Source organism: Bufo bufo, chromosome 5 (assembly GCF_905171765.1).
Source record: "Bufo bufo chromosome 5, aBufBuf1.1, whole genome shotgun sequence".
Taxonomy (NCBI): Eukaryota; Metazoa; Chordata; class Amphibia; order Anura; family Bufonidae; genus Bufo; species Bufo bufo.
Window position 1 is genome coordinate 198,755,953 of NC_053393.1, and position 288,358 is coordinate 199,044,310.

Genomic DNA, 288,358 nt, shown 5'->3' on the forward strand with positions numbered 1-288,358 from the left:
ACAACCACGGGACCAGGGCCTGCCAGTATTTCATGCAGATGGAAAATTTAGATCCGGATGTTATTGATTTTGTTATTGAGATTCTGGACTTTATTTTTAGACACAATTAATTTACATTTAAGGACCGCCTCTTCCTACAGCTCCGGGGAACAATGATGGGGGCGACTTGTGCGCCCTCTTATGCAAATCTGTTCCTCGGGCTGTGGGAGAGAGAGACGGTCCAGAATCTTCCTGACTATAGCTCTGTGGTCTCGTGGTCGCGGTTTATCGATGATGTTCTGTTCATCTGGCAGGGCACTGAATGGCAGCTTCTTGCCTTCTTCCAGCAACTTAATGATAATGCCCTCAACATCAGGTTGACATGGCATTATAGCCAGGTAAGGATAGAGTTTCTCGATATCCTCATCAGTAAGGAGAGGGATGGGCGGGTCTCCACGGACCTCTATAGGAAGCTGGCCTCCACCAATACCCTCCTTTATGCTAAATCATCTCACTACCCACTGACTGTTAGGGCGATCCCGGTTGGACAGTTTTTACGTCTTCGTCGTGTCTGCTCAAGCGACCAGCGATTTGAAGTCCAATCGAGAGATCTTTCCAGGAGATTCCAAAACAGATCATACAATCAATGGGATATCATGAGGGGCTATGTGCGAGCCAAATCCACAACCAGGGATTCTCTTTTGGTAAGTAATAAGAAAAGGACTGACAATATGAGCTGTCGATTCATTACGCCTTTTAATACACAATGGCGGCAAATACGCCAAATACTTACCAACTATTGGCCCATATTGTTATCATACAACGATCTACTGGCAGCACTTTTGGATTATCTGCAAGTTACATGGCGACGCTCTAAAAATTTGGGAGATATGCTTCCGAATAGCCATTGTGTCTCCATCTCCATCCTATATCTTTGGGAGCAAGGGTCCTAGATGGGGCTCCTTTCCATGTAACAATTGCCAGGAGTGCAGATACATGGTTAGGACCTCCACATTTACTGATTCTGAGGGTTTGCGTGACTATTAAATTGTGCATCATATCACGGGTAGAACTACATCAGTGATATACTTGATCACATGCCCCTGTAACCTCCTTTATGTCGGGATGACTACTAGGGAGCTACGTGTGAGGACTTTTGAGCATGCTAGTAGGATTCGCCAAGCGGCCAGCATGGAGACTGAGGAGCTGACTAAGCTACAACCCATAGCTTTACATTTTAGGGAAAAACACAATTTTGATCCCCAATATTTAAAAGTTAGAGGTATAGATAGGGTTCAAATGGATTGTAGATTGTAGATATCAAAAAACGCCTTCTGCAGCGTGAAACAAAATTGATAGTATTACTCAAAAGTGAGATCCCAAGAGGTTTAAATGAGACAGTTAGCTTCAAGTCTTTTTTGTAAATCGTGTTTTGTTTTATTTTGTGTCGTCCTTACGTAATATATTTACCATATGTTTGTTTGTTTCTTTATAGTATACATAATTGTACTATGATTATGTGAGGTCCAATTGGAGACATAGGAGATTTGGACCCTTGTGAAATTGTCTGGTGACTTTATGTGTGCACTCCTTATGAATAATATTATAAATGGTCATGCATCTCAGCACTTTACATAGGCACTTTATACACATATGGATATCTGGATTCTACATGCATAATGCGTTTTGTATCCTATATTGCACTCTTTGCACTTTATTATATGAACTATGTGTAATATTTCTAATATTTCTATTTATTTTTCATTAATTTTTGTATTGTTTTTTTAATATATATTTACACACATTGTATTGGTTGCACATTGTGTATTGATTTATTTTAGCACTGATTTCACTTAGCACTTTATTATATGAATTATGTGTTATATATTTTTAATTATGCATATATTGGTGTTTTTATCATGTGAAGTAAAAAATCTCACTAATATATGAATTGGTTTTCCATAGACACTTAGCACTTTATTATATATATATATTATGTCTCACAGGGTAGCACCTACTGCATCTATCCTGATGCTTGCTCACATTCAATGTATAGTCTGGCGAGTAGCACTATCAGATATCATGTATATTTTTAGATTTTTTATTTGATATGATGTTTATTTTGTAGATTTTTTAATATGCATTATATTGGATGTGATGTGAGTAAGTATATGGATGCAATGGATGATGTATATAGAGTCACATTGTTTATATAAAATTGCACAAATTATTTGCACTAGCTGCATGGTATACAGCATTGTGCCCAATATCTGTGGGGTGCCGAGTTGCCCCTCACTTGTTTTGTTCTTAATATCTCCACCAGGTACTAGCGCATCACATTGGTGCGCTGTGGTGCGATATCGTGGGGGCGCTCCTTTCTGCTAGTCTCCATGGAAGCCAGGTTATGCGCGATCCGTGGCTGTGAGATTGGGCTGGGGGGTGCTGTGCCGCGCATTGCTTGTGCAAGGCCTCGCCCCCGCGGCCGGTTCGTGCGGCGCATGGAGTGTGCTGTGCGTGGTTCTCTGGCGACTGGCGGCACGCTCCTATGATAACGGATCCTCATTAACCATGTGCATGCGCACTAACAATACCTGGCGTGGACCTCACTATATAAGATGGACACCTGTGTACATTCTCCACCTCCTGACGAAGCCTTTTCCTGGCGAAACGGGTGTCCAGGTACAGCTCTGTCCAGATATCCGGTGCTTCCACGCGTTATGGGTAATTGATGCATTCCTATGTTTACTGATAGTGTCCTTATGTATTAGTAATTTCTTTTATTATGCTACCACTGCCGTGTCCTCGCTATGTTTATACGTTATAGTCGTGACCTAGCCTTGCTTTCTAACCACTGCAGGCTGGCCATCACTATTTTCATGGGCTTGTTTGACACGGGACTGGTGGCAGTTAATATTATGTACACTCTGGATATGCATCTAGCCATATGTTATTGAGGGTAATTTTATATTAGACCCACCAGATTGTGGTTTAGCATCCTTGGATTCTCTGGTTTGTTCCCCTGTCAGTACGGTGCATGTGAGGGTGGGGATTGTTGCCCCGATACACGGGGCGTCCCGTCCTCCCATGACCTTGTGCCTTATGCCATTGTATATATATTTCATGTATTAATAAAACTACATATATTTTATATGTGTTTTTCCTTATTCCTTTTGGGGCTATTGGTTTGTTTCTTTGGTCATAGTATTTTACGCTAGACCCCAGTGCATTGTATGTACTTTATTGGAGTTCTCTTATTGGTTGTTCTAAGGATTTCTTTACTAACCAATGAATAAAAAGGAAAGATCCTGACTCCTGAGGGAGAGTATAGAGCAGAGCATTGGCAATAAACCTTGAGAACCTTGAGCCTTACAGCAAAAAATTCTAGGACATTTGAAAATAATTGTGCTCACTTGTACTTTCAAGTTTTGTAGATGGCAAGGCATATTTCTTCACATATTACTTACCATGAACTGATATCTGCCTTTAAGGTTGTATTCGTAGCATAAATTTTTTTGGTTAGAATATTTTGACATTAATATTATTTTGTATTTTGTCCCATCCAATATATTAATAATGCAGTAGTGGACAGATGTAGTAGTATGAGGATTGTCCAATTATAACAATAAGAACACATGTGATACAAAAAAACTAATGTTTTGGGGACTAGATCAGACATCATAAGCTTGGACAGCCCAGCCATTATATTCATTGAAGGTATGAGATGTTAGTTGGACATTGTAGTTCTACATATTGTAGCTGTCCTTTGAGACTTTGGCATTTCTCTAGTTTGGAATCTTATCATATAAAATAATTGCAGTTAAGTCCTACACTTTGAAAAACAGCTCAGTAATTTCAAACAAGAGAACATGTTTGATCTTTGATTCTCAGGGTTTCTGAGTCTCAGGTCATATTAAGGTAATTCATGTAAAAGATTAGCCGTAAAGCCCAGACGTTCTCAAACACATTGGGGGAGATTTATCAAAACTGGTGTAAAGGAAAACTGGCTTAGTTGCCTATAGCAACCAATCAGATTCCACCTTTCATTTTCCAGAAAAGTTGTGAAAAATGAAAGGTGGAATCTCATTGGTTGCTATGGGCAACTAAGCCATTTTCCCTTTACACTAGTTTTGATAAATCTCCCCTGTTGCTTTTTCCATGGAGATTATTCTGTGTAAGGCAATGCTAGGTGCCTCATTAATCACATATTTATTATTCTTCTCATTGCTTCATTGCTTTTGAACATATAAACCACAGTGACAAACACCATCAAACCATTCATTTTTAGTTAGCCTGCTCAGTTTTATGTTCTATAATCCTTTTTGTAACCGCTCATTGACCAGAAGAGGGTTTCTTCCTTCATAAGCATGCCAATTCTCTTTGTGTTCTCTCAGATATTGGTGTGATGCCTTGTTTCACTCAGTCCTGCATTATTCATTTTAGATTATGATTACTGGTATTTTTATTGGTGCACTGTCGTAAAAATGGCTCAAACTAGGAGAAAACTGCAGTACATATCTAAGTAAATAATAAGTAAGTAAAAAAAATTGACTTTTGTGTTCTTCAGTATCTCTAGATGCCTTAACCCCTAGAGCAGGGATGGCCAACCTGAGGCTCTCCAGCTGTTGCAAAACTACAACTCCCACCATGCCCTGCTGTAGGTTGATAGCGGTAGGCAGACTGGGCATGCTGGGAGTTGTAGTTTTGCAACAGCTGGAGAGCCTCAGGTTGGCCATCCCTGCCCTAGAGGGATGATTCCAGTTTTGGTCTTAAAGATGCAACATTTATTTTAGTTTTTCCATCATCTGATTTCAAAATTGATAACTTTTGTATTTTTTCGTCAACATAGCCATATGAGGGGTTGTTTTTGCAGAATGAGAATAATTTTATGAACACTTTCTGGGTGGGAAGGAAAAAGCCACAATTTTACAGATGTTTTTGTACTTTTTTGCGCCATTCACAGTGTGGCATAAATACATTTATTCTGTGGGTCAGTACAATTTTGGCAATACAAAAAGGATACCCTTTTTATGTTTATCACATTTCTTATTGTTTTTGAACATTTTATTTAATTTTCTTTTCATCCCAGTAGGAAACTTGACCAGTTTGGCTCAGTCACTGATAAAAATACACTGCAATACTTCTCTTTTGTAGTGTATTATCACTGTCAGCTGAAGGCCTCTTTCACACACCCTTGATGACATCCGTGACAAGATGGTCCATGAAGGATCCATGTTTGGTCCATGTGTCTGTTTTTCTCTCTCCATGTGTCATCTGTATTCCACGACTACGGCTAGGCTGAAAATTAATTTCCAGCGCATATTCTAGAAATGGTCTGATGACTTGGATGTCATCAGTGTTGAGTCTGTGCTATTCACAGACCCATAGACTATAATGTTCCTGAGGGATCCATAATCAAGAAAAAAATTAGAGCATGCTTCTGTGGTGTACCACAGACCCATGGTCCATGGAAAACCATTGATGTGCGAATACACACATTAAAAAAAACCTATTAGGTCCTGCCTCTGGCATAATATAATGGGTGTAGAAAGATTAGAGACATGGGGCCTTTATTATAATCAATGTCGGCAATTGTAGCAGGATGTTGTCTGTATATATCAGCCGACACTCGCTGCGGATGGTGGACATACAGTTACATCCATATGTGAGAAGGGATTAAAGAGAACCTGTCAGTAGATTCATGCTGCCCTAACTATGGGCAGTGTAAAATACTGATTAGTGCCTACATTGCTGCAGAGTTTCAGAGAAAATATAGTTTTAGGAATTCACTGACTAAATAAAAGACCTAATACCTAATAAAAGCCTAAGTTTATTGATATGCACTAAAATCTCTGGATAGGATCCCAGACATGAATGTATAACAAGTGTGTAGCAGAATGGTACTTAGAAGTCTTCCTGTGCATAAAAACACTGGGGGCCCTGTGATACAAAGCATTGCTATATTACAGTAATGCTCCTCTCAATAATGCCCCGATGCACTAGGGTTGCCAACCATCCAGAAATTTCTGGACAATCCGTAAAAATAGGCAACTTTTTTCCTGTGTCCGTGATTTTTTTAGGCTAGTGGTACTTGACTAGATTATTTTGGTGGTAATTATCATCATTTTACAGCTCACAGTAAATGCTGTTAATGAGTTCCTATCAGTATGTTGAGCTATAGATATGTATTAATCATAATGTTTATCATTCATTATGGTTTTCCAATTTGTCCATAAAAAATGCTGGCTGTCCGTGATTTTGGGATAAGTTGTTGGCAACCGTACTGTGCACTTCAGGGTCAGACACTACAGGAGGAATGTTCTCTGCGCTGTCTGAGAATTGTTGTTGCTGCCGCTGTCCCTAGTCTGTTAACTAGTCTATATATGTGTAGACTACACTAAACTGGACCCTACTTGTTTCCTTAGTCATAGTCTCCAGCGGAAAATCTGACTGAGATTAAATGGCTGTTTTGGTATAAACATCTTGATGTTTTGTTCAGTGTGATGCAGGCAGGTAAGTGGACTGGATTCCAGCAGAAAAAGCACTGTCCTGAAGGAGTGGACACACTATACTAATCTTTACTTAAAGTGACCTGTAACTCTAGATCTATTTTATGGCTAGGCATTCTTTATTACAATATGACTGCTAGACCATGGCCTGGATGTATTCTAGTCAATCATGCGCTATGACATTCTGAGACTACTTTCACACCTGCGGCGTGAATTCCAGCAGGCTGTTCTAGCAGAAAACAGCCTGGCGGAATTCTCTGGATCCGGCACTGCTGGATGTAACCAGAATGCCAGCTGGCCCCATTAAGTATAATGGGGTGCGACAGAGATTTGGTCGCATTCTGGCAAAAATGCCAAGAATTGCCTGGACACATACCTCTGCATGCTGCAGTTTGTGTCTGGTCGATTGCCAGCATTGTCTGCCGGATCGTAGTGCTGCAGATGTGAAAGTAGTCTAAGTCCTATACAGTCCCTGATGTTGGAAATTGGCCGCAGCAACACAAAACTTCTTGAAGCAACTTATTCTTGAGAAGATTCTTTTGTTTATTCAGAGACAAGAGCAGCAAGACAGCGTTGAAATAAATATTAAACTCAGGCAGAATATGGAATGATATAGATGGAGGTGTGAAGCAGCAGTAGACAAAAAAACGGTGCAAACACGTATGAGAATGAATATCTAATGCATTTTTAACCTTCGAACCCAAGTCCTCTGATTCCATTATCTTTGAAAGTGTTTGTTTGCTATAAACTAAAGAAGCTGACAAGTGTCCAATAATCAAGTATCTAAAAGAAGCTATGGAGTACATAAATATGTCACTAAGACTCCATGATCTCATAACTAGCCAGTCCTAACCAGAAAACATATGCTTTAATTGATCACTTAAGGACCTCTATTTTCTTAGCAACCGTACATCAGTATTCAAGGTGACTCTTTAGCTAAGCTTTAACCACTTTACATCTGAGCCATTTGCCCCCTTCCTGACCAGGCCTAATTTTACAAATCTGACATATCTCACTTTATGTGGTAATAACTTTGGAACGCTTTTACTTATCCAAGCTATTCAGAGATTATTTTCTCGAGTCGTGACACATTGTACTTCATGCTAGTCATAAATTTTTGTCAATATATTTCACCTTTATTTATGAAAAAATCCCAAATTTACCAAAAATTTGGACAAATTAGCAATTTTCAAAATTTCAATTTCTCTGCTTTTAAAACAGAAAGTGATACCTGATAAAATATTTATTACTTAACATTCCCCATATGTCTACTTTATGTTGGCATCATTTTGGAAATGTTATTTAATTTTTTTTAGGACTTTTGAAGGCTTAAAAGTTTAGAAGCAATTCTTAAAATTTTTAAGAAAATTGCCAAAACCCACTTTTTAAGGACCAGTTCAGGTCACTTTGTGGGGCTTACATAGTGGATACCCCCATAAATGACCCCATTTTAGAAACTACACCCCTCAAGTTACTTGAAACTGATTTTACAAACTTTGTTAACCCTTTAGGTGTTCCACAAGAATTAAAGAAAAATGGAGATCAAATGTAAAAATTTCACTTTTTTGGCGGATTTTCCATTTTAACACTTTGAAGGGTTAACAGCCAAACAAAACTCAACATTTATTACCTAGATTCTGCGGTTTACAGAAACACCCCACATGTTGTCATAAACTGCTGTATGGGCACACGGCAGGGCGCAGAAGAAAAGGAGCGCCACATGGTTTTTAGATGCCATGTCCCATTTTAAGCCCCCCTGATGCACCCTTACAGTAGAAACTCCCAAAAAGTGACCCTTTTTGGAAACTAGGGGATAAGGTGCCAGTTTTATTGGTACTATTTTTGGGTACATATGATTTTTTTTATCATTCATTATAACACTTTATGGGGCAAGGTGACCAAAGAATGTGAAACCTTTTTTTATTTTTTTTATTTTTATTTGACACTTTTTGTCCCCCATAAGGTCATACAAGACCTCTGGGGGGCATTTAACTTCACTTTTTTTTCTTTTACTATTGATTTCTCCTGTAACTGGGGCTGACATAGTAGCCCCAGTTACAGTGGAAATACACCCCCAGAGAGGCTGTACAGCCTCAGTGCAGGGCTGATCGAAGTCTGTAGAAGACCTCACAGCTCCTGCACTCTCCCGGCCCCGGCGGTCACATGACCGCCTGGCCGGAACAGGAAGCGCATAGAGCTTCCTGCACTGTATACACAGCGCTCAGCGAGCGCTGTGTATACAGTGATCTTGAAGGCAGGGACACCTGGGCACTGTCCCTGCCTTCTCTAAGGGTTGTCCTGCTGTCACTGACAGCGGTCAACCCGATCTGCAGCTGCACAATTAGCGTGCAGCTGCCATCTCTGAATGGACATTCCAGAACATCCATTCAGAGATGGATTACCACCTCCCGAACGTTTAAAGTCAACGTGCGGACGGGAGATGGTTAAGGTAGAAATATAAGATGTCTGACTAAGACAACATGCCGGACATTCAGGTCTAATCCTGATTCTCCAACACCTGATTGTCAGTGTGTATGCCTTTAATGTTATTGCTGCCTGAATATAATGAGCTAGATTTAAGAGTTTTCCAGGAGTAGAAAATTGATGACCTATCCTGAGGTCATCAATATCTAATAGCTCGGGGTCCGACTCATAGCACCCCCACCGATCAGCTGTTTGAAGAGACCGCTGTGCTGTGGCCTCCTTACAGCTTATGTTGTATAGCGGTTGTGCTTGGTATTGCAAACCAGGCTTATTCACTCGAATTGGGCTAAACTGTACAAAGGTCATGTGACCTATGAACATGACATCATTGGCCTAGGAAAAGGTGCAGTGCTCATCAAGTGTCGCAGCCTCTTCAAACAGCTAATCGGTGGTGGAGTCGGACCCCCACCATACAGAAATTGATGATCTATCTTGAGCAGAGGTCATCGGTATTCTGCTCCAGGAAAACCATGTTTAGCTTGTGTGGTTCACAATTATCATACTGCAAGCTCGACATGTTATCTACTGAATAGACCTCTGGATTTAAATTGGGCTTCAGGAGGATGTTACTTCGGCTACCTACGGTAGCAAGGGGGATATGGTGTTCTCATGTCCGTTGCCTAGTATCCAGTATATGACCACAAAATACAAGCTGTGTAGATCATGAACCAATATAAACTGTTATTCATAAGGTATTTTCCTGGAAAGGAAAAACAGATAACGCTCCCTCTTATCATTTGCATTGTAAGCTAATTTGCAGTCATGTAACATATTTCCAGTGTCAGAAGTATGATGCATAGATTTCTGGATAATAACTTTAAATCAAGGGATGTTTTTTTATGGGAGACTTGGGGGCTCATTTATTAACTGATATGCGCCATTTTTGTGGCGTATATCGGTTGCAGATTTTGTCACAAGCCATTTTCCCCGCTTTAGCCACTTTGCTAACAGGTCTAAAAAAAAGGGGCGTGGCATGGGCTAGGAAGAAGGCAGGCCAGATGTCAGTTTTGGGCATAGGAGCAAGCAAGGGAGCTGGTGTAGATTTTAGATTGTCGCATGTCCTGCTGGAAAAAGCGACAAAGTTATGTAGAGGCCTGTGCCTCCACATATCTTTGCCTATTCCTCCAGCAGCACAGACATGATTAAGACCAGCATGTAAATCGCAAAATATAACTTGTGACACATCCAGCAGTATTAAGTACAAAGTGCAGATTATCTGACACCAGATGAGGAGGTATGGTGGCAGGTTGGATAGCTATTGATTGCCACTAGCAGGTCTTGTGGATATAGGTGTCCACTGTAAGATTCTGGATGGATAGTTGTCTGGCGTAGTGATGATTTAGGTGTGAGATGTCTGAGCCATAGTCCCTCACCTTGCAGCAGTGTCTGTAAAGCTGTATTTCGTTGGTTACTCTGATATCGTGTCAAATTGATGCTTTCCAGAAGCTGTATTCCTGAGTCTGCTGATCTCTCTGGAGTATTGGTCTCACAGGAGAATAATAACTGGTTCCAGGGAGCAGGAGGTCTGACTTTTGCATCCTCTCCCTTCTCTCACTAGACTGGAATTCCTTCTCCTGGCAGGAGGCAGGACCAGCCCACTCCTACCAAGAGAGGAGTAACAGGGTGGATAGCATGAAAAAAAAACATAAATAATATATAACATTACATGTAACATAACTATGGTGCCTTGAAAAAGTATTAATACCCCTTGAACTTTTCCAGTGGTTAGCTAATAAAAAAATATCCCAAGCTCTGAACATCTCACAGAGCACTTTTCAATCCATCATCCAAAAATGGAAGGAGTATGGCACAACTGCATACCTACCAAGACATGGCCATCCACCTAAACTGACAGCCCAGGCAAGGGGAACACTAATTAGAGAAGCAGCCAAGAGGCCCACAGATACTCTGGAGGAGCTGCAGACATCCACAGCTAATGTGGGAGAATCTGTCCACAGGACAACTATTAGTCGTGTACTCCACTAATCTGGCCTTTATGGAAGAAAGCTATTTTTGAAAGCAAGCCATAAGTTTGCAGTTTCCCACAAGCCATGTAGGGGACACAGCAAACATGTGGAAGAAGGTGCTCAGGTCAAATGAGACCAAATTTGAATTTTTTGGCCTAAATGCAAAATGCTATGTGTGGCAGAAAACTAACATTGTATATCACCCTACACACACCATCCCCACCGTGAAACATAAAGCACCATCATGCTGTTGGGATGCTTTTCTTCAGCAGGGATAGGGAAGCTGGTCAGAGTTGGTGGGAAGGTGGATGGAGCCAGGGGCGTAACTAGAAGTGACTGGGCCCCACAGCAAACTTTTGTATGGCCCCCCCCCCCGACAAGGGCCGGGGGGGTGCGCGGACAAGGGCTTGGGGAGGGGGGTGCGCAGACAAGGGCCTGGGGGGGCAGACAATGGCCAGGGACGGGGCACAGATAAGGGCCAGGGCCGCAGACAAGGGCCAGGGGGGCACAGATAAAGGGCAGGGTCCAGGGGCTCAGACAGAGACCGGGGGGGCACAGGCCAGGGCCAGGGGGCGCAGATAAGGGCCAGGGGCACAGACAAGGGCCAGGGATGGGACACAGATAAGGGCAAGGGGCGCAGACAGGAGCCAGGAAGGCACAGCCCATGGCCTGGGGGCCACAGGCCAGGCTGGGCACAGACAAAGGCCACAGGGGCACACATAATGGTCAGCCACTGCTCTCCTGAAAGAGCCAACCAGGTAGGCACAGTCACAGGGACCAGGCAGGGTTGCGCAGCTGTGCTGACAAGGGCAACTTGGGCAAGGGGGCACACAGGCAGCGGGCACAGGGGCCTCAGGCCAGGGCTGGCACAGACAAAGGAGGCCCACAGGGCCTGGGCACACATAATGGTCAGCCTCAGCCACTGCTCTACTGAAAGAGCCAATCAGGGAGCCTAGGGAGGCACACAGTCAAAGGGGCCTGGCAGGGCAACTTGGGCAAAGGGGGCACAAAGGCAGTGGGCAGGGGCACACATGGGCAAGGGGGGCAGACAGGCAACAGGCACACATACCTGAAAGGCCCAGTGAGTCAGTCACTGATGTGCGCTCTGCGCTGCTGTGCCGCTCCTGTGCCGCTCCTGTGTGTTGCTCCTCTTGCCTAATTGGCTGAGCTTTTCTCCCGCCCGCCTGCTGCTTCCTCTGGTCAGGAGTCAGGACTGACGGTGGGCGTGCCAGAATCCTGTCACGGGGGGGGGGGGCGGGAGGGATTGGATGATGATGGACAGGTCACAGGCCAGGCCCCCAATGTCACCGGCACCGCACTGTGAAGGGGCCTGGCCTGAAAAACTAACTTAAAGGCAGCTAAGTTGAGTTGGCTGACATGCTGCCGGGCGCCGGGCCCCTTGTCAGCCCGGGCCCCGAAGCAGCCGCTTCCCCTGCTTCCCCGGTATTTACGCCACTGGATGGAGCTAAATACAGGGCAATCCCCTGGAGGAAAACCTGGAAGAGCCTCCAAAAGACTGGGGCGGAGGTTCACCTTCCAGCAGGACACCAACCCTAAACATACAGCCAGAGCTATACTGGAATGGTTTAGATCAAAGCATATTCGTGTCTTAGAATGGTCCAGACCTAAATCCCATTGAGAATCTGTGGCAAGACTTCAAAATTGCTATTCACAGATGCTCTCCATCCAATCTGACTGAGCTTGAGCTATTTTGCAAAGAAGAATGGGCATAAATGTCAGCATCTAGATGTGCAAAGCTGGTATAGACATACAGTAACCCAACTAACCCAAAAGACTTGCAGTTGTAATTGCAGCAAAATGTGGTTCTACAAAGTATTGACTCAGGGGGACTAAATACAAATGCATGCCACACTTTCCAGATTTTTTTTTTAATTAAAAATTATGAAAACAATGTATCTTTGTAGGACACCTGTCCTACTCCAGGGATTATAGGGCCTGGTGGCATAATGTATGATAGCTGGACCCCTCTAATTTTTATTTCAGGTTCACTAAAAGCTCAGCATTACATCGATTTGCTCATGGAACATGTCTTAAGTCCATTTCCAAGTGTCCTAGCCATTTTTCAACAGGATAACGCCAGGCCGCATTTTGGTCATCCTACTGTGTGTAGCCTACGTGGCATAAATGCGCTTCCATTACCTGCAGCGTTTCCAGACTTGTCTCCCATCTACCACATCTGGGATATTTGTCACGTTCGGGTGTGGGAGGGAAACACCACACTGAACATAGAAGGGAAAGGGGTGAGGGAATAAGACCTGGAAACTAGGGAAAGGAGATGGACACCTCCTAGAAAAACCCTAATCAAAGTCCTGACTAACTACCAGTATGAACAGACCCCAGAGGTAGGTGAGTTCATACACAGGAATACCTAATGTCCTAACTAACCCTATAGGACCCTAGTACTAATGTCAGGACTGAGACAACCTGTTCCTCCAAAAGGAAGGACGAACGAGTCTCCCTCAGGCCTACAAATGACAGGGAAATGCAACACACAAAATAACCCAAACAAAATATAAAAGGGAAAGAAAACACTTAACTTCAAGTGGCTATGGCAGCACCAGGAATTCAGCTGAGATACACACACCAGCCATCCACAACTCAAACTGAAGCTATAAACTGCATAGCATAGTGGGAGAAACAGCAATAAATAGAGAAGGTTAAATGGGGAAAGAAGGTGTGGCAAGCACCAGAAACAACACAGACGTCATTTGATCCAAACGGAAAACATGTCAGATCAAACCACGTGTTGCCAGTCTCACCGATCTCCTGCCACCTGTCACGGGAATGTCCGTGACAATATTATTGGCTGGCAATTGCCAAGAGAGCTACTATCAGCAGATCTTGATGATTTGCATGTCGAAGTGCATTCAGCATGACAGAACATTCCTCAGACAACCATTAATAACCTGATTGGTAGCAGGCCAAGAATTGTAAGTGCATGCATTTCTGCGTGGCACTTATACTTTTCTATAATTCCATGACTTTTCCTTCTTGGTGTTGCATTTTCAATATTTAGGAGGATATATATATACAGTGGCGATCAAAATTTGAGAACAATTTATGAACACTTTTTCAGGAATAATGTAATCTACATTGATCATCATTTGAAGGATTTTTTGTAAGGGGTACACCATGCCATTAGAACAGTGTTTTCCTAAATAACCAAAGTATATATACCAGTAGAAAGAGGGATGTGCTCATGCCGCTCTACAGAGCACTAGTGAGACCTCATTTGGAGTATTGTGCGCAGTACTGGAGACCATATCTCCAGAAGGATTTTGATACTTTGGAGAGAGTTCAGAGAAGAGCTACTAAACTAGTACATGGATTGCAGGATAAAACTTACCAGGAAATATTAAAGGACCTTAAAGAGGACCTTTAACCAGAATAAAACCTCTAAACTGACTATACAGACGTGTAGAGCGGCACCCAGGGATCCCCCTGCACTTACTGTTATCCCCGGGCGCCGCTGCGTTCGCCCGGTATAGCCTCCGGTATCTTCATAGTTAGGCTCCACCCAGGGGAACCTGACAGCGTCTCTTTCTCCTATGCTGTAGCGCTGGCCAATCACAGTGCTCAGCTCATAGCCTGGCTATGAGCTGTTCTCCCAGTCTCTTCAACAGTTCTGTGACTGTTGTGGGTTTCTTGACCATAACTTTGTCACCAAGGATTTTCCAGAGGTTTTCTATTGGGTTTAGATCAGGACTCTGGGCTAGCCATTTCATTGTTTCAATGTTTTCAGTTTCAAGGAACTGCTTTACCCGTTTTTCTGTGTGACAGGGGGCATTGTCCTGCATGAAAATTGCTGGCTGATTGAGTGATGAACGCAAAGAAGGAACCATATTTTGCTGAAGAAGGTTCTGATACACACTTGCATTCACTCTGCCATGTAGCTGTATGAGAGGTCCAACTCCTGCTGCAGAAAACATTCCTCAAACCATGACACTTCCTCTTCCAACTTTCACCGACGTCTTTGCACACTTTTGGTTCGATCTTTCCCCAGTTTGTCGATGAACATAATGTTTCCCATCAGACCCAAATACAGTAAATTAAACTTCCTTTCATCACTACAATGAACTCTGGACCACTTCTCCTCTGTCCACACAACATGCTCCTCAGCAAAGGTGAGTCTAGCCTTTTGATTCTTTCTGCTAATGAGAGGTTTGGTCACTGCAGAGTGGGCTTTCAGTCCAAATGCTCTTAAATGTCGAGACACTGTATGACGAGACAGATCCTTACCCTGTTCAGTGCTGAACTGGCGAGCAATTCCAGCTGCAGTGCTGAAACGATTACCGATGGAGATTCTCCGCATTATCCTGTCCTCTCTTACATTTGTCTTGCGAGGGCGACCAGCCTTCTTGGGGGACTTGAATGAGTTTGTGATGTTGTAAAGATGCAATATTCTAGAAATCAAAGACTTTGAACGACCAACTTCTCTTGCTACGGCTGATAGGGTCACCCCTTTGGCCTTCATCTGGACAACTTGCAGCTGGAGGGTTTCAGTCACTTTGGAACGATACACCATTTTGGCAAAGTCAATGAAAACTGGAAAGTTAGGCTGCCAGGTAAATAGGGTTTGTCAGATCATTAAATAAATTTGCACCAGTTGCCAGATTAACACCAATAACTTGCAGGTATCTAAAAAGTGTTCTCTAATTTTGCTCAGTGTTCTTTTATTAATTATATCATTTACATTTTTATTCTGTGCTTTAGAATAAATACAATTCAGGAAATAATATTAAAATACTGCTATTTTACTTATGTTAGGATATATTCACATAGGACTACACTATGACCTTGACATTTCGGAAATTGCGTGTTGTTTTCTAATTTTGATCGCCACTGTATATATACAGTTGAAACGAGAAGTTCACATACACTATATAAAAATACATATATGCATGTTTTTCTCAATATCTGACATGAAATCAGAATAAACCTTTCCGGTGTTTGGTCAATTAGGATTACCATAATTATTATTATTTGCCAAATGCCAGAATAATGAGAGAGAAAGAATGTTTTAAAGCATTTTTATTACTTTCTGCAATGTCAAAAGTTTACATACACTAAGATTACTATGCCTTTAAACAATTCTGGACTGCCCATATGATGATGTCATGTATTTGGAAGCTTCTGTTAGGTTTGTTAGCAATATCTGCGTTAATTAGAGACACACCTGTGGATGTATTTAAATGCACACCTGAAACACGCTGCTTCTTTGCGTAGCATCATAGAAAAGTCTAAAGAAATCGGCCAAGATATCAGGAAGATAATTGTGGACTTGCACAAGTCTGGCTCAACCTTGGGTGCAATTTCAAGATACCTGAAGGTGCCTCGTTCAGCTGTACAAACAATTTTACGCAAGTACAAACAAGATGGGAATGTCCAGTCACCATACCGCTCAGGAAGGAGACGGGTTGTGTGTCCCAGAGATGAACGTGCTTTGGTCCGACATATGCATATCAACCAAAGAACAAAAGCAAAAGACCATGTGACGATGATGGCGGAAGCTGGTAAGATTGTGTCAATATCCACAGTGAAATGAGTACTGTATCAACATGGGCTGACAGGCCACTCTGCCAGGAAGAAGCCATTACTCCAAAAGAAACATAAAAAAGCCAAATTAATGTTTGCAAATGCACACAGGAACAAAGACCTAGATTTTTGGAGACATATCCTGTGGTCTGACAAAACTAAAATTGAACTTTTTGGCCATAATAACCATCGTTACGTTTGGAGGAAAAAGGGAGAAGCTTGGAAGCCTTAGAACACCTTCCCAACTGTGAAACACGGAGGTGGCAGCATCATGTTGTGGGGTTGTTTTGCTGCAGGAGGGACTGGTGCACTTCACAAAATAGATGGCATCATGAGGAAAGAGGCTTATGTGGAAATACTGAAGCAACATCTCAAGACATCAGCCAGGAAGTTAAGACTTGGGCGGAAATGGGTCTTCCAAATGGACAATGACCCGAAGCATACTGCCAAACTGGTTACAAAATGGCTTAAGGATAACAAAGTCAATGTTTTGGAGTGGCCATCACAAAGCCCTGATCTCAATGCTATTGAAAATTTATGGGCTAAGCTGAAAAGGCAGGTGCGAGCAAGGCAACCAACAAACATGGCTCAGTTACATCAGTTTTGTCAGAAGGAATAGGCTTAAATTCTGACCAACTATTGTGAGAAGCTTGTAAAAGGATATCCAAAACGTTTGACCCAAGTCATACAGTTTAAGGGCAATGGTACCAAATATTAATGAAATGTATGTAAACTTTGGACTTTGTAGAAAGTAATAAAAATGCCTTAAAACATTCTCTCTATCTCTCTCATTATTTTGGCATTTGGCAAATAATAATAATTATGGTAATCCTAATTGACCAAAAACAGGAAAGGTTTATTCTGATTTCATGTCAGATATTGAGAAAAACATGCATATGTGTCTATCTGGTTTCAACTGTATATATATATATATATAGGAGTGAGTGTATAAATAATATATACATATACACATACACACAATGTTTTTTTTCTGCTTAGAAAAAATGCATAATTTTAAATGTCATAAAAATGCATACAACTGCAGGCATTTCTATCGGTGCCTGTGGCAAATTGCCTTTCATTTTAACTTGCCAAAGCACATTGTATTGTATTGAGTCGCTCTTGCAGACCATATGTTTTGAGGCGTCTTATATAGTGTACAAAAAAACCTACTGAGTTATCTGGTAAAACAGTTTTGAGCTTGTACACCACATAGCACTTAAGCTGTTAGTCAAGCTGTGAGTGGTCTGTAAATGGTTAAGGTGCACTATAGGTAGTATTTTATTGTCTTTTAGCATGGCTCCTTTGAGGATTTGACTCAATCCTTTCAATATCTTTGCTACATTCTTCGGAAATAAGAAATGCTAAGTGTGGCACACAAGGGATTATTTGCTTTTATGATCTCCTATTTGCTGCGCTGAGAATCCAAGAGAACTGCTGTGAGCTCAAGAGTAATCCACAATCTGAGATTTCTCATAGTTTGTTATCACAGTCTTATGGGAAGTCTTTAAATACTTTGTCGTCTTTTTGCTGCTATGTTCAATTGTATTTTTCATTTTGTTTCTTCATTTTCTGTTTTACGGGAACCAGGATGGTGCCACAGTCCAGGTTCTGTCACAATTCTTCTTTCCTTTGTTGGTGCTAATTGCTCAGGTATTGATCACAAATAGTAAAACATTTCCTATAAAATTTCACACTTTGAGCCCAATTTGAACATCACCATACTAAGCAATAGAGATGAGCGAATTTCTTCAAAATTCGATTCGGCTCCTTGACAAATTATACAAAAAAATTTGCTTCATGACGAGTAGTGGGTGCAATGACACGGAGCTGCGACACTCCCTGCTATTGTACCCCTCAAATGACGCGTTCATACATGATCGCAGCACCTGAGAGTAAAAGTGTAAAATTAGCAGAAAAAAATAAAATAAAATCATACTTACAGCCTCCATTTGCTTGCGACAGGCCAGCCGCCGCCATCTTACTTCAAGATCTGGCGCGAAATCTCACCCGCCCGAGATGACATCGTCATTCCAGCTTGGTGACGTCATACGTCACCACTCACGGGATTTTGGCCGAGATCTTCAATCAAGTTCGGTGCGGTGGACCTGTTGCGAGCAAATGGAGAAGGTAAGTACGATTTCTTTTGCTTTTTACACTATTTCAGGTTAAATCGATTCGCTGCCATGTAGCACAAGGAAATTCAGTTTTGCAGCAAATTGAATTTATCCTGAAATTCGGATCGAATTCCACTTCGTTGGATTCGATTCACTGAACTCTTCTAAGTAACAATAAATCTCTACTTCTCCTTGTCAGGATTCCATTGTGTAGTAAATAAAGTGACTATTCACATTTGGAACAATGACCTCTTTTTCTCTTTCACTTGCACTCCAAGTATTTTTAGACATGGAGATGGCTGAGCTATCTGACATCATAGCAACTCGTCCCGAAAGGTCACAATTTATAGAGCATTGCCTCCTTCCTCATCAGTGAAATGTGCACCAGTAATGTGAAATTGAAGATAAAAATAAAGTATTGGTGATTCTTCATGGTTGCATCACCATTTCCCCTGGTATTCACTCTTCGAGTTTATAATGCAGAGAACGAATTAAAAATTGCCCCCACACATATTTTATCTGTATAGCTATTCCTTCAAACCCAAATGTGACCCATATATTGTTTTCCACATTGTCTGTGGTGGTATTTCCCTTAAATAAAGAATTTTAAAAGCTTTTCGGACAATTTTATTTTTCATACCTGGAAATGTAGGACTATATATTGCTGAATGCACTGGATAGTTAATGCTTCAAGGATATGGGTCCATTTGCACCTGCAGCCTATCAGAGTAACGGGGAAGGGAGACGCCTCTCCCTCCCCTGCCCTGCCGCAGCACATCTATCTGTATCGCTGTCCTGAGGACGGCGATACAAATGACTATGGAGATGAGCGCTTCCACAATGAAAGCACTCATCTCCCTGCACCCTGCCGTCGCCCCCCACTTGTCACCAGGTGTCCACTTGTCACCACTTGTCGCCTCAACTCGCCTAATTGCCAGTGCAGCCCTGCTGGCACCCTCTGCAATTTTGCACCCAGGACAACGGCCCCCCGCCCCCCAATGCTACGCCACTGGTGGGGTGCAATATCTCCTGTTGCTCCTTGTGAAAATGAAAAGTTTGGGGCTAAAGCAACATTTTACTGGAACTAAAATGTAATTTTTCATTTTCATAGCCAAGTGTTTATACATTTTATGAAAATTCTACCGCTTGTTGGGTCAAAGCATTCACTTCACCTCTTGATTAATTCTTTAAGGGGTGTAGTTTGCAAAATGGTGTCACTTTTTGGGGTTTTCTTTCTAGGGGTACCTCAGGGTCTCTTCAAATGTGACATAGCACCTGAAAACCATTACAACAAAATTGACCCTCCAAAAACAATGTGGCGCTCCTTTCCTTCTGAACCCTGCCGTGTGCCCATGAAGAGATTAGCGACCACATGTGAGGTATTATGTAAACTGAAGAATCCAGGTAATAAATATTGAGGTTTGTTTTGCTGTTAACCCTTACTGTGTTACAGAAAAACATGATTTAAATAGAAAAAAATAGTTGAGCGTTGTTAGTGGCAGAGAAGGAAGAAGAGCATTATGGGTTTGGTTGGATACTGGAACAGGAAATGGTACATACACGATGTAAATGGTGAAAATGGGTCAGGAGTGGCCAAACTGAAGAAAAAGCATAGGGAAAACATATATGAGGTATGTAACTACATGAGCAAATCTGTTAAAAAACATAGTAATTCTGGAAAACCCCTTTATGGTATTTGATGTTTTTTTTTTTTTTACAGAAAACGTCTGCTGTTCTTCTGAAAGAATTGAAACTTTTTGAAGCACATGTAATTTGTTTTTTTTATATGGTAAATGTGTAGTCCCAACATGCAGTAAAAATATGTGCACTGCAGTTATAACAATATGGACACTGTATGTGGCCTATTCACCATCTTGATAACACTTCACTAATTGTACTGCTTATTGGCAGGCAGTTTACTAGTTATTTAAAAGGGTTGTCCAAAATAATTAAAACTTTCAGACAGGCCCTAAGCTGGCTTGGTAGATCTCTGAGGACAGTGTTTGGCTGATTGACAGTAATTGGCGGCAGTGGCCACGCACCTTAGTTTTCTTTCATATTAGCGTTAGGCTTCTCCGGCAGGCTGTTCCGGCAGGGGAAAAGCCTGCCGGATCCAGACTAACGCTCACACATGTGTGCTGCTGGCCCGGCCCCATTCACTATAATGTGGATGGGCAGGAGATGTAACCGCAGCACAGCAAACATGCCGAGAGGCGTCCGGACAGAAACTGCAGCGTGCTAAGCCTAACGCTAATGTGAAAGAAGCCTTATCCAGTCAAGTCACCGCTGCTGTTTTTAAACAAACAGTGGTAGCAGAACCAGACCCGCACTGGACAGAATGGCGCCGGCGAAAGTGGTGAATACAGTATAAGATTTATTTTAATTTAGTCATTTTAGGGCTTGTCCGAGATATATAATTATCTCAGAAAACCCCTTTAAGATCAAGATGAGATATCTGTTCCTCTGCTTTTAATGTCAGTGCCATAATATTAATTAATAGTAATTAAGAAATAAAAAAGGAAAAAGTACCTAACTGAAAATGTTTATTATACAGCCATTACTGAAAATGATAGGAAAGTACCTGAAATCTGAAAAATTCATATAAATTATGAGTATGAAAGCTTTAGCTATTGCCATAACACTTTATGTAGAGATGTCCTTTAGAAACTCTGATCTAAATATTGTGCTTTTTATTGTAAGAGTACAGAATTGAGAGAGCATATACATCTACAAAACTGATAAAAATAAAATAAACAACTTTGGAATTTTTTTGGTGCTTTTTAGACCCGGCTACCAGAGGTCAGAAGCATAATTGTCAGACAGAAAACAGAAGTCAGCATAACTAAGATTGGAACAAACATGCTTCAATTATGAAGGTTTAAACATACTGTTAGGGTGGGTTTATGTGTTTTTCGGCTGTTGACACCCTAACCAGCGGTGACATCCAATGGCAGCACCATTTTGCAGGTAAAGCAAAGTCATACCCTAAAAATTGTACAGCCATTAGGTACTGAGGGTGGCCGGGTGCATGTGGCAGCCGGAATGTGTAAATCCGTGCTTTCATTAGGAACCATCTAATTTGACACGACAATTATGGCTACAGACAGTGAAGAAATTTAGGGTCCGGCTACATGGAAGAAAAGTTGCGCAATCTAATGATAGTCAATGGTGTCGACATGCTGTTATTGGGACATGACAGTCGCAAGAAAATATGACTTGGATGGATTTTTTGTGGCTTGAGTCGCAGTAGCGGCATATTGCTAGTCACCTTGCAACACCATTGATAATCATTACAAAAAAAGTTTATTTACTTTGCTGTGACGCATGTTGCTGTGTAGCCGGACCCTTAATGAGTTAAATACATCAGAATTTAATTTCTGAATTCTTAAAGCCACATTTATGAAATCCCGTGCTCTAGTTTTCTTACATCAAAATGTATCGAATTTTGGCAAAAGCCCCACTTTGCACCACATTTCAAAATGTGAATGGCAAAGGGCCTAGGTGACTGAACATGAAAACTGGCAGAAATGATACCTTACACAGTGTCTATAAACCTGTGTCTCTCAATCCAGTGGACGTAATTATAGTTCTAGTAGCTATGGCAGCTACTACGGGAAGCAAAACTGAGGGAGCCACTCAGGGTCAAGAATGTTGTTCCCTTATGTGGAAATACACTGTGGTAGTTGTCTACCATGTAGAGTGGCTGTCCTTTTTGCAGATCAGATATGTTGCCTCACTTCCCCCATATAAATATGTAATCATGCTGAAGTTTCCATTATTACAGTTCAGTTTAATATCAAGTAGGTGATGAAGGCTCATCCATGAGTTTCCACTCTCTTTCCTCTACACTTTGGGTTATTTGCCTGCTAGTTTTGCGCATCGGGCAGGCATTAAAAGGGTATAAATAGTATTGATGGCATTAACTAATTTAGGCTATCTTCTGGATATTTTTGTTCTCGTGGACCTTTTACTTGCTGGTTTTATTAACCGTAATTTTTTTGTCTTAATAACTACCAGTTACTATATATTTCTATTCTGTATTGTATTAGCACCATCATAGAATCTTGAACTGTATTGAAAAACGCATATTTTATGCAATTTTATGACATACAGGCGGAAGTTGCAGAGAGCGACGAGGAGACAGCAAAGCTATTAAATATTTTTTTCTCAACTGTGTTCACTGAGAAAAATAAACTGTCAGAAGAAATGCAGAATGTAAAAGTAAATTCCCCATTAAAAGTGCCCTGTCTGACCCAGGAAGTAGTACAACAGCGACTTAAAAATATTAAAATAGACAAATTGCCAGGACCAGATGGCATACACCCTCATATCCTAAGAGAATTAAGTAATGTCAAAGCCAGACCCTTATTTCGGATATTTACAGACTCTATACTGACATGGAGTGTTCCACAAGATTGGCGCTTAGCAAATGTGGTGCCAATATTCATAAAGGGTGCAAAAACAGAGCCTGGAAACTATAGGCTGGTAAGTTTAACATCTGATGTGGGTAAATTGTTTGAAGGTTTCTAAGAGATGCTATCTTGGAGGATCTCAATGAAAACAAGCAAATAACATCAGCATGGCTTCATGAGGGATCGGTCATGTCAAACTAATTTAATCAGTTTCTATGAGGAGGTAAGTTCTAGACTTGACAGTGGTAAATCAATGGATGTCGTATATCTGGACTTCTCCAAAGCATTTGACACTGTACCACATAAAAGGTTAGTATATAAAATGAGAATGCTCGGACTGGGAGAAAACGTCTGTATGTGGGTAAGTAACTGGCTCAATGATAGAAAACAGAGGGTGGTTATTAATGGTACACACTCAGATTGGGTCACTGTCACTAGCGGAGTACCTCAGGGGTCAGTATTGGGCCCTATTCTCTTCAATATATTTATTAATGATCTTGTAGAAGGCTTGCACAGTAAAATATAAATTTTTGCAGATGACACTAAACTGTGTAAAGTAATTAACACTGAAGAGGACAATATACAGCTACAGATGGATCTGGATAGATTAGAGGCTTGGGCAGAGAAGTGGCAGATGGTGTTTAACACTGACAAATGTAAGGTTATGCACATGGGAAGGAATAATGCAAGTCACCCGTACATACTAAATGGTAAAACACTGGGTGACACTGACATGGAAAAGGACCTAGGAATTTTAATAAACAGCAAACTAAGCAGTAAAAACCAGTGTCAGGCAGCTGCTGCCAAGGCCAATAAGATAATGGGTTGCATCAAAAGGGGCATAGATGCCAGTGATGAGAACATAGTCCCACCACTTTACAAATCACTAGTCCTACCACACATGGAGTACTGTGTACAGTTCTGGGCTCCTGTGAACAAGGCAGACATAGCAGAGCTGGAGAGGGTTCACAGGGTTCACAGGAGGGCAACTAAAGTAATAACTGGAATGGGGCAACTACAGTACCCTGAAAGATTATCACCATTATCACCATTAGGGTTATTCACTTTAGAAAAAAGACGACTGAGGGCAGATCTAATTACTATGTATAAATATATCAAGGGACAGTACAGAGATCTCTCCCATCATCTATTTATCCCCAGGACTGTGACTGTGACGAGGGGACACCCTCTGCGTCTGGAGGAAAGAAGGTTTGTACACAAACATAGAAAAAGATTCTTTACGGTAAGAGCAGTGAGACTATGGAACTCTCTGCCTGAGGAGGTGGTGATGGTGAGTACAATAAAAGAATTCAAGAGGGGCTTGGATGAATTCCTGCAGTGTAATAATATTACAGGCTATAGCTACTAGAGAGGGGTCGTTGATCCAGGGAGTTATTCTGATTGCCTGATTGGAGTTGGGAAGGAATTTTGGCTTCTACCTCATAGTTTTTTGCCTTGCTCTGGATCAACTTGCAGGATAACAGGCCGAACTGGATGGACAAATGTCTTTTTTCGGCCTTATATACTATGTTACTATGTTACATTCGCATATGATGTCCGCAACACACGTTTTGGCGTGCAGTGTCTAAGTATACTCAGAATTTCAAACCAATATCTTATTTCTTGTCCTTGATACTTGGTATATTTTGGGATATTTCATTCATAGACAATCAGCGAGTCTGCTGTATGCAGTCTTTTAATATGATGGATTACCTTGATTACCCAATTCTGTTCCATTTGCATTTGATGCGCTATTATCGTCCTGATTCATCTACCCATGTGTTCTACATATAGCTCTGTCATTTCTCGTTTTTCATTCCCTGCCTGGTCTATTTTGCTCCTCTTGACTGCTTATTTGATTGCTTCTATCTGTTTGTACTCATCATGGTTAATTTGTTCCCTGCATAAGTAATACTGTTTGTGTTTCTACAGGTATGGATTCAGTGTTCATTACTTCAAGTGCTATGGGTCCTTTGGTTTCTTTCATACAGGTACATACTGTTTTGTGTCTGGTATTGTAGCTTATCTTCATTGAATATAACCCCCAATATTTGTGGTTAGTATTGATCGAGCATGCTCGGCCGAGTGACACATGTGCTCGAGCATCTCGAAGCTTGGCACATGGCGGTACTCGGCCGAGTACCACATGTGCTCGAGCGCAATGCTCGAGTCTCCTCCCCGCAGCCAATAATCGTGCAGGGAGGTACTGGCACGCACTGTAATGCCGTAGCCATGTTGGCTACTGGCATTACAGTGATTGGCTGGCCGGAACGCGTCATGACACGTGTTCGGCTCAGTCTTAGTCAGGGAGAGCTGAGCATAGGAAGGGACAGACAGTGTAGGGTGTGTTATTGGAAGATTTTTATTTGGAAAACTTTTCAGAGACCCAAAAGTCCTTTTAAGGTCTATTGTGTGTGACAGCAGCAATATATATTTTTAGCACATCCTGCGCTAAATAGCGTCTAATAGGCCACTGTGGACAGTGAAATTATCCGCGCCACATCTCCTGTGTAATGTGAGCCCATCCCTAAAATATCAGTGACATCCAGTGTACTTTTTCCGTAGACAGTGTCCGCTGCAGACAGTTAAATTATCCGCGCCACATCTCCTGTGTAAACTGTGTGCATCCAAAAAATATTAGTGACATCCAGTGTACTTTTTCCGTAGATGGTGTCCGCTGCGGACAGTTAAATTATCCGCGCCACATCTCCTGTGTAAAGTGTGTGCATCCCTAAAATATCAATGACATCCAGTGTACTTTTTCCATAGACAGTGTCCGCTGCAGACAGTTAAATTATCCGTGCCACATCTCCTGTGTAAAGTGTGCGCATCCAAAAAATATCAGTGACATCCAGTGTACTTTTTCAATAGACAGTGTCCGCTTCTGACAGTGACCTTACCAGGGCCACATCTGCAGTGTAACATGTGCACTTCAAAAATGTATCTGTGACATACAGTGTACTTTTTCCATAGATTGTGCCCACTTCTGACAGTGGCCTTACCAGGGCCACATCTGCAGTTTAACGTGTGCGCTTCAAAAATGTATCTGTGACATACTGTGTACTTTTTTGCGTAGATGCTGCGGACAGTCACATTACCGGTGGTAACTCTCCTGTATAACGTTTCCTCATCTCAAACACCTGTGACATTCCCTGTAAATTTTCATTAGCCGCTGGTGACAGCAATGACGTTATCTGCGGGATATCTCCTGTGTGACGTTTCCACATTCAAAATACTTTTAAAAATTTGTTTGCACATACACTTCCAAATCCTATGCTACTGTACGTGTGACAGACTTTCAATCATATATAACATTTAATATGAAGAAGGCGAGCAGAAAGGGACGAGGCAGTGGCCGTGATGCTGATAGTGCACGCAGAGGCTGTGGCGGAACTGTGCCTGCTGCCAGAGCACAAGAAAAACAATCATCCACGATACCTAGCTTCATGTTCCAGTTTGCAGGACGGCGCAGGACACCACTCTTGAAGTCAGACCAGTGCGACCAGGTGGTCGGTTGGATTGCAGCAGATAATGCTTCCAGTCGCTTAAGCACCACCCTGTCTTCCACCAAGTCCAATCTCAGTAGCCAAGAGTCTGCTCAACCCAATCCTCACCCTGATCCTCCTTCCTCCCACCATGGAGAGTCTGGGCAAACAGGTGATCCCACACTCAGATATTCCGAAGAGCTCTTTTCAGCGCCATTCTTGATTTGGCCCTCTCTCCAAGCACGCTTGAAGAGGGACAGATCTTGTGCCCTGATCCCCAAACCCTTGAGCATCCACAATCACAAGAAGATGACGGTGGAGAACGGCTATTACTGTTTAATAAGATGGATGATGAGACACAGTTGCCAATAACTCAACGGCAATTACTGTCTCAAGAGGTTAATGAAGAGGATGAGACACAGTTGTCAATCACTGAGGTAGTGGTTAGGTCAACAAGTCAGGAGGATGAGCAGAGTGAGGAAGTGGGAGAGGAGGCTGTGGATGATGAAGTCACTGACCCAACCTGGGAAGGTGGAAAGCCGAGCGAGGACAACAGTACAGAGGGGGAGGGAACTGCTGCACCGCAACACACTGGAAGAGGCAGTGGGGTGGCAAAAAGGAGAAGGCGGGCCACACCAAACAGGCCCGCAACTGTTCCACGGAGCACCCCCTTGCGGAAATCTCTCTTGCCAAGGGGTAGGTGTTCTGCAGTCTGGCGCTTTTTTGAGAAAAGTGCGGACTACAAAAGATTTGTAATTTGCAACCTGTGCAATACAAAACCAGTAGCATGATCCGTCACATGGCATCAAAGCACCATAATAGGTGGGCCGAACGCCTGGGTCCACAATCTGTGTCTGCGGGTCACACCACTGCCTCCTCTTCCACTGTGTTGCGTGATGGCCAATCCCCTGTCCAAGACGCAGGCCCGGATGCCTTCTGCCCTGCACCTGGACCTTCGCAAGCACCATCAGCGACCACATCCACTTCCATGACCCAGCGCAGCATCCAAATGTCCTTACCCCAGGCATTTGAATGCAAGCACAAATGCCCAGCCACCCACCCACAGGCCATAGCACTAAATGCGCAGCTTTCCAAATTACTGGCCCTGAAAATGTTGCCATTTAGACTTGTGGACACTGAGGCCTTCCACAGCCTGATGTCTGCGGCCGTCCCGCGTTACGCAGTCCCCAGCCGCCACTATTTTTCAAGGTGTGCCATGTCCGCCTTACACTAACATGTGTCCCGTAACATCACACATGCCCTGACCAACGCAGTTACTGGGAAGGTCCACTTAACCACGGACACATGGACAAGTGCATTCGGCCAGGGATGCTACATTTTCCTGACGGCACACTGGGTGAATGTTGTGGAGGCCGGGAGCGAGTCGTACCCTGGGATGGCACAGGTGCTACCGACGCCAAGGATTGCGGGCCCTAATTCCATCAGGGTTTCCACCACCACCTACGTTAGTGGCTCCTCGTCCACTTCCACCTCTGAATTATCCGCTTGCAGCACCAGTTAGTCATCAGTCGGTAGCTGGAAGCAGTGTAGCACTGCAGTGGGGAAGCGGCAACAGGCCGTGCTGAAGCTTTGTCCAAACAGCTGTGGCAGGGGACAAGAGACCAGACTGAGCTGTGGCTCTCGCCATTCAAACTAGAACCAGGCATGGTTGTGTCTGATAATGGCCGTAACTTGGTGGCGGCTTTGGAGCTCGGCAAGCTCAGACACATCCCATGCCTAGCCCACGTCTTAAACTTAGTGGTTCAGCGGTTTCTCAAAACCTACCCCAATTTTCCTGAGCTACTGGTGAAGGTGTGCGCGTGTGTGCACATTTCTGCAAGTCATTGACAGCTTCAGCCGCTCTGTTCACGCTGCAGCAGCGCTTGAAATTGCCAGCTCACCAGTTGTTGTGCGACGTGAGCACGCGCTGGAACTCGACGTTCGACATTTTGGCCAGGCTTTGTGAGCAGCTAGCAACAGAGTATGTAGTTCCTTGGGCAACCGAGGAGGGGAGACGAGGGGAACACACAGCAGTTCCAACAGAGGCAGGGCAACACTCTTCAAGGCCTGGGATAGTATCATGACACCCCGCTAGCACCCTCACCCTGATGCGCGGCCTAGTGTCACAAGGAGGGAAAAATTTTGGAACATGATGGAGGAGTACATAGCAGACCGTGTCAGCGTCCTCAATGATCCCTCAGTGCCTTACAACTACTGGGTGTCCAAGCTTGACACGTGGCACGAACTGGCGCTCTACGCCTTGGAGGTGCTGGCCTGCCCTGCTGCCAGCATTTTGTCTGAGCGGGTATTTAGTGATGCTGGTGGCATTATAACAGATAAGCGTATCCGCCTGTCAACTGAAAATGCTGACAGGTTGAATCTTATAAAAATGAGCAAGGCCTGGATTGACCATGACTTCTCGACTTCACCAGAGGAAAGCTGATGAACATAAAGGCACTTTAAATGTGTTGTTTATAATGTACTGAATACACTGTATTCCCATGCACCCCTTCCACCACAAACAAGGGTATATGGTTGAATCTTCCTTTTCTCATCCTCCTTCTCCTCTTCCATCATATCAACATGCTTATTCGTCGCATATAATGTCTTACAGGGTCAGCTCAGCTGGAGGCCCTCGTATATAATTTTTTACAGGGTCAACTCACCAGCAGGCCCCATAACTACAATGTTTTACAGGGTCAGCTCACCAGCAGGCCCTCGCATATAATTTTTTAGAGGGTCAGCTCACCAGCAGGCCCTCGCATATGATGTTTTACAGGGTAAGCTTACCAGCAGGCCCTCGCATAAAATGTTTTACAGGGTCAGCTCACCAGCAGGCCTTCACCTACAATCTTTTACAGGGTCAGCTCACCTGAAGGCCCTTGCATATGATGTTTTACAGGGTCAGCTCACCAGCAGGCCCTCGCATATAATTTTTTACACGGTCAGCTCACCAGCAGGCCTTCACCTACAATCTTTTACAGGGTCAGCTCACCTGAAGGCCCTTGCATATAATTTTTTAGAGGGTCAGCTCACCAGCAGGCCCTCGCATATAATGTTTTACAGGGTCAGCTCACCAGCAGGCCCTCGCATATAATTTTTTACAGGTTCAGCTCACCAGCAGGCCTTCACCTACAATCTTTTACAGGGTCAATTTACCTGAAGGCCCTCACATATAATTTTTTAGAGGGTCAGCTCACCAGCAGGTACTCACCTACAATGTTTTACAGGGTCAGCTCACCAGCAGGCCTTCACCTACAATCTTTTACAGGGCAGCTCACCTGAAGGCCCTCGCATATAATTTTTTAGAGGGTCAGCGAACCAGCAGACCCTCGCATATAATGTTTTACAGGGTCAGCTCACCAGCAGGCCTTCACCTACAATCTTTTACAGAGTCAGCTCACCTGAAGGCCCTCGTATATAAGTTTTTAGAGGGTCAGCTCACCAGCAGGCCCCCGCATATGATGTTTTACAGGGTCAACTCACCAGCAGGCCTTCACCTACAATGTTTTACAGGGTCAGCTCACCAGCAGGCCCTCGCATATAATTTTTTAGAGGTTCAGCTCACCAGCAGGCCCTCGCATATGATGTTTTACAGGGTAAGCTTACCAGCAGGCCCTCGCATAAAATGTTTTACAGGGTCAGCTCACCAGCAGGCCTTCACCTACAATTTTTTACAGGGTCAGCTTACCTGAAGGCCCTCGCATATAATTTTTTAGAGGGTCAGCTAACCAGCAGGCCCTCACATATAAAGTTTTACAGGGTCAGCTCATCAGCAGGCCCTCGAATATAGTTTTTTACATGGTCAGTTCACCAGCAGGCCTTCACCTACAATCTTTTACAGGGTCAGCTCACCTGAAGGCCCTCGCATATAAGTTTTTAGAGGGTCAGCTCACCAGCAGGCCCCCGCATATGATGTTTTACAGGGTCAACTCACCAGCAGGCCTTCACCTACAATGTTTTACAGGGTCAGCTCACCAGCAGGCCCTCGCATATAATTTTTTAGAGGGTCAGCTCACCAGCAGGCCCTCGCATATGATGTTTTACAGGGTAAGCTTACCAGCAGGCCCTCGCATAAAATGTTTTAGAGGGTCAGCTCACCAGCAGGCCCTCGCATATAATGTTTTACAGGGTCAGCTCACCAGCAGGCCTTCACCTACAATCTTTTACAGGGTAAGCTTACCTGAAGGCCCTCGCATATAATTTTTTAGAGGGTCAGCTCACCAGCAGGCCCTCACATATGATGTTTTACAGGGTCAGCTCATCAGAAGGCCCTTGAATATAGTTTTTTACATGGTCAGTTCACCAGCAGGCCTTCACCTACAATCTTTTACAGGGTCAGCTCACCTGAAGGCCCTCACATATCATTTTTTAGAGGGTCAGCTCACCAGCAGGCCCTCGCATATAATTTTTTAGAGGGAGAGGGTCAGCTCACCAGCAGGCCCGCACCTAAAATCTTTTACAGGGTCGGCTCACCTGCAGGCCCGCACCTAATTATATCTAATAGGTCATTTGCGCGCATGATGCCTTGCTTGGATGTGGTAGCTGTAGCGGTTTGTCAGGCTCCCTCTTCGGAATCGAACCCTGATTCCCCGTTACCCGTGGTCACCATGGTTTACGCTGAAAATAACATCAAAAGTTGATAGGCCAGACATCCAAATGGATCGTCGCCGGCACGGGGACGTGCGATCGGCCCCAGGTTACCAGAGTCACCAAAAGCGGCAGCAGGCCCTTATCTATAATGTTTTAGATGGTCAGATCAGCAGGCCCTTGCTTCAAATGTTTTTGAGGGTCACCAGCAGGCCATCAATCATAATTTTTCAAGGCTGTGTATGATGCCCTCCTTTATGTGTAACAAAGGGTGTATTGGAGTGCCGGTTTCTTGTAAATTTTGGCAGCCCTTTCACTTGCATAGGCTTTATGAGTGTAGGAGTCCCACTACATGAACAATTGTACAACAATGTGAATGAGGCCCTCCTTTATGTGATATACCGGTTGTATCGGAGTGTCTCTTCCTTGTAATTTTTGGCAGCACTTGCACTTTATATACAAGTAAATATACAGGAAAGAATGTTTCCTAACAATTTTTCCTCTAAAATCGATTTTTTTTCTTCGATTTTGTGCGCATTATTGTCAGTCTGTAAAAGTGGCGTACTACTCGGACAACATCGTTCCCAGCACCGACCTGGGAGTCCAAGATGCATCCAGGTGGTGTTTCCATCAATTTCTGACCTTTTACTATTAACCAGGCACCCTCCCCTCTTCAGAGCAGGGGGTGCCTGGTTTAATGCTCGGGTTCTCCCATTGACTTCCATTATACTCGGGTGCTCGGTAGAGCACCCGAGCATCCCGATGTGTTCGGCCAGAGCACCCGAGCACTTTGGTTTTCGATCAACACTAGTTGTGGTCTATTGTTAGGACATGCCGTTACTTCCTGATTCAGCAAGGGTTTCGACTGCCAACCTCCAACCACGCTTTAGATGGAAGAAGTCACAGAGCTGGTTAGGCACTGCAGTTAGTTCCATTATAGTTTTGACCTCCACAGCAGCCCTTCCATTTACTGATTGAGCAGGAAACTGCAGCACACCCATGTTCACCTCACTCCTTTTATTCTCAGGAGTGTCCGTTTAGTCAGACCCTAACAATCATGATTTTATAGCATATCCCAGTGATAAGCCATAACACACATCTATGAATACCCCATTTATGTTGCAATGTCTGGAGTGAGGGGTCCCAGCACAGGTTCATTCGAAGTAATGGGGCTGAGGGTGGGATAAGTATACATGGGCTTTCTATATGGTACTCATGTCTGAGATCTACATCTCTATGGACATATTCGGATAGATTTATCAAACTGATGTAAAGTAGAACTGTTTTGGTTGCCCACAGCAACCAATCACATTCCACCTTTCATTTTTCACAGCTCCTACAGCTCCTTCGGAAAATTAAAGGTGGAATCTGATTGGTTCCTATTGGCAACCAATCCAGTTCTACTTTACACCAGTTTGATAAATCCTCCATTGTCTACTAATTATAATATATAAGTATATATATATATATATATATATATATATATATATATATATATACACACACACACATATATAGTATATTATATACAGCTAGGTTGTACTTAGTACTGGAAAATGTGGTCCATTAAGTAAACCTAGTATCATGTAATTTTGGCTGCTGTATCTGAGAGCAGGACATGATAGAGGGAGCGAAGCTGGGCTTTGTAGGTTTATGTAGGTTTATATGATATGAAGCAGGATTTCTGAATAAAAAGTGGAGTAATTCCTGACAGGACTCCTGAGAGATAGTGAGAGTCCTGATTACTCCGCCCACACAAAGTGATTGACAGCTCTCCCTTTATCAGTGTGTACACAGAAGGCTGTCAATCATCCTATGTAAGCAGGGTATTCAGGACTCTCACTGTTTCTTCTAGGAGTTCAGTTAGGATTTACTCAGAATTTTACTCAGACTCTACTTCTCTCCCTTTATCATATCCTGCATATAGAGCAGCAGAAATCACCTGTAACACCTAAAGCTAAATTTTCCCACCTTGGCACACCTATGTTTTTTCTGCACACCCATGCTTTGTTTTCCTCCTGCCCCTACATTTAATAACAACCACGCGCATCCAGTCTTTTCTAATACGATTATTTTATTCAATAAATTTAATGACACCATAAAAGGATAATGTTCATTTTCTGTTTTTTTTTGTTTTTTTGCTGTGTAAACCTATAAAAAGAGAGAAGTCCTGGCTTTGATCATGGTGTGTAGATTCTGCTGGACAGATTATGGTATACTGAAACCCCCATGATCCAGTGGAGTACATTAGTACACAGTACTGGAACATATTAATTGTTGATGCTAATGAACAAGCAACATTTAAATAGCGTCACGGATATAACGTAAATTCCCCCATTAAAAGTAGGCTGGAAACTAAACAGAAAACCCATTAAATACAGATCAATATAATGTACATTTTTACTTAATTAAGAGACAAATAAAACAGTGCAATTCAGAAGAGCTGTTTGGTGCAACTGTGTTTTCCAGTGCCCTTAATATAGGAAGGTCATTAATGATAATCTGTTAACTCTCTAATTTTAAGTATAGTAATTAGTCTAAATATGATTCTGCAAGGCAGTGTAACATTTGAAGAAGGTTACGAATCAATACTCTTTTCTTTTTAACATGCTTGTATAATGTTTCTAGACTATAGATAAGGCTATAAGCCAGAGTTGCGACAAGAGGAAGCAGTTTAACCTGCATGTGCGCACAGTACCCAGGATATTTCCAGACTTTCTGAAATACCCAGTCTCTCTCTCACTATTTCTCTCCTCCCAAAAAAAAGGCAGAGCTGTAAAGCTAGACTCTATTGTTTACCCAATGTCCTCCACCTCAAGTCGGTGAGCTGTACCATGTACCCTTCTCACATGCTAAAATTGCCCTTTACCCAACTACCCTCAAGAACTGCTGTCTCTACCTAGTATGAAAGAAAAACATGCGTGTGAGAGAGAATGGACGTTATTGAAAGTAATACAATAAAAAGCACCACTATATAAACCCAAGCAGCAAAAACCAGAACAAATCCTAAAATATTTTTTAGTTTTGGTTGTTAACGTCTGGTTTATAACCCATGTTGTCTGGCCAGGCAACGCATTGCATCTCATATCAATACATGGAGCAATGCTAAAAGATATCTAAAAAAAAAGAAATCTAAGTCATGTGGCTTTGTGACTGTATTAATGTTTGGTTAGGACTTAGACAGCAGAGTCCATCACTGTGGTTCCATCATCCTATTAATCAACTCTATGTTTTATCAGGTACTGGCAACACTAATTAACTGCAGTCACAGTCCTCGGTCTCTACCTGACAGATTGTTTATATTGCTATGAGCGTTATACTGAGTAGTAATGTTATTGGTAATGGCACTTCAGGTTACAGTGGCAGGTGTATCACGTGGAGCAGACATCTTGGAGGCTTCAGCGCCTAGCCATGGGGGAAGATGATCGGCTGTCTCTTCCTCCCTGCAAGAAAAAGAAACGGTGCCAATGAGAACAAGACGTGTTGGCTGCACTAACAAGACAGTTGACCCAAATGGAGATATTTTATATCATTTTACCCAAAAAGATTTAATGCAGATACATTGTATAAAAGAAAAAACACATCAAAAAAGAAACTGACAAATTTTTCATTACCTCCCCTCCTAGGATAGATCCTTGTAATGAAGTGTAGTTGCCAACAGTCCTGAATTTGCAGGAACTGTCCCTAATTGTCAGAGACAGTCCAGGCAAAATCAAGCTGTCTTGGGATGAAATTGGATGGGCTTGTGTTAGCCAACCTATAAGAGTGTACTCCCAGTTGGGTTTGGGGTGCTCCCAGTGCAGAGAATAAAGAGAACCTTTCATCAGTTTAGCCCTAGTCTAATTATGGTCTTACCTTATAGGGCAGCCCCCACTGATGCCATGGCACTTTATTTTTTCCCAAAACCCCCCCCCCCCTCGTTCGTGCGCTGTTGGCCCTGTTGATTTCGGCGCCTTATATTATAATGAGCCGACGTTATACTAGGCAGAGACTCGCAGTTTCGCTGGGGACGGTTCTCTTCTCCCTGGCTGTGAGCGCATCCAATCAAAGCGCACCACTCTTAGCCAGGGAGGAGACATTTAATTGAAGAAAGGGATGCAAAAGAGATCTTAAGAAGCTCTGCCTCTAATGCCACCAGATGTAAGGCAGCTATCCTATAAGTCAATGTTCAACCCTTTAAAGAGGACCTTTCATGAGTTTGTAGTAAGTGAGATAAATATCTGTACTGCGGGGTACAGAACGTCACAGCCAGGGAGAAAAAAACTCCCTGGCTCTGTGCTGCGATTGGACAGCGCTACAGCCAGGGGAATGTTTCTTGAACATGGAATACCCCTCTATGATATCATATGACCTAATGTACAAAAGGGGTTGTCTTAGTGAAACAACCACTTAAAATCCATGCTTGTCAGCCCTCTCTGAAAAATGGGAGATCTCCTAGACTTCATAAAGAGCCGGCAAATCTCCCAGGCCCCTAGGGGCACATTTATTAAGACCAGTGTTTTAGTCGCTGGTCTTAATAAACCCCAAAGCTGGCGGAGGATCCGCCAAAGTTATGAAGAGTCGCAGGCCTCTCCAAAACTTCGGCGCATCCAGCTATCCCCTGCCCTGTATCCACACTAAACATACAGAACAGATTAACTAGCACATTTTTTATTTTTACATTTTCTTCAAGGGTTGTGAATATGCATGTGATGAATTGACCATTTTGCTGTTTTACGTTCCAGTCCCTATTTTGCATTGAATAGATCATTACACTTCAGCGTTGATAAAACTAAATTAGGCATTCTAATGAGTAATTAGCATAATATCTGATATTTTACAAAACTTATTTATCTCACATTTATTTCACCACTTTCAGCGGAGCTCCCACTGAGCCATAGATAGTAGTACTACTGCAATTTGCCCAAGTGGTGTGAATGTTACATGTGAATAATGAGCCTTTTTACGCTTCATCTTATAATTAATGGCTGACATTAGAACTAATGTATGGTATCGAGAACTTTTATTTTTACTGCATGTATAGTGTAATTAGTAGCATATATAGGAAAAGCTGTTTCTCACTGTAAACGTAACATTAGAACTAAGAAACTCTTGGGTCCTTGAATAGTAAAATAAAATTCACACCCTTCTCTCTCACAGACATAGCTTACAGCCACATGGTCACGCGTCTTGATGGAGTTTTTTAACCCAAAACCATCAATGAAATTTTAAAAAAGAGAAGTTGTATTTGTCCTTTATACTTTCTCTATTTTGATCCTCTCCTGATTTTGGCTTCCAAAAATGCATGCAGAAATTTGACGTGGTGGCCGTTCCAATAGGTTTAGATAGTATTGTATGTTTGAGACCCATTCAGACGGCCATATGAACGGGTCCGTACCCATTCCGCAATTTTGTGGAACGTGTGCGAATCCATTCATTTCAATGGGGCCGGAAAAGATGTGGACAGCTGTCCACATCCGTGGCTCTGCGGAAAGGATAGAGCATGTCCACAATTGCGAACAAGAATAGGTACTTTCTGTTATGGTTGCGGCCATGTGCGGTCCGCAAATTGCGGAATGCACGCAGCCAGTATCCGTGTTTTGCAGATCTGCAATTTGCAGACTGCACTACAAGTCCCCTACAAATCTACAGTGATATCTGTATGCTTCACATGTGTATTTTAGAGTACTATTGATTTAACAGAGATCTGTTACAGTGACAATTATTGCATTGGTATAGGGGCTGTCATATTACAGTGTTACAGAGTTCTTTTAAGAACTTTTGCCCCTAAAATAATAAAATTGTCGCCAGTAAATACAATGAAACCTCTTTGAGGCAGCTACCCAAAATTGCTGATAAATTGCATTACATTGGATGGCCAGAAAATCTCAGCCTTCTTCATCTCCATCTGCACACAGGGATGGACATACCGCCTGTGCAGCTGGTTCAGCTGCAAAGGGGCCCAGCAAGGGAGGGGGCCCATCCCAGTACCAGCAGAGGCGTTTATTTTTTTATCTTGTCATATTTTTCATTCCCTACTTCTGCCAACATGCCAACAACCTTGGTGTGGAGGTCGGGAGGGAGCAGAGTTTTTGGGGGGTGGGCCTGATTAGCACCTACTGCGAATCTGCTGCTCGTTTGTGTCTACACTCCATAGCTGAAGGACCTTCGATGACATCACAGTCATGTGATCTTTTCAGCAGTGGAAGTAGAGGTAGGACCTGTGATGAGGTCGCCGTCATGTGACCAGTACAGAAAGAGGCAACGCTCAGCAGTGGAGACCTGTGATGCCATGGAATGAATAAGTGCCAGAGAAATGCTGGGAGATGTGGTTCTCCCCATTATACCTCCTCCCTGCTTAGTGGGAGGGAAATATGTTATTAAACTGGTACTGTATGTTAGAGGGGTTGAAGGGAGGGAAGGGGTGTCAATTACATAGGACTGTATGTTATAGAAGACTATAAGAAAGATATGTTTTTTTTTAAATGGGACTGTATGTTGTAGAAGATTGGAGGGAGATGACTGGTGTTATTTACATGGGACTGGATATTTTAGAAGACTGGAGGGTAAGGAGTGATGTTATTTATATGGGACTATGTGTTGGAGGGGGGTGAAGGAGGGGATTTAAGTTATTGACATGGGACTGTATGTTATAGAGAACTGTAAGGAAGATAAGTTATTTACATGGGACTGTAGGGAGAGGACTGGTGTTATTTACATGGGACTGCATGGTATAGAAGACTGAAGCGAGAGGAGTAAAGTTATTTACATGGGACCGCATGGTATAGAAGACTGTAAGGAAGATAGGTTATTTACCTGGGATTGTATCATACAGAAGACTGGTGGGAGACAACTAGTGTTATTTACATGGCACTGCATGGTATAGAAGACTGGGGGGAGAGGACAGGCATTATAATTTATGGGGGCACTACAGAGATGATTATAACTCCGGGGGGTATGTCAGAAGGTATTATAATTACAGGGGGCACTGCAGGGAACATTATAAATACTGTGGGCAGTGGTGGAGGGCATTACTACTACTGAGGGCTCTATAGAAGTGCCTTATAGATTATAAGAGGTGCCCTATAGGGAGGCAATATTAGTACTGAGGGCACTGTAGGGAGCCTTATCACCACTGGGAATACTATTTGGGGGTGTCTTCTGCCTGGTAGTGAGCCCGGTGATATCCCTGGCACTAATGGACATGCTTTAGCACTGCCTTAGCCTGTAAAATGGCTACGGCAGCGCTAAAGCCACCCGTCACTGCCGGTCTCTGTTGGGCCCATGTTCATATATGCCTGCATTATTGAGGGAAAAAAATTATATTTGAATATATGCAAATGATCCTCTAGGAGCAACGGGGGCGTTACCATTACACCTAGAGGATCTGTTGTCTCTGCAGCTGCCGCTCCCTGTCTACTTTGACAGGGCCTGGCAGTGAAAATGTCATCCGACCGGGCCATGTTAAAGTGCAGAGGGCGAGGGAGTTACAGAGAGAGCGGAGCCTCTAGGTGTAATGGTAACGCCCCCGTTTGTATATAATAAAACATCATTTTTCTCAGCAATGCAGGCACATAAGAACATGGGACCAACACAGATGCCTTCAGCTGCTAAGCGCACATATAACAGGTCAGTCTTTTAATTGTCCAAGTGTATGAGGGAGTCCTGAGGAATAGCTGAAGGCCTAGGGAGCATTTTACCATCAGCTATGGACTTCATTGGGGGGAGAAAGCTGGCACTAAAGTGCCTAGGGTAGCATCAAATCTAAATATGGATGTAGTAGCAGGATGTAGTGTCACACATCACACTGCTGGTCTGTGTATGAGGAGGAGCGGTACGGCCGGGAATCTGCTGTGCTCCTCCTCCTACACAGACCAGCAGAGCAATGTGTGACACTACATCCTGCTACTGCTGTAGAGCGCCAGCAGCTCAACTGTGATCATGAGGAACTAGGTGAGTATATTTTTTTTAACTTCCTGTGAAGGGGGGCACATATCTGACCATCACTACTGTGAGGGGGCACATATCTGGACATTACTATGTACTGGCACAAAGGGGGAATAATTACTATTTGGGGGCATTAAGTGTACTGGGTGTGTATAGTTATGCTTTGGGCAGAGTTAGAGGCATGACCTAGTATGAAAAGAATATATATAAATATTGTAAACATATTCACAAGATGTTTTTTATTTGCACATACATGTTTATATTTGTATGTGTGGTTTGGGGGGGCCCAGGTACATCCTTTGCACAGGGGCCCTTTGCTGCCTGTGTCCGCCCCTGTCTGCACACACAACTGCTATCTATTAACAGAAGTAAGGCTGAATTTTAATGGGTTTCTGGGAGTTCAATATTGATAGCCTATGCTAAGGATAGGTCATCATTCCATCAATATCGGATTAGTGCGGGCTCAACTCAAGGCACCCTTAGCAATCAGCTGTTCGAAGAGGCGCGGGACTCTGATGAGCTCTGAGGCCTCCATATATCTTACCAAGCACAGCGCTGTACATTATATGGTGGCTATGCTTGGTATTCCAGCCCAAGCTCTTTCACTTCAATGGGACTGAGCTGCAAATAGGCAATGTGACCAATGAATGTGATGTCACTGGCCTAGGAAGAGGCAGCCTCTTTAAACAGCTGATTGGTGGGCATGTCAGGACTCAGACCCTCACTGATGAGATATTGATGACTTATCCTGAGGACAGGCCATCAACATATAACTCCTGGAAAACCCCTGTAATATTAGGATAGAGATAATCCAGACGAGAGACATATGAGCTAGATACTGTATTCTTGTTTGAGAGCTCATTATTTAAACAGAGATCTCTTGTTTCTTCTGCTACTGGTCCCTCAGTAGATTTAGGCCTAGTTCACACTTCAGTGATTTGGTCAGCCGATTTGCATCAGTGATTGTGAGCCAAAACCAGAAATAAAGCCTACACAGATATTATGGAAAGATTTGCACCTGTTCTGTGTTTTTGACCCCCCTGGTTTTGGCTCACATTCACTGAGGGAAATCACTGATCAAATCACTGAAGTGTGAACTAGGCCTTATAGATCACTAATTTAACCATTAATTACTCATATTTTAATAAATGAAAGTTGCATCTTATCCATGATGCACCACAGTGATCGATTTCCAATGATAGACAGAAAACTATTATCTACAATTTCTCAGGGGCTTTTTGATTATATGGGGCAATTGCTGATTAAAAGGGTTGTCAAAACTAGACAATTTCTTCTGTAAAGCAAAGTGCTTGGGTGCTGAAACTTCTAGTGTTCAGCTGTTATCACGAGGGAAAATATGAGTGCCCTCATATGTTCACTGCAGTGGCACCCACTGAAACAAATGAATAACTTTGGGGCACCAAATCCTCCAGAGTGAGAGGCAATCTTTCTAGTCTTTCTACATTCTGGGTAATAGATGTCCCAAATGGAGAACCCCCTCTATGATGTCCCTATGCTTGACATATAGACAGGGATTGTCCCGCTGGGACATCGCCTTTCATTTATAGCTTGGATAAGTAAACTATAGCTTTGAAAAGTAAACTTGACAAAGTGTTTTTGTTACACATTCCCATACCTCTACCATATCAAAGAGGACCTGTCACATCCTCATAGAACAGAAAGGGCTTTTGTTTTCTTCTAGTGACCCACTAAACTTGCTCACAACCAATGCAGATTGTTGCAGTTTTGGGGCCCAATACCAGGGACTTGTCAGTTGGGTGGTCTCCACTTGTGAGTGACAATGGAATGTCACCTCAGCCATTGACACTTGGTAGTGGAGACGGCCTAATGGAAACTTCACTAACAAGATCGGTTTCAGGCAAACAAGTGAGTGTATATTTGTGGGGGAAGGCATGGTGGTAAAGCCCTGGAACCTATGAAGAAGTGACATTACAACTATGTCCCTAGTCTTAGTGCCCTATTAGATCGTATAATTTTGGGCCAATTATCAGGAATGAGCTTTCATATGAAGGCTCGTTTTCCGATAACTGGTCTGTATAATTGAGCCGCGAATAAGCCAAACAGATATTTTTTGCATTTTTCTCATTTTGGGACAATTAGTTATGAAGATGTTATCCTGTCCCCAGCATTAATGTCAATAAAGATGAAATATAGCAAATTCGCAATAAACTTCACCGTATTGGTGTTTAGTTGTCACATATGCAGCTTACTAACCTAAGGATCAAAGGACAAGAACTTCTGGTTGTTTATACTAATCTGATGTGCATAGTTTCCTATAGGTATGTTTTCGACACCACCATGGACCAAGTGCCATTTTTAATATTGGTGTCTTCTTATGTGGTATAGGGGTCTGAGTAAACCTGTGCAGATGTCAACCCTGGTGGCCTGGGCATGACAAGTTTGCGTTGTCATCTCACCCTTCATGCCTAAAGCTGTACAGGATGGCTTATTATGCTTGTGAATACTGCATTGATAACATATGACTTCAGTGTATATATGAATAAAACGATTTTCTATTCTGAACAGTTTAAAGAATTACACATTTGTCAGTGTCAGCAAATTGAGAGCCGCTGAACAAGCAGTTTTTTCACTTAAAGTAGTCTGGTTCTAAAGAACTAGTGTCGCTACCATTCTCCAGTGAGGAGTTTCAGATAGGGCAATGTAACAATCCTGCAGAATGTCAGCAGGCATAAATCTCAACCTGTACAGGTACCAAATAACAAGTAAAAAATGTTAAAAAAAAGCCATCATCAAAGCTGCATGTATTCAATGCCAAAGCAAAGGAGATATATTAAAAGCGAGAAGAAAGGAACTTGGCTAGGAAGATGAAGGTCTACAGCAATAAATGCTTAAAGGGGTTCTCCGGGCTTTTAATATTGATGACCTATCCTCAGGATAGGTCATGAATATCAGATCGACGGGTGTCCAACACCCGGCACCCGAGCCCGTCAGTTGTATGAGGAGACGGCGCGCAGTGTGCATGTGCCACCTTCCTTCTCTCTTCCTGCGCACCACTGCTTTGCCATAGACAGACAGCGCTGATATTGATGACCTATGCTGAGGATAGGTCATCAATATTAAAATCCCGGAGAACTACTTTAATATTACAGCTCTACAGATAATTTATTTATTTATTCATAGCTGTGCTTTTTTTGTCCGAATTCTAAATGTATTAAGTCAAACCACACTTAAAGGGATTGTAAGAGTTAAAATAAAAGAGAAGAGGTTAAAATAATACAATAAGTTATACATACCACTTGAAACTCCCCTAACCACCTCTCCAGTTTATAGGCGGCAGTGGTAACAGCAGACTTGTGCGATATACCACAGAGGCCAGTTATTACCTCCAAGGCAATGCTGTACATGATTGCTGCAGCCAAGAAGATGATGTCATGGCTGCAGTGGCGGGGAGGATTGGAACGGTCGTACTCAGGAGCCGGTGTTTCACTGTAAAGTGCTCTCTGCCTTGACCTGCTTCACAGCCTCACCGCTCTGCTCTGAGTGACAGCTGCAGCATCCAAGAAGGAGACCACAACAGCTGTCACTCAGGACAGAGGGGAAGGCTGTGAAGAAGCTTAAAGGGGTTGTTCAGTTGTTTTTACTTTTATAAATTTCAACCCCAGCCTGGACAGGCGCCATGCTGCTTTATTTCGGTTCCCTTCACTGGTCTTCTGGTTCCTGTCTGTAAGGTTCTGGGTGTATGGGGTCAGGTGCACTGCAGCAGCCAATATTTGGCCTCATAGATGACACTGTGACTTGGGGACATGTCCCGCTGAGGCCAATCATTGGCTGCAGTGACACACATGTCCCAGTCCACCCAGACGTTTACAGATGGGAACCAGGAGACCCGTGAAGGCAGCAGGGAGCTAGAAAGCGAGTGAGTATGCTTTTACCACAGGTACAACAGGATGGGATTGAAATTTTAAAACGTATAAATAGCTGGAAAGACCTTTAATGCAGACAGCACTTCACAGTGAAGCACTCCCTCCAGGGCACTTACAGAAGTTGAACCTGGTAGAATAAAACTAAATATTCACACTACTCCTGATAATAAAACCTCCATAAAAGGTATGCTTGTACTGTTCTCACCAGCCCCTACCTAGTGCTGTCAGCAGTTCATCATGGTCAAAACTGCAGTCAGCCTCCCTATAAGCCATGTAAGTGAAAGTTCTGCTTTACTAATTGCAATATATTGAAGGTAATGTAATTTTGCTGACAACTGTTAAAGAGGTTCTGCAGTTTGTTTAAACTGATGATCTATCCTCTGGATAGATCATCAGCATCTGACCGGGAAGGGTCCGACACCCGGGACCCCCGCCTTCTCACTGTTTACCCTTGGCCCAGTGACGTCACAACTTGTATCAACTAGCGTGGGCGGGGCTAAGATCCGTTCAAGTGCCGCTGCCTTCTCAAACAGCTGATCACCGGGGGTCCCATGTGTCGGACCCCCGCTGATCAGATGCTGATGATCTATCCAGAGGATAGATCATCAGTTTAAAGAAACTGCAGAACCCCTTTTTTACATAGTTCATTTCACATATACTTTGTACACTAAAACATGATATGCCTATTAGGGCATATGGACATCTTGGGACCCCAGAGTGAAGAGCTGATAATAAAGAATAGTTCCCTCATTGGCAGATCAAGCCCTTCCATGCTTTACATGACTGGTTTCACAAGTAAAATATACGTTGGTCAAATGGATAACAGCTGATCTTGGGGCGTTGGGGGTCAGAAGCTGGCCAGCTTCAATTTATAATAGGGGTTTGCCTTGAAAAAAAAACTTTTCATGACTAAAACATAAGAACTTATTTCCTATACAATTCATAATGAGAACTGCAGAACATTTATATTACCAGTTTAAAGATCCTGGAAAGGGTTCCTTGGCCATCTCTGTGTGCATCCTTGTATCCCTTATGGGACGATTTGTGGTGCTCAAAGAATCTAGGACTGGATCCTCCATAGCAGGCCCTGTGCCCTTCACCTCCCTATAGTGAAATGAGTAGTTAATACACAGGAAAACATAATAAGATCATTCTTCCAAGACATGTGGACTGCATGGTGGGTATCACAGAATGGAAAAATAGAAGAAACATAAGCAAAAACTCACTGGGCTAGATCACCTATGTAAGGGCATATCCACACAACCGTATTTTCGGTCCGCATCCGATCCGCATTTTTTTTTACAGATCGCAGGCAGACCCATTCATATCTCTGGGGCCACAAAATTGCTGTCCTCATCCATGCTGCCGAGCCGCAAATTATAGAACATGTCCTATAGACATCTTTTCAATGGGGCCCGTGAAAAGAGCGGGATGCACATGGACCGCATGCAGATTTTGTGGATACGGTTAAGTGAATGCCCCCTAATATGCAGACGTCACTGAAATGCAAACATTTCCCATATTTAATAGGAATATCTTCATATAGATTGTGGATTTACAATTGCAGCTACTGCTAAATAGACAAGCTTTGCTAAAGTAAGAGTTTTATTGTGATCAAAGGAAATCAGATGGTAAGTGAGTGAAATATCAAATAACCAACATCAAAAAAGAAGCTTTTGTGTATGGACAAGGCCTTCAGGATTCAAGAAAATAGACCTTCTCATGTGTGCAGCCTTTTATCTCAGTTGTGTATTTCTTATACAGCTCCAGGCTATTCAGGGAGGAAATATGAAAATTCATAGAAAAATGAAAGAATGAAAGAATGTAGAGGCAGCTTCTTCACTTCATTTTGTGCAGTTGTTGAAAAAAGTTTCAACTTTAAACTCAGTTCAGTGCCTGTATTCATCCATTGTCAAGAAAAGCTTTGACTAAGAGATAAAGTCACCCCTGTTCCACCCAAGCTCTTTACGTAAAAAGGACCTGTAACCCCCCACATCCCCCCCTCCGACATGTACGTTTTAGAAACTTCTTGCATTCCCCATGTACTAACAATTCTGGAGCATCTATTCTTGGGACTCTGTGTTTTGTCATTCCTTTATTATTCCTGCTAGAAGTTCTGAATGCATTACTAGTGGTTAGCAAGGATGGCCCAGATGGGTGTTACCAGTTGGGGTGTGTCCCTGCACAGTCTGACACGGGCAGAACTGGTTGGATAATGTTAATGGCAATGTTAAAGCAATAAGACATTGTTTGCATATTTTCTACTACCCATTGCTGGCTATTGGCAGCATTTCCACAAATTGTTGTGGATGTCTATACCGGTCTCAACAGTTTAGACTTCCCGCATAGAAACCTATGTAGCCTACAATGTATTTAGAAGAAAGGTGTATCATTGAGACGGTGTCTTCCTTATCCACATATGGCTTAACGGGAACCTGTCAACACCAAAATGGACCATAAACCACCAGCAATGATGTTCTTGTGTAAGATGTCCGAGGATCATGATCGCTGTAAAACAACTTTTATTCCCCCGCAGGTCACATGCAAATAAGGTTCTTAAAGTCAAGGTGGCAGCGGCTTTCACACTTGAAGTCAAGCTCACCCCGCCCCCTTCCCGCCCCATCGCATCTGATTGATGGCCTTTTGGATTCTTTCAGGTGTAATTCCATCCTGAGATTTCGCACATGCGCCGTATGATCTCGTTTAAGACGCCTGTGCATTTATCCCTGCTGTAGTGTACTTATTTCAACGAGTCAATGCGCAGAAGCCCCTGATCCTATGACTGACGCTGATGCAGGGTAACATTCTCTGAAGCGCTTGACCACGTGAGTCTGCGCCTGGGCATTGACTCGCTGAAGCCAAATACACTACAGTGGGGATCAATGTGCACGCGCCGGAATCATAATCATATGGCGCATGCGCACAATTTTAAGATGGAATCACTCCAGAAAGAATCCAAAAGGTCATCAATCAAATGCGATGGGGCGGGAAGGGGCGGGGTGAGTTTGACTTCAAGTGTGAAAGCCGATGCCCCCTCATATGACCTGCAGGGGAATAATAGTTGTTTTACAGTGAACATGCACCTCAGACATCTTACACAAGAACATCATTAGAAACCTGATGTCAACAGCTTTAAGGTACTGCTGGCGGTTTATGGTCCATTTTGGTGCTGACAGGTTCCCTTTAAGAAAGGTCTGCTAGACTGGAATATCCCAACATGGCAGAATACAATATCGATTGTACATGTTCTGCAATGTATTTTTTTTTAAGTCCTACATTGGTGATATCTCATATCCTCATATAGAAATCTATCAGAAATAGGTTCCGCTATGGTAATGGCATTGTGTTTTGATGGCATACATGAAACAAAGCTTATCTATACCCTAAAGGCCCCTTTACACAGGCCAGTGATCAGGACAATCATTGAAAAGCAGCTTTCCTAAGGATGCTCATTCCCGATAATTGCCTGGGTAAAGGTGCTGGCAATTAACTGATGAATGAGCATTGGAAAGTACTGTTGATGTGACACCCAAATAATAGATTCCGGGCAGCAGATCAGACTATGTACACAGCAATGTGCTGTCCAGAAGCATTGATTCTCTATGATGGTACCTCTCATCTCCTGTGATGAGTAGTGTTTGGGAACAGTTCATTCCCAATAATTGCCTGCTGTGTCAGACCCTGTAAAGGGGCCTTAAAGGGTTTCTGTCACCAGAATTAACCCTATTAAACTGGCTGACATTAGCGATGTGCTAATGTCAGCAGAATCTAACTCTGCTATTGTTATGTTTATTGATGCCTCCTTACTGCACAATTCTAACTTTTATAATATGCAAATTAGCCTCTAGGAGCAGGGGGGGATTGCTCCTGCTCATAGAGGCTATGTTCTCCCACCTCATGTCACACCCTGCCATCCTTGATTGACAGGGCCAGGCAGCGTTTGTCTTCTCCTCCACCCTGAGTGCTGGGTAAATGGCACCGCGCAGACACAAGATTTACCCGTCACACAGGGCCGGCAGTAGAAGACGAACGCTGGCCTGTCAATCAAGGATGGCAGGGAGTGACATGAGGTGGGAAAACTGAGCCTCTAGGAGCAGGAGCAACGCCACCCCCCTGCTCCTAGAGGCTAATTTGCTTATTATAAAAGTTAGAATTGTGCAGTGAAGTGGGGGGGCATCAATAAGCATAAGAATAGTAGTTAGGGTCTGCTGACATTAGCACATCACTAATGTCAGACAGTTTAATAGGTTTAATTCTGGTGACAAAAAACCCTTTAAGGATTAGTAGCCAGGTGCTGTTTTTGTTGCGTTTTGACACTTTTTAAAAATTGCAGATTATTATTTTACTAGACATTTTACAAAAAATGCACTAAAACCACAGCAAAAATGGCAACACCAACTTTGTGCTGGTAGTCTAACTCCTTGCAGTATACAGACTAACCACACATTATAAAAAATGTTGGCCAAGCTACCGATATCACCCATTAGAAAAGTTAAGGATAGGAAGCTGGAGCAAACACGCATCGCACTTTTCATGCGGGACATCAAATTATTGTTTGCTGGCACCCTGTCGCAGATCTGCTGCCATAAAACTATGAAGCTGCAGGGGGCAAATGATTGCAGTTTTGATTGTTTGTCCCAAAACATCGGAGATGATTGTTGCATGTAAATGCAGCGCTCACCTCCGCTCATGATCCAGTAATTATTGGGAACACTCGGTTTGTTTCCAATAATTGCCTATGCATTGGATAAAGTAGAAAAGTCCATACACTGTCCCGACTGAAAACTGTCTGCCTATGTAATGTACAGATGTGTTAGGTCATCCAGAGACTATGGCCCTAATTTGTCAAACTGGTTTTGTCTTTATTTTACAGTAAATTTAGACTTTTTTTTACTTGTGATGCACATTTTTCAGTAGTATATGACAGGCTGATGTTATATTTTGTGCCTGATAAGTCAGTTCAGAAATCCAGCTGTTTTGTCGACATTCCTATGGAGCATGTTGGTTTTTGGCCTTAATTATCATAGAAAAAGTCCTGAAAAATTGTCTCAAATGCACTCCACTCCTGACCTGCTGTAGTTGTGGTGGGTCAACATAAGTCAGAATATGATATTTTGCATGTGCAAAATTTAAGTGCTGTGCCCCACTTTCATAGGTTTGGTGCACAGACCACTACCTTTACACAAAAAGACAAATCTTAAAACAAACTTCAGTTTATCTCCTGTTGATAAATCAAGGCCTATGTGTTTTTCCCTATGCTTTTTGCATTTACGTACTAGTGTAGGATTTATCCTTGCCATAAAATGTCAAGCTATTTCTGTTTAGTTTACCACTGAGAAATGTGGCCTTGAGCGGATAATCAGGCTCTCTTTAGAAAGTTGCACATGAGATACGTGATGTTCCAATCTTATATTTTGTTTCTTTTAAAACTGAATAGGAGCAGAAAAGCAAAAAAAACTAAACTACAGTCAGTATAGAAATGGCAAATGTATGGCTAAGGTGCAATCTGACAAAGAAGTGTCCTTAGGATGGATATGAGTAGTTTGTGCATTGGCTGCTACAAAGCATGAACATGTAATCTGCTTAAAAACCTACTGTGCTCCTTGTAACACAGTAGGTCGGTGTTATTACATTTTAGTTTCTATAACTATAAATGTATTTTTTATTAGGTTCATATAATGTTGTATAAAAGTTACCGTACTTGAATTACCATACAATGTAAAAATGTAATATGCATAAAATTCCACTATAAACAATTAAGAAAACAGAAGCTTTGAGGTACGTGAAAAGGTGGTAATAAACCAAGAACATTCTTGACAATGAACACGTCTATATGAAAAATCAAGACAACACCTAAAGAGATTTATGAAGTGATTTACATGGTCAAACTCTTTATAAGGAGAGTCTAGCTATAACTTTTTTCGGGAATCGTGGTAGTTTGTTGAGACTTAGCGCTATGATCTTTTCAGCAAGACATGCTTTATTAATACAGCAAATTATTTCAGTCCAGATCTTTCCAGACTGCAGCTATTCTTATTCTGGTTGCTATTAAAGTGTAAATGATTATTGTTCTAAATTTCTATGGAAATTAGTCAAAATCAATTGATAAAAGACATTGCAGAGGGGAATGTAAAATATTAATTTTACATAATAGAGTTAGGGAGTTTTTTTGACCCACCATAACGGACCTATTCCTACCATATGTGCTTCATGTCAGCAAGGCTATCTTATATATCTCCAACACGTGGTATTGGATCCTTGATAATACGATCTGTATAATAATTTTCTAGCATTTTCCAGATGGCTAACACATCTAGAGAAGTTGGCAATTACGGCAAAGCATTTTAGTTTCTGTAGTGTGCCTGTATTTTCAATGTCAAAATCTTTTAGTTTTTATTGTCATCATTTGATGTACATTTCTCTCCTATAGAATAAGGTGCAGCTAACGGCCCCTTTATAGGGACTAAAAATCAGGGCAATTATTGTGAAAAAGCGTTCCTAGCAACGCTCATTCCCAATAATTGCCCACGTATAGGTGCCACCAGTCACCTGATGAACGAGCAAATGCTTGTTTAGTAGGTTAAAGGGCATCTGTCAGCAGATTTGTACCTATGAAACTGGCTGACCTGTTATATGTGTGCTTGACAGCTGGAGGCATCTGTGTTGGTCCCATGTTCATACGTGCCCGCATTGCTGAGAAGAATGAAGTTTTAACGTAAGCAAATAAACCTCTAGGAGCAAGGGAGGTGTTGCCGTTACGTCTAAAGGCTCTGCTCTCTCTGTAACTGCTGCTCCTACTGCGCTTTGATTGACAGGGTCAGGTCTGATCACTTTTACGCTGCCTGTCCCTGTCAATCAAAGTGGAGAATACACAGAAGTTGCAGAGAGAGCTGAGCCTCTAGGTGTAATGACAACACCCCCATTGCTCCTAGAGGCTTATTTGCATATATTAAAACATCATTGCAATGCGGGCACATATGAACATGGGACCAACACAGATGCCTTCAGCTGCCAAGTGTACATGTAACAGGTCAGCCAGTTTCATAGGTACAAATCTGCTGACAGATGCCCTCTAAAGCATCACTGCTGCATTCACCTAAATCATTGTTTCTGGGCAGCAAATTGTCAGCTGCCCAGAACCATTGATTCTTTATGAGGACTGCAATCTCTCATCCCCACATAGAGGAGATGATTGATGCATGTAAATGCAACTTTCACCGTCTGTGAAAAGCAGGGAATTATCAGGAACAAACCGTTCATTCCCTATAAATGCCTGCTGCATCGCCTGTGTAATAGGGCCATAATATGTCTGTGATTGTGGCCGTAAAGTAGATATGCTAAAGAATTCTGTCACTGGCATGTAGTATTTTCTATCATGTTAAAGGGAATCTGTCACTATGATTGTGGTTTATTGATAGCAGTAATACATATGTAGTACTGCAGATAAAGGGCCAGATTTATCATTAGCTCAAGTCAGAATAATGGAGTGAAAAAGTCGCACATTTTTGCGCAATCGCTTAAAATGCGCAAAAGTTTGCGACTTTTATTGGCTCTGCGCTATGCTCGCCAGTTTTCTGAAAGTGGGCGTGTTTTCTTATGCAAATTAATCTCTACACAGATTTATGTGTAAAATAAATGCGCAACTTCACTTCAGTGAGGACCATGCTTATCTTATGCGACTTTTTAATAGAACATGCGACTTTTTCGTAAAGATGTGCGACTTTTGTAAAGCTGCTTACTGACGGATAAACTGCTACCGTCAAACCACATTTATTACAGTCTTAAAGGGCCGATCATAAATCTGACTTGGCTAAAACTGACTTTAGCCATATGTGAAAGTGGAGTGAGCTGTCAGAGTAATGATAAATCTGGCCCAAAGAGTCCAGACTGCCATTTTTTTTTTCCTACTTCCTCCTGTTCCCCCACAGTCAGCTCTCAAAGCTTTGCTGAACTACACCGTCTGGACTACTGTGCGAGGCTAGCATAATGGAGAGGACTCCTGTGCGCATGCACAGCAGTCCTGACAATGTATTACAGCACAGTTGTAAATGCTGACAGCAGGGGAACAGGGAATAAAAAGTTACAATCTGGACTCATCGGCAGTACTACTCATGTATCACTGCAGAGAAACATCCAAGATCCCGGAGACGTATTCCTTTTGAAGGCACACACAAACCATAAGGCTGAAATGTGTGTTTTTTCCTTTTCCTGCACAAGGTCATACTGTATAACAAGTCTGTATCATATGGGTCTGTAATATGGCACCCACAGGGATCTATGGGTCATTATCACACCTCTGTATGACTATGAACTTCCAGAGGCTGCAGTATGTTCCTTTGCATGTCATGTTATAGAGAATAATATACTGCTATTCACCATATGCTGCAACACGTATTTCTTAAAGGGAGTCTGTCACCAGCATTTCACTTTTTTAACCCTTCCCACAGCTCCCTAGCATGCTTACAGTTAATAAAAACGTTACCTCTGGCATCAATCCTGGACTTATAGAACCCTCAAAAACGATCTTTATAAGATATGCAAATGAGGGCTCGCAAGTGCCCAGGGCGGCGTTACTCTCTTAGGTGCCCTGCTTGCTCAGCCTTCTCATTGCGTCCCCCCGCCCCTTCCTGCCCTCTGCCCGCCTATCCTTTCCCTCTGACCGCCTTTGTACTAACTTGTTATGCTGCCGACGTTATGCTAACGACGCAGATTTTCGCGTCGTTAGCCTGTGCATGCGCAATAGTTACTGTGATGCCGTACAAGGAATGGGCATCGCAGTGCGCATGCGCCGGCCAAAGGAATGAGTGCGCCGGCGCGGGATATCGGCAGCATAACATGTTAGTACAAAGGCGGTCAGAGGAAAAGGATGGGCGGGCAGAGGGTAGGAAGGGGCGGGGGGACGCAATGAGAAGGCTGAGCAAGCAGGGCAGCTAAGAGAGTAACGCCGCCCTAGACACTTGAGAGCCCTCATTTGCATATCTTATAAAGATCGTTTTTGAGGGTTCTATAAATCCAGGACTGATGCCAGAGGTAACGTTTTTATTAACTGTAAGCATGCTAGGGAGCTGTGGGAAGGGTTAAAAAAGTGAAATGCTGGTGACAGACTCCCTTTAAGGCTCCATAAAAACGCTATACAGGCACTGTGGACACAGCTCTCTTGTGTGCATGTTGCTCGAGCACACAAGATTCATTCTCAATTTCATTTGCACCAAAATTTGAAGAATGGAGAAGGAAAAGGCTGCTAAAGAAGCAATTCTGCTAAGAGAGTACAGATCTAATTGCCATTTCTAGAAGGTGTGTACCCCTGATAATGTTAAATGTCTTCCAGGTCGAAAGATTCTAAGTGTAAAAAATATTCTTAAAACATTAGTGCGATTAAATGACAAGCATTCTTCATTATTCTCAAGTATTTCACATAGCAACTTAAGCTGGCAATACACATTGGATATATGTTGGCTGAACCCACTGATTTTGGTGGGATCAGCTGACCATATAATGTGTATAGGGGCTTCCCAACTCTCCCCTGAAAACATAAAGACCTAAATGAATAAAGCAAAGTCTTTACAGCACATAATGCAAAGCATAATACAATTCCATAAGAAGCATAAGGACATCAACCAAGGCTTCCAGTAGCATAAAAGAAGGAAAAGCTAGCTTAGCCATGCAAGCAGCATCAGCAAATGTTTCTTAGAGGACACATCTCCGGTCAAGGAAGACCATTGGGCTAAAGTAGAAAATATTTTAATGAAAGTAAGGCCTGAAAGCAATGGTGTGAGAAAGCTGCAAGCCATCATATTACTACTGTACGCAAAACTGCTGTGAGGAAGAAAAGAATTCTGAAAAATAAGGAATATAAAAGCAAATGGAAAGGAGAGCTTTGGAAAGTGTTGGCCCAAGTGACCAAAAGGGACTGCAGATGGAAAATGTATTGATCACCTACCCAACTAAATCTGGCGAGGGACAATCCTCTCTGCACATGGAAGAAACAGAAATGGTAATGATAACCAGGAATTAACAGCTACAATCAATGAAACGTCATTTTCAATCCCTTCTCTCCAATAAATATACCAAAAGCCAAAGACAATGGGATAGACTTACAAGTCTAATTTAAAATGTAGACATCATTTAACGAGCTACAAAACGGCCACATGACAATTGTTTTCTTACAGAGCCAGTGAATTTCCAGTGAATAGCGGCCATCAAAAAATAGGATATGTCCTATTTTTGTCCATTTCACAGCCAGGAGGACCCCATTGAAATCAATAGGGCTATTTTTAACGGTGGATAAGACAGGAGTGCACCCATGTAACAGGTACACTAGTGAAAACGGCCTTTTAGAGGTTAAAATAAATAAAAAAATTACTCACCTCATCCACTTGCAAAAGCAAAGGCAGTCGATCCTCACTTGATGCAGCAGGATCTGAGCTCCCAGCATGATGACGTCACCATGTCCTCCCAGCATGATGATGTAACCACCCTGGGAGCTCAGGTCCTTCTGTATCAAGTGAGAAGCAACTGTCCCTGCCCATGCAAGTGGGAGAGGTAATTATTTTTTAACACAAGCAGAACTGGGGTCACTAATAGAGGCATTATTAGTACTGGGAGCCACTAATGGTGACATTCGTTTTACTAAGGGGGGCATTGTTAGTACTGGGCACCACAAATGGGGGCATTTGTTATACTGGGGGCCACTAATAGGTCCTGAGGGTACTAATGAGGTCATTCTTTTTTTTACTCTAGGGCATTATGGGGGCCATTATTTATACTGTGGAGGCAGTGTGGGCGTATTATGTATACTGTGCGGGCACTGTGATTGTTGGGATGTAAAAAGAAATAAGCTAATGGAATTCATTCATTTTTAATGGGAATTAAAAACTGATTCAAAATGACTTAAAAAAGATGAATGAAATTTATCACAGTGGCTCATCACATATCTAGACACTAGTGTCCAACTTTACACTAACTGTTGGCTGGCACGTTTTGTGGCCTCATTTCTGCTAATTTACGCCTCCTTGTCAAGCTACATGTTACATAAATATATCTAAAACGTGATAACACATTTGGGGGAGATTTATCAAAGTCCAGCATTTTATGCCAGTCTTTGAAATTTTCTGCGCTGCTGGATCTTGTGTAGACCTTGTCATAAATTGCGTGCATCGACCGGCAGGCCGTGTGGCAGAATAAAATCTACGGCTGTCCTCGTTTGAGACCGAAGACAGGCGCAAGTGAAGATAAATGTGGCAGATGTGCACTCCCTTGCCACGCACCCTTTGGCAGAAATGCTACTTGTGACTTAATTTGTCTCAAATGGCATTTAAAGAGTTGCAAACACAAATGTGGCACAGGAAGAAGATAAATCTCGCTCATTATGTGCATTTTAGAACAAGGTCTAGGTGCAATCATATTAGTTAATTTTCCCCAATATGCATGAAGGAGGCTCTGTTTATAGCCACCATCAGTTCTATTGCATTCCTATATATTTTCTTGTCTTTGGCTGTAACAGAAATCTTGTATCTGGTTAGCGTACAATAGCAAAGATGCAATGTGACTTGTAAATGATGCCACCTAAGAAAAAAAATATGATTGAAATTCTTTAGAAGAGAGCCTGGAAAATAAGAGCATATTCAGACCATTAGCTTGATGTACCATGGAAACCTGGAAAACTCTTAAACTGAAGAAACACACAATACAATGGTAAGACTGGAAAGGTCATTGGCAACCAGAGTGTTAATCCCTTTGTTGCTAAGAGAGAAAAATGTCAAAAGTACATAAACCCTAAAGGGACAACATAGAAAGGCCACCAGGTTCAAGTTGTGTTGTGGTTTATAAGACTTCTTGTTTTGTAGAGGGATCAGACTGTTACATGACCCTCACTGCTGTTTGATAGGTTCTTGATGGTTATTTCTTAACTTTGTCCCTATTTTGATAGTAATTGAGAAAATTATTATATATTAAAGAGAGTAGCTCGAGTAGCTCTTGTATATGAAAAAAGAGTAGCTCGAGTAGCTCTTGTAGATAAAAAAAAGAGTAGCTCGAGTAGCTCTTGTAGATGACCACTATAAAACCACTGTAAAACATCTCATCATAACCAGATATTCATATTTTTTGTGATACTGATATGCATGTTATCTATATAGTTACCTTTGGTTGAGAAGGGGGTGGTGTCCTGGGAGTCACCTAGAGGAAAGTGGACATTATTAGATCTACCAGTAGAAAAATCAATAAATGCCTTGATTTGAGCTTGGAGACTTTATTGGTAAATGGTAGCTAGCACATTTCTAACATGTTTCTCTGTCACGGGTTAAAAAAAACTGCCCATAGGTTTAAATATTATTGAGTATCATTATATGTTTTCTTCTCAATAATGTTTTTTTGTTATGTTAGCACTTACCATGTTCCTGAAGAAGTGGACAACAGGGTTTTCATCAACATGCCTGCCATGGGCATAGTAAGATCGCTGAGGAGAAGAAGAGAGGTAGCCTGATCTGGACAGGTGGACATCCTGAAGTAAAGGACAAGACATACAAAGGAATCAATCAAGCTTGCAGATTAACAATTCAATATTAAAAAGGTAACAGCATACAGTGAATCACATATTTTAGCCTATGGAACATTCCTACATTTTTTTTTTTTTCTGTTATAAAAATGGTTTAATTGGAGTACGCAAACCTGGCTGATATAGGGGCCTGTCCAGTTCTCATGTTGACCCATTTTATAAATGTAGCAGTTTTGTATCAGCTTATTTTCTAAAATTCAACAAGATATTGCAGTCTTTTAGTACTTACCTGTACAGCATCACAGCTTGGCAGATGTTTCATTTATCATACTGTATATTAGTTACATACTCATTTACTGTAGACCCAAATTGGATTATTTACATAAAAAGTCAACAGGTAATTGGGTATATCCATGAATGAACACATGAATATTAGGTTATACGCTGGGCATGGAATCTTGGTGGCTCAGGGGTTATTACTGCTGCTTCATAACACTGAGGCCATAGGTTATGGTCCTTTTACATATACTGATTATGGGAGAAATTATTGGAGATAAGATTGTTCCCAATATTTTTCCCATCTAAAGGTGCCACCGATCACCCAATAAATGAGGAAAAGTTAGTTTGTGGGGTGATAGAATATTTTATACCACACCTAAGATCATTGCCAGCAGAACATCGTCTTGTGTAAACAGGGATCTGCATCTGGCAAACAATGAATCTGTATGGGTATGAATAATTTTTTCACATGCACTGGCATAGTACAAAGCTGCAATACCTTGCACCACTAGAACTATGTATATGTACGTAGCAGGTAAACAGCTCGAAGGAAACAAAGAAGAGGCCGCAGCTTGTTGTGGCTGATCGGCAGCACTACCAAGAGTTCTAATAATAGGTCATCATTGTGCTTATCCTGGAACCCCCATTTAGGACAGTTTCATAAGCTAATGTTTGATCTATACTCAAATAGTCCACCACCAACAAAGGCTGAGCTGCCCAAGTGCGCCCCCCCCCGCCATTTAGATATGTATGTTTGTTATTAATCAGACATCAACCCCAACCCACCCAACTCCCCCCCCCCCAACCCCCTTCCCCCCGGGGTGTTCCTTGTAATTTTACCCCATCCAGAACCCCATCAGATCAGACAGAAAAGAATATTATCTTTATTTAAGAACTATCTTACTTCACTTCAGGGCAGACTCTCACGCTCTATCCCTGCTGGGGCCTGGGCTGGGTCATGACACAGTGCTGTGCTGCTGCCTGCTGCTGCCCGCGCTGCTCTTTGTCTCCAGAGGGCGCACATGTGACCTGACTGCGTACAGCGCGTCAGGTCAAAGTGCGCGCTGTATGCAGCCAGTCAGGCAAGCGACTGAGCAGAGACCAGAGCAGCAGAGCGGCCGAGCCAGGAGGCGGAGCGGGGAGGGAGCACGTAAGTCAGTGCCAAGTGCTCACTACTCCCTCCGTCCCCCAGCGCGGCCGGCAGCCCAGCAGGCGCGGCAGCAGCAGCAGCGACGTGGTCAGTGGCCTGCCTGCCGCCCAGAGGCTGGGGAGCTGGCCTGCGCCCTGAGGCTGGAGCCTCCCCAGCCTCTGTGTCGGCCCGGCCCTGCAAGTGTGAAAGTACCCTAAGTTGAAACAACAGTTACACTCTCCAAATTTTAAAAAAGTCACTGTGTGAAGGCTTCATTGGTTAGTACATAGTCTACCATTTTTTATAGTATTTTATGTTCATTGGGAGCGCCAAAGACAGTATAATAATACATTTAATTACTTGGAGATACTGAATAATGGATCTTTCTCTGCAATAATGTGTTCTTTCAATGCCGTGTCAGCACCATTTTTTATAATGTAACTAAAGGTTAAAGGTTCTGTAATATGTTACCAGGTAATGGCATATTCAGTGTCTTCAATACTCGGGAAACCAGGATAATTTAAATGGATTGTGTAGCTTGTGTCTGCAGATGAAAGGCTTCTCCAAATAATAGCAACATACATCTAATCATGCTTTGCAGTCTAAATATATGGAGGGAAACGTGCATTTCTTCAAAGTGATTGTTCTATATACTGCGGCATTCAGATGTTGCAGGCATCTTATAATAATGCTGGACCTCCTCATAATATAGTAGAGATGAGTGAAATTATTTAGCTCATCAAGCAGAATTCTGTACCTGTGATGGCGTGTCCTCGAAGCTGGGGATGCCCCCCCCTGCTGCTTTATTTACAGAGCCAGACAGCTTGGCTGGCCCCAACAATCTTGTGGCTGCACCACTGTTCTGAGAAGTGGCTCAAATTAAGAGGCTCTGCATCCGCTGCTGGACGGGTAGCAGCGCATCAACAGTCGCTGCTCCCGCAGCAATAGCAGAGCCCCTGCGCTTGCGCTGCTACTCAGAGCAGCGATGCTGATGCAAGACTGTCAGGGCCAGGCATGATGTCCAACCCTGTCAATCAAGCAGGGTGAGTGCTATGAATCGATTCGCTCCTCACTAATTTTAACCTCTAGTAAAATCAAAACCTCCTCCCATTGTAGTAGTAATACTGTATATAGGTTATCCCATTAATAATTTTTTATACCAAAAGGCTGTAAATAGCTGTTTTTCATTAATTTTCAGTTTTTTAACATAAATAATTTTTTTCAGGCAAATGTTGGGCAGAATCAGTCTCCTTCTCCCCTGGCAGCTAACAATAAAGTTCTTTTAAGTAGTCTTGTACGCTATACTTCCATTCTACTGCAAAGCTGTATCGACAAGCAGGACAGAAGCTACTTTGCAGATACCTGGCTGTGGATGTGTGACTAGCAGTTTTCAGCTCCTTCGGTAGACATGAACATTGCAGTAAACTTTGATCAATAGGTAGCATCATACCATCAAATTAAATGCCATAACACATTCCTAGATTCGTTTTTAACAATGTAAATATTGTTATTTTTATGATCTACACAATAGACATGATATTTAGTGGTGGAACATAATACATTCCCTGTCAAGTCCTAAAATAATGTATCTCTGAAAAATTTGATCATGTAGGAACCATATAAAGAGACCAAGTGTCCATATACCGTATCGGAAACGAGAGGTGTTGGTAGATGTTCTTTCACCCCACTTAAACATTTGCTTCTAACCATAACTGCAAGACTCTTTCTCATCCCGATCTGCTGGTTTTTCATGGGCACCCCCTACACCAATCAACACCCCCTATGGCTTTCTTTGAAATGCAGTAGTTAGGCTAGCTTCACACTCTGCAATGGCTGGAGTCCGCAACAAAAAATCTCCACATGCCTAGGATTATTTGATGCATGGGGTTTACATTGTACTAACCTTTGTTGTAGAATTTCACAGCCGAATGTCTGCAACAAATATACTATACATACCCTTAAAAGGGCTTGTACAGGATTAGTAAAACATGGCTTCTTTCTTCCAAAAACAGCATCGCACCTACCCACAGGTGTCTGGTATTGCAGGTCAGTTTGATACAACTCAACGGCAATATCACCCACCAAACCCCAACCACATACCAAAAACATTAAGATTAAAATCAAATATATATGTAAGCTGTATTAAATTGTTGTTTACTTTGTCTAATGATTTCAGACTCCTAGATATCAATAGCATGATATAGATTTGAATCTATCCCTGCAGAGTACAGCCTCATACCCATATTAGTGAATCGAGGACATGGGCTGTCTGTGGTCTCCAAGGACAGCACACATACCCGATGACTGTAATGTGTATATTCACACATCATTGGGTTCATGGGGACACCATGGAAGAATGTCCTATTTCTTTCTCTCATTCAAATTATTGTCTATGGGTCTGTGAAAACTACAGACACAACAATGTCATCCATGTTTGGTCCGTGGTCTTCATGGATCATTACTAGGAGATGGTCTAGCGGTGCCTGTGGGATACCGATGACACAAGGAGGGCCAAAATAGGGCACACAGAACAAACACGGAAGAACCACTGGCTGTTTTGTCACAGATGTCATCATGGACGTGTATAAGAGGCCTACAGGATCAGTGAGGAACATAGCAGAACACTGAATAAAGTCAACTATAGAGTGCAATACAATTTTACATGCAGTTTTTAGATTGGAGGGGGTTGAAGGACAAGGGCATTGTTGAAGGTGATTAACTCCTGGAAAATTTGTATTTTTATGTAATTAATTGAGACACTTGCTTAATTCCTTTAACCTTCTTGTTATAGAGGCTGAGATGACATTAGTGACAATGCCTTCTTATTAGCATATCTCCAGCTTGATGTGTCCTATTGGTGTCAGGGTAATATGCTGCAGGGACATTTTGCAATAAAAGGAGACTTTTAGGTAAATTATAGGGTGTGTATTTGCTTTGTTTTACTTATGAAATAATTAAGGGTGTTGCTTTTTGACATTTGCACGGCTGTCACCTAATGTTATTGCCACTGAGGCTGAATTACGTGTCAGCGACAGATCTGTCCTTTTAGTGCTGTTAAAATGTCACCTTTTGTAACTGTGGCAGAGATTAAAAGCACAAAGCATTTCAAAGAGAACAAGACCAGTGTTAATAAGCACCATTATCTACTTAGAAGGTTGGCCCCAAGGTTGAACCCCCTCAGGAGATAGATATCTGCAATAAGCAATTCATTAAACTTGTGTCGAACATATTGTGATAGCTGAAATGCAATTTTGCTGACAAGACAGTAGGGTTGTCACGATACCAACATTTTAATTTGATTTCGATACCATAAAAAACTATTGCGATACTCGATACCATTCTATACCACTTGAAAAAAATAAAACACCAAAAAAGCCGCGTGCATTCCGCATTTTATGGACCGTCCGGCCCATAATTGAACAGTCCTATCCTATTTTTTGGGGGGACAAGGTGACTAAAAAATGTCGAATTGCGGATTCTTTATTTCTTTTTTTTTCTGTTACGGCGTTCACCGCATAGGAGATATTTTTTAATATTTTAATAGTTTGGACTTTTCGGACGTTGCGATATATAATGTTCATTTATTTATTGTTTATATATTTTATATGCAAAATTGGGAAAGGGGTGATTTATACTTAATATTTTGGTATTTGTTTATTTTTTTTACATTTTTAAAACTTTTTATTTAATAACTATTTCCCCCTTTAGGGGCTAGAACCTGTGATCTTTTCATCCCTTGTCCTATTCACCCTAATAGAGCTCTATTGTGGTGAATAGGACTTCACACTCTCCCTGCTGCCCTGTGCTCTGTGCATACAGCAGCAGGGGAGCTGACTATGGCAGCCAGGGGTTCAGTAGCCTCCTGGCTACCATGGTAACCGATCGGAGCCCTGGGATTTCACTGCTGGGGCTCCAATCGGAACTGCCACTGCCACCAATGAGGAGGAGAGGAGGGGACCCTGTGGCCACTGCCACCTATGACTTTAATACCGGGGGGTTGGGGGGGCGCACTGCGCCACCAATGTTTTTAATACTGTGGTTGGGGGGAGCGCACTGCGCTACCAATGTTTTCAATACTGGGGTTGGGGGGGAGAGCACACTGCGCCACCAATGAAGATAATTAACCCATTAACCCAAATACAGGCGGCAGGTGCCGGCTGCAGAATCACATAGCTGGCACCCGGCCTCTATGACAAGGCACTGTGATGCGCGACAATAAACCCCTAGAGGGATGTGTGATGGCAACCAGCTGGGGAGCGCAGGATGAGCTGTGATGATCATTGGAGGAAGTGGGTTAGTATTCCCATTTTATTTTGTTACTTTCAGTGAAGGGGGCACATATCTGCGCTTTACTACTGTGAAGGTGGCCATATCTGGTTGTAACTAGTGTGAATGGGACACATATCTGGGAATAACTACTGTGAATGGGACACATATCTGGGAATAACTACTGTGAAGGGGGCACATATCTGGCCATAGCCACAGTAAAGGGGGCACATCTGAGCATAGCTACTGTGAAGGGGCACATCTGGACATAGCTACTGTGAAGGGGGCACATCTGGGCATAACAACTGTAAAGGGGGCACATATCTGGGCATAGTTACTATGAAGGGGGCACATGTAAGCATTACTACTGAGTGGGGGCATATTTGTGCATAGCTACTGTGAAGGAGGCACAAGCAGGAATTACTACTGTGACGGGGCCTTTCTGGGCATTACTACTGTGAGGGAGGTGTATCTGGACATAGCTACTGTAAAGGGGACACATCTGGGCATAGCTACTGTGAAGGGGGCAAATCTAGGCATAGCTAATGTGAACGGAGCACATACAGATGCAGCTGAGCTAAACTTGATGGTTAACGCATTAAGTAAGGAATGGCAAAAAAAAAGATAACTAACTTTTCAATGGATTTCAATGACCTTTGTCACAAGATAACCAAGATAACACTGTGCAATGTGTTATCAGAGTAAATTTTAGCTTGGCTACATCTGTATCTAAGCATAGCTACTGTGAAGGGGGCACATCTGGGCATAACTACTGTGAAGGGGACACAATGTGGGCTTTACTACTGTGAAGGGTGCACATATGGGCATAACTACTGTGAGGGACACAGTGTGGGCATAACTACTGTGTGGTAGCACAATGGGTGAATAATTACTATGTGGGGGCATTAAGGAGACTGGGTGTGTATTGTTATGCTTTGGGTGAAGATATGGGCATGCCTGGTATGAAAAAAAATTGAAGCTGCAATTTTAAAAAGTTGTGAGGTGTGCCTACTTTTCATTTTTTTCCCAGGGCCTTTTAAGTTCCCAGTCCACCCCTGAAGTCCAGCAAATGCTAGTGTAAAAAAACTAGGGTGTGTTCAACATACAGAATAGTTGGAGGTTAAAGGGGTTATCCCACAAATTTTAAACTTGTTTTTTATTACTTAGTTATCTGCTTATCTGGAGGACTTTCTCCCCTTTCTGTGAGTGGGCAGGGGCTTATAAATCACCTGCATTTACCAGAATGCATTGCAGTTAGCCTCCTGTTAATCCCTTCCAGAGACACATATGGTATGTAATTCCCCCCAAAAACTTTGTTTTCCACTGTGTAGAGAGATTTAACTATATATGAATTTAGAAGTAGGGATGAATAGAGCCAAATCTAGCCTATCTGTTGCTTGAATCGAAAATTTAAATGCCCCCCAATAGCATTCCTATTGAGCCCACAGTAGTGATAAAGCCCCTATAGTGCCCCAGTAGTTAAAATGCCCCCTGTAGTGCCCATATGTATAATGCCTCCTGTATTATGATGTCCCCTGTATTACTCTTGCTTGTGTTGTAATGCCTCTCTGTAGTGTACCTCTATAGTGCTCTAGTCTGTATTGCCTCTTGTATTATAAATCCCCCTGTATTATAATGCCCCCTGTAGTGGTCTGGCCTGTATTATAATGCCCCCCCCCCCACAGTGCCCCCTGTAGTATAATGCACATGCAGTTCTAGTATGTTATAATGCTCTCACCTTCCCTGTCTGTAGAATAATGCCCCAGTAGTGTCCCTGTAGTATAATGTCTACCTGTAGCAGTAGTATATATAATCCTCTCCCCTTACCCATAGTATAATTCCCCCATTGTGGTAGTATGTATAAAGCACTACCCTCCCTCTTAGTGTCCCTCTAGTATAATGCCTACCTGTATCTCTACCCCCTGTAGTATAATCCCTTGTATATATAATGATATCCTCCTTGTATAATGCCTGTATATATAATGCTCTCTCCATGTAGTATAATGCCTCCGTATTAAAAATGCTCTCCCCCATAGTCCTCCTGTAGTATAATGCTCCTCTATATACAAAATGCTCTCCCCCTTCTGTAGACCCTCTGTAGTATAGTACATATAAATATATATATATATATATATATATATATATACACTCACCTAAAGAATTATTAGGAACACCTGTTCTATTTCTCATTAATGCAATTATCTAGTCAACCAATCACATGGCAGTTGCTTCAATGCATTTAGGGGGGTGGTCCTGGTCAAGACAATCTCCTGAACTCCAAACTGAATGTTAGAATGGGAAAGAAAGGTGATTTAAGCAATTTTGAGCGTGGCACGGTTGTTGGTGCCAGACGGCCGGTCTGAGTATTTCACAATCTGCTCAGTTACTGGGATTTTCACGCACAACCATTTCTAGGGTTTACAAAGAATGGTGTGAAAAGGGAAAAACATCCAGTATGCGGCAGTCCTGTGGGCAAAAATGCCTTGTGGATGCTAGAGGTCAGAGGAGAATGGGCCGACTGATTCAAGCTGATAGAAGAGCAACGTTGACTGAAATAACCACTCGTTACAACCGAGGTATGCAGCAAAGCATTTGTGAAGCCACAACACGCACAACCTTGAGGCGGATGGGCTACAACAGCAGAAGACCCCACCGGGTACCACTCATCTCCACTACAAATAGGAAAAAGAGGCTACAATTTGCACGAGCTCACCAAAATTGGACTGTTGAAGACTGGAAAAATGTTGCCTGGTCTGATGAGTCTCGATTTCTGTTGAGACATTCAAATGGTAGAGTCCGAATTTGGCGTAAACAGAATGAGAACATGTATCCATCCTCTGATGGCTACTTCCAGCAGGATAATGCACCATGTCACAAAGCTCGAATCATTTCAAATTGGTTTCTTGAACATGACAATGAGTTCACTGTACTAAAATGGCCCCCACAGTCACCAGATCTCAACCCAATAGAGCAACTTTGGGATGTGGTGGAACGGGAGCTTCGTGCCCGGGATGTGCATCCCTCAAATCTCCATCAACTGCAAGATGCTATCCTATCAATATGGGCCAACATTTCTAAAGAATGCTATCAGCACGTAGAATTAAGGCAGTTCTGAAGGCAAAAGGGGTCCAACACCGTATTAGTATGGTGTTCCTAATAATTCTTTAGGTGAGTGTATATATAATGATCTCCCCCATAGTATAATGCCCCCATATATATAATGCCATCCATAGTGCCTCCAGTAGTGCCAACATATATATTAAAAATAAATAAATAAAATACTCACTTGTGTCTTGTTCTTCACTGCCGATTGTGATTCAGATCACAGGTCTCATCCCAACTGTGTTACCGCATCCCAGCACATGCAGTCGCAGTTACCTCACTGCAATCTCCCTCTCCTGATCTTGTGTGATGATATAATCACACAAGTCCTGGCGCAAGAGGTCACGGTGGTGTAATCGCGTTCTCCTGCGACATTCTACTGCTTTAATAGTCTTCAGGTGTAGATGCTTGAGGCCTATGAGGCTGAGCGGCAGGGACAGGACCGTCAACTAGCCCCCCCCCCCCCCCCCAAAGCAGGTCAGTTAATGCTCATGGCAGAAGCGGGCCTGGGGATGTATGACTGAAAGGTCTCTGGGCCACTTAACCTGCTTCTCTGTGAGATCAATCACTATACTAGCATTGAGAGGAGGGGAAGGGAGCATGGAAGCTGCTAAGCATGTCAGTCCACCTCTGAATGCAGGATAAGGTGGAACAGAAGAAGAAATGGCAGAGGGGCATTACCAGAGAAGAAAATGTAATGTAGATTAAAACAAAGAAAAGAATTGCCAATTTGCATAGGAACACTTTTTGCAGGATAACCCCTTTAACATAGTGGAATCTGTAACAATATAGACAATATAATTTAGCATAATTTATCAGTATAATTTATAAACATAAAATAATAATACAATAAGATATTAGCACAATACATAAATATAACATTGTTTTAGTTTAAAGAGAAACTGTCAGTAAATATATATTGCCCAAACCACAGACAGCCGATAGCTATGTATTAGTTTAAAACGCAGCAGTGTTTCACAAAGAATATGTTAAAAACTATCCTGGAACGGGAGAAGAGTTATTTTATTCTGGCTTCTCTCCACCCAGCTTGGCTCGATTGCCATGTCTGAAATAGGGAGACACCCCTCAATAAACCCAAGGTGATTGGGCAAAGCAGAAGTTTGATAAGTACCTGTAAGGTTCTTTTACTTATAGAAATATTGGTAACACTTTGTTTTGATGTGGTGACCATCTTTGCAGCCATATTGTTACACATAGTAACTTCTGACATGTCAAAACCCCCTCTAAGCTCCATATTGAATCTTCTGAAGTGTCCAAGAATGTAAAGGCTGTAATGATGATACATATGTTACCTCCTGTACACTGAATCCAAAATCTAAGCACACATATTTTGCATACATATTTTTATTATTAATATTAGTCTATTATTATCTGTTACAAAACCTATCATCTAGCAAGTGTGTAAAGATCTTATTTGCCATAAGGTGATAGGATATCGGTACTTATATTTCAATTTTTCCCAAATAAAACTGAAAAAATATCAAGGAGACGTGTATTGTATTACAAACTAGCAATGAAATCTCTGAGGGGTATCATTAAACATGATGACTCCCCATGAGCAGGCCATTGGGGTTCCAGAAGGTTGAAAAAGCAAAAACAGCCTAGTAAGCGCATACCAGGTTATATACAGGATCAGATATGTTCCATCCTTTAAGACCAAATCAGTGAATGCACCTTCTCATTATCTTATTCAGGGATCAGCACTTTCAAGTTTGTTCAGGTTTTGTTCTGCTTCTTGTAAACTGAAGCACAATCTATTGCATAACCCCTTTCCAAAGGAGGAAAAACAGGCGCCTGAGAAGTAATTACTGAGTGCCAGCACGACCTATATAGAAACAGGAGGAGCAGAATATTGTAGATATGGCCATGAAAACATTTTATTTATTCATAATTCTGTTTCCAGATATGAGTAGTGGAGAAATTGTAATTTTTGCCATTATCATTACAACTTTTCCAGACTGAAGTTTTTGGAATAAAAATAAAACTCTAAGCAACAAGAGACTAGCAGGAAACTTGTAACTACAGTGGTTGTTAATGTCAGAGCCTATTGGATGGAGCGATTATAGCTTAAATTCTCATATAATCGTATGAATTTCAGAAATTATTGGCAGATGCAATAGTGTGCAGTGATAAAACAATAAATGATAAATTATTCATTTTTCACGGATAGGACAAATCTGCATTAGGCTACTTTCACACTAGCGTTCGGGGCTCCGCTTGTGAGCTCCGTTTGAAGGCTCTCACAAGCGGCCCCGAACGGATCCGTCCAGCCCTAATGCATTCTGAGTGGACGCGGATCCGCTCAGAATGCATCAGTCTGGCACCGTTTGTCCTCCGCTCAGCATTGCAGCGTTCGGGTGTCCGCCTGGCCGTGCGGAGGCAAACAGATCCGTCCAGACTTACAATGTAAGTCAATGGGGACGGATCCGTTTGAAGTTGACACAATATGGCTCAATTTTCAAACGGATCCGTCCCCCATTGACTTTCAATGTAAAGTCAAAACAGATCCGTTTGCATTATCATGAACAAACGGTAATGGTAATGCAAACGGATCCGTTCTGAACGGATCTAAGCGTTTGCATTATAGGAGCGGATCCGTCTGTGAAGATACCAGACGGACCCGCTCTGAACGCAAGTGTGAAAGTAGCCTAACTCAAAGATTGGTCACCAAATCCCCTCATCTAATCAGAAATCTGCTAGTTGTTAGCAGTATAAATGTTCTAGGGACGTACAAGCAACATTTGCAGTATGCAGCAACCAGTAAAAACTATTTAGCAATTACTGTTTTTATGTAATTGACTTCTGCACCCTGCTACTATCTCTAATGGGCTGATATAATCTCATTTTATGTATGGCTTTCCATGTCCTCTACAATGTGCATTCATAATCTTGTTCTGTAACTGTTTATCACATGTAATGTGTCTGGTTCAGCAAACACGGCAGAGCTATACTTAGGTAGAATGGAGCGTTTCATTCCATTCTAACCCCCCTCCTCTGGAGAGAGGTGGGTGAGTCCTACTTCCTGCAGGAAGGGTGGTGCAGGAGTTTGAGTTAGTTTAGCTTACCCCCAGCTAGGGGAAGGGTGTGCAGGGGCATGTCTCTGCTAGACGTGCCCACTCCAGCCAGAACACCTTAAGCTCTGCTGGCCATGGAGGCCAAAGATTGAAGCCTCAGGAGCCAGGAGGAAAGTTCCCTGGCATAACCTAGAGTCAGACTACAAAATGAAGTGTAGCATACAGAAAAAGCTGAGTTATACAGCCAGCCTGTTAGTATAGCAGAGTGAGAGAGAAACAGATGTAGCAGAGTGGAGTTTGCCTGCCAGTTTCATGCTAAAGCCTGCTAGAACCAAGACAAAGCCTGTAAACCATTTTGGAGAATGTTGATGCAAAGTAAAGCTGCCATTGAACTTCATCTCAAGGACTGGACTCAATTATTTCCCCTATTTATTGCTTCAGATCCAAAACCTGGGCTCCAGCCGTATCCAGGTAGGAGCACCGTGACACACATAAAGAGACATTTTAGGCCGCACTATACCACTTGGCAATTCCTACACCTGCCAAGCGACATAGAGGGCCCTAGGTGAGGCACCCATTGTAGAGTGTGAATCTGCATCAGTTGCAGCACTGTGGCAAAACAGGGGTTAATTGGCCATCTTGGATTTGGGCATCCTGTGTTGAGGGGAAGACATCCACCCAGCAGAGGGGAGGGAACCAAACAGCCCGCCTCCACAGAGGCACCATTCTTACAGCAGAAGGAACTAAAGTGCTCAGTACAAGTTCCCAGGAGGACAGAGAAACCAACTGTATCCCTTACAGGAAGTAGAAGCAGCGGCCATTTTGGAAAGAGGAAAATACAGTTCCAACTTCCCTGGATCCTGAGAAGCAATGTCCAGAGGTCTGAGTGAGTACAGCAGGGGAAACTAACCTTGCTAGAAACTGTTAGGGGCCATAATCTGCCTGCCAGAGTATCATACTCCCCAAAATTGAGCAGTTGCAGTCACTCTTAAAGGAGCTAGGCACCAATTCTGCTGCCGTTGCCCATAGCAATGCGCACTTAAATCGCATTTCAGCTTACACTGACCCTATAGCACAGGGTATCAGAAGCCATGTCTGACAGCAAAGATAGCACGTACTTGGAATGCAGTGATCCACCAGCACCATCAGCAGCTGCAGCCACATGCATCATGCCTCTAACTACCACCATATTGTGGTCAGAGAAGGATCGCCCTGTGCCATTGTCATTGCCATTAGGGACTTTCAACCGCTGCAACAGCGAAGAAGTATTCCATTCCCTCTGGTAGGGAGCAGGGGGCCATCTGCCAAGTGAAGGTTACCCCTGTTGCCCCTGACTACTGCAGTAGCAGGGCCAGTAAAGAGACAGTCTGGGGCTATTATCACTGCAACTACAGAAATCTCTGGGCCTACTACTACTGCTGCTGTACAGCCTGAGCCCACCAAACAGGAGCACTGCCCTGAGGTGTGTGAGGATAAGGAGGAATCCATTGATATTGCTCCATGCACTCCGGAACCACCAAATTGCTGTCCAGAGAATTTGTCACCTATCAGGAAAAAGCGAAGGCTTACAGAGGATCCTCCAGAGGAGGGTGATCCTGCAGTTCCAAGTTCTGCCACAGAAGGCCAACAGGAGATCACAGATGAAGCTTCTGCTGGAGTTACAGCTGCAGAGAGCACCAGATCTAGCAATAGCAGCGATGAGGATGTTGCGCTGATTATAGAAGGACTTTTGCTCCCTCAACTATGGGACCCAGGAGGAAGACTTCCAGCCCCTCCTGCAAGAGACCTCGTGCTGTGAGGAAAACCATCCATTGGACTACTGGAGCCACCACATGAACTGCGCTTGATGGTTCTGCAACGTAACAAGCCTGCACCCAAAGAAAGGAGTCAAACGTGTACCTGAGCTCTTTGCGATTTCTATTGTGCAATTTTTTGCAATATATTTTTGCACTAATGTTCTAAGGTTCTGCAACGTTCAAGCACTTTAGCCCATTGTATGTACTCTTTTACAGGTACAACACTGTGAACTTTTGCACTTTTAAATGGACTTTGGACTTTATATAGTTAGCCAGATAGCTAGCAACTTACTTCATCGCTCATATGGACTGCCTCTGAGGACGTTAATATAAGTCACAAGCAGATCTAACAACGTCAAGGGTAACCCCGCTGCTAATGTGTGTTTAGAGGGATTAACCCTCGTGGGAGTTCTGGGAGAGAACCTCCTCCTCCTCCTACTTTGGTGTGTCCTAAGGCTTAGTGTGCAGACTTATGGATATGTATGTTTAGCTTCCTGTTTAGTCAAGGTTACCGTGAGAAAAGCTTTATATAGACCTTGGTTCTAGGAAGGGATTACAGAATGAAGCCATCCTTCTATTTGCGGGCGTCTTATAGTATCATGGAGGGATTACAGTACATGACACCCCCACGCTCCATATACGACCCTGGCCCAGTCCTGTGTGGAGTATTTGAGCGCTTAGTGCAGTATCTTTTTTGGTTCAATGGTTATACAGAGAGGACAAACTGTGAATAGACACCCTACTCATATGGGCAGGAACCTAGTGGTAGCCGTCTCTATGCTAGTATATGTATGTCATGATAGTCTATAGTCTAAAGCAGCACTCCAACCTTCCTTGGGTACCCTTAGAGCACATCCTAAGCACAAGCAGAGGACAGCTTGGTTTTAAGTAAGGGGGAATGTAACACCCCAGAGTGGTGTTACCAATTATGCACCCTGCTACTATCTCTAATGGGCTAATATAATGTCATCTTATGTATGTCTTTCCAGGTCCTCCACAATGTGCATTCATAATCTTGTTATGTAACGGTTTATTACATGTAATGTACCCGGTGAGAGCAAACACGGTAAAGCTATACTTAGGTAGAATGGAGTGTTCCATTCCAATCTAACCCCCTCTCTGGAGAGAGGTGGGTGAGTCCTAATTCCTGCAGGAAGGGTGGGGCAGGAGTTCAAGTTAGTTTAGCTTAACCCCAGCTAGGGGAAGGGTGTGCAGAGGCAAAAAAAAAAAAAAGATTGAAGCCTCAGGAGCCAGGAGGAAAGTTCCCTGGCATAACCTAGAGTCAGACTACAAAGTGAAGTTCAGCATACAGAAAAAGCTGAGTTATACAGCCAGCCTGTCAGTACAGCAGAGTGAGAGAGAAACAGATGTAGTAGAGTGGAGTTTGCCTGCCAGTTTCATGCTAAAGCCTGCTGGAACCAAGAAAAAGCCTGTAAACCGTTTTGGAGAATGCTGATGCAAAGTAAGGCTGCCATTGAACTTCATCTCAAGCTCTGGACTCAAGCTATTCTTTTATCCCTCAATTATTCCCCCTATTTATTGCTTCAGAGGCAAAGCATGGGGTCCAGCCGTATCCAGGTAGAAGCACCGTGACACACATAAAGAGACATTTTAGGCTGCACTATACCACTCAGCAATTCCTACACCTGGGATGCGCGACATAGAGGGCCCAAGGGGGAGGCGCCCGTTGCACAAGCGATTTCCTAAATCATTGATCACTGCTCGATAATGAAATTATAGCTTCCTGTCTAATAGGAACCTCACTATATACTGTTTGTGTACTGTGGCACAATAATTTATTTTCTATATGGATCGGATCCATAAATTTAGTCCTGGCCATGTTAGAGTCTATCTTGCTTCTATTCCCAAAGTACTACATTTTTGTATGCAAAAAAGTACAGAAACAAGGGGAACAAACTAATTATTTTGGACAGGTTTACTATTAATATTGTATTTAAGCCCCTTTTTTAAAATGTTTTTTTTTTATGTCTTGTCCAAGAAAGGGCGCGTGGCATCAACACAAATAAAAATAAGCTAACAAATAGGAGTTATAAACAGTCTATAGGTGTGTCAGGAATGTGTCCTCAGAAAATGCCTATTATTTAAATCACGTATTTATGTTTAACATATTTTTAAAACATTTTTGATATTTATAATTTTCTATTTCAATATCTATATTTAAATAAAAACCATAAAATCCTGCAGTATAACACTGGCTACTAAGCCTAATAATAGGCGCTACTTCTGGGTCTGTACAGATCACTTTACTGCAGTTTATCTGGCATTCTAATCCTACCTGCAATCATATCACCTCTGTGTACAGATAAGACAGGATCCACCATTCACAATAGGTGACTGTCAAAGCTCATCTATTCTTTCCTTGTACAATGACCTCTGCACAGTTCACAGAGCATGCCTAGAAAACTCTCCCATAGAAGTCAATGAGGTCCCCTCCTGTCTGTTTTGTCTACAGCCGGTGTGGCTGCCTTAAAGCAATTATCTTAAGGCTGTATTACACAGCCAGGTGGCAGATGATTGTCGGAAGGGAAGCTTTCCCTCCCAGCAATCGACTGCTAGTTGGCAGAGGCGTCTGCTACTATTACATGCAGCAATCTCCTCCACAGCATGTGGAGGAGCGATCACTATGCCATTCCTTGTCCCCTGCTGTATAGTGGTTTGCTGGCGGCAGATCGTTATTAGACACCACGATCTACCACCTACAAATGATCATTTTTTTAACATGTCAAAAGATTTGGATTCCCCGATGATTGAGCTCCTTCATCGGGTAATTGGCGGCAGTATTACACTGCCAGATGATCGTTTACGAGCATTCATGTGAACGCTCGTTAGTGATTATCTGCTGAAAAATTGGGCAGTGTAATACAGGCTTTAGGCCTCGTTCACACTTAAGTGATTTGATCAGGGATTTCCATCAGTGATAGTGAGTCAAAACCAGGTGCTGGTCCAGAACATAGAATAGGTGTAAATCTTTCCCTTATACCTGATCTCTGTATGGTCTCCACTTCTGGTTTTGGCTCAAATCACTGATGTGTGAACTAGGCCTTAATGCTTTCTAAATGCTGTTAAGAACAGCCCAGACAATATGGCCGACCCCATAATCATGTTCAGGAAATAGAATTAAAAACATCTGTAATCAAAAAATAAAAACAGATTTTAAAAAAAGGAGATGTGTTACTATGTGGTTTTAACTGGCAGATAAACATTTTGGCAACACACTTCCTTGTTTACACTGCCTAAGTTTACATTGTCTTACTTTTAGACAGTATTAGTATCTGCCTCAGATAATGTTGGACGGGTATTAACAGTAAACATTGGTGTGAACCAGAAAATGCGTATTATTGTATTCCCTCATTTGACCTTTTGATGATTGCAGTTTTCGGTGCATTTTTTGTTGTAAAAACACTACTTCGAGATGTTAGCTGAAAGTCCTTGGGAAATACAGTACGGCATTACTGTACGACATTAGGTGGCTTTTTGGAGGGGTCTCCGGTGTTTGTTTAAAAGTGCAGTACGTCAAAGATCTAGCGTCTTTTCTGGTGTTTTAACATCTCTATAGAGAATAAAATGCCAGGAACAAAACCACTAAAAAGTTCATGTACAAAAGAAAAAAACCCACAAGTGATTGGAGTTTTTTTCAGTGGACAAACAAAAAGTACCAGAGCTAATTTGTGTGTGTAGGGACCCTAATACATAATAAGACTGCCTTAGGTCAAATCTCTGAGCCTTTGATTAAGAAGTTCTGTCTGTCTTCTGGATTTGTTAGGATCCCTTTAGATGGGCAAATGTCGACCCAGAACGAGTGGCAATATGATGAGTTGATCTGCGCTCCTTTAAAGCCCATCTCCTGGGGCAGATGCAAGCTGCATGTATGAACAATTGGTAGTAGCATTGTTTGGACCCCATAAAGTTTGGATATTGTCGGTAGGACATCCCCTTTACACAGGGCAATATGCCGAAGCCAATAGAGATTTTTAGACCTGCATAGAAGGTTAGACCAGCCAATAAATAAGCTGATCTCACTAATCGGGAATGAGCGTTCTTATGACTGCTCATTTGCTTGATTATTGGACCATGTATAAGAGTATTTAGTTACACAAAAAATTACTAGTTTATCCAGTTCCAGCTCATGCCATGTAGAGTTAAACATATTTTATACACGTAATTAGATAGGCATTCACGTATAACTGTAAAATCCCTATAATTAGGCAAGACGAAGCTTCATTTTGAGATGCGCACTATATAGAGTAATTCTGCTAGGAGTTTCTATCCTTTATCAAGGATGATAAAGTAATTACACTTTAACCATGTCACTTAAGCGAGGGTAAGAGGCTCGCTGTTTAATTGCATCGTGTTACTGCACGACAAGGACGCTTGGGGAAAAGCTGCTCCTAACCACAATGCAGACTTTCGAAAGGATGAAAATTAAAAAAAGAAAATACACTGTTTTTCACTTAATACAGTACATACAACCTTGGAGTAACACTATAGGATCACTAAACATAGAAATGAACACTAGAAGTAAACATGCTATAGCATTTTCAGCATAATCTTGACACAATCACTCTTGTAGAATTCCCGCAGAGAACAATGGGGTTAATCTCTGGCTGATCGGCTCCATCTTCAGTTTGAGGACAAGAGGTCGGGTTTAGCCTATGGGTGGGACTTAATCAGTTTGCCTGCCCTCCTGCAGATGCACCTGCTGGGACCACTTGGCTTACATATTGTCACAGGACGATGAGGAGGAGGAGGGGGGACATACCTGACCTCCTGAAATCCCTTTAGGGGTCTCTAACTAGTAATGTGACAAAATAAAATTAAATATCTTTATTATAACTTAATTTAAACTGAAGAAGTGAAAAAGAAAAAAATGTGTTTAAAAAAAAAAAAATTTTTTAAAAAAGGAATCCCACACTCTCACAGACACCTAATGCAGGCTCAGTAAACAGCGGTGTTTAATATACCCCTGTAATCTTTAGTGGTGGATCAATCATACATATTATTAAACCTGAAAAATTTACAGAAATATAGCACCTGTTGGTGACTGCATTATAACTTAGATGCTATAAGCCCCACAGTTGCCGTTAGCAACCACTAGTAGCTACCAAGATATTTGGCCACACTGTCAATTTTAAACACATTTTTTTCTTTTTCACTTCTTCAGTTTAAATTAAGTTATAAGAAAGATATTTAATTTTATTTTGTCACATTACTAGTTAGAGACCCCTAAAGGGATTTTGTTCTGGTCTAATGACCGTTTAGTATATTGATTAAAACATCCCGAGGGTCTCTAAGAGGGCTTTCAATAAGACTCTATGACCTCCTGAAACACACAGGGATTTTTTATATATTTCTCAGAATTAACTGTAGGAGACAAAATAGGATCAAAGAAAAAGAGACAATGGAGGGAGGAAGGGCTGGCATATTTTTGGTGCATTTTCTGTGTTCAGTGTCCCTTACATATTAGTGAATTGCATAAATTGCAATCCTATCTTCAAAGCAATACTTTCAAACTCCCCTTGGCTTCCTGTGGATTTGAAACACAAATGTCTCCATCATGATGAAGTCTTTTCATGATGAAGGACTTACCTGTGCATCGCCGGACTTGTGAGTTAAGATGGCAGCCCGCATGTGTTCGCGGGTGAACACTGCGAACTGGCCATCACTGATCATTATCCTGCCCTGTCATGGCTCGGGTGGTTGTTAGCCCTGCTCTCGCACGTGCCATGTCAGCTGCTGGTCTCTATGCCCCTGTTTTAGAGCTACAGTGAGTACACAGCAATACTAGGACTTGATAGCCTATAATTAGTGATGAGCGTAGTTTTGAAAAATTTCATTCGATTTCATTCGGCAACTTCGTCGCAGTTAGACAAGAAATTCATTATGCATTCATTTGTCACCAATCGCTATAAATCAGGTATAGGCCACTCTGCGTAAGGCCACACAGAGCGGCCATGCTGCGGCGAAGAACCTCACGGCCAATTACCCGCAGCTGCCTTTCATTTAATAATGAAGACCGCACTGTATAGTCAGTCTTCATTGTTAATGGCCGTGCGGCACCTTTAAACAGGGGCTGTTGCTGGTATGTGGTTTGGCTGGTTAGGTTGGGGGGACAATATGCATATTATTGCTGTTCTGGCCTGCAACCTCCTGCAGGTTATTTTACAGAATATTAATCAGCTCTTGCATACCCATTTCTCCAACCCCAGCGCCCTCCTATTAATCATTTTCATCAACACTGTCCCTAGCGCATGAGCGCTTGCCACGTCTATCCCTATGCTCAGCTCACAGGACAATGGTGGAAACTACATGGGATGTGGGTTTTAAAGGGCTGTGACATCACAGGAGATGGCTATCTGTGGATTGGCGGGCTACATGGCATTATGGGTCATCTCACGTTCCTGGGATTCATACTTTCACTTTGTAACACGTGCAGCCGCCATTTAAAAAAAAATTGTTACAGATCAAAGTTTTCCTAAACTTCGGACCAAATTCTGGTTTGAATGCTTCGCTTCACTCAACACTACCTATAATATATAACTGGCAGCATGACCAGCATGGAATCACTGGCATCAAGCACTCTGCCCCCTAGATCTAGATTATAACTAGCACTAGATCACGGGAAAAATGGAGACGCTAACACTGCAACTTTATTAGGTATGCACTAAAAATAGAGGAAGGGGAATCTAACCCTATAGAAAGAAAGGCCCCCTGTCAGAGGTAGAGATAACATAAGCTCAAGAGGACTTTTATGAATAGGTCTTGAGCATGGGAGGTAGACGAATATAATAGTTGTAAGTCACTACCCACCAGTTACTGCCACTGGGGGGCTTGTATATGTATATCTCAACCTGGCTGTTGAGATATTACACTGAGCCCAGGGTGTATAGTGTAAATACACCACCCCACACAGGCCAGGTGAATAGAATAAACTTCACTCGCAGCCAGGCCAGATACCAACCCCAGTATAAAGGGGAGAACCGAGGTGTGTAGGTAATTACAAACACCTGTGACTGGACTAGCGCGGTGAATGTATGAGGCGATAGTAGACATCCACCAGGGTCCCCACCATAAACTGCGGGATATAAAAATACATTTTTAACCCTGTACGTGGGTCAAAGGAAGAGTGCCTAGAACATCTGTGTAATACTTGGTTTGTGAACAGATGACAAAAGTGGCTCCTCTCTACTAATAGCACTCAGGAGCTATATCAGAGTGCTATTAGTGCTATTAGTAGAGAGGAGCAGCTTTTGTCATCTGCTCACAAACCAAGTATTACACAGATGTTCTAGGCCAGTGATGGCTAACCTCCGGCACTCCAGCTGTGGTGAAACTACGACTCTCAGCATGCTCCATTCATTTCTGTGGAGTTCTGAGAACAGCCAAGCAAGTGTGCATCTTGGGAGTTGTAGTTTTACCACAGCTGGAGTCCCGGAGGTTAGCCATCACAGTTCTAGGCACTTATATTATCTGTACCTCTGACAGGGGCCTTTCTTTCTATAGGGTTTGATATCCCCTATTTTTAGTGCATACCTAATAAAGTTGCAGTTTTAGCGTCTCCATTTTTTCAGTGATCCTTTTCTCACATTTGAGACGTAATACCCACTATATCCCTGTTGTCCGTGAACGTTTATAACTAGCACTAACATCATGCTCCTCAGTACTGTATATCATTGACTAGGGCTATAGTATTGGCACACTGAAATCTACATAAAGACAGTACATGCCTTATAAAGACTGTCTGAAAATTTGCATTGTCACCAGACCTCCACCAATCTTATACTGATTGCCTACCCTAGGGATAGAACACCAAGATAATAACAACCCCCTTTATCTTCTTCTTGAGTATGCTTGTTTAGTAAGTGCATTGAAGGAACACTTACATCACAAATGGATAATCCTGTAGATGGCGTTAAATTAGGCTGTCTAGACCTATATCAGATTTATCACAGTGGCTCAAGCTGGATGATAAATCTGGTGCAGGGATAGATACGTTTCTCTAACTTTATTGGTTGGCTTAATTGGAGACACAATTGTGGCACAATTTTGGTGTGAAATGTAGCATATTAGGCTATGCACCATTCCCACAAAGCCACGCTCATTGTCACATTACACACAGACGATTTATCTAAACCTAGTAGCACAATTTACACCAGAATCTAAGCGCACTCAAATTTGTATATGTCAGCCAATACTGTATTCGCAGAAAACTATTTTATTTAGCATTTTTGTCTGTTTATTTTAAATTTGGCAGTACAATGCCATTAAAAATTTATCACAAAGTATTGTCCTTCTCCAGAAGGTGATCACAGAGAGACAAAAGTCCTGAAAAGCACAGGAAAGGCTTCTCCCGGCGTCAGGGACCAGGTAAGTATACACAGTGTCGCGGGTCCAGACATTGTAGAGGGGGCTATTCAGTCTAGGACAGTGGTGGCGAACCTATGGCACGGGTGCCAGAGGAGGCACTCAGAGCCCTGTAAAAAGTCTATGGTGTACCAATATGCACAGGGCGCACTATGAACAGCGCATTGAATGTAGGCAGGCTGTTATAGCTAAGGGAAAATGTACTTGGAAGATATACTGTATTGGTTGTCAGGTTAAATTGCCATGTTGGCACTTTGCGATAAATAAGGTGGTTTTGTATTGCAGTTTGGGCACTCTGTCTGTAAAAGGTTCGCCATTACTGGTCTAGGATAACCCCTTTAAGGTACCTGCATATGGCATGGGTGCAGGCTTACTAAGAGAAAATCCGCCTAAATTTCTGTGTGGTTTTCTGTGTCTTTCCGCACCAAAACCACACCAGAAACTGCTCAACGTTTTACTTGTGGTTTTTGGTGCGGATTTGATGCTGTTTTGCCGCAGGTCTCACCCTTCCATTGAAAAGGATAAAAACCTCACAAAAGAACCGCACAAACAATTTGACATGCTGCGGATTTCATAGCAGGTCAATTTCCACATGGAAGAGAAAAGTGTACATGACATTTGCCTAATCTCAAACACTTTGCTGGTACTGTATTATGCTGCAGTTTTTCCGCACGAGAGTCTGCTCGGAAAAAACTACACTTAATCCTCATTGTGTGCAGTTAACTGTCTGGCAAGGTTTATTTTTAGTGGTTCTTTCTCTTTAATACCTTGTGATGTAGTTGTTAGTGGTACCAGGTACCATTCTTAGGGTCTGAAGTAACTGTATATGCATACTGCACACTGAAGACCTTTAGAAAGGGCAAGGAAGCTAAAAAAACATCTAGGCATGCATAAAAGAGCTGGACCTCCATTGAGCACATCATCAGTGTAAGATGTGTCTTGCTACTACCACCTCTTTTTGTATCACATGGACGTCAGCCAGATGCAATGTTCGGAACTGGTTGATGGGGAGATCGCTAATTTTTTCACAGCTTTGGTTACTATTACTTACTTTACTCAGTATGTTATCTTTTGAATGTATTTTTTATCTTGGTTTGGTAAACTTTTTATGCACCTAAGCCTTGTTAAGCCTATTTTATTCCCGGTTCTCAGAATGCACGGTAATACAGGATCCTTATTGCTCTCTTGAGGATCACAAAATAAATAATAAACAGCATTTTATAATGCCTTCCCCCATCAAACATACATACATGACCAAAAGATGTATTAAAAACAATTAGTAAGTAGTGAACATGACAGTCATGATTCAATGCAATCAATGCAATACTTACATAAATCATACAGAAGTATACAAAAGATGGTACAGAGTTAAAGTGATATTCAGATTTTGCAATTTTCAGTAGCAATTGACAGGAAACGACACATTATCACTTACTAATAGTGACTGTTTATCTGTAATGCCCCGTTTTCCTGTACTTCATCGCTGTCACATTACGTTTTCCACTGTGTTGGTGCCCTATCCTGGTGACATCAAGTCTACATCTGAGGCATGGCAAGACTTGTAAGGATCTGCCCTGTCAACACATCATCATCAATAACCTTTCCTCTGAGGCAGTTTCAGTCAGATAAGACTTTAGCTATAATAAGTGTTTATGAGGTCAGGAGATCAAAGATAAGGCTATGCAGCCGTCAGCTGATGGGACTGAGAAGTGATCATTTGCAAATAGGCACTTTTATCTATAAGTGTGCAAGCACAGCCACCACTGCTGAATTGCAGGGTGGTTGTAACCATGGAAACGAGCAGTGTATAATGTGATGGCAAAACGAATCAAGCCAGCAAAGGAGGCAATATGGATAATAACAGTACATTAGTAAGTGTCTTGTATTAAAGGGGTTGTCTCACTTCAGCAAATAGTATTTATTATGTAGAGGAAGTTAATACAAGGCACTTACTAATCTATTGTCATTGTCCATATTGCCTCCTTTGCTGGTTTGATTTATTTTTCTATCACATTATACACTGCTCATTTCTATACTGCAAAGAAAAAAGGGGCCAGTCAGCACATCCCAATGCGTAGGTGCACGTTTGCCATGGCTGGAAACACAAAGAAAAAAAATATATATAATAAAACAGCACTCTGCAAACCAAATAAAGTACAAGAAAGTATTCTGATGCTAATGCTACGCTTATTTAGTAAATTTGAGATTCTTGGCAAATACATTTTGTACAAAATTTATTTGGGCCCGTCTGCCACACCTCAAGGCGATCTCTGTAAGATGGGAACCTAACACAAAATTCTACCTGTTATGTGCCATAACGGCTACCATAAAATTCAGGAAGTGCAGGTTCCACATGCATGCTGGGCCCACTCTGATTCTTATCATTTTTGGTACCAAAATGGCCTCCATTTAATCCAGGAAATGCAGGTACCAACATGCATGCCAAGCCCACTCCATGCCTCTCCTGGTGCCAGATGGCCTCCAATGAATGCAATGAGCGTCCACTCTATACCTCTCCTGGTGCCAAAAGGCTTCCAGTGAGTGCAGGGAGAACAGGCTACAGCTTTATACTTACACTAATTGAAATCAGCCTATGGGACAGACAGGCTGCTCAGGAGTGCACGACTGAATAGAGTCAGTCACACCTCCGGTACAAACTGCAAAGAAAAAAGGGGTCAGTCAGCACATCCCAATGCGCAGACCAAGTCACCATGGCTAGAAAAAAAAATACAATGCAACAGCGATCTGCAAACCAAATAAAGTACAACAAAGTATTCTGATGCTAATGCTATGCTTATTAAGTAAGTCACTCTTCAGTCGTGCACTCCTTTAACTTACTCTACATGATAAATACCACTTGCTGAAGTGAGACAACCCCTTTAATATAGCACATGACAATCTAGCACTAAACTATAAAATAAAGCTATAATTGCCCTGCAATAAAGCGGTCAGCTGGCAGTTCAGGCGGCAAGTTCTCTCTCTCTGTTACAGCTCGGAGAAGGGGGGGGGGGGGGGAATTCCTTCTGCTGCAGCTCTCTCCCTGTAACTGTCACAGCTTCTCAGTAGATATACATGATGGCAGTTGAAGGATGGAACTGAGCATGTGCATTCATCTCAGCAATGTTACTGAGATGGACAGGAATATAAGGATAAGAATAAACAGCAGGTGGCGCCATACAGATACAAATAACTGAGTGACTAGAACGTAGAACATTACATCCTATTGTTTATAAAAACACATAGAATATTCACATATAGATTGTTAATATGTGATCGAAAAACAGATTGATGGATGTGTCCCTCTAAAATGCAGTTCTCCACGTATTTTAACTGTAAAACTTTTATCCCCCCCCCCCCCCCGAATATATGTATAATGTACACAAAAAGCTATACTGTTCAATTGGTAGCATGGCTGGCAATATATCAGAAGAGACTTACTTTCTTGTCACGGCCGTTCCTGAAAAACCATTTGGATGAGATATGTACAGTAGAAGTTTTAGTCCCCTCGGGTAATGATAGAAATGTAAAAAATGTGCAGGTAAATGATGTGTATTAGCATACATTATGGTTAGTGGCTCCTAGGAACTTAGGAGTAAAATAAAACTGAAACATAGAATGCATAGAAGACCATAATATGCTTTTCTGGAGGTAGCAATTTATTTTGCACTCACATATTCAGCAATTCTTTTAATATACAGGCTTACTTTAGCACGACCAGCGGTTTATGGCCCAAACGGGTTCTAGTTCCTTATCTTTCGTCCGACTATTGGACGAAAATATTAAACATGGCCAACTTCTTTTCAAACGACAATAGTCTATTATCATTTGGCTAAAATAATCGTTTGTTGTTAAATTTCACCCAACGAACGTTTGTTTTAGTTGAAATTGTCCATTTTTATCGACTTTATACTAATGTGTATGGCCCCACAATGGAAGTCTGATGTCATCTACAGCAAGAGAAGCATCATTACTATAGTACAATACCTGGAGGGGAGGTTAAGTTTAGTTGTCTGTACATCTAAAATATTATGAGGTGAATGGTTCTCTTCTAATCATCCTCTAAATCTAATATGTGGCACCAAAGTCAAGTTTTACATATTAGTAATAAATGAAAAAAACTGAAATAAAGAGGCAATTAGTAGAAATTATTTTCTAATAAATGTTTATTAGCGTTTAACATTCAAAGCAAGACATAATTATAATGAATCAGAAGACACAGAATACAGTGTACATACACAATGCCGATTCAGAGATTAGTCCAATGTCCTTCTTCACGTCTACTGATCATACATTAGCAAATGTAGACACATACAGACACTTCAGTTATACTATATACTGATTATATAAATTTATTTCCAGTTTTTATTTGGAAAAACACTGTACCTAAGAAGATTTCACTGTACCATTAATTTTAGGTAACATATAACAAAAAAGAAATGAATATCTATGGTGAATATAAACCTCTTAATATAATGTATATGGCATAGTAACCGTAACAAAAAGCACATTAGTGTGTCCTGCCCCATAACTGCTGCAGAAAGCTTCAGCCTACTAGTTACTACTTGTAATTTTGCCAGGGAGTAGGTCAATGGTTTTCTGTACCATCCGGGGATGTAACTACTTGGCACCAGACCGGTAGAGGGTGCAAACCTCTAATTTACCAAGGAGCTACTGTGAAGAGCCACCTGTACTGGACGTGCACTTACTGTATATATTAGAGAATACTGACTTACTGTTGAAATGACCCCTTTTTCAAAGGTCCCAAATGAGAACCAATACTTTAAATGGGGTCAGAAATGGTTGTGTGATCATTGATGGATGCATCTGGATTACACTACAACCCCTAACTATATAACAAAATAAAAACAACTTTAGCAATATATTCTGAAAAAGATTCCAGCTTGTCATAAAAGCAGAAGATCAGCTGTCCTCTAAAAATGGAAACCATTCACCTTCTCTTATTTCCCCCCACATTTTTTCATGCAGGATCTATCAAAGGGGTTTTCTCATGAAGAATGATACACTGCATTTAATAAATGATTATATAGTTAAGTATCCCTACGTCTCTGAGGTGCGCTACCACTGACACCAATGTACATTATTTCAGCAAATAGATGTTTTTAAAGGGATTCTGTCACCAAGTTTTGGGCTATAGAGCTGTGGAAAGGCACGGCTAGATCGTCGCTAGCATGTCCGCAATATACCTGTCCTATAGGGCTGTGTGCTTTTATTTTCTTTACAAAAGGATTTTAGAGATATGTAAATTAGTCTTGTAGGTGTCCAAGGGGCTGTACAAACCTTCCTGGTGCCCAGCCACGCCCGCCTGTGAAGGAGCCCAGCACCGCCTATGTCCTCCGAATCTCCTCCTTTCATCAACGATAGATTGCCGTAATCTCGCGATGCGCGAGCTCGCGCATGCGCAGTTCTTTCCCTGAGGCTGATGCCAGCACAGGGAAGGAACACTATACCGGCACTGTGCATCGCGAGATTACGGCAATCTATCGGTGATGAAAGGAGGAGATTTGGAGGACATAGGTGGTGCTGGGCTCCTTCACAGGCGGGCGTGGCTGGGCACCAGGAAGGTTCGTATAGCCCCTTGGGCACCTACAAGACTAATTTACATATCTCTAAAATCCTTTTTTAGAGAAAATAAAATCACACAGCCCTATAGGACCGGTATATTGCGGACATGCTAGCGGCGATCTAGCCATGCATGTCCGTATCTCTATAGCCTAAAACTTGGTGACAGAATCCTTTAATACATTATATTGCAAATATACCTAATGGTATATGTTCATTTACTTTACATTTACTATTTTTCATGGGATAACTCCTTTAATCTTGAGTATCGTCTTAGCACTACATCAGCAGACACACTGAACACTTTAGGATGTGGCTCAGAACATGCTCGAGTAATAGCGGTAGTAGGTACAACAAGCCTTAGATTAGAGCAAATTTCCATTATACTTTGAAGAAAGCCAAAAAATGTGGTGCCAAATAAGACCATGACTGCAGAGCTTAAATGGGTTGTCCCATCTGGGACAATTTTAGCATACTGCTGAGATATACCATAAATGTCCGATAAGTGCAGGTCCTACTCCTGTCTCCAGAATGAGATCCCCAAAGTGAAAGAAGAGCGCACGGTGCATGTGCGGCATCCTCTCCTTTTACCACTATGGGGCTTCTGAAAATAGCCAAGCCAATGATAAATGGAGGGTGGCTGCACCTACATGGTTTGCTCTCTTTTTAAGGGGCCCATTCTGTTTATAGAAGTAGGTCCCAGGGGTGGGACCTATCTGGCACTTATGACATATCCTAGTGCAATTCAAGAAATGTACCAGATGGGACAACCTCTTTAAAGGTACAATAAAAAGCTTGAGACAGACTTGGGCTATTATCCCAAGCAGGCACTTGCGTGTACTTATAATTAGTTAGTTTACTTTGTTTTCTGCCCTGAGATGAAGATCTTTAGATCTCAAAGTGGATTAAAACTACCTGAGTACTAACCAAATCCAAGCACTATCACCCACCTATGAAGGTCCAGTGTGGGTTCTGGTAGACCCATGGGTAATATTATACCATGCAAGCTACAGCAGGAGCGTGCATGACAATGTACATGACTTCATGACTGTGGTAACAATCATGTTGAATCTTTCCTACTTTGGGGACAGATGAGTATAAAAGGTTTATAATACATAATGTAGAACAAGTTTAGCACACTTGGGCATGGCATAATACACTTGTGCCTGCTTTTCAGAAGCTCAGAAGTAGAAATTGGAGCTTTTAGAAGAAAGCACATCTTATTAGCTGTCAGTGTGCTCAAATAAGATTGACCGCTTGTGCTGTGCATGTCCATGATAATGTCAGCAGTCTCCTAAATAAACAAGTCATAATTACACTGCATTAATGGTTTCCGTCTATCGCTTACCGACGAATTGAAAACACGAAAGCATCAAAACAAAGGCAGAATATTAATTTCCAGTTTTTCATTAATTTGATCTTGGCTGAAGAACACTTACTGGCAAGAACTTACAGCAAGAAGTAACATGTACCACTCACATAAGGTCATCTCTAGCACAACGAAACTGTCGCTATGGCATAAACAATGCACATACATGAACCAGAGCGCATCTCATTCATAAGCAAGGTTATACTGCTAAAAACCAATATAATACCAATGTACTGTATAATATATTAGGGCCGTTCCATGCCAATAACACTGGAAAATCTCGATCCAAACACTTGACTATATGACAGATCGGCAGCTGGTAAATGCATGTGCCCGTATATGCCCTAAACCAGTGTTCCCCAACTCCAGTCCTCAGGGTCCACCTGACTAATTAGATCACCTGCTGAATACTAAGGAAATCCTGAAAACCTGACCGACTGGTGGGCACTGAGGACTGGAGTTGAGGAACATTGCCCTAAACAATATGGAGGAGATTTATGAAAAGAAAACTGCCCATAGAAACCAACGAGATTCCACCTTTTATTTTAAGAGATAGTCTGGAAAATGAAAGGTGGAATCTGATTGGTTGTCCAATCAGATTTTAATTTGAATTTACGTCATCCTCTAAACTGTACAAAACACACAGACATATAACTTACTCCCTATCAATGTAACTACATATACACAAGGTCCCTTGTCCCGACTAGTATCATAATGTAAATAATATGGAAAATATTATTAATCAACCAAAAAAAATCTTAGGCTTAGTGCACATCTGTGGCTGAATTCTGGTATGTTCTTCTGGCATTGGATGGACGGATGTCATTCACTATATTGGGGTCCTTGCGGTTTCCAGCAAGAATACTGGCATCATCCTAGACAAAATACTGCTGCATGCCAAAATCTGTGATGGGGGCTCCTGCCAGAACCCCAGCTATGGATATGAACCTAACATTAGACTGGATTCCTAATTCCAGGTAGGCAATGTTCTTACAAATCTGTTACTAGAGCCTAAAGAGTTAATAGGGTTATTTTCTACTGATGCCTTTAAATGGAATGCCCACTGTTTAAAAAAACATGTTATTTTTAAATCCAAGAATCTGAGCTACGTAATTTCTTTATATTTTAGAGTGTCCAGAGGTTCTTTTCACTGACACATAGCACCAAATCTACTACATAGTCAGTTATGTTTTTTAATTCTGACTACCATCAGCCACCACTGGAGGGAGCTTAGGAGTTTATTGCATACAGTTTTTACACTGAACTCCATAATATCACAGTATGCAGTAAGCTTTAAAGCTCCCTCTGCTGGTGGCTACCGGCAGTCAGGAGCTTATAAATTAACTATCATTAGCTTACATTTACCATAAGGATACATTTAGAAATTCACTGTATGGCTCATATTGCCATTCCATTCAAATGTGTCTTACCGGTACTTTTGGTGGAGTGTCTTCAGAATTCTACATATTTTCTCTATGCCGGTGTTAAATTTTTCTCTGATTACAATGCTATGCCTGACACTACACAGATTCTTTTAAACATAAAATTATGAAATTGGTCTTTCTGGAAGGAAATCACCTTATCCAGTTAATAATGCAAACGTTCATTTAAGGAGCTTCATATAGTTGGCTCCACATAGTAATATCATAAAAAAGCACTTCTTAGTACATAGTTTCCCATTGTGGATTCACATGCTGCTAATGATTTATCCACAAATGTGTATTCTGTTCACGGAGCTCATTTGAACCTATGTAAACTGTGACAACTCTCTATTACTCTATGTAATACCACAATGTCATATGGCGGACCCTTCACACTCTTTAGGTAGGGTTTACAGAGATGATTCCAATACTGCAAATTAGAAACAGCATTGTATGTAAGTCAACAGAAGGGACGGTCTAAGCTGGTTTTCCTACATGAGAGTCTGGAAGATTTAGTAAGTCTTGTGTAAAAGAAAAGTGAAGCAACTGCCAACAGCAACCAATCAGATTTCCCATTTCATTTTTAGATACCCTTTTGAAATGAAATATGCTGTATGATTGGATGCTACAGGATACGGCTCTAATTTTTCTTTTTCCTCAATATATTTAAAGGAGTTGTGCCAAGTTTCATAGTTAGCCCTATCCCTGATCCTGAAAATGGGGATACTAATCCCACAATCTGATTGAGCAGCATGTCGGGCATATGCCCTGCCGCTCCATTCTCAATAGAACTGCTGGAGATAGCCGAGTATGGGGCACAGATATTTCCGGTGGTAACAGACTGGTGAAAAATGATCTCCATTACTATTACCGAGATGTTCTAGAGCAGGAGGAGCTGAGCAGATTGATATATAGTTTTCTAGGAAACGTTTAAGTCCTAATCAGTGACTGACAACCTTCCCTGTATGAGTGTACATATATAGAGAGCTGTCAGTCACTTATTAGGACCGCCCACATGACTCCTGAACTCAGAAAGAGCAAAGATTTAGATCAGGGCTGGCCAACCTGCGGCCCTCCAGCTGTTGCAAAACTACAATTCCCACCATGCCCGGCTGTAGGCTGTCTGGGCATGCTGGAAGTTGCAGTTTTGCAACAGCTGGAGGGCCGCAGGTTGGGCAGCCCTGATTTAGCTGAAAAAAAAAAAATGAAGTTATACTGAAAATTTTCCCATAAAACTATATATCAATCTGCTCCACGCGGACCGAAACACTTCAGATTTATTGCAGCAGATTTGCATGCGGCACATACGCAGCATTTTACAGTACAAAGTGGATGAGTTAACTGGAGCGTTAATTGTCCTGTGGTACAGATTTAAAATTAAATCCACAGCATGTCAATTTGGGTTTTACCCTTTGCAATGCATGCGATGAAATCTGCAGCAAATCAAAATGTAAAATCTGCCGCAGATTTTTCCGCCATAAATCATGTCCCGTGTGTGGATTAAGCACAATAGAATAAGGAATATGGACATCTCTTTCGTGGTATAAGGCACCAAACTGGATGGTTAATATCAATATTTCCTAAAACACTACTTATAAAAGCACGAATCAATGATTTCTACAATTCATGGAATATACAGAAAGCTTTTGGTCAGTAAATCAAATTCACACTTGCGTCAATGTCATGATGATTGCGGATACAGCCACCTCTAGGTAAACTGAGGAAATCACTTACCAGAGCCCAATCCAGAAGCTACTACCCCATTCAATACTGGTTAGTACCAATTGACACAGCACAATGTGTTTAGTGAATAAGGCGCTAAAAATTCACTACATTTTAGGACAACATTTTAGGTATTATATTATATATCACAAGATATCCACTGTCCCCCCAGTTCATTTGACTCCCGCTAATAATTTTCTCTATTCCTCAGTGCTCACCTTTCCCTTCCTAGGAACATGCCTTTCACCTCCAAAGAGCCTGCCCAGTGAGTCAAGAATACCCGAGTCCCTGTACCGCCCGTGGGCTCCATGGCCATGCCTAGAGTGGTGGTCAGAAGTACTTGCTGATGCCATTTGTTTTGATCCGTGAGTACGAGACAGTTTCTGTGATGCCATCAAATCCGTTTCTGGTGAAGTTGTTCCACTGTCCTCTGGGATGGTTTGAAGCTCATCTGACTCAGAGGGCCGATCTTTGAAGGTGTTGTCCTCCCTTCCAGGAGCATCTCGGGAAAAGAGGCGGACTAAATGTGGGCGAGAGGCAGCGTCAGCTGGGTTGGCATCCTTCCAATCATTCTCGGGGTCTTCTGTGCTCGTGGAGTCAGTCACCGCCGTGTCCTTGGATGAGGTGCCATTGTTCTGGTTCACATCTGCTGCAAATAATAAGAGGGAGATGTGAATGCAGGGCTGTGAATAGAAGACAATGATTCCTTCTTCTCCCTATCCTGATTTAGCCATTTCACGCAAAGATCTAAGAATATGTTCATGGCATTTCAGAGGGAGGAACTGCAAGGAACACGGGAGAATACTTCTCAAGATGTAAGGTTAAAAAATGCCTCAACATTCCTAGCAGTTCTATAGATGTGGTTTGTACATAACAAGCTTGATCAGAACTTATTAGAAGTCAACTCCCAACAGAAATGACAGCAAGTAAGTGAAATAAACCCCCTGTTTATAAGGTTTTCTAAAGGACTCTTGTAACATACCCATGCCACATACCTTGCGGCCAAGTTTTTGCAGTACTTTACCAAAATGACAGTCAGCTGACCTTTGAAGGAAGTGTGGGCCACACAGTAACACAAATAGTCCTGCACAACTTCCTTCTGAATAAAACTGCATACAGAAGACGCAGAAAGATGCTGACGCATTTAGGGCTACTACTAGCCCATAATCATAGAGATTCTAAGACATTCTAGAGATTCTATGATTACAAGCTTGTAGTAGCTCGAAAAGAGTCAGATTGTTTCTGCCTTGGTCTGTATGCGGTTTTAGACGACTCCAGTAAAAGACTACATTTTATTTAGAAGGAAGTTGTGCTGGACTTGTTTCCACAATTTTTCTACTTTACCATTGGGTATATAACTACTTAAAGAGAATGTGTCACCTATTTTTTTCCTGCCTGTTAAAAGCAGTGGTCAGGAGGGAGCACATAAGCTGTGATATCACCTATTGTAAATGGTGGATCCTGTGTTATGTATACAAAGGTGATATGTTATTGTAATCCTGCCTGTACTGATAAGCAGATAACTGCAGTAAAGTGATCTGTACAGATCAATAAGTGGGGTCTATTATTAGGCTAAAGGTGCCCATATACATTCAATAGCTGTTGGCCGAACGATCGTGGGCTGAACGACGGACAGCTATCTCTCCCTGCTTGCCCATAGACATTTGGTCCGGCTGAACGTGTAGGTATATTTTATGGGAAGAGCAGAGAAAACCGCTGCCAGACACTTCTGGCGGTGGCTTATCTTCCGGGAGAACAAAAGGATCGGGCAAAAATATTAATTTCGCCCGATTCTTGTCTTACCTGACATGATCTGTCGGGGGAGAGTCGGGAGCTTCCAATACACATTAAAGTGTTGACTAAACCCACGGTTCTCAGCGGGTTCGGATGACTATAGACTAATGTTTAAGGCCAGCTTTAGTGGCCAGTGAGAAAATTGATGGATTTTAGGTCTTTTTTTTGTTTAATATAGATGTTGACATGGAAAATTAAAACTAACATCACCAAAAATTATTTCAAAATATGTTTACTATAAAAACATAATCTAAACAATAGGTCATTTTTTGATGATACAATCCTTTTAAGAATGGTATATTTTAGTAAGGCTACTTTCACACTAGCGTTCGAGTGTCCGCTTGTGAGCTCCGTTTGAAGGGTCTCACAAGCGGCCCCGAACGCATCCGTACTGCCCTAATGCATTCTGAGTGGACGCGGATCCGCTCAGAATGCCTCAGTCTGGCAGCGTTCAGCCTCCGCTCCGCTCAGCAAGCGGACACCTGAACGCTGCTTGCAGCGTTCGGGTGTCCGCCTGGCCGTGCGGAGGCAAACGGATCCGTCCAGACTTACAATGTAAGTCAATGGGGACGGATCCGTTTGAAGATGACACAGTATGGCTCAATTTTCAAACGGATCCGTCCCCCATTGACTTTCAATGTAAAGTCTGGACGGATCCGTCTGAACTACTTTCACACTTAGAATTTTTTCTAAGTTATAATGCAGACGGATCCGTTCTGAACGGATCCAAACGTCTGCATTATAGGAGCGGATCCGTCTGTGCAGACAGCAGACGGATCCGCTCTGAACGCAAGTGTGAAAGTAGCCTTACATGGACAGATTATTGGGAGTATTCTTGGGAAACAGAATAGGAGAGAAAATTGTCAATCATCGTCCGGACTTATCTCTATTGCACTATGGGCTTTGGCAGGTCAGTACTGTAAAAGTACTGAATGCTGCCGAAATCAGTGGGTCTGTTGCTACACTATCCTGGCCTCAGTGGGGGCAGTATAAGGGAGCTGACAGATTCCCCTGATTTTAGACCCCAGATGTAAGCTTGAAAGCTTTCACTCACTGACAGCAAGCTACGTTTTTGATAATGGTGAGAAACTAGGCTGCAAATAAAATGATAAAGTTGTGTAACATTTCATTAAATATACAAAGAATAAGCATTTTTTTTACATAAACCTAGAAAAAGCAGCAACTTCATTCTTGTGGAGATTTTCCACAAGCCACTGACAATCCTGTCTGATGCGCCAGCATTCACTAGGACTGCGACAGTTTACAGGTTCAGGACCAGTGATGGTCAGTTCGCAAACGAACACATGCGGGCTGCCATCTTGACTCACCCGTCCGGCGATGCACAGGTAAGCCCTTACCTGTGCCTGTGCCGCGAGCCGGTCTGAAATCAAATGCGGTCAGCGGGAGCAGGCAGTTCCGAGAACAGCCGCCGGGGGCCTTCATCGGAGGGGTTCTGTGGATGGCACTGTTATGGACTGGTTCTGTGGATGGCACTGTTATGGAGAGGTTCTGTGGATGACACTGTTATGGGGATCTGTGGATGACACTGTTATGGGGGATCTGTGGATAGCACTATTATGGGGGGATCTGTGGATGGCACTGTTATGGGGATCTGTGGATAGCACTATTATGGGGGGATCTGTGGATGGCACTGTTATGGGGGATCTGTGGATGACACTGTTATGGGGATCTGTGGATGACACTGTTATGGGGAGGGGGATCTGTGCACTGTTATGGGGAAGGGGATCTGTGGATGGCACTGTTATGGGGAGGGGGATCTGTGGATGACAATGTTATGGGGAGGGGGATCTGTGGATGACTATACTATGGGGGGGATCTATGGATGACACTATATAGCATCCTATGCTATATGTGCCATCCACAGATCTCCCCCATAGCAGCGTCATCCACAGGTCCCCCTCCCCATAACATTGTATTTTAGTATACCTAAATTTTTTATAAATTATGTAATATAAAAGAAAAAACAAAAAAAAAAAAACAAGAAACAAAAACACCAATATTTAGTATATATAAAAAGATCATTTTATTAAATAAAAAAAATAAAAAATGCATAATATTAGGTAGCCACCTGAATGTAATAAGAATTCACGTATCAGGATATTTAGTGCTAACTATAATAAAAACACCATAACATTTTTGACCAAAAACACTGCTGCCAGGTGTTAGTTCAAAGTTTATAGAAAAAAATAGCAATGTCTAGATTTATAGTTTTTTTTTTAGGTCACTGGCACTTTAATAAAAATATTACAGATGAAAAAACTAAACAAAAACACATATATAGAAATAAAGCCCTATAGTACTGACTGGTGGACAAGCATGTAACTATCCCCCAGCTGCTGATCTCAGCTTTCTACTGTTAATGCAATGAAATCCAAATATTTTATGTTAAGGATTTAGAAGCAGAGTCCAGACTTTAAGGGATAAAGCTGATCCACATCTAAATCTATACAACGCCTTGAAGCAATATGGAAAAACAACTAGTGTAAGGAACACTGCCTGTTGCATATTAATACTGTATAACAGACTCTTATTGTCAACTAAAAATAGCTGCGTGCGTTAATACAAAGAATATTTATGCCACAAGAGCATTTTTATTCTCCAAGGAACACAAACCAGTTGACTGCTGCAACTGCTCCGAAAATGAGATTTTAAGCAATAGAAATAAACACAAACACAGACATATTAGACAAAATCTATGAATATGTATTGGCTTCAAAAGAATTTTCCAACTATATCAAGTTTTGAACCAGCAAAAATTGTGCGCACCAGTATTGGTAGGGCTCTATGTGCATTCCCTAATGCTAAAGTAAATGAAACCCATAAATCCCTCCTCCTCTGCTCTGAGTGAAGGCTGTATTCTCCATCCAGGATTTAAACTTCCCGTTCCCTGTGATGCTAATACAACTGTTAGAGGCAGTGGATATGGATCCACCGCGTGACTTTGGCGTTATCCTGGCAGTCCCCTGTTTTTTGACCCTTTATCCCCTATACAGAGATCTGGCCTTAGCTGCAGGGGAGGCACCAGGCTGCTACCTCTAGTCCAGGTGTGGTGGGCTGCTGAACTGCAGGGGCCAGAGACACCTGTGCGAAGCACCAAGGAATCAGGCAAAGCTCATGGTCAGTGGCAGGCCATGGTCAAGGCAGGCAGAGTTTATTTGAATCTGAAAATCAGTCCAAAGATCAGGGCAGGCAGCACAGGGTTGGAACACAGAACAGGCATGGGTCAGGTCAGGCATCAGAGAGAAAGAATCCAGGAATCAGACAGAAGTCGGTACACAAGCAGGCAAACTGATTATAGCACATTTGCAGGATGTTGCATGCTATAGAAACCAATTGCTCAAGTACCTCTCCCTTGGGAAAGGCACCTCAAGTACCAACATGTGTCCAGCCATTGGCTGGTGAAGATTGGTATACAGGTGCCCTGGGTCTTTAAGAGCCAGGGAGGACACATGCCCTATGGCCCAGGTGCAGGGTGTGGCCTCCAATGAGAGAAACAGAACTCCGGCAGCTGGCATTGCTGGCTCTGCTGTGAGGCCACTAGTACCCTCAAAAACGCTGCCTATTATGGTTTGGTTCAGGCTGGATAACGGCGTTTGATATTCAATGGCTTCAAAAACTGGAAATGAAATAAACATCCAATTGCATATATATCTTAAATGTACATAAATTGATATATATATATAGACATAGCATAGCAAGCACTATGAAAACATGCTTCTGTATACCCCTAACCTGCATTCAGAGAATTAAAACCAACTGGAAAAAAAAATGATACTTTATTTCTTGGTTAAACAGATTTATTTCATATATATTGAAAAAGGTCAGAACCCCTTTACGTAATACGTAATGAGCATGGTAATAGAGCTCAGTCACTCGGCTGGAGCCAGTGCCATATGTGGTGCTTTCACATTAACGTCATTCATCTTCCATTACCCTTTGGAGGACCGCACAGCTCCCTATGGCTCACAAAGTACAAAAACAATCTACAGTATTTCTCCATCATCCGCTGCCCTTTTGCTACATTGTTACCAGTGACAGTTCTAATAAGCAACATGAGGATAAGCAGCTGGTGACTGCCTTAATGTCACTCAAACTCCGGGCTGTACCTACAGATTAATGTGGAAGGATTAATCAGATATCGGAGGAGACACTTGAGCACTGAACCAGGGAAATGCAATTCTCTGGTAGATTATGTGAAGGATTATGTTTGATTTGTGTATACACCATTTCTCTCATTGGTAAAAATCATACTGCACAACACCTTCATAAAAATATGAATGTAAAGTCCCACATATTCATTAGAACTAATGAAGCTAGAATACCAAGAAGGTATAGATAGCAACATTTCGGAAACGTAAAATAATACCAGCCTGTAGAATATGATGGGATATAATGTGGCAAGGAAATGTTATACTGCATCTATTTCATTAAATACAGAGAGATCTAAATGGATGTAATTGCTTTAGCGAAATCATGATATATAATTTTACAGTTCAGCCTCCGATTAAGTAATGAACATGATGGTTTCCCAGAGGCAGGTATGTCCTTTCTGGGCATAAAGTCATGCTATAGTGCACATGCACTGCTTGTGTAAATATAATCTCCATATAACGACGGATTAAGAGCCGAGCTGTAATTTCCTATTAACATTGAGTGGTACTGTCCTCTCTCTGTTACAAATCAGGAATCGTGTAATAGGCAAAACTTCCACATCAATTAGCGAAATTGTTAAGGCCCCTTTACATGGACTGATTGTCGGGAAGGAGACGTTCCTTCCTGACTATCGCTTGCTTGTCAGTGGAGGAGACCACTGCATTTATATGCAGCGATCTCCTCCACAGTATAGGGAAGAATAAGCGTTAATGCCATCGCTCATCCCCATACAGAATCATTGTGCTGTTTGGACGAGTGTACATGACCACTCCAGCTAAAAGTACTGCTCTAGACATAAGTCCTTATTCAATTCACCAAGGAGCATATCACTAGAAACGTCGGCCTGTAAAAAGCAAATGGCATGGAAAAATGGCTTGTTTCCCACTTCTGTGATGGAACCCAACAGTTGACCTGCCTGATTAGCTCACAATCTGCCATATGCCCAACACCACTCTAAAACAAAAAAAATTAGGGGGTCATTTACTGATAACAGAAAATTACACAATGGTCTTGACCTGTCCCCCACTAGACAGGTCAAGACCTCTTAATAATTGTGTTGCATCTCCGCCAAAATGGAAATGTACACCAGCAAGGAACCAGGTGTAGATTTCTGTTAGAGTCTATGCCAGTTTCCTGGTGTAGATGATATAACACATGTGACCCTGCAGCACATGCTCCCCACTCTCCTCACTTTTTGGAAAAGTGATGATTGGGGCTCAAACCCCTCAAAAAACTCAAGCAATTTTGTGCAAGTATGTTGAGTGCCAACCTTTGAAACTTGTCTGGCTTATGGGGATAATACATGCCCCCTTATTCCTAAAATTACTATTGTATCGATCTGTACGGAACTGAAAATGTACATGTAACATAGCATAAAACCAATAAAATGTCATCATATATGCTACAAAATATTTGCTATCTGGCATAGAACTCACAATCTAACAAAAAAAAAAAAAAGTGAAGTAAATCAAAAGGTTTAATATTGTTATTCAAGTAAAACATTCCAGGGAGCCTGAACCAATGGGAGATTAAAATACAGAGGCAACAGTGCCTCAACAGTACATGGCAATGTCAAACGGAAGAAGTCACACGTGAAGCGACAGCATAGGTGAAAAACAATATGAATATACAAACATTATAAATAATGGATGAGGGAGGTTACAGCATGTTGACTGTCCAGATCTGCCCTTCTTCGCAAACATAACAGGAAAGTTACCGCACATAAAATGTCAAAGTCATTGCTAAAAGGTTGCAATATTTTAATGTGCATATCTTGGAAACTTATAAAAAATTCAAGTAAAAGTGCTTTTGCCACCTTGCACATTACAGCTTTTCTGGTTTTCACATTTGGTCTCTGAACGCCTACAGGTTTAGGCTTTTCAAGATCAAGCAAGATCAAATACTCGGGAGAGAAAAGTGATGACTGCATTTTTTGGTCAATCTCTAAAACACAGACTTGACATTTATATGAAGTGGTCAACCTTTAAAGGAAATCTGTCAAAAGGAAATTCACTATTCAACCAGGCACAACGCCTTATAGGGCTAGCTCTGCTCAGATAAGTAATAGCTTTCATCTTGCTTTTATTTGGAGAAAACATACTTATAATCCATATGTTAATGAACAGTTGAGTGCTCTGCGGGCAGGCCCAGGGCTTTCTCTGCACCCTTGCTCCTCCTGCTTCCTCTTCCAGCCCCTCCCTCTTCTTGATTGCGAGGACCAGGTTCCGCCGTTGTCATCTGGTCTGGTCGTGTCAATCAAGAGGGAGAAAGAAGAGCTGACAGTGGAAGCAAGAGTGCACAAAGTGGTGGCGTACCTTGGTGTATTTAACTGCTCATTTTCAATAAGAAGCAACGGATCGCTACGTTAAAAGTATCAATACATTCAGCTGAGCTCGTCTTACAATGCATTGTGCCTGGGTTAACATAGAATTTTCTGGTGACAGGTTCCCTTTAATCTTTGTAATGGAAATTCATTGGGGGTCATTTACAAAGCTGGAACTCCAGGTTTTGCATTTCTGCAAAAAATTGTGACTGTGAAGCTCTACTTTAGCAGGTCTGACCCCTGATCAGCAGAAGGGGCTACTGTCCTCGCTGGAATGCCAAAGGTTCTTTCTTTGCTGATGGGTGCGGGTACCTAGGGAGGGAAGGGGGGTTGAATCCCCACCAATCACACCCTAATAGCTGATCCTAAAGATGGAACATCAGGGCTACAGTATGTACCAGAAAGTCTAAAATTTAGCTCCCCCTCCATACACATCCTCTTTTATTCCCTTGGTTGAACTTGACGGATTGTGCCTATTTTCAGCCATACTTACATATGTAACTATATTTTGGGACCCTTGGTTAATCTGAAATAACCAAAAGATGAACAAAAATACATACAGTTGCAAGAAAAAGTATGTGAACCCTTTGGAATGATATGGATTTCTGCACAAATTGGTCATAAAATGTGATCTGATCTTCATCTAAGTCACAACAATAGACAATCCCAGTCTTCTTAAACTAATAACACACAAAGAATTAAATGTTACCATGTTTTTATTGAACACACCATGTAAACATTCACAGTGCAGGTGGAAAAAGTATGTGAACCCTTGGATTTAATAACTGGTTGAACCTGATTTGGCAGCAATAACTTCAACCAAACGTTTCCTGTAGTTGCAGATCAGAAGTGCACAACGGTCAGGAGTAATTCTTGACCATTCCTCTTTACAGAACAGTTCAGCAATATTCTTGGGATGTCTGGTGTGAATCGCTTTCTTTTGGTCATGCCACAGCATCTCAATCGGGTTGAGGTCAGGACTCTCACTGGGCCACTCCAGAAGGCTTATTTTCTTCTGTTTAAGCCATTCTGTTGTTGATTTACTTCTATGCTTTGGGTCGTTGTCCTGTTGCAACACCTATCTTCTGTTGAGCTTTAGCTGGTGGACAGATGGCCTTAAGTTCTCCTGCAAAACGTCTTGATAAACTTGGGAATTCATTTTTCCTTCGATGATAGCAATCCGTCCAGGCCCTGACGCAGAAAAGGAGCCCCAAACCATGATGCCACCACCATATTTCACAGTTGGGATGAGGTTTTGATGTTGGTGTGCTGAGCCTCTTTTTCTCCACACATAGTGTTGTGTGTTTCTTCCAAACATAGAAACATAGAATGTGTCGGCAGATAAGAACCATTTGGCCCATCTAGTCTGCCCAATATACTAAATACTATGGATAGCCCCTGGCTTTATCTTATATGAAGGATGGCCTTATGCCTATCCCATGCATGCTTAAACTCCTCCACTGTATTTGCAGCTGCCACTTCTGCAGGAAGGCTATTCCATGCATCCACTACTCTCTCAGTAAAGTAATACTTCCTGATATTACTTTTAAACCTTTGCCCCTCTAATTTAAAACTATGTCCTCTTGTAGCAGTTTTTCTTCTTTTAAATATTCTTTCCTCTTTTACCTTGTTGATTCCCTTTATGTATTTAAAAGTTTCTATCATATCCCCTCTGTCTCGTCTTTCTTCCAAGCTATACATGTTAAGGTCCTTTAATCTTTCCTGGTAAGTTTTATCCTGCAATCCATGTACCAGTTTAGTAGCTCTTCTCTGAACTCTCTCCAAAGTATCAATATCCTTCTGGAGATATGGTCTCCAGTACTGAGCACAATACTCCAAATGAGGTCTCACTAGTGCTCTGTAGAGCGGCATGAGCACCTCCCTCTTTCTACTGGTAATTCCTCTTGCTATACACCCAAGCATTCTGCTAGCATTTCCTGCTGCTCTGTGACATTGTCTGCCTACCTTTAAGTCTTCTGAAATAATGATCCCTAAATCCCTTTCCTCAGATACTGAGGTTAGGACTGTATCACTGATTTTATATTCTGCTCTTGGGTTTTTACGTCCCAGGTGCATTATCTTGCACTTATCAACATAAAATTTTAGTTGCCAGATTTTTGACCATTCCTCTAGTTTTCCTAAGTCCTTCTCCATTTGGTGTATTCCTCCAGGAACATCAACCCTGTTACAAATCTTTGTGTCATCAGCAAAAAGACACACCTTACCATTGAGGCCTTCTGCAATTTCGCTGATAAAGATATTAAACAATATGGGTCCCAGAACAGATCCCTGAGGTACCCCACTGGTAACAAGACCTTGGTCTGAATATACTCCATTGACTACAACCCTCTGTTGCCTGTCCCTCAGCCACTGCCTAATCCATTCAACAATATGGGAGTCCAAGCCCAATGACTGCACTTTATTGATAAGCCTTCTATGTGGGACAGTATCTAAAGCCTTACTAAAGTCTAGATAAGCGATGTCTACTGCACCTCCTCCATCTATTATTTTAGTCACCCAATCAAAAAAATCTATAAGATTAGTTTGACATGATCTCCCTGAAGTAAACCCATGCTGTTTTTCATCTTTCAATCCATGGGATTTTAGATGGTCCACAATCCTCTCCTTAAGTATGGTTTCCATTAATTTCCCCACTATTGATGTCAGGCTTACTGGCCTATAGTTGCCCGATTCCTCCCTACTACGGTACCTTTCTTGTGAATGGGCACAACATTTGCTAATTTCCAATCTTCTGGGATGACTCCTGTTGCCAGTGATTGGTTAAATAAATCTGATAATGGTTTTGCTAGTTCACCGCTGAGCTCTTTTAATAGCTTTGGGTGTATCCCATCAGGCCCCTGTGACTTATTTGTATTAATTTTAGACAGTTGACTTAGAACCTCTTCCTCTGTAAAGACACATGCGTCAAAAGATTCATTAGTCTTCTTTCCCAACTGAGGTCCTTCTCCTTCATTTTCCTTTGTAAAAACTGAACAGAAGTATTCATTGAGGCAGTCAGCTAGTTCTTTTAATTTGGTAATTCCTTGTTTTAGTTTCCTTTTTTCATTTATGTATCTGAAGAATGCCTTATTGCCTTTTTTCCCTGACTGAGCTAATTTCTCTTCTGCCTGTGCTTTAGAAGCTCTTATAACTTGTTTGGCCTCTCTCTGCCTAATCTTATAAATTTGTCTGTCATGCTCGTTTTTTTTTTTTTTTTTTTTATAATTCCTAAATGCTATCTTTTTGTTTTTAATGATTTTGGCCACTTCTGCTGAGTACCACAGTGGTCTCTTCCTTTTTTTGCTTTTACTGACAAGCCTAATGCAATCTTCTGTTGCCTTCAATAGTGCCACTTTTAAGTAGTCCCATTTCTCCTGGACTCCAATGAAACTGCTCCAGTCTGATAGGGACTCGTATACCACTAATCTAATTTTAGAAAAGTCTGTTTTTCAAAAATCTAACTCAACTTTGGTTTCATCTGTCCAAAGAATATTTTGCCAGTACTGCTGTGGAACATCCAGGTGCTATTGTGCAAACTGTAAACGTGCAGCAATGTTTTTTTTGGACAGCAGTGTCTTCCTCTGTGGTATCCTCCCATGAAATCCATTCTTGTTTAGTGTTTTACGTATCGTAGATTCGCTAACAGGGATGTTAGCATATGCCAGAGACTTTTGTAAGTCTTTAGCTTACACTCTAGGATTCTTCTTCACCTCATTGAGCAGTCTGCGCTGTGCTCTTGCAGTCATCTTTACAGGACGGCCACTCCTAGGGAGAGTAGCAGCAGTGCTGAACTTTCTCCATTTATAGACAATTTGGCTTACCGTCGACTGAAGATGAACCGTCGACTTGATGAACAGCAAGACTTTTCGAGATACTTTTATAACCCTTTCCAGCTTTATGCAAGTCAAGAATTCTTAATCGTAGGTCTTCTGAAAGCTCTTTTGTGCGAGGCATCATTCACATCAAGCAATGCTTCTTGTGAAAAGCAAACCCAGAACTAGTGTGTGTTTTTTATAGGGCAGGGCAGCTGTAACCAACACCTCCAATCTCATCTCATTGATTGGACACCTCACTCCAATTAGCTCTTGGCGATGTCATTAGGCTAGGGGTTCACATACTTGTTCCACCTGCAATGTGAATGTTTACATGGTGTGTTCAATAAAAACATTTAATTCTTTGTGTGTTATTAGTTTAAGCAGACTGTGATTGTCTATTGTTGTGACTTAGATGAAGATCAGATCACATTTTATGACCAATTTGTGCAGAAATATATATCATTCCAAAGGGTTCACATACTTTTTTTTTGCAACTGTATTTAACAGGTCTAATTAACAGCATATTGTCTTTAATTACATTTTGACTCAATGCAATCTGTTGGTAGCAAATTTCAATCGATTCTAAGTAACTTCTCCATCACAGTTCAAAAATATTGGGAAGTCAACCTTAGTCCAACAGAACCTAATACCTACTACTGTGAATTTAATAATTTTGGTCTCCAGAAAAAAAAACAAAAAAAAAACAAAACACTGGGACCCCGCAGATCCTGAGAATAGGTGTCCTGTGTCCTCTGTTTGAATGCAGCAGGGTCATGCATGTGCACTACCACTCCATTTAATATTTATAGAGCTCTCTGTTAGAGATATGTGATCAACGTCTTTAGTAAGTCCATAGTGGCTGCACGAAACCCCTAAGAATGAATGGATCAGCTGTCTAAGCGATTGTACCGGGGTGCTGCCCACAGCTTTGAATTAGTGTGGGTCCAGTCCTATAGCAAACTCCACTTATTGTTATAAAGAGTACTGGCTATGGTTGGGGATGCCTAGAACGAGAGAGGAACTTGCAGAAAACAAAAAGGTCCATGGTTTACTACTGGTGGGATTTGCTATGACAGAAATTCTCCAGCTATGAGAGGAATGTGGCTGCTCTCCAAACAGCCTGCAGATTTTCTTATTCCAATTGTTAAATAAATGGATTCTGTCAGCCCACCCATACAAAATCTAAATGTTTCTTTGTTTTCCTGAACCATACATATTTTCTGGGACAATTAAAAAGGAAAACTGGAGAATAAGCAGACTCTTTTGTTTTAATATCTGCACTGCAAAAGCTATGCTAAGTATATCACTGGAATAGACCATTGATATTATTGAGGGATTTAACTTGTTTTGCCAACAAAAATCCTTTCCCTAAACTACTGTTGAGATCAAAACTACATGAGGCCATGGGCACAGCAATGGGTGAAATCCACGGCAAATCTGAAATAATCCATGCCAGAGAGCATGCAGGTTTCAGGACTGTTTGCTGTATGGGGTTCTGGTAAACCCATTCAACTGCACTGTACTACGCTTCAGTTGTCACCAAAAAGTCTGTGTGGATCCATGTCCTTAAAGGGGATCTGTCATCAGAGTTCACAGTACAAAACTTGATGAAGATGATCTGACGAGACTGTTGCAACTAGGCCTCTTTCACACTTGCGTTGTTGGGATCCGGCGTGCACTTCCGTTGCCGGAGGTGCCCGCCGGATCCGGAAAAATGCAAGTGTACTGAAAGCATTTGAAGACGGAACCGTCTTCCAAATGCTTTCAGTGTTACTATGGCACCCAGGACGCTATTAAAGTCCTGGTTGCCATAGTAGGAGCGGGGAGCGGTATACTTACAGTCCGTGCGGCTCCCGGGGCGCTCCAGAATGACGTCAGAGCGCCCCATGCGCATGGATGACATGATCCATGCGATCACATGATCCATGCGCTTGGGGCGCCCTGACGTCACTCTGGAGCGCTCGGGGAGCCGCACGGACGGTAAGTATACTGCTCCCCCGCTCCCCGCTACACTTTACCATGGCTGCCAGGACTTTAGCGTCCCGGCAGCCATGGTAACCATTCAGAAAAAGCTAAATGTCGGCTCCGGCAATGCGCCGAAACGACGTTTAGCTTAAGGCCGGATCCGGATCAATGCCTTCCAATGGGCATTAATTCCGGATCCGGCCTTGCGGCAAGTGTTCCGGATTTTTGGCTGCAGTATTTTCTCCGGCCAAAAAACGTTCCGTTCCGGAACTGAAGACATCCTGATGCATCCTGAACGGATTTCTCTCCATTCAGAATGCATTAGGATAATCCTGATCAGGATTCTTCCGGCATAGAGCCCCGACGACGGAACTCTATGCCGGAAGACAAGAACGCAAGTGTGAAAGAGCCCTAAACCGAAAACCTTTGTCAGAATAGCTGTATAATCCAGCTAAAGCTACAGGCTAAAGGAGGCCATACACAGGAGATAGAAGTTGGTTGATGGTTGAACAAACAATGATCTGGTGAACGAACATTTGGTTTGGTTGAAATTGACCACTTTGATTAACTTTGGATTAATTGGTATGTCTACCTTATAGGGGTTTTCAGGGACTTTAATACTGATGACCTATCATCAGGATAGGTCAAAAGTATCTGATCGGTGGGGTCCAACACCCCCGCCAATCAGCTGTTTGATAAGGCACTGGCGTTCCTGTGAGCCCAACAGCCTTCTCCGTGCTTACCAAGCACAGTGCCATACACTGTATAGCAGGATAGGTCAAAAGTATCTGATCGGTGGGGTCCAACACCCCCGCCGATCAGCTGTTTGATAAGGCACTGGCATTCCTGTGAGCACCACAGCCTTCTCCGTGCTTACCAAGCACAGTGCCATACACTGTATAGCAGCTGTGCTTGGTATTGCTCTCAGCCCTATTGAAGTGAATGGGGCTGAGACCGATACCAAGCACAACTGCTATACAGTGTATGGCGCTGTGCTTGGTGAGCTGAGAAAAGGCTGTGGAGCGCCAATGCCTTCTCAAACAGCTTATCAGCGGAGGTCCTGGACGTCAGACCCCACGGATCGGATATATTTACAAGCTTTCTTAAAGGGGTTTTCCAGGATTTTGACACTGATGACCTATACTCAGGATAGGTCATCAGTGTCAAAATCCTGGAAAACCCCTTTAAGAAAGCTTATAAATTAAGTGTATTCATCACATAAGGATACTTTCACACTAGAGGTTTCAATTCCGCTATTGAGATCAGTCATAGTATCTCAATAGCAGATGAAAACGCTTTCGTTTTGTCCCCATTCATTGTTAAAGGGGACAAAACGAAACGGAATGCACCAAAATGCATTCCGTTCCATTTGGTTGCGTCTCCATCGCGGACAGAATAACGCTGCAAGTGTTGTACAGCCACATCTGCACCGAGCGTAACTGGTAAGATTGATTCTGTGTACCTGCTCCCCTGCTGATATCTCGCACATGCCACCCTAATTTGCAGTGAGAGAGCACATTTTCCAGCAGTAGTTTTAGTCTATCACTATCTGCTGCTTTCTTAGACTGAGCATAATGAGTTGTCAGCAGCAGGGGAGGAGGTACACTGAAAGGTGTCTGTCAATTAGGCTATGTGGGTGAAGATTGAATTTAGCTTGTGAATACACCAGGCACAAATTCTCTCAATCTCTATCTGGAGCCATGGAGACTGCAGCTTGTACTGAGTATAATGAGATGTCAGCAGCAGGGGAGGAGGTACACTGAAAGGTGTCTGTCAATTAGGCTATGTGGGTGAAGATTGAATTTAGCTTGTGAATACCCCAGGATCAAACTCTCTCATTCTCTATCTGGACTTTTAAAATGCTCATTTTAGTATCAACCAGGAAAACTTTGCATTGTTCATTCTTGTGACGGATTCTCTTTAACTATGCTATTCAGTTAGATCACATATATTTCTCTGGATAAATTCAATCTACTTATACCAACACTTTAAAAGTATAAAGCGAGACATATGCCAAATGGACACATAATTTGGAGCACAGTGCCAGTACCCTCTGCAGACATGGCATGTACCCCGCTACAAACAAACATTGATGGCTTATTCAAAAAATCGACCATTATTTTAATATCCAGAAAAACCCCTTTAAGAGTTAATGAATCACATAACACCAATGCCCCATACAAAGTTATGTTTTTTATGCTGCGGTCTATAGAAACAACAAATTGTAATCTATTTGTGCAAACAATTCCAATTCAAAATGATGCCCAAGTACAATGAGAACAGAGGGCTTGATCAATTCTGCTTCAACAGAATCCATTTTCCTTTGATCTGTGCTCCTTCTTTCCTTTGGACACTTGCAGAATGAGGAATATGTCCCAATTATTAGAGTAAAGATTATCTATCTTTCACAAAGAAATAAAGCTGAAAAAAACTCCCCAAAAAACACAAAAAAACTGACTGGAAGAAGGAGACGCCCAGGAGAACAAGAGCAGGCTCCTCCCAGTTGAGTTGAAAATCTGAAGATACCGGAGCCTATACCGGGAGAACGGAGCGGCGCCCAGAGATAATAGTAAGTGCAGGGAGATCCCTGGGCCCCGCTCTCCATGTCTGTATACTTAGTTTAGATTTTTTATTGTAGTGAAAGGTCCTCTTTAACTTGTAACTGGCAAACCATTTCAAACGGGATCACTCACCATCAGTTTACTGCCATGTCAAGTTCAATTTTCGAAGGAGTTGTCTTAATTAGAGAAAGCCTTAAAGCTCCATGCTTGACTTAAATTGGCTCTACAGTCGGCAAGTGTCATCTAGGGGGTGCTGATGGGCACTTCTGACCATTAAAAGCCCCAGTCATAGTCTAGGAACTATTTGGCAATGTGTGGCTGGCGTTTGTGAAATATATTCATTACTTTTTGTGTGGTGTATATTTTAACTCTTTCTTTCGCACACTGGTTTTGTTTTTGCTTGCTAATCATAAGGACACTATGTAAGAAATGTGGAATTGTACTTGTACTGTTAGCAGGTAGTTGTAACCAGGATTATACTCTATGCGTGCCCTGTATACGCTAGAACAACTATATAAACATTTACTAACATTGAAGGCCAGGGTAAACAGTGGGTTTGTGTGTAGGCCACAGAGCTCTCCGTGACGTTCATCGCTTCATCTACTAAAGTAAAAATTCCACTTTAGTTGGACTGAGTTACGCAAAAAAGTAATTATTCGAAAAGTTTTAAGTAAATGAAGAAGCAGTGTTTTTGTTAAAGGGAGAAGCCTAAATGCCTGAGGTGGAAACACCAATTTAATGAGGGATTCTCAGAGGCCTGAAGATGCCAATGAATAATGTAATAGGGGGAGATTTATAAAACTGCTGTAAAGTGGCAGCCAATCAGATTCCACCTTTCATTTTCCAAAGGAGCTATAAAAAAATGAAAGGTGGAATCTGATTGGTTGCTATGGGCAGTTCTACTGATAAATCTCCCTCATAGTGCTTGCTGCATTATTTAGGTGCAAAACACCCCAACAGGACTCAAAGAGAAGTCAACGGGGGGAATCTATCATGCACTGCACCCCAGTATCATGAAAATTTTAAATCTCGGACATGTGCTTCTTCAGTCATTGAAGCTGCTACCAGCAGAAGGTAACATATGGCGCAGGCGCACACCGAAAGGATTTCACCCTTTGCAAAGCAAGGGTTAGAACTGAGGAAAAAGTTTTTGATGCGGATTTGGTGCAGAAACGTACAGAAAGCCGCACGAAAAATGGTGCAGAGTTTCTTATTTGAAATCTGCACTTGTGTGCAGGTACCGTTTTTCAGGCAGCATAGTATTATATATTAGGTATGCTATATGTGATAAGGTGGGCTCAGCAGTATGAAATCTTTGAAGAAAAGACAAATTTTGACAATTCCGGGCCAGTTATATTTGAGCCAGCAGCAGCTTTGGGCACAAACTGTGAGTGTGATTTATGTGATCAAATTAGCACATAAAACACGCCACATGTTGTAGACCGGGGACATGTCTCAGAAAGAACAGAAGCGGCTCTGCGTGGCATAGTAATGTTCTAGACACCTGAACTCTGGGCTTCAGCTCAGCAGGCTGTATTTGCCGAGATTGACAATACCGGCAGTTTAGTACAAGGGATAACTTGACACCAGACAGCTTTGAAATGATGGCAAAACACAACTCTACATTAAAACAATGTGTGATGCCTGAGATGACGGATTAATATTCGGCACAGATGTGGCAGAGATTAATTTGTTGTTTAGCAGTCCACTGTCTGTGCATTCTAGGACAATGTACTGAGCTTACCTGCAGTGCTATCCCAGATAATACTTTGTAATATGCACAAAACAAACTTGGCTCTGCTACGGCCATCCAAACCAACAACTGCAATGAGGCTTGAGACAGCCTGATCATTTTTAACCCCAGGAGATGACACCTCTGGCAGCGGCTTATTACCCTTCCCCTCTGAAATTAAAGGGAACCTGTCATCAACTTTATGCTGAACTCACTGAGGGCAGCATAAAATGGTGACAGAAATGGTGATGTCAGCGGTGTGTCCCTCATCAGCTAAAAGTAAGTGGCTGCTGAGAACCAGCATCATAATCATTGCAGCCAAGGCCTGGAAAAGAGTCACATCTACCTGAGAAGAGTCATGGTTATACATAATCTCCTGCTCTCTCACCCATCTGCTGATGATTGGCAGTTCTCTCCTATAGAGAAAGAGAGAAAACGAGGTAGAAGACTGTCAGTCATCAGCAGGTGGGCAGGAGAGCAGGACTTCATGAACGACCATGACTCTTCTCAGGTGGCTGTGACTCTTTTCCAGGCCCAGTCTGCAATGATTGTTATGTTTGTTCCCCGCCACCACTTACTTATAACTTATAAAGGACAGACCGCTGAAATCAACTCTCCTGTCTCTACTTTATGCTTCCGTTAGTATGGGCAGCACACAGTTGATGACAGGTTCCCTTTAAGGGCTCATTTAGACGGCTGTATGCTGTCCGCAAAAATGCGGATCTGTTCTTTTGCGGACAGATTGCATTCCGTTTTTTTTTTCTGATCCATAGACTTCAATGGGGCCATGTCCTGATTTTCACTGACAAGTACAGGACATGTTTCATTTGTTTTGCTGAGCCGTGGAATGGAAGAAAAGGGCCCCATAGAAGTGAATGGGTCAGCATCTAATCCGTAAAAAAAACGGATCCGCAGAAAGAGACCTAACAGACATGATCGGGACTGATTGCTTTTGTTCAATAGCTATCTTTTGTGTGTGGCTGACTTATTATTTTGCATTACCGATGCTATAATAAAAGTATAAAAGTCTTTTCCATGGAAGGAAGAAGGCAATGTGCATACCACAGGCACATTTATACATATAAAAAAAAAATGGCGTCTATCTATAAAAAAGCTGACAACCATGAATGCATCCTTGCAGCTTACAACGTAATCACAAAAGGCAAACATCAGCAGTAACATCTTGGAACAGATGTATATTTTTCATCTTTATTTTCTCAGAACGCTAAAAAAGTCCTTTTTGTTCTTTTTTACATTAAATACACCCGTCAGTGGAACATTTTTTGGAATATGCAAACTGAGAAAAGAAGAAAAACAGCGAAAAAAATCACCATACCTTGCTCTAGGTCTACATAAACATACTATTCGTCAGTTCCCACTAACTAGCCTATATTTGGCAGTATGGCTATGGCTGCTTCTTTACTCAGGACTTGCGTGGGCTGAGGAAGTATAGTTTGCATGTCTGAACGCAGCCTAATGAAAAAAATATAGTAGGCCGAGTCCATTGAAGTTCGGAGAGTGAAGGGGACGACTCCGATTCTGAGCAGCATTACTACGGCAAATAGCATTTTTTATTTCATGACTTTTAACTATTTTTTTTAAACTTTGCAGAGTGGGACCTTTTTGGGAGGGATGCCAAGAATGGAAATTTATCCACGTTGGGATTTTTTGTTCTTTCTTTTATTCATTTATATGGCATCAAAATATTCTGCAGCCCTGTACAGAGATTGTCAGCACTCATATCGGTCCCTGTCCAGATTGGCGCTAACAGTCCTTAAAGTATGAATGGTAAGGGATCCACCTGACGAAGCAGAGAACCATCTGTCGAAACAGATGGTTTCAGTACCATGGATTTAAAGCGTCCAAGCAACGTGTAACAGAGCAGAAGGAGCTGAGCAGATTGTTATATAGCTTTGTTGGAAACGTTCTAGTATAGCTTGTCATTTATTCATTTAGTCCCTGCTCATTTTATGCTTAGGAGTCCAGTGGGTGGTCTTACTTAATGACTGACAGCCTTCCCTGTAGATTGATAGCTGCCTATCACTGCATAACAAAACGAAAATAAAAATATCAGGTAGTAATGAAATTAATATGTTAAAGGTCCCTTTCAGAACTCTGCTGTTTTATGTACAGCAAAGAACACCTGCAGAGTACGTAGTGCAGACCAGGGCTGCAACGATTACTGGATTGAATCGAATAATTAGACACAAAAAAAATCCTTGATGCGCTTGCTGTTACTCACACTGCATGTTCACCCGCCCACTCGCACCGCGCTGCACTGTACTGTATCCTGACACATAATCAGGTAAGCGCGCACTATGACCCAATGCTGTGTGACATCAGGACTACAGTGCAGCGCGTACAGAAGAAGACAGAGGAGCTGTGGAGCGGCGCCCATATAGGGGAGGTAAGTGTTAAACTGGGACTGATGGCTAGGAGCGGAGATGGTGGCACTGGGGGAGCTTAGGACATGGAGGACTGCTGGCATGGGGGGGGGGGGGGGAGGCACAGAGCTCATGGCACTGGGGGGGCCTGATGACACAGAGCTGATGGCACTGGGGGGGCTGATTGCACAGAGCTGATGGCACTGGGGGAGCTGATGGCACAGAGCTGATGGCACTGGGGGGCTGATGGCACAAAGCTGATGGCACTGGGGGCTGATGGCACAAAGCTGATGGCACTGGGAAGCTGATGGCACAGAGCTGATGACACTGGGGGAGCTGATTGCACTGGGGGGAGCTGATGGCACAGAGCTGATGGCACTGTGGGGAGCTGATGGCACAGAGCTGATGACACTGGGGGAGCTGATGGCACAGCTGATGGCACTGGGGGCAGCTGATGGCACAGAGCTGATGCCATTGGAGGGAGCTGATGGCACTGAGGGAGCTGATGGCACGGAGCTCATGGCACTGGAAAGAGCTGATGGCACTTGGTAGAGCTGATGGTACTGGGGGGCTGATCGCACACAGCTGATGGCACAGAGCTCATGACACTGGGGGAGCTGATGGCACAGAGCTGATGGCACTGGGGCAGCTGATGGCACAGAGCTGATAACACAGGGGGGGCTGATGGCACAGAGCTGATGGCACTGGGGGGAGCTGATGTCACAGAGCTGATAAAACTGGGGGAGCTGATGGCACTGGGGGTAACTGATGGCATAGAGGACTGATGGCACGGGGGGTCTGATCACCTTTTATAAAGGAAAAAGTTATTTTAACTAGTTATTTCTTATTAGAGTACTCATTTAATTGTTGGGTTAATCGATAGAATACTTGATTACTAAAATAATCGATAGCTGCAGCCCTAGTGCAGACATTACCTATCTCATCGAGCAGCATGCACTACTTCATTTCACCAGTGGTGGTGCTGCAGAGAGAGTTGAACACTTGCAGTTGGGTTCTCTCAAAGATTACCGCTAAAGGGTGGGAGTCCTAGCCCCAGAGCAGTCAGCTTATTTTTGGGCGACCCTTTAAACAAAAAGGAAATGCTTAACGTGTACGTACTTTGCAACACAGAATAAATGCTGTATCTCTATTTTCAACAACTCTATAAATAGTGAGAATTTCTGGCAAGCCGACCGTGGTGTGTATACTGTACTGAGAATGGACATTCTTTTTTGATCTTCATGACTTCATGACTTGTATATCAAGCAAAATAGTCACTGTAATAACTGTTATTAAAAATCAAAGAAGTATGAAGAAAAGCAACTGAAGTGTCTTATGTAAGGCATGGCTGATGAGTTGTGAAGAGTCCTTACTTACAGCAGAAGTGAAGGACTTCGACAACTTCTTCACACAACTAAACAATGATATAACTAAAAACTTCTGTGACTATATGAAGGAGATGTTATGCCCTTTAACAGTATTTATGCCTTCGTAGTGACCCCCACATAGAAGTTATGCCCCGTTAGTGCACCCACACAGTAGTTATGCCTACTTTGTGTCTCCACAGACACACTGTACACTGCCCCCTTAATGTCCCCTCACAACAGTGCTGCTCTTTTGCCCCCTTACAATACTGTTGCATGCACTGTTAATAAAATAAAAAATAACAACCACCACATCAAGCTCTCCCCAGCAGGAGGTGAAAAGCAGTGATGTCATCGCACTTGCTGAGGCTAAGCAGAACAGCGCACAAGCCGTGATGATGTCACTTCACCACACCTGCTGCTAGGGGAAGGTGCGACCGGTAAATGACAAAGAAGGGAGCTGATGGCTCTCTGCTTCACCACTGCATTCAACTGTCTCTGCGTCCTCAGGACTCACTGAATGTGGGACATACCTCAGCCGTCCTTGGACCGTGGGACAGCCTCTGAAATCCAGGACTGTCCCGCCAGATCCAGGATGGTTTGGAGGTATGCTTACAGGTAACGTTATATTTTAGTTACATCCCTGTACGAAATATTTTTAAAGGCCTACAGTCAGATTTTATGTGATATCATTCAGATATAAGAAGATTGCAACTTCTTATAAAGAAATAACGTAATAGTGGATTTCAACTCCAAGTGTAATGTAGTGCACCCTGGAGACCTTCAGCCCATGCATTGTACTTTACAAAACGCAACGCACAGTGATATCAGCATAGTATATAAGTACATTCTTATTGAACAATGCTTTACTTTACGCTGTTGTCTTTTCCATGAATACTTGCAATGTTTAGCTGTGAATGTGGTCCAATCCTACACGAGGAACAATGGTGACAAACTGTATATAAAAGCAGCAGTGATCGATGGCTTGCCACACAATATCTGCTTTTCAGAAAAAAAAGCTATTCTTCTAAGCGGCACCAGTCGTTGTACCAGCCCGTGTTTGCTACAGCAGCAGACAAAAAATGACCACACTACGTTAACATTACAAAGTTACTCTAGGCCAGAGAAGCTATAGGGCACTTATGCTAGTCCACCAGAGGAACAGAATAGCAATTTCTATTAGCTGAAGAAACATGACAATTTCTGAGAATATTCAGCTTGTTCTTAATTAGGGTACTTTTACACTTGCGTTTTTCTTTTCCGGCATAGAGTTCCGTCCTAGGGGCTCTATACTGGAAAAGAACTGATCAGTTATATCCCCATGCATTCTGAATAGAGAGCAATCCGTTCAGGATGCATCAGGATGTCTTCAGTTCAGTCATTTTGACTGATCAGGCAAAAGATAAAACCGCAGCATGCTACCGTTTTATCTCTGGCCAAAAAAACGGAAGACTTGCCTGAATGCCGGATCCGGCATTTTTTTCCATAGGAATGTATAAGTGCCGGATCCAGACCGAAAAAAAGGTGAAAAAAATAAATGCCGGATCTATTTTGCCGGATGACACCGGAAAGACAGATCTGGCATTTCAATGCATTTTTCTGACTGATCAGGCATTTTTAAGACTGATCAGGATCCTGATTAGTCTTAGGGCTCTTTCACACCTGCGTTATTGTCTTCCCGCATAGAGTTCCGTCGTCGGGGCTCTATGCCGGAAGAATCCTGATCAGTTTTATCCTAATGCATTCTGAATGGAGAGTAATCCGTTCAGGATGCATCAGGATGTCTTCAGTTCCGGTACGGAACGTTTGTTGGCCGGAGAAAATACCGCAGCATGCTGCGCTTTTTGCTCCGGCCAAAAATCCGGAACACTTGCCGCAAGGCCGGATCCGGAATTAATGCCCATTGGAAGGCATTGATCCGGATCCGGCCTTAAGCTAAACGTCGTTTCGGCATATTGCCGGAGCCGACATTTAGCTTTTTCAGGGTGGTTACCATGGCTGCCGGGACGCTAAAGTCCTAGCAGCTATGGTAAAGTGTAGCGGGGAGCGGGGGAGCAGTGTACTTACCGTCCGTGCGGCTCCCCGGGCGCTCCAGAGTGACGTCAGGGCGCCCCAAGCGCATGGATCACGTGATCGCATGGATCACGTCATCCATGCGCATGGGGCGCTCTGACGTCATTCTGGAGCGCCCCGGGAGCCGCACGGACTGTAAGTATACCGCTCCCCTGCTCCCCGCTCCTACTATGGCAACCAGGACTTTAATAGCGTCCTGGGTGCCATAGTAACACTGAAAGCATTTGGAAGACGGTTCCGTCTTCAAATGCTTTCAGTGCACTTGCGTTTTTCCGGATCCGGCAGGCACCTCCGGCAACGGAAGTGCATGCCGGATCCCAACAACGCAAGTGTGAAAGAGGCCTTAGGCTACTTTCACACCTGCGTTCAGGTGTCCGCTCGTGCGCTCCGTTTGAAGGGGCTCACAAGCGGCCCCGAACGCATCCGTCTGGCCCCAATGCATTCTCAGTGGAGGCGGATCCGCTCAGAATGCATCAGTCTGCCAGCGTTCAGCCTCCGCTCCGCTCAGTGAGCGGACACCTGAACGCTGCTTGCAGCGTTCGGGTGTCCGCCTGGCCGTGCGGAGGCGAGCGGATCCGTCCAGACTTACAATGGAAGTCAATGGGGACGGATCCGTTTGAAGATGACACAATATGGCTCAATCTTCAAGCGGATCCGTCCCCCATTGACTTTCAATGTAAAGTCTGGACGGATCCGCTCAGGCTACTTTCACACTTAGAAATTTTTCTAGGTTATAATGCAGACGGATCCGTTCTGAACGGATGCAAACGTCTGCATTATAGGAGCGGATCCGTCTGAGCAGACATCAGACGGACCCGCTCTGAACGCAAGTGTGAAAGTAGCCTTACAAATGCCATCAGTTGGCATACGTTTTGCCGAATCCAGCAGGCAGTTCCGTCGCCGGAACTGCTTGCTGGATCACTCTGCCGCAAGTGTGAAAGTAGCCTTAGTGATCAAGTGGTGTGGGGCGATTGTGTGATGCCTTCTGTTTGTTGGCATGCCAGTTATCACCCTTTGTCACAAAGTAAAAGGATCAGAATCCTTGAACTGAAAGACCTTGGTTTATCACTTCAGCAGATCGCTACGCTCCTAGGCTGAGATGTCAACACTGTTCAGAGTTGTGTGTCCCGGTGGTTGGGAGAACAATAACAAACTGCAATGACAGCAAGAGGTGCACAGAGGTGAATGAATGACTGCAACTGCAATTGGACAGGGCATCCCAAGCCTAGGGTGACAAACAGTGTCTACACAAACCATCAGAAGGTGTTTGCATGGCATTGTTCTAAGAGACAGAGGTCCAGCTACAGGTGTTCCTTTGACCTCTCACCCGCGTTCTCAAAGGCTAGCATGGTGCACAGCAAGACGGCAAAGGAGGCTGGAATGGAGATCGATCCTCAGAGATGAGCCCCACTTTTGCCTTGGATGCAATAATAGACGGAGATTGGGCTGAAGACCATGAGGACAATGCCATGAAGAGGCCTTCAAAAGGGAATGTCACACCGGTCCTACTCCCGGAATAATGATGTGGGTTGGCATAATGTATGGTAACTAGACCTCTCTAGTATTAATTTCAGGTACACTAACAGCTTGGCATTACATTAATTTTTTTCATGGAGCCAGTGGTACAAACATTTCTCCAAAGTGTCCCAGGATCCATTTTGCAACATGCCACATACCACTGTAAGCAATCTGCATGGTCTAAACATGCTACCATGGCCTGCAGCATCTTCTTGTCTCCCATCGAGCACATATGGGACATCAATAATCACCAATTGTAAAGGGCGTTGCCACCAGCAGATCTTGATTACTTGCATGCCTAATAGCTTTCAGTGTGGCTTAACTTTCTTACCATTAAAGAGGTTGTCCAGATGCCCATATTAATGAACTATCCTCAGGATAGGTTATCAATAGAGATGAGCGAATTTCCGCTTATGAAATTCGTTTACTGCTAAAAGCAGAACTGCGTTATGGATTCTGCTACCACGGATCATAACGCAATTCTATGACTGAATGCATAACAGAATGCCTTTAGAGGCATTCCGTTATTTATTCCGTCATAATAGAAGTCTATGGGCTGCATAACAGATCCGTCCCGTTTCCGTTATCAATATCAACGGCATGCAGGTAAACAGTGAAGAGGACGCAGCACTCGAATAAGCGCAGCATCTTCAAACAGATGATCGGCAGGGGTGCAGAGAGTCGGACCCCCGCCAATCTGTGTATATTCAAATGGGAGCCACTCAGATAAAAAGTCATATGATGGCTAGGCAACTTGAAGAACCTGTAGAGTATAATACTAGGGGAAATACAAGAAGCTGAATAAATATCATTTTGCAAATAAGAGCCAATCTCAATAACATCATGTGCCTGCAGATAGAGCAAGGATTTAGAAAATAACGTGTTTCATGGGGTTACAACAGTAGTAATTACTTATTTTAAACAATACGCTAATAATTACCAGGTGACAACATGGAAGTGCAAATTCTTGCTAAATTATTATAATTTCTGAAAAGCTCTTATTCAAATGAATAAGTAATTTCGTCACCTACAATTTAAAATGGTAGGAAAACGTGATGCCTGAGTAGTAGATGAATCTATCCTAGAAGAGGTTTTAAAAGAATGCAAATAAAGAGATTTAACAGATGAAATGGTTATCTATTAACCCCTTCAAGACCAAGCCAATTTTCACCATAAGGACCAAGCCACATTTTGCAAATCTGACATGTTTAACTTTATGTGGTAATAACTCTGGAACGCTTTAACTTATATAAGCGATTCTGAGACAGTTTTCTCGTGACATATTGTTAGTGGTAAATTTGAGTCAATATGTTTCACCTTTATTTATAAAAAATTCCAAAATTTACCGAAAATTTTGAAAAATTCATCATTTTTGAAATTTGAATGTCTCTGCTTTTAAAGAAGATTGTGATACCTCATAAAATAGTTGTTACTGTACATTTCCGAGATGTCTACTACATTTTGGCATCATTTTGTAAACGCCATTTGATTTTTTTAGGATGTTAAGGCTTAGAATTTTAGAAGCAATTCTTAAAATTTTTAAGAAAATTTCAAAAACCCACTTTTTAAGGACCAGTTCAGTTAGGAAGTCACTTTGTGGGGCTTACATAGTGAAAACTCAATACTTATTACCCTGATTCTGCAGTTTACATAAACACCCCATATGTGGTCGTAAACTGCTGTGTGGGTACACGGCAGGATGCAGAGGGAAAGGAGCGCCATATGGATTTTGGAGGGCAGATTTCACCGGGATAATTTTAAGTTGCCATGTCACATTTGAAGACCCCCTTAATCACCCCTAGAGTAGAAACTCCCAAAAAGTGACCCCATTTTGTAAACTACAGGATAAGGTGACAGTTTTATTGGTACTATTTTGGGGTACATATGATTTTTGATTGCTCGATAGTATGCTTTTTGTGAGACAAGTTAACAAAAAATGGCTGTTGTGGCACAGTTTTTATTTTGTTTTTTTATGGAGTTCTCCTGACAGGATAGATCATGTGTTGATTTTATAGAGCAGGTTGATACGGAAGCGGAAATAACAAATATGTGTATTTTTGTTGTTGTTTCAGTTTGACATAATAAAGCATTTCTGAAAACAAAAATAATGTTTTTGTGTCTTCATTTTCTGAAACCTACATTTCTTTTATTTTTCTGCCGATCATCTTGTGCAGGGGCTCTTTTTTTGAAGGAAGAGCTGATCATTCAATATGACACTTTTCTGGGGCAAGGTGACCAAAAACGGTCTATTTTGGCACATTTTAAATTTTTTAATGCGTTCAACTGAGGGAGTAGATCATGTGATATTTTTATAGAGCAGGTTTTTATGGACGAAGCGATATCTAATATGTCTACTTTTTAAAATTTATTTCAGCTTTACAATATAAAAGCATTTTTGAAGAAAATGTTTTAGTGTCTCCATTTTCTGAAAGCCATATTATTTTTATCGTTTGGGCGATTGTCCTATGTAGGGGCTCATTTTTTTGCGGGAGGAGATGACGGTTTGATGGGTACTATATTGGGGTACATATATCTTTTTGATCGTTTGGAATTACACTTTTTGTGATGTATGGTGACAAATAATGGCATTTTTGGTACAGTTTTTATTTTTATTTTTTATGGTGAACACCTGAGGGGTTAGGCCATGTGATATTTTTATAGAGATGGTTGTTACGGATGTGGCGATACCTAATATGTATACTTTTTTAAAATGTATTTCAGTTTTACACTATAAAAGCATTTTTGAAGGAAAAATAAAAATCATATTTTAGTGTCTCCATTTTCTGAAAGCCATATTTTTTTTACCTTTTGGGCGATTGTCTTAGGTAGAATATAATTTTTTGCGGGAAGACATGACGGTTTGATTGGTACTATTTTGGGGTACATATGTCTTTTTTGGAATTACACTTTTTGTGATGTAAGGTGACAAAAAAATTTTATTTTTTTGCTCAATTTGTATTTTTTTTTTTACGGCGTTCACCTAAGGTGGTAGATTATGTGACATGTTTATAGACCACGTCGTTATGGGCGTGGCGATACCTTATATGTCTGTTTTTTTTTTTTTAAAACACTATTTTTTTTTTTTTACTTGAAACTTTTTCACTTTTTTTACTTTTTATATTTGTCCCTGTTTCAATTCAGTACAATACATTATGTATTGTACTGAATTGAACTGTCAGTGTCTTACACAGTAAGACGCTGACAGTTACCTAGGAGACCCAGCCTTTAGGCTGTATCTCCTGGGCTTCCGTAGCTGGCAGGCTCTGATGCCTGTGGAAGGCATCGGGGCTGCCATGGCAACCATCTGACCCCTGTGCTCGATGAATACAGAGGGAGTCCCCTCCCTCTGTAAACCCTGCACGTGCCGCGGTCAGCACTAATCAGCCGGCATCACTGCATACAGCTCCTGCACCCGCCCGATCACATCACGTACATGCACGTGAGGATACGGCAAGAAGCCGCATTCCCTCACGTACATGTACGTAAAAATGCGTGAAGGGGTTAATGTGATAGCATATCGCTAGGAGTGGGAGTCCAACCTCTAGAAACATCGATGAAATGCGTATTTTGATAAATCTTATGCTAGGTCACAATTATTCTTGCATCATTGGTTTTCTGGGGTTGTCCCACAAAACAATATTTTACAGTTTTCAAACCAGCACCTGGGTCTGAATACTTTTGTAACTACATGCACACGTAATTAAAAATGTATTATAGCTACTGAGTTATTCACTCAAATCCATCTGTATAGCTGCTGTTTGCACTTGCTCAGTTCCATCCTTCAACTGCCACCAGTTGCAGCAGAAAGTATCCACACCTGAGAAAGAACCACACCCTTAGGCCTCTTTCACACGGCCATAGTGCTCCCATGGCCGTATTGCGAGCCGCATACGGCGGTTCCGCAATACTCGGGGCACCGGCCGTGTGCATTCCGCATCACGGATGCGGACCCATTCACTTGAATAGGTCCGCAAATCCGGAGATGCGGCGGGATGCGGAACGGAAGCACAGAATTGAACCCCACGGAAGTACTACGGAGTGCTTCCGTGGGGTTCCGATCCGTGCTTCCGTTCCTCAAAAAATAGAACCTGTTCTATCTTTTTGCGGAACGGACAGATCAAGTTGAATGGGTCTGGATCCATCCTGGCCGCGCACAGACGGTCCCCGATGTACGGAACGGAACCAATACGTTTGTGTGAAATAGGCCTTAAGCTGACAGCTTGAAATAAATTTAGCAGAACTCTGGGGAGATCTCTGGATCCAAGTGAGGTACAGGGCTGGTCTAGCTTTGTTAGAAAGAGATTGTCATCTACTAGATTATGTATGATTTCCATTTTTTTAGGCCCCTTTCACACGAGCGAGTTTTCCGCGCGGGTGCAATGCGTGACGTGAACGCATAGCACCTGCACTGAATCCTGACCCATTCATTTCAATGGGTCTGTGTACATGAGCGTTGTTTTTCACACATAGTTCTGCGTTGCGTAAAAATCGCAGCATGTTCTATATTCTGCGTTTTTCACGCAGCCCTGGCCCCATAGAAGTGAATGGGGCTGCGTAAAAAACGCATTGCATCCGCAAGCAAGTGCGGGTGCGATGCGTTTTTCACTGATGGTTGCTAAGAGATGTTTTTAAACCTTCCGTTTTTTATCACGCGCGTGAAAAACGCATCAAAACGCATTGCACCCGCGCGGAAAAAACTGAATGCAATCGCAGACAAAACTGACGGAACTTGCTTGCAAAATAGTGCGAGTTTCACTGCATCCAGACCTAATCCGTCACGCTCGTGTGAAAGGGGCTTTAAGGCATAGGTACGGAAAACAAAAAATGGAGATGATGCTGGATGAGTTACTTATAATGGGTCTTTCCATCATAGAATTCGTCATTTTACCAGAAAAAAAAATATGGTGCTATTTTATCCAGTATTTACAATATAACCTGTAATGGAGCCTCTTAAAAAGATTTGAACCTAGCATGAAGGTGAAGCAATATTTGCAGTGTAGGTCTGCTGTAATTAAGCTTAATACAATGTCTGAACTACACATGCATGAAATAGGGTCACATAGTTCACTGCGGAGAAGCTTAATAGTGTCTTCTACATGTGTGATGGTATATTAGGGTAAATGTAAAAAAAAAAAAAAAAATGCACAGGACAAATAGATGCTAACATAGGCGTGCGCAGCCTATTGCATTAGGGTGTGCACCCTAAAGCACAAACACACACACACCGCGCACGTGTGTATGTATGTGTGTGTATATATATATATATATATATATATATCCCTTATGCCTCATTAGCCCCCATTATGCCTCATTAGCCTCCATTATGCCCCCAGCAGCCTCATTTGTTATAAAATAAAAAAAACACTTACCTCTCTGCTCCTTGACGCAGCTGCTCCTCGCCGCCCGCGATCCTCTTCTTCCTGCTGTCGGCTGTGCTCTGAACTGGCGCGCACAGTGTGATGTTACAAAGCGCCTCACGCTGTGCGCAGCCCTGCACAGCCGACAGCCGAGGACCAGGAAGCGGTGAGTACATAGCATTCACTGCTTCCTGGTCCTCCGGTACTAATGAGTGCTTCCAAAATGGAATCGCTCATTAGTATTCGCCGGCCAGCAGGCTTGATTAGGGTGTGCCCAGGCACACCCCGTGTGCACGCCTATGGATGCTAACCCACATGAGAAAATACAGTAAATCCTCAGGCCTTAGGGTACTTTCACACTAGCGTTTTTCTTTTCCGGTGTTGAGTTCCGTCACAGGAACTCAACAGTTTTATCCTAATGCATTTTGAATGGAGAGCAATCCGTTCAGGATGCATCAGTTCAGTCCCTCTTACGTTTTTTGGCCGGAGAAAATACCGCAGCATGCTGCAGTTTTCTCTCTGGCCAAAAATGTTCATGATTCATAATGACTAAACTGAATTCATGAGATAATGGAGCAAAATGGAAACCATGTCTGCTCCAGTAATGCTCGTTTTCCCAAGAGCTATTCTTCCCAGCCTCCAATACATTTGCACCCTCAGTTCGGAGAGAGGAGGACCCACTGCCAGACATCTCTGATGGTCGCTTATTTCCACTGAGTTGAAAGGATTGTGCATATTGAAATTCAACAAGCTTGATCCTTCTTTTCCCCATTATACAGCAAACCAAACAAACATCATCTAAACATCCAATAAACAGGTGGTTGGACAGTCTACCAAAATCAGCAAGTTCAACTAACCATGACTACTTCTATCTGACAAGTCTGCTTGTGGAGCTGTTCTCTGTGAAGCAAGCACCCTCACTCTGTTTTCAACCAGCATATGCATACCCTGGGGGGTACACTCTGCAGGGTGAGGCAGTATGCAAGACTGCCCTTGCATCCAGCAGTATTTCATGCCTGGTTGCTAGGGCACTCACGTAGGGTCTCTCCACATTCAACTGTATCACTGTCTTCTCATCAGCTCCAGTAATACGCCAGTCTCTACCGCATGAGGCGCCATTATGTCATCACAGCCGCCTAACGCAGGCAGCATGTTAAGAATATGTTGAGAAGGTGAGGAGGAGCATGGAAAAAGAGGAACCCAAGATGCCAGTGTGGCAAACTCTGCAGAGACCATATGTAGTTGGAAGAAGTCATCATGGCAGTATGGGCCGAAGGGAGAGTAAGGAGTACAAGATTTTTTATTTGAGGCTATGATTTTCAATTATTGTGGACAACCCCTTTAAGGCTGGGTTCACACAGGCGAGATTTCTGCGCGGGTGCAATGCGTGAGGTGAACGCATTGCACCCGCACTGAATCCGGACCCATTCACTTCTATGGGGCTGTGCACATGAGTAGTGATTTTCACGCATCACTTGTGCGTTGCGTGAAAATCGCAGCATGCTCTATACTGTGCGTTTTTCATGCAACGCAGGCCCAATAGAAGTAAATGGGGCTGCGTGAAAATCGCAAGCATCCGCAAGCAAGTGCGGATGCGGTGCGATTTTCACGCATGGTTGCTAAGATGAAAGTCTATTCACTGTATTATTTTCCCTTATAACATGGTTATAAGGGAAAATAATAGCATTCTTAATACAGAATGCTTAGTAAAAGGTCAATTGAGGGTTTAAAAAAATAATAATAATTAAGTCACCTCCTCCTCTTGATCGCGTAGCTGCCGGTCTCTTCTTTAATCATGAGCTGCCGGCTAAAGGACCCTTGGTGACATCACATCATATGGTCCAATCACATGGTCCATCACCGTGGTAAATAATTACATCTACACAACCTTGAACCCAAACCTGAACTTCAGTGAAGAAGTTCCGGTCTGGGTACCACATTTAGTGTTTTATTACGAGCGTGCAAAACGCATTGCACCCGCACGATAAAAACTGAACAACGGAACGCAATCGCAGTCAAAACTGACTGCAATCGCGTACCTACTCGCATTCCAAGAGATATACCCTTTTTTTTGAGGGCTTGTTTTTGCGGGGACAAGTTGTCGTTTTTAATGGCACCATTTTGGGGTACACATACCTTACTGATTAACCTCCTTGGCGGTATTCCCGAGCGTGACTTGGGGTTAATTTTTGCTGCCAGGAGCGGTAACCCCGAGTCACGCTCGGGGTAACATTGCAGAGTCCCCTCACCTTCTGCCGGTGATCCGGCGATGTCCTCCGCTGTGATCGCATCTGACTTCCTGGTTCTGTTCCTTGCGAGCAGTAGCTGCGCATGGGAGCGGAACTGGGCGGGAAATTCAAATAAATATAAAACACAAAAAGTGACACACACACATAAAATAGGTAATACATTGTAATCTGAGAGGATTACACTGTATAACCTCAGATCTGACATTTGATGACTGTACAGTGCCCCTTGCCTGCCATTTTACTGTCATTTGCGCCCATAAAATAAATTTATAACATGGCATCAAAAAAGCGCAACTTTACTACAAAAGCGCTTTTGGACCAGTTGAGTGACAGTGACACGGAGGTGCTCGCAGAACTGAGCGATAGTGAGTTGTGTGGAGATTTGTCGTCTGACTCGGACACTGATCTGGCAAGTGACAACGGCGATGATCCTGCACCTGATCTCAGCCATGTGTGCACTTGGTGCCCTATTGACTGCGATACGGACCAGGTAGCTCCCCCAAGATTCCTGTTCACTGGATCACCTGGGATGAAGGTAGATGTTGAGCGTGACAACCCTCTGGCAAACCTGCAATTATTCCTCACTGAGGAGGTAATTGAAAAAATTGTCACAGAGACAAATCGCTACCAAGAGCAGCAATCCGCTACGCTGCATGCCACGTTTTCCAGAAGCAGAGAGTGGGAACCGGTGACCAAAGAGGACATGTGGCAGTTTCTGGGACTCATCATTCTTCAGGGAGTGATGGGGAAACCGCTCCAGAAATGGTACTGGACCACCAATAAGTTACTGGCCACTCCATTTTTTGGCACCGTGATGTCAGAATATCGGTTTTCCCTCATCATGAAGTATTTCCACTTCACGAACAATGAAGAATTTGATGAGGCCACGCATCCTGCGCCCTATCTAAAAAAAATCTGGCAGGTATGGCAAATTATTGTGACCAATTTCCAGCGGACCTACGTGCCAGAAAGGGACGTCAGCGTAGATGAAAGTTTGATGGCCTACAAGGGACACCTAAGCTGGATACAGTACATTGCATCCAAAAGAGCACAGTTTGGCATCAAATCCTACATGCTCTGCGAGTCATCCACTGGGTACATCTGGAATTCGGTCATTTACACCGGTAAAGGCACGAAGCTCAACCCCAGGTACAGCGGCTATGGGATGGCCACATCATCTGTCCTTACACTGCTGGAGCCATTGCTGAACCAGGGATATTGTGTGACCATGGACAATTTCTACATGTCTCCGGAACTGTATGAGGTTTTGCTACAAAACAAGACTGATGCATATGGTACCGTTAGGCCTAACCGACGTGACATGCCATCTATGTTTGCCAAGAAAAAACTCAAAACCGGAGAAATGGTTGCCTGGCAGAAGGGTAAGATGATGGCAATGCGATGGCGAGACAAGAAGGATGTGTGTCTCATGAGTACTGTTCACAATACCTCTACTGCCATGGTCCACACAAAAGGTTGGAAAGAAGTGCTGAAGCCGCAAGTCGTTATAGACTATAATAACACCATGGGAGGTGTTGACAGAGCCGATCAGGCAATGACATTTTATCCGGCTATGCGCAAACAGCAAAAAAAATATTATAAGAAGATCTTCAGGCATCTTCTGGAACAATGCCTTTGGAATGCATATATCCTGCACAGAGCAAAGAGTGACAAGCCTCTTGTTCATTCTGACTTTATATGGAAGGTGGTTGAGCGCATTTTTGTCAACCACCAGACGCCATCAGTAGCGGTGAACAGACCTGGACGTCGTGCTGATGACGTTGTCAACCCAGAACGCCTGCATGGTCGTGACTTTATGGACTACATCCCGCCAATTCCAAAAAAGGCAGCACCTACCAGGATGTGCGTGGTTTGCTGCTCAAAGAGAGATGGCAATGGAAAGAAAGTCCGAAAAAAAACCAGGTTCCATTGTCCTGATTGTGACGTCGGACTTTGTGCAGTCCCATGTTTCAAAATTTATCACACTCAGGATGTTTATTGAATTTTCTGTGCTTGACAAATTTCATTATCTTTATTACATTAAATAAAATTATATTATTTATTAGATTATAATTCATGATTTTGTGTCTGAAACTTTATCACATCTGGGATGTCTACTAAAGTCTTGTTTGGTCAGGTTTAAGTAAGTAATTACTAAGAATTGCAAGCCTACAATACATAACACCAAATTTCATGCAAATTTTTTTACCACTTTTGGGACAAAATTCCTGACATAATTACCGCCAGGGAGGTTAACCTTTAGTAACTTTTTTGGGGGGATGGGAAAAAACAGCAATACTTCCACCGAGGTTTAACATCAATAGCATGATAACTTTATTCTCTGGGTCAGTACACTAACAGCAATACCAAATAAATATAGGTTTTTGTTTTTCCATTTTACTACTTTTGCACAGGAAAAACCCTTTAAAAAAAAAAAAAGAAAGATAGGGCTTTTGGCTGCATCCCAAGGACTATAACTTATTTAATTTTCATTCTACGGAGCTATGTGACAGCTTGATCTTTGCATGATAACTTGTATTTTTAATTGATATGGATATTCTGCAGGCAGGCTGCCATGCAAATGCATTGGACCCGGCGATCGCATTCTCAGGGTGCTAATGGGAGACCGTTGAAGCTCCCTCCCTCTAAACCTCTAAGGCTACTTTCACACTAGCGGCAGGACGGATCCGACAGGCTGTTCACCCTGTCGGACTAAAAAGTCGGACACTCAGTACTTTTAGTCCGGCGGCCTTTCGCCGTGCACTGCCGCGCGGGAGCTCTGCCCCCGTCCCCATTATAGTTAATGGGGACGGAGCGGCAGTCCAGCGAAATAGTTGCAGGACGGATCCGACAGGGTGAACAGCCTGTCGGATCCGTCCTGCCGCTAGTGTGAAAGTAGCCTTAGATGCTGGGGTTGCTATTGAATGTGGCATTTAAGGGGTTGAAGAGCTTCCAGATCTGGACCATTAGAGCCAAGTCCCCGCTCTCTGCTGCATGGGAGACCTGTGAAGTGCTTAGACTAGGCTGCTGTATAAAGGTAGTGGCCTAGCCTAAGGCTCCTTAGTGACCACTGTAAAAAGGCATATTGGTGGTCATTGAGGGGTTAAGATCTAAAAGGGTTGGGAAAGTTAGTTGTGCAAAATGCGCTGCCTGGTAATATAGGCTCTATTCTGCTCAAAGCACCTGCAGGACAAAAACAGTGAATCTAAATGTTCCTGCAGCCCTATATGTATTTATGTAATTCAGCCATTTGCGATGAGTTAAAAAGCCAGTTTATATAATGACTGTTGTGTTTCCTTATTGTTACAGTGGCCCCGAACAGGACTTCAGATTATGTATTATTAGAACCCATAGAAAAAAAAGACTGGACATCTTATTGACTCCAGATTTACTCATTTCTAAATGAAAATATGAATTCTTATACTGTATGGACTTTTTAGTGTGGACCACTAGAACTGGGGAAAGTAGACTGCAGGCAAAATGTTCATGCGCTACTGTAAAAGTTTTGTGCTCAGGATTTTGACAAAGCATTGTAATGTACTATCTGATTAGATGTAGGTGGGCGTGTAATCAAGAAAGAGTGCCGGATTCATCCTGCTTGTACAGCCCTCTCAGATAATGGCCTGCATTGTTCAAGCCTCTGCTCAAAGGACTGCATGAACAGCAGTCTTGTCGCTACCAGGACACCAGTATAAAGCAGAAAATACAAGCCCCTCTTCACACTTGGAATCTGATAAGTTTACCATGTTTGGTCTTTGCTTTGCTACATCCCTTCTGGAAGCCACACCAGCTTCTCCACTTAAATGTTACCTACACTGAAGAGAAAGTCATTTTATTATTGGAAATATCCTACTAAACAGCCATTTGGATCTAAAATCTTGAAAATACATTCCATAAATATAATAGTATATATCAATTTATTAGATGTGATCCTCTGTCAAGTTGTTCCTGGAATGGTTAGTTGAAACCAATGTGGTGGTCATTAGAGTAAGGACATCTAGATAGGTGATGGCGGACCATACTGGTGGAACTATACAGATACATTTTGTTGAATTACTTGTAGCTGTACTAAATTTTTTATTACATGCAATTGCAAAATTATTCAGATACAGGTGCTGGTTTGAAAAATAAAAAATATTTCTCGTGGAACAACCCCTTTCATATCTACAACTGTCTGTAAGAGTCCACTACATCAGCTAGAATTCTGTAAGGACCAGTACTCTCCTAAGAGCCGTGTCAAAGACATGTCACCATAAGAACCAGTACCTTACTCTACTCTGACAAGACACCAGCTGTCTACAGATGGATGTCTCTGGTTTGGCTGATATCTCTAGTCATGTTTCAAGGCTCTAGTGAGTTGGAAACTGACTTATAGGGCAGCTAACCATAGCTAGCACTACGGCTAGAATTCTGTAAGGACCAGTACTCTCCTAAGAGCCGTGTCAAAGACATGTCACCATAAGAACCAGTACCTTACTCTACTCTGACAAGACACCAGCTATCTACAGATGGATGTCTCTGGTTTGGCTGATATCTCTAGTCATGTTTCAAGGCTCTAGTGAGTTGGAAACTGACTTATAGGGCAGCTAACCATAGCTAGCACTACGGCACAATTTTTCTTACTTTTGGAGCTCTAAGGCTCTGTTCACATTTCTATCAAGTTATGTGAGTGTTGGATCCATCGTATGCCAGACATCAGTGGTATCTCAAGCCCACTTCTTCCCCGACTTAAAATAAGGTTTGTTGGGTTCCGCTGCGGGGTTAGTCATTTTGATAGGAACAACAGTGCTGCATGCTGCGCCACCTATAACAAAATCTGATGACAGAAGCTCCAAACAAACATGTGAATAGAGTATAACTTGTATACTTTTTCCTATGGAGCATTCCTTGCCGGACTTCTGTTTGGAGAACCAGTGTCCCCATGAGAGTCTAATATATACAGTAGCTGCTCCCTTTGTAAGCATCATTGATTCCAGTAACAGATGAAAGCAGCTGGTAGAAATATTCCTCATGACTGCAAATCTGGCATTTTTACTAGGACCAAACTTTAGAGACAGAATTCTAAGAATGGGGAGGCCAGAACAACTGTCACTGGTAGACTGAAAATGCCCTACTGCCCTTTGTATTCACAAACTACAAACTATCTAAATTGCTTGTGTGTTTTTTCTTTTTTTCTTTTAGATCTTACAATAAAGAAAAGAAAAAGAAACCAAACACAGTATACAAAGTTCATCCCCCTCTAATCCCTCCCCCTGGCTGAGAATAAAAGGTACAAAAAAAACACTCTATTTAATAAGACATTGTCCTCCACCTCGTAAGGCTACTTTCACATCTGCGCTTTCCTTTCCAGTTTTGAGATCCGGCAGAGGATCTCAAAACTCGAAGAAAACACTTTTTAGTTTTGTCCCGATTCATCGTCAATGGGGACAAAACTGAACAAACCGGAATGGAGTGCCCCAGAATGCATTCCATTCCAGTTTGTTGCGTTCCCATGCCGAACCATAATCCGCTGCCTTGTTTTCGTGTGTGGCATGGGAAACTGAACGAAAACAACCAAAAACAATTTAAGTCAATGGCACCGGATCCAGCATGTTCATTTTCAATATAATAAAACCAGAGGCGTTCTGAACGGAGGCAGCCGATTGTATTATTCAAACGGATGCGTTTTGCTGTGGTTTTCAGATCCCATGCCGGATCTCAAAACCGGACAGCAAAAATGCATATGGGAAAGTAGCCTAAGGCATACTTTTCATATATATATTACTTCTGACCAAGCAGACTCACTCAAGGGGGTTGATAACCAATTTCTTAGGCTGATTTCACATCTGCATTTTTAATTCAGGTGTTGAGATCCGACAGAGATCCTCAGCTGGATGTCAAAACCTGAATTAAAAACTCAGATGTGAAAGTAGCCTTACGATTAATAAGTGGACATAAAAATAATTTCATCATTTCCCATCTCTTCCAAGTCGGCCTTTAATACTCAAATCATCTGCCAAGATAGCGACCAGTGGTAAGAAATTTACTTTGAATCTCATTATCCCTGATATTTTTTCAAATATCTCACTCCAGAAACGCTAAACTACCGAGCAGTTCACTCCTCCCATATCTAGGACAGTTACTATTTGTCCACTGCTTTATCCTAAATACAGAAATGTAGGAATGTATTTGAGCCTGTGTAATATACAAAATTGAATTTTGATGATGATTCCCAATTGGAGAAGACTAGCCAACATTGTTAAATATTCTGGTCCACTGAGATAAATTGGGTCCAACTCTTTCTGCCAGAGCATGTACCACCTCTCCAGAATATAACGTGAGGACGTGATGGTGCAGCGTTGCGCTCTCTCCCTCACCCCCCCCCCCGGAACATGTCCTGAGCATCTTTTCGGTTCGCGGATCTGAAAACTTTCACTGACCCCTACCGACCTCTGTATGTCTCCCGGACGCTGAGCTGTATTGCGGACGCCGATCGAAGCTTGTTTGCTTGTCCTGGAGGGGGTGAGAGCGCTGTGTTCTGGGCGCTCCCCCCGGAATTGAAGCTTCCATTGACCTCTACTGACCTGTGTGTTCCTCCCGGACGCTGAGCTGCATTGCGGACACTGATTGAGGTTGGTTTGTTCGTCTTGGAGGGGGTGAGAGCGCTGTGTTCTGGGCGCCCCCCGGATCTATCTGCTGTGGCGACTCACTTCATGTGTCTGTGGCTGCGTGTGTTTGTGGCTCTTCCTTGCCTCCTGCTCTTGCCTCCTGTCTGGTCTCCCTGCTCCCTGCTGACGTGCTGCCCGGCTGTCCCCTTCTGGTTGGATGGATCATTCTGTTTGGATCTTCCGGACCCCTCTGTTTGGACACTATGTTTGGAACTCTTGTCTCCGTTGGTCTGAGGACCTATGAAGATTGGAGCCAGAACTTGAAGATCTGGGCTTGGTGAGATCTATCCTTGTCCCCCTCCCTTGTCTGGACTGGTACCTTTTTCCTTTTGCCCTCTGGAGTTTGTGCTCCCTTTTTTTTCCTCCCCCTCGATTTAATACCAGTTTTTAATTTTCTCCATCCTCCAACTAACTGTTAACTACCTACTGTTTCTGTATTTTACTGAAAAAAAAGGGGGGAGGAAAACAAAACAAAAAAACTGCGTACTGAAAAAAAATAAAAATGTACACGGATAAGGAAAAAAAAAAAAAGGGGGATAGGAAAAAAGGGGTGGAAAAAAGAAAGAAAAAAAGAAGGGAAAAGGGAAGAAAAAAAAAGAAAGAAAAAGAAAAGGGAAGTGAGACACTAACTCCAAAAAAAAAAAAAAAAAGGGGGGGGGAAGAAGCTAATCCAAAAAAAAATTAAAAAAAGGAACAGGAAGGGAAAAAAAAAGAAAGGGGGAAAATGGCTCCTAAACAGAATAGACGATCAACGGACTCGACGCTGTTCAAGTCAGGGCAGAAACAAATAGAGTCTGCTAAAATTGATCAATTTTTAAGGTCACCGAACTTAAACACCAGGTCTGGTCAAAAGGGGAAGCAAGATATTGAAGCAAAAAAAAATATCACTGAGTTTAGATCGGAGGATCCACACGAGGAGGATCCGGATAAGGCTACTTTCACACTAGCGTTCGGAGCGGATCCGTCTGATGTTTCATCAGACGGATCCGCTCCGATAATGCGGACGTTTGCATCCGTTCAGAACGGATCTGTCTGCATTATAACTTAGAAAATTTTCTAAGTCTGAAAGTAGCCTGAGCGGATCCGTTCAGACTTTACATTGAAAGTCAATGGGGAACGGATCCGCTTGAAGATTGAGCCATATAGTGTCATCTTCAAGCGGATCCGTCCCCATTGACTTACATTGTAAGTTTGGACGGATCCGCTCGCCTCCGCACGGCCAGGCGGACACCCGAACGCTGCAAGCAGCGTTCAGGTGTCCGCTCACTGAGCGGAGCGGAGGCTGAACGCTGGCAGGCGGATGCATTCTCAGTGGATCCGCCTCCACTGAGAATGCATTGGGGCCAGACGGATGCGTTCGGGGCCGCTCGTGAGCCCCTTCAAACGGGGCGCACGAGCGGACACCCGAACGCTAGTGTGAAAGTAGCCTAACAGAGATGGGGAGAAGCAGGCAAAAAACTCCTCTCCATTAGAGGAGATTTTACTGATTGTTAAAAATAATGGAAAAGCGATAGAAAATATTGCTGTACAATTGAGGTCAGTACAGTCAGATATACTTATTATAAAAGATGATCTAACAAAGATTCGCGATAGAACTAAGGAATTGGAAATCACAGTGAATAAACTGGAAAAAGAAGTGAAAATGTTAAAGGTTGAGAACAGTACAGTAAAAAAGGACTACAACTACCTGAGAAAAAAAACGATGGACCTTGAGGATAGGTCAAGAAGATGTAATGTACGAATCTTGGGCCTAACAGAAATCCCTGATGGAAATTTTTTTTTGGCAGGAACGATACAACCCATAATTTTTTATAATTTCGGGAAGGAATATTTTTCAGCTTTGTTTCTAATTGAAAGGGCCCACCGAATTCCCGGTGGTAAATCGATCCCGGGGAAGCCCCCAAGAACTGTAATAATTAAGATGCTTGCAGCCTGTGATAGAGACATGATCCTAAGGCGTGTACGAGATGTATCTCCGATTTCCTACAACGGGTGTAAACTTTCTTTTTTTCCAGATTTTTCAAAAGATGTTCAAGATAAGAGATGTACCTTCCTAGATGTCAAAAAACGCCTTCAGAGCAAGGACATTAAGTACTCTTTTTTGTACCAGGCCAAATTAAGGATCGTACATAAGGAAACAGTAAAAAAAAATTCAACTCTAGATATGGCCACTGACTGGTTAGATAGGAATGTTGACTGAAATATGTTTTCTTCCTTGAGATTTTCATTTTTTGTTTTTTTTTGGATGGAGATCCGGTTGGGGGAGTGATGGACCTAGTTAAGAGGGCAGTTTTTTTTTCAATTACAGATCAAGGGGCATATGTGGTTTTTGGGTGGGGGGAGGTGCTGGGTGGGGGGGAGGGATTGGATGAGGGGGATGGAGGGGAGGGTGTCCTGCGATGCGTCTAACTTTGAAGTGGGGAACGGAGTGAAGCTTGAAGAGGATGGTACTTGGAGAATTTAGGATTAATTAATGATTACAAGAATACTTACATGGAATGTTCGGGGTTTAGGGGAGAAGGTAAAAAGGCAGGCGGTATTAGATCTGATAAGGAGACATCTGTCAGCTATTGTCTGTTTGGTTGAAACTCATTTCTCACAGGAAAGAATACCCCGACTTGGGGGGAGGTGGGCTACACAGGTGTATAACTCCACATATACTACTTACTCCAAAGGAGCCACAGTATTGATTCACAAACAGATTAACTTTCTATGCCTAGCATCCTCTATGGATAAACAGGGGAGATATGTTTTTCTTTATGGTAGGCTTGATGGAAAGCTATGTATTTTGGCGTTTATCTATATCCCCCCTCCATTCTCCAGGCAGGTATTGAATTGTTTGTTGGCCTTTGTGGACCAGTGGCCTGATTGTTTGGTGATAGTCAATGGGGATTTCAATTGTGTGATGAATCCAGAGGTAGATAGGATCTCCGCTGGAGGGAATGGGTCCTCCCCGCTCCAGGGATCCCCCTTGGCTCGTTTTTACCAAGAGGTGGGCCTCGTGGATGTCTGGGAATATCTATTTAGAGAAAAGAGAACTTTTTCCGGTGTTAGTAAATCTGGAAGCTCTATGTCTAGAATTGACCTGACCCTGATAAATAAAGGCTATCTAAATTGTGTTAAACGTATGAAGTACGAGGCCAGATCAGTTTCAGACCATGTCCCCTTCTTAATAGAGCTGGCAGGGAATAATTTTAGATTGAAACCCCCATTTAGACTGAATTCACACTGGCTATTGATAACAGATAACCATAATCAGATAGAAAAGGAAATGATCTCTTTTTGGGATAGGAATTATGCCTCAGCTAAATCTCAGTATATTTGGGATGCGTTTAAAGCATTTATGAGAGGGATCTTTATTAGTACAATTGCAAATTTGAGCAAGCAGTATGCGATGAAGGAGAAAGAACTAGAGGAAGCAGCCGCTGAAGGAATGGCTAGGTATGTTAAGGGGAAAACGGACGAAGGTAGAGAGAGTATGCAGAGGACAAGCTAGGCTTTTTCTGACTTCCTTCTGGATAAAGCACAACAGAAGCTGTTCTTTAGAGGACAAAAATATTTTTCAGAGGCAGGTCGTCCTGGGAAGATGCTGGCTAGAGTAATAGTAAGCCAGGATCCAAAGAAAGAGATCCGTAGTATACGTATGCCTGATGGCACTATTGTGGAAGACCAGGAGGGAATATTAGAAGTATTTATAAAATATTTCAGTGAATTGTACGAATCAGAGAGTGTCCTCTCAGAGGCAGAGATTGACTCGTACTTGGACTCTATTTCCCTTCCGGTTCTTACAGATGGGCAAAAGGAAAGTTTGGAGATGGATTTGTCTCCCCAGGAGATAGAAGATGCAATGAAGGCCTGCTCAGGTAACTCCGCCCCCGGACCGGATGGATTCCCGTACGAGTTCCATCGTAAATACGGGGAGATTGTTTTTCCCCACTTGGGGAGAACACTCTCTGACTCAATAAAAGAGGGAGGAAGTAAAAAGGTTCACAGCAGCATGTCCGGTGTGACTGTTTATTGGGAACCAAGAGTGCACACACAAAAGGATACGACGTTTCGGCTATGCAATAGCCTTTATCAAGTATACAGATGCAAAAGAGTGAACAGTCACATATACAACAGAGTGGCCACCCATGTGGCATAGTGTAGCCAATAGGCTAAAAGGTCAATCTCATCAGCACATGTGTTATAATTAAAATGGACTGAGCTCCAATCAGACTAATGATAAATAAAAGTTATGTATACCTGCACATCATTGAGACTCATCCACATACCTCAGTCATATCGATAGTAGACAGCAACAGTATAATTCCAATATGTCATACAAAGAGAGGGCAGCCCTCAAGGCATTGACACTAAACAGGGACATCACTATCAAACCAGCCGACAAGGGGGGAGCTATGGTTGTCATGGACACGGACAGATACTTCGGGGAGATACATAGGCAGTTGGGTGATGGAGAAGTGTATGAAAAATTGAAACAGGATCCCAAATGGGAGATTGCCAGGGTGGTAACTGACATTGTTGATACAGCACATGCACGTGGCATTATTGATTTAGATTTATGCCAGTTTCTCAAGGTACCTTTTCCCATCACCCCGCTGATCTATGTTCTCCCGAAGATACACAAGCGGTTGGTAGACCGCCCGGGCAGACCCATTGTGTCGGGCAGGGGGTCTATCTTCAGCAACATCGCTATATTTTTAGACAGACTGCTCCGTGTCCACGCAACCTCAGCTCCCTCCTAAGTCAGGGACACGGGACACTTTTTAACCAAGTTGAGTGAAATCACTCTACCGGTCCACTTCTATTTGGTGAGTTTTGATGTGGTCTCCTTGTACACATCTATTATGCATAACTATGGACTAAATGTCGTCGATTTGGCCCTGGCCGGCACGGGACTCACTCTTGATGCGCGACGTTTTGTCCTCGACCTCCTAGAATTGGTCCTCAAGAGGAATTATTTTCTCTTTGGCAATACCTTTTACCAACAGTCACGCGGTGTGGCCATGGGGTCAAATTGGTATACGCATCACAGTTTCAACAGTGGGTCCTGTGCTGGTGGCGCTACATCGACAACATTTTTATGATTTGGAGTGGTTCGATGGACTCCTTGAATGAGTTCCACCAACATCTTAATAATGGTGTACCCGGGCTTCAATTCACTGTGACAGCCTCTTCCGAGGAGTTGCAGTTTCTTGACGTCAGGGTATACCGTGAAGGAGGTGTTTTAAAAACTGACTTGTACAAAAAGCCTACAGATAGGAACAATCTCCTAAGATATGACAGTAATCACCCACGCTGCATGCTTGACTCCTTACCCTGGAGCCAGATGCTGCGTGTGAGACGAGTGGTGTCTGATGATGACAAATTTATGGATCGCATTGATGAGATGTGCAACAAGTTCTCCAATAGAAGATATCCAGGCAGGAGTCTCCACTTTTCAAGCTTCTCCTAGGAGAAAGAATACGGGACGCATCCCGTTTGTATCCACCTACGGCAATCAAAGTGCTGATATAGCACAGATTTTGAGAAGGGAGTGGCACATTTTGCATAGGGGTCTCCCTACAGTAAGTGAATTTGACAAACCGCCATTGATGGCATACAAACGGGGTACTAATCTGCATGACAAATTGATTAAGACTGACACGTGTGATGTTAATAGAGGGGGCCAGACGTATTTGAAGCCCAGAAAGACTGGGAATTTCCCTTGTTTGGGTTGCTGTAATTGTGGGAACATGTTGAAAGGCAATACTTTTGTTCACCTATACAGTGGCAAGAGATTCAATATTGCAGAATATTACACGTGACGGTCTAGGTTTGGGGAGCGTATCAACAATCACAAAAGCACTATAAGGAAAAAAATTATGGATAAGTCGGTAGCTAAACATTTTGTTGATTGTGGACACTCTGTCAGCCAACTGAGATTCCGGGTCATCGATTCTGTTCAGGTCCCCAAGAGAGGAGGTGATAGGTAGCGCATGTTGAGGAAAAAAGAGTTAAAATGGATTTTCACATTACAATCCCTACAACCCCAGGGACTTAACATTGAATTCAATGTTAACAGTGTAGATAGGTAGAATATTTTCATTTACTACTGTCCGATTCGATATATAATGTTTTTATAGGATACTCTAAGTCTAAGATATATGATTCACATTGTATTTTTGCACTTTTACTAGCTGTCCCCTTGTGGCACAATTTTTTAGGTTCACTAGCTCCATAGTATATGCCGACACCCATTGCCCCATCCATTGCCCTCTTTTTTTCCCTAAGCCGAGGTTCAGTGACAATTAGATTGTCATTGATTTACCCATTTACTATTAGGTGGATCTAGGACCTTTTGCCGGTCAGGTGACGATCACGTGGGCCGATGATGCGCTCTACATGTGATTTGCTGTATGAGCGCTCATTGGTTGTGGGTGCTGTAGTCACAGAGTGAGGTGTGGCCGCATCGCGGATGCTTGTGATGGCGGCCCGCCCATATTGAAACGTGATGACGTCACTGACATGCGCAGTAGGTCTGTTGAGACGCCGACTTTGGGAATCGATATGACTGAGGTATGTGAATGAGTCTCAATGATGTGCAGGTATACGTAACTTTTATTTATCATTAGTCTGATTGGAGCTCAGACCATTTTAATTATAACACATGTGCTGATGAGATTGACCTTTTAGCCTATTGGCTACACTATGCCACATGGGTGGCCACTCTGTTGTATATATGACTGCTCACTCTTTTGTATCTGTATACTTGATAAAGGCTATTGCATAGCCGAAACGTCGTATCCTTTTGTGTGTGCACTCTTGGTTCCCAATAAACAGTCACACCGGACATGCTGCTGTGAACCTTTTTACTTTCTACTATTGCTTATGGGACTGCTGTGGATCGGTGGTCCTATCACAGCTGGTGCATTCCGGATTGGTCGTGAGGACCATGTGTGATGCTCTACAACTTTCTTCTATCGTCAATAAAAGAGGGAGTCCTCCCAGAAACAATGACAGAGGCCGCGATAATAGTAATATTAAAGAAGGGTAAGGACCCTAGTGAGCTGGGATCTTATATAGACCGATTTCCCTCCTTAACACAGATGTTAAACTTTATTCTAAAATTTTAGCTATGAGGCTATCTAGCGTTATGACATCAATTGTACATCCAGATCAAAATGGCTTTATTCCCAATAAGGGGACCCATTATAATCTACATCGTCTTTTTGCTAATATACAGGCTTCTGGGGGGCCTTCACGATCTATTTTGTCTATAGATGCGTCTAAGGCTTTTGATAGAGTTGAGTGGGGGTTCCTATGGAGAGTACTTCATAGGATGGGCTTTGGCCCTAGGTTTATTAACATGGTTAAACTGCTTTATAGATCCCCTACTGCAAGACTAAATATAAATGGGTGTTTTACAAGAAGTTTTCTTATGACCAGGGCCACTCGCCAGGGATGTCCACTCTCTCCTCTTCTTTTTGATATCTATATCGAACCTTTGGCTGCCAGGGTTAGACAAGATCCTAGGATACTAGGGTTTGGGGTATTGGGAATGGAAGATCGCATTTCTCTATATGCTGATTATATTTTATTTTATGTCCAACAGACAAAACCTACTTTCTTAACTATTATGCAAACGATAAACTCTTTTGGAGAAGCCTCAGGTCTGTATGTAAATTGGGATAAAACTACGATTATGCCACTAGATACCAAAGGCTGATAGAATATCTCTAGTTAAGATGGTGATTCTCCCTCAGTTACTCTATCTTTTTAGGAATTCTCCAGTTTGGATCCCGGATAGGTATTTTAAGGTGATTGAAAGAATTATTAATGATCTACTCTGGGGGAGGAAACGGGTTAGACTTAAATTAGAGCATTGGTATAAGCCCCTGGAGAGTGGAGGAGTTAACCTCCCCATTTCTTAGCTGCACAGTTTTGTTTTCTCCGTGAATGGAAAGATAGCCCACTTTGCAGGGACTTAGTTAACAGATCTCCATATGATAATTTTTTTTACTCTTCTGGAGTCTGATCAATTGACCAACTCCGATAGGGAATTTAGATTAGCCAGGAATCTTTTTGTGAAGTCATGGCAGGCTATTAGACTATGGTGTGGAGTGAAAGGCTCACTAGGATGCACTCCTTTATGGTATAACCAGCATTTACAAACCTTAGATGCACTAGCTAATGAACAATACTGGCAAAAAAGTAATATTATATATTTGACACAGGTAGTAAGTAATGGAGATATTATTTCTTTTGTAGAATTATCACAGAGAGAAAAAGCACAGAAATTATAAGGCCCCTTTCACACGGGCGAGATTTCCGCGCGGGTGCAATGCGTGACGTGAACGCATAGCACCCGCACTGAATCCTGACCTATTCATTTCAATGAGTCTGTGTACATAAGCGTTTTTTTTTTCACGCATCAGTTCTGCGTTGCGTGAAAAACGCAGCATGTTCTATATTCTGCGTTTTTCACGCAGCCCTGGCCCCATAGAAGTGAATGGGGCTTCAGTGAAAAACGCATTGCATCCGCAAGCAAGTGCGGGTGCGATGCGTTTTTCACTGATGGTTGCTAATAGATGTTGTTTGTAAACCTTCAGTTTTTTATCACGCGCGTGAAAAACGCATCAAAACGCATTGCACCCGCGCGGAAAAAACTGAACAACTGAATATAATCGCAGACAAAACTGACTGAACTTACTTGCAAAGTGGTGCGAGTTTCACTGAACGCACCCTGAACGCATCCGGCCCCAATCCGCAACGCCCATGTGAAAGGGGCCTTATGGTTTCGGTATTTACAGTTAAAGGGAACCTGTCATGTGGATATTTGATTATAATCTAACTAATTATATACAATCATTAACTACTAAAAAGTATCTTAGATGTATTAACTTACTGGTGTGACAGATGGTTACCTCATAATATACACACAAAGATGCCACATGCCGCATGCTAATGAGCTTATTTGAGTCCAGCGTGATGTTATTTTTTTAATGGTGTTTATCGGACGGGGTGGATCATGTGATATATTTATAGAGCCAGTCGTTAAGGACGCGGCGATACCTAATATGTGTGGTGTTTTTTTATTATTATTATACAGTCAGGGGAAAAGGGGCGTTTTTCTTTTTTCACTTGAAACTTAATTTTTTTTTTATTAAAAACACTGTTTTTTACTTTTTTTTTTAAACTGTAATTCTGACTTTAACTTTTGGGGTTCTGTTCCCCTCTGCAATGCATTACAATACATCTGTATTGTAATGCATTGCCTGTTCGTGTATTACACAGAGTAATACACTAACAGGTTGCCTAGGAGACCCAGCCTGAGACTGGATCTCCTGCACCTGTAGAAGGCAGGTCCCGGTGCCGTGCAAGGCATTGGGCAGCCTCTGCACGACATCGGGCTGCCTTCTCACCCATCGGATCCCCGCCACAGCAGCAAACCCCTTCTATGTCGCGGTCAGCGTTGACCGCGGCATAGAAGGGGTTAATGCGCCGACATCGGTGCTAACGGGAACAGCCGGCCCCCTGCAGCTAATCAGCGAGCTGTAATAGTACGGCGCTGGGAGGCAAGTCACGCCCCGTACATTTCGATTAGACAAATAGGTCTAAAATGGCCCAGTTTGAGCCTAAGGGCTCTTTCACACTTGCGTTGTCCGGATCCGGCGTGTACTCCATTTGCCGGAATTACACGCCGGATCCGTAACACCGCAAGTGAACTGAAAGCATTTGAAGACGGATCCGTCTTCAAAATGCGTTCAGTGTTACTATGGCAGCCAGGACGCTATTAAAGTCCTGGCTGCCATAGTAGTAGTGGGGAGCGGGGGAGCAGTATACTTACAGTCGGTGCGGCTCCCGGGGCGCTCCAGAATGACGTCAGAGCGCCCCATGCGCATGGATGACGTGTTCCATGCGATCACGTCATTCATGAGCGTGGGGCGCCCTGACGTCACTCTGGAGCGCCCGGGGAGCCGCACGGACGGTAAGTATACTGCTCCCCCGCTCCCCACTACACTTTACCATGGCAACCAGGACTTTAGCGTCTTGGCAGCCATGGTAACCATTCAGAAAAAGCTAAACGTCGGATCCGGCAATGCGCCGAAACGACGTTTAGCTTAAGGCCGGATCCGGATTAATGCCTTTCAATGGGCATTAATTCCGGATCCGGCCTTGCGGCAAGTGTTCAGGATTTTTGGCCGGAGCAAAAAGCGCAGCATGCTGCGGTATTTTCTCCGGCCAAAAAACGTTCCGGTCCGGAACTGAAGACATCCTGATGCATCCTGAACGGATTTCTCTCCATTCAGAATGCATTAGGATAAAACTGATCAGGATTCTTCCGGCATAGAGCCCCGACGACGGAACTCTATGCCGGAAGAAAAGAACGCAAGTGTGAAAGAGCCCTTAGCAATGCTCCTCTGTCTTGTGTTTACATAACAGTCAGTGTTGAGCAAGTCTCCACAGTTATGTAAACAAAAGACAGAGGAGCGTTGCTAAGGCTCAAAATGGGTCCCTTTTGAGCTATTTTTCTAATAGAAATGTACGATTTCAGTAATTAAAGTATATTACAAAAATGGTCAGCATCACTGCCCCTATACATTACAAAAATAAAAAAATGAATGACAGTTACACTTTAAGGTATTAAAGGGGTTCTCCACTTTTGCTCTGTCAACACTGCAGCGGTGAGCAGGTATAATTACAGCTCCACTGTCCCCATTCACTTCAATGGGATGGGATGACTCCTTCAGCAGTTATTTTGCTGGATGCTGTGCCTAATTTATAACAAGGCATATGCCTCTTGATAAATTAGGCGCAGAATCTGACAGTCCGTGTGCCTATACTGATATCTAAGCTAGCCGCTTGCTGGCATACAGTTCAGTGTTCTTTTATGTCAGAAAACTGGCATAAAAGATGATAAATGTGCCAGCGCCCCTTTTTGGAAAAGTGTTCAGGCCGGTGGAGAAATGCGATTTGTGCAAAAACTGTTTGGCTTCTTCACACCTCAAAAGTGCTCTATTTAAATTATAAATGCTCCTTGGGCTGAGAAGAAGACTCCTGTGTTCATCTCACCAAGAAATGTCCATCATAAGTACTGAGAAAATATTGAGACGCAATAGGAATAAACGGCAGGCAGAAGAACATTGCAGCAGGTTATGGATTTGTTGTCATGGTGCCTAAAAATCTACTGCTTGCATCTAGTCTCCCTGACCCTTTCAAAGGCAGTCCACAAGGTGTATAAAATATTAATGCCATGGAGTGAAGACAGAGGATCTGAGTCCTCCAAGTGGGCAACACGGGTTTTGCCTGGAACTTAACAAGCGTGTATCACACAAGCCTATTCACATTCTATTTAAAATGACTCAATACTGAATATTTCTAAAATTTCATTTCAACCTAAGATGGCATTAAAAACAGTCCATGTAAGCCCTTGAAATACTTCTGGTAGTTTTTTAAAACATCTTTTGCTGAGAAAGCTAGGTGTCATGTCATCTACTAAGAGTAGTGTTTTTAAACACTATTCAGAATGCTATAAAATAATTAAAGAAGCAAGGGTACTTTCACACTTGCGGCAGAGGATCCGGCAATCTGGACGCAAACGGATGCATTTGTGAGACGGATCCAGATGCGGATCCGTCTCACAAATGCATTGCAATACCGGATCCGTCTTTCCATTTGTCATCCGGAAAAACGGATCCGGTATATTTTTTCCCCACAGATTTAATGGTATGTATATGCGAGGACGGAAAGAATGGATCCGTTTTGCAGGAACACTTGGGGCCGGATGAGGCATTAATGCATTTCAATGGAAATTAGTGCCGGATCTGGCATCCGGGAAGTCTTCAGGATTTTTGGCCGGAGAGAAAACTGCAGCATGCTTCGGTATTTTCTCCGGGCAAAAAAAGGAAGAGGGACTGAACTGATGCATCCTGAACGGATTGCTCTCCATTCAGAATGCATTAGGATAAAACTGATCAGTTTTTTTCCCGGTATTGAGCCCCTAGGACGGAACTCAATGCCGGAAAACAAAAACGCTAGTGTGAAAGTACCCTAACATTCAGCCTACCGATCTCCCACTGTACTTGCTCTGATGCTCGCTGGGTCCCTTGCCGACCCCTATTATTCCTGATCCATTGATGTGTGGACATGACATGTGGCCAATGCAGCAAATCAATGGTCATAGAGGTCACATATCGGTGTCAACACATCATCACAGGAGCAGGTAGCTCAGGGACAATTGACATGCCGAATAATACTTCTTTTATTATTTTACAGCATTCTTAAAGGGAACCTGTCACCAGGATTTTGTGCATAGAGCTGGGGACATGGGCTGCTAGATGGCCGCTAGCACATCCGCAATACCCAGTCCCCACAGCTCTCTGCTCTTTTATGGTGTTAAAAAACCTTTTTGATCAATATGCAAATGACCTGATATGTGTCCTGTGACCGGAGATGAGTCCAGCGGAAAGGAGCCCAGCACCGCCCCACGTCCTCCGAATCTCCTCCTTGCTGGCTGACGTCACAGAGCTGGAGCGCCGAAATCTCGCGATGCACGAGCTAGCGCTTGCGCAGTGTCGGCATCATGTTTATTCCCTGTGCTGGCATCAGCACAGGGAACGAACTACGCATGCGCTAGCTCGCGCATCGCGAGATTTCGGCGCTCCAGCTCTGTGACGTCAGCCAGCAAGGAGGAGATTCGGAGGACGTGGGGCGGTGCTGGGCTCCTTTCCGCTTGACTCATCTCCGGACACAGGACTCATATAAGGTCATTTGCATATTGATCAAAAAGGTTTTTTAACACAATAAAAGAGCAGAGAGCTGTGGGGACTGGGTATTGCAGATGTGCTAGCGGCCATCTAGCAGCCCATGTCCCCAGCTCTATGCACTAAATCCTGGTGACAGGTTCCCTTTAAGAGCTTTCTAAAGGTTCATACTGGAGGCAGAAATTGGGAGTGATAGGAATTCAGTGTTCCACACAATGGGACATACTATGTCAATAAAAGATACAAAAGGGTATATATTTTACATAAGAAACTGATTAAAAATAGCATAAATAAATACGACAGACTTCAGAAGGGACAAAAGGGATTATGGGAGGAAGAAGCAAAGCATTACTATCCTCATTTACAGAGAATAAGAGGCCTGAAAAGAATTTCTCATTCCTTTTGTCCCGTGTTTTGGAGCTCAGCTGTAATTCCAGGAGGAAAGGAAACTCATATTCATACTTAATGTAATACTATTGATTTTTACATAATGCTTCGGCTTACTTTTATCTTTCTATTTCCAGTCTGCAAGTAATTTAAAAAAAATAAAAAAATAAAAATAAATCACGTTTATTGAACGGTCGGCAAAATAAATACATAAAATAAAACTAAAAGGGAACCATCGTTTATTGCATTGAAGGGCTTTTCCCATCTGAACATTTGCGTAATATTTCTAAAATATGCCAGAAATGTCCGATAGGTACAGGTCCCACCTCTGGGACCCGATCCTATCACCAGAGAGGGGCCCCCAAAGTAAAGGCAGAACAACCACGCATGCATGGTTTGCTCTCCAATCACTACTCTGGAAATTCCAAAAATAGCCGAGCGCATTCGCTGTTATAGTGGTGGATGGACAGGACGCCATGCATGTGCAATGTGCTCTCCTTCACTTCAGGACCCTGTTCTGGAGATAGGAGTAAGTCTCATCTGTGGCATAAATTCAAGAAGTTTTCCATCTGATAAAAAGTTTTTGCTTTTTTTTTCAACGAAAAAAAAGGTCAGAATGGTATTAAAAAAATAAAAAGTCATACTCCTCTAACCAATACTCACCGCTCCCTGCGTCACTCCTGACACCCAGGAAATGACCACTTGGCTGAGCAGTCATCTCCTGTGTGTCAAGATGCAGGATGACAGGCCGAACTGGATGGACAAATGTCTTTTTTCAGCCTTATATACTATGTTACTATGTAAGACGGACCAAGGCAGGCAACTGAGAAGCATCCGACTAGGAGCGCCGAGGGATCACTAAGATAAGCATAACTTAATCTAATATTTTACACTTTATGGAGAATTTTTTTTCTAATTAATTGGCCATCACAACCCCTGTAAGCATTTAATTAACTCTACCTACCATATTTTTTTCAAAAGTGCGGGGGAAATGGCAGTGCTTCTTATTGGGCGAATGCTGCCATTTACACTGATACACCGCCGCCGCGATGCTGCACAGTGCAGTCGGAGGTGTATCAGCGGGGAGGGAGGAGGGGCTGGGGGCCGGCATCTGGTGCTGTAATGGCAGCGGGGCCCGGTGCAGTCACTGTATTCTATTACACCGGGCCCCGCTCACTGTAGTAATCATATATAACGTGCAGCAATGTTAAAGTATAGAAATCTAAAATCCAGCATGTAGCACTTACTAAACTCCCATAGCAGGCAGCAGGCTGGGCGGTGGCAGCAGAGTAACTCACTACGTCACGCGCCTGCTCCTCCAACGTTACGAATGAAGCAGGCGGCGCAGGCGCGTGACGTAGTGAGTTACGCTGCAGCCACCCAGCCTCCTGCCTGCTACGGGAGTTTAGCAAGTGCTACATGCTGGATTTCAGAGGATTTCTATACTTTAACATTGCTGCACATTATATATGATTACTACAGTGTGCGGGGCCCGATGTTATACAATACAGTGACTGCCCCGCTGCCATTACAGCACCAGATGCCAGCCCCCAGCCCCTGTTTTGGGAGTCATTCACTACACAGGGACACTGTTATGAGGGAGGAATCTGTGGATGACACATACGGTAAATATAAGATGCTATATATGTGTCATCCACAGATCCCCCCATAGCAGTGTCATGTCATCCACAGACGCCCCCATAACAGTGCCTCCACAGATGCCCCCGTAACAGTGCCCTCCACAGATGCCCCCGTAACAGTGCCATCCACAGATTTACCCCATTACCAATATCATCCACAGATCCCCCATAATAGTGTATCCACAGACGACCATTAGTTCAAAACCCACCAAAAGCACACCTTTTGGTTCAAAATTTTTTATTTTCTTATTTTCCTCCTCAAAAACCTAGGTGCGTCTTATGGGCCGGTGTGTCTTATAGGGCGAAAAATACGGTAATGCTCTTTTTAGCCATTTCTTTTCAGGACTGTCAAAATAAGCAAAAAGGCTGTTACACGGAAAAAAAATTGTCTGAGGGTTATGTGCATTATACACAGCCAATTTCATCCTCCAGCTGCACATCTGAGGTATTAGCAGTGAGGAACAGTCATCTCCTTAATTACCACTTTTACCAGCACAATCCAATGGCCAAGATAACAATTTAAACAGAAAAAAAGCAAAGACGTGAAATCACTTATGAATGCAGCAAATTGACCGTTTTCTGCTCCTTGCTGTTCAAAATTGATGATAAAAGCTGAACATTCTCTTAAGCAGATGACAGCACACAATATGAGAACATACATGACAAGTGAGGAGCAGCGGCACTGAGTGGCATATGCATTCATTGTGACCACAGGAAAGAGAACAAGATGTGCCCATAGGGGAAGAGATCTGTTAACAGAAAAAAATGGTGGTGTAAGGCAACAGTGGGAAGGACTAGTCCCGGAAATTCTGTACCAGTAAAAATTGAAAGGGAATGTGTCAGAAAATCACTCATTCTTTAAATGTTTTTGTGGTCATTTATTATTATTTTATTTATTTATTTAGAATTTTTGGTGTTTTTTTTTTAAGCTTTCCATGCCACTATCTATATTTAAAAAATGCGTATAATCCTGCAATTTTAGAACTGGCCACCAGGTCATGATTTTGTGATCTGAACAGCTAACTATTCAGTAGCCACTATCATTATCACCACAGACAGAATTACAATGACAGGTATTACCTCGGCATAGATAACACAAGATCCAACATTCACAATAGGCAATATCACAGTTCTACAGATTATCTTCTCCCTCCTGTACAGGGCACAGAGCATGCCTAGAAAACTCTCCCATAGAAATACAGCTCGTGTCCATTGTGTGCATGGCCCATGCAGTGGGGCACCGACAGGGGTGGTCCAGCGGGTCTGGATCCCCCCCCCCTAGAACAACCAGTGGCCCTGGTTCTAGTTGCGGGCAGGCGGTGGGGGGGGGGGGGGCAGTAGGAGATGAGTGCTTCCATTGTGGAAGCGCTCATCTCCATATTCATTTGTATCGCCGTCCTGAGGACAGCGATACAGATAGCTGTGCTGTGGCGGGGCAGGGGAGGGAGAGGCGTCTCCCTTCCCTGTTCTGATAGGCCGGCTCAGGCGGCGCGATAACGTAATGAGTTCATTCACAAAAACCCTATTGTTAAGGAGCAGCGTTAAAAATTTACATTCTAGCTTAGGCTGTATTTTAACAGCTAATTTACGCTTTTTCCTCCCCCACATTGATTGTTAAAACTTCACCTTTATTTTGTACTTAATAAAACCTAATCTATCAATGAGAACCTATAGTTAAAACTTTCAGGGTGAGCTCTAATCTCACTGCAATTCAGTACTATCTTGAATAGCGCCTGTGGCTGCGCACTCATACTGACGCCTCTATTCGAATATCCTATTAGCTATACAGGGAGTGCAGAATTATTAGGCAAGTTGTATTTTTGAGGATTATTTTTATTATTGAACAACAACCATGTTCTCAATGAACCCAAAAAACTCATAAATATCAAAGCTGAATATTTTTGGAAGTAGTTTTTAGTTTGTTTTTAGTTTTAGCTATTTTAGGGGGATATCTGTGTGTGCAGGTGACTATTACTGTGCATAATTATTAGGCAACTTAACAAAAAACAAATATATACCCATTTCAATTATTTATTTTTACCAGTGAAACCAATATAACATCTCAACATTCACAAATATACATTTCTGACATTCAAAAACAAAACAAAAACAAATCAGTGACCAATATAGCCACCTTTCTTTGCAAGGACACTCAAAAGCCTGCCATCCATGGATTCTGTCAGTGTTTTGATCTGTTCACCATCAACATTGCGTGCAGCATCAACCACATCCTCCCAGACACTGTTCAGAGAGGTGTACTGTTTTCCCTCCTTGTAAATCTCACATTTGATGATGGACCACAGGTTCTCAATGGGGTTCAGATCAGGTGAACAAGGAGGCCATGTCATTAGATTTTCTTCTTTTATACCCTTTCTTGCCAGCCACGCTGTGGAGTACTTGGACGCGTGTGATGGAGCATTGTCCTGCATGAAAATCATGTTTTTCTTGAAGGATGCAGACTTCTTCCTGTACCACTGCTTGAAGAAGGTGTCTTCCAGAAACTGGCAGTAGGACTGGGAGTTGAGCTTGACTCCATCCTCAACCCGAAAAGGCCCCACAAGCTCATCTTTGATGATACCAGCCCAAACCAATACTCCACCTCCACCTTGCTGCCGTCTGAGTCGGACTGGAGCTCTCTGCCCTTTACCAATCCAGCGACGGGCCCATCCATCTGGCCCATCAAGACTCACTCTCATTTCATCAGTCCATAAAACCTTAGAAAAATCAGTCTTGAGATATTTCTTGGCCCAGTCTTGACGTTTCAGCTTGTGTGTCTTGTTCAGTGGTGGTCGTCTTTCAGCCTTTCTTACCTTGGCCATGTCTCTGAGTATTGCACACCTTGTGCTTTTGGGCACTCCAGTGATGTTGCAGCTCTGAAATATGGCCAAACTGGTGGCAAGTGGCATCTTGGCAGCTGCAGGCTTGACTTTTCTCAGTTCATGGGCAGTTATTTTGCGCCTTGGTTTTTCCACACGCTTCTTGCGACCCTGTTGACTATTTTGAATGAAACGCTTGATTGTTCGATGATCACGCTTCAGAAGCTTTACAATTTTAAGAGTGCTGCATCCCTCTGCAAGATATCTCACTATTTTTGACTTTTCTGAGCCTGTCAAGTCCTTCTTTTGACCCATTTTGCCAAAGGAAAGGAAGTTGCCTAATAATTATGCACACCTAATATAGGGTGTTGATGTCATTAGACCACACCCCTTCTCATTACAGAGATGCACATCACCTAATATGCTTAATTGGTAGTAGGCTTTCGAGCCTATACAGCTTGGAGTAAGACAACATGCATAAAGAGGATGATGTGGTCAAAATACTCATTTGCCTAATAATTCTGCACGCAGTGTATTTATTCTCATAGCGCTCACTTCCTGGAAGTGCTCATTGATATAGTAGGTTTTATTAAGTACAAAATAAAGGTGAAGTTTTAACAATCAATGTGCGGGAGGAAAAAGCATCTGGTGGCACTATAGGGGCATTATTTGGGGGCACTATGGGGAAGGGGGGTCTAAAGGGGCCTTTTTTATTGGCACATTATGGGGGTCACTATGGCATCTGGTGGCACTAAAGGGGCATTTTTTACTGGCACATTATGGGAGGCACTATAGGGGAGAGTGGCACTATGGGGCATTATTTGGGGGCTTTATGGGGGAGTGGAGCACTATTGGGGCATCTGGTGGCACTAAGGGGCATTTTTTACTGGCACATTATGGGAGGCACTATAGGGGAGAGTGGCACTATGGGGCATAATTTGGGGGCTTTATGGGGGAGTGGAGCACTATTGGGGCATCTGGTGGCACTAAGGGGCATTTTTTACTGACACATTATGGGGGAGAGGAGCACTATAGGGGAATCTGCTGGGGGCACTAAGAAGAGGCATTTTTTTACTGGCATATTATGGGGGACACTATGGGGAAGGGGGAGAGGAGCACTATGAGAGCATTTACTGGGGCACTATATAGGGGTATTTTATACTGGCATACATTATGGGGACATCAGCTCAACTGCGGGCACTAAGCAGGGTATTTCATGTACTGTCATATTATAAGGAGAATTATTACTACTAGAGGGTACTATGGGGAGCTTTACTACTGGGGGGCTATGAGGAACATGATTACTAGTATGGGCACTATAGGGGCATTATTACTACTAAGTGTGCTCTGGCAGATAATTATTTCTATTGGTGGGATTTTGGGGAGGATTGTTACTTTGGGGGACACCCTGGCACAGTATCAGCTTAGCACAATTATTTTTGGGGGACATTATCTTTATACTATTAGTGTCTGGGCGCAGTTATTTTTTTCGAGCACTGTGTGCCAATAATTGTTAAAGGGGGCACTATCTGTGTGGTAGTAGTATTTCAAGGGGGATTGTTTCTGCAGTATAGTATTGGGGGTGGCAGGAAAGGGTGTTAAGAAGATGTGGGGATGATGGAAATGTGGGAAACTAATGTCTGTTTGCAGAGATGGGAGATGGCTGAAAAATCATCATGGCGGTCTGGTCTGAATGGAGAAGATGAGGAAAGAGAACGTCTACAACAAAGATGACATCACTGGATGTAAGAGGTATGGGGTGCTATGTAGGAGAGGACATGCTCCGGCTCCTCTCCCTGCCATTTGCAGAAGGAGGATTCAGAGCTGGGTAAAGACGGTCAAGGGGGGCAGCAGGCCACGGGCAGGTGGTGGATGGTGGGGGGAACCACAGGCCTTGAGCAGGATCAGGGGAGGGAGGAGAGCGGAGGAGCTTCCTGGCTGTAGCCTGCTGTCTATTGTATAATGTGAAGCAGGCAGTGCAGCCAGGACAGGCCCCCCTCTCCGTATGATGTGTAGAGACAGGCCTCAACTATAGAATTTCAGCTGTACAGTGTTTAATGGGAGTGGCCTATTATATGTAGGAAGAGCTTTTAATAATGGGCGGGGCTGAAAAATGTTCCCCTCCTACAGGGCTTTTTATAAATGGACAGGCAAAAGAATCGGCGAAGGACGCTACGCGCACCACATTTTTAAATATGAAGGGGACTTTGAAAAATGGGCAGGCAAAAGAATTGTCAGAGCGCGCTACACGTGCCACATTTTTGGCCTTTCAGACCCTCCCCTAGAAAAAATTCCTGGGTGCTCCCCTGGGCCCATGTAGCGGATTTCAAAAGACAGGAAGTCTTAATATGTTGCAGGCCTAGTGGCCAGTGGGAAAACTGCAGAATTTTATTATTAGTTTTTTTTTATGTAGATTATAACAACACAAAAGGAATTATTTTTTCCTCCCGCAAAAATTTGCTTTGCCTGTATAAAATGGGATAACTGCTGTGAGTAGTGACTGGCTGAGCAGTCACATATTCTGTGCCATGGGGAAGCAGGAAGTAGAGTCTGGTGAAGAGAAAATGGATTCTTTTAAGCTTTTAAGACATATTTTTACCAGCTGGAAAACCCCTTCAACATGGCTATTCAGCGCTGACATCATATGTTTATAGCTTTAAACAGTACGGTTAAAGGGGTTTTCCAGGACTTAAGTAGTCATTAATAAACTAGCATTTTCTGCAAAGCCAATTTCAGAGACAAGATGGTTTTCAGCTCACTTAAGGATCAGATTACGTGCTGCCTGTCGGAAAAAAAAAAAGACAAAAAAAGAGCTCATTTAAAGAGACAGACACAAATGCTGCCTATAGAAGTCTATGGAGAACGGAGGGAGAAAAATACATTTTTCTCTGAAGAGATATAACATAGAGATATAACACTATATTCACTTTTCACTATTTATTTTAGCAAAGTTTGTGGAAACGGTAGTGACCATTTAAATACTAATGATCTATCCTCATTGATCAGCTGTTTAAAGGGGCCATGGTGCCTGGTTGAACGCTGCAGTCTCCTTCTCACTATTGGTCATATGGCCTTCCTGCATCTCACTCTCATTCAAGTAAATGGGATTGAGCTGCAATACCAAGTCCAGCCGCTATAAAATGTATGGCAGTGTGCCTGGTATACTATGAAGAGGACGCAGCACTTGTCTGAGCGCTGCGGCCCCTTCGAGAAGATGATTGGTGAGGGTGTCGGGAGTCGGACCACCACCGATCAGATACTGATGACCTATTCTGAGCATAGGCCATCAATACTAATAATTTAATTCCAGAAAACCTCTTTAAAATACTACTTTAAAAAAAATAAAAAAGACTTTATTCACTTGTGTATTATAGAGTATGACGGTGATCTATACTACAGTCTCTTAGCTAAACAGTGTCCACGAATCGTATAAGTGTTTAAGTCACAGCTGGTCTAGTTGTTGCAATGCTTCCCCCAGAAATGAGTGGTTATGGTGAATCTTCTAGGTTGTCTGACACCCTGCAAATGCCAAGAGGAGGTCCTTGCCAATCCAAAAACATCCAGGAGTCATTTTGTTTAAGCAGCGCCAATGTTGTATCTCTACATGGATGCCAATCTCAGTTGAAATGGTGTTAAAGTTCTGACGAATGTAAGCTTCTCTGCCGGGTAAAAAACCATGACCTGTTCTGAGCCTTTGTGAAACACAAGTATTGAGATCTGTGGAGCACAGTCTGAACATCAACACGTTATAGCTTGCCAGTTAAAATCTGAATAATATGTACCCGTGCTCATGGGTTTAGCTTTAGACTTGCACTCCCCCTACTGAATGCTATTCAAACTGCCAGACATTAACCAACTGGGACATTATGGAAGTCATATTTCTACATTGGGGCTCATCTTGAAGCGATGAGGTCAACGCTTATCATATATATACGTAGATCTCCCACTGACGTTTTAACTCACGTTTCCACAGAGATGTGGTGTACTGGAAACACAGGAGGCTTATGCACCAATTACTTTCAGAGAATCATGAATGTCGGTATGTTAATACGGTCTGCAGATTGCTAAGTGAAGTGCAATTAAGTAGGAAAACGGGTAATCCGGACGCATTAAGCCAAGAATAGGCAGCGCAATGGAGTTCTAGGATATGTGACATCACCATATCACTGCATGAATTATCTTCTCCCCTCAGCAACACGCGTTATAAATAAAAGGCACTCGGGAGGGTCTCGGAAAATCCTTCCATCACATGGAGCCTGTGCTTATTCCAGGAGGCGCACAGCTGCTGCAATACAGCTAAAAATAAAAACCCTGCGCAATAAATCGGCATGACTTGCTCAAAACAGACCTCATACGTACTCCTGTCGCTCTAATTCTAGTCTTTTTCCTGAACGCGGCAAATGATTACTGCAGAATGGAGGATACTGGAAACATCTGCCAGCAATATGCACAAGTATAAAAAGCTGGGCCTTACTGAGTGCGTCACAATTACTGACGGACCAAATCGAGCACAAACTTCAAGGTTACCAGCTGAATAGGAGGCAAGGCAAATTCACTGGAGGGAAAGTTGATAATAATACGCGTGCGACAATTCATTCCGGCAAACATAACACAAGAACTATATAGAGAAGGTAGTGAAAAAACGTAGCTAAAAAAGAAAGTCAATGAGTCACAAAAAAATAAGACATAGGAATTAAGTCAAAATTCATAAACATGATCTGTGCTTAATGTGTAACCAAGCCAAAAAGTGTCCTCCTGGCCTCCATCAGGCCAGTATACACTGGAATGGTATGGAACAGTGTAGTACACTACGCTATTCCATACAACAGTATACATACATAAAAAAAAAAGTAAACCGTGGCAGTATACTTTTTAAGATGGGAGCCTATGGGTGACAAATGCTCCTGTATGATCTGTTGGAGGCCTCCGCCAGAGGGACAATTCCCGATCCCTCTCAACACACACAGGAAATGGTCGTTCAGTCAATCACTGGCTGAGGTGGGTTACAGCTATGGCCAGTGATTGGCTGAGAAGTCATTTCCTGTGTGTCGAGAAGGACCGGGTAGAGGACTGAGGTGGGAACCTCTGCAATGAGAGTATCGCGGGATAGGACTTATTTAAGGCTACTTTCACACTAGCGTTCAGAGTGGATCCGTCTGGGGTCTGCCCAGACGGATCCGCTCCTATAATGCAGACGTTTGGATCCGTTCAGAACGGATCCGTCTGCATTATATTGTAGAAAAAATTCTAAGTGTGAAAGTAGCTTCAGACGGATCAGTCCAGACTTTACATTGAAAGTCAATGGGGGACGGATCCGTTTGAAGATTGAGCCATATGGTGTCATCTTCAAGCGGATCCGTCCCCATTGACTTACATTGTAAGTCTGGACGGATCCGTTTGCCTCCGCACGGCCAGGCGGACACCCGAACACTGCAAGCAGCGTTCAGGTGTCCGCTTGCTGAGCGGAGCGGAGGCTGAACGCTGCCAGACTGATGCATTCTGAGCGGATCCGCGTCCACTCAGAATGCATTAGGGCAGTACGGATGCGTTCAGGGCCGCTTGTGAGCCCCTTCAAACGGAGCTCATAAGCGGAGCCCCGAACACTAGTGTGAAAGTAGCCTAAAGAAATAAATACATAATTGGCCTGACAACTCCTTTAATTCTATGCTAGGGGTTTGGAGCTCCGTATTAGGAAAACAGGGCTCTTGAAATGGTTATGGTGATAACATTTTAAGCAATTAATTACCAGAGAAATTTGAACCTATTTAGATTAAAAAACCTCCCCCCAAAAAACAGTAGTCAATGGGTATCAAAATGGTGTAAAGTAGAACTGGCAACCAATCAGACATCACATTTCATTTTCCAAAAGAGTTGTGAAAAATGAAAGGTGGAATCTGATTGGTTGCTATGGATAACTAAGCCAGTTTAATAAATGGCCCCCAATCACTTTAAACTCCGTATAGATGCTATGGCATGTGTCTGCGTGCTATGCACTTACTGAGGTTCACTTTGATAAAAGATGATATATATTATCTATACACACATACAAATATACAAGCTGGCAATATTCTTGATTCACTTCAATCAGATTAGGAATTCTGCAGAGTTAGAAATGCCTCTTGCATGCGTACATCACAATACTTTACATCTCTGACAAGATTACATGTTCCCTCTTGTTTCTGGGAGATACATACCAAACACCTCATTGTCCTCACATTCCTGGACCGGATTTGGCACTTCACTTACAGGCTTTTCTTCTTCTACTACTCGATTTTCTGTATTCTGAAACAGAAACACATACAGACAATGTTATCCTTTGCTATACAGTATAAGGTCTCATCCACACGACCACACGAATTGCAGATCCGCATAACATGGATACCGGCCGTGGGCATCCTGCATTTTCCTCTTCTTACAAATGCCTTTTCTTGTCTGCAAATACATACAGTTGATATAAAAAGTCTACACACCCCTGTTAAATGTCAGGTTTCTGTGATGTAAAAAAATGAGACAAAGATAAATAATTTCAGAACTTTTTCCACCTTTAATGTGACCTATAAACTGTACAACTCAACTGAAAAACAAACTGAAATCTTTTAGGTAGAGGGAAGAAAAAATATAAAAATAAAATAATATGGTTGCATAAGTGTGCACACCCTTAAACTAATACTTTGTTGAAGCACCTTTTAATTTTATTACAGCACTCAGTCTTTTTGGGTATGAGTCTATCAGCATGGTACATTTTGACCTTTTGGGCAAGATTTGCCCACTCTTTTCTGCAAAAACAATCCAAATCTGTCAGATTGCGAGGGCATCTCCTGTGCACAGCCCTCTTCAGATCACCCCACAGATTTTCAATCGGATTCAGGTCTGGGCTCTGGCTGGGCCATTCCAAAACTTTAATCTTCTTCTGGTGAAGCCACTCATGTTGATTTGGATGTATGCTTTAGGTCGTTGTCATGCTGAAAGATGAAGTTCCTCTTCATGTTCAGCTTTCTAGAAAAAGCCTGAAGGTTTTGTGCCAATATTGACTGGTATTTTGAACCAGGGTGGATAAAAATCAATGATTTTTTAAAAAAAAATAAAAAAAAAATCAGATTTTTTTGATTTAAATCAGATTTTTTTGATTTAAAATCTGATTTTTTAATATAAAATGCTTTTTGAGGAAAATATATTACCATCCAAAGGTTATTTCATTATGAAATAAAGATTACTTTTTTAATTATGTAGAATAAGGCTGTATATGTTTAATTTTTTGTTAAATTCCATTAATCCATTCACAATGTCATGCTCTTCTAGAGGTTTTTTTTAAGATTACTGGGTAGTTTCTCTGCCTACAAGATATTATCACAGATGCTTGGTTTAATTTTGGAGTTCTCAAAACTGAATTTATAATATGAAAAGAGTTGAGAAAAATATCTTAATCCTAACTTCTACAAACCTATAAATACAGAATTTATATATATTTTCTTTAGCCAAATTAGTTAACAAACATGGATGTTTAAGCAAATAAGGCTACTTTCACACTACCGTTCAGAGCGGGTCCGTCTGATGTCTGCTCAGACGGATCCGCTCCTATAATGCAGACCTTTGGATCCGTTCAGAACGGATCCGTCTGCATTATAGTTAAAAAAAAAATTCTAAGTGTGAAAGTAGCCTGAACGGATCTGTCCAGACTTTACATTGAAAGTCAATGGGGGACGGATCCGTTTGAAGATTGAGCCATATAGTGTCATCTTCAAGCGGATCCGTCCCCATTGACTTACATTGTAAGTCTGGATGCATCCGCTTGCCTCCGCACGGCCAGGCGGACACCTGAACACTGCAAGCAGCGTTCAGGTGTCCGCTTGCTGAGCGGAGGCTGAACGCTGCCAGACTGATGCATTCTGAGCGGATCCGCGTCCACTCAGAATGCATTAGGGCAGTACGGATGCGTTCAGGGCCGCTTGTGAGACCCTTCAAACGGAACTCACGAGCGGAGCCCCGAACGCAGGTGTGAAAGTAGCCTAACATGCTGTAATGTTATTGTTTCAGTTGAATAAATCCTATTTAAATTGTTATTATTAAGGTAATGATTATTTTTCTCCTTCCTAAGTACAACAGAAAAATTGTCCAAATATGAATCTTTATGTAAAAAACTATGATTTAAATCAAGCCTTACTGACTAGTGATTTAAATCAAATCCACCCTGTTTTGAACTGTTCATAATTCCCTCTAGCTTAACTAAGGCCCCAGTTCCAGCTGAAGAAACACTGCCCCTTGGCATGATGCTGCCACCACCATGCTTCACTGTGGGTATGGTGTTCTTTTGGTGATGTGCAGGGTTGTTTTTGCGCCAAACATATCTTTTGGAATTATGGCCAAAAAGTTCAACCTTGGTTTCATCAGACTATAACACCTTTTCCTGCATGCTTTTGGGAGACTTCAGGTGTGTTTTTGCAAAATGTAGCCTGGCTTGGATGTTTTTCTTCGTAAGAAAGACATTTACTGTATTGCTTTTTTACATGATGTTATGATTTTGTTACACAAGATTTTTTTGATACAATTGTAATATTTTGATGTATTTACTATTGCACATGCCAGCATGGGTTAATTTCTGGTTCATTTGTAAACACCCTTTTTTAATGTGATCATGTCACTTCCTCTCACTATATATGTTCACTTTGGAAAGTTCACATTGCTTGAGAAAGGCTTCAGGTTGGAGCCGAAACGTCGCGTCACCTATGGGTGAATAAAGATACCATTTTTTACAGCTACTTTGGAGTGCTGCTCTATTTTTTCATTATACATTTGGGTAAGCTTTTTTTCTTTGAGCTAGCACCCACCTGTTTTTTGGTTGGTGCTGCCTTATTTTTACTATATATATATATATATATATATATATATATATATATTTTTTTTTTTTTGCATGGTCATGGAATGGACATAGTGTGCTGTCAGCATTTGATTTGAAATGAATGGGTCTGCATTCAAACTGCAAAAAATGTGGATCAGGTGCAGACTGACTACGGTCATGTGCTTGAGGTTTTAGTAAAGGATTTATGCATCAAACTAGGGTTGTCACGATACCAAAATTTTTAATCGATTGCGATAGCATAAAAAAGTATTGCGATACTCAATACCATTCGATACAACGCGAAAAAAATAAAAAGCCAAAAAAAGCCTTGTGCATTACGCATTTTATGGAACATCCGACCCATCATAGAACAGTCCTACCCTGACAAAAAAATTGTAAATTGCGTGTTTTTAACTTTTACGTTTAACGTTACAGCGTTTTACCACATAGGAGATGTTTTTTAATATTTTAATAATTCAGACTTTTTCAGACGTGGCAATATGTAATATATTTTTTTTATTGTGTTTAAATTTTTATATGTAAAATTGTAAAATTATGTAAAATTAGGAAAATGTAAAATTGTAAGATTTTTTTTGGGGGGGTTTAATTATTATTATTTTTTTTACTTTTTATTTACTAACTATTAGCCCCCTGAGGGGCTAGAACCGTTGTCCTATTCACCCTAATAGAGCTCTATTAGGGTGAATAGGACTTCACACTCTCCCTGCTGCTCTGTGTACACACAGTACACACAGCATAGTACACACAGCAGCAGGCTGCTTACCATGGCAGCCAGGGCTTAAGCAGCGTCCTGGCTTTCATGGTAACCGATCGGAGCCAAGCTGGGGCCGCACCTGAGGGGTTAATTGTCGCGGTTTGCACTGCGCAGTCATAGAGGCCAGGGGACGGGTATGTGATATGGCCGGCCCCGCAGCCTACGTTTGTATTTAGGCATAAATTATATTAATTGGTTACCTCCTCTCCACTGTGCCGGCTCAGGATAACATGGTGTGTGCCGAGAGCGGCGCGTGACATGTTCTCTTAGTGATACTAGGCTGCGCAACAGCGCAGCCTAGTATTGGTAAATAGCAAATCGATCCGGGTACAAAAGTATCGATTGGGTATTGATAATTCGATAACCGGTCCAACCCTACATCAAAAGGCAATCTGTTGCCAGGAGTATTGCTATATAACGACACTCAACAGAATCCAAAACTTCTGATAAGGTCACTGGTAGCACCTCTAGATTCTCACCTATCGCTTGGTGATGTCACTTATGGACACTGACCCATTAGGACAAGCCCATTTCTAAAGCCATACTGTGGGGGAAGGGGGAATTACTGAAGTGTATGTTGTTCAGAAGGACTATGATTTCAATGGATTGCGAATAATGCTTGAAACTGTAAAGTACACGATTCTAGGAGCACAAACAGCTCCTCTCAATGGAGCTCCTTATAAGAAGTAGACAAGGAACAAGCAGAGGTCGCAATAACGCCTGTACAAGCATCATAGATGCCTGTACAGGCAGTTTTACTCCCTAAAAAATGTCTAATGCGTATGAATACACATGATAATGTCACTGCCATTCATGAGCGCACTGAGTGCTGTGAACGGCACAGGCAGCACAGCAATCCAATCACAAAGCTCCGCACAGTACAGAGCTTTGTTATTAGGGAGGAGGCTGCTGATTTGCCAGTCTTAGCGGGCTGCCGTGCCATTGGCTGCTACTCTCACACCCCCTTTTTTCGCGCCCTGAACACAGCAGCTTCCTTTTCAGTTATTATGAAAACGTGGAGCGCGCGCCACCCCCGCACAATTGCCGACTGTGGATGAAGTGCCAAGGACAGGATGGTGGGAACGGAGCCTTTGCTGAGCAAAAACCATGTGCCCAGGTGATGTGACACAAGAAGTCCCAGCATGCCCTGCAGGCTTCTATCTGCTGCTGGGAGCTCAATGTGGAGGTTTATGAATGGAAAAACTAATCACCAAAAGGCTAAACAAAACCCTGTTTGTGACCCTTATATTAAAACATCACTTTCATTTGATTGCTCTAATACCTAAACACCTACAGGAAAAAAAGCTGCTGTTTCTCTAGATGACCTTATGTTGATAGTAGTGTTAATAGAGTCTGAAGGGTCTATAAGGCTAGGTCTACACTACGTCATTTGTCGCGCAACATTTTGTTGCACCAATGTCGCGCGACAATTTTTATAATGGCAGTCTATGGTGTCGCACTGCAACATGCGACATGCTGCGACTGCGACGCGACAGTCGCAGAAAATCCATTCGAGATGGATTTTTCTGCGACTGTCGCGTCGCAGTCGCAGCATGTTGCAGTGCGACACCATAGACTGCCATTATAAAAATTGTCGCGCGACATTGGTGCAACAATCTGTCGTCGTGTAGACCTAGCCTAAAAGCAGGTACCCTACTTTTATAGACCTTTGAGACTCTATTAACACTACTATCAACATAAGGTCATCTAGAGAAACAGCAGCTTTTTTTCCTGTAGGTGTTTAGGTATTAGAGCAATCAAATGAAAGTGATGTTTTAACGTAAGGGTCAGATACAGGGTTTTGTTTAGCCTCTTGGCTATTAGTTTTTCTATGTAAGTACCCCAGACCACTGAGAGGTCTATTTTCCAATATGGTTTATGTATGGAGCGCACTGTCCAGAGATCACAGAGAGGACTATACGGTACAATATACTGTGCAACAGTCCCCGATATATTGTGTACAAGACTGTCCTATAACTGCCTCCTGTGCATGCGTCCCAGACCCCACCCAGTGCCACTATGCCACCCAATGCTCCCTTCCACAATGACCAGACGTCAGAGTTTTGCACAATCTCCTGCTCCGATACCTGCATGACAGATTTGATGCTTCAAGAAAGGTAGGGATTTGGTCTTCTGAGAGATAAATTTAAAATGGTAAAAATTTGCTACTTCTGCATGGAAGACATTGTAGAGAAGACTGGTAATGGTTTCCCTGCTTAAATGGCAACCCCTTAAAGGGAGTCTGTCACCACTATATGACCATATACAGCGCTCACAATGTCCTGTAGCACACCTATACATGAATGTAATGGTACCTTTGTTGTTTCCTTTAGGCCCCTTTCACACAGGCGAGTATTCCGCGCGGATGCGATGCGTGAGTTGAACGCATTGCACCCGCACTGAATACCGACCCATTCATTTCTATGGGGCTGTTCACATGAGCAGTGATTTTCACGCATCACTTGTGCGTTGCGTGAAAATCGCAGCATGCTCTATATTCTGCGTTTTTCACGCAACGCAGGCCCCATAGAAGTGAATGGGGTTGCGTGAAAATCGCAAGCATCCGCAAGCAAGTGCGGATGCGGTGCGATTTTCACGCACGGTTGCTAGGAGACGATCGGGATGGAGACCCGATCATTATTATTTTTCCTTATAACATGGTTATAAGGGAAAATAATAGCATTCTGAATACAGAATGCATAGTAAAATAGCGCTGGAGGGGTTAAAAAAAATTTAAAATAATTTAACTCACCTTAATCCACTTGCTGGCGCTGCCGGCATCTCGTCTGTCTCCTTCTTTGCTGAACAGGACCTGTGGTGAGCCTTCATTACAGGAAAATGACCTGTGGTGACGTCACTCCGGTCATCACATGATCCATCACATGATCTTTTACCATGGTGATGGGTCATGTGATGGATCATGTGATGACCGGAGTGACGTCACCACAGGTCCTGGAATGAATGCTCACCACAGGTCCTGTTCAGCAAAGAAGGAGACAGACGAGTTGCCGGCAGCGCCAGCAAGTGGATTAAGGTGAGTTAAATAATTTTTAATTTTTTTTAACCCCTCCAGTGCTATTGTACTATGCATTCTGTATTCAGAATGCTATTATTTTCCCTTATAACCATGTTATAAGGGAAAATAATACAATCTACAGAACACCGATCCCAAGCCCGAACTTCTGTGAAGAAGTTCGGGTTTGGGTACCAAACATGCGCGATTTTTCTCACGCGAGTGCAAAACGCATTACAATGTTTTGCACTCGCGAGGAAAAATCGCGGGTGTTCCCGTAACGCACCCGCACATTTACCCGCAACACCCGTCTGAAAGAGGCCTTAGAGTTGCAGAAGCAGGAAAAACTATGATTAATTCATATGCAAATGAGCACACGCAAGTGCCCAGGGGCGGCGTTCCCTGTGTAGAAGCCCAGACTGCTCTGCCTTCTTTCAGCGTTACTCCTCCCCAGCCTCTTCTTTGCCCGCCCTCCAAGTCCCTTGTGTCATCCCTAGGTCTGGCCGAGATCCCGAGCCTGCGCAGTGCTTTGCCGGGCCGGCGCATGTAGTGCGACCTCTGGGAACAAGCGATATATATAAAAAGAAGGGGCATTCTGCTTAAATAGGCTACTTATTTTTTAGTGATGTGCCACAGCTCACAAAATGACAATCCATGTTTTGGTTGCATAAAAGGGCTCTGTTAGGCTGAATTCAGATCCTTATGCATCAGTTGTCATCCGTCTGAGCCATTTCAATCCGAGATCAGTTTTTTTACCCGAAAAAAAAAAACTGCATGCAGTACTTTTTTTATATCTAAAAAAAAACGGATCTCAGATGGAAATGGCTCAAACGGATATCAACTGATGCAACAGGATCCGTTTTTTCACAGGATCCTGTAAAAGATAGGATCCTATGCAATCCTATGCATAACTGATGCAACAGGATCTATTTTAATTTTTTTTTTTACAGGATCCTGTTTTTTTTTCCTCTTCTTCTGACAAATCAGGAGAACGGAAAGCTAAACGGTGATGTGAACGCAGCCTTAACACTAGTCTGGAATGACCTCAGTTGATGGCCACCACAGAGGGATAGCTTTTGGGGCAATATATTGTTTGCCTCTGTTCAGCCTCCATTCCGCTCTGGAGGCGGACACCAAGACGCTGACGAAACTGAGCAAAACGGATCCGTCCTGACTTACAATGTAAGTCAATGGGGACGGATCCGTTTTTAATGACACAATATGGTGCAATTGAAAACGGATCCGCCTCCCATTGACTTTGAGTGTAAGTCAAAACGGATCCGTTTGCATTATCATGAACAAAAAAAAAAAAACTTTCTGAACGGATACAAGCGTTTGCATTATAGGTGCGGATCCGTCTGTGCAGATACCAGACGGATTCGCACCTAAACGCAGGTGTGAAAGTAGCCTTAAAGGGGCAGTCCACCTTTATGGGCCTTTCAGCCAGAGTTCCCAATTGCCGTTGGAACAGTGGAGGGAAGCATACTTATGTGCATCCTACTGACAAGGTTTCAGCTCCTTGGCTCTGGTCCCGCTTGTCAACGTCCGGTGAGACGGGGGTCATGTGTGCTGCTGCAGCCGCCAATGACTAGCAGTGTCGGTGACGTGTCCCCTATACGTCACATCAATGGGTAATGTGACGCATGGGGGACTTGTCTCTGCTGCAGCCAGTCATTTTGCTTCTGCGGCACACATGACCCCTTTCAAACCATCTGATGAGCAGGACCACAACGCAGCAGGAAGGGGAAACCGATGGAGATGCAACCTGGCGAGGAAAAGGTATGTATGCGTCCATCTGCAGGTATGTGTTAAAAGACCCCCAAAGGTGAACAACCTCTTTAAAGTGCACCAGGTTTATCACAGTAGCTGATGCTGGATAATAAATGTGGTGTATCATTAGACCGTGTAACCTAATTTTTTTAGCATTTTTACTATTGGTTGGCCAATTTTTTATGCATTATTTCCACACAATAGTGCATTTAAGGCACCCCCATTTCTTGTGAATCCACACCCCCCAGTTGTAGGAGGCAGAAAAAGTGCTTAAAGGGTGTAAAATCGTTAGTTCAAAGCATGGCGGCGCAAATTGCTCCAAACTCCGGGTGCATTTTTAATAATAAATCTGCTTCATTATTGAGGCTTGGCTAAGTAAGTGGATTTTTATATTAACCTTTTCATTGCCAGGACAAGTTTCACACTTTGGAGAAATGCAAACAGATCCTGAGTTTTAAAAAAATCATAAGCCTCTTCCCATATATTTTCTGAAACTAGGGCCCTAGTACTCTGTGAAAAGGTCACCTAGCACTTTAGACATCTGTGCGCCTTCCTGCGATTTTGTAACATTTGTAAGAAATGCAGAAAAATTCATGTATGTGGCCAACACTAAGGGAAGGAGAGCCTGAGACGTACAACACCTCCTGAAAATAAAAGTGCTATGATCTAGATGCCAGTAAACAAAGTCAACAAATGATCTGATTTGATGTGCAAATGGGCATAGTAAGAAACAAAACCCACAGTCTAAATGTGACACAGGCCACATATCCTCGATGATAGGAGGGGTGACAGCATGAAGAAAAGTTCCTGTATTCCCCTGAGGTCACAGGCGAGGTAGGATCTTTCTTCCTGATGTCACTTGCAGCTTTACCCTTCCTTCACAGACATAGGGAATTCCCATGAAGTATTATTTTTTAAACCAGGGGCTTTAATATGATAAGAGATCTAAGATCTACTCTTGCCCTAACTTTCTGGCCACTGCAAGCGTTTAACCCCTTAAGGACCGGGCTCATTTTCACCTTAAGGACCAGGCCATTTTTTGCAAATCTGACCAGTGTCACTTTATGTGTGAATAACTTTAAAACGCTTTTACTTATCCAGGCCATTCTGAGATTGTTTATTCGTCACATGTTGCACTTCATGACACTGGTAAAATGGAGTAGAAAAAAAAATCTTTTTTATTTATAAAAAAATACCAAATTTACCAAAAATTTGGAAACATTTGCACATTTCCAAGTTTCAATTTCTCTACTTCTATAATACATGGTAATACCTCCAAAAATAGATATTAATTTACATTCCCCATATGTCTACTTCATGTTTGGATCATTTTGGGAATGCCATTTTATTTTTTGGGGACGTTACAAGGCTTAGAAGTTTAGAAGCAAATATTGAAATTTTTCAGAAATTTTCCAAAACCCACTTTTTAAGGACCAGTTCAGGTCTGAAGTCACTTTGTGAGGCTTACATAATAGAAACCACCCAAAAATGACCCCATTTTGGAAACTACACCCTCAAGGTATTCAAAACAGATTTTACAAACTTTGTTAACCCTTTAGGTGTTCCACAAATTGGCAAATGGAGATGAAATTTCAGAATTAACATTTTTGGGCTAATTTTCCATTTTAATACATTTTTTCCAGTAACAAAGCAAGGGTTAACAGCCAAACAAAACTCAATATTTATTGCCCTGATTCTGTAGTTTATAGAAACACCCCATATGTGGTCATAAACTACTGTACGGGCACACGGCAGATTTTGCTGGACTGGTTGCACCCCTAGAGTAGAAACTCCAAAAAAGTGACCCCATTTTGGAAACTATGGGATAAGGTGGTAGTTTAGTTGGGACTATTTTTAGGGTACATATGATTTTTGGTTGCTCTATATTAAATTTTTGTGAGGTAAGGTTACAAAAAATTGAAATTCTGAAATTCCATCTCCATTTGCCAATAACTCTTGTGGAACACCTAAAGGGTTGAAAAAGTCTGTAAAATCTGTTTTAATACCGTGAGGGGTGTAGTTTCTTAGATGGGGTCACTTTTATGTAGTTTCTACTCTAGGGGTGCATCAGGGGGGCTTTAAATGGGACATGGTGTAAAAAAAAACAGTCCAGCAAAATCTGCGTTCCAAAAACCATATGGCGTTCCTTTCCTTCTGCGCCCTGCCGTTTGGCCATACATCATTTTACGACCACATATGGGGTGTTTCTGAAAACTACAGAATCAGGGCAATATAAATATAGAGTTTTGTTTGACTGTTAACCCTTGCTTCGTTAACGGAATAAATGGATTAAAATGGAAAACTTGGCAAAAAATAGCTGTTTTGGCACCATTTAAGGGGTTAGGTCATGTGTTATTTTTATAGAGCGGATTCGTATGGATGCGGCAATACCTAATATGTCAACTTTTTAAAATTTATTTAGGTTTTACACTAAAATATCCTTTTTTAAACAAAAAATAATAATTTTAGTATCTCCATAGTCTGAGAGTCAGTTTTTTTTTATTTATTTTTTAGCCTATTGTCTTAAGTAGGGGCTCGTTTTTTGCGGGATGTGAGGACGGTTTTATTGGCACTATTTTGGGGTGCATATGACTTTTTGATTGCTTGCTATTACACTTTTTGTGATGTAAGGTGACAAAAAAAAAAATTCAGGTTAAAGCAACGATATAACATATTTCAAATATTCTTGCCAGTGAAAGGGTTAAAGCTTGTCAGGTGACCTATCCAGCTCATTAGAGATGGCAGACTCTGAGCTCAGGGATATATCTTTTTTATTATTTGATGCAATACTTACATGTTAAAGGTCGTGCTGTCAGCTCCGCTTTCACCGCCCACCCAGAGGGATCGACAACATTTCCAGTACGACGGTCTGTAAAATGTGAGATGACAATCACTGTGGGTGGGCGGAGGAGCGGGACTCACAGGGATTCACACTGAATTAGTGAACCTGATGATACAAAACAACACATCCCTGAATTCAGCTTCCCATACTACACTGTAATGGCCCTTTTACAAGCACTGATTCTCAGGCAATTATCAGGAATGATCCATGTGCTCCCGATAGCTGCCTGATTATTGAGCAGAGGAGAGCGCTGCATTCACATGCCGCAATCATCCCCTCTGGATGGGGGTGAGTGTTCTCTACTGTGATTGCTCATCCGCATACACAGTCATTGTAGACAACAGGACGATCTGCTGCCCACAAATGATGATTTTAGGTGCCAGCCAAAAGATTTGTTAGTTAATAATCATGGACAATTATTGTGAACAATCATGCCCGATTATTGCTCTGATGATCAACAGTGTAAAAGGACTTTAACTGTTATGAATTTAAAGGGGTTGTTTCAGTTAAAGGAGTTATTCTATACTAGAAAGATGCAGTGGAGGCTGTGCAGCGATCTGTAGGGTCCCCGGCACCTGCGTCCCTCTGGATTGTTGCACCGTCTCCGCTGCATTCCCCACCGGTGATGCTAGGGAGGCCGGCTATTGGCTACTCCCCCATCTCCGGATGTTTTGATCCGCGTGATAGGAAGATGCACTGGCGGCCGCGCACTGATCTGGAGGGATAAGTATCTTCTATAGGAGGGGTGTGGGGGGGGGGGGGGGGGAATTTATACTATTGGATAACCCCTTTAAATACAAATGTTTCACATGTCACTTAACTCTAATACTGCTGCAGCCTTGTATACAAACAGCAGGCGGAGGACCGGACTAGCAGCGCTGAGGACGCCGGCGGAAAAAGAGGTGAGTATATCATTTTTTTATTTTAGAGCATTAGTTGGCATGAGGCACATTTGTATTAATTTAATTTGGACAACTCCTTTAACATTATATGGGACACACAGCAAGGGCACCTACATTTCACATCTGTGTGGCCCTCCATTTAGCTGTGGATAAACCATAGTCTGTCATATAAAGTACACATACATAAACTATCTCCAATCTATAGAATATCTCTCATGTTTGTAGAAGCGGATGACATAAAGCCAAATATTACTGGAGAAGACTACAGAGAATGTCCACCTGCTTCTTGGCCGGCCTAGGGAAACTGTTTAGGAATGTATTTGTCAGCAATGGCTACTTTTTGGGAGCTACAGATGTCTTTTTTCCTTTTCTTACCGATTCTCTTTCTCAATGACCTAGTGATTCTCTCCTAACTCCTCACGATGCTCCAAAGAATCTACCAAGGAGGATGTGGAGAAGTAAACGGATGCCAAGAAGGGCATGCATTTAGTATAGGTGTTCTTCAAAAACGACACGGGGAAGAGTGATCACAAGTCACTGCAGTATGTTGGGCCACAAGGGGGAGATTTTTAGAAATGTACTGCCATGTTTGTTCAAAATAATTATACTAGTAAAGCAGGAATTGCCACAAACAGCTCGACTTCTACTAAATATGAGAAAGTGAAGTACAAATAAACCACAAAAACTATTTCTTTTTTTTTTTTGTTTGTCTATACTATAAATAAATGAACAAACACAAAAAGATATGAGATACTTAGGTTGATAGATAGACAGATATATATAAGATAGATAGATATAGATAGATAGATAGATAGACAGATATATATGAGATAGATAGCAGTGTGAGAACCGGGACGCCACCGCACACGATCCATGCAACATACAGTTCCATACCGGACAGTGAGTTTTTTAATTCACCTTATTAGCACTATCACCTGCACCAATTATGTTTTCCTTCACAGTAAACAGGATATATTATATTTATGCTCTACTATCTTTTATGCACCATGTTTGCCAGATTATGGCGCTTTAATCCATATGTAATTTGGAATCACTCTTAGATTGTAAGATGTATATTTATACTACAATGTATTTGATTGATGTTAATGTATTGTGGATTGACATCCCTATTTAAATCACGTCTGTGTCACATGTGCACTATGCTTGACAAAGACAGCAACAAGCTGTCGAAACGTCGCTTGACTTTGGGTCCAATAAACCACCGTTTGCCTTGATTTCCTGGAGTGCTGCTGGCTATTTTTTACTTCTAGTTCATTGGACCTAGGTGCTGGTTCACATCAGCCGGACGTGCACCCCTTGTTCATATAGTGTGCTGCCTCCTCATCTTTTCAAGTATGAGATAGATAGATAGATGATAGATAGATAGATAGATAGATAGACAGATAAATATGAGATAGATAGATATAGATAGATAGATAGATAGATGATAGATAGTAGTAGATAGATAATAGATAGATATGATATAGATAGATAGATATCATATAGATAGATAATAGATAGATAGATAATAGATAGATCGATAGATAATAGATAGATCCATCCCAGTCCACACCCTTATTCCACTACACGTATTCCCCATGGCCATCTCAGCTGAGGCTAACTGGAATAATCACTGAGGGATAAAGCAACCTCAGTTTAGAGAGAAAGAGGCCTGCTGAGGCTCCGTGTGGTCCCAGCTAGGAGGGCTAGGTGACCGAGACCCCAATGGGTTGCATTGGTCACAGCTAGGAAGCTTTCTGACCGCAGGGCTGAATGAAGTTGAATACCGCAGTGTGAACACTGACCTAGAGGTGAGTTAGGGAGGTCTCTGTATAGTGAGCACCTAGCCGGGCAAGGATTTATTGTTTTGTGTAGATGTATTACGTTTTGATGTGAAGCTTTGACTTCCCTGTGCCAAGTGATGCGAAACTTGGAAGACTGATGTGCTGTATATGACAAATAGCACCGTTTGAGCTTTAAAGAGGACCGTTCATCAGTTTTAACTTAGGCTAATTATGGTATTACCTTGTAGGGCGACCCCCAATGATGCCATGGATTTTTTATTTTTTTTAAAGCCCCCCCCACCCCCGTTCATCCGCTGTTGCCCCCCGTTGATTGGGCGCCTTGTATTCTAATGAGGAGTCTGTCATCGCCGCCCCAGGAGAAAGAGAGATTCTTCCAATACATAGATAATAGCAGGTACATAGACAAATAGAGATGCAATGTATACAATGTTGCCTTAGCAGGGAAAGAGTGTAGGAAAGAGCAGGGTCAAGCTGGCCAACTACCACAAGGGGGAGCTGTTCCTTCTTTCTGGGTGATAACTGAGCCAAAGATAAGCCTTATGCAACTCTAACATTTTTACGGCTACCTTCACATACAGCACATTTTGTCACAGAAATGTCTGTGTCTGAAAATCAGTTCCATTCATCTGAAGGGGATTGTTCCCTTGGTCAGCACATGAAATTCAGCAGAATGGATCCAGCTAGTTACAGAAACATTCACATAACCCAGGCAGGAGTGGACAACATACAACATGCATGGAATGTGTAGTATAGAGGTAGACAAGACTGCAGGTAACGCTAATGTTTTCTTAGCTATGTGTGACCAGCTTTACTCCTCCAACATATGGTAGTATTTGAAAAGATGCAAGGAGAGAGAAAAAAAAGAGGAGCGAGAGGACAGCGCCTCATGTGTGCTGGCAATATTATTGTATATGCGTATAAAATATGGTGTATATCCCGACCAGAAAACGGGGGCTTGGCTGCAGCCTGGGTTCCTGCCTGCTCCCAAAAAGCGTACGGGTGCTGGAGTTAAAGTCAGACGTGGATTCAATAAAAAACGGATGAACCTCTTCTGTGGGCGCTGCCAAGGAAAGGTGTATAGTTCAAGTGGCTTTATTTGTCTTCATCAGGACAGTAAAAAACCCTTTTTTACTGTCCTGATGAAGTGGGTTATTCACCCCTGAAACGCGTAGACAAATAAAGCCATTTGAACTATACGCTTTATCTGAATGGTATCCTTGGCAGCGCCCGCAGAAGAGGTTCATCCGTTTTTTATTTAATCCACGTCAGTATTTGAAAAGAGGTAGTCAACACCAGGCAGCCCTGTAAGGCACAACTTGTTTTTCCTCTTGCTCTCATACCTAAGGCTACTTTCACACTAGTGCCACACCTGAGGGGTTAATAGCGGAGGATCGCAGCGCGCAGTCAGAGGCTGGGTGCCGGGTATGGGATATGTCCGGCACCCATAGCGCAGCCTGCGTTTGTATTAAGCATAAACTATATTCATTGTTGGCACACAGTGCACCAAACCCCCCCCCCCCCCCCAACCCCAGTATTATAAATCAGAATCATTGGTGGTGCAGTGCGCCCCCAACCCCCCATCCCCCAAGTATTATCATTGGTAGCAGTGGCAGTTCCGATCGGAGCCCCAGCAGTGTAATCCTGGGGCGCCGATCGGTTACCATGGCAGTCAGGATGCTACTGAAGTCCTGGCTGCCATAGTCAGCTCCCTGCTGCTGTGTGTACAGAGCAGCAAGGAGAGTGTGAAGTCCTATTCACCCTGATAGAGCTCTATTGGGGTGAATAGGACAAGGGATGAAAGATTCCAGGTTCTAGCCCCTAAGGGGGTAAATAGGTAGTAAATAAAAAGTAAAAAAAAAAAAAAAAAAAAGTAAAAAAAAACAAACACCAAAATATTAAGTTTAAATCACCCCCTTGCCCAATTTTACATATAAAATATCTAAACAATAAAAAGAATTACATATCGCCACGCCCGAAAAAGTGCGAACTATTAAAATATTTAAAAATATTTCCTATGAGGTGAACGCCGTAACAGAAAGAAAAAAAAAACGTTGCAATTTGCCATTTTTTAGTCACCTTGTCCGGACAAAAATTAGGTCAGGACTGTTCTATTATGGTCCAGACGTTCCATAAAATGTGGAATGCACACGGCTTTTTTGGCGTTTTATTTTTTTCACGTGGTATTGAGTATCGCAATACTTTTTTATGGTATCGAAATTGAGTCAAAATTTTGGTATCGTGACAACCCTAGGTAAGACATGTGTGTGTGTGTTTTTTTTTTTATTATTATACCGTAATTATATGTATTTGAAATTTGGCAACTAAAAATTTAAATTTGGCTCCTAAATTTTTAAGGTTAGGAGCCTATGGCTTCTTGATATTTTTTTTTAGTCTGGAGCCCTGTCTAATCTGTCCCCACTGACTTACATTGTGTGCCAGGACGGATACGTTTGGCTCCACTTCGTCAGGCGGACAGCAAAACGCTGCAGGCAGTGTTTTGGTGTCCGCTTCCAGAGCGGAATGGAGACTGATCGGAGGCAAACTGATGCATTCTGAGAGGATCCTTTTCCATTCAGAATGCATTAGGGCAAAACTGGTCCGTTTTAGACCGCTTATGAGAGCCCTGAATGGATCTCACAAACGGAAAGCCAAAACGCGAGTGTAAAGGTAGTATAAGCTGTAATCTTCTATTGTATTTTACTGCCTAAGAAAACTGCAGAGAGAATTTTCTTAAATATACAAGAGAACTAATTATTGTACAATAAGGATGATCTACTACTGCTGTTATGGGGAAAATACACAATAAACTTTAAAAAATAAGCTTTGAGAAAAATAAACATAAACAACTCCTCTATCTACCACATAGAAAAACTGTATATACCATATTTTTTCCCCAAAAGCAATCTTATAAAGCGAATATATAAGTGCTCACTAGTATGCAGTAGGTGCAGGGAGTCGGGAGTGAAGCACTGTGAACACTGCCGGTACTCGCTTCCTAGGGCCGAGCTGCACTGTCCTGACTAAGTACAGCATCAGGACGTAGTGACAGTGCAGCACAGACCAAGAGAAGACCAGGAAGCGAAGAATGCAGGAGAGACCTCCAGACCTGGAGAGTAGCAGTGGTGGTAAGTGAATGTATTCATTTTAAGGTCTGATCTGAGATCTGATACGGGGGTCTGACATGGAAATCTGCTGGGGGTCTGACACAGGAGTCTGATACAAGGGTCTGAGATGGTGTTCTGACATGGAGGTCTGTTCTGATGTCCTGATATGGGAGTATGATTTGAGGATCTGATATAGGGGTTTGATCTGATGTCCTGATATGGGGGTCATGTGAGGTTCTGATATGGGGGTCTGATGTGAGGATCTGATATGGGGGTCATGTGATGTCCTGATATGGGGGTCTGATGTGAGGATCTGATATAGGGGTCTGATCTGATGACCTGATATGTGGGTCTAATCTGAGGTCTGATATGGAGGTCAAGTGAGGTACTGATATGGGGGTCTGATGTGAGAATCTGATATAGGGGCTGATGTGAGGATCTGATATGGGGGTCTAATATGAGCATCTGATATGGGGATCATGTGAGGTCTTGATATGGGTGTCTGATGTGAAAATCTGATATGGGGGTCTAATATGAGCATATGATACGGGGGTCTGATCTGAGGATCTGATGTGGGGGTCTGATTTGAGGTCTGATTTCTTATTTTCCTCCTCTAAAACCTAGACCGAGGTTATAAAGTGAAAAATACAATAATTTACCAATAATATTAAATATCTAATACATTACATTTTTTTAACGAATCCGTGTGCTTGATTCAAATAAGTCAGTGTGTGTGCTATTCTGGTCTGTTCTGTGGATCATAATAGCCCTTTCTACTTAAAAAAAAAAAAAAAGTGGGATTGCATAGGGAAGGCATCTGTTGTTCATGGAATCCATGCAGAGAGTAAATCGCACACGATCGTGTAGATAAGCTCTCACAGAGAGTGATTAGCCAGCTACAATTCCCAGCCCCTGCTCCAGGCTATTAGTACTTCCTGCTCAGACGATGATGCATAGGCAGGAACAGTTGTCAACAAAGGTCCAGATTTACTAATCCTATAGACGGTGTAAACTTAGTCAGGCTGTCTAGACGTGCACCAGATTTATCACAGGGGCTCAGCCTAGATTCTATACCAACTATTGGTTGGCTTACTTTGAGACAGAATTTTATGCCAGAATTGTGGCACAACTTTGGTTCAAAACAGTGCATCTTCGGATCATCCCCTTTCCTAAGAAAAACCACCGCTTGCTCAGTAAGCCCCACCCACTTTTCAAGCAAGTTGGAGGAAGCGTAGAAACTCTAGTTGCGCCAATTGTGCCAATTTTCTACAAATATCACAAATTTTAGGCGCAAACACATTAGTAAATCTGGGCCAAAGTCTCTTCAAAAAGCACACCACCATCAAAAATGTTTTGGCTCATTTAACCCAATAATGAGCAAAAATTTTTTTTATTTTTTTCGTCCTTCCATTCTATAATAAGCTATAACATTATTTTTTTTTTTTCGCCAACGTATCCGTATGAGGGCTTGTTTTTTTACGGGACAAGTTGCAATCTGTAATGCCTAATTTTGTGGTGCACATGAAATACTAATTGATTTTACTAACTTTTTTGCGGGGCTATTGAAAAAACACAACACTTCCACCATAATTTTTTTTGTATTTTTAACCCTTTCGCTACCAGCACGTACATGTATGGCGCTGTATTTAAACATGCCGGAAGCTCGAACGTGCAGTGGGCTCCATAGCCGGTGAGTCTCAAACAGCAGAGGCCTGCGGCTAATGTCCACGAACAGCAATAATGCAAATTGTGGACATTACAGCCTTTAGATGACATGATCAAGTGTGATCAGGGAATTTAAAAGCTAAAAAACCCAAAAGCATGCGCTTCCGGGTTAAGATGGAATCCCTGTGCGGCAATCGGGGGATGCCATCATTAATTCTAATAGGCTGGGTGTCTCTGAAAGACTCAGCATATTAGAGCTGCAGTTCCTATGGGGGTATAGTTGCTATGGGAGTATAGTAATATTCTATAAAAAAAAAAAAAAAAAAAAAGTAGTGGACATTGTAGCCCCAGAGAGGGACTACAAAAAAATAAAAATAAATAAAGTAAAAAAAATATAAAATAAATACATACATAAATAATAAAAAAAATATACACAACATAGGCATTACTACATCCAAAAACGCCCGTACTATTAAAATAAAATAATATTTTTCCAATACCAAGAATGGCGTAATGGAAAAAAGTATCAAAATGGCCGATTCGCCATTTTTTCATTGTTTCTCTTACCCCAAAAAATTTAATATAATGTGCACAAAAACTCACACACACTCCAAAATGGTATCAATAAAATGATCAGTACAGATCGTCCCGCACACAGCTCAGTAGACATAACTGTAAAAAAAAATTATGGGAATCAGAATATGGTGATGTTTTTAAAGTTTCAATTTATTTTTCCAGTATTTAAACGCATAAAACCTACACATATATACCCCATTTAGAATTTTTTTCCTGCTTCCCACTACATTGTATGCCATATTAAATGGCAGCATTAGAAAGTACAACTTGTCCTGCAAAACAAGCCCTCATATGGATATGTGAACTAAAAAATAAAAAAGTTAAGGCTCCAGAAAGACAGGGAAGAAAAATGAAAATGCAACGAAAAAACCTTTGATTAAAGACGTTCACTTTGTGGCATAAATAAAATGCTAACTTTAATCTCTGGGTCAGTACGATTATAGCAATACCAAATGTATATAGTTTTTTTTAAGTTTTGCTACTTTTGCACAATAAAGACCTATAACTTTTTTATCTTTCTCTCAACAAAGCTGTTTGGGTACTTTATTTTTGCAAGATGGCTTGTCATTTTTATTGTTACCATTTTGAGGTACATAAGACATTTTTATAACTTTTTATTCCATTTTTGGGGCACCGGATGACAGCAGTTTTGGCATTTTTTTATTTCTTTTTTACAAGGTTCACTGTGCAGGATAAATTAAGCAATAATTGTATAGGTCAGGTTGTAACAGATGTGGCGATTATAAATATGTGAAGGGGACTATATTTTTCAATTTTTTTCTTCCATTTTAAAACATTTCTTAGGGAAAATCTCTTTTTTTCACTTGAGGATTTTTCTCTAATAAAACAAAAAAAATTATTTTTACCACTCAGTAGTCCCACAAGGGGAAATTTACATGCATTTATTTACATAATACACTGGACTAATTATGTAGTCCAGTGAATTAGGTATTTACAGAAGGCAGACTTGAGGGCCTTCATTAGACCCACGGCTGCCATGTTAAAAAGGTTGTCTGAGTTATTTTTTTGTTCTTTGTATGTTTCTAACTAGGCAAATGTAAGGACTTTACAATTCACTTACTTTATCTCCAGTTGCTTCTTTCTCAGATTTCTTTGAGAGTCACATGACCTGTGATGTCAGCTTCTCTCCCTGCTCTGATGATGTTTTGGGCACAAGCCTGAGAGAGCAGATATGAGTCTGTACACCAGACATCACTGTGCTGGTCACACCCCCTTTCACTGCTGTCTGCTCTCTCCCTGGATTCTTAACCCCTTCAGCTGCACAGAGTCAGGGCTGAAGGCTTTACTGGGTAGCTGCAGGCAGTGAGGAGACAAATGCAGGGCACAGGAGCCGACAGAGGAGTTCTGCAGAGCATTGCACAAGACCAGGTAGGGGGAAGATCATGTGTGTATCAGCAGTGTCATTGTACAGCTGGGACTTTTAGCACTTTGCAGAGCAGGGGGAGGGGCAGATATTGTTGTTATTGCAGGTAAACAAGGGCCAGAAGAGAACCAGGGAAATTAGGAAATAAATATTTTTTATTTAATATTTGTAAACATTGAATATGACATTCATGATTTTATTAATTACCAAACCAGTGGTGTGGTATACTTGGCTCAATGTGACTGCCCCTAGACTACATCGGCAAAACTAAGAGGGAACTAAGGCGCCGAATCAGGGATCATTACAGCGATATAGGAAACAAAAAGGACACATCTATAGCGAGGCCCGTGAACCAAGTGCATAATGGAAACCCACTTAGCATCAGATTTACTGGGATTCAACATATCCCACGGATGCAGCGTGGGGATGATTGGGACAACAGAATTCTGAGAGCCGAGTCCAGATGGATCTTCAAGATGAAGACTGTGACTCCAAATGGGCTGAATGAAATATTGTCCTACAAACCATTCCTGTAATAAGCCTACATAGATCCCTGAGGGTATCAACATTTCTTTTATCATCAGGTAGCTGGCCCTTTAAAATGCGCCTTACACACTTTACAATATACAGTGAGGAACAGAAGTATTTGAACACCCTGCGATTTTGCAAATTCTCCCACTTAGAAATCATGGAGGGGTCTGAAATTCACATTGTAGGTACATTCCCACTCTGAGAGACAGAAAAAAAAACAAAAAAACAGGAAATTAAATTGTATGATTTTTAAAGAATTTATTTGTCTTGCACTGCTGAACATAAGTATTTGAACGGTATGTCACCCGTGGGTGATGTGACACATAAGCGCTGGTGTACACAATCAAAACAGCTAATCCTTTAAATTAGTACCATCAGTTAGTGCCAGCCTGAACAAGTGAGGGGTTAATTTCAAAGGTCAGCTGGACAAGGGTAAGTTTGTAATATTATTAGGATCTGGACATGTAGTCAGACGGTGAGGGTAACAAGAGAATAAAGGAATACAAGTATTAGCTCTGTGAATTAGATATTAAACGGTGAAAGCAAGGGTTAAAAAATTATGATGATAGTAGTAATACAGTCTATACCTTGTATTTCATCCAAAGTGATCCCCTGGTGGGTAATCCGATGCGTCGCTCACTATTTGTCTGTTCTGTATTGTTCTTATATTGGTGCTGTCCTTTTAAATCCTGGCGTCCTCCTTGCTCACCTACCAGCAGCAGCGCGGCCCCGGCCGGAAGCAAGCGCGGCGCGAGGGAGCTTGAAAGTCTGTTGTCCGGGTAACCGCTTTCGGTGACGTCACCGTTGGGAGTACAGGGGCCTCCGTAGGACAAAAAACTACCTACGCGTTTCGAGGCTCCTTCGCCTGACGGAGGATCTTCCTTTATAGGTAGATTCACACATCCAAACAAAAGGGGGGCAGGGGGGTCTCTTACTTTCACTTAATAAGTATTTGAACACCTGAGAAACAGCAAGAATTCTGGCTCTCAAAGACCTGTTACTGTGCCTTTAAAAAGTCCACCTCTACTTCACTCATTAATCTAACTTAGTAGCACCTGTCTGAGCTCTTTAAAGACTACCATGGGCAAGACCAAAGAGCTGTCAAAAGACACCAGAGACAATATTTTGGACCTCCACAATGGTGGAAAGGGCTACGGGGCAAATGCCAAGCAGCTTGGTGAAAATAGATCAGCTGTTGGAGCAATTGTTAGAAAATGGAAGAGGCTAAAGACGACTGTCAGTCTCCCTCGGACTGGGGCTCAAAGCAAGATCTCACCTCATGGGGTATCACTGATGATAAGAAAGGCGAGGAAACAGCCCAGAACTACAAGGGAGGAGCTGGTCAATGACATGAAGAGAGGTGGGACCACAGTTTCAAAGGTCACTGTCGGTAGAACACTATGCTGTCATGGTTTCAAATCATGTCCAGGCCCGTCTGAAGTTTGCAAATGACTATCTGGATGATCCAGAGGAGGCATGGGAGAAAGTCATGTGGTCAAATGAGACCAAAGTAGAACTTTTTGGTCTAAACTTCACTCGTCGTGTTTGGAGGAAAAAGAAGGATGAGTTGCATCCCAAGAACACCATCCCTACTGTGAAGCATGGGGGTGGTAATATCATGCTTTGGGGGTGCTTTTCTGCTAAGGGGACAGGACGACTACACTGTATTAAGGAGCGGATCAATGGCTCCATTCATTGTGAGATTTTGAGCAACAACCTCCTTCCCTCAGTCAAAGCAGTGAAGATGGGTCGTGGCTGGGTCTTCCAACATGACAACGACCTGAAGCACACAGCCAGGATAACTAAGGAGTGGCTCCGTAAGAAGCATATCAAGGTTCTGGAGTGGCCTAGCCAGTCTCCAGACCTAAATCCAATAGAACATCTTTGGAGGGAGCTGAAACTCTGTGTTGCTCAGCGACTAGAGTTGTTGCGATACCAAAATTTTGATTCGGTTTCGATACCATAAAAAAGTATTGCGATACTTGATACCACACGAAAAAACGAAAACAAAAAAGCCACGTGCATTCCGCATTTAAAAAAATGGCGAATCGCGCAGATTTTTTTTATTTTAATAGTTTGGACTTTTCGGACGTGGCGATGTATTGTTTATATATTTTATATGTAAAATTGGCAAAGGGGGCAGTGCTCCAGACTAAAAAAAATACCTAGTAGCCATTGGCTCCTGAACTGAAAAAATTTAGGAGCCAAATAAAATTTTTAGTCGCCAAATCGAAACCGAATCAAAATTTTGGTATCGTGACAATGCTACGCCGATCAGATCGGCGTAGGGTTGTTTCGATACCAACATTTTAATTTGCTTTCGTCACCATGAAAAATAAATTGCAATACTCAATACCACGCGAAAAAAATAAAAAAAGTGACAAGGTGACAAAAAAAATGGCAAATTGCATGGTTTTTATTTATTTATTTCTGTTACGGCGCTCACTGCATAGGAGATATTTTTTAATAATTTAATAGTTTGGACTTTTCGGACGCAACGCTATGTAATATGTTTATTTATTTATTGTTTATATATTTTATATGAAATTTGGGAAAGGGGGGGATTTAAACTTAATATTTTAGGGTACTTTCACACTAGCGGTTTTTTTTTTTCGGCATAGAGTTCAGTCACAGGGGCTCTATACCGGAAAAGAACTGATCAGGCATATCCCTATGCATTCTGAATGGAGAGCAATCCGTTCATAATGCATCAGGATGTCTTCAGTTCAGTCTTTTTGACTGATCAGGCAAAAGATAAAACCGCAGCATGCTACGGTTTTATCTCTGGCGAAAAAAACGAAAGACTTGCCGGCATTTTTCCCCATAGGAATGTATTAGTGCCGGATCCGGCATTCAAAATACTGGTAAAAATGTGTAAAAAGATACAAGACGGATCCGTCTGTCCGCATGACAAGCGGAGAGACGGATCCGTTCTTGCAATGCATTTGTGAGATGGATCTGCATCCAGATACGTCTCACAAATGCTTTTAGTCACATCCAGATCGGCGGAACTGCCCGCCGGATCACACTGCCGCAAGTGTGAAAGTAGCCTTAGGCCTCTTTCAGACGGGCGTCACGTTTTGGCTCCGGATGCGTCCCGGGTGCATTGCAGCAAACCCGCGCGGGTAGGTACGCAATTGCAGTAGTTTTGACTGCGATTGCGTTCCGTTGTTCAGTTTTTATCGCACGGGCGCAATGTGTTTTGCACGCGCGTGATAAAAAACTGACTGTGGTACCCAGACCGGAACTTCTTCACTGAAGTTCAAGTTTGGGTTCAAGGTTGTGTAGATGAAATTATTTTCCCTTATAACATGGTTATAAGAGAAAATAATAGCATTCTTAAAACAGAATGCTAAGTAAAATAGGGCTGGAGGGGTTAAAAAAAAATAAAAAATTATTTAACTCACCTTAATCCACTTGTTCGCGCAGCCCGGCTTCTCTTCTGTCTTCATCTGTGAGGAAAATGACCTGTGGTGACGTCACTGCGTTCATCACATGGTCCATCACATGATCCATCACCATGGTAATGGACCATGTGATGAGCTCAGTGACATAACCACAGGTCCTTTGACAGCTCCTGAAGAAAGAACAGGAGACCGGCAGCTACGCGATCAATTGGAGGAGGTGAGTTAATTAATTAATTTTTTTAACCCTCATTGGCACTGCGCCACCAATGTTTATTATACTGGGGTGTTGGGGGGGCGCACTGCGCCACCAATGTTTATTATACTGGGGTGTTGGGGGGGCGCACTGCGCCACCAATGTTTATTATACTGGGGTGTTGGGGGGGCACACTGCACCACCAATGTTTATTATTCTGGGGTGCTGGGGGGGGTGGGGACGCACTGCACCACCAATGATGATAACTGACCTGTTAATACAAATACAGGAGGCGGGTGCCAGAATCAAATAGCCGGCACCCGACCTCTATGACAGGGAGCTGCGATCCGCTGCAGGTAACCCCTCAGGTGCCGCACCTGAGGGGTTAACTGCCGCTGATCACAGCTCCCTGTCAGAGGCAGGATGTCGGCTATGCAATTCTGCTGTCGGCACCTGCCTCCTGTATTAAAAATTAAAGACGACTATCGGAGCAAATGGGAGGAGACAGCAGCTTCTCTAGTGGGAGTACTTCTCCCTGCTCTGCGATTGGACAGCGCTACAGCCAGGGGAGAAGGACTGCCCACTAGAGAAGCTGCTGTCTCCTCCCATTTGCTCCGATAGTAATTAGCATATGGAGCAGGACTGCAGGAGACTGTAATGGGGCACAGGTGCACAGAGGGCGAACGGAGCGGCGCCCAGGAATAATAGTAAGTGCTGGGACATCCCTGGGCGCCGCTCTGTGTAGCCTGCTGCTTAAGAAAGTCAGAACCCATGAATAGTACTATCATTGGTGGCGCAGTGCGCCCCCCCCTCCTCCGCCCCTCTCTCCCCATTGGTGGCAGCGGCAGCAGCAGCACAGGGGGAGGGAGAGACTGCTTCCTTCTCCTCTGTGCTGCTGAGGGAACATGAGCGCGCTGACAGCAGCGCGCTCATGTTCAGAGATACTAGACTGCGCAGAAGCACAGGCCAGTATCGAAAAAATGGAAATCCCGGTATCGTATTGATACCGGGACAAAAGTATCGATTGGGTATCGAAATTTCGATACCCACAACAACCCTATTAGCGACAGCCCCAAAACCTGACATATCTAGAGGAGATCTGTGTGGAGGAGTGTGCAAACCTGGTCAAGAACTACAGGAAACATTTGACCTCTGTAATTGCAAACAAAGGCTTCTGTACCAAATATTAACACTGATTTTCTCAGGTGTTCAAATACTTATGTTCAGCAGTGAAAGACAAATACATTCTTTAAAAATTATACAATGTGATTTCCTGATTTTTTTTATTTTTTTTTATTCCGTCTCTCAGAGTGGGAATGCACCTACAATGTGAATTTCAGACCCCTCCATGGTTTCTAAGTAGGAGAACTTGCAAAATTGCAGGGTGTTCAAATACTTCTGTTCCTCACTGTATACCCTTGTTATAATATAGTCAATCTTGACTGTCAGAGACATTAAAACTGCCCTTACAATCATTGGGTCAGAAGACTAAATTAGTGGACGAAGACTTACTATAGCCGTAATCAAATTCTGTAATAAAACTACAGGTCACCAATGCTGATGTGCCTTTCTGACCTGTTATGCACATCTGATGAATTGTGAAATGGGTATTATGGTGGGCTCCCCATATTTGGGAGGATCTTTCCATAGCAAAGACTTCCAAACAGGTGTAGTTGATCAGTATAAAATACTGTAAATGTACCCCCAATGACATAAAGTGCTAACGATCATTGTGCCCAGGATATAAGAGTGGCGCAGTCAGGGATACAAACCAACCGGAGACGCGCTGAAAGGTCCCCATGGAAACTGTCCCGCCCTGCATGACGTCAAATCCGACTTGTGGATCGAGCGGTTTGACTCAGGTAACCCCGATCTCCACAGGATGATGAAGGCAATGACAGATTGATGAAGAGGTGGAGTTTTCCATTTATAAGCAAGGTAAATCCACCACACGAGTGCCATTGCCTTTTTTTGTCTCACTGCTAACCGACATGCCGCTCCCTGAAGATCCATATACTTACGGTGAAACGCGTCAGAGGAACAAGAGTTAGCAACTATTAGGGACGTATTATACAAGCATGTTTTTCCAGCTCACCATATCTTTTCCCATGCACGGAACAGTCCGGACCAGAGAAGTTCCAGCATTCAGGATAAAACCTAGATGTTTTCTTTATTCCTAATGGTCACAATTCACATACATGGACAGCTTCTCCCTCCACCGCTAGGTTAAAACCTAGATGTTTTCTTTATTCCTAATGGTCACAATTCACATACATGGACAGCTTCTCCCTCCACCGCTAGGTTAAAACCTAGATGTTTTCTTTATTCCTAATGGTCACAATTCACATACATGGACAGCTTCTCCCTCCACCGCTAGGTTAAAACCTAGATGTTTTCTTTATTCCTAATGGTCACAATTCACATACATGGACAGCTTCTCCCTCCACCGCTAGGTTGACATGTTTCAGACTTGTTAGTCCTTACTCGTAACCTCATGTGTGAGCTGAAATAATCCCGGGATCTCAAACCGAGGCTGGAATTAACCCCTATGTGAACAGTGCACACATATTACATTTATTTTACCCCTTGTGCAAAAAAGAAATATCAAAAGTCGTTAAAACCACAAATTCATATAAATATATATGAGTACTTGAATGGCTGCGATCCAATATAGCACTAGTTTAAACTTGCAAATATGTGTGTATGTATATATAGTAATGAAACGCACTGTGTGAAGCGGACCCTATCCCTCCTGATCCCACATGTGATGTTGCTGTGGAACCGAAGTGGATATATATCCAAACCCACAAGTGAACAAAAACAGTATTGCTGGATGTGCCTATTCAGACCTTTTTCTTTATAGTAAATATTACAAAGAAGTAAAACTGGTTACATGTTCCACAACAGAATTAAATAAATATATGTATTATCTGAGATTTATTTTATATCATAATTAATGTTGTTTATATTTTCTATTACATTTTTATTTTTAGTCCCCAACTGCATGAACGAGAGAAAGAGAGAAAAAACAAAAACAAAAAAACAGGAATAACCCGAATTCTATCGTATTCACTATTACTCCACTGGTGTATACACTATTGTTATTAAATCATATTTGAGATGAACTACTTTTATATGACAATTGAACCTTTTGTGGGCTAATCTCACCTTACTAAAAGTTACTCAAACCATATGCAAGACATCCTAATATAAACACATCAGTTTCTTTTTTAAGTTTAATCCTATAGGTCTAGGATAGCGGGTATTTAGTCTCAAAATCCAGAAGGCTTCACGTAGTAAAACCTTCTGTTTGATGTTGCCACCCATGGTGCTAATGTTACTTCCTCAAATGCATAAGTGCAAAGTCCTACCGTACTTCTATTGTGTATGTTAATAAAATGATTAGCTACACTTGATGTACCTGTGGCCTGAGGATTAGTAATATAGTTCAAATGTTCTCGAAATCTATGTTTGAACTTCCTAATTGTACTGCCAATGTACATTTTGTGTAAATTACCCCCTCAGCATTACAATTGATGTAATGTTTTATTACAAATGTTTCTTTGTGTGACGAATCTTCAAAGTTTTTAGTACGTTGTGCAAACCTACAGGTTTTACATGGGGACGTACCACATTTAGTAAAGCCCTGGTATTTCAACCATGTGCTATATCTGGGGCTACGTACAAACGCTGATGGTGATAAGATGTTACCAAGTGTACCTGAGGACCTAGGGACGTGTTAGTCTAGGCCCGAGGTTCCGGTGCTCTAATTACAGCCTTGCTAGTGATCCCCTAATACAAGACTAGTATTCATTAGGGACAGCTTACGCAGGCTATTGAGTGCAGCGATCACCCGCCCCTCTGACTGACCCAGCCATCTTTAGATACCGGTCATACCCAGTCAGACTTTGTGATTTATCTACCAGTTATTACTTCTTTCTACAAACACATTTTATTTTAAGTAATTATATCAAAGGTTAAGTTTTACTATTTAAAAAAGGAGAACCCGGCATTTTGTTAAGCGGTTAGGGTCCATTCAGACGTCCGTAGAATGGGTCGGGATCCGTTCCGCAATTATGCGGAACAGGTGCGGACCAATTCATTTTCAATGGGGCCGGAAAATATGCGGACAGCACACAGTGTGCTGTCCGCATCCGCATTCCCGGTCCGCGGCTCCGCAAAAAAATAGAGCATGTCCTATTCTTGTCCGCAGCTGTGGACAACATTAGGAATCTTCTATTAAGTGCCGGCGATGTGCGGCGTCAGTGTTTTGCGGACGTCTGAATGGACCCTTAAACAGCTTGGATTTGGAGGTTTCTCGGGTCATGACCATTCGAGCAGGTGTCTGGCTGTCACTCCACCTGGCATAGGACACCTGCACCACCATAAAAAGGCATGTGTTCAGGTATAAAGCCCGTTATTGACTTTCATAAAAACACGTATGGGTGCTTACTAATGGGTTAAAAGAACAATGTAAAAGTAGTATGCAATATTTGTTTTCAGCAGCCTGTAGCTGGTGAAGCCACTGCGCAGTGACATCACCAGTCATCCATGGATAACTCGGTCCCCATGCTCCGTTGTCTATGATCTTCCCTCTTTTGGGGTAAGTGATGCTTATCTTGCTTCAGGCAATATCACAGACCTGTCATGCTGTTATTAAATATGATCACAGGGCATTCCTCTTAAAGTAAGATATTTAATAAATGCCTTAGTAAAAAAATTGCCCATGTGTGCCACTGCACCTACTGGTCTGTTTGCCAGCTGTCGCAGTGTGTGCTCCGTATACTAATCAGCACGTCCCTCTGGATTGATCACGAAGCTAGCATTGTACCACTTATGTATGAAGAGTGTCAAAAAGCTAAATCAATGATTCCTTCAGGCCAACCCGCTGAGAGGGGCATGCTGAAACAGCAAACACATTTCAACAGATTCCCAGCAAGCGCCATGTAGGCTGCAGGCCGCGTAGGAATCCAGCCTTTGCTGATATTCAATATCATATAGTTGAGTCATCAAATCCCAAAAAAATTCCAGCAAAAAACATAATAACCCTTAAAATTCAATACACTTTATTAAACCTTGTTAAAAATCTATTCCCCAGATTCAAGTGATGGTCAATAGTCCATCAATGAATTGATATAACAAATACATAGAGGTAAATGATAACAGAGGTAGGTATCTAGGTGTAGGGTAGGGAATTATTTCCCTGAAATCACCCTATACTATATCTCAGCCCAGAGACGACCCCATGTAGTTGAATGGGGTGTGTTTGGTGATGCAGTAGTAGGGTTGCACCCGGTATCGAAATATTGATACCCAATCAATACTTTTGTACCGGTATCGATTTGATACTGCGATTTGCCATTTACCGATACTAGGCTACTAGTAACAGAGAACATCGGATACTAGTATCACAGAACATGGGGCGCGCTACTCTCAGCGTGCTCCATGTTCCCTCAGCAGCACTGTGGTCAATGTGCCACCAATGATAACTAACGTTTAATACAGATACAGGAGGCGGATGCCGGCGGCAGAATCACATAGCCGGCACTTGACCTCTATGATAGGGAGCTGCAATCAGCGGCAGTTAACCCCTCAGGTGCGGCACCGCTGATCATAGAGGCCATTAATTATCATTGGTGGGGCAGTGCAACCCTTCCCCCCCAGTATTAAAATCATTGGTGGCAGTGGCCACAGGGTCCCCTCCACCCTCTACATTGGTGGCGCAGTGGCAGTTGTGATCGGAGCCCTAGCAGTGTAATCCTGGGGCTCCGATCGGTTACCATGGCAGCCAGGGCGCTACTGAAGCCCTAGCTGCCATGGTAATCTCCCTGCTGCTGTGTGTAATATGCACAGGGCAGCAGGGACAGTGTGAAGTCCTATTCACCCTAATAGAGCTCTATTAGGGTGAATAGGACAAGGGATCAAAAGATCCCAGGTTCTAGCCCCTAAGGGGGGGAAATAGTTCTTTAATAAAAAGACAAAAATAAAAAACGCCAAAATATTAAGTATAAATCACACCCTTTCCCAATTTTACATATAAAATATATAAACAATAAATAAATAAACATATAACATATCGCCACGTCTGAAAAGTCCAAACTATTAAAATATTTAAAAAAGTCTCCTATGCGGTGAACAGAAAAAAACAACTGCGATTTATTTTAGTCACCTTGTCCCCCCAAAAAATAGGATAGGACTGTTCAATTATGGGCCGGACATTCCATAAAATGCGGAATGCACGCAGCTTTTTTGCCTTTTTATTTTTTTCGCATGGTATCGAGTATCGCAATACTTTTTTTATGGTATCAAAATCGAATCAAAATTTTGGTATCGTGACAACCCTATGCAGTAGCACCCTTGGGCTCTGTTAAAGTAAGACATTTAATTGATAGCCCGGTTTAAAGGGGTATTTCCATCTCAGACAATGGGGGCATATCGCTAGGCTCGGCTATTTTCGGCAGCCCCATATAAATGATTGGAGGGTGACCACACATGCACGGTGTGCCCTCCTTCACTTTGCCGGCTCAGTTTACGAGATAGGTGCGAGTCCCAGAGGTGGTTCCCACTCCTATCAGACAATGGGGGCATATCCTAGCGACATGCCCCCATTGTGTGAGATGGGAATATCCCTTTAAGGAGCATGACAATCCTGTGATATATTCTTGGTGAATTCCTTGTAGCAATATAAAACATGAAACTGCATTAGGGCTCATGTGCAGCCACAATATACGGGCACCGGCCGTTTGTGCATCGCATTACAGAGTGCTTCCACTGGGTTTCTCTCCATGTTTTTTTGCGGTGCTGACGGATCATGGACCCTTTTAAGTTGAATGGGTCTGGATTCGTCTACGGAAACTGCACGGATGATGCCCGTGCGATGGGGATGGCAAATTGCAGTCCCCAATGCATGGAACAGCCGGGCAACTGCTGTGTGCATGAGCCCTTAGGCTGGATTAACACATAGGGGCTCATTTATTATCCAGAAATATGTCTAAATTAGCCCTATTTTTGAACGCCGGTGTTAATAAATGTGCCCCATAGTTTTTTGTTGCATTTTATAGTCTTTTTACCCAGATGTCAGCAGAAATCTATGTAAATTCTGACATGAGACAGAGATGCTTTTTTTTTTTTAAAGAAAACAAATGTATTTCTAACAGCAAAAAAATGTCACCAAAGTCATGTGTGAAGGAGCCCTTAGGGCTGTGGATTTCGACTTGAAATAAATTATGCATATACTGAGTATCTCTTTAGAAGGTGCCCAATATGTTATGCAAGCAATTGAAGAAGACTAATATTAGAAGGACAAGGGATTACATGGCAATAGCTGCCAACGCACATTAAAAATTTCTGGCACATCCATTAATGTAAAAGGATAAATTGTTTCCTAGCTATATAATGGTAACGCAGTGTATTAAGTTTAATAAAGTCATTTTCATTTCATTTATTTCTCAGGGGCAGTGCCATACTCAACCGCACATCCTGCAGACAGAAGATAAAAGTTTTGCTTTATATCATGTCAGTACTTCAGCAGGGAAAGAGACTTGATCTTGACCGCATAATGAGAGCTGTAAAAGCATCTATATTCATCAGGCTCATGTGAGGGCTGAGCAGAATACAGTCTGTACAGCATAGCTAGAGGCTAAAGAACAGAATAGACACCTAACTTTAAAGGGAACCTGTCAGCGGCAAAAGCCATCCCAAACCGCCAGCAGTACCGTCAAGTAGCCGGCAGTGAGTTTCTAATGATGACTTGCTTACTGCATTCTGATTAGGCAGAAGTATGAAAAACTTTATTTTATCCTCCATCCGCGCTATTTGCCAGTCAGGCTTGAAGTCAAGGGGGCAGCGGCCTCCTTGCTTCAAGTCAAGGTAACCGCGCCCCCTGGCCAACTGGCTTTGCCGAACAACTGTCAGTCACAGCGAAGGGGGCGCGGTTACCTTGACTTGAAGCAAGGAGGCCGCTGCCCCCTTGACTTCAAGCCTGACTGGCAAATAGCGCGGATGGAGGATAAAATAAAGTTTTTCATACTTCTGCCTAATCAGAATGCAGTAAGAAAGTCATCATTAGAAACTCACTGATGGCTACTTGAAGGTACTGCTGGCGGTTTGGAATGGCTTTTGCCGCTGATAGGTTCCCTTTAATAGGAGGCTCTGGTTAGATTCCATACTCTGCCTAAACTGTCAATGTATTGAGCACACACAATGCTGCTATATAAAGAGCTACACAACTACCTTAATAATTTGAATAAGCAAGCACCAAGAGATAAACTGTATAAAAGCTTTAAAGGGACCCTGACACATTGAACATGGTGTCTGAGCTGCAGGTTGTGTGTTATAGAGCAGGAGGAGCTGAGCAGATCGATATATAGTTTTATGAAGAAAAGATGCAGTAAAACGTGTAATTTATACATTTAAATTCCTGCTCATTCTAGGCTTTGAAGTCAAGTAGGCGGTCCTATCAGTGAATGAACAGATATTTACCGGTAAATGCATAAATTACAAGTTTTACTGAATCTTTTCTCCATAAAACTATATATCAATCTGCTCAGCTCCTCCTGCTCTATACCATGCTGCTGACAGATTAATTAGCATTTTCATGGTAAAGGATTCCCTTTAATAACTACAGTATATAAGTCTGTGAAGGTTCTCATTTATCCAGGTCATGGTATATCTGTAAAGAATAAATCAAGGCAACTGGACTTACTGTAGATTTCTTGAAAAAACGTTTCACTCGTTCTTCCAACGAGCTATAGTATACAGTATATAAGGTTGTGCTACTTACTGAGGTTTCATTTAAAGATAACGATACATCTTATTTTTTTATTTTTTTTATCCTAAAAAGGGCTTGTCTGGTTCATTTCATGAAAGTTTTTTAAAAGAGGCACAGATCAGTATAAAATAAGTGATACTCATCTTACTGACCCCCCGCCTCTCCTGTTCCAATGCTTCCTGGTCCCCTGCCGGTCTTTGCTTCCTGGTTCTTCCTGGCACACAGGAAATTACCTCTTAGCTCATAACTGGCTGAGGCTGACCACCATTGAGGAAAGTGATAAAGGCATACTACGCACAAATGCTGACACCAGGCCACCAGTGACAACCACTTTAAAACAGACTTTCAAAACACCCTCAAATTATTTCAGACCCAAAATTTACACAGACCCTGGAAAAGATGCCAAATTTACACAGACCCTAGATCAGACACCAAATTTACACAGATCCCAGATCAGACCCCAAATTTATACAGAGTTCAGACCAGAACCAAAATCAGACCCCAAATTTACACAGACCATAGATCAGACACCAAATTTACACAGACCCTAGATCAGACACCAAATTTACACAGATCCCAGATCAGACCCCAAATTTATACAGAGTTCAGACCAGAACCAAAATCAGACCCCAAATTTACACAGACCATAGATCAGACACCAAATTTACACAGACCATAGATCAGACACCAAATTTACACAGACCTCAGATCAGACCACAAAAGACCTCAGATCAGACCCCAAATCAGACCATAAATTTATACAGACCCCATGATCAGACCCCAAATTAACACATATCCCAAATGTATATACAGACCCCAAATCAGATTGCTGCCTGCCCTCTGTCCCCTAAATAAAGGTTTCAGAGTAGATGAAAAAAAAAAAAAAAAATTTAAAAAAAAAAAATATATATATATATATATATATATTCACCTCTCCTTCTCTCGGCGACGCCACCACTCTTGTTCTTCAGCACTGTGTACCAGCACCAGTGCTGCATTGCTTCCTGACATCACAGAGCGTCAGGTCATAGTACGCGCCTATGCATACTATGTCCTGAAGCTGTATGCTGTCAGGACCTAGTGGAGCACTGAAGCATGGTAAAGAGGACCAAAGAGCGGTGAGTAACACCTGTGCATCACTACAGGTGACATACTCACTGCTCCCTTCGCCTCTTGTCCTGTACTAATGAGCGCTTGCATGATGGAAGTGCTCATCAATTGACAGTACACTATAGAAACTGTGCGATAGCGCAACTTACATACGGAACTGTCGTGGGCCACAGATAACTGTCAGGGGCCACATCTAGCCCTCTGGGCCGCTTGTTTGAGACCCCTGTACTATGGGAAGGTGGCAAGCTGGTGGAGACAGTGCTCCTGGAATTCATGTGGATGCTACTTTGAAGACAAGTTCAAGGTGTTGACTTGCCCTCCAAATTCCACAGATGTCAATCCTTTCTAGCATCTGTGGATGTGCTGGGAAAACAAGTCTAACATCTTTATGCCAGATACTAGAGTATACATTCAGAGGTCTTGTGGAGTCCATGCTCAGAACTATTCTTGTGAGATGAGAAGGGAACCTATACAACATTGTCTATATTGTGTGTACAGTATCTGTGTACAGTATATACTTTCATGGTAGTAAAGTGGCCAATGGTGACACTTATCAGAAGGTTCATCTTCTCAGTGGGCACAACTTAACATCTATGACAAGCTATACATAAAGCTGGTGTCATGTAGCTTATATTCAGCAGTAGTTACTCTCCCCTAGTATTTAAAAAGGGACAAAGCTAAAACACGCTCAATAAAACTAAGTCATCTAATCAACAGTTTTACTCGCACCCATTGTTAACAGCTATTCCATCCCCAACAGCTGAAGAGCTTAGGCTAGGCTCACATCTACATTGTACACTCCGGTAGTTTCCTCCAGCAGAGGAACAGACTACTGAAGTACACCGTATTCAGCATATCCAAACACCGCCTGGTCCCCATTCACTATTCCTGCCGGCTGGTTGTAATGCCAGTGTAAAACTAGTCTTAGCTCTATATGACATCTCGCAGTCTTACAAATATGATATGGAAATGTCATCTTTATTGGTGATGGAACTCCAGCCATACAAAACAGGTTGCACTTTGCTAAACCTCCATCTAAACATACAGTCAGGTCCATAAATATTGGGACATCGACACAATTCTAAAATTTTTGGCTCTATACACCACCACAATGGATTTGAAATGAAACGAACAAGATGTGCTTTAACTGCAGACTGTCAGCTTTAATTTGAGGGTATTTCCATCCAAATCAGGTGAACGGTGTAAGAATTACAACAGTTTGCATATGAGCCTCCCACTTGTTAAGGGACCAAAAGTAATGGGACAATTGGCTTCTCAGCTGTTCCATGGCCAGGTGTGTGTTATTCCCTCATTATGCCAATTACAAATGAGCAGATAAAAGGTCCAGAGTTCATTTCAAGTGTGCTATTTGCATTTGGAATCTGTTGCTGTCAACTCTCAAGATGAGATCCAAAGAGCTGTCACTATCAGTGAAGCAAGCCATCATTAGGCTGAAAAAACACAACAAACCCATCAGAGAGATAGCAAAAACATTAGGCGTGGCCAAAACAACTGTTTGGAACATTCTTAAAAAGAAGAAACGCATCGGTGAGCTCAGCAACACCAAAAGACCTGGTAGACCACGGAAAACAACTGTGGTGGATGACCAAAGAATTCTTTCCCTGATGAAGAAAACACCCTTCACAACAGTTGGCCAGATCAAGAACACTCTCCAGGAGGTAGGTGTATGTGTGTGTGTGTCAAAGTCAACAATCAAGAGAAGACTTCACCAGAGTGAATACAGAGGGTTCACCACAAGATATAAACCATTGGTGAGCCTCAAAAACAGGAAGTCCAGATTAGAGTTTGCCAAACGTTATCTAAAAAAGCCTTCACAGTTCTGGAACAACATCCTATGGACAGATGAGACCAAAATCAACTTGTACCAGAGTGATGGGAAGAGAAGAGTATGGAGAAGGAAAGGAACTGCTCATGATCCTAAGCATACCACCTCATCAGTGAAGCATGGTGGTGGTAGTGTCATGGCGTGGGCATGTATGGCTGCCAATGGAACTGGTTCTCTTGTATTTATTGATGATGTGACTGCTGACAAAAGCAGCAGGATGAATTCTAAAGTGTTTCGGGCAATAGTATCTGGTCATATTCAGCCAAATGCTTCAGAACTCATTGGACGACGCTTCACAGTGCAGATGGACAATGACCCAAAGCATACTGCAAAAGCAACCAAAGAGTTTTTTAAGGGAAAGAATTAGAATGTTATGCAATGGCCAAGTCAATCACCTGACCTGAATCCGATTGAGCATGCATTTCACTTGCTGAAGACAAAACTGAAGGGAAAATGCCCCAAGAACAAGCAGGAGCTGAAGACAGTTGCAGTAGAGGCATGGCAGAGCCTCACCAGGGATGAAACCCAGCGTCTGGTGATGTCTATGTGTTCCAGACTTCAGGCTGTAATTGACTGCAAAGAATTTGCAACCAAGTATTAAAAAGTGAAAGTTTGATTTACAATTATTATTATGTCCCATTACTTTTGGTCCCTTAACAAGTGGGAGGCACATATGCAAACTGATGTAATTTCTACACCGTTCACCTGATTTGGATGTAAATACCCTCAAATTAAAGCTGACGGTCTGCAGTTAAAGCACATCTTGTTCATTTCATTTCAAATCCATTGTGGTGGTGTATAGAGCCAAAAATGTTAGAATTGTGTCGATGTCCCAATATTTATGGACCTGACTGTATAAACGGTAACACTACAGAAGTTTGCGAGGTGTCCTCACAAGTGGATTCTGCTTTTATAAATGGAATAAATGGAATGAAAAACACAACCTTACCATCTGCAAACAACCAAGACACATGCCTTGTCCCATTATTATTTTGCAAAGAGGAATTCATCAGCTTTAAGTATCCTGACACTTGAGGACTTGAGCTGCCTGGGAAGGACGCTCCGCTCCTTAGCAAATTCTAACAAATGTGACACTTCTAAGCAGAAAGCCATTTGAAGCAGATAAACAGAACACAATCAAGAAACAAATTCTGTATGCCAAGGTTATTACAGTGTTTGTACAAAATGTATCACAAACGAATGAAAATGTGCACCGTTCAGACTATGACATTGAAAGGGCAAGAAATTAAGCTTAAAATAGCATTGCTCAGAGTGATTTCACCCAAGATAAAAATTCATACTATGGTCTTAACCACAAGGTGATTCAGAGCTTGAAGTCTCAATGACACCCTTACTGCAGGTACGCAATGGGCAAGAGCCAGGGTGGTGGTGGTGATGAGAGTATGGAACCTTAGTTACAGGTTGTCACTTCTCTTCCTTCAAATGGCAGCCAGGAGCAGGTAGACCTGTCAAGGCTCAAAGACCTAACAGACAAGTAACAGAGGAACCTCAGGAAATTTGGCCACCTCTCGTAGGCTAGATGCGGCAGCCAGAAGGATGTGGTCAGGGGACTCCTGTTCTACAGATACTGTAAGCGTGGCGCCCAGAGGTGTGGCCCACACGTGTCCTTTTCAGCAGGTGCAGACAGATAATAAACTTAATAAAAATCATAAAAATAAACACAATAATTATCATAAATGCCAGTGGCCGCTGTCTGCATTCACAAAGTTTGACGTCACAATGAGATCAGCTCCAACACATGGTATGAATGTATACATATTATAGGCTCATCACATCATGTTTCAGATATTCTGAGACCTTTTATTGTTATGTCAGATTATATTATGAAGCCATAATCACACTGCAGGAAATGACACATCCACAATAAGTATAAATCCAGCTTTACTAGATGAATTCACTTGTTGTCCTTCTAATCACTGTTCTCTCTAATCTGCCATATGCTATGAAAATCTGTTGTCAGCATACCCCTTTTATCATTCATTGTCAGATCCAGAGATGTAACACTGGGCCCCAATTCAAAACCCGTAATAGGGACCCCCACCTACACTGTGCTTTTTATAATCTAATTTCCTTCAGCTAAGTGCCTGGAAATGGTTTGGTAATAAAGATATGTCTGAATGGTGAACAATGAAATTGTCGGAGCTGCTCAAGCCTGTCAGAGTATCAAACGATGCTCTCTACTGGTGGTCTGTCTGGGGTCTGTTCGCCACCTCCTAACAGCTAGGTCAGAACGGCCTAGATGTGGGCTACTTTTCAAAATGACCATCCTGTTTCTCTCAGTTCAATGATGCGCCTCTCAAAGCCTGTCAACTGGGCAAAATGTCTTTGAGTGTGTCGTAGAGGCATGTCTAGCAGTCATCGATCTATCACCAACAGGTACACTACTCAAAAGTAGCTTCTTAGAGACTTTTTATATCGCAGCTGGGGGAACACCTTTACCCCCCCTTGTGTCAAGGCCCAGTGTCTCAGTCAGAAATGCCCCCATTGCTCCTGGAGGCTCTTAATTTTTCTCAGCAATGTGGGCACATATGATCATGGGACCAACACAGGTGCCTTCAGCTGCCAAGTGTACATGCAACAGTTAGCCAGTTATATATGTACAAATCTGCTGACAGATGCCCTTTAAATGGGTTATCCCATGACTGATGTATAGTACATGACAATCTCTTTCTAACAAAGCTAGAACCAGCCCTGTACCTCACATGGATCCAGAGATGTTCCCCATTCATTGCTCTGCTAGATTTACATCAAGCTGACAGCTCAAGGGGAGTGTCTTTTCTGCTGCAGCTCAGGGGGTGTGTCCATTCTTCTGCAGTTCTCTCCCTATCACAGCTCAGGAGGCGTGTCCATGCTCTGCCTATCACAACTCAGGAGGCAGTTGAAGGATGAAACTGAGCATGTGCGGCCTTCTCAGTGAGCAGGTCAAAGAAATAATAAGAAAAAAAAAGCAGGTGGCGCTATACAGATACATTTTAATAAATAACTCAGTTGCTATGCTAAATTTGTAATGACATGCAGCTACAATGTCTTCAGATCCAGGTGATCGTTTGAAAACTGTAGAATATTTTTCGTGGGAAAACCCCTTTAAGGGGCTATCCCCAGTACAGAACTAACCTAGTACTTTGAAAAATAACATAGACAAAGGCTGACTCTACTTACCTGACCTTATGCAGGTTCTGGAATAAGACAATCGACAGAAATAACACAAGCGATTGTTCTAATGCTGACTGATCTGTAAAGTTGTTAGGAGATTTTTTTCTCTGTTGTCTATAAAGCACCAACATTTTCTGCAACATTAAAGGGACACGCCCAATAAGCATATTTAGGTATATATATGACAGTACAGGTCTTATAAAGTGTATTAAAATCATCTAAGTATCCCCCCTGTCCACCTTATAAATACAGTAAACTGAAGTTTTATAACCTGCTTGAATCGTCTTCAATCTGCCCAAGGGGCGGCGTTTCATCTCCACTTGCGCCCAGCCAGCCGCGCCCCAACTGCCGTTTTGAAGCGCCGCCCAGCTCATCAATATTCACTTAGCTGGGCGGCTTCTGCTGTCCCCACTCTGAAGCGCTGCGCTGAACAGTGTCTGGCGCATGCGCATAATGCAGAGGCTGAAGCGGCCTCTAAGATGCAGACTGTACGCAGGCGCGATGTGATCCCGGCGCATGCGCTGATGATGAGACGGAGGCCGATGCCCATAGGATTGTATTGGGCCTGCGCCGGATCTTGTGAAGTCGGGGACAGTAGTAGCCGCCCAGCGAAGTGAATATTGATGAGCTGGGCGGCGCTTCAAAACGGCAGTTGGGGCGTGGCTGGCTGGGCGCAAGAGGAGATGAAACGCCGCCCCTTGGGCAGATTGAAGACGATTCAAGCAGGTTATAAAACTTCAGTTTACTGTATTTATAAGGTGGACAGGGGGGATACTTAGATGATTTTAATACACTTTATAAGACCTGTACTGTCATACACTCACCTAAAGAATTATTAGGAACACCTGTTCTATTTCTCATTAATGCAATTATCTAGTCAACCAATCACATGGAAGTTGCTTCAATGCATTTAGGGGGGTGGTCCTGGTCAAGACAATCTCCTGAACTCCAAACTGAATGTCAGAATGGGAAAGAAAGGTGATTTAAGCAATTTTGAGCGTGGCATGGTTGTTGGTGCCAGACGGCCGATCTGAGTATTTGACAATCTGCTCAGTTACTGGGATTTTCACGCACAACCATTTCTAGGGTTTACAAAGAATGGTGTGAAAAGGGAAAAACATCCAGTATGCGGCAGTCCTGTGGGCAAAAATGCCTTGCGGATGCTAGAGGTCAGAGGAGAATGGGCCGACTGATTCAAGCTGATAGAAGAGCAACGTTGACTGAAATAACCACTCGTTACAACCGAGGTATGCAGCAAAGCATTTGTGAAGCCACAACACGCACAACCTTGAGGCGGATGGGCTACAACAGCAGAAGACCCCACCGGGTACCACTCATCTCCATTCCAAATAGGAAAAAGAGGCTACAATTTGCACGAGCTCACCAAATTTGGACTGTTGAAGACTGGAAAAATGTTGCCTGGTCTGATGAGTCTCGATTTCTGTTGAGACATTCAAATGGTAGAGTCCGAATTTGGCGTAAACAGAATGAGAACATGTATCCATTCTCTGATGGCTACTTCCAGCAGGATAATGCACCATGTCACAAAGCTCGAATCATTTCAAATTGGTTTCTTGAACATGACAATGAGTTCACTGTATTAAAATGGCCCCCACAGTCACCAGATCTCAACCCAATAGAGCATCTTTGGGATGTGGTGGAACGGGAGCTTCGTGCCCTGGATGTGCATCCCTCAAATCTCCATCAACTGCAAGATGCTATCCTATCAATATGGGCCAACATTTCTAAAGAATGCTATCAGCACCTTGTTGAATCAATGCCACGTAGAATTAAGGCAGTTCTGAAGGCAAAAGGGGGTCCAACACCGTATTAGTATGGTGTTCCTAATAATTCTTTAGGTGAGTGTATATACCAAAATATTCTTATTGGGCCTGTCAGTGTCCCTTTAAAGTGTACCTAGATTTATAGTCAGGATTGGGGCGTCCGCACATAGGTTAACTTTTGGGGGACTCCACTGTAAGAAAACACAATGTGCCATGTTCCACTTGTAGGTGAGAATGTCTCTATAACACAGTGTCACACAGAAGCACCACATGGTGACACAAAAGTACCCTCAGCTCTGTAGTTTAAAACCATAGGAATTCTGTGTGCCCCCATATGCCCGTTATCAATGTTTAGGCTAGTTTCCCATATGCAGGAAGAGAACAACCTGCTGGAGCTCTCTGGATCCGGCATTGCCGGACGGTACCTGAAGGCCAGCCGGCCCCATTAACGCAGGAACAGCCTGCTGGATCTCTTACCGCATATATGAAAATAGCCGTAATTGGCTTCTCCTCACATAAAATACAATGAACAAAAAATGCACAGAAAAAGAAGCTAAACAAGGACTTATTCAGACGTGAATCAAGGACGTGCGGTTCTCCACGGATGGCACACAGATGTCCAATGGATATAATCAGACCCTCAGTTCTGTTCGGTCTGTTTTTCACGGACCACTGCTAGGAGACACTTGGAAAATCCAAGTTTTTTCAGCCTAATGATGAAACACAGTGGGCAAGAAACCGGCACAATACGGACATCATTACAGATAAAAAGCAGACCGGACGTGTGACTAAGGGTACATTTACATGAACGTAAGCCATCCGTGCCCATGCTGCGGACCACAAAATGCTGTCCGCAATGCATGGGCACTGGCCGTGTGAATCCCGTATTGCGGCACGGACCCATTGACTTGAATGGGTCTGAGATCCGCATTGTATGGCAAAAGATAGGACATGTCCTATCTTTTACAGTGCAGAGGCATGGACCAAAAAGCCCACAGAAGCACTTCCGATCCGTGCCATCTTGAGGATAGCAGACCCAATGGCCGGTGCCCGTATATTGAGAATACAGGCATGGGCGGCATATGGTCGTGTGAAGGTACCCTAAGGCCTTACAGTCTGTCTACGTTTCTGTAAGTGATAGAAGTGGTTATGTATGATACTGTGAGTCTTAAGGCAGTTTTAGCATGGGTGCATCTTCTTCATAAAGATATATATTTTGTTTAAATATCTATTTACTCAAAGGTTTCAGATATACAATATTTTTGCGGATTTCCGAATTGCTGATTTTCAGAACTCCATTCTTAACATTTCTGCTTGTGCAGAAGCAAGTTCAGAACTCAGAAGGGAGGCTATGGGCGAGATTTATCATCTCCCGACTCCAGTTTTCTAGCGAAAAAAAGTGTTTGCAACTTTTTAAATGCCATTGTGACAAGATATTGATATTTTTTTTGCCACCCTCGACACTTTAGGAAAAATGGGGCGTAGCAAGGGTGCCGAGAGGGCAGGGCCAGTAGGCCCGACACATTTACATTCATTTACCGGCCACTCTTTCAATCGCATCAGCATTAACCATCTCCAAGAACGATGTGCCGGTGAACATGACAAAGAGGTAAGGTAGATGAAAGTCACTGTGATATATACGGTATATTCCGCACCTTCATCGTGAAAGGTCTTTTCCGTTCAAAAGTGGGTGTCGTAACGGTATGTCTATATTTACTCTAAACTAAGGTCTGCTCTTTTTGGCCCCTTTAGGCTGCCCTACCACAGCAGTTATGGCATAACTCTACTGCTTGTTGTAGATAGGGTTAGATAGGTTAGGTTCACCTTTCTGATAGCCGATCCGACCACAAGTATTAAGCAATATATTGCTGCATTTGTGGGAGGGGAGGCTGATTACAAGGCTATTTATATGTACCTGTGGGCCCAGGCTGGCTGATTACTAGGCTATTTATAGGCACCTGTGGGCCCAGGCTGACACCTATTCAGCTGATTCCACCCACCCACCCCATCTTACAGTCACTTCACATTAGGGTGGCCCCCTTTAGGCTGCCCTACCACAGCAGTTATGGCATAACTCTACTGCTTGTTGTAGATAGGGTTAGATAGGTTAGGTTCACCTTTCTGATAGCCGATCCGACCACAAAAATAAAACACTAAAAAAGCAGCGTGCATTTCATTGAACGTCGGGCCCATAATCGAACAGTCCTATCCTATTTTTTAGGGGGACAAGGTGACAAAAAAAATTGCGAATTGCGCAGTTTTTATTTATTTTTATTTTTTCTGTTACAGCGTTCACGGCATAGGAGATTTTTTTATATTTTAATAGTTTCGACTTTTTGGACGTGGCGATATGTAATATGTTTATTTATTGTTTATATATAAAATTGGGAAAGGGGGTGATTTATACTTAATATATATTATTATTTTTTTACTTTTTATTTAATAACCATTTCCCACCTTAGGGGCTAGAACCTGTGATCTTTTAATCCCTTGTCCTATTCACCTTAAGGGCTCTTTGACACGAGCAGATGCCGTGCGGGTAATCCGCTGCGTGAAAGAGAGCCAAGCCCGGCTCCATGATTGATAATGCTCCGTGCCTCTCTGTGATCTTTTTACTACAAAATCACAGTGAGATAAAGTTGTCATATTAATGCTCCGTGTTTCTGCTGTCTTGGCACTCTTTCACGCAGCGGATTACACGCACAGCATTCACTCGTGTGAAAGAGCCCTAATAGAACTCTATTAAGGTGAATAGGATATTACACTCCCCCTGCTGCCCTGTGCATAGTGCACACTGCAGCAGGGCATTTAACCTGCCCTTGTATTAGTATTCCGATCCGGTGTTTGGAATCAGCGGTCGGTGGCTCATGACGGAATCTGAGGACCAGCAGGAGGTGTATGACAGCTTCCTTGTATGAGTAATACGTACCTATGACTGTTGCTTCTGAAAGCTGGATGCGATTTAAGTTCTCCGTCTTTAAAGGATCTGACTTGAATAACTGACATAAATTACTGATTTATAGCGCGGTCCCCGCACCCATTGTTTTACACTGCAGCAGGGAGATTACCATGGAAGGCTTCAGTAGCGTCCTGGCTACTATGGTAACCGATCAGAGCCCCGAGACTTCATTGCTGCCACCAATGAGGAGGGGAGGGGAGCAGAGGTCGCACTACATTTTTTCCAGAAGAGTAAAAATACTCCTCTTAACAATTTTGAGGAGTATTTTTAGCCGAGGAGGAGTACGAATTTTGCGGTAATTCATATATATATATATATATATATATATATATAATGCATAGGCCCACATAACAGTATGAGGCTGATATTTCTGCAGGGAACCATTGCTAGTCTCCCATGCAGAGATAAATGTAGACAATTTACATTTATCCAACGTCATACACTAAACATAAGACCACTGCTGCCATACACAGCGCCCACTTGACGCTGCCATACACTGCGCCCATCTGAAGCTGCCATACACAGGGCCCACCTGACGCTAATATATACATATTACATACACAGCTCTACCACATGCCCATTAGACAGATAGTTTACTATATATACATTGCACACACAGCTCTGCTACATGTCCATTACACAGATAAAACTACAGAAAACTGTACAATAGACTGGTTACACTGACATAGCCCTGCTTTATACACACCTTCCATACATAAAGTACCTCTGCATTCTCCACCAGCACACTCTTACACTGAGCCTGTGTTCCCCTAACTCCTCCCACACACATGGCTAATAACATGACTGTGACATCACCACAGGTCCTGTAACCACAATGCAGTGTTTTAGTACAGACTCTGGAGCTGCTTCTGGTGAGAGAGATGCCCGTTAGGGGCGGGGCTTAATATGTGCTGGACCAGTGTTTTTCATGGGGGCGGGGTATTTGCACTGCACCACCATTGAAGATAATTAAAGTTTAATACAGATACAGGAGGCGGGTGCCGGCGGCAGAATCACAGCCGGCACCCGACATCTATGACAGGGAGGTGCTATCAGTGGCAGTTAACCCCTCAGGTGCCGCACTGAGAGCAGCGCGCGCCATGTTCTCTGATACTAGGTTGCGCAGTAGTGCAGCCTAGTATCAGTAAAAGGCAAACCTCGGTATCAGATCGATACCGGTATAAAAGTTGATTGGGTATCGATAATTCGATACCCGGTGCAACCTAAAGTGAAGACAGAAATCCTAATAGGTCATCAGTATCTAATCGGTTTGGGGACCGACCGACACCCAGGACCCCTGCCGATCAGCTGTTTGAGAAGGCCGCAGAGCTCGCGGTTGCGCCGCAGCCTTCTCCAGATTTTCCTAGGCCGTGTGATGTCACATTCATCGGTCACATGGCCTAGGGGTAGCTCAGCCCTATTGAAGTGAATGGGGCTGAGTTGTGATACCGAGCACAGCCGCTATACAATGTACAGTGCGGTGCTTGGTGAGCAGAGAGAAGGCAGCGACGCCACTGTGAAAGCTGGTGCCTTCTCAAACAGCTGATCAGCGGGGGTCCCAGGTGTCTGACCCCCACCAATCAGTTAGGTCAGCAATAAAAAAAAAAATGGAAAACCTCTTTAATATTTGATTGGTGAGGGTCCGACTCCCTCAGCTGTCTGGAAAATGCTACGGCCACATGGCCTGGGAGCAGCTCAGTCCCATTCATAATACCAAGCACAGCCACAATACAATGGACGGCGCTGTGCTCGGTAAGCATTGAGGAGGCTGTAATGCTCACTGGAGAGCTGCAGCCTCTTGAAAACAGCTGATCAGCAGGAACTGAACCCCCACCGATCAGATATTGATAGCCTATCCTAAGCATAGTCCATCAATATCAAAATCCCAGACAACCCCTTCAATCATTTCTGACAACACGCATACAGTAAGTGGATAGGTTAACTCAACAATTAGTAATACAGGAAGTGAAAATGTCACATGTTGAGTAAACAAAGGTGTAACAAGAGATGTGTCACCGCGTGAAAAGCAGAAGTGAACCACAAGCGGCCTGCTGCCGTCTCTAACATTGTATCTCTAAGCACATTTAAGCACAGGCAAATAAAGAGCAGACCAAGGCACATATGCTCCGTAGATAATGGGTGACTAATGAAGTATACACTTCATAACAGTCTCAAAAGTTCTGCACCATGAGAAGACGACATGAAATGAATGAAAAGATAAAAATAATTCAAGGAGGAAAACACTAAAACACTTTTTGCATTATTGTTAAAAGGCTATCAGTCAGTCAGTAGCAAGGTTGTTTGGTGAAAGAACATTGCCAACTGTGGTCATCTTTAGTCCTCTTGCACACGACCGTATGTATTTTGCGGAACGGAACAGCTAGCCCTTCATAGAACAGTCCTATCCTTGTCCGTAATGCGGACCATAATAGGACATGTTCTATTTTTTTGCGGAATGGAAATACAGAAATGGAATGCACACGGAGTAACTTCCGTTTTATTTTTACGGATCCATTGAAGTGAATGGTTCCGCATACGGTCCCCAAAAAACCCGGAACGGACACGGAAAGAAAATACGTTTGTGTGCAAGAGGCCTTATACTGAAGACCAGACCACAGATGAGCAAACCCTATCAACTGATTACTGGAATGAAGAAAAACTTCATCTTAGATTACCTTTGCTGAAAGGTCATCGCTATGGTCTCTTCTTCCAACATGGTTCCCCATGGTGCAGTACTAAGTGCTTCAAATCCTAAAATGAGAAACAATCTTGCATTAAGAAAAGCCAGAAAATATATAATGTCTTACCTTAATATTCCACTCCTCCCTTTCTGAATATATACAGATGTGTCCACCCTCACCTTAGCTGGAATTTGGTTAAAGGGGTTTTCCAGGACTTAGATACTGATGGCCTATTCGAAGGATCAACTGAATTCTCTTGAATGGGAGCCGAGCTGCAGTACCCCAGCATGGCAAATACACAATAGATGGAACCTAGGGGGTCATTTATTAAGAATGGCGTTTTAGATGCTGGTCTTAATAACCCCTGCGCTGGTGGTGGATCCGCCGAAGCTATAAAGAGGCGTCGGCCTCTACCTAACTTTGGCGCAACCACCGCCGGTCTAACTGTAAACCAGCTTCCTTGCATACAAAATAATAAATAAAACGGGCATGCCAGTCCATCCCCTTCCCCACCCACGCCCCCTGGCGTGAGAGGGGAAAAGTCACAGATTGCGGTGCAAATAACCTTTGTGCCACAATCTGCGACAGATATACACCAGAAAACTGTTGTATACCTGATCGTAAATTACCCCCCTAGTGCTTCCGATTTCATCCACTGTATAGTTTCCGGTGCATGCCAAAACAGCTGATTGATAGGGGAGCAGGTTGTTAGATCTGAGTTGGATCCCCACCAATCTGATATTGATAGGCTACCAATATCAAAGTCCTGGAAATTCCCTTTAAGGGCTGAAATTTCTCATGAAACACGTTCAACACAATATCGTAAAAGGTTAGTGCAGGGACCCGGGAGAGAGGAGTGGCAAGGATAGGAGTAGTAGTCACAGAAGCAGTCCTCACTCTGCCACTTCCTTGGCTGTGCAGTGATGGGAGGGGCTTAGCCTTTATTTCCCTCAGGACACACCCCGGTTTTGAGGCTACTCCATGATGTTAGGTGGGGTGCCCTTGCTTTAGCTGGGTTTTGGGGTGCAAGGCAGGGCTCCCTCAGAGTGATGATGGGACAGTGCAGAGTGGTGAGGCTGGATTTGGGGGTAACTTTACTGAAGCACTTTGGGCAGATAATACAAACACGCACTTGCAGAGTAAGCTCGGTCTTTTCAGATTACATGCTCAGTTTTCCCAAGGCTGTATATGGGGGATATAGGCTGTACAATGAGTACCTCTCGGAGCCTTTTTCCAGCTAATTCCAAAAATCTTCCCAATTCGGCCAAAGCGGTGCAAGGTTTCTCTCACAATTAATTCTCACTATCAGTATAGTTCTACAATTCCCAACTGTGGGGTGTAGTCTGTCTCAGTATTATGGAAGGGTGCCTAAAGATTCTCCCTAACCAAAAGCAGTGAGGTCCACAGCCTCAATACATGCATTATCTTGCACTGATGTTTGTCCATGCACTGTCCCTTTGTAATGGCCCTCAACCTTCTGCAAAGTTCAATGCTTCTTTCTCTCAGACAGTGGCTCATGTAACCCTGTCTTCTGCCTTTCTTTGGTACCAGCTAGTCACTTTAGCTATTTACACTTTGGCTGCTGAATGCACACTAATCACAATCCTACAGCTACCAGCTCAGAGGGGTAGGGCCAGCCCACCCTAGCAACTGAGTCTAGGGCCAGGGATTAACTATTTCTCCAGAACACAGCCCGTGGGACATAATATACACAGTAAAGTCACATAACCCCGCTTAGCAGTTAACCACCAGGTCACTGTATTAGCAAAACCCTTCACCGACTGCAATTCCCATTACAACCTGTCAGGAATATAGCGGAGGTACAGACAAGGATCGTGAGGCCCTGAACTGAGACCAACCCCACTGTCTCTACCTACTTGCAGTACCAACCCTAAATGGCTGAACTGCAACTGGACGACAGTCCCTACACTAAATAGGTGCAGAAATGAACACATGGACACAACAAAGATAAAAGCAAAGTCAACAGAAATGTGTCAAAACTAGACGGGCTACGAAGTACCAAAACGTGAGACAGAATGGTAAAAAGACAAGCTGGGGTCAAAAACATATATTATCACAGCAGTACAGGAATCGGGACAACGCTAAAGAGCCAACAAAGACTATCACTGGCAATGGTGAATGAATAGGAAATGATTTAAATAGAGCGACGGGTCCCTGGATCAGAACCTGATAGGTCCAGTAGCCCGGCGCTCCATAGGCCAGAACACAAACCCCACTTATCACTGAGAAGCTGGAGCCCGGTCAGGTAAGTTTATTACACAACTTCTGGGTGGCCACTCTTAGGCGCATATATACGACAGACATCTCGTGACACAGTATTGTGAAATCATTAAAAAGAATAGTAATTAGAATATGTTAGGCCAAGAGGTCAGAAAGGATATATCTGTAAAGTGTAACCCCTGACACAAACAACAATTCATATTTGGTCAGATTAATGACTCTCCATGCAACACAAAGTTTCATACACTTGAATTGCACAGTTTCAGAGACTCCCCATTGCCCACTCAGAGAAACCTGAGGAAACCTTATCTATGTAATTAATCAGCTCTACTTCGAGTTAACTTTTTGAGCCTGTATAGGAAATACTCCAACAGAAAATTACGGTACATGAACAGACTCCTAAGTGGATCTTTTGCTTGGCTGCCACAGCTGGCACAGTTAGGGATCCACGGATTAATGCTGTTCGGGTAAGCAAAACTTTGAACATACGCAGAACTAAAACAAAATCCCATATTAGTATGACTGGCAGCATTATCTGACCACTCATATTAAGGAGAGATTCCATCAGCAGAAGGATGATAATTTACTTGGGATGATGCCAGTTGTCCTTAAAAGTAACTGAACTTTGGTAAAACTTTTGATAGGTCATAGAGACATATCAACAATTTTGGTTGGTGAGGGTCTGAGTTCTGAGACCCTCCCTGATTGCTAGAACGATTAGAGAAGAGCACATACATATCACATTCTCTTTGGTCCAGAGGATGGAATCAAGACAAGCCCATAGGCTTCTAGTGAGTCCATTCCCTGTTGCTAGCAGATAGAGCATGATATGCAAGCTCTTCTCCATCCTCGGTCTAGTGAGACCCCACCGATCAAAACTTTTGATGTCTCTGACCCTTTAAACGTCTCCTCTGATATGTCCATAGATAGCATGCTGAATATTAGGGCTCATAAACATTTTATCCAATTTTAGTCCAGATTATGAGACCCCTCCTTACTACTTTCATCTAGGACAATAATGGGGGTTAAATCATGGACTCCAAGGAGGTTTAATAGTTTAAGAAATAGATTCCAGCTTGTAAAGCACGGATTTAGTGACAGTCAACTCTTAATCTAATGCTCCACCACCGTATGACCGTAACAGATGTTACAAGCAAGGCGTTGCCTTGAGGAGCTAGTGAGTAATATTCTAGATGCTTAGGGCATTCAGTGATAACTTGTCAAGGTTAAAAGCTTGTTGGCCTCAGTAATTCTGCACATTATTCTACTTTGGATTTTGTTTCATAAACTCTTGTTATCAATTTTAATTGATGTCCGCAGCTTTCTCAGGTCTAGATTCTACCGCAGGTGATGGCAGCTACACTGTACACCTCATTATGAAACATGAGCACCCAGGAGCACACCGCTATCTAAGTGCTGCATTTCACCAGATATAGAGGAAGTGCATTCCGCTGAAGTCCTATGTTGATGTGGATTAGGCCACGTGCAGACAACCATATATTTTGCAGTCCACAAACCGTGGACACGGGCCATGTACATGCCGCAACCTCTTTGTAGAAATGCTACAAACTAGAATAGGCCATGTTCTATAATTTGTGGAACGGCCGCACAGATGCGGACAGCACGAGGATGACATTAGGTTTGTTTGCAGCCCCATAGAAATTAAAGGGTCTACATGTGATCTGCAAAAAATGAGGAAGTCCTGTGCATGAAGGCCCAATATGCCTTCATACTGTGGGTCACCCTACCACTGCAGAAGCGATTAGGATCTTGACAAAGCCAACGGTCTGCTGTGAAGGTTCATCTGTCAACTCCAGCAATGCATCTCTGATGGGACCCACTGAAGCTTGTGTGCTGTGGTTTCTTCTTTGGGAATTGAAGGGGAAGTGTATTAGTAGAAGACATTTCCTTATCAGAACAATCATGTCGAGCAGTCTCTGTCTTAGCATTTACGGTACATTTTTGCACAAGTTTTCAGTACAATTTTTATTTACATTGTTCATGTTTCCAGTTACCACCATTTGCACTGAAAGCCTTTTCAATGGAATTTTCAATATAGGGGAATTACCGTGAAATGCTGGTTGTTTGGTCTTCTTTAGTCATAAAGTGAAGTTCTGCTTTTACAAGTTTTGCAAGATTATACCCTTTGGTAGCTTCGGCCAAGCAATGATTTCCTTCTGACTCCCCCACACACGTGCAGACTCTGCAGCGGTTTATCTCTTATAAGACTATTGGTTAAAAGGAAAACGGGCTTAGTTGGCCTGTAGCAACCAATCAGATTGATCTTTTCATTTTCCACTGGAGCTCTGAAAAATGAAAGGTGGAATCTGGTTGGTTGCTATGGTCAACTAAGCCAGTTTCCCTTTGCACCAGTTTTTATAAATCTTCTTCTGAGATTTCATCAAGCATGACAGATCTTTCATTCCACCACCATCATGACGTAGAGCCGTTATAACCCCAAACACGTAAAACCAGTTCCAGGCATCTAAACAGAGTCGTTTCAGTGGCATGCACATGGATTTCTGCAAGCTCCATTCAGATGAATGGAAGTCACTTGAATATAACTTAAGCTTCTCATTTTGTATCCCCATGGACAATTCACTGCTACCAATCCCCCTCCTTCTTAAGCTGAAAGGCTGAAATTAGAAAAACATTGTGCAAATGCATTCTGCCAAATATCTTTCATTGAAATAAAATGGAGGCTATACTTGGCTTTACTCTGAGATAAGGCTGGGCCTGGGGGGCAGAGCTTCTGCGATATCAGATAACCAAACACAAACATGTGGTCAGACCTCCACTTTCACACCCTACTGAGTCATTTGTAATGTTTTTTTATAGAAAACTTACTCTTATTTATCTTTGATTTAGTCTTGACAGAGTCACACTTTGTAAGGCTGGGTTCACACTTTTTGCAATAGGGTTTTCTGATCTGCAACTCATCTAAACTGATTGAAAAACTGAAGACAAGCAATATGCTCTTCAGGGCTCATGCACACGGCTGTTGCCGGGACGTTCCCGTATTGCGGCCAACAAACAGTTGAATGGGTCTGCAATCCGGAAGGAGCGGTGCAGAATGGAGGCACGGAAGCCCTATCAAGTTGAATGGACCTGCATCCGTCGGCGGCAACAGCATTGGGGACGACAAATTGCGATCCTCAATGCATGGAATGGCCTAAAAGGCATCTGTCAGAATATTTGTATCTATGAAACTGGCTGAATTGTTAGGCTACTTTCACACTAGCGTTTTGGCTTTCCGTTTGTGAGATCCGTCATGGGCTCTCACAAGCGGTCCAAATTGGATCAGTTTTGCCCTAATGCATTCTGAATAGAAAAGGATCCGCTCAGAATGCATCAGTTTGCCTCCGATCAGTCTCCATTCCGCTCTGGAGGCAGACACCAAAACGCTGCCTGCAGAGGAAACTGAGCCAAACGGATCCGTCCTGGCACACAATGTAAGTCAATGGGGACGGATCAGTTTTCTCTGGCACAATAGAAAACGGATACGTCCCCCATTGATTTTCAATGGTGTTCAAGACTGATCCGTCATGGCTATAGAAGACATAATACAACCGGATTCGTTCATGACGGACACATGCGGTTCTATTATTGTAACGGAAGCGTTTTTGCAGATTCATGACGGATCTGCAAAAAAAACGCTAGTGTGAAAGTAGCCTTACATGTGCACTTGGCAGCTGAAGAACTCTGTGTTGGTCCCATGTCCATATGTGCCAGCATTGCTGATAAAAATGAAGTTTTAATATATGCAAATGAGCCTCTAGGAGCAATGGGGGCATTGCCATTACACCTAAAGGCCAGCCCTCTCTGCAACTACCACGCCTTCTGCACTTTGATTAACAGGGCCAGGCAGGATGAGCTTTCCACTGCCTAACCCTGTCAATCAAAGTGCAGAAGGCGTGGCAGCTGCAGAGAGAGCTGAACTGAACCTCGAGGAGTAATGGCAACGCCCCCGTTGCACCTATTATCCTAACATCCTTTTTCTCAGTAATGTGGGCACATATGAACATGGAGTCACACAGAGATAAACACTCAGATTCTGTGAAAAAAAACAAAAAACATAGTGGGCAGATTTACTATTGAAAATGCGCCAGTTTTTGGGCACAATTTGTTCCCCAAAACTGGCATGCATGCTTTGCATCACATTTAGGCCCCTTTCACATGGGCGAGTATTCCGCGCGGATGCGATGCGTGAGTTGAACGCATTGCACCCGCACTGAATACCGACCCATTCATTTCTATGGGGCTGTGCACACGAGCAGTGATTTTCACGCATCACTTGTGCGTTGCGTCAAAATCGCAGCATGCTCCTCTTTGTGCATTTTTCACGTAACGCAGGCCCCATAGAAATGAATGGGGTTGCAAGTGCGGATGCGGTGCGATTTTCACGCACGGTTGCTAGGAGACAATCGGGATGGGGACCCGATCATTATTATTTTCCCTTATAACATGGTTATAAGAGAAAATAATAGCATTCTGAATACAGAATGCATAGTAAAATAGGGCTGGAGGGGTTAAAAAAAAAAAAATTTTTTAATTTTTTAATTATTATACTTCATCTTAGGTCCCTCTTTTTCCAGCCGAGGGTACCCTGTACTTTAAATATTCCCTGGTGTAGTATGTATTAGTTTTGTTAACTTTGGTAAGAATACACTGCTTACTATCTGTGGGGTTATCGTCGCTGCTGCATTGGCTAGCGTCCCCCGCTGCCTAGCAACACTGACGCTATATTCGCACCCTCCCCGCGTCTTGTGCGCATGCGCTACACGTCCCGGCGCACCCAGAAGTGACGTCGCCGAGCCAACAGGAACCATGGCCATGGATCGATTTAAAGTGACGGCGGCCCTCTACATGTGGCCGCCACACATCAGCAAACCGCTCTGCCACACTCTCTTCTACTGATGAAGGTATGATAACAACTGACTAGCTCTGATTATCATTAAAATTGGGCCTTATCAATTTTAAATAGCCAATATGTTTCTGGTGAATATTATTAGCCTGGGCCCTTTGGTTAGACATTTGTATTTTCATTTTTTTATTTTAGGCAAACCCCTGTCCCCTGGTGATTCTGGGGTGATATCTTTAAGATGAAACTCGTCGGGACATTTGGTATTGAAGACATCTATCTCTCCATTTGAGTTGAGTTAGACACTTCTAACTAGATAGGAGATCGATAGCCTATCATTTTCCCTCCTCCTGACAGGGATGTGTAGGGACCAATAATAGGGACAGGTTCCAGGCGGGCCGCTCTTCTCAGGGTGATGACTCTGCATTAGTTAGGACATTCAGGGTGTAATAGTACTGAGAGGGCCACATAGGGACAGGATACCTATCACATCGTATACCGTACCTTCCCCTTCTGGCCCATGTCCCCGTTAGTTGTGGACTATACCCGACCATCAGGACACCAAGTGAATCATCCATGCAGTGTCATCCATCCGGTTGTGTAGGGTCCATTGAATAAGCACCACACCGGTAAGACTGTTCCTAATATTTTTTGTAGTGCGTTAAGTGATCCATTATTTTAGATTATTCAAAAAAAAATGAAGTTTTAGGTTCTATATTGTTTTCCCTTTTCATATACAGTGCTGCCCATAATTATTCATACCCCTGTCAAATTTTTACTTAAAGTTACTTTTATTTGACCAGCAAGTAATTTTCTCACGGGAAATAACATAGGTGTCTCCCAAAAGATAATAAGACGATGTACAAGAGGCATTATTGTGGGAAAAAAAACATTTCTCAGTTTTTATCTACATTTGAGCAAACTTGCTGGTTGAATAAAAGTAACTTTAAGTCAAAATTTGCCAGGGGTATGAATAATTATGGGCAGCACTGTACATCAGTACGAATGATTTTTTGTACTTACATCACTCATATGTGTTTACACAGGTTACGTGTTGTAAACTAGACAGTTTTTTGGAGCACAGACAAAGTTCTGGCTCATGGACACATTTTTGGCAAATGAACAAAATTCTAGCCTAAATTTCGCTCAGGATTTACGATACTCCAAATTCCATGCGACAGAATAGTAAATTTGTCTGTTATTAAAGAGGAGCTGTCACCCCTCCTGACATGTCTGTTTTTGTAACTACTTGCATTCCCCATGTCATAACAATCCTGAAGCATCTATTTTTAGGACTCTGTGTACCATTCCTCTGTTATTTCTAGTAGAAGTATATGAATGAATTGACGGCAACTTGCGGTAAAGGTACAGATGGGTGTTAGCAGTTGGGGGTGTGTCCCTGGACAGTCTGACACCAGCAGCACTGATTGTACAGTCATATACACCCACCAGTAACTTTACCATAGACTACTGGCAAATTATTTGTAAACTTCTAGCAGGCATAATACAGGATAGTCATGAGAATAGATGCTCCATAACTGGCATTACATGGGGAATACAAGTAGTCACTAAAACTGACATGTCAGGAGAGGTGAAAGGTCCTTTTTAAGACTCTGATTCGCATTACACTATTAACCCCTTTAAGATCACCATGTGCTATCGTATGGCCATCTTCTGTTTTTTTTTTTTCAAATGAAGGAAAAAGAATCATGAACATTATCAAAAACACAGTGGATCTGACTTTTCAGAGAACTGCCGAAAACAATTAATTTGGGGCTTATGAAGTTCCCTGTGAAGTATGAGGAATTTCTTGGCAAATTACAGTATTGTGGGTAATGATTTGAATTAAGGAAATCATTTTTGATCAGTTACCTTTAAGGTCACCAATGACAGAACAGCTTCCATGTTTTAAAGGGAACCTGTCACCATGAAAACGCAGTGCAATCTGCAGGCAGCAGGTTATAGAGCAGGAGGAGCTGAGCAGAAGGATGTGTAGTTTATGGGAAAAGACTTGTATTTTATCCATGTAAATCCCTGCTTTTTCTATGTTTAGGTCAGTGACTGACAGCTATATTTATATGCCCAGTCATGCAGGGAAAGCTGTCAATCACTGAATAGCCCCGCCCACTGGACTCCAAAGCTCAGAACGAGTGGAGATTTAAATGAATTAAAACCCAAGTTACACTGAATATTTTTCCATTAAACTATATATCAATCTGATCAGCTTTTCCTGCTCTATAACAAGCTGCCTGCAGATCAGACATCATGTTTGATGTGATGAGTTCCCTTTAAGGCAGTATAAAGCAAAGGAGCAGCGCCTGGAGCATGAAGGAGCTGTGATACAGTGCATCGAGCTAGCCTGCTATAGGTTTTATCACATTCTGCAGCTCAGCTGGATCCCTGTCAATACTATGCAAAGCATGCAATATGACAACTAAATACAATAGACACGTCATCTATTCTAGGCAACCTGCAAGCACCAAAAGAGAGTGCAAGAGTAAACAGCTTCCAAATCCTCCGAGAAGCTGGTGGAACACTGGTTCTATGACAATACGTGGAGAATCTAAGGGTAGTTTTATAAGGCACAAGTGACATTCCGTCCCCAGGGTCTTCGGATAAAGCAGACTGTTTCCATAGCAACCTGGTCAGATCAATCTATATTGACTGTTGCTATGGACACTGCATTAAGGTTACATCCCCGGTGGCCCAGCTGCATCAACCACTTTGCACCACAAATGGTTTGTCAGTCCTGATTTGCTCATGCTCTAATAACAGCCAAATCTTTTAGACGCTCTTCAGAGGGAACATGTGGATAGTCATCTCCACTGCACGGCCAATAAAAAGCAGCACAGAGCCAGAGAGATTCTGGAAGTGCTGAAGGTGAACAAGTGAGAACACATTATTTGTATTCAGAGGGAAACAGTTGCACATTTGACCCACGGAGAAGTAAAATAACAGCTGCTTAGTGTGAAACGCGCTGAAGGCGTCCAGAAGAACTAAGAAGGCTAAAATGTGATTGTTTAAAAGTTGCTGCAAAATCATATCAGTCTGTCACTGACTGCGAAGGTCACTTAAAGTGCTTATTTCAATCGATTTGCAGATCTGGATATGTTATGGTATAAAAAAAAAAACATAAAAAGGATTATAAAAAGAAAAAAATCGGAGAAACTGAATCACATAAAGGGGCAATAGAACTGTGGAGGACGCATAGAAGTCAATGGGTCTGCCATGCAGAGTTCACAATGGGTGCGTGGTCCGCAATACGGGCACGGCGGCACCACAGTAGTGTGAATGTACCCTAAACAAGATGTAGAACCAAAAAGTATATGTATGAAGGAAGCCTTAGGGCTCATTCACATGTCCGTGCCTTGGGGGCCGCAATTTGCACTATTTGTGCGGCTGCCGCAACGGATCCAGACTCATTCAACCTGAATGCGTCCGTGATCCGTCCGCACCGCAAAAAATAGAACATGTTCTATTTTTTGGCGGCACGGACAGAAACCCCACGGAAGCATTCCGTAGTGTTTCCACGGGGTTCTATGCCTCTGTTCCACACCAACCTTTCCGGATTGCGGACCCATTCAAGTGAATGGGTCCGCATCCGTGATGCGGGATGCACACGGCCGATGCACGCATATTGCGCACCAGCTGTTTGCAGGCTGCAATACGGGCACGGTCGAACAATGGCTGTGTGAATGAGCCCTTAGGCTGGAATCAAACACAAGGGGGGAGATTTATCAAAAGTCGTGTAAAGGAAAACCTACAGCAACCAATAAGATTCCACCTTTTATTTTTCACAGCTGATGAAAATGAAAGATGGAATCTGATTTTCCTTTATACCAGTTTAGATAAATCTCCTCCACAGTTTTCAAGAGGAATGGGAAACATAAAGGAAGAACTTATACTTCTCCTTCCTGCTGGATGCACAAAAAACGACATCAAAAACTGCATGTGTGATTCAAGCCTAAGGGCTCGTTCATTCATTTCAATGGGTCCGCAAATCCGGAGATGCGGAATGGTCCGGAACGAAAGACCAGAACACTACGGAAGCACTGCAGTGCTTTCTGGGGTTCCGTTCCGTGCTACCGCACCGCAAAAAGAGAACTTGCTCTATCTTTTTGCGGAACGGAAGGATCGTTGACCCATTAAAGTGAATGGGTCTGCGATCACCATGCGCCTGCCCCACGGACAGTGCCCGTGCATTGTGGACCGCAATTTGCGGTCCACAGCACGGGCTTCACACGTTCGTGTAAACGAGCCCTAAGTTGATGTCCACAATCACAACCAACTTTAATAATCTAATTCATTTAAAATAAACAATGACCCAACTCTGCACATAGTCTTAAGTCAACTGTATATATTTTGCTATGATTACTCATTTTCAGTTAGTTTTCACTTTGACTCAAAAAAAAAAAAAAAAAACACCCCAAAAACTTTTGTTGCCTGAAAGCCAATTAAAAAGCAGGTTTGCTGTCATTTTCAGATCTCATTATTGTCAATATCTCGAAGGGAGTATGACTGCAGAATCCGAGCAAGGTTTGCTTGGTGTCTGTTAGCATGGACGTGCATAGATCTGCACAGGAGGTGTAGACAAAAAAAGGCAGATTTTGGCAATGTTGCTTTTTGTGGGATGCACAGATCTTTTATGAAAGGGGTTGTCCCATCGTAAGAACACCTCCCCAGTCAGAAGAACGAGGTGCTGGAGTCTCTGGGGTGAACAGAGCGTTGCATGCAATATAGAACTGCTGAAGTACAGCCCCTGGCCATCTCCGGTAGTTCCATAGGGATGAACGGAGTGGAAGCGAGCAGTGAAGGGTTCCAGGTGTCAGACTCCGCCAATCAGATACTTATCCTGTATCCTGTGGATAGGGGATATATTCTTATAGAGGGACAACCTCTTTAAGTCCAATTTCACACATGCCTACTACAGGGACATTTCCTTGGCCATATTACGTGCACAAGTCTCAGACCAACCGGTGGACTATTGACCAGGACTGGCAGCGTGACAGACCCCAATGGAAAGAAAAGTAAAAGAATATTCTCCAGAATGGAAACCGACCAGATCCCATTTTGGCATCGATGGGATCTGGTAGGTTCAGTTGGTGTGCCGAATTCGGCACTTCTGTTATTTCCATTCTTCTGCTCCAATAACGTAGCAGAAAATAATAGCACTGTGAAAGTGCTCTGTCCTCTCCGTAGTTTAATTCCAATATCTCAAAGACGACATATAGACATCTTCAACTCTCAGTTCACTGCTGTACTTCCATTACAAGAAAGCCAAAGGGTCTTTTTTCTTTTTTTTGCACTACATCAACATGAAAACGTGTTTGCTTGGTCGGCAATGCTTGTCTGGATATCATTCCCCCCTGTGGCCCAGCATTTCTGTGTTACAATCAAGAAATCTAACTTCTAGGTGCACGCTCAACTTTCATTTTTGAACGCTTTGATTCAAAGTCGGCTTCTACAATGTATGCTTTGGAGAACCTAGGCTGTAAGGTCACAAAATAAGAAAATGAATACAGTTCTACTGGGTTTTCAACTTCGGCCTTGAAAACTTTTATGGGTTTGTACCAAAACCCTCATCATATACACAACGATAGATTTCATTTTCAAAGAAACTGCATTTTGACATCTGGCAGAAAACACATCTAACGGGGAACATCTAATATCTCATTTACAGAGCTGTATTTCTGCTCAGTCACAATAGGGCAACCAAAGAGAAGCACGGGGCCTTGCTGTACCTCCAACATCATAAGGAGGTATAGAGAGGGTTTTTTCTGATAATTTCCCCCCAAATCTGTACAAAACAAGTAGTACACTTCATCAGCATATGGAGTTCCTGCAGCCCCATCATATGGGGACTCTGGTGGTCCAATGGCGCCTTATGCAAAGTCATTGAAACAATGTAATATTAGTATCTGTAATAAATTTGTATCTGTTTTTTCCCCTCTCTGTTTTCAGAGTCAAGAGAAAATGGCTGCAATTACAGCTTGTATTGCAGCGGTCACTGAGTTTAAAGGGGTATTCTACCAAAATAAAGGTTTGCAGTGGGATCCCATTGTTGTTGAAAAAATAAAAAGATGAACCAGCTTATACTCAACCCCTGACCCGCCAATGTTGTCGTTCTGATGGTTCCCAGTGTGCTCCACTACCTGCTCCTATCCTGACATGGCAGAAAATAGCTGGAAATGCTGCTCAGTCAATTACTGGCTGCAGCTGTAATCCACCTCAGCGCCATTCCCAGCCACTTCCTGCTGAGATGGAGGCAGGAACCAGCGGTACAGCAGAAGGGGATAATATGTGCAAGTCAGTTCTTGCTAGCCTGCTATCTACTTGGAGCTTCAGCCAAAGTCGCACGGTGTGGAGAAATGTGCACAGCGCGAGGACACGGTCGTGCTATGTGACCTCACGCTGTGCGACGTCGGGTCACAAGACAGAAAGGCAAGAACGCTGGAGTGGAGCGGTGGTGTCCGGAACAAGAAAGGCATGAGTTGTTTTTTTTTTGTCTGATCTGAGGTCCGATTAAGGGCTCTTTCACACCTGCGTTCTTGTCTTCCGGCATAGAGTTCCGTCGTCGGGACTCTATGCCGGAAGAATACTGATCAGGATTATCCTAATGCATTCTGAATGGAGAGAAATCCGTTCAGGATGCATCAGGATGTCTTCAGTTCCGGTACGGAACTTTTTTTGGCCGGAGAAAATACCGCAGCATGCTGCGCTTTTTGCTCCGGCCAAAAATCCTGAAGACTTGCCGCAAGGCCGGATCCGGGATCAATGCCCATTGAAAGGCATTGATCCGGATCCGGCCTTAAGCTAAACGTCGTTTCGGCGCATTGCCGGAGCCGACATTTAGCTTTTTCAGAGTGGTTACCATGGCTGCCGGGACGCTAAAGTCCTGACAGCCATGGTAAGTGTAGCGGGGAGCGGGGGAGCAGTGTACTTACCTTCCGTGCGGCTCCCCGGGCGCTCCAGAGTGACGTCAGGGCGCCCCAAGCGCATGGATCACGTGATCACATGGATCACGTCATCCATGCGCATGGGGCGCTCTGACGTCATTCTGGAGCGCCCGGGGAGCCGCACGGACTGTAAGTATACCGCTCCCCCGCTCCTACTATGGCAACCAGGACTTTAATAGCGTCCTGGGTGCCATAGTAACACTGAAAGCATTTGGAAGACTGTTCCGTCTTCAAATGCTTTCAGTACACTTGCGTTGTTACGGATCCGGCAGGCACCTCCGGCAACGGAAGTGCATGCCGGATCCCAACAACGCAAGTGTGAAAGAGGCCTAACACTGAGGGTCTGATCTGAGGTCTGATTAACATTCGTGGTCTGATTTACGATTTACTTTTCCTGCCACGCTGTCTTGTGACCCGACGTCGCACAGCGTGAGGTCACAGAGCACGCCTATGTCCTCACGCCTGAGGTCTTATTGGGGCACAAAACTGAGGTCTGATCGGAGGTCTGATTAACAAGGGGGGTCTAATTGGGGCTCAGATCTGAGGTCTGATTTAGGGTTCTGATTAGCAATGGGGGTGTGACTGAAGGTTTGATGAAAAATATATTTTCTTATTTTCCTCCTCTAAAATCTAGGTGCATCTTATGGACAGATACAGAGAAAATGCTATAAAAAATTTTGGGCTGAAACTTTTTCTGGAAAACCCTGTAAAACTCAATAATTTCAATTGCTTGTCTGGCCAAAGCAACAACACGCCACTATGATGGTTCAATCAAAAACTCATTGGCGTGCTGTCTCCTACATGAATACATAAGTATACCCGGTGATCCTGGTGGAGGGAGACCAACTCGGGGACACGCACCCACAAAAGCTACTTGGGAGAGTGACGTGGTCAACTCTGTGTTCAACAACATGCTACTATGATGGTACATGTGATTGCATACTTACCCAGTCCTCTCCTTTGGGGAGCAATTTCATTAACACAGTAAAAAAATAAATAAATAAATCGGATTATACACCTTGTTTGTATGTCAGAAAATTGTATGAAGATTGCAAAAACTGCTCTGTAAATAAGGAAAAGCAAATACTTCCTACCAGATGAGTTGGTTTTCCTAACTTGCTGACTCAAGGATCACACCCTCATTCCTGTGACACACCTGGCCTAGTACCGTAAAGGCACTAGTGTAGGCCTGTGTGCATTTCACCATCTACCTTCTTTGGGTACATTTACACAAAGCAGTAATGGTCACACCTGATGAACATTGCTCTTTCATTGGGGTGGTCGCCGCCACCTTTACATGGGCCAATAATGGAGAACAAGTATTTGTATACATTTCCATCTGCAATAACTGGCCTGATTATCGAGCCACATAAAAAGGACCTTAAAGGGGGATTTCAGTTGTTACAAGTTATCCCCATACATAGGACAGGGATAACAATTAGGTCGCTGGGACTATAATTGGGGCCCTGTACCAGAAAAGTCTGTATGCCTCCATATGTAGTAAGTGGCATATGAGGTACAGCAAGTCCCCACAGAGTGCTATGAACGATTTGAAGGCCTTAGGCCACATTTACATTTGACGTTTTTTGCAGCAAATTTATTACACTTGAAAAATTAGTGAGATATTTATAAGAAAAAAAGAGGATCAAAAACTGCAGTAAAAGCCAAAGAAACGGTAAACCTACAACCTGATATAAATATATTGTAGGTTTACAATTTGCATTCTTTTTTTCTGCTGCTTTCACATGTACAGAACGGAACAGTCAAAAAAAATAGTACCGTAATACATAAGTAGTCACCCACGTCCTGTCTGCTCAATATATGACTCATTTATGGCTGGAATAGTACAAATATATATATGGAATTTCCCTGATATACAGACTTCTATACATCTTACCACCTGCATTAAAGATGATCATGCAAACTTGCTTTCTCCTACAGACGTCAGGGACGTACAATCTGCTCTGACAGAAACTTTTTTTGTGTATGTGTTTTCAATAGGGTGCAGAGATTAATGTGATGGTAGACATCTCTAGAGGATGCTTTTCTCCCGGGGGAACAAAGAATCGGAGGGTATGATAAAATATAATACACCCGTTCCTTCTTTCTATTGGGGAACAATTAGGAGCCCCCATACATGAAACATGTAAGATAGCTTGCTTGTCCCGCTGAAAATGGTGGGTTTGGTCAACTTTTCTCTCAAGTGTGTGGAGGCAAGAATGAGAATAGGCCATCAACACCAAAATCCTGGACAACCCCATTTTACCAGACATGTCAACGTTCGACTACTTACCTGCTTCCAGATGCTGGCTCCCCGCTCCTTCTTCTCCTGGCCTGCAATGCTCCCTCACTGTAAACATCTGGTTCCCCTTACATCATGACAAATGGTCAAATGATTCAAGGAGATCTGGTCACGGACACGGCCAGTGATTGGCTGAGGCGATGTCAAACCAGATGTTTTCAATGAGGGAACCCAGGGGAGCATCGCAGGCCAAGAGGAAAAGGAGCGGGGAGCCAGCGCAGGAAAGCAGGTAAGTAAGCTTCCCTTTACAGGTCCAGAAAAGTGGCTGCCCCCCCTCCCCCCATTCTTACACAACCCTTTAAAAGGGTTGTCCAGGATTTTGCTAGTGATGGCCTATTCTCAGGATAACATCTGGATTTTGCTGTCAATTTCGCCTTTACATTGCAAATCAGAAAAAAAGCTAAACAATGCTAACTGATATTTCACACTATGATCTAAAATCTGTGCTATTTACTAGCATTGTCCTCCATACATATTTGCAAAAAGTCTACCCCATCAGCATATACCCTACCTGACCCTTAAGGTCCTCCAGTGCCCCTAAAAGGTCAAGATTTGAGGATAACCAACAGGGAGTACACATTTGCCAATGCCTGATGCACTGGCTGCCATTAATCATACCACCCGTATAACACAATACTGCATTCTGAAACCTGACCTGTTCGGGGGTACGTAAAAGAGTTGGTGAGCGGATTAGGTCCGGATGCGTTCAGTGAAAAATGCGTGTTTTCCAAGCAAGGTCATTCAGTTTTGTATGCGATCGAGTTCAGTTGTTCTGTTTTTATCGCGCGGGTGCAATGCGATTTAATGCGCTTTGCACGCACGTGATAAAAAACTGAAGGTATACAAACAACGTCTCTTAGCAACATCCGTGAAAAACGCATCGCCTCCGCACTTGCTTGCAGATGTGATGCGATTTTCACGCAGCCCCATTCTCTTCTATGGGGCCAGCGTTGCGTGAAAAACGCAGAATATAGAACATGCTGCAGAATATAGAACATGCTGTACACCACAATAATGTGCAAAAGAAATGAAAAAATACTTTAATATTCCCCTCTGTTCCAAATATGATTTATTATGTTAGAGGACGTGAAAGTGGCACTTCGTCAAAACGAGAGATTTACTTCCTTGGACACAAAGTCCATCGCCAGCGTTGCGTGAAAAACGCAGAGTATAGAACATGCTGCGATTTTCACGCAACGCACAAGAGATGCGTGAAAACCAACGCTCATGTACACAGCCCCATTGAAATTAATGGGTCCGGATTCTCCTTGGGCTCTTTCTGGTATTGTAGCAGACACAACATGGGAGACACAGAGCTTGCAATGACCTTACCACCCACAACTACTCCTCACAGAGGACATGCTGTTGGAGGGGGGGAGGGATGCGGGGAACATGGGTCCCCTGTTCTAGAAATTAGTGGGACTCCCTCCTATCTAGCATTCATCACCCACACTGTACCCTTTAGGCCTCCTGTACACGACCTTATGGATTTTTCAGTGTTTTGCGGTCCGTTTTTCACAGATCTGTTGTTCCGTTTTTTGTTTCCGTTGTGTTTCCGTTTCTGTTCCGTTTTTCCGTATGGCATATACAGTATACAGTAATTACATAGATAAAATTGGGCTGGGCAAAACATTTTCAATAGATGGTTCCGCAAAAAACGGAACGGAAACGGAAGACATACGGATGCATTTCCATATGTGTTCCATTTTTTTGCGGGCCCATTGACTTGAATGGAGCCATGGAACGTGATTTGCGGGCAATAATAGGACATGTTCTATCTTTAAATGGAAGTCTAGTGACAGGTCCCTGTCGCCCTAGTGCACATGACGTATCTAGAAAATCTGCCTTAAAGGGGTTGTCCGGGTTCAGAGCTTAACCCGGACACACACTTATTTTCACCCAGACAGCCCCCCTGAGGCTAGCATCGGAGCATCTCATGCTCCGATGCACTCCCTTGCCCTGCGCTAAATTGCGCAGGGCACGGGCTCTTTTGTTTTCAATAACACACTGCCGGTAAGTAACTTCCGCCCGGCAGTGTGTTCAGTGACGTCACCGGCTCTGAGGGGCGGGCTTTAGCTCTGTACTAGCCGTTTTACTGGCTAGGGCAGAGCTAAGTCCCGCCCATCAGTGCCGGTGACGTCACCGGGGTTCCTGGCAGCCCCATGGAGAGCCCCGGTACGTCACTGGATCTCCAAAAAATGCCTTTGCCCTGTGCAATTTAGCGCAGGGCAAAGGAGAGCATCGGAGCATGAACTGCTCCGATGCTCATGTAAGGGGGGCTGCCGGAGTGAAAATGGAGGGATGTCCGGGTTCAGCTCTGAACCCGGACAATCCCTTTAAAAGACACAAAGGAGGAGATTTATCAAAACTGATGTAAAGGAAAACTGGCTTAGTTGCCCATAGCAACCAGAGTCCACCTTTCATTTTCCACAAATGAAAGGATCAATCTGATTGGTTTCTATGGGCAACTAAGGGCTCATGCACATGACCGTATGCCCTCCAAGACATACGGTCCGTGAGCGGGCCATATGTCCCGGAGCGGCATACATCGTGCGCACGGGAGCACACAGCATCATAGATTACAATGATGCTGTGCGCATTGGGCCGCCGGCAGGACTATTGTCCCGCACTCATCAGATCTTATGACAATCGCCCCGTGGGCGGTCCAACGTGCACAGCATCATTGTAATCTATGATGCTGTGTCAGGACCTATACTGTATAATCATCCCAACAATAAACCGTACACGCAACTGAATATCAGATCTTACATCTACTATTTGAATTAAAACACGATTTGGCTAAAAAACTCTGAAATTTGCATAAATAGTAATTGCCCAGAAAAGTAGATACTACAAGAGACTGTCCACCTACTTCCATATTCAGCCTGAGAAGACACCAGCGCACCGCGAGCACCAGGGATTTTGCGCCTCATAACCCTTCATTAACCTAGAAGAATAAAACAGCAGGATTCTCCCAAAGCAATACTGAGCGGCCTAATAATCTGCATCATGTCACCATGTGTCACACTTCAGCACTCCGAATCAGGTGTGTGGAGCTTATATCAATCTCCTTATTACACCTTCCCCAGAGGACCAAGATCACCGAAAACCCCAGATTAACGGACTTTGCCTGAAAGGAAGCTGAAGCTAATGGCAGACTTCAAAATTAGAGTGGCAATGTGACACCAAGGGTCCGTTACTAATCTGCAGAAATATTAGTATACTACGTGGTTAAAGGAGTCAATACACTAAAATAACCAGAAACCAAAAGGTCATATTCCAATAAAACCGTTTACTACCAGATAAAGAAACTGGAGATTTACTGTGCAAAGAACATACAGTATGTTGCTTTGTGGCGGTATGTTCAAAGCAGAAGGACATCATCCGGTCAGTCTAGGGGCAGGCAAATCCCTGTAGACTGCAGGAGATAGACAACTCCAGGGGGCAGTTTGATTATTTTAGTAGCCAGCGAAAATTGCATAAGAAAGCAATAGAAAAGAAAAGAGGAAAAAAAACAAAAAAAAAACAACAACAACAACAGGCAGCGCTGGGGTCCTGGGTTTGAATCCAACCAAGGACAAGATCTGCATGGATTTGTATGTTCTCACCATGTTTACGTGGGTTTCCTCTGGGTGCTCTGGTTTTCTCCCACACTCCAAAGACATACTGATCGGGAACTCCATTGGGGGTAACGGTCATACCTTCTGCTATCTGGTGCCAAGACCAACTCTAATATACTCACCAAAAGAATTATTAGGAACACCTGTTCTATTTCTTATTAATGCAATTATCTAGTCAACCAATCACATGGCAGTTGCTTCAATGCATTTAGGGGTGTGGTCCTGGTCAAGACAATCTCCTGAACTCCAATGGGAAAGAAAGGTGATTTAAGCAATTTTGAGCGTGGCATGGTTGTTGGTGCCAGACGGGCCGGTCTGAGTATTTCACAATCTGCTCAGTTACTGGGATTTTCACGCACAACTATTTCTAGGGTTTACAAAGAATGGTGTGAAAAGGGAAAAACATCCAGTATGCGGCAGTCCTGTGGGAAAAAATGCTTTGTGGATGCTAGAGGTCAGAGGAGAATGGGCCGACTGATTCAAGCTGATAGAAGAGCAACGTTGACTGAAATAACCACTCGTTACAACCGAGGTATGCAGCAAAGCATTTGTGAAGCCACAACACGCACAACCTTGAGGCGGATGGGCTACAACAGCAGAAGACCCCACCGGGTACCACTCATCTCCACTACAAATAGGCATGCCAGGAGAGGCAAGAATAGTTATTATTATTTTTTTTTATTAAAAGGGTTATCTGGGAATGTAATATTGATGACCTATCCTCCGCATAGGTCATCAATATCAGATCTGCAGGGGTCCGACCTCCGGAACCTCCACCTGTCAGCTGTTCAAAGAAGCCACGGCACTCCCTGAGCACTGTGACATCGCCGTACATCGGTCACGTGGGCTTGGCACCACTTTGTCCCATTCAAGTAAAGGGGCTGAGCCGCAATAGCAAGCGGTGCCGCTATGCAATGTACAACACTGTGCTCGGTAAGCAGCGTTTACCAGAGATCATCTTTGCTGGTACCTCAATCCACTGCAGATTTCCGCAAATCAAGTTGAAACATCCACAGCAATTCCAGTATGTGTGGATGAGCCCTAAGGTTCTTTTCACATGAGCGAGTTTTCCGAACGCAATCGCAGACAAAACTGACTGGACTTGCTTGCAAAATGGTGCGGGTTTCACTGAACGCATCCGGACCTAATCCGTCACACTCGTGTGAAAGAGGCCTAAAAGTTCTGTAATCTGTCTGGAGAGGGCTGTTTTTCTTTTCGGTCTGCCCATAATTGACCTCTGCCCGAATTTGCTGATTGACTTCAGGAGGCAGAGTAGATGTCAAATCAACAAAGTGGTCTTATGGCTGCAGCCACATCACTTAATCCATAGCAAAGACAGCCCTATCCCCATGATAGTGACCGCCCCACACCTCCATGACAGCCATATCCCCCATGATAGTGACAGCCCCACATCCCCATGACAGCCATATCCCCCATGATAGTGACAGCCCCACATCTCCATGACAGCCATATCCCCCATGATAGTGACCGCCCCACACCTCCATGACAGCCATATCCCCCATGATAGTGACCGCCCCACACCTCCATGACAGCCATATCCCCCATGATAGTGACAGCCCCACACCTCCATGACAGCCATATCCCCCATGATAGTGACAGCCCCACACCTCCATGACAGCCATATCCCCCATGATAGTGACAGCCCCACACCTCCATGACAGCCATAACCCCCATGATAGTGACAGCCTCACATCTCCATGACAACCATATCCCCCATGATAGTGACAGCCCCACACCTCCATGACAGCCATATCCCCCATGATAGTGACAGCCCCACACCTCCATGACAGCCATAACCCCCGTGATAGTGACAGACCCACATCTCCATGACAGCCATATCCCCCATGATAGTGACAGCCCCACACCTCCATGACAGCCCTATCCCCCATGATAGTGACAGCCCCACATCTCCATGACAGCCATATCCCCCATGATAGTGACAGCCCCACATCTCCATGACAGCCATAACCCCCATGATAGTGACAGCCCCACACCTCCATGACAGCCCCACACCTCCATGACAGCCATAACCCCCATGATAGTGACAGCCCCATATCTCCACGACAGCCATATCCCCCATGATAGCGACAGCCCCACATATCCATGACAGCCATATTCCCCATGACAGTGACAGCCCCACACCTCCATGACAGTGACAGCCCCACATCTCCATGACAGCCATAACCCCCATGATAGTGACAGCCCCACATCTCCATGACAGCCATAACCCCCATGACAGTGACAGCCACAATCCACATGACATGTAAAAATAAAACTATTGGACTTACTAACAAGCGTATGTTTGCGTGTCCTTCTGGTACACGCCAGAAGTACACATGGTATAAAACAGATAAGAATGAGCTGAGAAAAAAAGAAAATTCCTCCAACGCATGAGTCAGTAGTAAAAGCTGGCAGACAAATGTGACTCTCGGGTTCTGTCACTTTGTGTTATTCTAAATCAGATCTATTTAAAGGTGTTTTCTAAGAGCAGGAACCTATGTTTAGGTGGCCATTCATGAGCACCCTGGGTCCAGCACTGAGCTACCTTCTCCTCCATTTTGGGTTCCTGCTGAACCAGAAGTGTGAGGAGCCATCTACATGTACATCACCACTGCCAGCCAATCACTGCACATGGCCACTGCCCACGCTCTTGCACCTTCTGGAAAGTAGGTGGGGAAATGGGTGTGGTTAACTATGTTAATTAGGTGCAAATCAGATTTATCAAAATGGCTGATGATGGATGATAAATATGGTGCGACTTTAGGGTATGTCCACACGTGATTATGCCGCTGGTCATAGAGATTCAGCCGTGGCTTTCTCTGAAATCTGCTGCTGCAAACACCACCTAAAATAAGCTGTTTACTGCGGTGGCATTGCTGCAGGGATCGAAGCAGGTCTTCTGCTGCTTTCAGCCTTTGCATTGCAAGAGCTGAAAGCCACGGGTAAGATCCACAGAATAAACTGACACGCTGCAAATTAAAAATCACAAGTCAGTTTACATTACGTCTCTTCTCCACAGGGTATGGGTGAGATTTCAGAAATTTCATCCACTTTGGCGGTAATGTAAATGCTGCACAGTCCACAGTATTTATGGCAGTTTTCTTCAGTCTGCCACTGGTGTAGTATTGTCTGGAAATACTACTCCATTTTTTTATGCCACTCCCCTACTGGAGTGAGATTACAATTTTTTTTAAAAAAGTCACAGTGACAAATTTGGAGTGAAAGTAATTGAAGGGGATATCCCACAAAAAATATTCTACATTTCTCAACCCAGCACCTGGATCTGAATACTTTTGTAATTGCATGTAATTAGAAATTTAGCATAGCCCCTGAGCTGCAGCAGAAAAGACACTCCCCTTGAGCTGTCCGCTTAATGTAAATCTAGCAAATCAATGAATGGGGAGATCTCTGGATCCATGTGAGGTACATGGCTGGTTCTAGCTTGGTTAGAAAGAGATTGTCATGTACCATATGATGTCTGATTTTCATTTTTTACATTAGTCATGGGATAACCAGCCTTCAAGTCGCCGACCACACCCACTTTCCACCCACTTTTCAAGAACAGTATGTGGCAAAAAATTCTGGCGTACATGGAATGATAAATTCCCCCAGTGTACATCACCTGTCTGTTGGCTTACTGTACGCCGAAATTTTGGTGCACAATGTAGAATCTTAAGCCACGCCCCTTTCCCACTAAATCACACCTCTCTTCAGTAGAGCTGAAAAAAATTGTCTAAAACACTTTGGCCCTGAGTTATCAACACCGGCTTTGATAGGGCATGCGGTGCCAGAGGAGGCATGTAATTTACGACGAGGTCTTCTCCGGCAGTCCATGCGCCATCCTGAAGCTCGTAGCTTGCGTAGTTATCTGGTGCAAATAATGATGAGCTCGCCGGAGCGGATGGCCCTGACCATGCATTGCCCTCACCACGTCCCCTTTTTGGAAACTAGCAAGGGCTAGTGTAAAAATACCAGTTAGGACTTAAAACGTCAGGGTTTTGCGACTTTTAAACATGCAATGATAAATTTCCCCTTGTTCAGTGCATGTATGCCATTCTTTTGGCCAAATTATGAAAGAACCGAGTTGCAATTTGATTCATGAATCTCCTCCAATAAATGTGAAGTGACTGCAACATGTGAATATACTCTTGCTGTAAAATCAATTGCCAAAAAACTTTCTGATCTGCATCCCCCGAAACGTCACCTATATGGCTTGACGCTAGCTGTCCTGTGTATTACTTACTGTTGTCAGGATGTTATGGTGGGGAGAAGAATACTGTGGTTGGCTGATGTTCTTGGTCTGTATCTGATAAATCAATAACTTGTCTACTGTGCCCACCCTGAGCTGAGGAAGAATTTCAGAAGATGGTCAGGAATACGCATCATGCTAAGGCGCACACCGCAGTACATATGGCACCTCCAGCATGGTCTGGTTGCTACATAGACAATCAAGTCACATACAGACGCCTAGCAAGTACAGAAACGTGCAGAGATTATTCATTAGAACGTCTGAAGGACACCTTAGTGAATGATTGCAACAGGAAACAGAGTCATTGCTCGCTTCCTATTTTATTTAGGGGTAAACAGCAAATTCCAATTCATTATGGCCTGGCTGGTGAGATTGCTGCCAAGCTGCGGGCATGCTGTACCAGAAAGAGACACCAGTTCTACCCAGTTGTCCTGCCAATGATTGTGAAGACCACTGAACACACCAGTTAGGTCTCATGCACACGGCTGTAACTGTTTCTGCGGTCCGCAAAATACGAATACTGTGGAACGGAACGTCCTGCCCTCTGTGTGAATGGCTCCGCATGCGGTGAATAAACGGCCGCGGTCCGTATATTGCTGACCTGCTGTTTGCGGGCCCGGTCGGCACACGATGGTGTGCATGAGCCCTAAATGTACGAACTAGTGGCCATAATCATAAAAAAAGGTATGACCTTCAACATTTTTCCACCAGTTTTTGAACTAAAACCTGGCGGCATTCGGTAACGGCGCCATAGTCAGTGTGTGGCAGGCTGGGGAATATGGTTTTAGTAAATGTCCCCCAGTAGGCAGGAACGGCACGCCTACAGGACATGACAGGCGCTGGGACGTAAATACCATATATCAGAAAACGTGGAGCTACGTAGCTTGTCGTTTAACACTTTCCATCCCATAGCAGATGTGGAAACATATGTGAGAGGAGCAGAACCCTTCTGGGCAGCGTTGCTTCCTGGATAGGAGGGGGGGGGGGGGGACAACTTGTTTTTTTCTGCTTTTTTCACTACTACTATCCATGCCAGAGTCTGAAGGCGGAAGCCTCAGCCAGCAGGAGCTTCTAGGGTTAATAGCTGTCATCTTCTCCAGGACCATGGCCTGCCTGTCCACTGTCACATAATACATAGGGGGAATGGGAAGGTGATCACCAGCAGCACTGGTTGCTGATGCCTCTGCCACCCACATCTCTCAGTGCCAACCTATCCCTGCTCAGCCCTCCTCCAGCACCCTGGGAATAAGGTATAGAGGCTGCATTTCCTGGGCGATGCATAACCCAACGTGTGCCCAGCCTCACACACACACACCCCACACACGTACATACCGCTAGGTGCACCCACCGTGTGTGCATATAGGCGCCTCCAGGGGTCCACTGCTCGTGAATGGAGGGGCAGAGGAACAGGTTAAGGAAATTCTACACCAGCAGCCAGGTGATGAAGTCTTCCTGTCCGGACTGTGTCAGGAGCCGCCCCCAGCCCGCTCCACCTCCAGATGTGTGCGCTCAGGTTAGTGCAGGGCGCCCAGGGCTCCTTCCTGCACAGCAAAGCCGCAGCTGTCTTCCGTCTCAGCGTTCGGGGGATTAGAAGCGCCACCTGCTGGAGCTGCTCGGAACTGCAGCAGAGCAATGACTTCTGTCCTAGTCTAATAATAAGACTATGATATAAATAAACCACTTCTTCTTCTGCCCCCCAAGAAAATATACTGCCCCAGCGACCAGAGCTGGGAAATACACACATTGATTTCTTACAATAATGGGACATGATGACTATGATGATTTTCACTCTGTTCACTTGAGTGGGAGCAGAAGGTGTAATTAGGGTTGCCACCTTTTCTTCAAGCCAAACCCGAACAGAAGGGAGGGAGGGCCCCCTTCCAGGCCCCACCCATAACCTGCATCCAGCCACGCCCATGCCTCACCTCCGGCCACGCCCATGTCCCGCCTCCACCCCTGGTTGCTGTCGCACCGCGATCGTTACGCCCCTGATCCCGTCACTACAGAAATAGAGCCCCACATACCTCTTACATCCAGTGACGTCTCCTTTGATGTAGATGTTCTCTTTCCTCATCTTCTCCTTTCAGACCTTCAGACCAGACTACCATTTTGTCGCCATTTTTCGTCTCTGCAGTTTGACAACAACAAATAAAAAATCTTAGTTTACTACTTTTCCATCATCCTCCCATCTTCTGGACAAATCATCCAACTACCCCCAATACTGTGCCGCTGTGCTCCCCAATACTATACTGCAGAAACAGATAAACCCCCTGATAATACTAGTACAATGAAGAGCCCCCCATATAAAATACACCTTCTTTGTGGCCTCAGTAGAAGCCCCCAAATAATGTGCCAGTAAGAAGTGCCCCCCATAGATGCCCCCCCATGTGTCAGTATAAAGTGCCTCTTTCCCCCCCTTCCCTTATATGTGCCAGTATCAAGTGCCTCATTTCTCTCCCCCCCCCCCCGTCAATATGTGCCAGTATAAGGTGCCTCTTTCCCCCCCTTCCCCCATATGTGGCAGTTTCAAGTGCCTCATTCCCCCCCCCAATATGTGCCAGTATAAGGTGCCTCTTTCCCCCCCTTCCCCCATATGTGGCAGTTTCAAGTGCCTCATTCCCCCCCCCAATATGTGCCAGTATAAGGTGCCTCTTTCCACCCCTTCCCCCATATGTGGCAGTTTCAAGTGCCTCATTTCCCCCCCCCCCCCAATATGTGCCAGTATAAGGTGCCTCTTTCCACCCCTTCCCCTATATGTGCCAATTTCAAATGCCTCTTTTCTCCCCCCCCCCAAATATGTGCCAGTATAAGGTGCCTCCCGCCCCCCTTCCCCCATATGTGCCAGTTTCAAGTGCCTCATTTCTCCTCCTCCCCAATATGTGCCAGTATAAGGTGCCTCTTTCCCCCCCTTCCCTTATATGTGCCAGTATCAAGTGCCTCATTTCTCTCTCCCCCCCCCTCAATATGTGCCAGTATAAGGTGCCTCTTTCCCCCTTCCCCCTCCATATGTGGCAGTTTCAAGTGCCTCATTCTCCCCCCCCCCAATATGTGCCAGTATGAGGTGCCTCTTTCCCCCCCCCTTCCCCCATATGTGGCAGTTTCAAGTGCCTCATTTCCCCCCCCCCAATATGTGCCAGTATAAGGTGCCTCTTTCCACCCCTTCCCCTATATGTGCCAATTTCAAATGCCTCTTTTCTCCCCCCCCCCAAATATGTGCCAGTATAAGGTGCCTCCCGCCCCCCTTCCCCCATATGTGCCAGTTTCAAGTGCCTCATTTCTCCTCCTCCCCAATATGTGCCAGTATAAGGTGCCTCTTTCCACCCCTTCCCCCATATGTGCCAATTTCAGGTGCCTCTCTTCTCTAAAAAAAAACAAAAAAAAAAAAAACTTTTACTTACCTCCAACGATGCGATGCAGGTCTCTTCCCGGCCTGTGTACCGTGCTGTACGGCTCAGGCGGCGTGATGACGTCATTGCGCCGCCTGCACCGGCCTCTGATAGGCTGCAGGCACAAGGCTCGCAGCCTATCAGCGGAACAGGGGAGGGAGACGCCGCTCCCTCCCCTGCCGCAGCACAGCCCTCTGTATCGCTGTCCTGAGGACGGCGATACAGATGACTATGGAGATGAGCGCTTCCACAATGGAAGCGCTCATCTCCCTGTGCCCTGCCGCCGCCGCCATCATTCACAGCTGATCCTGTGCCCAGGTCTGAGAAAGGTTTGTACCCGGACACAGGATTGCAAACCCGGACTGTCCGGGTCATTCCCATACGGGTAGCAACCCTAGCTGTAATTCCATTGCACCCAGGGATGGACTGGGAACTTAAAGTGGCCCTGGGAAAAAAAAACGAAAAGTGGTCCCATGTTGTAGTAGGGTCCAAACACAAGGAGGCGGGGTCAGCAATATCATAGTGTAGCACACAGTGTCGGACTGGGGTGCCTAGGGCCCGCCAGTATAATTTATTCTGGGGCCCACCGTACAGATACATTCCAATGTTACCTGCTCACACAGCAGCAAGATGATTGAATATGGGGGTCCCTGCAGCGACTTTGAGAAGGTAGGACACTGGTAGCTTTCCTCTATACCTAGAAGTCATCTCAGCTCTGATCCTATCTATATTAATAAACTGGGGAGTTTCTTTTAAGTTTTTTCTATGAACATAGGCTGGTGGAGGTGCTGTACATTGAATAGGTGTATGTAGTGCAGTAAGTCTACTGTGTTATGTGCCACTTGTGCAGGGGGTGGGAGACTAGGGGCCCACCTTGCTCAGGGGCCCACCTAGGGATTCCCCTGTACCCCTGTGGGCCAGTCTACTGGTAGCACAGGAGTACTACCTCCCTCCCCCCCCCCACACTGATCTGAATCTGGATCAATATTCATTCCTGACACTACACATTTCCTTTAATATTAAAGGGGTTATCCAACCCCTATATCGACCCCCCCAAGGCACCCGCGATGCTAGAGAGGCTTGTCCCCGTCACGGCCTGATACTGTTTTGATCTGCGCAACAGGGAGATTGTAACCCCTTTAATTAAAAATATCATACTGTTTTGTGACTACAACTCTTCTGCAGACCCATGTGTCCCCATGGGTTACAAATCCCCTGTATAGACCTCTCCCAGTCATACTCCATTCCCTTCTTACATCTATATGTTTGGTAGCTGTGTAAGAGGTAGGGGTCTGACGGATGAGGATCAGACTACACATTCTGTATTTCTAGTCCGTAACCATGGAGACACATACAGTACAGACCAAAAGTTTGGACACACCTTCTCATTCAAAGAGTTTTCTTTATTTTCATGACTATGAAAATTGTAGATTCACACTGAAGGCATCAAAACTATGAATTAACACATGTGGAATTATATACATAACAAACAAGTGTGAAACAACTGAAAATATGTCATATTCTAGGTTCTTCAAAGTAGCCACCTTTTGCTTTGATTACTGCTTTGCACACTCTTGGCATTCTCTTGATGAGCTTCAAGAGGTAGTCCCCTGAAATGGTTTTCACTTCACAGGTGTGCCCTGTCAGGTTTAATAAGTGGGATTTCTTGCCTTATAAATGGGGTTGGGACCATCAGTGGCGTTGAGGAGAAGTCAGGTGGATACACAGCTGATAGTCCTACTGAATAGACTGTTAGAATTTGTATTATGGCAAGAAAAAAGCAGCTAAGTAAAGAAAAACGAGTGGCCATCGTTACTTTAAGAAATGAAGGTCAGTCAGTCAGCCGAAAAATTGGGAAAACTTTGAAAGTAAGGGCTATTTGACCATGAAGGAGAGTGATGGGGTGCTGTGCCAGATGACCTGGCCTCCACAGTCACCGGACCTGAACCCAATCGAGATGGTTTGGGGTGAGCTGGACCGCAGAGTGAAGGCAAAAAGGCCAACAAGTGCTAAGCATCTCTGGGAACTCCTTCAAGACTGTTGGAAGACCATTTCAGGGGACTACCTCTTGAAGCTCATCAAGAGAATGCCAAGAGTGTGCAAAGCAGTAATCAAAGCAAAAGGTGGCTACTTTGAAGAACCTAGAATATGACATATTTTCAGTTGTTTCACACTTGTTTGTTATGTATATAATTCCACATGTGTTAATTCATAGTTTTGATGCCTTCATAGTCATGAAAATAAAGAAAACTTTTTGGATGAGAAGGTGTGTCCAAACTTTTGGTCTGTACTGTAGGTCCGCATAGGAGCTGTTCAAACTGTAGGATACTTTTAGAGGGTAGGGCCACCTTTTTGGCTTTTTTTTTTCCCTTTCTTTTAACAAATCGTTCTTCCTCCTGCAAAAGGGATGCATATCTATCTGTTTCCCGCGGCTGGCTCCTGGCTTCTTTACTCCCCGGCCTCAGCTGCCTCGCTCAGGTCTCCCACTGTTAGGGTCCATTCACACGCCCGCAAATTGCGGATCTGCAAAGCATGAATACCGGCCATGTGCATTCCGCAATTTGCGGACAGCACATGGCCTGCCTTGTGATAGAAATACCTATTCTTGTCCGAGGCTGCAGACAAGAATAGGACATGTTCTATCTTTTTCGGGGCCATGGAACTGAACTACGGATGCAGAGAGCACACGGTGTGCTGTCCGCATCTTTTGAGGTCCCATTGAAATGAATGGGTTGGCACCCGATCCGCTTTGACACGACTGCAGAGGTGAGCTGACCCTCTTGGATTATGACAATTGATTATGTGACGCAAGGGGGTTAGGTCACCACTGCAGCCAGTCACTGCCTGCAACGGCATAAAATCAGAGGTTTACACCAAAAAGTTTTTCTTTTAATTTGATCCATTAAATAATAAAATGATTGCAAAGGTGAACATTTACATTACTATAACTTTTATGTCATTTTTATGTACAGTATATTTCCACATGCCTCTTCCTTGTGCTGTTAAAATCCTTTAACCTTTACTGATTTAGGGCTCATGCACACGAGCGTAACGGCTCAGTGCCCGTATTGCGGACGGTAAACGGCTGGTCCACAATATACGGGCACTTGGCTTGTGTACTCCGTGCTGCGGATGTGAACCCATTGACTTTAATGGGTCCACGATCCACAAGATATGAGGCATCTCCTATCTTTTGTAGCGCGGAGGCACAGATCGGAAGCACTATGAACCACATCCGTGGGATTTCCAGTCTGTGCTAGACATGTCCTATCTTTTGTCAGTGGGTCCACATCTGTAAACAGAGTGCACACAGCCAGTGCCCATGCATTACGGAGCTCTATTTGCGGTCTGCAGCACGGACACGCGGCCCTTACACTCGTGGGCATGAGCCCTTATATTCTGAAATATCTGGAATGCAACATCTTCCTACCAAGTGCCATTCATCAAAATGGTATCTTTTTATGTAGCAGAGGAGTACCTGGCACCCTCACACCCATGTACAACTGCTACCCTCCCTCCCATTTAGCAACGCTCCTGTCCCCATACAGGGAGTGCAGAATTATTAGGCAAGTTGTATTTTTGAGGATTAATTTTATTATTGAACAACAACCATGTTCTCAATGAACCCAAAAAACTCATTAATATCAAAGCTGAATATTTTTGGAAGTAGTTTTTAGTTTGTTTTTAGTTTTAGCTATTTTAAGGGGATATCTGTGTGTGCAGGTGACTATTACTGTGCATAATTATTAGGCAACTTAACAAAAAACAAATATATACCCATTTCAATTATTTATTTTTACCAGTGAAACCAATATAACATCTCAACATTCACAAATATACATTTCTGACATTCAAAAACAAATCAGTGACCAATATAGCCACCTTTCTTTGCAAGGACACTCAAAAGCCTGCCATCCATGGATTCTGTCAGTGTTTTGATCTGTTCACCATCAACATTGCGTGCAGCAGCAACCACAGCCTCCCAGACACTGTTCAGAGAGGTGTACTGTTTTCCCTCCTTGTAAATCTCACATTTGAGGATGGACCACAGGTTCTCAATGGGGTTCAGATCAGGTGAACAAGGAGGCCATGTCATTAGATTTTCTTCTTTTATACCCTTTCTTGCCAGCCACGCTGTGGAGTACTTGGACGCGTGTGATGGCGCATTGTCCTGCATGAAAATCATGTTTTTCTTGAAGGATGCAGACTTCTTCCTGTACCACTGCTTGAAGAAGGTGTCTTCCAGAAACTGGCAGTAGGACTGGGAGTTGAGCTTGACTCCATCCTCAACCCGAAAAGGCCCCACAAGCTCATCTTTGATGATACCAGCCCAAACCAGTACTCCACCTCCACCTTGCTGGCGTCTGAATCGGACTGGAGCTCTCTGCCCTTTACCAATCCAGCCACGGGCCCATCCATCTGGCCCATCAAGACTCACTCTCATTTCATCAGTCCATAAAACCTTAGAAAAATCAGTCTTGAGATATTTCTTGGCCCAGTCTTGACGTTTCAGCTTGTGTGTCTTGTTCAGTGGTGGTCGTCTTTCAGCCTTTCTTACATTGGCCATGTCTCTGAGTATTGCACACCTTGTGCTTTTGGGCACTCCAGTGATGTTGCAGCTCTGAAATATGGCCAAACTGGTGGCAAGTGGCATCTTGGCAGCTGCACGCTTGACTTTTCTCAGTTCCTGGGCAGTTATTTTGCGCCTTGGTTTTTCCACACGCTTCTTGCGACCCTGTTGACTATTTTGAATGAAACGCTTGATTGTTCGATGATCACGCTTCAGAAGCTTTGCAATTTTAAGAGTGCTGCATCCCTCTGCAAGATATCTCACTATTTTTGACTTTTCTGAGCCTGTCAAGTCCTTCTTTTGACCCATTTTGCCAAAGGAAAGGAAGTTGCCTAATAATTATGCACACCTAATATAGGGTGTTGATGTCATTAGACCACACCCCTTCTCATTACAGAGATGCACATCACCTAATATGCTTAATTGGTAGTAGGCTTTCGAGCCTATACAGCTTGGAGTAAGACAACATGCATAAAGAGGATGATGTGGTCAAAATACTCATTTGCCTAATAATTCTGCACGCTGTGTAGATTGCTGTTACATATTCAGCAGAGAATATCAATTACCATACCATATCAAAACGTAAATGATCTTTTTTCCGTGTCCTTTGTAATACCATACACTGCAGCAATTTGCAAGAACACCTTCCCCATATCTTAATTTTTATTAATTTCTCTGCCACTCTCATCAACTGTCAATACTGGGTAGAAAACTGACCTCTGTTCAATACCACCAGCACAGAAGTGCTTGCACTGAAGTAAGGGTAACCAGCTTGTCCTCAACTCCAAGAAATAATAATGCTATAATATGTGGGCAGAGGCCTTCCAATTGTGTTCAGATTTGCAGTGGTCGACATATGCATATTGTATTGTTGTATTCACCCACTCAGGATTTTGAGATGGATAGCCTGTCCTCAGGCCATCAATATCAGATTGGTGGGCTTCCGGCTTCTAGCACCTTCGACAACCAGCTTTTTGAAGGGACCACAGTGTACCGGTGAGTGCTGCGGCCTCCTCCCAGCATACTAAGCACAGCAGCGTACATTGTATAGCTTGAATGGGACTGAGCTGTGACTAGGCCACAGTGACATCACAGACCTAGGAAGAGGCTGCAGTGCCCACCAGAGAGCCGTGGCCTCTTCAAACAGATGATCATCAGGGGTGCCGGGAGTTGTACCCCCACCGATCAGATATTAATGACCATGTGCCTGGGGCTGTTCGCACAACTTGGGCCCCCACCCAGTGTGTGCACCTTATCGATAGACACAGACACATCCCTACCTATCTATCTATACACATATATCATACCTCCCAACCGTTTCGGATCCAGCGGAACAGTCCCGGATTTTAGTGGCTGTCCCACGGTCCCGGTATGGGGGATGTATGTCCCGCTTTCTGGCAGCTGTCTCTGCTTCCATAGGAAGCAGAGACAGCTGTCTGTAATGATGAAGCAAGAGCCGTCCATCGGCTTCCTGCTCCATCATTCCTCCCCCCTGCCGGCACTCCACACTGCAGGTCTGGGCAGGGCTGGCCGGGAGCTCCATCTATCCTTCTGCTGCTGGGGAACGAGGTGACTATGTGGCGTTTATAATTATAGTTTTTTTACTGCCTGTGAAGGTGGCACAGCTGGGCATATTACTGTGAGGGGGCACATATCTGGGCATAACTACTGAGCGGGTGCACATAACTACTGTGAGGGGGCACATAAATGGGCATAACTACTGTGAGGGGGCACATAACTGGGCATATTACTGTGGGGGGGCACAGCTAGGCATATTACTGTGGGAGGGGGGGCACAGCTGGGCATATTACTGTGAGGGGGCACATAACTGGGCATAACTACTATGAGGGGGCACCTAACTAGGAATATTACTGTGAGGAGGCACAGCTGGGCATATTACTGTGAGGGGACAAGGGGACAAATCTGGGCATCGCTATTGTGAGGGGGAACATATCTGGGCATAACTACTGCGAGGGGGCACAATCTTGTGCATATTACTGTAAGCTACCGGGAGGGCGCACATATCTGGACATAACTACTGTGAGGGGGCACATATGTGGGCATATCTACTGTGAGGGGGCACATATCTGGACATAACTACTGTGAGGGGCACATATATGGACATAACTACCGTGAGGGGGCACATATCAGGGCATAACTACTGTGAGGGGGCACTTATCTGGGCATATCTACTATGAGGGGGAACATATCTGGACATAACTACTGTGAGGGGCACATATCAGGGCATAACTACTACGAGGGGTGCATATCTGGACAACATAACTACTCTGAGGGGGCACATATCTGGGCATTGATACTGTGAGGGCGCACATATCTGGACATAACTACTGTCAGCTGGCACATATTTGGGCATAATCTGTGAATGTGACACAATGCTGGCATAGCTACTGTGTGGTGGCATAAAGGGGGAATAATTACTATATGGGGGCATTTAGGGGACTGGGTGGGATTAGGTGTTTAGTTATGTTTTGGGCGGAGTTAGAGGCGTGGTTTAGCGCGGAACAAATTTGCCGCTCATATTGTCCCTCTTTCTTCGTTACTAAAGTTGGGAGGTATGCATATATACAATGAAGTCTGTTCCGTCTCAGTTTTTAAACCAGATAAAAAAGTCCTGCATGCAGACCTAGCAGTGTAAAAAATAAAAACAAACAGCTCATGAAATGCTCGGATGCTCATATAAGGGGGGCTGCCTGGGTGAAAATGGGGATAAGTTTCAGGTTTAGCTCTGAACCCGGACAACCCCTTTAATTAAAGAGGACCTTTCATCACTCCTCGCATGCCTGTTTTAATAGCTTCATGCATTCCCCATGTAATAACAATTCTGGAGCATCTGTTCTTATGGCTCTGTGGTGCCATTCCTGTGTTATTTCTGCTTGAAGTTATGAATGAATTGCTAGCAGTCTGCAGTAAGGGTTCAGAGGGGTGATAACCAGTTGGGGGAGTGTACCTGCACAGTCTGACTCTATCCAATCAGTGTTGCCATTTTCAGATGGTGCAGGGACACAGCCCCAACTTGTTACCACCCCTCTGTACGCTTACTGCAGACTGCTAGCAATTGGCACAATGTAGTGATGAAAAAATGGCGAATCGGCCATTCTGACCCTTTTTTCTGTTATGCCATTCGCTGTATTGGAAAAATATTTTTATATTTTAACAGTATGGGTGCTGTTGGACGTGCTGATGCCCAATATGTTTATATTTTTGTTATTTATGTATTTATTTTTTATTCTACGGAAAGGGGGGTGATTTACATTTTTATATTTTTTTAACTTTTTTTTAAACTTTTTATGGTTTTGTAGCTCGTGTATCGATGCTACAAGACTCACCATTTTTTTTTATTCTCATAGATCCATATTGGAATTAGAATTGCTCATTTCTTATGTTGGCATGCCACCTGCTGGCCAAAATAAGAATTGCAGGTTCAATGCCCTGGGTCTCTTCAGAGAGACCCAGCCTATTGAATTAAATTACCGGATGCCGGAAAGAAGCCCGGACGCGCAAGCTTTTTAGCTTTTAGATGCCGTGATCACACTCGATCACGCCATCTAAAGGCTTTAATGACCGCGATCAGCGTTCTTGCGGATCGGAGTCATTAGCACGTGCGAGCGGGAGTCATGTTTACATGTACGGTGCTGGTAGCCAAAGTGTTAAATAAAGTTTGATTGTTAAGTATTGAAAACTAATGCTTTGTAATAAAGGTACATTTGTACATATTTATCAGTGTTTTCTACATCCAAAGAATGGTCTTCAATCTGACACCATATTGAACAAGCTCTCTGTATTTTTTCAGACTCCCACAACAGGCTTATTATGCACATGACTGTCTTACAGAGCCATAATAAGGCTGCCATAGAGGTACATGAATCTTTTACTATACTTCTGCATGCCAATTTCACACTGAGACATGTTGAGGTTTCTTTTTGTAGGCTTCCATATAAAAGTCACAACAAAAAGAAAAATTGTACTGTGTTCTATCAGACTCTTCATATATTGTGGAGTACTCCAAAATAGGGTACTTGCAAATTGCTATTGTTATTTAAAAGGGTTGTCCGGGTTCAGAGCTGAACCCGGACATACCCATAATTTCACCCAGAAAGCCCCCTGACATGAGCATCACGCAGGGCAAGAGCTCTTTTATTTACTATAACATACTGCCGGGCGGAGGCTTCCGCCCAGCAGTGTGTTCGGTGACATCTCCGGCTCTGATGGGTGGGCTTTAGCGCTGCACTAGTCGTTTTTCAGACTAGGGCAGCGCTAAAGCCCGCCTATCAGTGCCGGTGACTTCACCAGGCTCACTGCTGGGTGGAAGCCTCCGCGTGACAGCCTGAAGGAGAGCCTGGTTCATCACCAGAACTCTACAAAATGCCTTTGCCCTGCGCGATCCAGCGCAGGGCAAAGGAGAGCATCATAGCAACTGCTCCGATGCTCTGGATAAAATTCTGGGTATGTCAACGTTCAGCTCTGAACCCGCACAACCCCTTTAATGCTATTTGATGTATTGCATAACCCATATAACTTTGTATGGATTAGTCTGGGTTAACAACCCTTGCTATGACCCTGTAGGACACTAGTTGATAAACTTAGATCTGCCCCTAGTTTAGTAGTGTGTTAGCTGGGAAGTGAGAGAAGCTACATGCGATTACATCTCAAAGGACTAGGCCTACATCTCAGAGAATCACTATCTCTGAGAGGTCCACAGAGAGAAGGCCATCTCTACTTTACAGTACTCCAGGAAAAGAGAAATGAAAGAACCAGAAGGTCCAGAATCAGATTAGTATTTCCTGACAGCGCGATCACGACACCAGATCATTCTATTGCTGTACCAATTTTCTTATTTTTTGTCCATCTCACTGAGCTGGTTGAATGCGGTCAGATTAAATTTTTAACTGCCACCAGCCATATCTTCTGTTAAAAGCTGTGGTAGTTACAGGGAGAGACCTGCAGCAGAAAGGACACCCCCTGATCTGCCAGGCTGAAGATAATCTAGCAGAGGAATTGGAGCAATGAATGTGGAGATCTCTGGACCCATGTGAGGTACAGGGCTGGTTCTAGCTTTGTTAGAAAAGTATTGTCATGTACTATATGATGTCTATCATTTTTTACATAAGTCATCTCATAACCCCTTTAAGTGGGACTTATGCCCTTGAGTGAGTTAAGCTGAGGTACCAGGCACAGATCCACTATGTGGATATAAACTATGAAGGGGAAGTGGCAATCTCAGGAGCACCATACATTCTACATGGGACTAACTGGCAGGAGGCCCAGAGGTTAGATGCCTACAGACTGATCAAACATCGTTGACCATTTTTTTTTTTTTATATATATATGATTTTTATTGGGTTTTGTCATACAGGTCAATACAGACAGCAGAATACAAGATCTGATGAAGTCACAAGCATATGATTACATGACAAGTATTATCATTACAAAAGTTGTGAATTGTTATAATTGAACCTGTAACGAATTAGCAAAATAAAGCCATTCCACAGAGGCGCTTATTATATTTATCAGTAGCATCCAAAGTCTTTAGGGGAAGCACCTGTGCAGAAGCATTAAAATAAAGCAAAAACAATTGTAAACATAAACATAAAACTTGAGACTTGAAAGAGACAAGCTCCACTTCTGGCAATCTCTTTTGATATAACCAGTTCTAATCCTTCCAACCAGGGAAGACCATACTGGATGGCTTATCTAAGGTTCTATCCCTGTGCCTAAGGTGAGCGACAGATAAGTGTGTCTTGGCCTATTTGTTATTAATTGTCTTGAAGGTCTGGGTGCAGCTTTGTCCATTTTGACCAGTTGGTCTCCAAGTTCCGATGTGATTGGATCGAGGCACAGCCAGGGAGAAGGAGATGCCCTTTCAGAAACCCTGGAGTCTCCTCCTCCCTGTACCGATGCTCAGTATTAGCATACTGAGCGTGAAAACTTCAGGCGGGCTCAGCGGGGCATAGGGGCGATGTTTAAAAAAAATAAATGGGTGACAGCACCCGCAAGTACAGGTATTTAGCTCCTATAAGTAAAACAGATGAAAGATCCTCTTTAAGTGTCTTAAGTGAACCTCTTTCTTTCATAATGACAGGAACCTCAATTGTTACATTAAACATTAAATTATCATCTTTGTAAAAGTCTGTTAAATATGTGATTCCACTCTCCTTCCAAGGTCTAGTATTGAGGTCTGGCATGTATGCTTCTAAGTCCTCCAGTTGCACCTTAACTTTTTATCTGGGTTAAGAGATCTCCATAATGGAGCAACCCACCCTCCATGTGAGCAGAGATGCCAGTACTGGAGGGGGAACCGTCCCAGTGCCACAGGCTATGTCTCTATATGCTGCACACGCGATGCTAATGGTGTGCAGCACTTTTGTATGTTTGTCTGTCCGTTTCCATTACTAGCGCTCCTGATGAAGAGGCCAATGTATATGAGTAGCCTCAGAAACGCGTTGGGTGCAGAGTGTATGAGTGAATGACAACAACAACAGTTAATGATAGCAAGGGCAAATAGCTCATGTTAGTCAGCAAAAATCAATGTGTTCATAGCTAGCACTATAGGATAGTTGGTGGGGGGAAATCTATGGAGGAGAACATCCGGAAAGGTAGAGTGTGAGAGAGGCCATTTTTCACTGACCAAGTGTGAAAAGGATCAGTGATAGACTGAGGTCCAGGTGCACATTCTAGGCAATAGTGTAATAAGATATGTAAAGGATCTCCTGACACCCCGACTGCGTACCTCCGTTGATAGATGCTCCTAGTGTTTCCCGAGGCCTCCAAGCACTCCACTCGACACCGATACCACCACAGGAACCAGGAACAGGAACAGCTCTTACAAGAGCTAGGAGTAATAGCCAGGCGAGTATACACGTGTAGCAATCCCCACACAGGCTCTGCCCCCTGTAACCTGCCGCTGGGGAATGGAGACTAGGCTCTATGTTGAATGTAAAACAGGAACTCTTTAATGAGTTATTTTTCAGCCTTTTATGCAGGTCTCCTAGCAAGGGACACTCCCCCTGGGACCCTTGTAGAAGACTGTGACAGTTTATATTTTAGCCAATCACATGCATTTACAGTATTGAAACCTTCCCAGCAATTGTACACAAAATCCCCTTCCCTCTGTCTGTAACGCAATCATGAAAATACAATGGGCATTGCCTTTGACGCAATCAACAAAATACAATTACCAAAACACATTGGGCTCTGCCTGTGATACAATTACCAAACATAATGGGCTATCTTAATCACTCACAGACAGAAACCACACATTTTTCCCAAAACACAGAAAACACCTCAAAACCCCACATATCCCCATAATGTAAACATCCATGGATAGCTCTGATCTGGGTGAACAACATATCCAAAAATCACCCAGATCCGAGCAGGGGTTCCCGAATTCCATGGAAGTCACATTTGGTCGGCCGCAAGCATGGCTTTCCTGCCCAAAACAGTTCCACAGATTTAAGCTGTGCGACCGGTCTGTCTTCTCCTTCAAAGTTAGTATGGGCCATAATCCTGAGGCAAGAGGCTGGCAAACAGGCCCCTCCAAAACCCAGTGGTGAGGTTATTTTCACCACAAGATACACACAATGTGGTGAGAAAGTATTGGTCACCGCTTTTTGTTTTGCCCTCTGAACTGTTCATGTATTCCTCCTTCCCCACATCAACCTTGTCCCCCGGGGGAATAGCGGTGCCTGTATTCTGTCTGGCTGCCCCCGCCAGGGGAACCATCCCGGAATAAATGGGATTGGACAATAAATATTTTATGAGATTTTTTCCCCCCAATTATTTTAATACATACTGAATAAAAGTTACATTTTAGTGACATTTATTTGCTTAGTGAACCGTTCTAACACATCTAGTCGTCAAACTAATTACGTATTTTTGGAGTTAACCCGAACCGTCTGAGACCATAGGGTTGAATAAACCAAATAAAGTGTAAGTTTTGCTTCAAGACTAGGCCATAACTTTTGACTTTTCTCCTCTGCACAATGTTTGGTTTGATCTAACAAGAAAGCTATGTGCCTCTTTTGTCCTTAGCTTTTATCATCAGGAAGTATGCCAATCTCGGTCTTCTTCCCTGCCAGATGAAGGAGATCATCTGGGAGCAAAGTGAGAGGAAGATCGAGCGTGGAACCAGGATAGGTATTGTGCGAAATACATAGAGAATGCTTGGCAAAATTAACATTTTATACAAAACTATTCTGCCCATCCACCTCAGTTCATATTTTGCTAGGCTTTCTAATTTTGAGGCCAATTTTTTAAGAAGAAAAGGAAAATTTGCCTTTACTAGCTGGCAGGTTGTGGCAGTGACCAGAATACCTAAGTAAGGGATAGATGTCCCCGCCAATTGGTAAGAAAAGCACGTGGAGATGGATTGTTTCTCTTTGCCTTAAGTGTAAGGCTAGCATTTGGGACATTAACCTTATAATATGAGATATAGCTGAAAGTGTGGAGAACTTCTCCAACTGCACCAAGAGAAGAACCTGGGTTGGTGAGAAGGAAAATGACATCATCGGCAAAACGTTGAGTTTAAGCTCTTGGGAGGCTACCTGGATACCAGTGATTGAAGGGTGACATCTTACCATCTTGGCAAGTGGTTCCATTACCAAAGAAAAGAGCAAGGGTGACATTGGGCACCCTTGATGGGTACTGTTTGTAATTGTGAATGGTTTAGAGATAATTCCATTCACAAGCACTTGTGCTGATGGACATGAATATAGAGCCCGTATTGCACTGATTATGGATTTGCCAAATCCAAAATGAGTAAGAGTGGCGAAGGCATAGTCCCAATGAACACTATCAAACACTTTTTCTGCGTCTGTGTTTATTTCCTACCCAGTGAATAAGATCAATAAGACTAGTCCCATCAGGCACCTGTCTTCCCTTAGTAAAGCCCACCTGGTCTCCTTTAATAAGTTCTGGCAGGATTGGGAGTAGTCTGTTCGCTAAAATTTTAGCATAAAGTTTAACGTCAGCATTTAGTAGGGATATATTCTTCTAATGGTGTCTGGGTCTGCTCTAACCCTATTTGCCATTAGTTTGCTGGCCCTATTGTACGAGTTATAGTAGGACATTTTTAGGGCCTTTGAAGATTTCTCAAAGGTATATGCAAGGTGTTTTCTCAGGGCCATTCGTGCTTCTTGCAGATGGTCATATGCTTGTGGGGAGTTGTTTTTTTTGTGTATATTTTCCAATTTGGCTATCTTGTCCAACAGGGCTTCAGTTTCTTCAGTTTCTTTCCTACATGATTTGTTATAGTGAGAGGTATGTTGGATCAGCAGGCCTCTCATGTATGCTTTATGGGTTACCCATAACAGGAAGGGATCAGCTGTTGTTGGTGTATTAATCATGAAAAAGTCTTTGCTTTGTAGTGCATTTTTAACTGAGGGTAGGGAAAGGACAAAAGTATTCATTTTCCATACATATGTGTTAGTTGGATGGTGTCATGCCCCACTCTGACGATGTGCGGAGGTCGGCCAGGATTGCAGCACGAGTTTAGTGTTTGTTTTGGAGTCGTGCTGGATCCGCCCCTCATCAGGTGCACTGGGTGGAGTCATTAGTTTAAATAGCTCCTCAGCCCAGTGCCCGGAGCGGATTATACTGTTCATTATTGTCTGGGAAGTTTGGAAGGAAGGTTGGCTGTTTGTTCCTGCTCTCAGCAGATAAGTGTCTTTTCTTGTTTGGTTGTTTATGTCATCTTACCCATCCAGGTTCTGTGCGAGCAGGCTGCTCCTTTCTCCCCACTTCACCATCTCAGGGAGTTCAGGGTTCTGTTAGTATAGGCTGGTGGACCTAGCAAATCTACCATCAAGGTTTGTCTGTGGGCTGAGCATTGCAGGGAAAGAGGTCAGGGATAAATTAGGAGGTGACCCTTCCCCTGTCTCTCGTCCAGAGCCTGGTTGGTGTGTTATCTGTTTAACAGTGCACGTCCGCCGTGACATTATAATCCGCCATACTGTGACCGCCATTTCTCGGTGTTTATGTGATGGCATCAATTGATGCACTGGTTGACCGCATGCAGGGTTTGTCCCTGGAGGTTGCGGATCTACGTAGTACGGTCACACGGTGTCAGAGGGTGTTGGCTTCAGGTACAGGTCAAATTGTTGGGGAGCCTAAAGTCGCTCTTCCGGAGAAATTTGCAGGGGGTACTGATGATTTTTTCCGTTTCAAGGAATCATGTAAGTTGTACTTTAGATTGTGCCCATTTTCATCAGGTAATGAGGATCAGAGGGTGGGTATCGTCATGTCTTTGCTGAAAGGGGACGCGCAATCCTGGGCTTTTTCCCTGCCGCCCGGTTCTCTGGCTCTCCGGTCGGTGGAGGAATTGTTTAAAGCCCTGGGATTGATTTACGATGACCCAGATCGAGTTTCAATGGCAGAGTCAAAATTACGTAACTTACTACAGGGTAAACATACTGCTGAGGTTTACTGTACAGAGTTTAGGAGGTGGGCTACTGAGTCAGGGTGGAACGACCCCGCGTTACGTAGCCAGTTTTGTCAGGGGTTATCTGAAAGGTTGAAGGATGCTCTGGCTTTTCATGAATACCCAGATACTTTGGAAAATGCAATGTCTTTGGCGATACGTTTGGATAGACGTATCAGAGAGAGGTGTATGGGTCCCTCTGTGCAGGGGATTCCTCCCGCGTGTGGTTTTGTTCCACCAGCTGCCCAGGGAAATATTGCTTGTTATTCTGGCCTAGGAGAGGAACCCATGCAGTTAGGTCAGATATCTTTCCATTCAGATAGTAGAGACTTTCGTAAAGCGCACAATTTATGTTTATTTTGTGGAAAGAGGGGTCATTTTATTTTTTCTTGTCCGTATGTTGAACCACAGGGGAGAGTGATAAAGAAAAAAGAAAAAGAAAAGAAAACCTCTCTCACACTTGGTAGTATGAATGGTGTGGTAGAGCAGACTGGTATGCAAGTTCCCTGCAGTTCCCGTTTTCTCCTTTCAGCTATGGTGGCGCTAGAGTCTCAAAATGTGTTTGTGGATGTTTTTCTTGATTGTGGTGCTGGGGTAAATTTAATTGACTTTCTGTTTCTTGAGGGTTTGGGACTAAGTATTTGCACGTTAGAGAACGAGATTCGTGTTTTTGCCATTGATTCTTCCTCTCTTTCTCAAGGGAGCCTTACTCACGTTGTTCATGATATTCATTTAAGGGTGGGTGATTCACATGCTGAGATCATTTCCTGTTTCGTCATGAAGGATTTGCCAGCTCCAATAGTTTTGGGGTTGCCATGGTTGTCTAAACATAACCCAATTATAGACTGGCAGGCGAGACAAATCATTGGTTGGAGCAAGTTTTGTTCGGATAATTGTCTTGTCACATCTATTTCTGAAGTGTCCGTTACGGCCTTGCCTTAGTATCTCTCAGATTTTTCGGACGTGTTTGCGGAGGGTGGGGCTCAGGAATTGCCCCCTCATCGTGACTATGATTGTCCTGTGAATCTCATTCCGGGGGCTAAGTTGCCTAAGTCTCAGCTCTACAACCTCTCTCAACCCGAGAGAGAGGTCATGCGAAAGTATGTCGCCGAGAGTTTGGCAAAGGGTCATATTAGACCATCTAAGTCTCCAGTGGCTGTAGGTTTGTTCTTCGTGAAGAAGAAAGATGGATCACTGAGACAGTGTTTGGATTTCCGGGAGCTGAATCGTATTACAGTCTGGGATCCATATCCCCTGCCTTTGATCTCTGATCTTTTTGATCAGATTGTTGGAGCCAAGGTGTTCTCCAAGTTGGATTTGAGAGGAGCATACAATCTGATCAGGATCAAGGAGGGGGATGAGTGGAAAATGGCCTTCAATACGCACGAGAGTCATTTTGAGAACCTGGTAATGCCTTTTGGGTTGACAAATGCGCCAGCGGTATTTCAGCGATTCGTCAATGATATTTTTCATCATTTGGTGGGGAGGTTCGTAGTAGTCTACCTTGATGACATTTTAATTTATTCTCCTGATCTGAAGACCCATCAGGATCATGTGAGACAGGTTTTGACGATCCTTCGAAAGAATAAATTATACGCCAAATTGGAGAAATGTTTGTTTGCGGTGCAAGAGCTTCCATTTTTGGGATACATGCTTTCTGATTCTGGTTTTCGTATGGACCCCGAAAAGGTCCGGGCGGTTCTGGAGTGGGACCGACCGTAGAATCAGAAAGCTTTGATGCGATTTTTGGGGTTTACGAATTATTATAGAAAATTTATTTTGAATTATTTCACGCTAGTCAAACCCCTTACTGATATGACCAAGAAGGGCGCTGATGTCTCTGTCTGGTCGGATAAGGCATTGCAGGCCTTTTCGGCTATTAAGGAGCGTTTTGCGTCTGCTCCCATTCTGGTGCAGCCGGATGTATCTCAGCCATTGGTGGTCGAGGTTGATGCATCAGAGGTGGGGGTTGGGGCGGTGCTTTTGCAGGGTCCTTCTCCTGGCAAGTGGGTCCCGTGTGCCTTCTTCTCCAGGAAGCTCTCGGTCGCCGAGAGGAATTATGATGTTGGAGATAGGGAGTCAAGTTGGCCTTTGAAGAATGGCGTCACTGGTTAGAGGGGGCTTCTCACCCTGTTACTGTGTATACAGACCATAAGAATTTGGCTTACCTGCAGTCTGCCAAGCGTCTGAACCCTAGACAGGCCAGATGGTCATTGTTTTTTACCAGGTTCAATTTCGTGGTTACCTTTCGCCCAGGGGTCAAGAACGTCAAGGCAGATGCCTTGTCTCGCAGCTTCCCTGGGGGAGGTGATTCAGAAGATCCAGCGCCGATTTTGGCGGATGGAGTGGTGGTCTCCGCTCTGTACCCTGAATTGGAGATGGAGGTGTTGGGAGCTCAGAAGGGGGCTCCTGGTTCGTGTCCCCCAGGGAGGTTGTTTGTTCCTGAGGGCCTACGATACAAGGTGTTCAAGGAACATCACGATACTGTTCTCGCTGGTCATCCTGGTGGTAAGTCCACCTGTGATCTGGTGTCCCGGAGGTTCTGGTGTCCAGGTTTGTGTAAGAGTATTGAGAATTACGTGACAGCTTGTGAAACCTGCGCTCGGTCTAAGGTTGCTCATACTCGACCGCCTGTTCACTTCTTCCATTGTCTATTCCATCTCGTCCTTGGACACATTTGTCAATGGACTTTATTACGGACCTACCGAGTTCCTCCGGGAGAACAGTGATTTTGGTGGTAGTCGATCGTTTCAGTAAAATGGCTCATTTTATACCACTAACAAGTCTGCCTAACGCTAAGACTCTTGCGCAGATTTTGGTGGATAATATTGTTAAATTGCACGGTATTCCTTCGGATATTGTCTCTGATAGGAGCACGCAGTTTGTCTCCAGGTTTTGGAGGGCGTTCTGCTCTCGACTTGGCATTCAACTTTCTTTTTCGTCTGCTTTTCATCCACAGTCGAATGGTCAGACGGAGCGTACCAATCAAAACCTGGAGATCTACTTGAGGTGTTTTGTGGCTGAGAATCAGGTGGACTGGTCCTCATTCTTGCCCTTAGCAGAATTTGCATTGAATAACCGTAGGCAGGAGTCCATGGGTAAGTCGCCATTTTTTGGCGGAGAGATTCTCTTCTGCTTTATCCTCTATCTGGCGGGGGATTCAAGGGAATTTGGAGAGGATGGGTGAGAGGTATAAACGAATGGCTGACAGGAGACGTGTGACTGGTCCGGCCGGACCTGTGTGTGGGTGATTTGGTGTGGTTGTCCACTAGGAATATCAAGTTGAGAATGCCATCTTGGAAACTGGGTCCAAGATTTGTTGGTCCATATAAGATTTCTGCTGTGATCAATCCTGTGGCATTTCGACTTGATCTGCCGCAGACTTGGAGGATCCACGATGTCTTCCACAAGTCTTTACTAAAAAAATATGTTAAACCGGTGATACCATCGCCATTGCCTCCTCCTCCGGTTCTGGTCGAGGGAAACTTGGAGTTCGAGATCTCCAGGATTCTCGACTCGAGAGTTCTGCGGGGTTCCCTCCAGTACCTGATTCACTGGAGGGGATACGGTCCTGAGGAGAGGATGTGGGTTCCGGCGTCGGATGTCAACGGTTGGTCCGGGGTGTCCGGAGGTCACCCGTAGAAGGGGGGGTACTGTCATGCCCCACTCTGACGATGTGCGGAGGTCGGCCAGGATTGCAGCACGAGTTTAGTGTTTGTTTTGGAGTCGTGCTGGATCCACCCCTCATCAGGTGCACTGGGTGGAGTCATTAGTTTAAATAGCTCCTCAGCCCAGTGCCCGGAGCGGATTATACTGTTCATTATTGTCTGGGAAGTTTGGAAGGAAGGTTGGCTGTTTGTTCCTGCTCTCAGCAGATAAGTGTCTTTTCTTGTTTGGTTGTTTATGTCATCTTACCCATCCAGGTTCTGTGCGAGCAGGCTGCTCCTTTCTCCCCACTTCACCATCTCAGGGAGTTCAGGGTTCTGTTAGTATAGGCTGGTGGACCTAGCAAATCTACCATCAAGGTTTGTCTGTGGGCTGAGCATTGCAGGGAAAGAGGTCAGGGATAAATTAGGAGGTGACCCTTCCCCTGTCTCTCGTCCAGAGCCTGGTTGGTGTGTTATCTGTTTAACTGTGCACGTCCGCCATGACAGATGGGCAGGTGTTCGAAATAGTAGGGACATCGGTGACCATTTTGAAGGATCGGCTATCAATCTTAAAATCCCAAAGAACCCCATAATGTATAGTATGCTGCTTTTTCATGCCACAGAATGCCCTTTTTTGTATTTTTGTGGCACTTACATAACCTTTTTGACCCCATTGCAGTTAATTATAGAAAATAAGATACAACAGGACCATGAAAGTGCAACACATTTCACCATAAATGTAGTTCTGCTTCCTGTTATTTCTGAGATCATAGAAAAACCACGGACTATAGATATTTTGGCTTGGTCAGTTCCAGGCTTTATTGCAAACTATAAAATAACATAAATCATGTTGAGAAATCTGAGAATATTGTAATGACCGGCGTCACGCACAGGGAGGGAAAAGGGAAAGCCCTGCCCAAGGGAGAGGGAAAGGTGGTGACCCCTGACTCACCTTGCGGCTGGCACCTGACTGCCCTGACGTCCCTAGACGGGTTCCTCACCCGTGCGGCGATCACGTGCCTAAACCCTGGCTTTCCCTAGAATGAGCCCTAGATAGTGAACGGGCCAGTGGGATCGCTAGTCCGCACCACTGACACTAAGAGGGAAACACCAGGGAGAGGACCGACAATACAGACAAACACATACACCCAGGTGGGCGACCACAGCAGATCACAAAGGTCCAACAGGGATCCGGAGGGTAACGTTCTGGACCAACTACCAGAGAACGCAGCAACACAGCTCCAGAGGGTCAGTATAGAAGTCTAGGCAGGAAGCTCTATATCTGGCAACCAGAGAAGTGTGAGAGGGGAATATAAGGAGGTTGGGAGTGCTGGACAAGGAACAGCTGAGGAGAAGGAGCTACGGATCCCTGAGTGAGCCAAAAAGGGTTGCAAAGCAAACCCAGAAAGCTACCATAAGGAAACAGCCCTATCTTACATAGAGCGCGCAGCCAACCGCTGCGACTTCCTGACCCCGGGTATAACGGAGTCAGGCGTGGTTCTTGATATCCTCGTGACAAATATATTCCAAAACTGAGAATATTTTAATTATACAGTGCGATTACACTTACAGACCCACTGAGAATGACATGCACTACATGTTCCAGCACTGCTCAGTCTAATAGGCAAAGCAATTATTAATAATGTGCTACAATGTTTTTATAATGTGATATGAAATTAACAGTAGTTCTTTACAATTTCATGATTTGTCTTCCTCTATTATAACTTTTCTAATTAAGATATTCTAATTCATTGCTTATCTTCAATAAACTGTATTTTTCTCTACGCTGCAGGGGAATGAAATATTCCTATTCCTTTGTTATGTTTGTTCCTCCAATCAGAGGAACTTGAACTATGAGGTCATCAGAGCTAGTAGTTCTACATAGGACATCACAAAGGGCTGCAGGCTGTTAAAATTCTCAGTATGCTATTATAATATTCTGATACATTCTGGAAAATATTATAAGAATATTCAGGAAACAGTAGACATTGTCCAGATCACACCATTTATATTGGCTTAGCAAGCATCTTGAGCAATTTCCTGCATGTCAAGCCGGGATCGGGAAGTGGAGACCAGCTGGGATTGGTGAGGTTAGTAATGCTTATAAAATTTTTTAACCTATACTGCCCTTTCTATAAAAAAAACATCATCCTATTGGACTACCCCTTTAATTTTAAGTACTGCTGCAAACAAGTATCAATTTTGTCTAATTTTAGTTGTCCCAGTGGAGGCAGTGGAGAGAGCAGTCATCCATTATCTTGATGATTTCCTGTATATTGGTCTTGATAAATCTCCTGTTTGTTCAATTTCTTAGTTATTTAATGTTCCTCTAGTGTTAGAAAACACAGTTTTCCCTACCTGTTGCATTGAGGCTTTAGGTACTATCATCGATTCAGTTGCTAATAAGCTTGACCTTCCTTTAGACAAAGTTAAAACGTTTAGTAGGAATTTATCATGCCCTGCACTCTAGAAATGTGGCTTTAAAAAAGTCAGTATAGGCTTTTTTTGCAACTTTTTGGGAACTTATTTGCAGAACGACTTGCAACAATTAGCATGTTCACACCACTCACTCAAGTTCTGAAAAGTTTAACAGACAATGTGTACTGCTTAACAAATTTGAAGTGAAGTACGCCACAACTGACAAATTCCCTGTATTTTCTCTATTGCATTATGATGTCAAAATGGTATCATATGACATTATAATAATTTAATTATGACATCATAATTAGTGGATTATGATGTCATTATAGTGTCTTATAATTGCATTATGTCATAGTGGTGTTTAATTAGGTCGTTATTAATAGATTATGGTAATAGTGTCTCATGATGTCACGAAGAATTGTGATGTCAAAATGGTGTTTTATTATGATTAATGTATTTTGATTTCATAATGATCTTCTATGATCTCATGTTTATAGGATTATGATGTCATAATTAATACATCACAATGTTGTCTTGGTGCCCCATGATGCCAATATCAATGCATTAGGCTGTCATAATTAATGCAATGTGATATCATAGTGATATCATATTTACTGCATTATAATGTCATAGGTAATACTATGATATTATAATACTGTCTTGTCATGTCATATGATGCCATAATTAATGCACTATGGAGTCCATCATATTGTATATAATGCATTGTAATGTTATAATGGAATTTTATGATGTCATAATTATTGCATTGCGATGTCATACTTTTTTATTCCTTTATATTAATTTTAATGTCCACAAAATATTATATTAATTTTAATGTCCACAAAATATTTAGAAAAAAATGGTGATTACAAAAACTATATAAGTTATATTCGCCCCAACCCTAAAAACCACCTCACCCATGAATTGAGGAGAGAGAGTACCTAATTATTGCTCAATTAAATAGTTGTTTTATAAAGCTTTAGAGGGGATGCATCCCTGATAAACACAGGACAGGGGGCAGAGGAACACTGAGCCTGTCCATAACTTCCAATACAGATGGAAATTTGGACACCTCCAGAAAAGATCAAATTTGCAGGATCATAAAAACACTTAGGGCATATATCCAATGTTCTGCTTTGAACATAAAAAAAATAAGTGCAGTGCAAACTATGAACAGTAAGCCTAGGTGAAATATTTCATGATTCATTACAAGTACTGTCATTTTCCTGATAGTGGAAAAAAAATCTTTCCCTACCACCGTGTGAAATGGGGACAATGTACCTGTGCTATTTATCACAACAGCCAAAAATATGATCAGCATATGACGAGTGGATTAACATACAAATGGAGTAGTTTCTAAATTGACTGTGATATCACATCACAAAAGCCATTGAAAAAAATCTGCTTCTTGCAGCTTTTTACTTAACTTGTGGATAGAGATGAGCAAAGTTTTAAAAAAGTTCCACAAGAAATGTAATTTTTAACTAATTCATTCATCATGAATCTCTATAAATAAGGTATACGCAGGCCATTCTGCCTCAGGGTACAGCCACATGGAGCGGCCGTGTTGCAGCGCTCTCCTGCCCTACAGGTGGGAGCCCTTCTTCTGCCATCTGCTTTTCTTCCTTTTCCACATCATCTAATATTGATGACAATTTGTCATCAGGAACATCCAGCTCTTCCTCTCTCTGCATCTTGCTGACTTTTTTAGGACATGGAGACCAAGAAGGATGATTTGGAAGAAGCAAAGCCAGCAAAAGATGAGGATGGTCATCATTAAGACCTGGCCCCCTTAAGGGGTGCAGACTGGAAGGTATTGGTTGGCACGCTGGCACTGGATTAATAAAGGCTTCCATCTTATTGGTATTGAATTACATATCTTAGTTTACAGCTGATGTAGGAATAAGTAAATGTAGGAATAAATAAATAAAACTGATGCAGAATAAATCTCCCTTCACTCTCCCTACACTCTCTCTCCCCAATATTCTTCTATTAATCGTTTTCAGCAACACTGTCCCTAGTGTATGAGCGCTTGTCACGTCTCTCTCTATGCTCAGCTCACAGGACAATGACGGAGACCGCAGGGGAAGAGGGATTTTATAGGGCTATGACATCACAAGAGATGTCTATCTGTGGATTGGCTGGCTGAACAGCATTATGGGTGATTTTGCATTCCTGGGCTTGTTTCCGCTACACTTAGCTTTGCTTTGTAACATGTGCAGCCGCCATTTTAGGAAAACCTGAGTTGTTACCACGAAGCATGAGAAAATTCTGATTCATTGGGAATTTAAGTTTTCCTAACTTTTGAACTGAATTCCTCTTTGAATGCCTTGCTTCGCTCAACACTACATGTGGGGTCAAGATGATAAGGATTGCTACATCGTAGCATAAAGCTTAGTTAATTTTTTTTTTGCAAAAGTATCTGTGCATATTACAAAATAATAAAATTTTCAAAACGAAATGTGAACTTCTTTGTTTGTGCCCCCAGTGCAGTCTTGCACCATAGCTTTATTTTTATGTAACCACAAAACATAACCAAAATAGGAAGGGGGAGATTTGCTAATCAAGAAAGTGTTTTGCACAAATGACATTTTTGAGCAACTCTTGGTACTTTGGAAAAGTGGGTAGAACAGTGGATGTTGTTAACTATCTTAATTAGGTGTATGCCATATTTAGCAACTACAACTTTTTAAAAAGTCTCAAAAAGGCATAATTTTATTCCAGTAGGGGTTGATGTATCCAAACTGAAGTAACATCTCTAAACAAACTTGTCATTGTTTAAAAATGCTTTCGATTTACAGCGTGCACCATTTGGTAAATCTAGTGCAAATTACGTTAACACAGACTGAAAGCAAACTAACTTAAAAATGTTATTAATTAACAAATAAACTTAACCACCTCAGCCCCCAGAGCTCAAACACCCTTAAAGACCAGGCCACTTTTTACACTTCTGACCTACCCTACTTTCACCGTTTATTGCTCGGTCATGCAACTTACCACCCAAATGAATTTTACCTCCTTTTCTTCTCACTAATAGAGCTTTCATTTGGTGGTATTTCATTGCTGCTGACATTTTAACTTTTTTTGTTATTAATCGAAATGTAACGATTTTTTTGCAAAAAAATCACATTTTTCACTTTCAGTTGTAAAATTTTGCAAAAAAAACGACATCCATATATAAATTTTGCTCAAAATTTATTGTTCTACATGTCTTTGATAAAAAAAAATGTTTGGGTAAAAAAAAAAATGGTTTGGGTAAAAGTTATAGCGTTTACAAACTATGGTACAAAAATGTGATTTTCCGCTTTTTGAAGCAGCTCTGACTTTCTGAGCACCTGTCATGTTTCCTGAGGTTCTTCAATGGCCAGACAGTACAAACACCCCACAAATGACCCCATTTCGGAAAGTAGACACCCTAAGGTATTTGCTGATGGGCATAGTGAGTTCATAGAACTTTTTATTTTTTGTCACAAGTTAGCGGAAATTGATGATTTTTTTTTTTTCTTACAAAGTCTCATATTCCACTAACTTGTGACAAAAAATAAAAACTTCTATGAACTCACTATGCCCATCACGAAATACCTTGGGATGTCTTCTTTCCAAAATGAGGTCACTTGTGGGGTAGTTATACTGCCCTGGCATTCTAGGGGCCCAAATGTGTGGTAAGGAGTTTGAAATCAAATTCTGTAAAAAATGGCCGGTGAAATCCGAAAGGTGCTCTTTGGAATGTGGGCCCCTTTGCCCACCTAGGCTGCAAAAAAGTGTCACACATGTGGTATCTCCGTACTCAGGAGAAGTTGGGGAATGTGTTTTGGGGTGTCATTTTACATATACTCATGCTGGGTGAGATAAATATCTTGGTCAAATGCCAACTTTGTATAAAAAAATGGGAAAAGTTGTCTTTTGCCAAGATATTTCTCTCACCCAGCATGGGTATATGTAAAATGACACCCCAAAACACATTCCCCAATTTCTCCTGAGTACAGAGATACCACATGTGTGACACTTTTTTGCAGCCTAGGTGGGCAAAGGGGCCCACATTCCAAAGAGTACCTTTCGGATTTCACCGGGCATTTTTTACACATTTTGATTTCAAACTTCTTACCACACATTTGGGCCCCTAGAATGCCAGGGCAGTATAACTACCCCACAAGTGACCCCATTTTGAAAAGAAGACACCCCAAGGTATTTCGTGATGGGCATAGTGAGTTCATGGAAGTTTTTATTTTTTGTCACAAGTTAGTGGAATATGAGACTTTGTAAAAAAAAATTAAAAAAAAATCACCATTTTCCACTAACTTGTGACAAAAAATAAAAAATTCTAGGAACTCGCCATGCCCCTCACGGAATACCTTGGGGTGTCTTCTTTCCAAAATGGGGTCACTTGTGGGGTAGTTATACTGCCCTGGCATTTTCCAGGGGCCCTAATGTGTGGTAAGTAGGTAAATGACCTGTGAAATCCTAAAGGTGCTCTTTGGAATGTGGGCCCCTTTGCCCACCTAGGCTGCAAAAAAGTGTCACATATGTGGTATCTCCATACTCAGGAGAAGTTGGGCAATGTGTTTTGGGGTGTCATTTTACATATACCCATGCTGGGTGAGATAAATATCTTTGTCAAATGCCAACTTTGTATAAAAAAAAGGGAAAAGTTGTCTTTTGCAAAGATATTTCTCTCTACCAGCATGGGTGTATGTAAAATGACACCCCAAAACACATTCCCCAATTTCTCCTGAGTACGGAGATACCACATGTGTGACATTTTTTGCAGCCTAGGTGGGCAAAGGGGCCCACATTCCAAAGAGCACCTTTCGGATTTCACCGGGCATTTTTTACACATTTTGATTTCAAACTTCTTACCACACATTTGGGCCCCTAGAATGCCAGGGCAGTATAACTACCCCACAAGTGACCCCATTTTGGAAAGAAGACACCCCAAGGTATTTCGTGATGGGCATAGTGAGTTCATGGAAGTTTTTATTTTTTGTCACAAGTTAGTGGAATATGAGACTTTGTAAGAAAAAAATAAAAATAAATCATCATTTTCCACTAACTTGTGACAAAAAATAAAAAATTCTATGAACTCGCCATGCCCCTCACGGAATACCTTGGGGTGTCTTCTTTCCAAAATGGGGTCACTTGTGGGGTAGTTATACTGCCCTGGCATTTTCCAGGGGCCCTAATGTGTGGTAAGTGGGTAAATGACCTGTGAAATCCTAAAGGTGCTCTTTGGAATGTGGGCCCCTTTGCCCACCTAGGCTGCAAAAAAGTGTCACACATGTGGTATCGCCGTATTCAGGAGAAGTTGGGCAATGTGTTTTGGGGTGTCTTTTTACATATACTCATGCTGGGTGAGAGAAATATCTCGGCAAAAGACAACTTTTCCCTTTTTTTATACAAAGTTGGCATTTGACCAAGCTATTTATCTCACCCAGCATGGGTATATGTAAAATGACACCCCAAAACACATTGCCCAACTTCTCCTGAGTACGGCGATACCACATGTGTGACACTTTTTTGCAGCCTAGATGCGCAAAGGGGCCCACATTCATTTTATGAGGGCATTTTTAGACATTTGGAACCCAGACTTCTTCTCACGCTTTAGGACCCCTAGAATGCCAGAGCAGTATAAATACCCCACATGTGACCCCATTTTGGAAAGAAGACACCCCAAGGTATTCAATGAGGGGCATGGCGAGTTCATAGAAATTTTTTTTTTTGGGCACAAGTTAGCGGAAATTGATATATATTTTTTTTTTCTCACAAAGTCTCCCTTTCCGCTAACTTGGGACAAAAATTTCAATCTTTAATGGACTCAATATGCCCCTCACGGAATACCTTGGGGTGTCTTCTTTCCGAAATGGGGTCACATGTGGGGTATTTATACTGCCCTGGCATTCCAGGGGCCCTAAAGCGTGAGAAGAAGTCTGGAATATAAATGTCAAAATTTTTTTACGCATTTGGATTCCGTGAGGGGTATGGTGAGTTCATGTGAGATTTTATTTTTTGACACAAGTTAGTGGAATATGAGACTTTTTAAGAAAAAAAATTATAATTTCCGCTAACTTTGTGAAAACTCATATCCGACAGTATATTCTAACACAGAGGCGTTCCCATAGTGATGGGGACGCTTCTAGTTAGAATATACTACAAACTGTGTACATGACTGCCCCCTGCTGCCTGGCAGCACCCGATCTCTTACAGGGGGCTGTGATCCGCACAATTAACCCCTCAGGTGCTGCACACCCCCCTCCCTCCCCAGTTTTAATTTCATTGGTGGCCAGTGCGGCCCCCCCCGGCCCCCCCTCCCTCCCTCTATTGTATTATTTTCATTGGTGGCACAGTGTGCGGCCTCCCTTCCCTCCCTCTATTGTATTATTTTCATTGGTGGCACAGTGTGCGGCCTCCCCTCTCCCCCCCCCCGATCATTGGTGGCAGCGGAGAGTTCTGATCGGAGTCCCAGTTTAATCGCTGGGGCTCCGATCGGTAACCATGGCAACCAGGAAGCTACTGCAGGCCTGGTTGCCATGGTTACTTAGCAATATTAGAAGCATCATACTTACCTGCTGCGCTGTCTGTGACCGGCCGGGAGCTCCTCCTACTGGTAAGTGACAGATCATTAAGCAATGCGCCGCACAGACCTGTCACTTACCAGTAGGAGGAGCTCCCGGCCGGTCACAGACAGCGCAGCAGGTAAGTATGATGCTTCTAATATTGCTAAGTAACCATGGCAACCAGGACTGCAGTAGCGTCCTGGTTGCCATGGTTACTGATCGGAGCCCCAGCGATTAAACTGGGACTCCGATCGGAACTCTCCGCTGCCACCAATGATCGGGGAGGGGGGGAGAGGCGAGGCCGCACACTGTGCCACCAATGAAAATAATACAATAGAGGGAGGGGGGGGGGGGCCAAGGGGGGTCTGCCCCCTGCTGCCTGGCAGCCCCGGATCTCTTACAGGGGACTATAATACGCACAATTAACCCCCCTCAGGTGTGGCACCTGAGGGGTTAATTGTGCAGATCACAGCCCCCTGTAAGAGATCAGGTGCTGCCAGGCAGCAGGGGGCAGTCATGTACACAGTTCTTAGTATATTCTAACTTGAAGCGTCCCCATCACCATGGGAACACCTCTGTGTTCGAATATACTGTCGGATCTGAGTTTCACGATCTAACTCATATCCGACAGTTTATTCTAAAATAGAGGCGTTCCCATGGTGATGGGGACGCTTCAAGTTAAAATATACCATCGGATTGGAGAAAACTCTGATCCTATGGTATATTAACTCCTGACTTTACATTGAAAGTCAATGGGGGACGGATCCGTTTGCAATTGCACCATATTGTGTCAACGTCAAACGGATCCGTCCACATTGACTTGCATTGTAAGTCAGGACGGATCCGTTTGGCTCCGCACGGCCAGGCGGACACCAAAATGACTTTTTTTTCATGTCCGTGGATCCTCCAAAAATCAAGGAAGACCCACGGATGAAAAAACGGTCACGGATCACGGACCAACGGAACCCCGTTTTGCGGACCGTGAAAAAATACTGTCGTGTGCATGAGGCCTTACATTGTGAGTCATGACGGATCCATCTTGCTCCGAATCCCAGGATGTACTCAAAAAGCTGCTTGCAACGCTTTTCTGTGCATCATGAAAACGCAATGAAACGGAACGGAATGTATTCTGGTGCATTCTGTTCCCTTCAGTTCAGTTTTGTCCCCATTGACAATGAATGGGGACAAAACTGAAGCGTTTTCCTCCACTATTGAGATCCTATGATGGATCTCAATAGCGGAAAGGGAAAGCGCAGGTGTGAAAGTAGCCTAAATTACTGTATTTGGTTCCTGACTTTGACTGCTGACAGACATTTGGACCCATTGCTGTACTTCATGACGGACAAAGTTTAGTTTCATTTATCAGGTCACGTAAATTCCCAGAATACAAGGTACTGGTCCGCTGAAAATCCCCATATGACTCACCACTTCACGACCAGAAAATTGGTGTTTGGTTTGCAGTGTCAGGAACATGAATAGTGGGCTGAATTTTGCTCAAATCAACTGTGAATACCGCCATTTACCTGGAAATGTTTGAACAGTTTTACAACCAACTTACACCAGAAGAAAAAATGTCCTGCAACACGGGGCAATATGCTGCAACTCACGGAACTCACTAGCACGGGTTCAATGAACTGTTTACGGAGGAGCGAACTGTGAGCAAGCGGTTATGGCCACCACGGTCCCCAGACTTGTCCACATGTGATTTTTATCTGTGGATAAATTTAAAACAAAGTGTCCTGACAGAACAACAGACATGCAGGTTGGGGGACACCTGGGAAATAGTGACCATAAAGTAATAACCTTCCAATTATCATTTAAAAGAGTGTTTGTACAGGGAGGAACAAAAATACCAAACTTCAAAAAAGCTAAATTTAGCCAACTAAGAGAGGCCATAGGCCTAACTAACTGGGACAAAGTCCTCAAAAATAAAAATACAGCCACAAAATGGGATATCTTCAAAAGCATCCTAAAATCTCATTGTGAGAGATACATACTGTATGGGAATAAAAGGTTAAGGAACAAAAATAAACCAATGTGGATAAATAGAACTGTAAAGAAAGCAATAAATGACAAAAAGAAAGCATATAAATCACTAAAACAGGAGGGTACCGCGGAAACACTGAAAAACTATAAAGGAAAAGAATAGAATATGTAAAAAACAAATAAAAGCGGCCAAACTAGAGACCGAGAGATTAATTGCCAAAGAGAGTAAAACTAACCCTAAAATGTTCTTCAATTATATAAATGTTAAAAAGTATAAATCTGAAGGTGTCGGCCCTTTAAAGAGTAATGAGGGGGGAGTCGCAGAGAGCGACGAGGAGAAAGCAAAGCTGTTAAATATTTTTTTCTCCAATGTATTCACTGAGAAAAATAAACTGTCAGATGAAATGCTGAATGTAAAAGTAAATTCCCTATTAAAAGTGTCCTGTCTGACCCAGGAAGAAGTACAACAGCGACTTAAAAAGATTAAAATGGACAAATCGCCAGGACCGTATGGCATACACCCCTGTATCCTAAGGGAATTAAGTAATGTCCTAGCCAGACCCTTATTTCTGATATTTGCGGACTCTATACTGACAGGGAATGTTCCACAGGATTGGCACATAGCAAATGTGGTGCCAATATTCAAAAAGGGTCCAAAAACAAAGCCTGGAAACTAAAGGCCAGTAAGTTTAACATCTGTTGTGGGTAAATTGTTTGAAGGTTTTCTAAGAGATGCTATCTCAACGGAAATAAGGAAATAACGCCCTATCAGCATGGCTTCATGAGGGATCGGTGCCAAACTAATTTAATCAGTTTCCATCCTCAGTGCGCCTGCGCCGATGACGTCACATGTACACCCGGCGCAGGCGCACTGAGGATGGAGCGGCCGAGCGAGCGTCCTCCACTCAGTGCGCCTGCGCCAACTGAAGACCGGCGCGAGATTTAAAACGCAGACAGGGCCAGTCAGAGGACGAGTGCATTGGCTGGTCCTGTCAATCAACATGAGGAGGGGGCGTCATTATGAATGAAGGATGCGGCTGCTAGCAGCAGGTAGCCGCCCTACCTGCTGCTAGAGAGGTAATTTGCATATTATAAAAGTCGGTTTTTTTATATAACTACTGAACCAAACTGAGTAATAGCATTATATATTGAGAAATCGCAGCATAAGGATTTTAAGGAGACAAAAAAAAAAAAAGAGTTTAGTGGAGTGACAGAAGCCCTTTAACGGTACACACTCAGATTGGGTCACTGTCACTAGTGGAGTACCTCAGGGGTCAGTATTGGGCCCTATTCTCTTCAATATATTTATTAATGATCTTGTAGAAGGCTTTTATAGTAAAATATCAATTTTCGCAGATGACACTAAACTGTGTAAAGTAATTGACAGGGAAGAGGACAGTATACTACTACAGAGGGATCTGGATAGACTGGAGGCTTGGGCAGATAAGTGGCTGATTAATTTTAACACTGACAAATGTAAAGTTATGCACATGGGAAGGAATAATGCAAGTCACCCGTACATACTAAATGGTAAAACACTGGGTAACACTGGGTAAATATATCAGGGGTCAGTACAGAGATCTATCCCATCATCTATTTATCCCCAGGACTGTGACGAGGGGACATCCTCTGCGTCTGGAGGAAAGAAGGTTTGTACACAAACATAGAAGAGGATTATTTACGGTAAGAGCAGTGAGACTATGGAACTCTCTGCCTGAGGAGGTGGTGATGGTGAGTACAATAAAGGAATTCAAGAGGGGCCTGGATGTATTTCTGGAGTGTAATAATATTACAGGCTATAGCTACTAGAGAAGGGTCGTTGATCCAGGGAGTTAGTCTGATTGCCTGATTGGAGTCGGGAAGGAATTTTTTATTCCCCTAAAGTGGGGAAAATTGGCTTCTACCTCACAGTTTTTTTTTTTGCCTTCCTCTGGATCAACTTGCAGGATAACAGGCCGAACTGGATGGACAAATGTCTTTTTTCGGCCTTATGTACTATGTTACTAACAATCCACATCCCCTCAATGAACTTACGGAAAGCAACACTATCCCCAGCATCAAAAGCCAGATCAACCAACATCATCCGACCTGCCCAAAGATGCAGAGATGTGAACGGGGACCACTTTCAGCATCTTTTGTGACTTGTGAGTAATTAAAAAACAATCCATTTGCTCGTTCATCTTGTCATACTATCGCTGGAGGAGGGATACTTTTTTGTGGGCCACCCTGTACAATGCTCGTATCCAGGGGTTACGACAACCCTGCAATCCAGCAGCGGTGGTCGTGCTTGTACACTATAGGAAAAGGCACTGGTCTCTCTGGTGGCCAGGACTGTGGGAGCGCTCATGGGCACACATGTGCAGCAGCTCCCATCCCAGCCACCTCATATCTGTGCTTCAGCGGTGGCTGTAACCAATGGAAAGGCATTGTGTATAATGTGATGGAAAAATGAATCAAGCCAGCAAAAGAGGCAATATGGACAATCACAATACATTAGTAAGTGCCTTGTATTAATTTTCTCTACATGGTAAATGCCATTTGCTGAAGTGAGACAACCCCCTTAACCCCTACCCATCCTGCAAAATAGTATAGGTAATCAATATCTGATCAATGGGGGTCTGTCTCCTAGTACCCATGCTAATTAGCTGTTTGAAGAGGCCACCACACTCCAATGAGTGTTGTGACCTCTTCCTAGGCCAGTAACATCACGTTCCTCGATCATATAGCCTAGGCACATCTCACCCCCATTTAAGTGAATGGGCCTGAGCTCCAATACCAAGCACAGCTGCTATGCAATGTACAGTGCTGAGCATTGTAAGTTGTCAGGAGGCTGCAGAGCTATTGTTTGCAGTTGATAAGCAAATATTATTCTTTGGGTGGTTTCACACATAGCGTTGGAGTACCTTGAGCCAAAGCCAAAAGTGGATTTCAAAAGATGGAGAATTTTTTTTTTTTTTAAATGGCTCAAAACTGCACTGCAGTGACTTTAAAACATGTGAAACCAACCTTAGAAAAAGTTTAAGTGAAAAATTGTATGAAACAACCTTAAAATTAGGAGTAGGGATGAGCAAACTACGCAATTTACGCTGAATTGCACTATGGATTCTGTTACCATGGAACATAACGCAATAAATAGAGATATTAAGAACAGTAATAACTTACTCTATCACTTAAATGTTAAAGTAACACCATGGGAAAAATGTATGCTCTATGTTATGCCCTAGTGTTCTTTGAATCCCTGCCCGTCCCCATAGTCCCTGCACTAGGCATAACATCATTCACCAAGTTTGCCTTGAGTGTTCATTTATGATTTTCCAATCAGTTATGTTCTTATTATCTCCAATACAACTTGATGAGCACTGCCGATTATTGTCACTTCTTTTAAGTTATTCAATTGCACAAAAATGTGTCTGTCAAACGAATCTGAAGCTTTTGCTATTCATTTTGGAGGAATCGTGTAAAAACAGCACCCAGTGGAATTTTACTGTAAATATTGAACCACGAGGGAGGAAGAAAATGGACGCTTACACGACACTGGGTGTAAGTGGATGGGGGGGGCGTACCCTCATGGGCTGTTGGTGGAAAGACAGCCTTATCAGCCAATCAGGGGGGCAGTAGAATGGGAGATCCCTATGCTGAACAAGAAGAATCACCATATTGTGTTCAGCTTCTGACCTGGAATGATGTGTCTGGCAGTGACTGACAAAAAGCATTTGTAGACACAAGCGACTAATATAGTGTGACAGGGACTCTATAAGGAGATAATAGAGAAAAATAATTGCGTAGATTTTAGAAAATTTTATAAGGGAAAGCTTTAGAGGGAGTGAGGGGCTGATCACACTGTGTTTAATACAGTCCCTGCTGGCAGCTAAGGGGCAAATTCAGAGCAAGGAATTGGGAGGGATGCCTAGGAGCCCAATATGAAATACCATAGTGTGATAAAAGTGTCAGGGAGTGTTAAGACTATGAAGATGATTGTGTGTTGAACAGGACCTGGATCAGGCAGCTGGGGAGTAGGTGACATCAGAAGAGAGTGGTGGTGGATGAAGTGACAATAAAGAGAAGAGGCAACATATTTACAAACCTTCCCAAAAAAAACAGTCAGGGGAAGATCTGCTTCTCTTGTAGTCAGCTTAGGAACCAGTGGAGCCGCTGATACTGTGGGCAAAGGCTCAAAATGTGCCACACCAAGGCCAATCTTAGCTCTGTGTGAGCAACTCCCACATGTGGACGTTTTTTATCCACAAGGCTGACACACAAAACTACAGCCATGTGCAAGATATGCAGTATGAAAATAAGCCATGGGTGCTCAAACACAAACAAAGGTACCAGGGCTCTACTGTAGCACATGAGGCGGCGTTACCGGATTCTGTGGGAAAATAGAACTGGGCAGCATTCTGAATAGGTGCAAATCTGCCCTCTTTCCCCTAGTCTTCTTTGTGGCAGCCAGCCCACATCCCCAAGCAATACAGTGTCCTTGTCATCATCATCAGCTAGTTCTTCTCCTGCTCAGACTCTTCCTCCTCCTTGTCCTCTGCTCTTCCGTGAGACATTTATAATAGAATGTGTGGCCATGAGAAAACTATTTGTGACCAGCAAGCTGAATTCGCATCTGGCCAAGTTGCTGGTGGTACAGTTGCTGTCGTACCACTTAGATGTGGTAATGCTGGTGCACTTCTGCGCTTTGACTGTATGATATTCATAGTTCTAGCCCAGCTGTCTAGCTTTTCACAATAAGTCTTTAAAATTTTAATTTTCACTGTGCAGAAAGGTACATGCCACCGTGGACCCCTGAAGCAGCTGTTAGGGCCAGGGACAGCACATGTCTATCATGGGCCAGTGCAGTTTTAGAGCTGATTGGCCTGGGCGAGAGTAATCACAGCCAACCACCTGCTGAAGTGCATCAAGAAGCAAACATCCTTTTGGCTGTCTCCCCTTCAACTACAGTTGGGTAAGATGGTCCTTGCATGGCACACATGATAAATCTAATCGTGCAACACTAGTGGATTGTAGAGGGTGCTGGCAATATCCAGGACACTGTCCTCGCATTTCAGCCATTCTTATGTGGCAAGGAATGCCCTCCTGTACTTGTAGTGGCAGAATGTTCTACCATTGCACTGCTTGATCCGTGACGTTACAACTCAGTAAAATTCCACCTTGCTTATGCTAGACCTTGTGTATGAGCTGTGCGATGAATGATTTTGTCATCCACCAGACCACCTCAGAGGGGAGCATCTGTTTTTAAGAGATCATCAGAGACGTCTGTCACATACTTCGGCCGTATGAAGAAGCCACCAGATTTGTCAGTAGGGACAACTACGGCATCAACAATGTAACCCTCCAGATATTCATCTTAGAGCAGACACTCACGCTGAAGCAACAAGGGATGGCAGAAGAACAGCTTATGCATTTTGCTGGCTGCCCTATAGCTGTTTGGGACCCACATGAAGAAAGTCTCATGGATAAGGAGGATGAGGAGCTACAACTAGAAGTGGAGTAGGCAGATCATAATGACACCAGCCATGATGACCAATCATCTCAGCAGGGGTCAGAGCCAGAATGAACTGAGTCCTCGGGCACTCTGGCCAGAATGGCAAGGTATATGCTTGCTTGCTTACGCAATGACAGCCATTTCCTTACCATCAAGCAGTCTGATGCTTACTGGATAGCCATTTTTTTGGACCCTCACTATCAAAGCAAAATGGTGGAATGTTTTCGTTGCTGAAAGGGAGTGTGTATTGCTAAAGCTATATGTTTATGCTATTTGTCTTAACACCTTAAGGCCCTTGCCATTTTTTGCAAATCTGACGTGTCACTTTATGTGGCAATAACTTTAAAATGCTTTTACTTATCCAGGCTATTGTGAGACTCTTTTCTCGTCACATATTGTACTTCATGATAGTGGTAAAATTGAGTCAAAAAATGTCATTTTTATTTAGAAAGATATACCAAATTTACCCCAAATTTAAAAAAAAGTTGCAAATTTTCCAAATTTCAATTTCTCTACTTTTATAATAGATAGTAATAACTCAAAAAATAGTTATTACTTTACATTCCCCATATGTCTACTTCATGTTTGGATCATTTTGTGAATGCCATTTTATTTTTTTGGGATGTTAGAAGGCTTAGATGGTTAGAAGCAAATCTTGAAATTTTTCAGAAAAGTTCCAAAACCCACTTTTTTTAAGGACCAGTTCAGGTCTGAAGTCACTTTGTGAGGCTTACATAATAGAAACCACCCAAAAATGACCCCTCAAGGTATTCCAAACTGATTTTACAAACTTTGTTAACCCTTTAGTTGATCCACAAGAATTAATGGAAAATGGAGATGAAATTTCAGAATTTCACTTTTTTGGCAGATTTTCCATTTTAATCCATTTTTTTTCCAGTAACAAAGCAAGGGTTAACAGCCAAATACAACTCAATACTTATTACCCTGATTCTGTAGTTTACAGAAACACCCCATATGGGGTCGTAAACTTCTGTACGGCCACACGGCAGGGTGCAGAAGGAAAGGAACGCCATATGGTTTTTAATTTTAAGCTGCCGTGTCACATTTTAAGACCCCCTGATGCACCCCTAGAGTAGAAACTCCAAAAAAAGACCCCATTTTGGAAACTATGGGATAAGGTGGCAGTTTTGTTGGTACTATTTTAGGGTACATATGATTTTTGGTTGCACTATATTACACTTTTTGTGAGGTAAGGTAAAAACAAATAGGTGTTTTGGCAGCATTTTTATTTTTTGTTATTTACAGTGTTCATCTAACAGGTTAGATCATGTGGTATTTTTATAGAGCAGGTTGTTACAGACGTGAAAATACCAAATACCAATTTTTTGGAAATATTTTTTTAGTGTCTCCATATTCTAAAAGCCATAGTTTTTTTTTTACATTTTGGGTGACTGTCTTATGTAGGGGCTAATTTCTTTTGGTATGAGATGACGGTTTGATTGGTACTATTTTAGGGTGCATATGACTTTTTAATCGCTTGGTATTACACTTTTTGTGATGTAAGGTGACAAAAATAGCTTTTTTCACACGCTTTAAAAAAAATAGAAATTACAGTGTCCACCTGAAGGGTTAGGTCATGTGATATTTTTATACAGCAGGTTAAGTTTTACATAATAATATTATTTTTTAAACAAATAAAATGTGTCTCCATAGTCTGAGAGCCATATTTTTTGCAGGATGAGATGATGGTTTGATTGGCACTATTTTGGGGGTGTATATGACTTTTTGATCGCTTGCTATTACACTTTTTATGATGTAAAGTGACAAAAAATGGCTTTTGACACCGTTTTTAATTTAATTTTTTTTACAGTGTTCATCTGAGGGGTTAGGTCATCTAGTATTTTTATAGAGCAGGTTGTTATGGATGCAGGAATACCTAATATTTTTTTTTAACATTTAACACAATAAAAGCAATTTTGAAAAAAAATCATGTTTTAGTGTCTCCACAGTCTGAAAGTTATAGTTTTTTTTTTTTTTTTAGGTGATTGTCTTAGGTAGGGGCTAATTATTTGCGGGATGAGGTGACATTTAGATTGGTACTATTCTGGGGGCATACGCCTTTTTAATCGCTTGGTGTTGCACCTTTAGTGATGTAAGGTGACAAAAAAATAGCTCTACTAGCACAGTTTTTATTTTATTTTTTTGCAAGTGTTCACTTAAGGGGTTAGGACATGTGATATTTATATAGAGCTGGTCGATACGGACGCAGCGATACCTAATATGTCTACTTTTCTTTTTTTCCCTATTTTTTACAAAAAAAATTTAATTTATTTTGGGAAAGGGACTTTTTTTTAACTTGAAACTTTATTTATTTTTTTTACTTTATTTTTTCCCCCACTATGGGACTTCAACATTACAGGGTCTGTTCCCTGTTTCAATGCAGCACAATACATCTATATTGTGCTGTATTGAACTGTTAGTGTCTTACACTGTAAGACGCTAACAGTTGCCTAGGAGACCCAGACTGGGGGCTGGGCCTCTTAGGCCTCCGTACATGCCGGGCCCCAAGCCTTGGAATGGCTCAGGGCTGCCATGGCAACCATCGAGTCCTCGCCACAGCAGCTCGGGGACCCTATGGATGAGGTGAGGGAGCGCAAACCTCCCATATGCCGCGGCATTAGAGGGGTTAATCCACCGTCATTGGCGTTATCACCGATGCTGGTGGATGCAGCAGGGATCCGACTGTCAGTAGCCAGATCTCTGCCGCTGATTGGGGGGGGGGGGGGGGGGAGACGACGACTACAGGATGAGCATTCTCGTCCTGGGACAGGTCTTCCTCTGTCCTATCCCTTTCCTTGACGAAGCTGGGGAGTGAAATGGCACAACATAGGGATATGAAGGGACATATTTAGGAGGAGGGATCAACACATTGGTAAAGCACTGGTGAGAGTGAGTGTGGTTATCCCCCTGTGTAGGGACCTGATAGAAGAGGGATTTCTAAGGGAAGAGACCCAGCACCACCCCTGTCCCTACCCCCTCTTTGTTTTAATTGAGGTCACCCACCGGTTTTATTTTCTATCGCTGAAAGGGAGGCCAAATTACTTTATTACCAGGATACACTGTGTACACATCTTTCTGCATATACTCTGATCACCCCCTGCAAAGTCACTAGAGATGAGCGAATCGAAGCTGACGAATTTCCTTGTGCTTCGTGGTAACAAATCGCAATTTTTCCTAACATGGCGACTAGCCAGGTACAATGGCGGCTGTGAGGACATGGGGGAAGGAACTCTGGGAAGGCGGGATCACCCATAATGCCACCCAGCCCGGTGATGTCTCCGCTCTATAAATTCGGCGGCCATCTTAGAGTCTGACATCCACTATAATACTTTGTTTAGGGACAGACGTGTATGCAGGCGTTAGGGAGAGTGAAAGAAAAACTAATTGTAAAAAAAAAAAGAAGAAGCGATTTACAAGTGCAGGGAAAGGACAGTGAGAGGAATCATTTCACTGTCAGGGAGAGACATGTGCAGATGCTAGGGAGAGTCATAGGAAAATCATTGTGAAAACCAGCGATTTACAAGTGCAGGGAAACATTACATGGGGATCCAGATAGTCTCATAATACGTCTCTGTTATTCCAGCAATTAGTTATTGGGGTGCAAGTGCTATGTTGAAAAGTTTTTAGTGGCTTTTATCTGTGAAAAAAGATAAATATATACGCAGGTCACTTTTGCTGTTAACTGCGCTGATATCATTTAGTGGCCTATTTCAATACAATACGAGAAATATTTACACAGGTCACTTTTGTTGTTATTTGAGCTAAAACCGTTTATTGCCATCTTTCTAGAGAAAAAGAGAAAAAATAGACTAAGCTCATATTTGCTGTTATTTGCGCTATAAGCGTTTCTTGTCATATTTCACTAGAATACGAGAAAAATAGACGCAGTTCACATTTGGTGTTATTTGCGCTTAAAGCGTTTATTGCCATATTTCTAGAGAAAAATAGACTAAGTTCATATTTGCCATTTTTTGCACTAAAAGTTTTGTCATATTTCACTACAATACAAGAAAAATAGACGCAGTTCACATTTGGTGTTATTTGCGCTAAAGGCGATTATTGTCATATGTCACTCCAATACGATGAAAATAGACGCAGTTCATATTTGGTGTTATTTGCGCTAATGGCGTTTATTGTCATATTTCACTTCAATAAGAGAAAAATAGATGCAGTTCACATTTGGTGTTATTTGCAGTAAAAGATTTTATTGCCATATTTCTAGATAAAAAGAGAAAAATAGACTAAGTTCATATTTGGTGTTATTTGCGCTTAAAGCGCTTCTTGTCATATTTCACTACAATACGAGAAAAATAGACAGTTAACATTTGGTGTTATTTGTGCTTAAAGCGTTTATTGTCATATTTCTAGAGAAAAATAGAAAAATATTCGCAGTTCACTTTTTCTTAGAAATCGTTTAGTGGCCTATTACAGTCCAATACGAGAAATATATACGCATAGTGAAGAAACTACTCACCAGCAGCAGCAGGTTGACCTGGAGCAGAACCTGAACCAGCAGGTGGTGGCATACTTTGACAGCACCCTGCCAGCCATCATAGAAGATCCTCTGGACTACTGGGCAGCCAAACTGAATTTGTGGCCTCAGCTGGCCGAGTTTGCCCTGGAAAAGCTGTCCTGCATCAGAGCGGGTGTTTAGTGCAGCGATGGCCAAAGTTACCCCAAGAAGAACTCGCCTGTCCACCCAAAATGTGTAGAGACTTACTTTTGTCAAGATGAATCAGGTGGGGATCAGCCAGGATTTCCACCCACCAATGCATGATGCATCAGATTAGATCATCCATCTCCACACTATGTCACCATACCACTCTGTGGTATCATGCTGCTGCTGTTGCTGCCATCTCAACACTATGTCACCTTGCTACTCTCTGGTACATGCTGATGCTGTCGTCTCCACACTATGTCACCTTGCCACTTTGTGGCCTCCTGATGCTGCCATGTCCACACTATGTCACCTTGCAACTCTGTGGTATCATGCTGCTGTTGCTGCCATCTCCACACTATGTCACCTTGCCACCCTGTCATTGTGCCACTCTGTGGTCTCCTCATGCTGCTTCCACCTCATCACTATGTCATAGGGCCACTCTGTTGACTTCTTATGCTGTTATCACCCTCCCCACTCTAAGTCGGGTTCACTATTGTCCTTGTTTGGCCTTCTTGAAATCACTATTTATTTGAACTTTCTTCTGATCGGTCAGAAGGAAGGAAAAATGAGACGCACAATGGATCCTGTCTGTGTAGCAGCTATAAGGCCTGTATGGTCACATCAGAATTGGCTTATGATTTCGTAGCCAAAATCAGGAGTGGATACAAAACACAGAAGACATGCAAATATTACCTTCACGTGTCATCTCTGTTTTAGATCCACTCCTGTTTTTTTGACATTACCAATACTCATGGATTACTGAGCAAATGCTGACCGAGTGAAGGCGTATGCTCCCCAGACAGGATCCGTTTTTTTGTGGGTTATTGTTCTGACGGATCAGAGGAAGGGCAAAATAATCAGTGACTTTAACACAAGCTTACTGCTGACACTCTCTCCACTCGGGGGGCACTACTTGTATAAGCTTTTAATAGAACAGCTTCTGTAGACATCAATGTGGAATCAGCTGACGAGGGTGTAAAAAGAGTGAGATTCTTCTTGACGCTAACATGGACTTGTAAGGCTGAGTTAATACTTGAGTTATTTGGTCAGTTTTGGCCCCAAATAAGTGAAGTGTGCAGTGATTCTAATAGCGACGCCTGTCATCTGCATGTCATACTGCCTGACAATATTATTTCACTACCCCAGCACACTCCCTATGCGCGTTACTGCAAGGCATAGTGTTCTACACCCATATAAAGGCTCTGTGCAGCCCGGAAATAGCCGCGAATATATTCGTATCGAAGCAATTTTTTTTAGGAAAATTCAGCGTACCGGCCGAATCAAATTTTCGAGAAGTTCTCTCATTTCTAAAAGTCACCCTCTTCTGCTGTCTCCGCTACCACAAGCAGCAGAAGCAGCAGCAGCCAGTTCAGTATCATCAACATGATGGAGCAATTTTTTTCATGTGTCGCATAAGGCTGACACAAATAAGCAAACGGAGAAATGTGGCCTGGACACCCACTGAATTTAAGTCCTACCTTGACTCTAGCCTTTCTCTGGTGCATACCATCTTCCCTGACCCCATGGACTTCTGAGCAGGCAGATTGGAACACTGGGATGAACTTGCCCAGTATGCTCTCTCTGTTCTTTCTTATCCAGCCTCTAATGTCATCTCAGAGAGGGTTTTCAGCATAGCAGAGGGCATTGTGACACCCAAACGAGCAAAGTTGTCCTCTGCCAGTGTACAAAACATAATTTTTGTCAAAATTAACAAGGCATGGATTCATGAAGAATTTCACACTCCTTCAGTTGATGCCTACAAATAGATGTGCTGTATGTTGCTAATGGTGCCCCACCATGCCACTGCTGCTGTGTGCCTGTCTACCATCATCTTCCATACTGTATGGCTGCTCCTGCTGCCACTGTCATGCCACTGCTGCTGTCTGTCTGCCTACCATCATGTTCCATATGCTATGGCTGCTGCCACCATAGCTGTAGTTGCTACTCCCAGCTGCTAATCACTCTACTGCCACTTCCATTACCTCTACTGCCACAACAATTACTTCTACACAGCCACTGCTACTACTACTACTACTACTACCTCCAAACAACTACACACACATCTACTAACTTTTCTGTTCCATGCTATGCTGCTATTGCAGCCACATGCTACTATTACCCTACCCTTTCCATATCCACACTGTACTGCTGCTGCTCCAAATTAAAAGAAAAAAATTGTCCAGGCTTATTGAGAACAAGTCACTCTCTTATGACAATACTTGTGCATGTATAGATAAAGGGGGGCATTCTGTCCCTGTTAATGCAAATTTTTTGGATGAATTTGCAGAACAAGTCACTGTTTCTTCTTGCATTTAACAAGTATGTGTGTATAAGCAGGGGTAGAGGTGTGCCCGTGTTGAGGCATAATTTTTGGATGCTTAATTCTAACAAGCCACTATTTTTCCCCATAACACATTGTGTGTTTAAAGACCATTTGCCCCCCAAAAGGGACAATTGTTTGAAGCTTTCTAATTCTTTTAAGTATCAATCTGGCATTATTTGCTATTGCAGTCATTGCTTTCAAGACCTTAAAAAGGTGGGGGCGGTAGAGAAAGAATAAATTTTTTAAAAAGCAACATAATGAAAATATATAAAAATCGGTGTCCTAGGAAATATCAGAGTGTCATATACCAATTTTCAGGCCAATTGGAGTAACATTAGTTTGTGTAGAATTGATTGACACAAATTGAATTTTTTTTTTAAATTCAATGAATTGGACAAGAAACTAATTTCAAGAAGTTCACTCATCTCTAATTTGAATCATTGTCATTACATCTTCTGGGAGATTGCTAGTGGTACATTATCAACAGAGGGTTTAAAATAACCAATTATACATTTACATTTCGTTGCTTCTGTTCACTATTTATGAAAACAGAGATATCGACTGTCCTGAATTTTTTTTGTTTGCCACACTAAATTGTGAAACTTGTTCCTGTTTTCAAGGTCATTTATTAGAGCCTGTGAGAGGAACATCTCAATTTTGTATTCAGTGATATTCTTAAGTGCGTTCTTTAAAGCTCTAAAGTCTATGTATTCCTATCTAGAGCCACTCACCTTTGCAGTGGAAGCATTTTTATGTCAGGAAATGACCTTATTTTAAAGCGAATGAATTAGAACATGAACTTTTTTTTTATAGAGCATATCTACTTTACTCTTAGCTTCAGTATTTAACTACTTTTCACCCAGCAGTCTTGTAGGCAATGGGGCAGATCTATTAATGCTGCCTAAAATTAAGTTAGACAACACTTTTGCATACCATCTATTGATTGCTTTCTTTGCCACTAAAGACTTGGTGCAAATTGTCGCATCTTAGGCCACAATTCTTTTAGTTAGGTTACACCCTTTCCCTGCTAAGGTGCAGAGTATATGTCTTGATGTATATTTTATTCCACATTTTTAGACATTTATTGACACATTCTAGGTATAGTCATGTTAGAAAATGTTGGCCAGTGTGTTTGATTGCACTCTGGTTGCAGTTATATAAGATCAAACTATTACAAAAAGCACCCTCTCTTCCAATTTAGGAAGATTTACAGAGTAGCAAATTTACTAACTCTGTATAAAATGTAGACATCTAAAACTGAGACAGATAGGCCAAATAGATGCGCCAAATTTATTACAGTGGTTTGGGCAGCACAGTGACTCAGTGGTTAGTACTGGTGCATAGCAATCCTGGGGTCTGAACATCTGTAATGCAAGGCACCAACAAACAGACCAGTGATGAAAGCAAAAAGGTCTTTATTCACCAGAAACATAAACGTCCAGGACACTTGCTGGTAACAAGGAATAATAACAAAAACCAGGCAAGGAGATTCCAGGAATAGTCCCAACCTGTGCTGAATGATGCTGTGCACTTGGCAGTCGAGTCACTCCAGATTATGGGTCCGTTGCAAAGGACAAAGTTCCTGGCAGTCTTCAGTCACTAGCAGTTGTGACCTATACCTGGTTGAGGGAAAATAACAGTGGGCACTGATCACCCTGAGAGACCTCCTTTTAAATGCCTGCTGACCAATCCCAGGGTGCCAAGTGTCCACTACCATAGGTGAACAAATTGCCCTGCACCTGAGTACATGGCCTAAGGCAATCATAAGTTGATTAACCTATGGCTGGCTCCCTAATCCACTTTGCTCTTGTGAGTCAGTATATTATGCGCCACTGGTCGACGAAGCGCATAAGAAGCGCGTACTCGCGACCGTGTATCCCTTTGCGAACCTGCCCTCGTGCGTACGCACGGACGCATGATTTACTCAGCGCGAGTATGCGAGCGCGTGGACCCAGATGCGGAAACGGAAGTCGCAGGAGACACCGGAGACAACCCTGGCCGCGGCGTCTTGTCACTCGCCTGGCCACTCTGTCCCCGGGACTCCGACGGTCCTCCCCTCCGATGTCCATGCGAACGCATCCCCGCACTGGTTCGCAAAGGGGTCAGCGCTGGTGCATCAGAGACACGCATAACCTGTCCCGCAACTCCACGAGGACCCCTCTTGGTTCCCCTGGAGTGCAAAGCAGGTGAGGATCTTACAACATCTGCATGTAGCTTGTATGTTCTCATCATGCATAGGTTTCCTCCCAAAGACATACCGATAGGGAATCTAGATTGTGAGCCCCACTGGGGATAGTGATTGATGACAATATCTATAACTGCTGTGGAATATGTTGGCAGTATGTAAGCAAGAGAAATAAATTTGCTGTATGATAAATTTGGTGCATGGCTAGATACTGTTGTGGTGGCCTCTGTGTCTGCATTGCTTTCCTATGAAAGCCTTGATGTCAGTCTCATAGGAATGAATATAGAACCTGTCTGTCCACATGGAGCTGGTTAGTGCAGGGTATCTCCTATTGTAGTGAATGGGAGCAGCACTGCACATACCAATACTGTTCTCTACACAGTGGATGGAGCCGTACAAAGCTTCAGACCCCCACTGATCAGAGATTGATGGCCTATCTGAGGATAGGCCATCAATAATAAAATCCTGGAAAACTCCTTTAAAGGGGTTGTGTCACTTCAGCAAATGGCATTTATAATGTAGACAAAGGTAATACAAGGCACTTACTAATGTATTGTGATTGTGAATATTGCCTCATTTGCTGGCTTGATTCATTTTCTGATCATATTATACACTGCTTGTATCCAGGGGTTACAACCATCCTGCAATCCAGCAGCAGTAGCCATTCTTGCATGCTATGGTGGGTGGAATCGTTGGAGCACGCGTAGGCACTAGTGATGAGCGGCAGGTGCCATATTCGATTTCGACGAAATTCGCGAATATTCGATAGAATATTCGTCGAAATCGAATATTCGTCTTTATTCTTGTTATCGCAATTAATATGCGATTTAAATAATCGCGTATTGCGATTTTAACTTAAAGGCTACTCTCCTATTGAAATAGCAATGCGATTAATTCAAGTTATAATAATCGAATTTCGATTTTACCTTAGCACTGCTATATTCCATATTCGTTAATTCTAGCTTAATATGGAATATAGCAGTGCTAAGTTAAAATCGAAATTCAATTATTATAACTTGAATTATTATTATTATTTTTTTTTTATTGTTATATTTTTTTCTTTCCCACTTCCCTAAAGTTGTTCTTACCTGTCCTTTGGATTCCTGGCTTCCTGGCTGCTCCAGTCAGTGCCCGTTGCCGCTTCTGCCGACTTCCGTGCTCATAATACGTCCCCATCACCATGGGAACGTCTCCATATACTAGAATGTACTGTCGGATTTGAGAATTACGTGAAAAATCGCAATTCGATTATTTCAAGTTATAATAATCGAATTTCGATTTTAACCTAGCACTGCTATATTTAATTCTAGCCTAATATGGAATATAGCAGTGCTAAGTTAAAATCGAAATTCGATTATTATAACTTGAATTAATCGAATTGCGATTTCAACTTGGACCTGGTTTACTATGGTTGGCTTGGTAGAATTAGCGAATATGACGAATGTATTCGTCATATTCCACAAAACGAATATAACGAATGTATTCGTCATATTCCACAAAACGAAGATAAGGTATTCTGCATCTTCGTTTTAGCTACCTATTCATCAACTTCGCTAATTCTAGCAATCATATAGGAAAGTTTACTATAGAGACAGCTAAGTTTAATTCGCTATGCGATTATATGACTGCTTTTTTTAAAAAAAAAAATAGAATAATTATAATACCTGATAATTATTATAATTATTCTATTTATAAAAAAAAAGCAAAGTAATATAATCGCATAGCGAATTAAACTTAGCTGTCTCTATAGTAAACTTTCCTATATGATTGCTAGAATTAGCGAAGTTGATGAATATGGAGCTAAAACGAAGATGCAGAATACTTCGTTATCTTCGTTTTGTGGAATATGACGAATACATTCGTCATATTCGCTAATTCTACCAAGCCAACCATAGTAAACCAGGTCCAAGTTGAAATCGCAATTCGATTAATTCAAGTTATAATAATCGAATTTCGATTTTAACTTAGCACTGCTATATTCCATATTAGGCTAGAATTAAATATAGCAGTGCTAAGTTAAAATCGAAATTCGATTATTATAACTTGAAATAATCGAATTGCGATTTTTCATGTAATTCTCAAATCCGACAGTACATTCTAGTATATGGAGACGTTCCCATGGTGATGGGGACGCTCCATGAGCACGGAAGTCGGCAGAAGCGGCAACGGGCACTGACTGGAGCAGCCAGGAATCCAAAGGACAGGTAAGAACAACTTTAGGGAAGTCGGAAAGAAAAAAATACAACAATAAAAAAAAAAAAAAAAAAAAAAGAATATTCAAAATATCGAATTTATATCACTATATTCGAAATATTTGCGAATTAGCGAAGTGACGATATTCGCGAAAAAAATTCGATATTCGAATATTCGCGCTCAACACTAGTAGGCACGCATGTGCAGCAGCTCCCGTCCCAGCCACCGCTGCGGTATATGAGGTGGCCAGGACCACTGCAGCAAACAGCAAAGCAGTGTATAGTGTGATGGAAAAATGAATCAAGCCAGCAAAGGAGGCAATATGGACAATCACAGTACACTAGTAAGTGCTTGGTATTTACTTTCTCTACATGATAAATGCCATTTGCTGAAGTGAGACAACCCCTTTACATCTATTGTGTATGTTTTTCTTTTCTTTTAAAATATTTGTTTATGAATGGTTATGGTAGATACTGCGTTCTTGAACAGAATAATTTCTAATAGCCACTAATAACATGGGAGATGGAAGTTTAAGAAAAAAATGTAGGAAAGGGAGGTAGGGAGAGAGCAAGAGGAAGGGAGGGCCGTATGCTCTGGTTATGCCATTTTCTTCTGGCATTTTTTCTTGTAGGATGCGCTATGTATATTTTAATGATATAAAATTTAAAATGCATGTAAAATGCTTTTAAAAACAATATGAAAAATGCTTGCATTTCTTTACAAGTGTTTCAAAATAGTATGTGTGGGATCCTTATTGTTATGGTGGTTCTCCAGAATGACCTGCTTACAAATATGTAGAGTGGAGGATGAAAGGGTTGATTTTTGACTAAAAATGTATTGTTACCATATTTTTTACCATTTCCTTACATGTTTGTTCTTGTTATGACTATATTTCCATATTGTCATAACACCATTTAAAATTATTTCTTAGTTGGAAATGCAAGAGGTTTTGATTTTTCTATACATCCAATAAAGTCATGTATGCAAAAAAAGTTTTGTCCAATGGATTATTACACAGTTCATTCCATGTGGATTGGAATTAATTTTATTAGTCTTAAAGGGGTTTTCCAACTTTTTAAAAATATTTTTATCCTCAGGATAGGTCATCATCAGTACTGTTGAGCGAATCAAAGCTCACAAAGAAAAATTTGATTTGCCGCAAAGCCAGATTTCCTTATGCCTCATGGTAACAAATCAATTTTTCCTAAATTGGTGGTAAAACAAAAAAAAAATTCATACTCACCTCATCCATTTGCATGTGAAGAATTGTCAGCGACCATCTTGATCGAAGATCCCACTTGAAATCTTGTGCGCGGGGACGTTTGCTGTCACCATGTTGGCCAGCGCAATGAAGTCATCACACACTATGCAAAATTTCTCACTGGATCTCCAAGCAAGATAGCGGTGGCAGGCTCTTCATGATCAAATGCATAAGGTGAGTATTTTTATTTTATTTTAACAGAGTAACCCCTGACAGCTCTCAATGATCATCTCAGATGCCACAATCAATGATGAACGTGGCATCTGAGGGGTTCAATGACGAGGGGCTAGAGCAATCACCGTTCCCCATCATTGAGCCGCTACTCAAAAAGAAATGAGCTTCGTGACGAAGTAATCCATTACAAAGCAAATTTCTTTGTGAAATTCGGCGAAGCAGCTGAATCAAAGTTTTGACTGGTGGGGAACCTAGACCCAGGACCATCGCTGATCAGCGCCGCTGCCTCCTCAAACAGCTGATTAGCAGGGGTCTCGATCCCCCACAATCAATACTGATGACCAATTCAGAGGATAGGTCATCAATATAAAAAGTCAAAAAAACACTTTCAAGTGCAAGCTCCAGTTCCACAGGGAGAATGCATGCAACAATTCCCTTAAAGGGAATCTGTCATGAGATTTGTGGTACCCAAACCATGGGCGGCATGAAATTCTGAGAGACTCCCTTGTTACAAACAAGTGTTTTACTCTGAAACTGTGCAATTTTTGGCTTGAATATCAGGTCTTTCCCTTTATGCAAAAAGGAAAAGCTCTGTTGATCTCAGCTTATTTTGTAAATATTTTTTTCCAGTAAAATACGCCTTGATGACGGAACCTCTTGAGATTTCATGCTGTCTGTGGTTTGGCATCTAGTCCCTAGTTACCATTGTGCTTGGCAGGCCATGAATATAAAAGCTTAGACAACCCCTTTAATGAATCAAAATACATAATATCAGTTCTGAAATTCAATCCTCAATCCAATTATTCTGATGTTAATGTAAGGTGCAGGACACGTGTAGAAGAATATGAAATGTTTGTGGCTTTAAGATTAGAATTTACTGAGGAACTAGCAGTAAACAGTAAATAAAGCTTAGAACGGCAGAAAACTAAATTTGGCAAACATTCCTGAGTTAACCCAGTCTTCAGTAGAGATGTCGCGAACATAAAATTTTCCGTTCGCGAAGGACGAACGCGAATTTCCGCAAATGTTCGCGAACGGGTGAACTGGGCGAACCGCCATAGACTTCAATAGGCAGGCGAATTTTAAAACCCACAGGGACTATTTCTGGACACAATAATGATGGAAAAGTTGTTTCAAGGGGACTAACACCTGGACTGTGGCATGCCGGAGGGGGATCCATGGCAAAACTCCCATGGAAAATTACGTAGTTGACGCAGATTCAGGTTTTAATCCATAAAGGGCATAAATACCCAGCTCCGCAGAGGCTGTCCTCCTGTTTTGTACCCTGTCATGGGCCGGTGTGGTGTATGGAATAGATTTTAGGAACCGGGAGATGGAAAAAAATGCTTGATCGGTCCTCTTACTTCCAATTAGGGGCACTGCGCGTGCGCCTTGCAATTTACTGTGCTACCAGATATGAGTGGTATGTTAAGTAGTACTATTCCTATCAGTTTAATCCCTGTTACGTCCGCTATCAGGGGACATGTATGGAATAGATTTTAGGAACCGGGAGATGGAAAAAGATGCTTGGTTGGTCCTCTTACTTCCAATTTGGGGCACTGCGCGTGCGCTGTGCAATGTACTATGCAATCCCAATATGAGTGGTATGTTAAGTAGTACTATTCCTATCAGTTTAATCCCTGCTACGTCCCCTATCAGGGGACGTGTATGGAATAGAGTTTAGACAAACGCAAAGAGTTGTCAATAGTTGACACACTCATGACATAAATTGTATTCCTCTATGCGTCAATCTTGGTGTAGTGATGACTGTGCTTGTGCGCACCTTTGGGAGATTGCAGTTGATGGCGGTTTTTCAAAGCCTATGGTCGTGCTGAGGTAGTTCAGTGACAGTTAAGTGACCCAGAAAACAATGATTCTGCAGTGTGGGCCCATTGTTGGCCTAGTAGGCTTTAATGATCACCTTAGATGAGCACAAAGAAAATGAATGTTTTTTCTATGCAAAATTATCCAGCCAATCGCTTTTGGTCTGTTCACAATGAAACAACGACCTTATCTCATCTGGGGTGTGCCAACATTGCCATTGCCAACACACTCATAGAGGTGATCGCTTCATTGTGATACGCAAGCACCTTAACCATAACAAGGTAACGATCACGAAGGGGGATTGACACATGTATGTGCCTTTTTTTTGTTGTTTTGTTTTTGCAGCCACAGTGCAACACCAGTGGCCAGAAAAATTAGGCATGTACACATGCCTGAAAAATTAGGTATTGTTGCAGCCGCTGATGTTTTCCAGGCAGAAAGTGCACTAAAACATTGCGGCTTGAACACTAGTTGGTGGTGGAGAGGTCACGCAAGTCATCCGGCATGCAGAGATTAAATACAGCAGCGTGTGGACCATTTTATAGCCCAAGACATCTCATCAGGCCTTTCTTAGTCAAATGCATCCCCCACTGTCAGTCCCTTTGGGATCCATGCCTCATTCATCTTAATAAAGGTGAGGTAATTTAGACTTTTTTGACCTAGGCGACTTCTCTTCTCAGTGACAATACCTCCTGCTGCGCTGAAGGTCCTTTCTGACAGGACACTTGAAGCTCAGGCCACAGGTCAAGCCTGCACACCCAGTAGTCAAGGGGTTCATCGCTCCTCAGAGTGTCTATATCTGCAGTTAAGGCGAGGTAGTCTGCTACCTGTCGGTAGAGTCATTCTCTGAGGGTGGACCCCGAAGCTGTGGCGATGCGTAGGACTTAAAAAGCTCTGCATATCCTCCATCAACAACACGTCTGTAAAGCGTCCTGTCCTTGCTGGCGTGGTCGTGGCAGGAGGAGGATTACTTTCACCTCTTCCCCTGTTAGATTCCCGTTGTGCTGTGACATCACCATTATATGCTGTGTAAAGCATATTTTTTAACTTGTTTTGGAACTGCTGCATCCTTTCTGACTTCCGGTAATTCGGTAACATTTCAGGCACTTTCTGCTTATACCGGGGGTCTAGAAGTGTGGCCACCCAGTACAGGTCGTTCTCCTTCAGCCTTTTTATACGAGGGTCCCTCAACAGGCATGACAGCATGAAAGACCCCATTTGCACAAGGTTGGATGCCGAGCTACTCATGTCCCGTTCCTCGTCCTCACTGATGTCATTGAAGGTCTGTTCTTCCCCCCAGCCATGTACAACACCACGGGTGCCAGATAGGTGACAAAGAGCACCCTGGGATGCCTGCTGTGGTTGGTCTTCCTCCTCCTCAAAGCCACATTCCTCCTCTGACTCCTCTTCCTCAGACTCCTCTTCCAGCGTTGCCGCAGGTCCAGCAAGCGATGCTGATAAGGCTGTTTCTGGTGGTGATGGTGACCACAATCCTTCCTCTTCCTGCTCATCTACGGCCTGATCCAGCACTCTTCGCAGGGAACACTCCAGGAAGAAAACAAATGGGATGATGTCGCTGATGGTGCCTTCGGTGCGACTGACTAGGTTTGTCACCTCCTCAAAAGGACGCATGAGCCTACAGGCATTGCGCATGAGCGTCCAGTAACGTGGCAAAAAAATACCCAGCTCCGCAGAGGCTGTCCTAGCACCCCGGTCATACAAATACTCGTTGAGGGCTTTTTCTTGTTGGAGCAGGCGGTCGAACATTAGGAGTGTTGAATTCCAACATGTCTGGCTGTTGCAAATCAAGCGCCTCACTGGCATGTTGTTTCGCCACTGAATATCTGAAAAGTGCGCCATGGCTGTGTAGGAATGCCTGAAATGGCCACACACCTCCCTGGCATGCTTGAGGACGTCCTGTAAGCCTGGGTACTTATGCACAAAGCATTGTACGATCAGATTCAACACATGTGCCATGCACGGCACATGTGTCAACTTGCCCAAATTCAATGCCACCAACAAATTGCTTCCGTTGTCACACACCACTTTGCCGATCTCCAGTTGGTGCGGAGTTAGCACTGATCCACCTGTGCGTTCAGGGCGGACAGGAGTGCTGGTTCGGTGTGACTCTCTGCTTTCAGGCAAGTCAACCCCAAGACGGCGTGACACTGTCGTATCCGGGATGTGGAATAGCCCCTGGGGAGCTGGGGGGTGCAGTTGATGTGGAGCAAGACACAGCAGCAGAAGAGGACTCAGCCGAGGAGGTTAGCGAAGAGGATGGAGTAGGAGGAGTAGAGGAGGTGGCAGCAGGCCTGCCTGCAAGTCGTGGCGGTGTCACCAACTCCTCTGCAGAGCCACGCATTCCATGCTTGGCAGCCATCAGCAGGTTTACCCAATGCGCAGTGTACGTGATATACCTGCCCTGACCGTGCTTTGCAGACCAGGTATCAGTGGTCAGATGGACCCTTGCCCCAACACTGTGTGCCAGACATGCCATGACTTCCTTTTCCACAATAGAGTACAGGTTGGGGATTGCCTTTTGTGAAAAAAATATTTCGGCCGGGTACCTTCCACTGTGGTGTCCCAATAGCTACAAATTTTCTGAAGGCCTCAGACTCCACCAGCTTGTATGGTAAAAGCTGGCGGGCTAAGAGTTCCGACAAGCCAGCTGTCAGACGCCGGGCAAGGGGGTGACTCTGTGACATTGGCTTCTTACGCTCAAACATTTCCTTGACAGACACCTGACTGTGGGCAGATGAGCAGGAACTGCTGAAGGTGAGAGGCGGAGTGGCGGATGGTTGAGAGGGGGCAAGGAGGACAGCAGTGGTTGACGTGGCTGAAGATACTGGACCAGGAGGAGGATGGTGGCTTTGAGTTTGTGTGCTGCTTGTACTCATCATGTGTTGATCCCATAGGCGTTTGTGATTTGAGATCATGTGCCTTCGCAAAGCAGTTGTACCTAGGTGGGTGTTAAACTTCCCACGACTCAGTTTTTTTTGGCACAGGTTGCAAATGGCATCGCTGTTATCAGAGGCAGACACACCAAAAAAATGCCACACTGCTGAGCTTTGCAATGATGGCATTCTGGTGGTGGCAACAGCATGCGTTGATTGGCGTGCTGTCTGGCTGACCCCGGGTGCCGATACATGCTGTCTGACTGTGCCACTAGCTCCTTGCGAGGACCTCCCCCTGCTTCCAACTCGTCTCCTCCTCCTCTCTGTCTCCCCATCTGAACGTTCCCCCTGTTCTTCTTCTCTTCGAGCGGGCACCCACGTGACATCCACGGACACATCGTCGTCATCAACAGCTTCACTTGTATCTGACAACTCTGCAAAGTAAGCAGCAGCGGGTACAACATCATCATCACACCGTACGTCCATGTGTGTAATGCTGCCTGACTGAGACATATCCCTGTTATCTACATCCTCTGGCAATAATGGCTGCGCATCACTCATTTCTTCCAACTGATGTGTAAATAACTCCTCTGACAGATCAAGTGAAGCAGCTGTGGTGCTAGCAGGGGAGCACCCAGGAATTTTGTCTAGGGGGGGTCTGAAAGGCAAAAAATGTGGCATGTGTAGTGCGCTGTGCTAATTCAATTTTTCAAAGCCCCCTTTATATTTAAAAATGCAGGAAAGGGGTGTAGTGTGTTGCGCTGATTCTTTTACTTGGTGATTCTAAAAGCCCTGCAGGAAAACAATAATGCCGCACAATTTTTGGCCCCGCCCATTATTAAAGCCCCTCCTACATATAATAGGCCACTCCCAACAAACACTATACAGCTGACATTCTATAGTTGCGGCCTGTCTCTACACATCATACGGAGAGAGGGGGAGGTCTGTCCTGGCAGCACTGCCTGCTTCACATTATACAATAGACAGCAGGCTACAGCCAGGAAGCTCCTCCGCTCTCCTCCCTCCCCAGATCCTGCTCAAGGCCTGTGGTTCCCCCCACCATCTGCCACCCGCCCGTGGCCTGCTGCCCCCCTTGACCGTCCTCACCCCGCTCTGAATCCTCTTTCTGCAAATGGCAGGGGGAGGAGCCGGAGCATCTCCTCTCCTACATAGCGCCCCATTCCTCTTACATCCAGTGATGTCACCTTTGTTGTAGACGTTCTCTTTCCTCATCTTCTCCATTCAGACCAGACCGCCATGATGATTTTTCAGCCATCTCCCATCTCTGCAGAGATTAACAAACAGACATTAGTTTCCCACATTTCCATCATCTTCACATCTTCTGAACACCCTTTCCTGCCACCCCCAATACTGTGCCCGCTGTGCCCCCAATACTATACTGCAAAAACAGTCCCCCTGGAAATACTACTACCACACAGATAGTGCCCCCTTCAACAATTATTGGCACACAGTGCTCTAAAAAAATAACTGCGCCCAGACACTAATAGTATAAAGATAATGTCTACCAAAAATTATTGTGCTAAGCCGATACTGTGGCAGGGTGCCCCCCAAAGTAACAGGGCTCCCCAAAATAGAAATAATTCTCTGCCAGAGCACACTTAGTAGTAATAATGCCCCTATAGTGCCCATACTAGTAATCATGTTCCTCATAGCCCCCCAGTATTAGCAAAGCTCCGCATAATACCTCCTAGTACTAATAATTCTCCCTACAATATGACAGTACATGAAATACCCCCGCTTAGTGCCCACTGTTGAGCTTAATGTCCCCATAATGTATGCCAGTATAAAATACCCCTATATAGTGCCCCAGTAAATGCCCTCATAGTGCTCCTCTCCCCCTTCCCCATAGTGTCCCCCATAATATGCCAGTAAAAAATGCCCCTTCTAATTGCCACCATATGCCCCAATAGTGCTCCTCTCCCCCATAGTGCCGCTCTCCCCTATAGTGCCTACCATAATGTGCCAGTAAAAAAATGCCCCCTTAGTGCCACCAGATGCCATAATGCCCCCATAATGTGCCAATAAGAATAAAGGCCCATTTAGAGCCCCCACTTCCCCTTAGTGCCCCCAAATAATGCCCTTATAGTGCCACCAGATGCCCCATAGTGACATTCTCCCCTATAGTGCCCCCATAATATGTCAATAAAAAAAAGCCCCTTTAGACTCCCCAGATGCCCCCATAGTGCTCCTCTCCCCCATGGTGCCGCCCCATAATGTCCCAGTAAAAAATGCCCCTTCAAAGTGCCACCATATGCCCCAATAGTGCCGCCCTCCCCTATAGTGCCTCCCATAATGTGCCAGTAAAAAATGCCCCCTTAGTGCCACCAGGTGCCATAATGCCCCCATGTGCCAATAAGAAAAAAAGGCCCCTTTAGAACCCCCACTTCCCCATAGTGCCCACAAATAATGCCCCTATAGTGCCACCAGATGCCCCATAGTGCCGTTCTCCCCTATAGTGCCCCCCATAATGTGTAAAAAAAAGCCCCTTTAGAGCCCCCATAGTGCTCCTCTCCCCCCATGGTGCCCCCCAAATAATGCCCCTATAGTGCCACCAGATGCCCCCTAGTGCCGTTCTCCCCTATAGTGCCCCCCATAATGTGTAAAAAAAAAAAAAAGCCCCTTTAGAGCCCCCATAGTGCTCCTTTCCCCCATGGTGCCCCCCCCATAATGTGCCAGTAAGAAGTGCCACCCAAAAAAAAAAGTACCACCAGATGCCCCATAGTGCCGTTCTCCCCTTTAGTGCCCCCATAGTGCCAGCTCCCCCTCTCCAAAAAAACTAAAAATAAAAATAAAAATACACTGATACTTTCCTCCATCAGCAGCGATGCGATGCAGGCTCTTCCGGCCTGTGTCCCTGCTGTGTGCTGCCCGGCTCAGGCGGCGTGATGATGACGTCATCGCGCCGCCTGAGCCGGCCTCTGATAGGCTGCAGGCATTAGTGCCTGCGGCCTATCAGAAGAACAGGGGAGGGGCACACCTCTCCCTCCCCTGCCGCAGCACAGCACAGGCATCTGTATCGCTGTCCTAAGGACGGCGATACAGATGGATTAGATATGGAGATGAGCGCTTCCACAATGGAAGCGCTCATCTCCTAGTACTCCTACTGCCCCCCCGGCCCCCCCCACCACCGCCGCCGCAATTACATCCAGGGCCGCGCCGCCTGTGGCGATCGGCGGTGCGGCCCTGAAGGATAAAAAAAATAAGAATTTTGGCTGGTTGTTCTAAGGGGGGTCCAGACCCGCTGGACCCCCCCTGTAGGTGCGCCACTGGGTGCTAGTGTTGGTGGTGGGGGCAGGCGGGCGAGTGGTAACTTGAGAGGTGCCCGAAGCTGAGCTGGAGGAGGATGGTGCGTCAAGGTTCCGAGCAGAAGCTGTAGAAGATTGGGTGTCCTGTGTTAGCCAGTCAACTATGTCCTCAGAACTTTTCGAGTTCAGGGTACGTGGCCTCTAAACACTGGGCATTATTCTAGGGCCAAAGGAAGTCACAGCACCACGACCATGACGGCCCCTGCGGGGTGGCCTGCCTCTGCCTGTTTTTTTTCGATTAGTTGTACTATGCGTGCAAGCTACTGTGACACCAGATATGAGTGGTGCAACTGGGCACTGGCAGTAGTTAGCACAGTACACGCTGTAGGCCTGACACACACGCTTGCAGGCAACTAACTGCAATTATATTACAGTCAAACAAGTTTTTTTTTTTTTTTATGTAATCTATTGTGACACCAGATATGAGTGGTGGCACTGGGCACTGGCAGTAGTTGGCACAGTACACGCTGTAGGCCTGACACACACGCTTGCAGGCAACTGCAATTATATTACAGTAAAAAAAAGAATACTTCCAGAAACCATTGTCAGTGAACACAATCCACTGTGCCATCCGCCGTTGCCAGCTGAAACTCTACAGTGCAAAGAAGAAGCCATTTCTAAGCAAGATCCACAAGCTCAGGAGTTTTCACTGGTCCAGGGATCATTTAAAATGGAGTGTGGCAAAATGGAAGACTGTTCTGTGGTCAGACGAGTCACGATTCGAAGTTCTTTTTGGAAATCTGGGACGCCATGTCATCCGGACCAAAGAGGACAAGGACAACCCAAGTTGTTATCAACGCTCAGTTCAGAAGCCTGCATCTCTGATGGTATGGGGTTGCATGAGTGCGTGTGGCATGGGCAGCTTGCATGTCTGGAAAGGCACCATCAATGCAGAAAAATATATTCAAGTTCTAGAACAACATATGCTCCCATCCAGACGTCATCTCTTTCAGGGAAGACCCTGCATTTTTCAACAAGATAATGCCAGACCACATTCTGCATCAATCACAACATCATGGCTGCGTAGGAGAAGGATCCGGGTACTGAAATGGCCAGTTTGCAGTCCAGATCTTTCACCTATAGAGAACATTTGGCGCATCATAAAGAGGAAGGTGCAACAAAGAAGGCCCAAGACGATTGAACAGTTAGAGGCCTGTATTAGACAAGAATGGGAGAGCATTCCTATTTCTAAACTTGAGAAACTGGTCTCCTCGGTCCCCAGACGTCTGTTGAGTGTTGTAAGAAGAAGGGGAGATGCCACACAGTGGTGAAAATGGCCTTGTCCCAACTTTTTGGGGATTTGTTGACACCATGAAATTCTGATTCAACATTTTCTCAGTTTAAACTTTTGTTCCGTGATTTATGTTCTATTCTGAATAAAATATTAGAAGTTGGCACCTCCACATCATTGCATTCAGTTTTTATTCACGATTTGTATAGTGTCCCAACTTTTTTGTAATCCGGTTTGTATTATACATAACATATTTATTATATATTATTAGACAGTGCTTTGGGCAGCACAGTTGCACAGCGGTTAGCAATGGTGCCTTGCAACGCTTGGGTCCTGAGTTGAAATCTGAACATCAGCATGCAGCTTGTATGTCATCCCCAAGTTTGTATGGTTTTTCTCCTATAGGGAGGAATCTGTATTGTGAGCCCCACTGGGAACAGCGAGTGATGATAATGTCTGTAAGTACTGTGGGGATTCTCTCTGGTAGTTAGGATTAGCGGATGCAGTATAGAGGCAAAGTACACAGTTCTTGAATCAAATAGCGGTGTTTATTCACACATTGGTGTATAACAAAATGCAGATAAGGTGTATCACAAAACACAGGTGGCTTGGTGTTTGTTCACACACAAGGAAAGTCCATAAACAATAAAAGTCACCTTTTCTCCTGGGTGTTAATTCACACCCTGTTAGCAGTTCAGCCTCATCAAGGCCATAGGTGGCCTGTTTGCCTTTAGAGGGGCCTGAGTCCTACAGCCCGGCTCAAACCTCAAATCCCAGCAAAGCCCTCAGTTCACAGCACACAGACTCCTGAGCTCCACTGTCAGAGGGAGGTAAATCCACCACACCTGGCAGTGCTGGCTGTTTTTTATGCCTGGCAAAACCCGGCCTGGAACTTGGGGAGTTGTCAACCACCCAGCACTTTGACTACTCCCAGTAAGAGCCGTCCCGGATCAGCTATGACAGCCATGATAAATCTCAAGGTGTCAATTAGCAATAGCTGCTGCTGACAATTAGCAATAGCTGCTGCAGGAACCTCGGTGACACATATCTTCCATCCACAATGATTCCAGGTACCTTCTTACATACCCCCCCTTTGTTTAAGCCTGAGAGGGTGAACACCTGCCATACAGTATACAGTTGCAAGAAAAAGTATGTGAACAAATTGGTCATAAAATGTGATCTGATCTTCATCTAAGTCACAACAATAGTCAATCACAGTCTGCTTAAACTAATAACACACAAAGAATTAAATGTTACCATGTTTTTATTGAACACACCATGTAAACATTCACAGTGCAGGTGGAAAAAGTATGTGAACCCCTAGACTAATGACATCTCCAAGAGCTAATTGGAGTGAGGTGTCAGCCAACTGGAGTCCAATCAATGAGATGAGATTGGAGGTGTTGGTTACAGCTGCCCTGTCCTATAAAAACACACACCAGTTCTGGGTTTGCTTTTCACAAGAAGCATTGCCTGATGTGAATGATGCCTCGCACAAAAGAGCTCTCAGAAGACCTACGATTAAGAATTGTTGACTTGCATAAAGCTGGAAAGGGTTATAAAAGTATCTCCAAAAGCCTTGCTGTTCATCAGTCCACGGTAAGACAAATTGTCTATAAATGGAGAAAGTTCAGCACTGCTGCAACTCTCCTTAGGAGTGGCCGCCCTGTAAAGATGACTGCAAGAGCACAGCGCAGACTGCTCAATGAGGTGAAGAAGAATCCTAGAGTGTCAGCTAAAAACTTACAAAAGTCAAAGGAAAAATGAATTCCCAAGTTTATCAAGATATTTTGCAGGAGAACTTAAGGCCATCTGTCCACCAGCTGAAGCTCAACAGAAGATGGGTGTTGCAACAGGACAACGACCCAAAGCATAGAAGTAAATCAACAACAGAATGGCTTAAACAGAAGAAAATATGCCTTCTGGAGTGGCCCAGTCAGAGTCCTGACCTCAACCCGATTGAGATGCTGTGGCATGACCTCAAGAAAGCGATTCACACCAGACATCCCAAGAATATTGCTGAACTGAAACAGTTCTGTAAAGAGGAATGGTCAAGAATTACTCCTGACCGTTGTGCACGTCTGATCTGCAACTACAGGAAACGTTTGGTTGAAGTTATTGCTGCCAAAGGATGTTCAACCAGTTATTAAATCCAAGGGGTCACATACTTTTTCCACCTGCACTGTGAATGTTTACATGGTGTGTTCAATAAAAACATGGTAACATTTAATTCTTTGTGTGTTATTAGTTTAAACAGACTGTGATTGTCTATTGTTGTGACTTAGATGAAGATCAGATCACATTTTATGACCAATTTGTGTAGAAATCCATATCATTCTAAAGGGTTCACATACTTTTTCTTGCAACTGTACTTGGTACAGGGCATCCGCATTTCCTTGCAACCGGCCTGCCCTGTTTTCCACAGAGAACTTAAAGTTCTGTAAGGACAGGAACCACCTGGTGACTCGGGCATTTCTCTCTTTGGCCTGGCTCATCCACTTGAGAGGGGAGTGGTCAGTTACCAGGTGGAACTTTCTCCCCAACAAATAGTAGCGGAGAGACTCGAGTGCCCATTTGATAGCCAGTAGTGATTAGCGGCAGGGGCAATATTTGAATTTGCGATCTTTCGCAAATATTTTTTAGAATATTCGTCATATATTTGCGAATTCGAGATTGTATTCTTGATTGCGAAAACCGGCAATCTATTATTCGCGTAATGCTCGCGAAATACAGGCGTGGGTCACTTATGCTACATTTTTCAAGCTGGTATAAGTTTCCTGAGACTGAAGAAAATGGTTTGCATGGCAGAACATTAGAATAGCTTTATATGCAGATAGAGTGCTCCAATATATTTGCACTTGCGAATTTTCTGCAATTAATAATACGCATATTTTTTCGCAATACGTGCAACTTGTGACATCACAGCACTATGTCTGTAGCATGCATGTATGGACAGCAGAACCTATTACACTGCCTAACACCCTGCATTGGAACCTATCAGCTATACTATAGATTAATCTAACCTACACTGACTATCTCCCCCTAAGGCTACCTTCACACTTGCGGCAGAGTGATCCGGCAAGCAGTTCTGCCGCCGGAACTGCCTGCCGGATTAGGCAATCTGCATGCAAACGGACAGCATTTGTAGACGGATCTGGATGCGGATCTGTCTCACAAATGCATTGCAAGAACGGATCTGTCACTCTGTCATACGGACAAACGGATCAGTTTCTATTTTTATTTTTTTCACATTTTTACCAGTCTGCGCATGCGCAGACCGGAAGGACGGTCCAGCATTGTGATATTTTTAATGTAAATATATTCAATGTAAATTAATGCCAGATCCGACATTCCGGCAACTGATCTGGAATTTTGGACGGAGATAATACTGCAGCATGCTGCGGTATTTCCTCCGTCCAAAACGCCGTTCAGTGACTGAACTGAAGACATCCTGATGCATCCTGAATGGAATGCTCTCCATTCAGAATCCATGGGGATAAAACTGAACAGTTCTTTTCCGGTATTGAGCCCCTATGACGTAACTCAGTGCCGGAAAAGAAAAACGCTAGTGTGAAAGTACCCTTACTATCTAAATTATATGTATAAGTTAACTGTCTAATGTAATACAGCAAAGCACAGAGCACAGCAATGACACTGCTGTCTCTTTCATAACTGCAATAAACTTTAGAAAATAGCTGCTGGGGAGGTTCTTATATAGTAAGGGGTAGGCAAATTTTCTATTGATTGCTAGGGATGTTGCCAAGCTGTGACAAAGCCTTCTCATTGGTTCACAAGCTAGAAGAAGGGAGGGATGATCACCTGATGTGTACTGTGTTAAAAAAATAAAAATAAAAAATATTCGTCATTACGAATATATAGCACTATATTCAAAATATTCGCAAATTCTCAAAGTGTCGATATTCGCGATAAAAATGTGCTTTTCGAATATTTGTGCTCAACACTAATAGCCAGGCACTCTCTCTCCGCTATACTATACCTGGTTTCGGCTGGGGTGAGCTTGCGGCTTAAAAAGACAACCAGATGCTCCTCCATGTTGACTTCCTGAGAGAGTACAGCACCGAGGCCTACTTCGGAGGCATCTGTCTGTACCACGAACTCCCTATTGAAGTCGGGCGTCACCAAAACCGGTGACCCGCACAGGGTCGACTTCAAAGTGGAAAAAGCTTCTTCCGCCCACTCATCCCAATTTTCATCCCTTCAAGAGCTCTGTCAAGGGCACGGCTATAGTGGCAAAGTGGGGAACAAATCTCATGTAATAGCCTATCATTCCTAGGAACGACTTTACTTGTTTAGTGGTGACAGGTCGGGGCCAAATTCTTATTGCCTCTATTTTGTTTACTTGGGGTTTGTTCACTCCGTGCACAATGACATACCCCAGGTATTTTGTCTCCTCTAACCATATTGCGCATTTTATGGGTTAGCGGTCAGTCTAGCTTTTCGAAGATAGTCTACTACAGCCTGCACTTTGGGCAGGTGACTTTACCAGTCGGTACTGTGGATGACAATATTGTCCAGGTAAGCCGAAGCGTACCGACAATGTGGTTGCATCACAATGTCCATTTGCCTTTGGAAAGTGGCGGGGACGCCATGCAGACCAAAGGGTTACACCTTATACTGGTACAGACCCTCCGGTGTAATAAAGGCTGTTTTCTCTTTGGCAGCCTCCGTTAAGGGTACCTGCCAGTACCCTTTGGTGAGGTTCAAAACAGAAAAATACAGGGCTTGTCCTAACCTCTCAATCCGCTCGTCTACCGGGGCTGGCCCAATCACTTCTAGACTCCTCGATGACGTCTAGTTGCAGCATTAGTTGTACTTCCTCAGAGATTGCCTGTCGCCGAGCCTTGGGTATCCGGTATGGTTTCAACTGGATTTTGGCCTGAGGCTCAGTGACAATGTCATGCTGGATTATGGAAGTGCGTCCAGGGAGGTCTGAGAACACATCCGTGTTCCTGCTAACGAACTCCCTGGGCCCCTGAGTCTGTTTAGAGGATAGGCTGTCAGCAATCTTCACTGTGGCAACCGCTTCCCTTACATCAGACTTAGGGGCCGGAACCTCCCCCCCTAGAAAACTCGGCCACGGGCTATCATCAGTACTGGTCTCTCTATCCTTCCACGGTTTCAGTAAATTCACATGATACACCTGCTCCGGCTTCCGCCGCCCTTGCTGGTGTACCTTGTAGTTTACTTCTCCAACCTTTTCAAATATCTCGTAGGGTCCCTGCCACCTAGCCAGTAACTTACTGTCCACTGTTGGTACCAGAACTAAAACCCAATCTCCCGGGTTAAAGATCCGAACCCAAGCCTGCTGATTATACACCTGACTTTGAGCT

At 43.1% G+C, this 288,358-nt stretch overlaps 1 protein-coding gene and 1 long non-coding RNA gene across 5 annotated transcripts; both read right to left on the bottom strand.

The window, feature by feature from the left end:
* Window positions 1-33,704: 33,704 nt before the first annotated feature.
* Window positions 33,705-224,015, bottom strand: LOC121002783 (myelin basic protein). Of its 4 annotated transcripts, none has more exons than XM_040434325.1 (9): window positions 223,777-224,015; window positions 198,173-198,248; window positions 151,246-151,333; window positions 87,723-88,150; window positions 55,319-55,429; window positions 55,069-55,104; window positions 52,868-52,897; window positions 43,900-44,031; window positions 33,705-34,539 (listed from the first exon to the last, which is right to left on the bottom strand). In XM_040434325.1, the coding sequence occupies exons 2-9, from the start codon at window positions 198,221-198,223 to the stop codon at window positions 34,495-34,497; spliced, it is 921 nt and encodes a 306-aa protein (XP_040290259.1). In that variant the 5' UTR covers window positions 198,224-198,248; window positions 223,777-224,015; the 3' UTR covers window positions 33,705-34,494. The 4 variants fall into 4 exon arrangements, with proteins under 4 accessions (XP_040290259.1, XP_040290258.1, XP_040290257.1 ...); XM_040434324.1 differs by having other exon boundaries at window positions 87,723-88,153; window positions 223,761-224,013; XM_040434323.1 differs by having other exon boundaries at window positions 87,723-88,153; window positions 223,777-224,012.
* On the bottom strand, window positions 71,239-86,866 carry LOC121002784. The gene is made up of 3 exons (XR_005779329.1): window positions 84,872-86,866; window positions 78,137-78,139; window positions 71,239-71,249 (listed from the first exon to the last, which is right to left on the bottom strand). It is a non-coding gene; the product is annotated as an uncharacterized LOC121002784 (long non-coding RNA).
* Window positions 224,016-288,358: the final 64,343 nt, after the last annotated feature.

Excerpts from the sequence above, each read along its gene's own strand:
- LOC121002783 (XM_040434324.1), bottom strand. The coding sequence starts at position 198,223 with ATGGGGAACCATGTTGGAAGAAGAGACCATAGCGATGACCTTTCAGCA. Across the intron at positions 55,430-87,722 it reads ATGTTCCTAGGAAGGGAAAG|GATGTCCACCTGTCCAGATC; the intron begins GTGAGCACTGAG and ends CCTTTACTTCAG. Across the intron at positions 52,898-55,068 it reads CACCCCCTTCTCAACCAAAG|AGAGGATTGTCCCTCGCCAG; the intron begins GTAACTATATAG and ends TTCCATGTGCAG.